The sequence below is a fragment of the Pelophylax lessonae genome (genome assembly GCF_965119305.1).
Source record: "Pelophylax lessonae genome assembly, chromosome: 11".
Lineage (NCBI taxonomy): Eukaryota > Metazoa > Chordata > Amphibia > Anura > Ranidae > Pelophylax > Pelophylax lessonae.
In genome coordinates, this window is record NC_138778.1 from 58,629,824 (window position 1) to 58,870,809 (window position 240,986).

A 240,986-nucleotide genomic window follows, 5' to 3' on the forward strand; every position below is an offset into this window, starting at 1 on the left:
AGAATGCATCTTGAACAGTCTAAGCTCAGTAAATTTGACTGGCTTTTTTAAGATTCTATGTGTTGCACCTTGGCCTGGTTCTTTGTTCATCCTTCCTGATTAAACCACAACAGCAAAGGTTGTCTTTCCCAAACTGCATTGGATTACATTACGTGGCCAGTTCTTTGGCAGATAGAGCATGGCAGATTTCTCCTTTTTCTTTAAACTGACATTACAGAAGAGCCAGCATTGCCTAATTATCGCATACACTTTTGGATACTGATGAGCAGGTCCCTGGTCATGTAACTGTGAAGCATGCATAGCTGACGTGATTTAATTTCCTGCCTTGGATGCTCGTTCAAAGATTTTATTGAATGATTTGTTAAATCTGAACAACAATGAAAATTACTTGGTGCATATGGAATAGCGCAAAGGGTACATCCTATAAAAACATTATATAAGTACACAGTTGAAATATTTTAGATCCAGTAGTTAAGTCGTGACATTTTTTTTTTTTTTTTTTACGTGCTCATTGAAGGAATTGCTCCCTTTTGTGTAGGAGGAAAACTGAAGTTTCTTGAAGATCAGTAACCAATGCAATAGACTTTCCTCAATTGCTCCTGGTTGTCAGCTAACCATTTAAGCAGCATAATCTGGCCAGTGATGCTCAAAGAAGGCGCTGAGGCGGTTTTAATTGGACCTTTTGTCACGTAGTTTGACAGTTTGCCATGGAGCAGGTAGAGTCATCTGTCCTTGCAGAACTGGGAGGATTTCCAGTGTCACTGCATCTGAATATAAATGACAGTGCAGCCCCAACCTTCCTCCTCCTTCCTGCAGTGTCCTCTCTGGATATAGGTTTCTGGAGCATCATCCTCACTCAGGGGAAAAGTGATATGCCTCCAGAATACACGATGAACTGATCTCTTCCCATGGGGTGTAGCGCAGACAGGAAATATGAGGGGGGAATGATCAAAGTGAAAAGAAAGACGAGAGGGATGAATGGGGAATGAGATATTATTTGCTTAGTGTCACACTTGTATCAAGTATTTTGATGCTCAATGTAAATCTATTTATAGCAGATGCATTGTATATACCAGAATTTTTTTTTTTCTTTTGTATGATGTTAGTAATGCATCAGCTGATTAATATCGCCTGTATAGTGCAGTATATGTATCTATACATCACATGCATCATAAATAAGCTTACTAGATAATTAGACTGCTGACACCTACAGTATATGACTGAATGTGTAGGACACATATGTCAAACACAAGGCCCGAATACGGCCCTCCAGGCCATTTCATGTGGCCCTCGCATGTCTTCTGCAGCTGCGGCACTCCCTTCGTCTCCATCACCACCTTGTTTCATCAGTTAGCAGCAGAGAGGACGACAGAACTCCTACAGATCCTGCACCTTTCTGTGCACTTGTAGAACCCCCTGGTATGATCATTCAGTAGACTCTGGCAACTGACTCCAGCCCTCCTCTGGTGCTGCTCCAGACCCTGCACTTTCTGCTTCCCAGCTTCTTCCTGGCAGCAGCACAAGGGGGGTGCACTCTGATGTAAGGGAGGATGGAGGACTCTTGACAGCTGATGGTGATTGGGGGAGGGGGGGGCTCTTGACATCTGCTTATAATCATTATGAAAATCATTTAATTCTATGTCAGAGTCCCACACCTCTGGTATCATTCATAAGAAACTTTTTTGGAGACTGCTCAGACAGTATACCGTGGCAGAACTGGTTTCTTTTGGATGATACCAGCGGTGTGCAACCCTCCTTTTCAGACTTGCATCACCTGCTACAGGAGTGGGCACCATGCTGGTCAGCACCTACAATTTACATCTTAAGTCTTCGGTTAATAAAAAAAACATTAATAATTGAATACAGCGGCAATTATTTAATATAATATAGAGTAAATACATTTATATACATTTATACAATAAATTTTTTTAGTCTTACATATACAAATGGCCCTTTGAGGGCAACCATAATGCTGAGGAGGCCTGCAATTAAATTGAGTTTGACACCCATGTAGGACGATATTTTATTATTTAAATATAGGAATATGAAATTAGTTTGCCCTTAGCCCGTATTCACACTTGAGCATTTTACAACTTGCATTCCCAATGCCTGACTACATTAAAATTGCAGAATCACAGTCTTTCTAATTGTCTTTGTCCACTCCTGTATGCTCAGTCGTCCTACCCCCTATACCCAAAATTACGTGAGCTTTTTCTTGAGTGTAAGCAATTTATCACACAGAACTGGCAGGTAGTGTGTGCGCCAGCCGCCAGCACACACTGCCAGCTATAAGGTGGACCATAAGGAATCAATAACAGCGTGGTGGGGGGGGGGGGGGGGAAACAACAAGATATGCTCAAAATAAATTGGGTAGGAATTAGTCCAAACAGTCCATAGTAGTAAGAAATATTAAGGAAAATTCCGAAGGATGGATGGATCCATAGGTGGATAGGGATAGGACACACAGTCACCGGCAGCTCCTCACAGGAAATGGGAATTCCCTCAGACATAAACAAAAACAGCAGAAAGAGGGCACCCGGGTCAGTGTGATAGTAAAAACAAGTAACACTTTATTCAGATAAACTTAAATAAAAGTATCTTGCAAGCTGCACACAGGGTAGATTTGGATCCCCAATCAAGCAACCAGCCATCACGAGGGATGAGACGAACGCTGTGGGGATAAGCTTGGACCAGTGTTAATTTTGGCAGCAAATTTCAATTTAGTTTTAGTCTTAGTCTTAGGACTAAAATGGCATTTTAGTTTTAGTCCTATTTTAGTCTTCTGCAAGTGTTTTAGTTTTAGTCGTATTTAGTCGACTAAAACTCCAGTATATTTTAGTCGACTAAAACGCCCTACATTTTAGTCGACTAAAACTCATTTTAGTCATCTATAATCAAATGGGTGTAGTTCAATTGTAATTTGTAATGCATTATTTAAGCATTTCTCTACAATTTCCAAACTCATTATATACTACTGCTGGTCCTGGAGTGAAAAATCTAATATGTTATCATTTATGCTTTGAGCATGCACCAGTGTTAATTTTTGGCAGCAAATTTCGATTTAGTTTTAGTTATAGTCTTTTGACTAAAATGCCATTTTAGTTTTAGTCGTATTTTAGTCTTAAGACTAAAATGCCATTTTAGTTTTAGTCGTATTTTAGTCATCTGAATTGTGTTAGTCGACGAAAACGTTTTAGTCGGTTTTAGTCGACGAAATTAACACTGGCTTGGACCCGTCATATTTGAGTGTATTCAGGTGTGTTTGCCCCATGGGAGTGCCTGTAAGGGCTCTTTCACACGGACGTTCCGTATGTCCGTAAATCACCCCATCCGTTTGCGGGTGATATACGGACATAATGCATGTCTATGGGATTGTGGATGTCAACGGGTGACCATCCGCTGACATCCGATTTTCGTCCTTTCAGTTCTGTTCCGTTTTTTGGAACGGAACAGAACCCTATTTTTGTTCCGTTTAAAAAACGGAACGGATGCAAAATCGGATGTCAGCGGTGTCATCCGCTGACATCCGCAATGCCCATAGACATACATTATGTCGGTATATCACCCGCAAAAGGATGGGATGATATGCGGACATACGGAGCGGATGACACAAGTGTCATCCGTGTCCGTGAAAAAAAAAAAAAGAACGTGCCAGAGCGGATCGCAATACGGTCCGCTCCGTGTGAAAGAGCCTTAAATGTGCAACACATGCATTTGCATGCTATTTTGTGTCTGGAAAATTCCTCTTTTCCTCTAGAACTGCTTTCTTCCCCTTTCCCAGCTCAGGAAATTGACAACCAATGCTTTACACATGTGCAAAAACTCTTGCGCGAAAATGCGTGTGAAAAAAAAAATTTAAAAATACTTTAAAACTACTAAAAAGACGCTCTGCTCAGGTGTGCATGCAAAAGGATGTAAACTCTGGAAACAGTGCCCAAAAAGAGGCGAAGGATTAGTCACCAGCATTGCCCATTGTCAGGTTGTTTATTTTTTTTTATTAAGTATATCATTTCTATTTCTTTGTATCTCTTGAAGCCTGGATGAAGGGGGATTATTTGACCCCAAAATGAGTTGGCTGATTTTTTTCTTCTGTTGTACTCTACAAATAAACTAAAAATATATTTGACCTCCAAGAATATCTGCTGCTTCTTCTGGTTCAAATTCAAATTGTTCTGCACTGTATCTGTAGGTTGAGACAAGCCTCTTTCTGGAGGCAGAGCTTCCACAAAGAAAACTTCCACAAAGAAAACAATGAGCAGTACAGTAGTGACATCACCTATTCTCATCCCAAATTTCCAAAGACTCTCAGTCATAGGCAACAGTGCCTTAGATCTCACACTGTGGATATGAGGTCTGTCCAGAAAAAGTACTAAATAATGAGAAAGGTTTGTGCGCCATTGATGTAACCTGGCAGCCAAGGAGAGTGGACTAGAATGTGCATGTGTGAACAATGATGACTTTACTGTACTAGTCATTAGATGCCATGGAGTGAGCATGTGTACAGTGTGGCCATCACATTCAAAATGACTGAGCAAGTGGAGCAACAGATCTGCATCAATCTTTGCGTTAAGCTTGACCATTCCTCTGAGGAAACTATTTGGATTATTCAGAAGGCTTTTGGGGACGATGCAATGAGTGCAGCACAAATAAAAAAGTGGCACAAATGCTTCAAAGATAGTCGAGAATCTAATAAAATGATCCACATTCTAGAAGGCCTGCAACAAGCAGAACACCTGAGAATGTTGAACTGTACGTGCTGTAATCAACCAAGATCTGCGACTGACAGTGTGACAACTAGAAGCTAAACTTGGGATTCCAAAAACTACTCTGTCTGACATTCTGGCACAGGATCTTGCCATGAAACGTGTTGTGGCAAAATTTGTTCCACCAGAGCAGAAGGAATATCGTACTGCAGTTGCTATAGCTTGCTTGAAACTATTGCCAACGAACCAGATTTCCACTAGAAACAGGAGATCTATCATGAGTCTATGGCTTTGATCCAGAAAGGAAGGTCCAGTCATCCCAATGGATTTCTTGTATCTTACACCTTGTTCAATAAATATTTAAAATTTTCTGGAACAGACCTCATATAAATATGAGGCTGCGAGCACAGAAGTTTCTAGGCACTCATATCAGGAAGTGCAATGCTATTTTTCAGTTGGATTTCCAGAAAAATAGGAGCATTTTTCACTTTACTGCTGTACACAATAAACATTTTGAAACTTCCCCTATAACATAGCAAATATTCACTTGTGAGTATTCTAACCTTATTAGGGTAGGCTCCAGTGGTGTATTTTGGTTTTGTGCTGCCCTAGGCAAGACTAACATTGGGTGCCCCCCCCCCCTCTTCCAAGTCCCAGCATGAACCCCTGAGAGTTCGCGAGAGGGGGGGGGGGGTGAGGGAGGGAGAGAGAGAGGGGGGGGGTTGAGAGAGAGAAGCGATGATGGAGTGGGAGATGAGAGAGAGAGGGGGGATGAGAGAGAGGGGGTATGAGAGAGAGTGAGAGAGGGGGGGAATAAGAGAGAGGGGGTGAGAGAGAGAGGGGACGGATGAGAGAGAGAGAGGGAGGGGGGGGTGAGGGAGGGAGAGAGAGAGGGGGGGTTGAGAGAGAGAAGGGATGAGGTAGTGGGGGATGAGAGAGAGAGGGGGGATGAGAGAGAGGGGGTATGAGAGCGAGCGAAAGAGGGGGGAATGAGAGAGAGGGGGGATGAGAGAGAGGGGACAGATGAGAGAGAGAGGGGGTGTGAGAGAGAGAGTGAGAGAGAGAGAGGTGGGGAGTGAGAGAGAGAGAGGGGGGTGAGAGAGGCGGCTCTAGCAACCAGTGGCCAATAGAGTCTCAGGTGGAGGGGGGTGGCTTTTTTGCTGCCCCCTTGCAATCTGCCGCCCTAGGCCCGGGCCTTGTTGGCCTAGGCCAAAATACAGCACTGGTAGGCTCATTGAGGGGTTTAACATGACCTTGGCACTTATTCAGTGAAATAATTCAGAAAGTAAGAGAAAAGGTTGAATACTCAACTTTCAGAGGGGTAGAATGTAAAAAACATCACTCTCTTGTCCGTGTTTTCCGCTGGCCACTGTGGTTCCTCTGGTTACCTACTACTTTGATACAGGTACAAAAACATAGGGGTCGGTGAGAGAAACCACCATCAGTTCAAAAAGGGGGCCTGGGCAACTGGAGGGGCGGCTGTACTGCCATATTGCTGAAACTTGTGGATCCAGTGCAGCTGAGGCTGCAGAGAAAGAGACTGATGAATCTCTGTCCTCAGACCCTATCTCCATCTCAAATGTGAGACATCAGGGGTCTCAGACTCTGATATTTCACCAAAGCCCCCCCCCCCCCCCCAACAGGGCAGTAAAAAAAGTTAAATAAATAAATAAAAAGTAAAATTTAAAAAAAAAATTGTAAAATTCTAAAAAACTAATAAAAAAAAAAATGAAGTAGAGCACCTAAACAAAAACACTAAAATCTCTAAATCAACAGGCATCAAGGATCTAAGACTAACCTATCTAACCCTGTTAAGAAGAGATCGATATACATACTTTTTTTGAAGCTGCTCCGGTCCGGTCCATGCTGAGCAGTTAGCGGCGGCTTTACTGTTGGGGGGGCCGGGGTGCAGAAGAGGCAGCCGACAACAGAAGCCCCATAGTAACATCTATAGCTGACGTCACTTCCCATTCATTTCCCAGCCGTTGTCGGCTGTCTCCTCTGCAGAGCTTTCGCCACTGGAGATCGGCTCGGAGTGGCTTCAAAAAAGGTATGCATACTTATTTCTTCTTTACAAGGCTAGATAGGTAAGTCTTAGATCTAGGATGCCTGTAGATTTAGAGATGTTAGTGTTAGGGTGACTTCTACTTTAAGGACTTGTTCAAATGTTTTATATTGCTTCCTCACCGCCTGTTTTAACCCCCACACTAGCACACCATAACTGCATGCTTTGCACGTGGGTGAGGAACACTTGCAGAGCAGCGCTGTTCAGTTGAATGGGTATTTATCGATGAGGGTATCGTTTCTGCAATGGCTGCAAAGCATAGCATAACAGCCATGGCAATTTAGCGAAAATATTATTTGAGATTTTCATAGGTGGAGGGGGGCCTTTTAACCACTTGCCGACCAGTCACGTTGACTGTACTGCGGCAAAGTGGCTTGATTCTGTCCAGCGACGTAGATACGTCGCTGGACTCCTCCCCCTGTAGGCGGCGCTCGCGCGCCGCTGGAAGCACGCTCCGGCTGTTTTCAGTCACAGCGGGAGTCGGACCAGGGGAGGAGCGGCGGCGATCGCCACCGCTCTTCCCCGATCGTCGGGGAATCGAGTTTGGAGATCCGCCTGCTTGTGTAAACAGAGCGGGCGGATCTCCTAAGTCACAAACAGTGACAGATTGCAGGGTTCAGCATAGCTGAACATGCGATCTGTCCCTGTGTCACTCAGTCACCTCCCCCCACACACGTTAGTAAGCACCAGGCATACATTAACCCCTCCCTCTCCAATAAAATTAACCCCTTCCCTGCCAGTGTCATGTTTACAGTAACAGTGCATATTTATAGCACTGATTACTGTAGAAATGTCACTGATACCCCCAAAAGTGTCAAAAATGTCAGTCAAGGGTCCGATCTGTCCGCCGCAATGTCGCAGTCCCGCAAAAAAAATCCCAGATCCCCGCCATTACTCGTTAAAAAAAACCCACCAAAAATGACAGAAATCTTTCCCTTAGTTATTAAACGCAATAACTTTTGCGCAAACCAATCAAAACACGCTTATTGTGATTTTTTTTACCAAACATAGGTAGCAGAAAACAAATTGGCCAAAAATGTAAAAAAAATTAGATTTTTACATTTTTTTGGGGGGAATTTCATATAAAAAAAATGCTAAAAATATAATTTTTTCAAAATAAACGATTTTTTTTGTTTATAGCGCAAAAAGTAAAAATCGCACAGGTGATCAAATACCAGCAAAAGAAAGCTCTGTTTGTAGGAAAAAAGGACGTAAATTTCGTTTGGGTACAGCATCGCACGACCGCGCAATTGTCAGTTAAAGTCGCACAGCGCCGAATCGCAAAAAGTGGCCAGGATGTAAGACAGCAAAATCCTCCGGTGGTAAAGTGGTTAAGATAGGCTGTATGGGGCCCCATGATTTCTAACAGCACCCTGGAAACCACAGCAGCCAGCAGGAGAATTGCCATTTGACACAAGTGGAAGTGTCAGATGACCTCTGTACTTGAAACTCTGTAAGGGTCCTTTCATATGGACTTTCCGTCAAGTGGACTCCGTTTTGCTCAGTGGGGATCGATCCGCCAATCCCCGCTGAGCAGGCGGATGACAGGTCCGTCTCTGTTTCTTTGCAGAGACAGACCTGTCAGATCCTCGCTCTCCTCTATGGGAGATCAGATGAAAACGAACCGCCTGTCCATTTTCATCCGATCCTAGTCCATCCAATCCTCCAGACAGATAGAAAAATGTGTTTCCATCCATCTGGATTTCACAGATAGGATCAGCTCGGATATCAGCGGGTGTCAGTGGACATGTTACCGTTGACATCCACTGCTCCATAGGGGTGCATAGAGCATCCGATCCGGTCCGCCTGAAAAACTGACTGACAGACCTGATCGGAAAGCCTGTGTGAAAGGGGCCTTAGAGAGCAACATTTGTAGACAAAGCCCTCCAGAATGGTGGGTATTCAGTTTCTTCTCTTGCTGGATCATTTGCAGGGTAAGGTACCGGGTCACATTAAGCGGAGTTCCGGCCTCAAATACCTTTTTTAACTTAAAATACCCCTATAATACTAATCCATCGCCCTTTACTGAACCGCTATTCTCATACACACAAGGTGTACAGTATTGGATTTTAGTCAAAATCTTACTTTTAAAAACACTGTCTGAGCGCGGCCATCTTGGATGTGGGCATCTGAAGCCGCAGTGTAATCTGCAGTGTCCTTCTTCCTGATTCCAGGGAGTGTTCTGGGAGTTCTTCCTGATTCCAGCCTCCTGGGAGTGATGACAAACAGCTCCCTGGATGCAATGCAAAGGAGGAAGTGATGTCGGTGGCCGTGGCCACAGAGGGGGGGAGAAGGAGGAACTACAATCAAAAATGCCCTGAAAATAAGGTAAGGGACCCCCGGAAAAAATTTTAAATGCCCAATTGTTGATCAGCATAGCGAGCAGTCTAGGAATCACTAAAGTTGCAAAATAGGCCGGAACTCCACTTTAAGTGGAGCAGTTAGCCTACCCATCTATTTATCAATGTTTTCAACTAAGATTCACTTCTTTTTTTTTTTTTTACAAAAGATACAATTAGAAAAGTGTGTGAATCTTGGGTGAAAGTTGTATGAATATTGGGTCAGAACATTAATAAAGTAAGGTTGCATTATTAGGACAATTTAGGAGAGTAATTTCCAAAAAGTATAAATTCAGATATTTTACTGGCTAACTTTATACAGGAAAATGTTTTCTAAGCTGAATATGTGACAGCTTTTTAAATATCTAATAAGCCTATATATGGTGCAAGTAATGTGTAAACTCACGCCTTGCCAAAAAAAGGTGAGTTTTCAGCTTCTTCTCTTAAAGGGTCATTTCTTTTTTTTGTCCCGTAACAGGTTTGCTTTAAATCTGGACTCCAAGCAGATAGAAAAGGTACACATTGATAACTCCATAATCATAGTACCTCACTAAGGCAGTCTAGGTACCTGATATGACTTGGAATCAGTGTCTTGCAGTATACTGTACAGCAGGGCTCAGAGAGAGGGAGAAGCAGTACAAGGAAGCAGGGTCGGGACAAGGGGTGAGCAGGAGGAACAGCTGCCCTGGGCACTGTGGTATTATGTGAGGTTTGGGGGCATCCAGGGCTGGGACAAAGGGTGGGCAGGAGGGGAAACTGCCCTGGACACTGTGGTATCATGTGAGGGAGAAGAAGTACAAGGAAGCAGGGCCGGGACATGGGGTGGATAGGAGGGGAAGTTGCCCTGGGCACTGTGGTATTATGTGAGGTTTAGGGGCATCCAGGGCTGGGACAAGGAGTGTGCAGGAGGGGTGGCTGCCCTAGACACTGTGATATCATGTGAGGTTTTGGGGCATCCAGGGCCGGGACAAGGAGTGTGCAGGAGGGGCGGCTGCCCTAGACACTGTGATATCATGTGAGGTTTTGGGGCATCCAGGGCCGGGACAAGGGGTGGGCAGGAGGGTCAACTGTCCTGGACACTGTGATATCATGTGAGGTTTGGCGGCATCCAGGGCTGGAACAAAGAGTGTGCAGGAAGGGTGGCTGCCCTAGACACTGTGGTATCATGTGAGGTTTTGGGGCATCCAGGGCCGGGACAAGGGGTGGGCAGGAGGGACGACTGCCCTAAGCACTGTGGTATCATGTGAGGTATGGGGGCATCCAGGGACCCGACAAGGGGTGGGCAGGAGGGACGGCTTCCCTGGGCGCAATCATTTATTGCAGTGAGGGGGGCACCCTGAACATAACCCTAAGGGAAGGGGGGCACAGTTTGGCATCTCTGCCCTGGGCACTGGATGGCCTTGTCTCGGCACTACAAGGAAGTAGTTAGTTGTGCAGCAGTGCAAGAAGCATGTTGATAGTAGAAGAGAGCAGAGAGCTGAGCTCATCAGTATGCCCCTTACCGATTCACTGTCTAGTCTCAGGCTGGGGTTGGGGAGAGGACATGTAAGAGAAAATCAGGTCTATTCAGGTCTATTCCCTTGGCAGGCAGGACGGTGCTCTGGGGCAGAGAATTAAATGGACAGGAATACAAATCCTTTGGTAGATAGAACAGCCCTCGTAAATGGATTTCATCTGACATTGAAAATGGATACATTTGCTGCGTACTGTTGTACCAGGTGTTAACATTCACAAAAATGCGCATGAATGCACTCTACAACACACGTGAATAAGTGTAAATGTGCCCTGAAAGTCCCCCGAAGGGGGATTCATCTCCTGCCTCAGCTCAGTGCTGAGAACAAACATTCCTTACTGCTTGCCGAGGGTCAACTAACAAAGAGTACAGTCTGTCAGGGTCGATTATATGAGTGATCCATGGTGGGTCCCTTATCAGAAGATGCTTGACAAATGTCGCCTTGTGATCACCTGTTTTAACCCTTCACCACCTCACCCCAACCACGTGCTTTACATGCAGGGCAGTTGCAGTGTGGCCCCAGTCACTTGAATGGGTCGCATTCAGCAGTTTATTCTTTTTGCCAAAAGCGACAGGGGGTATAACTCTTGCCATGCAGCAAAGCAAAATATCGAAGCTACAGCAAGTATACCACCCTGTCTGGCTGCCTTAAAGAGGATGTAAACCTGATTCATGAAAGTTGACCTAGGCACATATATCTGCAGTGTTTTCTTATCTCTCTCCAAAGCCCTGAGTCCTAAGTGTTTCTCCTGCTGAGTTCTTCTGTTATCAGCATGATAACTTCTGACAAGTTCTCTGACAACTGAGATTGGTGCTATAAATCGATTAGCAGAGAGCTTGTCTATTCACAGCACATTCCTTTCTTCCTTTGTCTGCGTGGAGTGGGGGTGTGTGCCTTTCCTCCAATCAGCTGTCTCGCAGTGTCTGCCAAGACTACACTCTCAGTGCTTAACAGGAAAAGAAAAATTCTAACACAATGTACACTTTCTAAAGAATATAGCAAGCTGAAGACAGCAGACATGCATGTAAAACGTATGTAGGGAGATTTGTTTCATCTCTGTGTATCAGAGGCTGTTCACTACACTTAGTAAATATGAGGGTTTACATCCACTTTAAGTTGGGTGGCAGTAAAAATATGGCTCAACCACCTCTTTTTATTTCCCCCACCCCCCATAAACAAGTGTAGACTTAAAGCAGTTGTAAACCACTAGAGATATATATATTTTTAACCTATTGGGTAAAGCCATAATGTGCTAGTATGCATTGCATACTAGCACATTATGGCAAACCTACCTGAAAACAAAGTCAGGTGCAGCGCCTCCATCTTCACCCGTCTTGCTTCCGGGTTCACGTTTCCGGCTCTGTGACTGGCCAGAGCCGCGATGACGTCACTAACGTGCATTGTAGTGTGGTTACTTGCTTTTAATGTGTGTTTTAAATGACCAATTACCTGTGTAATGGCACCTCTGAGTGCATTTGCATTGCGTTGCATTTCTTTGCAAACAGCAGGTCCTGTTTGCATTGCAAGCAAGAAGGTCAAAGCCAGGCTTTTGCTGCATTTTGTATTGAAAATTGTACATTGGAAAAATGCTGAGTTCATATGGAAAGGACAGTGTTCAGCAACAACATCCATGTACGCAAGCTCTTCAAATGCTGCTAATAGGCTTTCCTTTCAGTAAGCTTCAGCACATCTTGAAACTTGTTCCCTCTAGCTAGCAGATGCACATGTGTGTTTAAAATCTCATAATTCTCAGTAATATACTAAACTACAATTTCCCAATCTCTCATTCCTCTGTCTTTTTTGTTTTTCCAGCCCAAGGATTTTATGATGAATACCATCTTTAGGTCATTACTAAACCCAGGACCCTGCATTCACTATATCTGGTCTCCCACAGTACACAAAACATGGAAATGCAAATGTTTTAGTAAATATAAACTGCTAAATACCTTTTTCTCATTAGAAGTTAGCGCAGTCTTGTGACTTCTATCAGTGTCTAGGTAAAGCTTGTACAGTAGGAGAAGTTTGCATTCTCCCCTTTTTGTCCTATGAGGCTGCAGGGCCCCGGACCCTCTGTCTGGATGGTGCTGATTGGCCCTGTGCTGATCACATGCACTCTCCCAAGAAAGAAAAAAAAAACTCCCTAGCAATACACACCAAACTGAGCATGTGCAGCTTGCCCCCAAGGCTCTGTTTTATCAAGAGATGGTTTGGGGAGTATCAGAGAAGACAGGATCAAACAGTCTTCTTACAAAATGCAGAGGATTAACCCCTTAGGTTCCACAGTGAGTACAACAAGCATGCTTTACTGCCTATACAGACTGATTTTACTGTTGTGGGTTTAGTAACATTTTAAAACAGTTGATTGGTAAGTTTATACAATGTTACTTTTCCTTTCACTCTCTCTAAGACTAAAGCCTCGTACACACGCAACGAATTTCCGCCGACCGGTCGTCCGTCTTTTGTCCAGAGTGGTGTCTGTTGGTTGGAATGTGCTCTAGACTGCACACAAATTTTCCCGCACGACAGAATTCTACTTTAGAAGTGATGTCATGTGTTGGATTGCTTTCTTTGTGTTCTTTCATCTCTGAGCATGCCCAGTCTTGCTCATAAGATTTTTCCCCATCGAAATCTGTACTAATCAGACGGAAATCGGACGAGTTTTGACGGTCGACAAAAATTATATAGCCTGCACACCAGGATTTTTTCAGCCGAAAAGTCGGAGTCGGTTGTCGGAAGCATCATACTAACAAGCCGAAAATCGTCAGATCGGTCGTCGGACGAAATTTCCCGGCCGAATTTCCACTCGTGTGTACGGGGCTTAAGGCCCCTATCACACGGGCTTTCCGATCCAGTCTGCCTGCCAGTTTTTCAGGAGGACCAAGTCAGATGCTCCGTGCAGCCCTATGGAGCGGCGGATGTCAGCGGAGACATCTCCGCTGACACCCACTGCTATCCGATCCGATCCTGTCCGTGAAATCCGGACGGATGGAAACCCTATTTTCCATCCGTCTGGAGTAGGGATCGACCGATTATGGCAAGGCTGATGTATTGAGGGCCGATATGTGCTTTCCCCGATATATCGGAATCGGGCCCCAGAGGTTACCGATATTGCCGATATTTCGGAAAGTGCATGTATTCGAGTGAAAATCTGCAGCTAGAGGCATCACTCCGGTTCATAGCCGACGGTCAGCTGTCTTGTAATGACAGCCGATTTGGCTGAGAAGGCGCTTGACTGTCATTACAAGGAGCGAAAGTGGACGTCCCACCCTCCCGCTGCCTTCCGCGGCTCACCTGGGTCTTCCTTCCCACCTCTGGGTTACCAGTAGCAACTGCATGCAGAATCTTAACACTTTACTTTCCGGCTCAGTCAATGGGGTTGTTGTTTTTTATTTTATATGGGGATGGGAGAAGGGATGAGTGGGATGCTCCAGAACTTGAACTATTCACAATGCTGAGGACTTCTATCTGAGGATGTGGCTTCACCTTGCCACTAGAAGGATCTAAGGTAAAGTTCCTGAATAGACACTTGCTTAGTACTTATCTTCAGGGCACTCGCCTAGCACCCCTTTCGCTCCACCAGCTGGCACCCATCCTCTGACTACTCTACTCCGGAGTGGCCCCCTTCCTGGTCAGGCCCTTAGGTACGATCCCCTGTACTCACGATACTGCTTTCCAGGTTCTCCAGTGTCTCAACTCCTCCTAGTCAGCTCTTCTGGACCTCTGGGTTCAGCTTCTCACTCCTGGCTCACCAGGTCGACTGCCTGAAACCATATACCAACCACTGCAGAAGAGGAGGCAGCCGCCACCCTCCTTTCGGGACTCTGCTCACCAGCCAAAGACATATGTGCTCCTGGTTTTTATACTACACCCCACAATGCACCGAGACAACCAGTCTGTGCCAAACACTGGGGCTGTATCAAAGCCTGTGTACTCATTGGTCAGGTTTCCTCCACTGTCCAATGTGCCTCCCCCATTGGACCAGTGGGGACACTCCCCCAGACCAGATGAATCACACACTGAGCACATTGAGCAGACCTAACTCACAGGATGCTACATAAATAAAACATATTTTTACTACATATACAAAATCTAAAATAAACAAAAAGTATTAAAAAACAGGTAAGACCTAGATTTAAGCTATCTGGGGATGCTGTTTGACTTGTAGCCTTGGGGGGCAGCAGATGTTCTCTATTTTTTCTCTGTTTCCCAGCGATCTGGCAATGATTATGCTGAGGTTTTTTTTCCCTCTTTTTGTTTCTTTTAGGGAACTGGTAGTGATCCTGTCCTTGGATGGCTTTGTGGGGAGTTTCAACTAGATCTGGGTAAGAGGGGACTTAGTAAGATGACAGCGGTAGTTCAATGGATTTCAAATTGGGTGTACCTGATTGGTTTCCCTAAAACTATTAATTATAAGACCCAGATATACTGCTTTCTGGACCTATTGGCCCCCCTTCCCTCCCCTTACTTGGTCATATTGGTCCTAAGTCCTTCCCAGGAACTTTCTGGTTGAGCATACACTTCTCCTAAGGAACTACAAGGGACAGATACACAAAGTCCTTCAAAAGTCATTTATAGGGCTCTGATTCCTTCTGACTGGGATTAACAATGTAAGTATATTCATATGTGAATGCAGCTATATTTATCTATTATAAATATAGCTGTTTGCTCCCCCCCCCCCCCCAAATGGAAGCATGTTTACTTCCACAAGCATTGTGTTAGGTCCATCTCCCCAGCATGACTGATGATTTGGTTCATGATTGTTGGTTGATCTGTTGAGATAATTGTGATACACACGTGTATGTCACTGTCGCTTACTTATGTAAGAATGTTTGTTCTTCTACTTATAGTACCAGTACTATGCAGCATTCAAAGACTCCTGAGGAAGCCTTTATGGTGAAATATGTAGAGCGGAAGCTGCTACACTGATATTAAAAACCACATTATTTTCTGTGGTGGTTTTTAATACCGTATTTTCCGGTGTATAAGACGACTGGGCGTATAAGACGACCCCCCTAATTTTCAAGTTAAAACATAGGCTTTGGGCTATACTCGCCATATAAGACTACCCCCTTCCGAAGCAAGGCAACACCATTGAAAAACATCAGATTTCTCATAGATCTCCAAGGTACCCCAAGTACTGTAATACATGTAATCTCTCATAATATCTCCAAGATACCCTAAGTATTACCAGTAGATGTAATCTCAAGACGCTGGCTGTGCGGGAATCCTGTACCGGTATACCGTAGCTTCGGCTACATACAGTATACCGCGCTGAGCCAATCACAGTGAGCAATGTATTCTATTATTGAATGTAAAGCCTGCTCGGATTGGCAGAGTCAGAGAGGCGGGCTGATGTTACTCCGCCAATCCGAGCAGGCTTTGCATTCAATAATAGAATACATCGCTCTCCCTGATTGGCTCAACGCGGTACACTGTATGTAGCCGAAGCTACGGTACATACGGTATACCGGTACAGGATTTCCACACAGCCAGCATCTTGAGAGATTACATCTATCGGTAATACTTATACTTAGGTTACCTTGGAGATATTATACTTGGCGTATAAGACGGCCCCCCGTTTTTGGGGGATTTTTTTGAGTTTCAAAAGTAGTCTTATACGCCAGAAAATACAGTACTTCTTGTTTATTTAAACTTTTGTATATGTAATAAAAATTATGTTTTATTGAATTAATTCAAATTGGTGAAGTAGTCGTTTCTGGCACCTTCATAGTCTCGTTTTGATTAAACAATCCATTGCCTGACATAATGAATCTCTGGAAGATGATTGGTTCAATGCAGAGCTGCACCAGATTTTGTGTTCTCAAATTTTAGTAAATCAACCCCAACATGTGGTGGTAGGTAGAGACAACCACATTGCTCTACGCCAGCTGTTCCAACCCAAGATTACAATAATGTACAATGGCCTTGAATTATAGCTTGCCATTACAATTTGGTGAATGGATGCCTAGCTTAAAAAACAGACATAGGGCTCTTTCACACGGCCGCTCCGATTTTTTTTCCGCTGCGGCACTTTTTTTTTCTGACGGACACGGATGACACGGGGCGGTCCGTGACCGCGCGGGAGCGGGAGCGTGCCTCCGGCCGCGCGCGCTCGCTCCCAAAACCCTCACAGGCTAGCGACATACCCCTACGTTACTCTGCCTGTGAGGGGCTGACTGCCGACGTAGATAGTCGTGCGGTAGTCGGCAAGTGGTTAAACAGAAGAAAAATAGGGTTCTGTTCTGTTCCAAAAAACGGAACAGAACTGAAAGGACGAAAATCGGATGGTCATCCGCTGACATCCGCAATCCCATTGACTTACATTATGTCCGTATTTCATCCGCAAAAAAATGGGATGAAATACGGACATATGGAGCGCCCGTGTGAAAGAGCCCTTATAGAAATGTTGGTTTATTGGCCAGCCATCCGTATCTAAAGTCAGCCTTTTTTAACGCCACGCACAGATTTTCATTCACTTACAAAACCAGTCTGTAATTTTAAAAGTTTTGAGAGACAATGAAGCCTGTGGTCATGTAAATAAATGTGAAGATCCGTGTTGCAATTAATGATTTAATTTTCAGAAATTGAATTCTGTCCTCGGTATATTCACCGTGTGATGTGCTCATGTGTACCACATTAATAATACATCAGGAGACATCATTAATTAGTTCGACCACTGTGCAACTGTTCACATTTTAAATGGACAAAAGGCCACAGCTATAACTGAAGCATATTTTCATTTACCTGGATTCTATCTGTAGTGAATCTACTATAGACAATACAGGTCAGGATTTTTCAGTGTAAAAATGACCTTTACGTCCAGTGATGTCACCATCAATTATACATATCATCCTCCAATCTTGTGAGCAGTGGAAACAAATGCTTGATTGCCTGCACAAAGGCTACGTTGACATGACCCCATTGGTATCGCCTCTGGTGAGAATTGACAGGTTTTCGCAAGAAGTTCTAAACGTTGCCTGCACACTGTGTGCCACCTTCAGCAGCTGTCAGATTTGTACTAGTGATCGACTGATATTGTTTTTTCATTACCAATACCAATCCCGATATGTTGGCCAATGCATATGGGTATCGGCCGATATGGGCCAATATTTTTAGTACAAAAAATGTTTTTATTTTTTTTTTATTTGACAGGTACTCTTGTGGAGGGATCTGAGGGTCTAAAAGACCCCAAACCCCTCCTCTGCACTTAAAAGCATTCAAAATGCCAAGTTTGGCTGTTTTGAATGCTGTCATTTTTTTGAATCTGGTGCCAGACAGTACCCGGAAGTGATGTCACTCATGATATCACGTCCGGGTATTTGTATGGAGACCCGATCAGAGCCGAATGCGGCTGTGATTGGGTCTTCGGCGGCTGTGCAGGCTGGTTGCCCGGGTCTCCCAGTGGGACGGGAGACCCGGGCAAGCAGCGGAAGGCGGCGGGAGGGGGGACGTCCCCTCCCGCTCCTTGTAATGACAGCCGAGCGGCTTCTCAGCCGCATCGGTTGTCATTACAAGACAGCCGACCGTTGGCTATGGACGCCGGTACCGGGGTGATGCCTCTAGCTGCAGGTACTGCCAGTACAAGCACTTTCCCGAAATATCGGCAACATCGGTCACCTTGTTGGCTGATTCCGATATATCGGGAAAAGTGCATATCGGCCCTCAAGCAATTTCCCGAAATATCGGCAACATCAGTCACCTTGGTGGCCGATTCCGATATATCGGGAAAAGTGCATATCGGCCCTCGATATATCGGCTTTGCCGATAATCGGTCGATCTCTAATTTGTACTGGGTACAAAAATCAGTGGCCAATGCCGCTTCTATTCACATTTAAAGTGTTACTAAACCCACAACAGTAAAAGCAGTCCGTATATGCAGTAAAGCATGCTTATTATACTCACTGTGGAACGTGGAAGGGGTTAATCCTCTGTATTGTGTATACAGGCTGTTTGATCCTGTCTCTCTGATCCTCCGCTTCGCTAACTGACTCCAATCCATCTCCTGATAGAACAGAGCATTAGGAGTCAGGTTGTACATGCTCAGTTTGGTGTGTATTGCTAGAGTACATGTGATCAGCACAGGGCCAATCAGCACTGTCCAGACAGAGGATCAGTGGAGAAGGAAAACTCCTCCTACAAGCTTTACTAGGAACTGATATAAGTTACAAGCTTGCTATATACTGCTGATGAGAAAAGGTATTTAGCAGTTTATATTTACTAAAATAATTGCATTTCCATGTTCTGTGTACTGTGGGAGACCAGATATAGTGAATGCAGGGTCCTGGGTTTAGTAACACTTTAACCTCTGAGCTGAGCTGTTCCATGGGAATTGAGCCTCTGGAGTTCTAACCGCACACAATTTGGCCACAGCTAATCGGTCACTTTGTATGCAGTCACAGCACGGAGTGTTGCTGCATCCAGAGGCGGCATTTAGCCGATTCTAAACACAGCAAGCTATGCACCCTTGTAGATGTAGCTTCTAACAATGGGCTGTGAGCCAACTGTCCATCTTGGCACCTGCTGTGATCTTTTATGTTTCTCATCCAGCAGCTTTTAGCCCTAACGGAATGACATTTAGCTTGCTAAGGCAGTATGTATCAGAAACAATTGCCTTTTAACCACTTGAATACCAAGCCCTTTTCTGACACTTTTTGCTTACAAATTAAAATCAGTATTTTTTGCTAGAAAATTACTTAGATCCCCCAAACATTATATATATTTTTTTAGCCAAGACCCCAGAGAATAAAATGTAGGTCATTGCAATATTTTATGTTACACTGTATTTATGGCAGTCTTTCAAATGCTATATTTAAAAAATACACTTTAATAAAAAAAAAAAGTAAAGCTAGCCAATTTTTTTTTAATAATGTAAAAAATGATTTTATTTTGAGTAAATAGATACCTAACATATCATGCTTTAAAATTGCGCACACTCATGGAATGGCGATAAACTACAGTACTTATAAATCTCCATAGGCGACTATTTAAATATTTTCATGGTTACCTGTTTGGAGTTACAGCAGAGGTATTGTGCTAGAATTATTGCTCTCGCTCTAACGATCGTGGTGATACCTCACATGTGTGGTTTGAACATTGTTTACATTTGCGGGCACAATTCACGTATGTGTTCGCTTCTTTTTTTCTTAAAGGGTAACTCCACAATCGTGGGGGAAAAGGAAATAGCAAATAAAGAAAAAAATAATACAGTGTATACAATTTATATTGTAATTTCTTATTATTAAAAATTACCTTTCTTTTTTATTCTGCAGCCGCTGTCATTTTTGGAAAATAAAATGCAATATGGCTACCTGGAGTTGTTTTGTACACAGAATGTGTACTGACCACACCCCCGAAACATCATTTCCTGCTTGTGTGATTGGCTCACCAATTTTCCCAGAAGTCTGCCTAAGATACGAGTCAGATTTCTGGCATCCCCTGCAACAAAAATGTCATTTTTGGTGAGATACTCCCAAAAGGAACACATCTAAAGGGATGTTGGCCCAGCTGCTCTGCAGCTGCACAGCTGATTAATAATTATGAAACCACTCCCAATAGACCCACTCAGCACAGTGATTTCTTCAGAATAAAAAAAGGTAGGAATCTGCAACAAAGTTTGTTACAATTCTTGTAATGTACAGAGATCACCCAGATAGGAATGTTTTTTTCTCAACAAAAGTGGAGTTACGCTTTAAATATTTTAGCTTTTTACACTGTCCCTTTCATTTTTTTTTATCACTTTTGTTGATGTCACAAGCAATGTAAACATCCCTTGTGACAGTAATAGTCAGTGACAGGTACTCTTTATGGAGGGATCTGGGGTCTATAAGACCCCAAACCCCTCTGCACTTGAAAGTATTCAAAAACACCAAGATCTGTGTTTTTTTAATACCTTTGATTTTTGCTCCCGAGTAAACCGGAAGTGATGTCATGACGTTACTTTCGGGTTACTACATTCGAGACCCGATCAAAGCCAGTTCAGGCTTTGTTTGGATCTCTGGCCAGCACGCAGAAGTACCAGTTGGTCGCTCGGGTCTCCCAGTGGGACGTCCACTCCCGCTGCTTGTAATAACACCCAAGTGGCTGCTTTTATTGGTTGGTATTGCAAAGGAGCCAACCCTCAGCTCTAAAAAGCTGTTCCAGGGTACAACCACTTGAAACCAAAGGACCTCCAGAGTTGGCAAAAAGCAGTTAAAAGAGGGGCCTTTTGGGGGTGGGGTGTCCACTTGAAACAAGGCCTAAAAAAGTAATGTGGAATGTTATCAATAACTACCCCAGAAAAATATGTTAATATTAAATATTTTTTATTATAGACACTTTTCTCAGATATATATATAAGAAATAATAAGTCTTTATCACAAACACATTAACCACTTGACCTCCGAAAGATTTATCCCCTTCATGACCAGGCCATTTTTTGCGATATGGCACTGCATTTCTTTAACTGACAATAGCGCAGTCATGTACAAAAAAATGTATGTCCTTTTTTTTTTCCAGAAATAGAGCTTTCTTTTGGTGGTATTTGATGATCTCTGCGATTTTTTATTTTTTGCGCTATAAACAAAAAAAAAAAAAAAACAAAAACGACAATTTTGCTATAAAACATATCCAATAAAAAAAAAAAAATCGAATTTCTTCATCAATTTAGACCAAAATGTATTCTGCTACATATTTTTGGTAAAAAAAAAAATCACAATAAGCGATTATTAATTGGTTTGCACAAAACTCATAGCGTCTACAAACTATGGGATAGATTTATGGAATTTTTTTTTTTTATTAATTTTTTTTCTAGTAATGGTGGCAATCAATAACTTATAGCGGGATTGCAATATTGCAGTGGACATATTTGGACACTAACTGGCATTTGTGACACATTTTGGGGACCAGTGACACTAATACAGTGATCAATGCTAAAAAATATGCACGGTCACTGAACTAATGACACTGGCAGGGAAGAGGTTAACATCAGGGGCCTACAAAGGGTTAACTGTGTGCTTAGCCTGTGCTTGTGTACAGTGTGGGAGGTGCATTTACTAGGGGAAGGCACTGATCCATGTATCTGCTTTGCAGGAACACAGAATCAATGCCTTCCCTACTGACAGAATGGTGATTCCCCTTGTTTAAATAGGCAGATCGCCGTTCGGGCTCTCTGCCTAATGATCAGCGGGTTGCGGCCCATGTATAATCACAGCAGGAGTGGGTCGCCGGTGGCACGCATGTGTGCCCAGGACCCATAAGTGCAGGATCATGTAGTAGGTAGGTGATCCTGCCCAGGAGAGCCGCCTTGCCGCCCTATATATATGTTATATGGTCAGTAAGTGGTTACAATTCATATTTTATACAATTAAATCGCTCAAAATACATATGGTGGTGAAAAATACTTCAACTCAAGCTCTAGTCTACATGTTTCGCGGGTGTGCCGCTGCTTTAGGACTGCAGTTACGTAAGGACATTCCTTGACAAAAGATGGTCAATCCATCTACAAGAATATTGCCATATGTTTAATCCAACTTTATTAGTTTTGCAAGGTAGAACAGTGTGATACCTATAGAAAATTCCAAAAAAGGACAAGGTGAAAAAGCTCATGAAATAGAGAAAACAAACAGCGCCCTACAGGGCAAGATGAAGAGTCAGCACAGCATATCTTGGGAGGCAACAATACAGGCCATCAAGCACAGAAACTTATAGAAATGATCGCCACAACCAGTGTAACCAAACACAATCTGTAAAGATGGTATAGTAGTCTCCTAAAGGGGATTGGTAAAGATATGATCTAGCAGAGTAAGCCCAGAACCCTTCACAAGGATCAGGAAGACAATCCCGTCTGGAGGCATTGCTATATCGGCCAAAAAGAAACGTATTGGGGATATGAGTACATGAGAGAAGATAGAAATTGACGATATGAAAGAAGGACTTAGAGAGAAGAGAAAAAAAGAGGGGGGGGGGGAAGAGAGAGTATAGGAAAAGAAAACGGGAGGGAGGCTAAAAATGAGTAACATTTTTGACACTTTTGGGGGTACCAGTGACATTACTACAGTAATCAGTGCTATACATATGCACTGTTACTGTAAAAATGACACTGGCAGGGATGGGGTTAGCTTTATTAGAGATCCAGGAGTTAAGTGTGTCCCTAGGGGCCTGATTCTAAGGCTGGCCATACACTATACAATTTTCTTATTCAATTTCCTTTAGATTTACCTTAAACTATGTAGTGCAAGGGCCTGCCTGACTGCATACAAATTGAAAGTGTTTAGATTTGACCCTATATTACATGGTTTTGGTAAATCTAAAGGAAAGTTGAACAAGAAAATTGTATAGTGTATGGCCAGCCTAACTGTCAAGGGGCGTGGCCTTTGATGTAACCACAGAGACATACGATCCTACATAGCAGGATGGTATAGTCTCTGCAGTTACATCAGGGAGAATGACAGACGGCTTTGTTTACATTAGCTGCCTGCCTTTCTCCCTCTCCAGCGGGAGATCGCGAGTGATCGGCGGACATCGGACGATGGCCATGAACGAACGGGGGCGGGAGCGCGCCTCCGGCGGCGCGCGCTCACCCCCTACAGGCTCCTGGGCGAGCGACGTAGTACTACGTCGCTTTGCCCAGGAGGGGCTGACTGCCGCAGTAAATAGTCGTGCAGCAGTCGGCAAGTGGTTAAGGGACTCCTCCTATATCTGCTTACTAGTGGACATTGATAATGAAGTACAGGTGTGGGAGGGTGGGGTGCTCAACCTGTAACATGGTCTTAAAGGTGGAGTTAGCCTTTAAAGTGGTTGTAAACCTAAAAAAAAAAAAAAACACTGCAAGACAAAGGCATAATAAGCTAGTATGCATCGCATACTAGCTCATTATGAATTACTTACCTTAGAACGAAGCCCCGACACGGACCCCCGGACATCGCTGTGGGAGCTGACATGATCCCTCGGCGTCTCTTGCGGGTTCTGCGGTTCCGGCGCTGTGATTGGCCAGAGCTGCGATGACGTCGCTCCCGCGCATGCGCGCGGGAGTCATTTTCCAGGAAGCTCCCGGAAAGGAAAGCTGAAGGTCCGCCGGACCTTCAGAACGCATGCGCCACTCTCATGAGCAGCTGCAAGCAGTGCAAATATCTCCTAAACCGTGCCGGTTTAGGAGATATTAATTGTACCTACAGGTAATCCTTATTATAGGCTTACCTGTAGTTAAAAGTGGAAAAAAGCGGTATACTACCGCTTTAACGTTGCAGCAGAGAACTAGGAATACATACCAGTGCACATCTTACACCCCAGACTCTGCTGTCAAACTTAAAAATGAATAATAAGTACCATTTAAGTTAACTGGCACATCCTAATTCTGCAAAATTTGTTCTGAGTATCTAAGCTCCAATGACCTCTGGTCACCAAAGCTGCAGATTTAAAAACGATTGAAAACGTTTGAAATAACATTAACATATTAAAGCTTATATGAGATTTTAGTGATTGGGCTTGGATCTACTTTGGTTTTTGTCATGCAGAAATTTCCCATGAAGGACCTGACATGGCTCTCATAGGCACGTCTAACAAACCGCACTGCAATACCCACACATACTTGTACAAAGCTGAGTCTCTCTGCTCCTGCCGTCACAAATTCCCCTCTTTCAATCCATCTGCAGACGTTGCCCCATACTATTCCCATCCCAGCAGGAGGGAGTGCAATGTAATAGAAATTACCAGTGCTCCCCGTTGCGTTGTTGTCAGTTATCACTTTGATAATGGTATTACTGCAGCAAGCAACATAGGTGGTTGGTGTCACATCGCGTTCCCTCCTGCAATTAAGGCTCAGGAGGGTGAACTGAGAAATATTATTGTTTTGTTGTAAATGGGGTGTATAGATGTTTAAGTACAAGACTGGTTTGTATGGACTTGTTCATATAAGGAATGGAAGGTCAGATAAAAAAAAATAAAAAAAACGGAACGTACAATTTTTGTTGGCATGTGTGTTTAGTTTTCATTTTTGAATCATTTTAAAAAAGAAAACATTTTAATTTTAAGGACTAATGCTGGTCATACACAGTTATATTTTCACTCGAATGTTTGTAGGATAATCCGTCATCAGAAGATTCTTTCTTGCCAACATTGAGCCAACTAATTTTGTTCAAAAGCCTAATGCCCCATACACACGTGCAGATTATCTGAAGACTTTTGTCTGCAGACTTACCAAAACCATATAATATGAGGTCAAACCTAAACACTTTCAATTTGTATGCAATCCAGCAGGCCCTTGCACTACATAGAAAAGGTAAGTCTGCAGACAAAAGTCTGCAGATAATCTGCACGTGTGTACGGGACATTAAAAGTTTCACCAGATCTGCTATTTGAATGGAATCCTAGATGTACTAAACTTTAATACAATATGTATGATTTTTCCCCAATGAAAATCACATTCACATAAGAGCCCGTCCACACTAGCATGACTTGTCAGGCAAATTGTCAGCCTGACAAGTCGAGCTCCCTCGCGGTCCATTGACCGCTACAGGACCCGTTCTAATAGGAGCGACACAAGACGCTCCGACTTAGAAAAAGGGTCCTGTACTACTTCGGGGCGACCTCGGAGCAACTTGCATAGCCTTCCATTATGTGAAGTCCCTGCAAGTCGCTCCGAAGTCGTGGTGCATGGTAATGCACAAGTCGCCCCCGAAGTAGTAAGGAGTCGTGTCGCCTCAGTGTGAACCGGCTCTTAGAATTTTGTTTGTTTGAGAAAAAAATATGAATTCTGCTCTTTCGAAATTTTCTTTGCACATCCACATTAAAAACGAATTTCGCTATGACCCCCACTAACCATTTTTTACATTTAGTTCCACCTTTACCACCTGCCAACCACTCACAGTAAATATACTGCAGGTGGGCGGCAGGGACAGTTACATACATGTACATAACCGGCCTTCTTCCATGTTTGGAGTGCGCATGCGCTCACCCCCTGCCGACCCATGCTGTGATTGGACACAGCACAAGTTTGGCAGCAGATTTCAGCCAATGATTTCTGCTGAAACCTGCTGATCGGCTGTGTCCAATCACAAACAGATTTCTGTGTTTGCAAAAACACAGAGCTCTGTGTACAGGGAACAGCAATCTGGCTGTTTCTTCTCCCTGAAAAGCAGGGAGCAAAAAACAGCCAGATCAGAAAGTAAAAGCAACACACATTACACTTGTTAGGCAACCCCTTGATTGCCCCCAGATATTAACCCCTTCCCAGCCAGTGTCATTAGTACAGTTACAGAGTATAGTATTATCACTGATCATTGTATTAGCATTAGTAACAATGTCAGTGTCAGTTAAGCGGGGTACACACTAGTAGAAAATCTGCCGAAAATTACCGTCCAAGGTAAAATCGTATGATTTTCGGCTAGTGTGTACACAACTTTCAGCAGCTGATGCCGACATTTTCAACGAAAAAAAACGGAGGGACAAACACCAGAATTTTTATCGTCCATCCCTAGACGACCAATTTTCGTTTAATGTGTATGCAGTACGTCCGTAAAAAATCGGATACGAAAGACCGCGCATGATCCGAAGTTGCTGACAACCCGGAAGTCTAGGAACAAATGTCCCAAAAAAAAAAAAAATTGGACGAGAAATTTCGTGAACATTTATGCACTGTCAACTAAAAACGGTTATGAACGCTGAGCAAGAGAGAGAAAAATCGGAGGATATTTCGTCCGGTTTTCATCAAGTGTGTACGGGCCTTTAGTGACCCTCCCAACCAGTGCCCGTTACTGCCAGATTGCCTGCCACCTTATTACAGTCACACTATAAGTCACTGATCACCGCCATTACAATATAGCGTCTATAACTGTATAAATTCCAGTATATATACCATACTTTGTAGATGCTAGAACTTTTGCACAAACCAATTAATATACACTTTTTGGGAAGACATGTAGCAGAATACATTTTGGCCTAAATTCATGAAGAAATTTGTTTTTTTTTTACATTTTATATAACAGAAAGTAGACAATATTGTTTTTTTTTCAAGATTTTTGGTCTCATTTTGTTTATATATATATATATAGATATATATATAAATATAAATATATATAGATATATAAATATATATCTATATATATAGATATAAAAAAAAAACAGTGGTGATTAAATACCACCAAAAGAAAGCTCCAATTGTATAAAGAAAAATATATATTTCATTTGTCTACAGTGTTGCATGACCAAGCAACTACCAGTTAAAGTAGCGCAGTGCTGAATAGCAAAAAATTCCCTGGTCATGAAGGGGGTAAAACGATCCAGAGGTTAAGTGGTCACAGAAAAAGCTTACTTGAGAGAAATATGGAGACTATTATTATCAACTTCTCCATATGTTAGCTGCCTGGCTGCCATGCTGATACTTTTTTATAGTCAGCCTGGTACAACCATGTAGATAAAAACTTCTGACATTACTCAGACTTTCCTAATTCCTATTCTTGATCACTAATAAAGCCAGAAGGAAGGCAGCAATCATACTTTTCTCAGCAGGTTTTATGATGTGTATGCTTGTGCAAAAAAAAAAAAAAACATATTTAGTGCCCCTTTGCAATCCATTTAGGCACTGGAAGTACAGAAAACCACCGGCTGATCTGCCAGAAATCCAGTAAGAGCCGGTTCACACTTCTGCGTGTGCCGGGTTCGCATGTCATGTCGGAGCGCACTGCTCCGACATGACATGCGATCAGCTGTGCGGTGCGAGTTTAGCCATACAGTTTGTATGGCTAAATTCGCACCGCACCCGCAGCAAAGACGCACAGGAGGCATTTTTGCAGCCGCATCAGGATCGGATCGCACAGCGGTTCACACTTGTGCGATCCGATCCTGTGCGAACTGCACGATCGCACTGTGATATGCGATCAAACTGGGGGTGTCGTTAAGATTACATTGACACCCCCAGCGGATCGCATATGGCAGTGTGAACTGCCGGGGGTGCGTGTGCGATGCGGGAACAGGCTGCGAATTCGCAGCCTTCCCGCATCGCAATAGTGTGAACCGAGCCTAAGCGTCTAGCTTTCTATTCAAGCTACTTATTGTAGTCAAGAAAAACAGAGCTCATCCAGAGCTGACAACACTGCTCTGGGATTTCAGTGCAGCAGGGGCAGAGTTGAGATGAGATGAGATTTTTTTTTTTTTTTTTTTACTACAGAATGATCCCCTTAGATGTTATTGAAATGAGGAAAGGCAGGCTGACAACAGTGGTTGGAATTCTGGTGCAGTTGTCAGGATGTTAGGAGCTCACTGGATTTTTGGCAGATTAACAGGTATTTTTCTGTCCTTGCAGCATTTATAAAGGAATAAAATAAGGGAAATGTGCTTGTATTGTAGAGAAGAACTGAATATGTTCATTTTTATTTTGCTGTGTCATACACTTTAAATACAAACCTGTAGGGAAAATGTACTTTTAGGGTTTATTGGGCTTTACCACTCATTTTATATGCCTACAGTAATTTCCCAGTACTTTCCCGTGTTCAAGGAGCCGCACGTGACTCATACAGCCTGCCATAAATGGCTGTACATGGCCGTGATCTTGAAAACTCGCACACGCGCATCAAATGTATTTTCCAAATGTGGAAATTTCATGTTCAGAAAATACATGCGTGGGCAAATGCTGATGCAAAGAAGAAAGCATAGCCATATACAGCCATTTACTTGTATGGCAGACTGTACATGGCAAATGCAGCTCCCGAGGCATGAACCCTTAAAGTGTTAGTAAACCCAAAACCTGCATTCACTATATCTGGTATCCCACAGTACACAGAGCATGGAAATGCAATTATTTTAGTAAATATAAAAGTTTTATAAAATATATAATATAATATATATTTAATACCTTTTCTCATCAGCAGTATATAGCAGCCTTGTGATTTCTATCAGTTCCTAGTAAAGCTTGCAGGAGGAGTTTTCATTCTCCCCTAACCCTCTGTCTGGACATGTCTGGACAGTGCTGATTGGCCCTGTGCTGATCACATGCACTCTCCCAAGAAAAAAAAAAAAAAAAACGGAGGTACTTCCTGTGTAGGAGGGGTTATATAGGGGGACTGGTTGCCAGTGTCCATTCACCTGAAGGTGGCGTATAACCCATATGGTAATGAATGTGACTCTGTGTCCCGTGATGTACGATAAAGAAAAAAAATTCTAGCAATATACACCAAACTGAGCATATGCAGCCCATCCCCTGGCTCTGTAAATATCAGGTTATTTTATGGAGACAGTGAAAGAAGAGGAGGATCAGAGAAGACAGGATCAAACAGCCTTTATACACAATGCAAAGCATGCTTTACTGCATAAATAGACTGTTTTTACTGTAACATTTTAAAGTCTTATGCTGGCCAAGCTGCCTGTGGACTGAACAAAAAAATAAAATCTAGTAGGTTCCTCCATCCACGCTATACAGCACAGGTGAAGGAATCTTACACTGCGGCTATTGTATTTTGAAGGCGGCACCAGAATACCTGAACATTGATTGCATCTGGTTGAATGCAGCCTCTTTCTGGCTAACATTTTTTTGCCTGGCTCCTTTGATTTTTTAAATAAAATGTGTTGGGCGGGAAGGAGGTGACAATTTTGGACGGTTTCGCTTAGTGTATAGCCAGCTTTACTAAAATCAGGTACCTGCAAGGCACATCTATTCTCCTAGCGCTACTGATCAGGAACTAGTTGGTACTTACATCCCAGATTTAAGGTTACAGCGGTGCTATGCCCTATAGGTGGAAATACCAATGGCACAGATTTTGCACTGCAAACACTGACTCTAGAGACAAAGGGGGGCAGCAACAATAGAAGTACATAAGGTACACAAGGCACAGTGCTACTTACACATTGTTTTTTAACGAGAAGGCTTTTAAGTATACCTGTTCTTTGAATGAACTTACTAAACTATTACTGACTGGTACAGTAAAGCAATCCCGTTCCCATTTTAGTAAATTTATCCTACGCACAGCCTTATATCAAATCTCCGCAGACCTAACCTCCTTGTGTTTCCATAGTAACACAAGCAATATAAAGGCACAAGGGACTAGAGATAGCTTTTAAGTACATCTGTCAGCTTAAAGGGTAAGCTGAGCTGACTCAACTTACTAAGTGACTAAAGTGCAGGCACCTAGAGGTGCCTGCTGATATCTTTTTAAATATTCAGGAAGCCCCAAAACTGGGGTTGCACCATGAGAAGCTCATTATTTTCATTATATAACCTAGACTGAAGCTGATAACTGCTGTAGAACGTCTTTCTTTGTTGCTGCTGTATTATCCTTCTGCAGTATGGACATGGTTAAACTGAACATTTATTAAAGAGTCACTAAACGCGAAACTTTTTTTTTTTATTTTGTATAGAGTAAGGGAGGCTTATAACCCCTGTCATTTTTTTTTGGCCATCTGTGTCCCTTTGCAGAAATTTCCATTCACTTCCTGTCCAGTAGCCAAAACAGGAAGTAAGAGGAAATCCCTCCCAAGTGAGGGAATTCTGCGGTGTCACCCGAACTAATGTCTCCACTGGAAGACTTCCCCTCTATACTTGTTCTGATGTCAACCCAAAATTTGGGATTTTCTTTTGCTTTCCCTTTTAATGATAACAGTAACCATATGAACAAATAGAGAGGGTGAATCACTAGCAATAAATTCTGACAAGAGTCCTAATCCCTCTCCATTCTGTTCAAAACATTTTATTGCAATGCCCACCTATGGTGTGTCTCCAGTGTAGAGGGGGCTGCCATCTTGGCTGGGTCTGATTTAATCCTGAAGGTGTTTGGCTGATGCAACAGTGCAAGAAGATGATTCTGCAGACTATTGAGAGGAAAGGAGAGCAATGTCTTGAAGCAAGCAGGTATCAGCGGAAAAAAGACTTGGCCAGTGGCTGAACAGAACTCTGTGGCTGACCACAATTGGGAGAGACTGCTTATTGCCCAGGGTGAGGTCTGACTTGGATGCCAGAGCACTCCTGCTACTTGTAAAGAAGGAAAAATTGGACTGTCTCAGCGGGACTAAAAGAGAGAAACCACAGCAACTTCAATCCTTGTCTGACAAGCTCTTTCTGTGAAGAAACCTTACCGTATTTGGAGATGAAATCTCTTTTCCTCTAGACATAAAGAGTGCCCCCTTGTCCTCTGTGATGACCTTAAAGTGGAGTTCCGGCCTCAAAATTGACATAATCGATTTTGGGCCATCCGCTTGCTCTAGGTCATCTGAAAAACAAATGGATAGTTACGATTTTTTTTTGTTTACTTACCTTGTTTTTGAAGAAAATATACTCACCTTTCTTCCACTTCCTCCCCCTGCGGCCCGCGCCATCACTTCCTCCTTGCATGGATTCCTGGGAGCTGAACGTCATCGCTCCCAGGAATCAATGCACCTGCACCGGCCCCGCTCGTCAGTTCCGGTGCGGGCGCCTCATTCCCTGCTAAACACGGAATGAGGCGCCCGCACCGAAAGTGATGAGCGGGGCCGGTGCATTCTGGGCGAAGAGGACACGGAAGAGGATGCAGAAGAGGATGCGCTGGCTTCCGCTGCCCACACCTGAGATGGCAGCGCTGGAGAAGAAATTTTCAAAGTAAGTATTTCTTCTAAAAGGTAAGTGCAACCCGGGATAGTACAGAGGCTATCCATTGTGGAATGTACTAGCCCTGACTGTCCCGAGGGTATTTTTAGCTAAATTTCACCCCCAAGGCCGGAACTCCGCTTTAAAGTGAAAAACTCAACACGAACTTCACTATATGGACCCCTTATGTATTTATACATGCTTATTATACCCCCCCCCCTTTAATATCCTCTTCTCAAGAGAGAATAAATTCAGTTCCTTTAATTTTTCCTCATACAGTAGCTGAGCTCCTCCATGCCCTTCTCTGCACTTTCTCCAGTTCCCCAATATCCTTTTGAGAACTGTTGCCCAAAACTGAACTGCATATTCCAGATGAGGTCTTACTAATGATCCGTACAGGGGCAAAATGATCTCTCTCTCTCTCTCTCTCTGGAGTCCATGCCTCTCTTAACACAAGAAAGGACTTTGCTTGCTTTGGAAACCACAGCTTGGCATTGCATGCTATTATTGAGCTTGTGATCTACCAAAACCCACAGATCCTTCTCCACTATTGATTCCCCCAGTTCTACTCCCCCTAGTATGTATGCTGCATGCATATTCTAAGCCCCCAATTGCATAACTTTACATTTATCAACATTAAACCTCATTTGCCACATAGTTGCCCAATGAAACATTGAGGTCAGCTTGTAAATTGAAGACATCCTGTAAGGAAGTTATTCCACTGCATTGCTTGGTGTCATCTGCAAAGATTGAAATGGTACTTTAAATCCCAGACCCTATATCATTGATTAAGATATTAAAAAGTAAGGGTCCCAACAATGAACCTTGGGGTACACCACTGATAACTTTAGACCATTCAGAGTAAGAATCATTAACCACTATTCTCTGAATTCTATCTTTTAGCCAGTTTCCTATCCATTTACAAACTGATCTTTCCAAGCCTGTAGACTTTACCTTACACATTAGCCGTGTGTGGGGAACTGTGTCAAACGCTTTTGCAAATTCCAAGTATACTACGTCCACAGCCATCCCTCTGTCCAAGGTTTTACTTACCTCCTCATAAAAATAAATCAGGTTTGTTTGACAACTTCTGTCTTTCATAAATCGATGCTGTCTGTTGCTTAAAATATTTTTTTTCCAGCAAGAACTCATCTATGTGGTCTTTTATTAAACTCTCCAATATCTTCTCAACTATAGAAGGTAAACTAACAGTAACAGGTCTATAGTTACTTGGTAAAGACTTTGATCCCTTTTTAAATATAGGCACCACATTGGCCCTACGCCAATCCAGCGGTTCTATTCCAGTCCTTAACGAGTCCCTAAAAATTAGAAACCAAGGCTTTGAAATGACAGAGTTCAATTCTTTTAGGATCCATGGGTGGATGCCATCTGGTCCAGGTGCTTTATCCACCCTTTTTCTGTCTAAATCTTTCTGGACCATATAACTTTGAGCCATTGTGGATCATTTCGGGCTGTATTAAAACCATCCCCCATGCTCCATTGTATACATGGAGCTGAAGAAAGTATTTTTTCAATTTGCCTTCTCTTTGTCCCCAGTTAGCCACTCCGGATTATTTTGTAAAGGGCCTACATGCTCAGACCTGACCTTTTTACTATTAATATATTTGAAGGTCTTTTGGGGTCAAGGGGGCAGCATATTAGGGAAATAATTCAATGTATGCATGTGGTGTAGCACAGAGAGGAGAAAGGGCTGGTTGGAGGAATAGGGAGTTAATTGGTAAGACCACATCCCGAAACGAGAAGACAAAGAGGAGAACCCCCAATGGGACTTTTTAGGTCTTAAACAGTAGTCCGCTGCTATTAAAGCAATGACAAAAATAATAGTAGTTTGTATAAAAGGTTACATTTTATTTTACAAAAATATAAAAAGAATGGGGTACACAAAATGACAGTAGATTCATGAATTGGAGAGATGTACTGCATAGATTTTTTTGTTATTTTACCCTATCATATATTCTTTAGGATGTGTTCATGAAAAAAAAAAATGTCCCGCAAACCTGCATGTACCATTGTTCTCAATGCGAAAGGTGGCAAAATTAGATTTTACGAAGCTATTTTCTCATCAGGTCAGATGTTCTCTGTTCATAAGAATTAGTGTAAATCAGGGAAATACTGCATTATGGCCATGAGATGGACCTGATGATCATAAGAAATAAATACATAGTTACATAGTTAGTGAGGTTAAATTAAGACATCAGTCCATCCAGTTCAACCTATGATGTGTGTGTGTGTTTGCTGTTAACCATACATTGTATACCCCTGTATTTTGTGGTCTTTAAGGTGCCCATCTAATAGTTTTTTTAAACTATCGATGCTCTCTGCTGATACGACTGCTTGTGGAAGAGAATTCCACATCCTTACTGCTCTTACAGTGAAGAACCCCCTGCGTATTTTAACGTTAAACCGCCTTTCCTCTAGTTTTAGTGAGTGGCCACGTGTCTTATTGTATTGCCTTTCTCTGAATAGTTTGTTCCTTATGCTAGGGTCGCCAGTACAGTATTTGTACATTGATATCATATCCCCCCTCAATCGTCTTTTCTCCAGAGAGAATAAGTTCAGTGCTTGTAGTCTTTCCTCATAGCTGATGTCCTCCATTCCCCTAATTATTTTTGTTGCCCTTCTCTGGACTCTCTCCAGTTCCAGCACATCCTTCCTGAGGACCGGTGCCCAGAACTGGACAGCATACTCCAGATGTGGCCGGACCAGAGTCTTGTAGAGAAGGAGAATAATCTCTTTATTTCTGGAGTGAATCCCCTTTTTTATACATCCCAGTATTCTGTTGGCTTTGCTTGCAGCGGCTTGGCATTGCATGCCACTGCCAAGCTTGTTGTCTACCAGTACCCCCAGGTCCTTTTCCATCCTAGACTCACCCAGAGGTTCCCCCCCTAGTGAGTAGCTTGCTTTCTGGTTTCTGGCACCCAAGTGCATTACTTTACATTTTTCAACATTAAACCTCATCTGCCATGTAGTTGCCCACCCCGTTATTTTGTTCAGGTCCGCTTGTAAGGTTTCCACATCCTACCCAGAAGATATTGGCATGCTTAGTTTAGTATCATCCACAAATACTGAGATTGTACTAGATATCCCCTCCTCTAGATCATTTATGAATAAATTAAACAGGATTATCGTCCTGTTTAAGAAATACTTATCGTCAGCATCATCTAGTGGCCATAATGTCGTATTTTCCAGATCCAAGCTTATCTTATGAATAAATAACATCCAATCTAGAGAGAAAATAGCTAGTATTATTCAATTTTTTCAGCATTCACACAGAACGAATGTGCATTTGCAGTTTCGCAGGCTGATTATCTCTACCATTTTTTTAAAATAAATATATCCCTTTAAGTGAAGCATTAAAAATACCCTGAAATACAGTACAGTAAAGTCACTATCCATTAAAGCGAATGTAAACCCCATTAGTAATCCTCATGTAAGAGTAAAAATATTTACGTAATTTCAAATATTTTTACATCTGCAGCTTTTATTCAAATTATACCTGTTAATTCCATCATGATGGCCTTTTTTCAGGCACTTTCTGTTATATGGTGACAAAACTTTGACCCCGACTCCATACAAAGGGATGAGAAACTGACAGATGTGTTAATAAAAGCAGCACACTTTACACATATTAACCACTTCTGGACTAGAAAGTTCTCTCCCTAAATGACCAGGCCACCTTTTGCGATTCGGCACTGCAATACTTTAACTGACAACTACGTGGTCGTGTGCCGCTGTACCCAAATAAAATGTATGTCCTTTTTTTCCACAAATAGAGCTTTCTTTTGGTGGTATTTGATCACGCTGTAAACAAAAAAAGAGCGACAATTCTGAAAAAAAAAAAAAACAATATTTTTCACTTTCTGCTATATAACATTCCCAATAAAAAAAAATTAAAATCAAATGTTTTCATCATTTTAGGCCAATTTGTATTCTGCTACCTGTTTTTGGTAAAGAAAATCCCAATAAGAGTATATTGATTGGTTTGCGCAAAACTTTTCGCTTCTACAAACTAAGGGATTTATGTCATTTTTTTATTTTATTTATTTTTTACTAGTAGTGGCGGCGATCAGCAATTTTTATCAGAACTGCGACATTGCGGTGGACAGATCGGACACCTAACTGACATTTTGGACACTTTTGGGGGAACCAGTGACATTACTACAGTAATCAGTGCTAAATATATGCACTGTTACTGTACTAATGACACTGGCAGGGAAGGGGTTAACACCAGGGGCGATCAAAGGGTTAAATGTGTCCCTAGAGGGTGCTTTCTAACTGTGTGGGGGATGGATTTATGGAATTAACACAGGGACCTGTGTTCCTAAATAGGAGGATCACAGGAGCCTTGTGTGCATTGCTGACAGAACAGAGCCGTTCTGTCTCCATGGGGAGGGATCACGGGTGCTTGGCGGCAATCGCGGCCACTGGCCCCGCAGATCACCTTCCCCTCTAGCGAACGGGCGCACGCGAGGCGGACTGAGGTAGCCTGTCCCACCTGGCCAGGATCTCTGCTTGGAGAGACCGTGTGTGAAACTGAGCAAATGGTATCGCCTCAAAGGCTGACACCATCAACCCCAGGGACCGCATACAGGCCCTGAGTGACGAGGATTTGTTGCCCCTGAGGGACCGGATCTCATTTTGAAGGGTCCGGAGCTTGTCGTCCGGCAGAAATACCTTTGCTTGAGCAGAGTCCAGAACCATTCCCAAATAGGCAAGACGAACTGTAGGAGACAAGGTCGACTTCTGAACGTTGATTGTCCAACCGAACTCCTGGAGCGACTGCACCGTAGTGGACAGATCACGCAGCAGACTCTGACTGGCACTCGATCTTAACAGGAGATCGTCCAGATATCCCAAGACCGCAATGCCCTGTGCCCTCAACAGGCCCAGAACAGGCGCCAGCACCTTGGTAAAGACCCTTGGAGCCGAAGCGAGACCAAAAGGTAACGCCACGAATTGATAGTGGTCCTCCGCTACGGCAAATCGGCGGTACCTCTGATGACCCTCGAAAATGGGGATGTGCAGGTACGCATCCTTTAGGTCGATAGAGGCCAGGAATTCCCCTGGACTCAGGGAGGTCACCACCCAGTGGAGGGATTCCATGCGGAACTTTCGAACTCGCACGAAGCGGCTCAGAGCTTTCAAGTCCAGGATCGGACGTACCTTGCCCTCCTTTCTGGGCACAGTGAACAGATTTGATTAAAACACCCGAAACCGGTCCCGATGAGACACCGGGACAATCACCCCCTGGGCAAGGAGATCCCGCACCGCTTGATGCAGGTCCTGCAGGCGCCCTGGGGTCAAACGAAGATTTGAGGGAAAGAATCTGTCCACCGGCCGGGAAAGGAATTCGATCTTGTATCCTGATCGAATGATTTCCTGAACCCACCTGTCCTGAATGAGGAGCAGCCAAGGTTGAAGGAAACCGCTCAAACGTCCCCCCACCCCTGAAATGGGTGAGGGCGTCCCTTCAGTCAGAGGCGGATTGAGCCGCCGCACCGGCATGGCCGGACTTTTGCTTGCCCACACAGGGCTTTTTCTGGCCACCTTGGCCCTTGAAGGGCTTTCCCTTGTTTTGTGTCTTGAAGGCACGAAAGGACCCCTGATTGGGTCTAAAGGCAGGACCCCGCTTGCCGCGAAAAGGCTTGTTCTTCGGATTCTGGGGCAGTAGAGTGCTTTTGCCCCCAGTGACTCCTTTCACCAAAGTATCTAAAGCCTCGCCAAAAAGTCGAGACCCTGCATAGGGAAAATCAGCCACCATTTTCGGTGACGTCTGGTCAGCCGACCAGCTCTTCAGCCAGATCAGTCGACGGTTAAGAACCGCGACACTAGACAGGTGCACAGCCAAAGGGGCCTCATTCAAGGCCATATCGCACAAATACATGACCCCTTGATGAATTTGGTCCACCATGTCCAGCGTAGCAGGCGGGGCAGACTCAGATACCAGTGTGCGTCTAAGCACCTTAGTCCAATCCGCCACCGCCTGAGCCACCATGACAGAAGCGAAAATAGGTTTGAGCAGAGAACCCGCCACCATGTAGGAATGGCGGGCCAGAGACTCCAACCTCCTGTCCGTAGGATCCCGGAACACCGGGGTATCCTCAGATGGAACCAAGGTAGCTTAGTTCAACACGGCCACAGTGTGATCCACCTGGGGAGCCACACACCAGCGCAAATCCGTAGAAGACGCAAAGCGGTAGAGCAGTTGAAAATGTTTAGGCACCGTGAAGGGACGTTTTAAACTGCGCCATTGTTCATTCACTGTGTGATGAAACTCAGCGGGGCAGGGGAAAACCTGCGCCGACTTGCGGGTCCTATGTGTACCAAAAGAGGACACAATGCCCGGAGGATTGAGCTCATCCTCCAAATGTAGGGTTTCTTTAACAGAAGAAATCAACGCATCCATAGCTGCGTGTTCTTCAGGCGACCCCGGGGGAGAATCATCTACCCCCTCCACCTCCGCCTCCCCCTCAGACCCCAGCGTTTTCAGGGACGAGCGAGACCCTGAAAAGGGCACACCAGCCACAGCAGCCACATCACCATCTGAATCAGACGAGAAAGATATCCTAGGCCTCTTTCTAGCAGCCCGTTCAGCCATCAGCACCTCCATTGTGGACACTAAAGTCGCCACTACAGCGGCCAAATTAGGTAGAACGGGGGGTTCAGCAGAACTGGGGTCCCCCACCAAGGCTATACTTTAACTGACAACTACGTGGTCGTGTGCCGCTGTACCCAAATAAAATGTATGTCCTTTTTTTCCACAAATAGAGCTTTCTTTTGGTGGTATTTGATCACGCTGTAAACAAAAAAAGAGCAACAATTCTGAAAAAAAAAAAAAAACAATATTTTTCACTTTCTGCTATATAACATTCCCAATAAAAAAAAAATTAAAATCAAATGTTTTCATCATTTTAGGCCAATTTGTATTCTGCTACCTGTTTTTGGTAAAGAAAATCCCAATAAGAGTATATTGATTGGTTTGCGCAAAACTTTTCGCTTCTACAAACTAAGGGATTTATGTCATTTTTTTATTTTATTTATTTTTTACTAGTAGTGGCGGCGATCAGCAATTTTTATCAGAACTGCGACATTGCGGTGGACAGATCGGACACCTAACTGACATTTTGAACACTTTTGGGGGAACCAGTGACATTACTACAGTAATCAGTGCTAAATATATGCACTGTTACTGTACTAATGACACTGGCAGGGAAGGGGTTAACACCAGGGGCGATCAAAGGGTTAAATGTGTCCCTAGAGGGTGCTTTCTAACTGTGTGGGGGATGGATTTATGGAATTAACACAGGGACCTGTGTTCCTAAATAGGAGGATCACAGGAGCCTTGTGTGCATTGCTGACAGAACAGAACCGTTCTGTCTCCATGGGGAGGGATCACGGGTGCTTGGCGGCAATCGCGGCCACTGGCCCCGCAGATCACCTTCCCCTCTAGCGAACGGGCGCATGCGAGGCGGACTGAGGTAGCCTGTCCCACCTGGCCAGGATCTCTGCTTGGAGAGACCGTGTGTGAAACTGAGCAAATGGTATCGCCTCAAAGGCTGACACCATCAACCCCAGGGACCGCATACAGGCCCTGAGTGACGAGGATTTGTTGCCCCTGAGGGACCGGATCTCATTTTGAAGGGTCCGGAGCTTGTCGTCCGGCAGAAATACCTTTGCTTGAGCAGAGTCCAGAACCATTCCCAAATAGGCAAGACGAACTGTAGGAGACAAGGTCGACTTCTGAACGTTGATTGTCCAACCGAACTCCTGGAGCGACTGCACCGTAGTGGACAGATCGCGCAGCAGACTCTGACTGGCACTCGATCTTAACAGGAGATCGTCCAGATATCCCAAGACCGCAATGCCCTGTGCCCTCAACAGGCCCAGAACAGGCGCCAGCACCTTGGTAAAGACCCTTGGAGCCGAAGCGAGACCAAAAGGTAACGCCACGAATTGATAGTGGTCCTCCGCTACGGCAAATCGGCGGTACCTCTGATGACCCTCGAAAATGGGGATGTGCAGGTACGCATCCTTTAGGTCGATAGAGGCCAGGAATTCCCCTGGACTCAGGGAGGTCACCACCCAGTGGAGGGATTCCATGCGGAACTTTCGAACTCGCACGAAGCGGCTCAGAGCTTTCAAGTCCAGGATCGGACGTACCTTGCCCTCCTTTCTGGGCACAGTGAACAGATTTGATTAAAACACCCGAAACCGGTCCCGATGAGACACCGGGACAATCACCCCCTGGGCAAGGAGATCCCGCACCGCTTGATGCAGGTCCTGCAGGCGCCCTGGGGTCAAACAAAGATTTGAGGGAAAGAATCTGTCCACCGGCCGGGAAAGGAATTTGATCTTGTATCCTGATCGAATGATTTCCTGAACCCACCTGTCCTGAATGAGGAGCAGCCAAGGTTGAAGGAAACCGCTCAAACGTCCCCCCACCCCTGAAATGGGTGAGGGCGTCCCTTCAGTCAGAGGCGGATTGAGCCGCCGCACCGGCATGGCCGGACTTTTGCTTGCCCACACAGGGCTTTTTCTGGCCACCTTGGCCCTTGAAGGGCTTTCCCTTGTTTTGTGTCTTGAAGGCACGAAAGGACCCCTGATTGGGTCTAAAGGCAGGACCCCGCTTGCCGCGAAAAGGCTTGTTCTTCGGATTCTGGGGCAGTAGAGTGCTTTTGCCCCCAGTGACTCCTTTCACCAAAGTATCTAAAGCCTCGCCAAAAAGTCGAGACCCTGCATAGGGAAAATCAGCCACCATTTTCGGTGACGTCTGGTCAGCCGACCAGCTCTTCAGCCAGATCAGTCGACGGTTAAGAACCGCGACACTAGACAGGTGCACAGCCAAAGGGGCCTCATTCAAGGCCATATCGCACAAATACATGACCCCTTGATGAATTTGGTCCACCATGTCCAGCGTAGCAGGCGGGGCAGACTCAGATACCAGTGTGCTTCTAAGCACCTTAGTCCAATCCGCCACCGCCTGAGCCACCATGACAGAAGCGAAAATAGGTTTGAGCAGAGAACCCGCCACCATGTAGGAATGGCGGGCCAGAGACTCCAACCTCCTGTCCGTAGGATCCCGGAACACCGGGGTATCCTCAGATGGAACCAAGGTAGCTTAGTTCAACACGGCCACAGTGTGATCCACCTGGGGAGCCACACACCAGCGCAAATCCGTAGAAGACGCAAAGCGGTAGAGCAGTTGAAAACGTTTAGGCACCGTGAAGGGGCGTTTTAAACTGCGCCATTGTTCATTCACTGTGTGATGAAACTCAGCGGGGCAGGGGAAAACCTGCGCCGACTTGCGGGTCCTATGTGTACCAAAAGAGGACACAATGCCCGGAGGATTGAGCTCATCCTCCAAATGTAGGGTTTCTTTAACAGAAGAAATCAACGCATCCATAGCTGCGTGTTCTTCAGGCGACCCCGGGGGAGAATCATCTACCCCCTCCACCTCCGCCTCCCCCTCAGACCCCAGCGTTTTCAGGGACGAGCGAGACCCTGAAAAGGGCACACCAGCCACAGCAGCCACATCACCATCTGAATCAGACGAGAAAGATATCCTAGGCCTCTTTCTAGCAGCCCGTTCAGCCATCAGCACCTCCATTGTGGACACTAAAGTCGCCACTACAGCGGCCAAATTAGGTAGAACGGGGGGTTCAGCAGAACTGGGGTCCCCCACCAAGGCTGGGGGGGAATTTGCTGTCCTGAGAATCCATTGCAGAACAAATACAATGTGCAAAGTACTGGCCCTTTAAGAGCGCTGCGGACCGCGCAGCCCACCGCTATATATATATATATATATATATATATATATATATATATATATATATATATATATATATACACTGTGTACACAGACCCCCAAAAGGGACAAAACTGAGCCAGAAGGGATAAATAGAGTAATATTGAAAAGGGACAGTCTGCAGAGCCCACAGAGTGTTACCACACCGATCGCTGCTCCAGAGGAAAAGGAAGTGAGGTCACCAGAGGCTGAACTATATGCTGCAAGGCTAAGGGAAAATGGCTGCCCATAGGAAGTAACAGGAGGCTTCGGCAAGATGGCCACCAACATGTGCTCGGAACGATCGGTCTGCCACACACAAGATGGCACCGGATGTTGCCAAAACCACTACATAGCAAGCTATAGAAAAAGCCCACAGTGAAGCCAGATATGCTGCCCACACTCAAGATGGCAGACCGTGCGTTTTTTACCCACAGCGGCCGCCGCACACATAGTCTGCACCCCTAAAACACCGAAGTGATACAGGAGAGGGGCCCCCAAAAACCACACAGCCCCAGCAGTGCAATACAAAAGACCCCCGCAGGGATCGCATCAGGGAGCCCCACAAACGCACAGACATGAGGGGACACACAGCACACAGGACTGCCACCCCAGACAGAGGCCCCACACAGAAGTACTTACCTGTACCGGATGGCATGGGGTGCCTCTATGAAACGGAAAGCCTCTGTCCTCAGATGACAGGGAATGCCGTCAGCCAAGGCGCAGGACACTGCAGCACTGAACCGCAGATGTGTCCAGTGAAGTAGCCACCTCACAGGCTGCATCCCTGCGAACAGGGATGGGTCCTTCTTAGTGCCAGGGCGAACACATAGCTGAATGCTCAACGGCAGGCTGGGGATCCATCTGACCCTCTGCCCTGGAGAGCAAGGGCGGCCAGTTCGATTCCCAGCTCCGCAAAATCCATCTTCGTCCGAAGATCTGACTAAACTAAAGCTGACAAAATAAACAGCTAGTCAAGCAAAGAAAAAACTTGCAAAAAAAAATCATAAGAAAAGATTAGAAGGCTGAGACTGTAGCCCCAGCACAGGGAAGCCTATCTACTCCTAACGCTAGGCAGAAGACAAACTGAGTTGGGATGGCTTACTGCAGGGGGGTATTGACCAGTGGGACAGCCCCCATGGGTGTGTCTATGTTAAATGCTTTTGTTTTTAACAAGTCTTATGCCTAGCTACTCCTGCGGAGAGGAAGTCAATACCCATTGGTGAAGACTGTATGAAGGGCGGCGACTGTTGGAGGACGTAAGAGAAAAAAAGTTTTCTCTTTAGTTATATTTTAAACATAGTTAGGCACATATTTAACCCCTTGATTGCCCCTATATGTTAACCCCTTCCCAGCCAGTGCCATTAGTACAGCGACAGTGTATAGCATTATCACTGATCACTGTAGTAATGTCACTGAAGATGTCAGTGGCAGTAAGTCAGTTCCCCCAGCGTCAGTTAGTGTCAGATTCTCCGCTGCACTTTCGCAGTCCTATTATAAGTCACTGATCACCGCCATTAGTAGTATAAATAAATGATAACATTTCTAGTGTATATACCATAGTTTGTAGGCTCTATAAATATGCAAATCAATAATTATACACTATTGGGATTTTTTTTTTTTAATGAAAAACATTTAGCAGAATACAAGAAGAAAGATTTTTTTTATTTTTATTGGATATGTTTTGTAGCAGAAAGTAAAAAATATTGTTGTTTTTTTTTTTTACTTTATTGTATATATAACACAAAATTAAAAACCCAGTGGTGGTCAAATACTACCAAAAGAAAGCTCTATTTGTGTGCAAAAAATTATATCAGTTTTTTTTGGGTACAGTGTTACATGACCCCGCAATTACCAGTTAAAGTAGCGCAGAGCTGAATAGCAAAAAATGGCCTGGGCATGAAGAGGGGGGGGGGGGAATCTTCCGGATCTCAAAAGGGTTAAGATGTGACAAAACATAAAAAAAGTCAAAAACAAGGTTTTCTATTTAACCACTTCCCTGATTTACTGTGGCAGGGTGGCTCTCCTGCACGAACCGACGTAGGTCTACGTGGGTTGCGCGCGGCAAGCTAGGGGGCGAGCGTGTCCTCCCGCCCCCACTCGGCAGCGGGGAAGCCGATGCATGGGTGAGGCAGCTCCGATTGCTGCCTGACACCCGCGATCGTATCCTGCTGAGAGAGAAGGCCGGTCAGCTGTTGTAAACACAGCCGACCGTCCTTCTCCCTGCAATGATCATAGAGCCCATGTGATCCTTCTATATAGGATTACATGTCTCTATGGTCATTTCACAAGCCACACCCCCCAAAGTTAAAATCACTCCCCTAGGCTTACATTTAACTTCCCCCACAGGGTTAACCCTTTCCCTGCCAGTGTCCTTATTACAGTAACAGTGCATTTTTTTAGCACTGATTACTGTAGTAATGTCACTGGTCCCCGCAAAAGTGTCAAAAATGTCAGTTAGGGGTCCGATCTGTCCGCTGCAATGTCGCAGTCCTGCAAAAAATCACAGATTGCCGCCATTACTAGTAAAAAAAAACCAATAAAAATTACATAAATCTTTCCCATAGTTAGTAGATGTGATAATTTTGCGCAAACCAATCAAAATACGCCTATTGCGATTTTTTTTTTTTTACCAAAAATATGTAGCAGAAAACAAATTGGTCTAAAATGTTAAAAAATTTTGATTTTTAATATTTTTTTTGAGAATTTTTTTTGTATATATTGTAAATATTGTTTTGTTTTTTTTTCAAAATTGTTGCTTTTTTTGTTTATAGCGCAAAAAATAAAATCGCACAGGTGATCAAATACCGCCAAAAGAAAGCTCTATTGGTGGGAAAAAAATTACGTTAATTGTATTTGGGTACAGCATAGCAAGACCGCACAATTGTCTGTTATAGTAACGCAGTGCCGAATCGTAAAATAGGGCCTGGTCAGGAAGGGGGGCAAATCCTTCCGGTCTTAAAGTGGTTAAAAAAAATATTAGTTGTTTATTCTACCCAAGCCTCAATTCACTAAATTAGGCCACCAGGATCGTTATTTTTCAAAAAAGTGATATTTACTTTCAGCCCAACGAGATGTGTTGAAAACGCCATTATATCGCGTTAAAGCCTTTAGCAGACTAAATGTCATTCAGTTAGCACTTGCATCTATTTTGAGGTCTCAATTTGTATATTTTCCCCTGCGTGGCTTTTCTCTGGATGTTTGGGATTTTGCCCCGCAGCCCAAAAGCATACCAATAAATGAACTGACTCCCAACCCATCAGAGGTCATTGGTTGGGGGGTGTGTGATATTAGATCATAATCTTCTGGTGGGAATGGTGCAGTGCTGTATGCCATGCTAATCCTGGGGCATACGTATCCAGTATCCGCTGTTCCTACACCAAGACATAAATGTTTCATAAGGACGTTAAAGGCTTAATTTATGCGACCAAAATTGATTCTCAGGTCACGGGAAGCGTTGGGTACCCCTGACCTGTTGCAAATGCAATCAATCAATTCCGCCATCCCCCATATAGCAAAATGGAATGATTGATAAAATTTGGTTAACCCATGAATCAACTCATCCTTAAACGCAGTCTATGAAGTCGTGAAACGCGTTTGTATGAAATAAACAGAACCGTCCGTCCGGATTGGGCTCAGCGGGACGTCCGCTGTGCCTAGGGGGTGGGGGGTGACCCGGTGGACCCCGGATGGTTAATCTCCGCCATGGAAATAAAGATAGATGTGAAGTGCCTTGTGGACATGATTAACTGATATCTGCAAGGCTGTGGATTGCCACCCAGCTAATGAAGGAGTTAGCAGAATAGATGAGAGCTAAACTAATACTGTTTAATGACTTGAGTCTAATCCAGGAGACAGCAAAAATAGAAAGGGGGTATCTGGAAGTGACAGCTTTGTGTGGATGGAGGGAGCACAGGGTACCAAAGTGGGAAAAGATCAGGATCCAGGGCATCCATGGCACACGTCTCCTATGTGATGAGGGTTTAATTCTCTCTCTTTTTTTTTTTTTTCTGTCTCCTCTGCATCCCATTCAGCATAGAGAGATGCGATCATGCAGACAGGGATCCAGGGAATTCCCACACGTCGTAGGCTAGTGTCTCCCTTTTTTTTTTTCTCAATGCCTCCTTCCTTTCTCCCTCTCTCCATCCTGATCATGTTCTCTCCAGCTTTTATTTCGTTGCGCCCTCCTTCTCCCCTTTTCGCTGTCTTTATTTCTCCCCCATCTTTCTGTCTGTGTGCCCCCTCCTCCCTCGCTCTCCCTTTCTCCCTCCCTCTCTCTCTCTGTGCATGGGGCTGCGAGTGTGCGCGCTGAAAGATCTCTGCACTGCAGCCTCCACCTCCTCCTCTTCTCTCTCTCTGCCGCTCTCGCACACTGAGCATCGCTGCGGTATTAGGCATCGGTCCCTGGGAAGGAAGGAAGGGAGAGGAAAAAAAAAAACCCCATCAAAATAAAGGAGCCCGAGAGAGGTTTTGGGAGAGGGAGCAGCGCAGACACGGAGGATGCTGAATAACCTGACGGAGTGCGAGGAGGGAGAGGGGGGTACCAGCCAAGGTAAGTGGAGGAATCTGACAGCAGGGAGGTGGGGGAGAGAGAGGGGGGAGCTAATTCTCCGCAGTGCTGCTTCTGAAGTGGGGGGGCGGTAGTGACCAGACTTAGGGGGGTGCCCCCCCTTATGATAGGCTTCAGCGAACAGCCAGGGGCCAAGATGCACTGATGCATCCTTTTAAATAGCAAGCGCCATCAGCCAGGTGCTTGGGTACCTTCTATTTCCCCCCCCCAAGCATTACACACTGTTGCACTTCATCCCTAAAGCACTGCATTGTGGACCTCTGACCCCTGGATCTTCATATTATGGGGGGGCCCCCCTTATGATAGGCTTCACCGAACAGCCAGGGGCCAAGATGCACTGATGCATCATTTAAAATAGAAAGCCCCATCAGCCAGGTGCTTGGGTACCTTCTATGTTCTCCCCCCCCCCCAAGCATTACACACTGTTGCACTTCATCCCTAAAGCACTGCATTGTAGACCTCTGACCCCTAGATCTTTATACGAGAGGGGGCCCCCCCTTATGATAGGCTTCACCGAACAGCCAGGGGCCAAGATGCACTGATTCATCCTTTTAAAATAGCAAGCCCCATCAGCCAGGTGCTTGGGTACCTTCTATGTACCCCCCCCCCAAGCATTACACATTGTTGCACTTCATCCCTAAAGCACTGCATTGTAGACCTCTGACCCCTGGATCTTCATATTATGGGGGGCCCCCCCTTATGATAGGCTTCACCGAACAGCCAGGGGCCAAGATGCACTGATGCATCCTTTAAAATAGCAAGCCCCATCAGCCAGGTGCTTGGGCATTACACACTGTTGCACTTCATCCCTAAAACACTGCATTGTAGACCTCTGACCCCTGGATCTTCATATTATGGGGGGTCCCCCTTATGATTGGCTTCACCAAACAGCCAGGGGCCAAGATGCACTGATGCGTCCTTTAAAATAGCAAGCCCCATCAGCCAGGTGCTTGGGTACCTTCTACGTACCCCCCCCCACCCACAAGAATTACACACTGTTGCACTTCATCCCTAAAGCACTGCATTGTGGACCTCTGACCCCTGGATCTTCTTATGACCCCCCCCCCCCCCAATGGTCCATTATGAACCTTTGACTTTAATGCATAGAAAAGTCATGCTGTGAAAGGATCTGCAGCTGCCATCACTTGACCGCTGACCCCCAATGTGTCACGCAGGACCCCTTATGCCGTAGATATATGTATGGGGACTACATGTTTTCTGTGCGAATTCTTGCCACCTGTAAGTGACTGGCTATTATACTGCAACAGCTGCTTAGCACTGACCCATATTGCTCCATCGCCCTGCACTCATACTGCATAGATCTCATCACATCCAAATTCTATACCGTACTTAATGTCAGTTAAACTAATATGCCAGGCGCTTGCCTCTGCATTGCACTGCCTGTTGTTGAGCAGCCTTCTCCCATTACTGACACTTGTCACCCTGTCACCCCCCCAGCTCCCCATGACCTGTCCCCCAGGCTTGCTCGCTGGCTGTGACATGATGTCTGTTTACTTTTCACATCCCCCCCCCCCCCCCTTACTGTGACATCCCATCATTATAGCACCAGCTTGATTATGTTCACAGCACCAGTGGTGCATCATGTCTCATGGCTCACTGTATTCTCTCATCAGCACCGCAGTCTCATTCCTCCTTCCCAAGCCACCAGCGCGTTCTAGTCTTCCCCCCCTTGTTTGTATGCTGGGTTTATCACCGCTGCTCCTCCGACAAAATCACTGCATTCCTTGTCATTTTCACTGCATCACAAGTTCAGCCATTTTCATACTCGTATAATTAGATAATCGCTGCTGCAAGTTTTCCCAGATCCCGTTCAGCGTTCTGATCTCCTCGGCTAGATGCATCTGTACCCCCCCCCCCCTATCTGTGAATATTCTGTATGATGCTAACCGCTGTTGGAAAAAGATCTTGGCAAACGTGAGAAAGGATTCATTTAGGATTTTGTATTGCAATCTCCTGCATTATGTGCTACCGATAAAAAAAAAAAAATTAAAAATGATCAGACCCACTTTTTGATTTTTTTTTGCTTCGGCTGGGCAAGACTCAACCTGATTGGGAAACTGTTGCATTTGTTTGATACACGTTAGGGCTTTTTAATTCAACCATTATCTGTCCCAACTGCAGAAAACTGAAATTTGATTGGCTTGAGTTGTCACTGATTTATTGCACTATGCGCAGTCTTTTTAATCTATGTATATTATTTTTTCTAAAGATTTATTAATATTTTAATATGAATGGAGAAGGAATAGATCAGCATTTTTTTTTTTTTAATGTGTGGAATTGTTTGCCAAAGGAGGCGGCTTGTTTAAAGGCAATATTGTCTATTTACAAAGCTAACATACCAGGATAAGGATTTTTTTTTTCTTTATTTTTTTAAAGTGGCAGCTTTTTTTAACTCCATGAGATTTTAAAACGACAATCACATGGTTAAAAATACGGATCTGTATCCTTGTGTTAAACGCTTTGTAAATTGCCAATTTAAAAAAAAAAAAGAACAAAATTGTCAGTGCCTTGGACCCCTCCAGATATAGACACTGGAAGATCATTAGTATTAATGGCTGAATGACGATGCATGATAGTTGATAATAGCAGTATTTGCCTGTTGATAGAGATATCACCAGTCCCTCTGACCCATGTAATAAATTACTAGCAGTGTATTTTAATATAAAGTCTGTGATTTGTCATAGTGAATAATATTAATAAATGGACCGTGAAAGGGAGCTTCAACACAACATGTCCCCCCCAAAACCCCTTCTTTGTAAGCCTCTAACCAGCGAGGGTTTTCAATTCACTCCAAAGTCTGTCTTTGAAAAAAAAATGATGTACTGATTGAGCTTCATGTTTAAATTTATAATCTGCAATACTAGATTTCACCAGCAGGTGTGCTGCATGAGAAAATTATTTGACTCCCATAGATATCTGAAAGAGGGAGAACCTCTATTAGTCATTTAAAATAGGATAGTGCTAAGTGTGTCAAGTATAGGAACTGATAGAACCCAATAAGATTTCAGAATTCTCTTGTCTTATAGGGGAGAAAAAATCTAACGTTTTTTTGCTACGCATTAATGCCCTTTGCAGATAGTCATTGCCCTTGGCAGTGCGTTATTAAAGGGAAACTGTCACTGCTGAATACTATACAATTGGAATATCTGGAAAATCCATTTATGCAGGTCATTTTAGGACGCACTGGAATACATAGGCATCTCAGTATGAGGATTGTAACTCAACAACTATTGATATGTGCCCCTGCGCTGAATTATAGGATGTACTGGGGGTCATTGCTGAACATATATGCAACACACTGTAGGCTGCCTAAGATCCCAGAGGATCCTGGGGTGTGACATTGGATTTTTATTTTTAGCGGGTTATACTGATTGGCACCTAGAGGTGCTCAGTATTCAGGTATGCATATGTTCCTTGATTAAAAGAGAAAACAGTGGTGAATTTTCAATGACAACATATTTTGAGCTATTATTTGATTGATTACCTTTAAAACGGCTTTTGCAATTTTAAATATCTTCCCTTTTATATTTTTTTAATGTGCTAAATATAGAGATTTGTAGATTAGCTACCATGGGGACATGAAGGACAAGTTCAACAATTAGCTAAAAAAAAAAAGTCCTGACTCTAAAATACACTAACCTTAAAGTGTCACTAAACCCACATCATAAAGAAAGATGAATAAATGGTGTATTACATGCTGTTCATACTCACTCAGTCACTAAGAGATTTGTTTTTAATATTCTGCAAAAAACCTGGTTGATCCTGCTGCTCTCTAGCTCCACCTTCTGTCCAAGTCCCCAATTTAGCTAGGGATTTTGCAGCTGTGGTGTCAACTCTGCACATGCTCAGTTTTCAGTGAGTTTCTATGCTGAGCATTTCCTCCCTATCACATTCTGAGTAGCCCATGTAGCACATGTGGGCGTATACATATTGGTAAATGACAGCCCACTCCCTCCCTCCTCCTCCATGCCCATTAACCAGCTAAACACAATGGGGGCGGGATATTAAATCTTGATTGATGGAGGCTTCATCTCCCTCTTATTCTAAGACACAGCCTGGAGGGGTGTGACACAGCCTGTGATTGGCAGAAATCCACCCACATCATGTTATTGGCAAAAAATAAAGATTTAATTTCAAATATATATTTGTATGACAATTTAAAACAGTTTATTGATATCAATTACTTATTTTCACTCTGTATTCCAAAGGCTGTTTTTTTTTTTTTTAATTTGAACATGTGAGCAAGCAGCAGAGGACTAGAAGCTCCTCCTGCTTATTTTTCCCTGCAGACAGGCTGGGAAAGAGCTGGGTCATGTGACAGCTGTATATTATTTAGGAAAAAGGTACTTAGATGTTTTTTTTTTATTAAAATAATTCAAGTGCCATCATCCACATACAGAAAGAGAAGGGATAATGTAAATCAAACAATGTGTGTTTAGCATCACTTTAATTATCCCAGCCCCCCTGCAGGTGCTTACTTACTTCCATGGCATTGGCCTCCCACATCCTGGCTGGTCACAATCTAGTGCCAGGCTGCTTGCATGGGATGTTCCAGTACTTTAGTCGCAATGTCCTATGTATGTTTATGGGGCGTTCGTGCACAGGGGCAGGCAGTCCGGCCCTAGATTTTTACTGACAGTTGGAGCAGATTAGGAAGCACTGGGGGCAGGAAAGGGATGGGGGATGGTCGAGCTTCGTGTATTTAGGATGCTAGAGAAGTCTGTTTTTTTCTGCAGATCAATGAACTGGATATTGGCCACACATGGAGTGCATTGCTTTTAATAATCTCATATAAATGAAAGAAAGGGAGAGCGCCTTTGAGTGCAAAAAAAATTTATTACAGCGTTAAAAAATGTAGTAACTCACATGGAGGTAAGTGTTACAGCATTATCCTGAATGTCAGTGGCTCCGTAGGTTCTTTAGGCGGTGACCCGCGGGCCCAGGGTGTCCAGGGAGACAAAGCAGAGTGCCAGTTTGCTTCTGTCTTCCGGGCTGGCAAGAGGTGGAGACCGCGAGGCGGAGGCTGGTGGCGTCTTACATCAGGAGGAACAAGGACTTGATAAAGGAGTGCGAATGCCCCATAGGGTGTTCGCGCATGCTCCGAAACGCGTAGTGAAGCCCCTTCCACCCTTTTTCCTCCTCATGTCAGACGCCTCCGCCTCGTGGTCTCCACCTCCCGCCAGCCCAGAAGACAGAAGCAAACCGGCACTCTGCTTTGTGTCCCTGGACACCCTGGGCCCGCGGATCACCATCTAAAGAACCTACGGAGCCACTGACATTCAGGATAATGCTGTAACACTTACCTCCATGTGAGTTTTTTAACGCTGTAATACATTTCGTTTGCACTCTTTCTTTCATTCATATCTATGCAGAGCTGACTTCACTCTTCCAGAGAGCCTGCCCTGAGCAACAACCATCCATCCCTGGAACTGTTCTGGATCCCCCAGATGGACTTTCACACAGTCCTTATAATGCCCTTCATCCCCTGGGACATGCACATGGACTTTTAATCCCCCCTGTGCCTGCTATCTTTATGTCCCCCCCCCCCCCCCTCTTTTTTGTCCCTTATTGTAGTACAATTGCTCTTACACCCTTTAAGCGCCAACACTCCACTGTTTTTTAATAGTCTCATAGACCGCCATTGTAAAAAAAGGTGCTTTAAAATACTAAAAGCAGAGCCTGGGTATATGCTAATTAAATATGGCTTCCCCCCCTGTACACATATAATTACAAACTATATATAGAAACAAGGTTTTTAAAACATTTGCATGTATTGATGAGAATATTTACAGCAAGCTGATTTCTTTTACATGTCTTTATAAAAATGTTTTACAATACGACATGCCCTTTAAATAATCTTATACCCATAGGGCATAGAATCATTGGCTTAATCAGGAAAGGAAAACCTTGTCTTCTGAATTTACAACTGAATTATATTTCTTTTGTGCTTCTACTAGAATTTGTATCGCCACCTCTAATTATTTTAATTTTATTACAGAGCGGCTGATTCAGCCACGCTAAAACGGGGGCAGGAAAATTCTTTCCCTTGTTGTAAAGATAAATAAGCATCTGCCTTGGTGGGATTTTGTGTTTCCTTTGCCTGGTTTAGCTCATGTGAATGGAGTTTTTTATATTTAGCTGAAGATTTGTACCCTGTTTTAGGCTCACAAATTGTCTCCACCCTTCTTGACATTTGCCTCAAATGTAATAGTGAGGCTGTCATTACACTTTTGTTTATACTGTCATGGTTAATTATCACTCTATTCTGAAATAATAGCTGTCTTGAAAAGACCAAGACACGACTGCAGATTTTACCTGCAGTGTCTGTGTAGGTGTCATTTTAGTTCCACTGGAGAAACGGGTTTCTGTTTGCAGGATTTTACTATATAAAGTGGAAAGACCCTTTAAGGGTCGCTCCACCCTAGGGCTTGTTCACACTTGACCAAATTTCTTAAACCACTTTAAGACCGGAAGGATTTTCCCCCTTAATGACCAGGCCCTATTTTGCGATTCGGCACTGCGTTACTTTAACGGACAATTGCGCGGTCACGCGGCGCTGTACCAAAATAAAATTGATGTCCTTTTTTTCCCACAAATAGAGCTTTCTTTTGGTGGTATTTGATCACCTGTGTGATTTTTATTTTTTGCGCTATGAACAAAAAAAGAGCGACAATTTTGAAAAAAAAAATATTTTTCACTTTCTGCTATATGACATTCTCAAAAAAAAATTTAAAAATCAATGTTTTTTAACATTTTAGGCCAATTTGTTTTCTGCTACAAATTTTTGGTAAAAAAAATTGCAACAAGCGTATTTTGATTGGTTTGCGCAAAATTTATCACGTCTACTAACTACGGGAAAGATTTATGTAATTTTTATTGTTTTTTTTTTTTTTACTAGTAATGGTGGCGATCTGCGATTTTTTGTGGGATTGCGACATTGCGGCAGACAGATCGGACCCCAAACTGACATTTTTGACACTTTAAGGGGTACCAGTGACATTACTACAGTAATCAGGTCTAAAAATATGCACTGTTACTGTAATAATGACACTGGCAGGGAAGGGGTTAACAGTATAGGTGATCAAGGGGTTAAATGTGACTCTAGGGGAGTGATTCTAACTGTGGGGGGGCATGGCTTCTGAGATTACCATAGAGACATGTGATCCTATATAGAAGGATCACATGAGCTCTGTGATAATTTCAGGGAGAAAGATCTTCTTTCCTTCTCTCTCTCTCTCTCTCAGCGGGAAGTGATCGCGGGTGTCAGGCGTTGGTTTGTGCAGGAGAGCCACCCTGCCGCAGTAAAAAGGCGGGTGGTCGGGAAATGGTTAACAAATGCTCCTATAGAGTTAGTATGGACGTTAGACTGGTGTCAGTGAGCTTCAGTATGGGCGTTAGACTGGTGTCAGTGAGCTTCAGTATGGGCGTTAGACTGGCGTCAGTGAGCTTCAGTATGGGCGTTTGACTGGCGTCAGTGAGCTTCAGTATGGGCGTTAGACTGGCGTCAGTGAGCTTTAGTATGGGCATTAGACTGGCGTCAGTGAGCTTTAGTATTGGCACTAGACTGGCGTCAGTGAGCTTTAGTATGGGCGTTAGACTGGCGTCAGTGAGCTTTAGTATGGGCGTTAGACTGGCGTCAGTGAGCTTCAGTATGGGCGTTAGACTGGCGTCAGTGAGCTTTAGTATGGGCGTTAGACTGATGTCAGTGAGCTTTAGTATGGGCATTAGACTGGCGTCAGTGTGCTTTAGTATGGGCACTAGACTGGCGTCAGTGAGCTTTAGTATGGGCGTTTTACAAGTATTAAAGTGGTTTAAATGCAGAACTTTTTTTATCTTAATGCATTCTATGCATTAAGATAAAAAGCCTTTTGTGTGCAGCAGCCCCCTCAGCCCCTCTATTACTTACCTGAGGTCCATCTAGATCCAGCAAGATTGCCAGAGTTTGTCGGCTGCCAGGCACACCTGTCCTCATTGGCTAAGACACAGCAGCGGTGCCATTGGCTCCCTAAGCTGTCAATCAAAGTCAGTCAGCCAAAGAGGAGAGAAAGGAGATAAAGCTGGGCCAAGTCTCCGTGTCTGAGTGGGCAGAGGGAGCTGTGTGGGCACTCAACCGGAGGGAGGGGCCAGGAGAACCAAAGAGGGACCTGGGAAAAGGAGGGTCCACTACATAGAGCAGATAAATATAGCGTTTGTTATTTTTAACAAAAAAAAATAGGCTTTAGTATCACTTTATTGAACAGTTAAAAATTCTCCCCAAATACCCTGTGCACAGTTTTGAAGCATTTGATGAGCGTTAAGGCGCGTTCTATCTATCTATCTATCTATCTATCTATCTATCTATCTATCTATCTATCTATCTATCTATCTATCTATCTATCTATCTATCTATCTATCTATCTATCTATCTATCTATCTATCTATCTATCTATCTATCTATCTATCTATCTGTATTCTGCGGTCACCTGATCTACTGGTTATTTGATACATTAAACAGTACATGTTTTTGTATAGCGATGAATGTTGTGGCATTTGAAATGTTTTAAAGGTCATCTAGTTAGTACACCCTATTGCTAAAATCTCATATAAACTGTAATATGTTTGTAGCACTGCCCCCTTGAGGGTCGCTGGTAATTGTATGTTCTTCTGTGCCGCTTTAACCCCGTGAACCGTCCAGCCCTTCTGACACTCTAGGTTCAGACATGTTGTGTATACCTTTAAATGACACACTGACACAATGAAGAAGAAGATTTTAACTTCTTAGTTCAGCTTTACTCAAGAAAGAGACTTGAAAAGAGTATTATTCAACTAGGCCCTGGATAAACAGCCAGGGCTCAGTTGAAATAACACTGAAGAACAGTGAATAACCAATTATAATAACAAGTAAATACACCAAATACTAGTATAGTACATATTATATATTATTTTGTATAATATAATAAATTAGTATCTTGCAGTAAGTGAATGAATCTCTCAGAAAGCTATAAATTGTTATAAGAAACGCTTTTACTAAGGGGGAACCCCAAGCCAGCCTATAATACTGTATCCTAATGAGAGATGAGGTAATCTAGATACCAGTAATGTGTCCCCTTTAAGAGCAATAGCAATGTTCAATTTGCAAGGCCTTGCTAAGATCTTCACCGGCAGTTGGAGCACAAAGAAAAAATGATTCCCCAGTGTAGCACAGTATGAAACAGGCAATGCAGAATAGCTGGTCCTGATTATCAATATCCACTAACTGATCCAGATGTAGAGTGTCTGTGTTCAGTGTTTAAGAGAAACTGTAACAACTGGTAACTGGACTCTGAGCAGGTGCTCTCACCAATCCTGATGTCCTTCTTATGAGTCCGGGAAGAACAGGCAGAGGCAACTCTCCATACTGTGAGACACTGAGATGGCTACGGTCTGCTGTCTCAGTGAGCCCTGCCGACTCCACTCGATCCGCGATACGGTAGGGATGTCCGCGATGCAGCTATGGTCATCCGTCCCGCCTGGGCTGAGTCTGCAGACAGCTGGGTGGTGTGCAGTAGGCCGCAGTCTGCTCCCTCTGCAGCAGACCGATGCACGCACAATGGATCCCGGGAAGCAAGAGAACGTGGGCCTGTTCAGCAGATCCCTTTATAGTTTCCCACACAATTTTCTCCTGGAGCCCAGGGCTTGCTGGGAAATATACAGTTCTTAAACAGTTCAACAGTGCAGTAATATCCTTGTAGAAGACTACAGTTCCCACAATGCCTTTCTTTCAGTCTCAAGAGGATGATGCATGAAACCTTTAGACAAACACTAGGGGAGTATAGAGACAGTCTGAGAGCAGAAGTCAAAGTCTAGTTTTTTATTTATTTTTTGAATAACATATATGTTATACTTACCTGTTCTGGCAGTGGTTTTGCACAGAGCAGCCCAGATCCTCCTCTTCTCGGGTCCCTCTTCGGCTCTCCTGGCCCTTCCCTCCCATTGGGTGCCCCTACAGCAAGCAGCTTGCTATGGGGGCAGCCGAGCCCGAGTCACAGCTCCCTGTGTCCATTCAGACACAAAGTCTTGACCTGGCCCCGTCCCCCTCTCCTGATTGGTTGAATGATTTTGATTGACAGCAGTGGGAACCAATCGTGCTACTGTCTCCGCCGAGGTGGGGAGTCCCAGGCAGCTTAGACACTCCTACAACATCGCTGGATAAAGATGGGCTCAGGTAAGTATTAGAGGGGCTGTGGGGGGCTGCTGCACACAGAAGGTTTTTTAGTGATCGACCGATATCAGATTTTTGTTGCTGATACCGATATTTTGCCTATTGAATATCGGTATCGGCCGATATTTTTGTACATTTAAAAAAATATATTTTTTATTTTTACACTTGACAGGTACAGTTATGGAGGGATTTGGGGGTCTAAAAGACCCCAAACCTCTCCTCTGCACTTAAAAGCATTCAAAACAGCCAAGTTTGGCTGTTTTGAATGCTGTCATTTTTTTAATCTGGTGCCGAATACCCGGAAATGATGTCATGACATCACTTCCGGGTTTTTACATGGAGATCCAATTGGAGCCGAATGCGGCTTTGATCGGGTCTTCTCTTCGGCCACTGTGCAGGTAGGATGCCCGGGTCTCCTGGTGGGACAGGAGACCCGGCGAGCCACAGAAGGTGGCGGGAAGGGAGGGGGGGGACGTCCCCTCCTGCTCCTTGTAAAGACAGCCAAGCGGCATCTCAGCCGCATCATTTGTCATTACAAGACAGCCGACCGCCGGCTATGGACGCCGGTACCGGGGTGATGCCTCTAGCTGCAGGCATCACTCCGGTACAGCACTTTCCCGAAATATCGGCAATATCGGTCATCTCAGAGGCCAATTCCGATATATCGGGGAAAGTGCAGATTGGCCCCTCGATATATCGGCTGTGGAGATAATCGGTCGAATCCCTGTGCATTCAGATAAAAAAAAAAAACATCTGCCTATACAATCCCTTTAACACGGAGTTCCAGCCTCAAAAAATAAAAATAAAATGCAAATACTGTAGCTGCTGTCTTTTAAAATAAAGACACTAACCTGTCCAGGGATCCTGTTATGTGGGCCCCCTGAAGCGGATCCATCGGTTCGAGTCCAGGCGCCACCATTGTAACTAAGGGAAACCTTCAGGCTTCACATCTGGTTTCCTACTGTGTATGCGCGAGTCGCGTTGCACTTTCTGAATGGCCCCATCATCTTCTGGCATACATGCAGGTCCCAGAAGGCAGCAGGGGGGGGGGGGGGGGGGCTGATACAGATGTAGGAAATGACGCACCTCGCCGCGGTGGGGTTAGGAAGGAAGTACAGCTATGTACACTAGAAAACAAACAGAAAAAAAAAAAAATATCCAAAAACGAGGGGGGGGGGGGGGGTTGTTTTTTTGTTTAAGACCTAGATGTATTTTTGGGTGGAACTCTGCTTTTATGTAAATTTAAGAGTCATTGATAATATTTTAAAGTCGCAGCTTTCATGTGAGAGTGTTATCTGCCATAAAGGTCCTTATATGGGCATTTTTCGTTTATCTCGCCATTGTTCTTCTGCAATATCACCCTGGCTTACGCGCTTCCATTGGAGACATCAAGTGGCAAGGTCTTTGCGTAGGCATATTCCACTGTTGTCACTATCAGGAATTCTGTCTTAGGAGATGCCATGCGGCTATCGCTGAAGTACATGTAGCCAGGAAATGGATGCAAAGAGCTGTAGGGGATCATCTGCAACAGGGTAGACACAAAAAGGTGAAAATAAGTATTTATTAAAAATAAATGATACACAGTGCTTTAGTAAACCAAATGTGATTACATCCACCTTAATGTAAACCCGTCAAGCGTTTTTCTGCTTTTAAACTGCTACTAGGAAAAGATGGTAGACAGCTATAGATCCCTGTAGAAATGTTTCGATGACTGTTTATACATCAGTCTCTATGTTAAAGTGATTGTAAAGTCTCGTTTTAAAAAAGGAAGTCTTGTCCAACATACAAATGTCCATCATTGCCTTCTGTTCATGTGACATCTGATCTCTGGAGGTGGTTGAACAGGCAGAGATAGGGAGTAGGTTGTCACACAGAGGTGACCCCATGAATGCCCCAGGAGGTAATACTGTATTGATTAACCGAGTGGTTTCCCCATAAGAATGTCAATCAGTGTCACTGCTCACCAAGTCTTTTTATATGATCTTCATCTGAATTAGCACACAGCTTCTTGTAGTTGGTTGATAAGGAGGCAAATGTCAGTATTATAATAAAGTTATATAAATACCAGTTTTGTCAGTTCCAAAAGTCATGTAGCACTGCCCAGAGAAAACTTGTCAGTGGCAGAATAAGGTGTAACCAACAATTCTAATTGGGTGGCAGATTTTCAATTGGGTAGTTCAGTCAGCGAGGTAGGGACACTTTACCCATAAATGGAACTTTACCCATAAGAAAAACTGAACTTTACCCATAAGAACTTGATAAAAAATAATGTTCTTTAGCAAGGAACATGCATTAATAAATAATGCTACCTAAATTAGTGTGTGCCGAAAAATTGCCTCCAGCATTATTCCTGTTTCTTTTTGCTGGAGGCTGCCATTTTGCTGAAGTCCAGAGCTCCTGAATGGAAGTAAATCATAAAGCGGAACTAAACCCATCGATTTAATGGTTTCAAAACAGTTGCATTACTGGAATTCTGGGATTGTTAACTGTCACATTTGCTTGCGTCCTCAACCAAACTGTCAAACTGGAAACAGTATAGACACCTATTTGTTATGTTTTAAATAGCTGTTCTTGCAAAAGGGGCCAGCCTGAAGAGATCTAGCAGGACTTAATTGTATGCCTAAGGAGAAAGTAACTGGTCCCTTAGGGAGTTACCACAGGGATAACTAGTGTAACATGGGGACCAATAAGAGACCAACACTGAGTTAGGTTGGGTAGGCTGAAGGTTGAGTTTTTCTTCAAAAGTTGACATTTAGTGCTCTTGGGTTTTGGATGCTCAATCAAACAAATTCTTGATGAATGCTCAAGTAGCTATCTAAACATACTGTACGTACAGGGACTTCTGGTACCAGTTCATTAAGCTGAAACACAGTGATCATTTTACTTGAAATAGCAACCAGACATTTGCAAGTTGTCTGACATTAAAAAGTTTTCTTAAAATTTTGATACCTGTTTATATAAGCATGTTCCTGCCCACTTAAAGTGGTGCTGTGACTTTTGCTGATAAATTATGGGATGCATATTGGTGACTTTGTATGAGCCCCATCTCCCAATATGATAATTGTTTTCTTATCCCATACATAGGCTGATTATTATCCAACCGTGTTAAAATTGTAAGCACCAGACAACAATGGATGTGTATGGGTATTTAAACAGTAGTTTGGATTATTAAAATATCCAGCTCTTCAATCTATAATAAGGTACCCAAAGACATAAAAGTGCAATGTTATTAGCATTTCCCCATGCTCTTGTAGTAATTGAACAGAGCTGAAGAAGAGGCTAAGCCTCTAAACACGTTAGCCATCATGCAGTGAGGACATTGGTCACCGAATACAGTTTGTTCCAGATGTTCGGATTGGATGTGCTTTTTTATACCTTTGTTTGTGAGTATATATATTTTTATACAATAAGGCCTGTTATTGAGGATAATGCGCTGGGCCGGTGCACCCTTTTGTTTTGTTTTTTTGACTCACAGCATTCCATCAGTGGCACTACAGTAGTGCCTACAGTATATACCTAAATGGTATGTATTATGACTATATCTGAATAGCAGCATATAGATTCCATACACACATAACTGAACGAGAAGAGGAACAACCCCCCTTGCTTTCTTCTAGCAGAGAAAAACAGCTTTCTGGATTTTCAGTCTGCAGGTATTAGTCAACAAGTGAATGACTAGTGCTGGGCTTTCTGAATAGCAGCATATAGATTACATGCTCACACATCTAAATGAGAGCAGGATTACAACCCCTTAATCTCTTCCTTCAGAGAAAACTGCCATCTGGATTTTCAGTCTGCAGGTATCCGTCAACAAGTGAATGACTAGTGCTAGGCTTTCTGAATAGCAGCATATAAAATACATGCTCACACATCTAAATGAGAGCAGAGTCACAACCCCCTAATCTCCTCCTTCAAAGAACAGTCTGCAGGTATCCATCAACAAGTCAATGACTAGTGCTAGGCTTTCTGAATAGCAGCATATAGATTACATGATACACACATCTAGAAGTGTGTATCTAAATGATATGTTAGATACCCACATCTAAATGAGAGCAGCATATAGATCATATGATACACACATCTAAATGAGAGCAGCATATAGATCATATGATACACACATCTAGATGAGAGTAGGGTCACTCTCTTTACTCTCTTCTAGCATAGACACTGCCAACATGGTATCTCAGTTTGCAAGTATCAGTCAACAAGTGAATGACTAGTGCTGGGCTTTCTGCATAGTAGCAGATAAATGATCACTCACTGAATGAGAGCAGTGACCCCCCTCCGTTCTTTCTCCTTGCAGATAAGACAACCATTGTGATCTTTAATCATCTGGTATCCTTCAACAAGTGAATGACTAGTGCTGGGCTTTCTGAATAGTAGCAGATAAATGATCACTCACTCAGCTGAATGAGAGCACTGACCCACCTCCGTTCTTTCTCCTTGCAGAGAAGGCAACCATTGGGGTTTTTCAATCTTCTAGTATCCTTCAACAAGTGAAGGGGAAGTGATGGGTTTTCATATCAGCAAGCCCAGCATACTCATCAAAAAGATTGGCATCCCACATTAAGTGGTTAAAAGATTATTTGTAAATTAAAGATTTTATTTAAATTATATAAGCAGCATATAAATATCAGTTTATATATTTAAGAAAACATTATATTTTTCCTTTACTATGCAGTAACAATGACAACATAGAAGGGTTTCATTCTTTAGGCAGTAATACACGAGAATGTGCAGAAAACCATAGCAAATGAACAGCAGTTATCTTTCATTAGTTTGACTACTGTACAATAAAAGGTTAATTCTGATTAATTGCTCTACATTACTAGTACATTCCATGTTCTCATGAGTCTTTGTCTGAATCGGAGGGCTTTAGAAAGCATCTTCATTGAAATTATACTTGCTGTTCCTGTAATTGTCCTTGTTCAGGCACTTCCTGCACTAGGGTGACAATGCTTTGTTCATGTTTCCAAGTGGTACTACTGCATTGTCACCCTATTATAGGGGTTTCCAATGGAGAGTAGATGTGGCTACTTTACTGCATATTACTCAGGCTTGGTTCACTGTTGTCACCATCCGAAAATCCACCCTGAAAAGTGCCATGCAGCTATCACTGTAGTCAGGGCTTTATTTCTCAAAAAAATAGGTGCAGGAACTCCCCCTTTTCTGAGTTAACCTTTTTCTCCGCCTCTATCCACCCCCTATCCACCTCAGAGGACCCTTCCACCCCTGCCCACCTCCCAGTACTGCCATTTATAGAGATTAAAGAACCAAGTATAATTTTTTGGTCAAATAATTTGTATGGAAATTGTTATTGAAACAAGAAAAGCAGTAAAAATCGATCCCCTGCAGCCAGCAACAATAATAGCACTTCCATGAATAATAGACCCCCCTAACAACAATGGGCCACCCACAGCAAATTATCCCCCGGCAACAGTAGACCCCCCCAGCAGTAATGGACCCCTTGCAGCAACAAGATCTCCCCACAGCCAGCATCAATAGACCCTCCAGCAGGCAGCAATAATAGACCCCTCCCTCTTCTGTAGATCTCTCCCAGAAACAAGTAACCCCCCCCCAGCGACATAAGAATTATCCCCAGCAACAATAGATCCCCCACTAGTAACAGACTTCCCCAGCAACGATAGCCCCCCTCCAGGCAAAAATAGACCCCATCCAGCCACAATAGACCCCCCTAACAACAATGGGCCACCCACAGCAAATTATCCCCTGGCAACAATAGACCCCCCAGCAGCAATGGACCCCTTGCAGCAACAAGAGATGTCCCCACAGCCAGCATCAATAGACCCTCCAGCAGGCAGCAATAATAGACCCCTCCCTCTACTGTAGATCTCTCCCAGAAACAAGTACCCCCCCCCCCAGCGACATAAGACTCATCCCTAGCATAAATAGATCCCCCACTAGTAACAGACTTTCCCAGCAACGATAGCCCCCCTCCAGGCAAAAATAGACCCCATCCAGCCACAATAGATCACCCAGCAGCCAGCATTAGTAGACCTTTCAACACACCCCAGCACCCCTTGCATATATTCAGTGTTGGAGGTGCCGGAACTGTGTTCCCCCACGTTCCTGCTGAAAAAAAGCCCTGACTGTAGTACATGTAGACAGGACGTCGTTGCAAGGTGGATGCAAGAGATATGCAGCACTGAAATGCAATAAAATGTGTATTTTATTTAATAAAATGCCTTTGTTTATGATACATAATGCTTTAACAAACCAAATGTCATCCATTTAAGGTTTACATCTACTTTATTGTAAGAGTGTAACATATAGTCGTAATGTGCAGTGTAAAGTGATCCAATAAACCAGTCAGAAGTCATCACTGACTGATCTAAAATCTGATTGGTTGCTATGGATTATTGTGCCTGATACATCATCATTGATTTGTGCACTGCCTCAGTGAACATGTCCTCTTGGTTATAAAGGTCCTTGGCCTGGAAGTTTGCTTGCAGATCCATAATTGGTCTACGCTTTATGACCTGATTAGCATAAAAATGGGGGCAATTTCATCTTGCCCCAATGATTCATTCTTCCTCTTATCATAATGTTAAGGGACTGCATATTCTTGGACTACAAGCAAGTGATGATCACTGAGGGCTTTGTAATCGTAATGAAAACAGAAGCTTAGGCTTGCATAGAGAAGATATTGGAAGAGTAGCCCTTGGGGAAGAAGATCATGCTAATTTTTATTGAGCGGATTTTTATGAGCTGTGTTACCATACTGATAATGATTAGTTATATAATGGAATTTTGTTACACATAGCAATTGAGAATAGCATTATGTTGGTTTCATGGCTCTAATAGGAGATCTTCCAGTTGCTGTTTTTTTCCCCTATGTTGCTTTATTCTCTTGGTAATACTAATATTTGATAGCAAGCTACAGAGTACAAAGAAGATGGCTCTCTACAGAGCTATGCACATCACAAGAGACGGATCAGAGTGTTTATACAACTGGGTCACTTTGTAAAAATGGTTAGCATAATGGCTAGAAACATGCATAGCGCTCTAAAGGGTTGTCTAGAAGTGTATTATGGTCAAGATTAAAGTTTAAAGTAGAGTAGGGAGTATAAAGTCATTGAATGCATGTTTAAAAAATGACAGTTAGTTATCAATTAATAAAAAAAAACTTTGTATACAATTAATAGACCAGAAGTCAAAATCTCAATTTCCTTTATATAAAAAGAGCTGCTAGTACCTATAACCGTACCTTTATAAAAGAGAAAGGGTTGGCTCACTTAAAATGACTACTGTAGTCTTAAGAGGAGTTTGGCGAGTTGTTTCACATGTTGTCATTTTTTTATGCTCCAAAAAACAATAAGGTGTGACCACCCTTCTCCTGCGCTTGGTATCCAAACCCCTCGACCACACTCCTCACGGGACTCACAACTGGCTTCTCAGATGGCTAAGGTCTTGCTGCCCATATCGGACTGGGGTAGTCCACCGGTACTAGAAGCAAAGAAAACAAAAAAGGGCGCACCGACCTAGCGCATTATCCTCAATAACAGGCTTTATTAGTGTAACATTAAAAAGGCTAGGCCTCGAAACGCGTCAGCCGTCATCTCATCGGTTATGGACGATTACATGGACTAACCCAGACATTTGAGCAATCTAGCTTGATATGATATACTTTCATCTACGTCTGTGAGTAGCCATTTTTTAATGTTACACTAATAAAGCCTGTTATTGAGGATAATGCACTAGGTCGGTGCGCCCTTTTTTGTTTTCTTTGCTTCTGTCATTTTTTTATGTGCTGGGGAATTCAGCAGAGAGATTGCTATACCATATTTTCTGTTCTGCTCTGTTCCCTTCAACTTGAAGTTTTAGTTATTCCCATCCTACCAAAGAGTTTCCACTTGCATTTTGTAATATAAACTGTGACGGCTGGTGCTCAATCAGTCGGGGGGGGTGACAGATGGATCTCCCCCCCCCACCCCCCATATCACTCCAGTCTGCAGCACCACATCGCCCGCCCACCTGCCAGCCAGTCAGTCAGTTTACTTACCTTGTTCCTCCAGAATGACAGGCGGTGGCGGCTTTCCCCTCAGGTTCCTTCATGTCCCTTCTCGGCTGCCGTCTCTTCCCCCCTTTTTTAGCCAATAGCATGCCTTCTCCTTTCAGCCAATCAGGAAACAGGTTTTAGGACCCGCTTCCTGATTGGCCGGGAGGAGAATCAGTGTGGCAATAGCGAATATTCATTTGCTATTGTCACACAACTGGGTGGGCTCAGGGCGCAGTGCTCTGCGCCCCGGACCCACCCTTTTTTTAAGCCTATTAGAGCCTCTGGCTCTAATCAGGTGCTTAAAAAAAAACATTGGAATCCATGCGTCCGGCGCCCTGCATGTAGATTAGGGGGCTGGACGCATGGATAGGGGGGTGGCGCCCCTGCGCCCCCAATGGATGGGCTGCCACTGAATATAAAACATAAAATCTTAACTGGAAAGTAGGACCCCTTGTAATGGCTGTGTCAGGTTCAGAACTGGATCATCCACAAGGCAATCTAAGAAGGAGCCTAGGGCCTTTTAGCTCTGGCTGCAATTCTTACCATCAGTCCAGAGCTGCCCCCACAATACCTTTCTTTGGCCAGAAGACATCCTCAGTCTTCTGGGTTTAATGACACCTGGTGCATCATAAATCACAACCCCTCAGTGGATGGGGCCATGACACCCCGCATTCACTATGGATTCCTAAGTGTTCCAGGTTACATAATACCCAATGTCACTTAACTTAGAAGACTGAGGACACCATTGTGAATGCTTGGTGTCATGATCCCATCCACTGAAGGCTCATCACAATGGAACCTTTGTTCATACTGTACTGGTGCAAAGAATAACGCTAAGGTCATAATGCCAACACCACTTTCTGAGTCAGTATGGACCACCAGCCTTGAGAAGATGCCAAGAGGAAGTGTCATGGGACTGGCCTTCAGAAAACAGGAAAAAATGAAACAAAAAAACCCAAAACATATAACCACTGCTGGCCACAAGGAAGGGAGGGGATTGATTTGGTGGTGGTGGTGGTGGGGGCAGGGATGGAGGGAGCATGGAGCCCAGAATCCAGCTATAATCTGTCCATCACATAATGCAATGCAGGAGCTTCTCTGCTGGCCACTGCGGCTTCAGCATTGCATTGTGTGATTCCTAGGTTGAGGCTAGATCAAACGTTGTGGTGCTTGCATTGCTGAGGTTCTGTTTGGAATAATATAAGTTCCCTTGAGGGCCAGCTTGGCTGAAGACAGTTTATTGTATGTTCTTGTCCTGTGGAAATCAAGGTAAACAGAGGGAAAGGTACAAACCTACTGCAGATTACTCCCTTATGGACACTAAACTCAGGATCCAAACACTGCAAGACAGCTATACTTACCATCACACAACCCTAACTACCTACACAATCTAAAGCCCCGTACACACACGTAGAAAATTGGCAGGGAATTTCTATTCGACGACCGATCTGCCGATTTTCGGCTTGTTAGTATGATGCTTCCGACAACCAACTCCGACTTTTCGGCCGAAAAAAATCTGGTGTGCAGGCTATAAAATTTTTGTTGGCCGTCAGCACAACGGCCGATTTTCGTGCAGTCAGTACAGATTTCGACAGGGAAAAATCTGATGAGCAAGACTGGGCATGCTCAGAGAAGAAAGAACACAAAGAAAGCAAACCAACACACGACATCACTTCTGAAGTAGAATTTTGTTGGGCGAGAAAATTTGTGTACAGTCTAGGCACATTCCAACCAACAAAACACAACTCTGGACAAAAGACGGATGATCGGTCGGCCGACAATCGTTGTGTGTGTACGGGGCTTAACTCTTCCCTTTTCTTTAAAAATAGGGCAAAGCCCATTAATTTGTACTTCTATGTAACTTCCACAAGATTTGACTAGTGTTGACCCCGATGAGTGATAGTAATGCTATGAGGAAGTTGTGATAATTTGCTATGCATTGACTATTTATTCGATAATAGCATCAGGGCTGATATAAATAAAGGACAGAATGTGTTCATTCTTTTTTTCCGGTAAAACCACACTCATTGGTTTGACTTTTATATGACAGTGTTGATACTGATGATTGTGAAGTGCTGCAGATTATGTTGCACCTGCTGATTATGGTCATTTGTTGCTGTAATTAAAGGTATTGTTTTCTGATGATGAGGAAGAAGCTTCCTAATGATGCTGGTGGCTGTGATAATTATAGGCTCCTGTGCTGGAATGGTGAAGGGACACAATAGGCTTGATTCATTAAAAATCGAAAAGTGAAGCGTATCTGTGTGAATATTTTTTATATATTTTTTTTGCATATGGTCGATCACTTTACATTAAAGTGTATCTGAACACAAAAACAAAAATGTATTATATTGCAGCCTACCAGTTCTTGACCATAGGGGCTGCATTTGTTTTATTTTTTTCCTTTTTTTTTATCTAGTTCTTCTGCAAATAAACAATCTTTTTTTTTTTTTTCATTTATTATCATTTTTATTGAAATTTTGCATCAATATTAACACAATCTTTCACACAATCATCAATTATGAAATAAACTTTCTGCCCCTTTGTGTCTACATATTTTTCTCCAATGTATTTATGGAGGGAACCATAGTTCTCATACAGGCTGTCAGGTTGACATGTGGGGTGGGCAACTACATGGCAAATGAGATTTCATACCTGCCAACTGTCCCATTTTTGCAGGGACAGTCCCGGGAAATAGGACCTTGTCTTTATTGAGTAGACCCTACAATCTGATGAGAAGTAGGCGTAGATAAATTATGCAGAGTGGGCGGAGCTTCAGGGAAGTGGGTGTGGTAAGTAATTGATAGCTGTGCTGCAAAGTGTCCCTGGAATTTTTTTTCAAATGTTGGCAACTATGAGATTTAATGTTGGAAAATGAAAGGTAATGCATTTAGGTGCCAAAAATACGAACACAAGTTACTAGGGGGAGAACCTCTGGGGGACTCTAGGATTGAAAAGGACCTGGGGGTCCTAGTAGATGACAAGCTCAGCAATGGCATGCAATGCCAAGCTGCTGCAATCAAAGCCAACAGAATACTGGCATGTATTAAAAAGGGGATTCCCTTCAGAGATAAAACGATAATTCTCCCACTCTACAATACTTTGGTCCAGCCGCATATTGAGTATGCCGTCCAGTTCTGGGCACCGGTCCTCAGGAGGGATCTGCTGAGGCTGGAGAGAGTCCAGAGAAGGGCAACAAAGCTAATAAAGGGACTGGAGGACTTCAGCTATGAGGAAAGACTACAAGCATTGAACTTATTCTCTCTGGAGAAGAGACGCTTGAGAGGGGATATGATATCAATGTAAAAATACTGTACTGGCGATCCTAGCATAGGGAACAAACTTTTAAGCTTAAGTGAATTTTGCGGCCATTAACTAAAACTAGAACAGAAGCGGTTTAACCTTAGACTGCGTAAAGGGTTCCTTACTGTCAGAGCAGTAAGGATGTGGAATTCTCTTCCACAAGAAGTTGTATCAGCAGGGAGCATCGATAGCTTAACCACTTCCCGACCACCCGCCACCTATTTACCTATTTACTGTGGCAGGGTGGCTCTCCTGCGCAAACTGACGTAGATCTACGTCGGTCGAGCGCGGGAAGCTAGGGGGGCGAGCGCCCGCCCCCACTCGGCAGGCGGCTCCGATTGCAGCCTGACACCCGCAATCGTACCCCGCTGAGAGAGAAGGACGGTCGGCTGTTGTAAACACAGCGGACCATCCTTCTCCCTGAAATGATCACAGAGCGCATGTGATCCTTCTATATAGGATCACATGTCTCTATGTTCATCTCAGAAGCCACGCCCCCCGGTTAGAATCACTCCCCTAGAGTCACATTTAACCCCTTGATCACCTATACTGTTAACCCCTTCCCTGCCAGTGTCATTATTACAGTAACAGTGGCCTAAAATGTTAAAAAATTTTGATTTTTAAATTTTTTTTGAGAATGTCATATAACAGAATGTGAAAAATATTTAATTTTTTTTTCAAAATTGTCGCTTTTTTTTTTGTTTATAGCGCAAAAAAAAAAAAATCACACAGGTGATCAAATACCACCAAAAGAAAGCTCTATTTGTGGGGAAAAAAAGGACGTCAATTTTATTTAGGTACAGCATCACATGACTGTACAATTGTCTGTTAAAATAACGCAGTGCCGAATCACAAAATATGGCCTGGTCATTAAGGGGGCAAATCCTTCCGGTCTTAAAGTGGTTAAAAAATGTATTAGATGGGCACCTTAACGACAACAACATACAGGGGTATACGATGTACTATTGACATAAGCACATATACACACACACATCATAGGTTGAACTGGATGGACTGGTGTCCTTTTTTTTTTCAACCTCACTAACTATGTAACTATGTTTGTCTTCATTACATGATAGATTAATGGGACTGGTAATCTATATAATAAAGATAAGGTTCTTTGTGCTTTTTGTAAGAGTAGATGTAAACCCCGTCTGGGTTACATTTGGTTTATTAATGCACCATGTATTATAAGCATTGTTTGAGTGCACATCATTGGTCTGGACCAGCTTAATAAAAGTATCTACAGTGGACCATGAGCATGTGCAGTGTGTGTCAGCAGAGAGGAATGGGACAGGGTGACAATGCAGAAGCACAATTTGGAGACAGGAGGGGCTGATTTACTAAAGTGGAAGCTAGGGATGGACCGATTATCGGCGAAGCCGATATATCGAGGGCCGATATGCACTTTGCCCGATATATCGGAATCAGCCTTTTGATTTACCGATATTGCCGATATTTCGGGAAAGTGCATGTACCGGGTGATGCCTGCAGCTAGAGGCATCACCCCGGTATCGGTGTCCATAGCCGACGGTCGGCTGTCTTGTAATGACAACCGATGCAGCCGAGAAGCCGCTCGGATGTCATTCCAAGGAGCGTGAGGGGACGCCCCTCCCGCGGCTCGCCCAGGTCTCCTGTCCCACCGGGAGACCCGGGCATCCTACCTTCACCGCTGTTGTCTGATCGAGTCTCCATTTCTTTGAATTCAGCACCGCCGAGTACTCGGCAGTGATGTAATGACATGACATCACTTCTGGGTACTGGCGGCGCCGAATTCAAAAACTTACAGCATTCAAAACAGCCAAACTTGGAGTTTTGAATGCTTTAAGTGCAGAGGAGGGGCTTGGGGTATTTTAGACCCCCAGATTCCTCCACCACAGTACCTGTAGACATAAAAAAAAAAAAAAATGTTTTTTATTGTCCGAAAATATCGGCAGATATAGGCCGATACCGATATCCTATTACCAAAATATCGGTATCGGCGGTAAAAAAAAAAAACGATATCAGTCGATCACTAGTGGAAGCTCTACTCACTTCCATCAGTGAATTATGTGCGAGCAAAAATGCATTTTTTGTTATTTTCCTTGCATGTGGTTGGGAATTTTTTGCAAAGCTTCACCTCATTTACACTGTAGCAAATGCCTTTGCAGAGTGCACCAAGTGCACAATCTATTTGCCACTAATAAATGAACCCCAGTTATCCCTTCAAAACAGAAAATGTCTAAACAAAGACTATAATGGCAAGATCACCAGTTTGAAGATTTAAAATGATTGAAAACAACTTTTCAAATTACATAAAAAGTTATATGAGACTTTAGTGATCAGGTTTAGAGTGCCTCACATCTATGCGGGGTGGGAATCGCTACAATCACTGTTAGTGAAAATTCGCTGCTGTGAGAAAACACATGGGGCTGCCATTCATTCTGAATAGCACCCCCACGCATTTAAAAATGCAGCATATTTGCGGGTGCCAGAACCACAGGAAAATTACAAGGTCAAAATGATCATGCGATTTCCCAGCAGGCTGCATTTTGAAAATGGTGCATGCACCTTTTTCTGCTGGAAACTCAGGCACAACAGCCCATTGAAATGAATGGGCTGCCGTGCCCAAGCAAACACGGCCTGCAAAAGCGCATATATGTGAGCTGAGCCTAATATATGATTCTTTGCTGACATGCAGTTTTTTCTGCACTTCTGTATGTACAGTAAACAAAAAGATATTGCGGTATGTAAAGGTAACATTCATTTTACATTAAAACTTGAATGATATTGCAGTACATAGATACCATTCATTTTACCATTAAAATTTGAATCATTAAAAATGAATGAAATGATAAGCTCCCCATGGTCTACACTGTAATGGCACCATTTATTCGTTTTTATGTTTTTTTTTTCTTTTGGAGTCGCTAATTCTTAATAATTTAAATTTACTTTTCTTCCCTGCTGAGTTCTCTATTACCAGCCAGAGAATGCAAACAAGGGGCACAGTGCTCTTTTTTCTTATTCTCCATCTTCAGACTGTGGAAAAGTGATCTAAAGTTCCATTTAACCACTTAAGCCCCGGAAGATTTTACCCCCTTCCTGACCAGGGGGTATTTTGCGATTCGGCACTGCGGGAATTTAACGGACAATTGCGTGGTCGTGCGACACTGTACTTAAACAAATTTGATGTCCTTTTTTTCCCCACAAACAGAGCTTTCTTTTGGTGGTATTTGATCACCTGTGCAATTTTTTGATCATGCGCTATAAACAAAAAAAGAGCGACAATTTTGCAAAAATAACAATATTTTTCACATTTTTTTATATGAAATTCCCCCCCCCCAAAAAAAAATGTAAAAATCTAAATTTTTTAACATTTTCGCCCAATTTGTTTTATGCTACCTATGTTTGGTAAAAAAATCGCAAAAAGCGTATTTTGATTGGTTTGCGCAAAAGTTATCGCATTTACTAACAAAGGGAAAAATTTCTGTCATTTTTGTTGTTTTTTTTTTAAATGCATAATGGCGGCGATCTGCGATTTTTTTGCGGTACTGCGACATTGCAGCGGACAGATCGGACCCTTGACTGACATTTTTGACACTTTTGGGGTTACCAGTGACATTTCTACAGTAATCAGTGCTATACATATGCACTGTTACTGTAAAAATACACTGGTAGTGAAGGGGTTAACTTTATTTGAGAGGGAGGGGCTGTGTGTGTCCCTAGGGGCGTGATTCTAACTGTGATTGGCTGTGGTTTGAGGTGTAGGAACAATGATCAACGGTCCTACATAGTAGAACCGTGTGATCATCGTTTCTACACCAGGGAGAATGACAGGCGGCTTGTTTACACTAGCCGCCTGACTTTCTCCCTCTCCCCCGACGATCACCGAGTGACCGGCGGACATCGGGTCCGCCGGTCACACGCGCGGAGGGGTCCGTGACCGAGCGGGAGCGCGCCTCCGGCGGCGCGCGCTCGCTCCCCAGAGCCTCACAGGCTAGCGACGTAGACCTACGTCGCTCTGCCTGTGAGGGGCTGACTGCCGCAGTAAATATACTGTGAGCAGTTGGCAGGTGGTTAAAACACATTGAAAACTCTTGGGTGTTTACTCCCCAGGCCCACTGCATTAGGGAGGGAAACTCTGGTCTAAAATTAAGGAACTGTTAAACATTTGAGGACCGCCCCACTCAGATATAATACAGCAGGGCGGCCCTCCTGCATGAAATGACGTATCTGTACGTGATTTGGTGCACAGGGTGTGGGGCACGCACAGCCGGCGACCTGCTTCCGCTGTGATTGGACACAGCGGGAGCCAATCAGTGGGTCCGGCAGACGCGATGTCCGCCTGTACCCGCCAATAATTCACAGAAGAGGCAGAACGGTGTTCTGCCAGAGAGGAAGATGGAGATCTTGTGTTTCTGCTGAGCCTGAAAATTATGCGCTCAGGTGTGAATGGAGCCTATGGGACCACTGAGCCATAATTGACCAGGTATATGGGGAGAAAAATAAGGGGGTAAAATAGGGAAAAACATATTGAACAATAAAAATCCTTAACAGGCTTTTGATAAAAAAAAAAAAAATCTCTGGTCAAAGAAAAACAAAAGGTAAGTAATTAAAAGGGCCATTACCTAATAAGTTTACTTTATATTGCGTACAGTAAACATGCGGTACCTTTCTTTTCTTCATTTCACCACTACTCTAAATTGTTGCCAGTGACCTCTGTGTGAATTTTTAATTTCATGGGAAGAGCTATTACTGACCCCGTTAGTATTTGTATTTTTTATGACTTTTTAGCAGCAATTAAAATTATTTTGGGCTTTTTCATCTGGATTTGGTCTGGTGGCCCTTTTATGTTTCTATGGTTTGAGCTACTGTTGGGTGCCCATTAAAGGAAGCCTTGCAGTGTGGGAGCTGCAGCCTCACCAGAGCTGTTGAGTTTGTATGACATTTTCCTTCATCTGGTATACATGCAAATCTAAAAGTTCCCAGCATTTCCTTGAGTATATTGTTCTGCCCTTTAATTATAGGACAGCTCTCAGTCCTGTAAATTGGCTAATTATGCTATACTGTGGGGACCAAGGAGGAGACTCATGTATACCACCATATTGGAAGTAGTAGGTATTTCTTGGGGCTACAGAATAAATTTGTGTGCAACGGTTGCAAGGAGAAGGGGCTTACCGTGTCTGCTGTAAATTGAATTTTAACTTTGCCATTATGGACAAGTACTGGTTCACTTTAAATATTTCTCTGAAAAGCCAGTCCTTCATTCCATCACCATCTTCATTGCAGTTTGGCTTCTATATCCTGAAGACTCAGTATTCTATTGTCTAAAACCACAATTAGCACTCTAGGGAGTCTCAGCTAATACACATGTCTGAATGCCAACTGACCTTTTACAAGCTGAACACCTGCTGCACTCAACACTAGCATTTGTACCATGAAACTACCACCACTGCAGATGCTTTGTTGGCATTCCAGACAGATTTTTACATCCCAAGCAAGAAAATATATTTCTCTTGGGTGAAGAGGGATGATGCATATTCCTTCTGAAGGAAATTTCCTAGAAAACTATAAATGCTCTAGGTTTTCTGAACCCATGTGCACATTTCTCTGGATGGAGAGGTTCATGGGATGGTGAAATCTGGTACTGCAGGTCAACCAGATGTGATTCCATAGGTGACCCAATGTATGTTTGTGATCAGACAGTTCCCTCTGCGTTTTGACAGGGAATCATAGGAGTTAAAGGAATATCACTCACCAGAATGGGACTTTCCTTTTATTCATTAGCAGTCAGCAGGAACAAATTCTGATGCAATTTTGTAGAACGGTGCTGTATCGTGGTGTGGAACACTTCAGAATTTGTTCCTGCAGGCTGTGATTGAATAACAGAGAAAACTCTTGCATTTGTATATTTCTTTGATGAAAAATTATAGGATTTGCTGACAGAAGTGAGCCACCACCTGTACCAGGGGGTTCCAGAGGGGTGTGAAACATGAGCTCATCTGTATTACCATACGTAGTAAAGAACCGTGGGGTATTGGGACCTTTCAAAGTTGCCTATTCGAGGGTTCTAAAGCAAATTTAGGAATGTATTTTCTTGTAGAATTAAATTCCCAATTTATGTTTCAGTTTTAGAAAGAACACAGAGAGGTTCCAACTAGGGATCGACCGATTATCGGCAAAGCATATGCACTTTCCCCGATATATCAGAATCGGTCCCTGAGGTTACCAATATTGCCGATATTTCTGGAAAGTGCTTGTACTGGAGTAATGCCTGCAGCTAGAGGCATCACTCTGGTACCAGCGTCCATAGCCGACGGTCGGCTGTCTTGTAATGTCAACCAATATGGCTTAGAAGCCACTCGGCTGTCATTACAAAGAGCGGGAGGGGACGTCCCCCCCTCCCGCCACCTTCAGCGGCTCGCCCGGGTCTCCTGTCCCACTGGGAGACCCAGGCAACCAGCCTGCACGGCCGCCGAAGACCCGATAAAAGCCGCATTCAGCTCTGATCGGGTCTCCATGTAAAAACCCGGAAGTGATGACATGACATCACTTCCGGGTACTCGGCGCCAAATTCAAAAAAATTACAGCATTCAAAACAGCCAGATCCCTCCATAAGAGTACCTGTCAAGAAAGAAAAATAAAGAAAAAAAATTTTAATGTACGAAAATATTGGCCAATATCGGCCGATACCGATAAACGATGACCAAAATATCGGTATCAAAAACAAAAGAGGATGTGTTGGGCGCTTGTGCCAAAAGGTGGGGTCCCTGCTTGGATGGAAGAAAAGAGAGGGGACTTCCCGGTGGTACAAAGTTCCAATGCTATTACGGAGGGCAGCGCTGTAAACAGGCAGAAGCCGAAATCCCGCTGGCACACAAAAGAAGAAAGGACAGGCGCCGCTGAGCGAAGCAGTGAAAGTTTATTGCGTAATGTACATTACAAACTTACAATAAGGCAGTAGTTTATCCTCATGGCTCCTGAGTCCCTTCCATATACGTAGTGCTTCCGCCCTCCGGCCGAACCAGCAGCCGGGAGATGACAAAACCTCAGGGAAGCCAATGGGGGGAGACGGATCAAGCTAGGACCTGAGGAAGAAGCTTTGTGCGCATGCTCCAAAACGCGTTACGTCATCATCAGTGGACGTGCGGCTTACCGCTGTCCTAGCTTGATCCAGCTCCCCCCATTGGCTTCCCCGAGGTTTTGTCATCTCCCGCCTGCTGGTTCGGCTGGAGGGCGGAAGCACTACGTATATGGAAGGGACCCAGGAGCCATGAGGATAAGCTACTGCCTTAATATAAGTTTGTAATGTACGTTATGCAATAAACTTTCACAGCTTCACTCAGCGGCGCCTGTCCTTTCTTCTTTTAAAATATCGGTATCGGTATTGGTAATAAAAAAACAATATCAGTCGATTACTAGTTCCAACCTCCTCCCACATTCATTTATCCTGCTCTTTACTTTTTTTAAAAAAATGTCTCCATATTTTGTTATTTCTTTCCAAGTAAAACTTGGAAAAATGGACAACTATCATTTTGCAGGGAATGTAGTTTGCTGAGTAGAGGGAATACGAAGAGTCTCTATTTAATTGTAATGATAGTTCTGGATAATGACAGAGAAGTCTACATACGTAATGAGAGAAGCAGCAGGATGGTAGTTATCAGGGGAATGATGAGGATGATGATGACAGCATACTGGGAGTTACAGACAGATCCCGTCTGTTCATTTCTCGACTTTAGTGCTGTGAAATGTCTTAATTGATTCTCTGCTCATCAAGAAGAAGGCGCAGTGCTTGTCCAATGAAGAAGTAATGCTGTTAAATTTGTGCTCGGAGACTTTGGTTCCTGCATTTGGTACAGTTAACTTACATCTGTGTGGTTGTTATGGCTCTGGAGCTTCCCACAGTCCAACATCAGAGCATGACCTTTTGTACTAGTACTCCCTAGTAGGTACTTGTCTTTGTAAGCTTGTGTTATTTACACCACATACCTTTGCTTGTAAAGCCGTGGTTTAGTCACGGTCACGGCACTGTTTTCTGCAATATAAACTGAACAAATGTATTTCATATCACTGATAGCGGGCATTAAAGTCCAATACCACCTTCCTAAGAAATATGAAATAATAATAATGAACTCATCAAATTTGTAACTAGTTGTAGATACATGTATTTTATTTCCATGCACTTGTACAATCACTTAGAGCAGGGGTGTCAAACTCAATTTAATCGTGGGCAGAGTTGTATAAAGTACTCAAAACCCATACTTGAGTAAAAGTACAAGTGCTCGATCAAAAAGTGACTTGAGTAGAAGTACTAAAGTAGTCAACATTTTTTGTACTTAAGTATCGCAAGTAGTTTTTTTTTTAAATTTTGCTACTCAAGTACTGAAAGTAAAAGTACAAGTACTGTGTTATGTAGTTATTAAAGAAAGAAGTCAAAAGTTTGAACATCATATTGTTTTTTATTATTTCAAATGCAGCTTTTATTTATACATACAGTAGCATTTATTTTCGTATGCGCTGATAATACACATGTTTTGAGCTTCATGAAACCTGCCATCTACTGTTCTGGCAGTGGTAATTTTTATAATAGTAACGAGTAACTATGCAGCACAAAAAAAAAAATATTGGAGTAGAAGTATTGAAATCATTGGAAAAATGTAGTGAAGTAAAAGTGGAAGTAGGAGAAAAAAATTCTACTCTAGGAAAGTACAGATACCGCCTTTCGGTACTTAAGTACAGTAGTGAAGTAGTTCTACTTAGTTACTATACATCTGTGATCGTGGGCTGCATCAGCATTTTGGTTGCCCTCAAAGGGATGTTTGAATCTGTAAGACTATATAAATGTTTTTACTCTATATCATATTAAATAATTGCCTCTGTATTCATTTATTACTGGTTTTATTAAGCTGTGAAGGGTAGGTGCAGACTGGCATGGTGCCCACTCACACTTCTGTAGCAGGTGATGCAAGTCTGAAAAGGAGGGATGAACACCACTGGTATCATCCACAAGAAACCGGTTCTGCCACGGTATTCTGTCTGAGCAGCCTCCAAAAAAGTTTCTTATGGATGATACCAGTGGTGTGCGACCCTCCTTTTCAACTTGTAGCATTGTATTATTCTCATAATAATTATAAGCAGATGTCAAGAGCCCCCCCATCATTAGAAGTCAATAGTCCTCCATCCTCCCTTACATCAGAGTGCACCCCCCCATGTGCTGCTGCCAGGAAAAAGCTGGGAAGCAGAAAGTGCAGGGTCTGGAGCAGGATCAGAGGAGGGCTGAAGTCAGTTGCCAGAGTCTGCTGAATGATGAGAACAGGGGGTGCTGCAAGTGCACAGAGAGGTGCAGGATCTGTAGGAGGAGTTCTGTCATCCTCTCTGCTGCCGACTGCTGAAACAGGGTGGGGACAGAGACATGGGGGGTGCCACAGTTGCAGAAGATGTGCGAGGGCCACATTAAATGGCCTGCAGGGCCAGATTCGGCCCACAGGCCTTGCGTTTGACACATGTGACTTAGAGTATCCACACAACCCTAAGTGAGATAATTCTTCTTATTACTATTATACAGGATTAATATAGCGTCAACAGTTTGGTTAGACAGTACCGTTACAATGTAATTCAATAAAGGAGGAATCAGAGGGCCCTGCCTGTTAGAGCTTAGAATTTAAAAGGGAGGGTCAAGAGATACAAAAGCTAATAACTGCGGGGGATGAGCTGATGGAGAAAAATAAAAGTACAGCTGTTAGGTGGGGGCAGGACAGACTTGTCTGAAGAGAAGGGTTTTCAGGGATGGCCAAAATGAGGACAAAGAAGGAGACCAATTGGGGTAGGGAGCTCCATATGATGGGAGATGCTTGGGAAAAGTCCTGAAGATAAGCATGGGAGGAGGTGACAAGGGAGTTAGAGAGCAGAAGGTCTTGGCAGGAACGAAGAGAACAATTTGGTTGGTATTTGGAGACTAGGTTATTCATATTTTGCTTGCCATTGTGCTTAGAAATAATGCTTTGCATTCGGAGTTAGTAAAGTTAAAGTGTATGTAAATCCCTAAAAATGAACCTCCAATATTTGCTCCCTTGGTCTGTAAAATACACCATTGGAAGCATTATGTTATAGCTGTTTGAGAAGTGAAAAAAAAAACAAAATCAAATAATCTTCTCTATACTTCATGTATTATCTCAAAGAGAACCCCGAATTCATATCGTGGACTGTAGAATGGTTATAATGTTGTAAACATCTGAGTAGTTTAGCAAAAGACAGTGGTCAGGGCTGACACCAATCACCCCACAAAAAAGCTTTTTGTTGTCAGCCCACAGCAGGGCATAGTAGCTAAATGCATTTTCTGACAGATCAACTGGTATTATTTATATATACTTGCAGTTGCAGGGTCTTTTAAAGGTGCATGCATTCCAAAAATGTATTGAATATATACATTTTTTCTTTTCATTTTTGCTTGGCATACACAATATCTATAGACCGCTATTTACTGCTGACCCACAGAACAGTACAGTAATTTAAACAAAAAAATTTCCCCAAGGGCTCCAATTTATTGCCAGCTTTTTGAGTAGGTTCAGATGGAAGGGCTGCAACACAAAGCCAACAAAACAAATCCATCACTCTTGCCAGCTATCTAGCAAAAATAAATAAAAAATGATTACAAATTATGTTAAAAACAGAGGTTTTAGATGCACAACATTTACAAATATATGTGTAAGCCGCAATGTCTCATCAAGACCCCCTGTATAATATGGTCCTAACTCTAAAGTCTCATACACACAGGCCGAATATAAGCCATTACAGTAGAAATCGGCCAACTTTTGGTCCATGTGTACAGCTGCTCGCCCGGCAGAAGCCAATCTCACTACCAGCTTCTTTTAAACAAGCATTCTTGAAAACCAGCAGCCAATCAGCATATATTCAGCACTTGCAGCCAATGGCTACGAGCGCTGACCGGTGTGCTCGGGCGTAGGCAGGGGCGGTCCCCCTGTCACAATACAATAGCACAGCGGGGGGAGATTGCTGTACTAACATTGCATAGTTAGTACGGCGACCTCTTATTTTTGTTTCTTTCAGTCCTTTGGGTTGAACGAAAAAAACTTCACGTGTGTACTAGGCTTAAAGCCTAACTCCACTTTTGTTGAGAAAAAAACATCCCCCTCTGGGTGATCTATGTACAGTGCAGGAATTATAACAACCTTTGTTGGAGATTTCTATCTTTGTTATTCTAAAGAAATCACTGTTTGTTCCTCTGTGCTGAATGAGTCTAATGGGAGTGGTTTCATAATTATCAGTCAGCTGTGCAGCTGCAGAGCACGAAGGTGACAATTTACTCTGATCTTCCAGTCATCAGTTCTAGGTGTAGTGATGGAAGGTGGATAGGCTGTCACTTTCAGTCTCTCTGTCCTATACCTTTGTGTTGTGTGGTTATGACCAGGATCATAGTTATGTTTTATGGAGGCCCATTGCATTTCCATAAAGGGGCCTCATTGTCTCTCTAATATCCATCTCAAAGGAAATTTCCCTAGTGATTGTTTTCATAGCTTTGTATAGAGTATCCTTCCTCAAAGTATGTGTAATGGACCTGTTTGCCATGGGTCTACACCAACCTTGCACTGCTGCCCCCGCAATGTTTACATTTTGGAGTGAGTGTACAGCCACCTACATTGGGTAGAACTGCTTGCAAAAAGGAAAAAGAGGTGAGGAGAGGTGTAAGGGGTGCAGGAGGATTCAGAGGAGGGCAGGTGGAGTACTGGAAAGGGGGTGCAGAGTTGAGCAGTGGGGGTGCAGAAGTTAGCAATGGCGGAATAGGGGTGCAGTGGTGTTAAAGCGGTGCGGTGTAAAGCGTGGTGTAGGGGTGCAGAGGTGAGAAGTAGGGGTGCAGTGATATAAAGAGGAGGCAGGAGTGAGTGAGTGTGCAGAGGTTAGTAGTTGTGATGGGATCAGGGTATAGAGGTAAGTAGTTGTGATGGGATCAGGGTATAGAGGTAAGCAGTTGTGATGGGATCAGGGTACAGAGGTAAGCAGTTGTGATGGGATCAGGGTACAGAGGTAAGCAGTTGTGATGGGATCAGGGAACAGAGGTAAGCAGTTGTGATGGGATCAGGGAACAGAGGTAAGCAGTTGTAATGGGAACAGGGTACAGAGGTAAGCAGTTGTGATGGGAAAAGGGTACAGAGGTAAGCAGTTGTGATGGGATCAGGGTACAGAGGTAAGCAGTTGTAATGGGAACAGGGTACAGAGGTAAGCAGTTGTGATGGGAACAGGGTACAGAGGTTAGCAGTTGTGATGGGATCAGGGTACAGAGGTAAGCAGTTGTGATGGGAACAGGGTACAGAGGTAAGCAGTTGTGATGGGAACAGGGTACAGAGGTAAGCAGTTATGATGGGAATAAGGTACAGAGGTAAGCAGTTGTGATGGGAACAGGGTACAGAGGTAAGCAGTTATGATGGGAATAGGGTACAGAGGTAAGCAGTTGTGATTGGATCAGGGTACAGAGGTAAGCAATTGTGATGGGATCAGGGTACAGAGGTAAGCAGTTGTGATGGGAACAGGGTACAGAGGTAAGCAGTTGTGATGGGATCAGGGTACAGAGGTAAGCAGTTATGATGGGAATAGGGTACAGAGGTAAGCAGTTGTGTTGGGAACAGGGTACAGAGGTAAGCAGTTGTGATGGGATCAGGGTATAGAGGTAAGCAGTTGTGATTGGATCAGGGTACAGAGGTAAGCAATTGTGATGGGATCAGGGTACAGAGGTAAGCAGTTGTGATGGGATCAGGGTACAGAGGTAAGCAGTTGTGATGGGAACAGGGTACAGAGGTAAGCAGTTGTGATGGGATCAGGGTACAGAGGTAAGCAGTTATGATGGGATCAGGGTACAGAGGTAAGCAGTTGTGATGGGATCAGGGTACAGAGGTAAGCAGTTGTGATGGGATCAGGGTACAGAGGTAAGCAGTTGTGATGGGATCAGGGTACAGAGGTAAGCAGTTTTGTATGAGGGATACAGAAATAAATGGTGCAGGGTGCAGAAGTGAGTGATGGATGAATTGTACAAAGGTTCGGAATAGAGGAGGTGTTCTGAGTTTAGCAGTGAATGCAATATATAGTGTTAGCACTCGTTATCCAGACCATATGTAAGGCAAGAATTTTGTTTTCAAAAATGATTTTGCTGAGGTCTATGTTTGCCTGTCAGACTTTCACTTGTGGCACAGTGATTAAAGCATATTTTGTGGGTGAAAATACTTTGGAATAGGTGTGCTGAGTATACAGTATACAGTATACAGTGAGTAGGCTCATGTTTGGTTAACTATGCACCTTTAAGCCCCTCCCACTGTCAGCGCAGTGTGGCCATGCCCAATATTTGCCAAAATGTTCCCCCTTGCAAAGCCTAGGGGTACCCAGGTGATATTGGAATGATTGGAATGATGCTTAAGAATCTATTCTTTTTTAAATTTGAGTTTTAATTTTGTTAACAATATGTTAGCTGATTTTTTTTTTTTTTACTTTTTGCTTTAAAACGAGAAAAAAATAAGAACTAGACTTGTCTTTGCAAAGCTTTGCTGACATTTTTTAATTCAAGGGTCCAAATATAAAACTTGTTACTGTAATGTGACCCAAGACTGTTCTACTTTGGTCACAGTACAGTAAATTTTTTTATATTTGGACCCTTGAAATAAAAAATGTAAGAACCCCTATTATAGGTTTTCAAACTACATAAACATTCACTTTATCCACGTGTATTTGTCAAATGCTATTCCTAAGTGTAGAAACCACTGTGTAGTGTCTAAGGCTGCATTCAGCCATAGAGAAAACTATCATCTGTTGCATCGTTTGTTGCTAGGCATTTCAGCTTTTTTAGCTTTTCTATTTGCTTGTATTCATTTTTTATTATTATTATTCATTTATTGTTATTTTTTTTTTCGTTAGGCTAAGAGGTTAGAGTTAAGGTTAGGTTAGGGTTAGGATAAGGAGTTGGGGTTAGGGTTAGTATTTGGGGTTAGGGTTATATATTATTTATTATTTATTTATTTTTTGTTAGGGTGTTAATACTACTACTAATAATAATATTAATAATAATAATAGTAATAATAATAAATGAATGAATAAATGTGAAATAAATACACAAATAAATAAAAATAATCATAAATAATTAATAATAAATACATTCAATAAATAAGTAGTAAGTAAATAAATAAATAATTAACCCCTAACTTAAACCTCTAAACCTTTAAAAAATAAATTAAATAATAATAATAATAAATAGCAAAACACCCTAACACAAAATTAAGTAAATTAAAGTAAGTAAATTATTATTACTATTATTATTATTATTATTATAGTAATAGTATTTTTTTTGTGGTTGGGTGTTTATGTATTATTATTTTTTATTATTATTATTAATAATAACAATAATAATCTATTTATATTTTTTTAAGGTTAGGGGTCAATTATTATTTATGTATTATTACATATTATTCATTTATTTTATTTATTTATTATTTATGATGATTTTTGCTATTTCTGTATTTATTTTACAGTTATTTATTCATATATTATTACTATTTTTTTTTTTACATTTTTTTCATTTGAGCAGAAAATCTTGCAAACATGTGCCCGAAACGCTCAAATCTGCCTGATTCGAGCTACAAAAGAAGCTCCAGAACTTTTTTTGAGCTTTAGGCGTTTGGCTTCAGGTGACTTGGAGTGGAGATGTGAACCATTAATAAAATTGATTTTTTTTCTCCTCCAGTGTTTTGGAGCTTTGAGCTTCAACCTACAAAACGCTGCGGTTTGAATGGGGCCTAACAGCTCTATGTCCCTTGTGCTTCTGTGGCCTAATAGTAGCCATCACATAGTCTGTAATGGTCATAGTTTGACCCTTGGCTATGTCCTACTATCTGACCCGGGGGGGGGGGGGGCAAGCAGTATAAATCGGCCCTGGCAATTGTGTACATTTCAGATTTCCTCTTCTGCTTCTCAGATATTCAGCTCCCAAGATACAATGAGAGCTTTCCTCATGCTCATACATGAGCTCTGTTGTTAATCAGCAGGATGTAGAGATGGACTATATGCAAACACGTAGCTCCTGGGGATATCAAGCCAAAGAGTGCTTCTCATTTGCATTTTTGCTGCTCTCTAAATAGAATGAAAATGAATGATGATGCATCTTTCTTTTTTCAGGAGATGGAAATCCCAAGGAAAGTTCCCCATTCATCAACAGTTCGGAAATTGATACAGGCAAAAACATGGCTTTGTTTGAGGTAAGAAGCAATCAAAAGTAATCAAGTCAGAGCAATGGAAGATGATAATTTATTGGCTGTTTTATTCCTTACTAAAGACCGCGGTGCATGCAGAGATAATGGTTGTGCGTACGTCATGAAAGATAGCATGGCAGCACTAATGAATCTATAGTTATTAATTATTTTTGCATAAAATATTATTATATAGTTAACCACTTTACCACCGTAGGATTTTGCTGTCTTACGTCCGGGCCACTTTTTGCGATTCGGCACTGTGCAACTTTAACGGACAATTGCGCGGTCGTGCGACGCGGTACCCAAACAAAATTTTTTTCCCCACAAACAGAGCTTTCTTTTGGTGGTATTTGATCACCTGTGCAATTTTTACTTTTTGCGCTATAAACAAAAAAAGAACGTAAATTTTGAAAAAAAAACAATATTTTTCACATTTTTTTATATGAAATTCCTCCCCAAAAAAATGTAAAAATCAAAATTTTTTTACATTTTTGGCCAATTTGTTTTCTGCTACCTATGTTTGGTAAAAAAAATCACAATAAGCGTATTTTGATTGGTTTGCGCAAAAGTTATTGCTTTTACTAACTAAGGGAAAGATTTATGTCATTTTTGGTGTTAATGGCGGCGATCTGCGATTTTTTTTTGCGGGACTGCGACATTGCGGCGGACAGATCGGACCCTTGACTGACATTTTTGACACTTTTAGGGGTACCAGTGACATTACTACAGTAATCAGTGCTATAAATATGCACTGTTACTGTAAAAATGGCACTGGCAGGGAAGGGGTTAATTTTATTGGAGAGGGAGGGGTTAATGTATGCCTGGTGCTTACTGACGTGTGTGGGGGGAGGTGACTGAGTGACACAGGGACAGATCGGATGTTCAGCTATGCTGAATCCTGCAATCTGTCACTGTCTGTCACTTAGGAGATCCGCCCGCTCTGTTTACACAGGCGGGCGGATCTCCTCACTCGATTACCCGACGATCGGTGGAAGAGCGGCGCCGATCACCGCCGCCCCTCCCCTGGCCCGACTCCCGCTGTGAATGGTTACAGCGGGAGCGAGCCTCCGGCAGCATGCGAGCGGCGCCCACAAGGGGAGGAGTCCAGCGACGTAGGTCTACGTCGCTGGACGATAACTAACCACTTTGCCGCAGTAGAGCTCGAGTGAGCGGTCGGCAAGTAGTTAATGACCAGGCCCTATTTTGTGATTCGGCACTGCATTGCTTTAACGGACAATTGCGCAGTCGTGCGACGCTGTACCCAAATAAAATTAATGTCCTTTTTTCCCCACAAATAGAGCTTTCTTTTGGTGGTATTTGATCACCTGTGCGATTTTTATTTTTTGCCCTAAAAAACATTAAAAAAGCAACAATTTTGAAAAAAAAACAATATTTTTCACATTCTGCTATATAAAATTCTCAAAAAAAAATCAAAATTTTTTAACATTTTAGGCCAATTTGTTTTCTGCTACATATTTTTGGTAAAAAAAATCACAATAAGCGTATTTTGATTGGTTTGTGCAAAAGTTATTGCGTCTATTTTATTGTTTTTTTTTTTTTTTACTAGTAATGGCGGCGATGTGCGGGACTTTGACATTGTGGTGGACAGATCGGACCCCTAACTGACATTTTTGACACTTTTGGGGGTACCAGTGACATTACTACAGTAATCAGTACTAAAAATATGCACTATTACTGCAACAATGACACTGGCAGGGGATAACCCTAGGGGTGATCAATGGGTTAAATGTGACCCTAGGGGAGTGATTCTAACTGTGGGGGGGCGTGGCTTCTGAGATGACCATAGAGACATGTGATCCTATATAGCAGGATCACATGAGCTCTGTGATCATTTCAGGGAGAAGAACACAGCCGACCGTCCTTCTCTCTCAGCGGGGAATGATCGCGGGTGTCAGGCGGTAATTGGCTTTCCCGCTGCCGAGTGGGGGCGGGAGCGCGCCGGCAAAGGCGCGTGCTCGCCCCCTAGCTTCCTGCCACAGTAAAGAGAGCCACCCTGCCGCAGTGAAAAGGCGGCGGGTGGTCGGGAAGTGGGTAAAAAGTATATACCAGAATTATAAAGAATGGTGTGGATTGGTTTATATTCATTTACCCAAGTGTTTTTATTACTGCGATTAAAAGCATTAAACTGCATTTTGGTGCATACACTTATATATCAGAGTACCCCCAGCACCCCTCCCAGTCTTTTGGTCAACTGTCCCCAATCTCAACAGGGCCTTCTCATGTGCACCATAAGTCCACTCGCCTATGAAATCCCAAGTAGGAGTATTCAGAAGTTTATACAAATGAATAGGATTGCAGAGTGCATGGGTGGGCCCAGCCGTGTGACCAGTGATCGGTCATCAATATCTCATTGGATCAGGGCGGAGTAGTATATCACTAGGAGTGGAAGTTGGGGGCAGGGGTTGCTCCAATATAAGTGTAATTGCACCAAAGGTTTTTAAAACCCAATTTCAGTTCAAACTTTTTCTTTTGGTAGCGGGGGATACGTCCTCTTTCAAGTTTTTATTGGTATCTATCCCTGTTGGGAACATTTTGATGCTCTACTTAAATGGTTGTCCTACTACTGGTGCCTTACACCTCAGGTATAGCTGTATCCTCTTATTGACTTGTATTCTTTTCCAGCCAGTGTATGGAATGCAACTGAACCAGGGCCAGATTAACGTAGGGGCTATTGGAGCTGCAGCTCCAGGCCCCTACCTTTATATAGGCCCCGGGTTGGCCATATTCACTGTTACCGCTCTTCTGTCACTTGTAAACACAGAAGCAGAGGCGTAACTAGAACCTTCAGGGCCCTGATGCAAGAAACCATGAAGGGCCCCCCAGACCCCTGGCCGGGGCCCTTACCTTCAAGCCCAGGGCTCTTCCCACTAATCCTGGGGCTCTTTACACTCGTTGCATGGCCTTTTATTTCAGTCCCGCAGCAGGATTCTTTCACAAGTTCTGCAGTGGGCCCCCTTTCTACAATCTTGGGGCCTCCCCACAGTGGTGCAATGCCAGGGTCCGGTCGCAAGTGTGACCTTTGCGATCCTAAAAGTTCACCCACTGGTTTGTTACCGGGCCCCCTGGAGCATGGGGCCCGGTAGCGATTGCAACCCCTGCAACCCCTGTAGTTACGCCCCTGCACAGAAGTCTGGCTTCTATGCTCGCTTCCCCAGGCAGCTCCCTCAGAACCTCCCCACACAGCACGAAGGCTGGACAAGGAGGGACAGTTACCGATGCATGGATGTGTTTATGGGCTTCAGAGACAGCATCCCATGTTGAATTAGGCATGCATGGCTGCACCCTTCCTCCTCTGGGTGCATGCCAAGGCACCACCCTTAAGGCCCTTCAAAATCCTCAGCACCAAGCCCATGATGCTCTTAATCCGGCCCTGAACTGAACCGAGTTCCCCATCCACATATTCAGTTTCAAAATACAATGACACGGCGGGGAGACCCCGCCACCCTGCTGTCAGAATACACAGATCAGCACTGCAACCTATTGGCTGCAGTGCTGATTGAACTGGAATTTTCCAGCAGTTCATGAGAAGTTGATCATGAGCAGTAACGGCCATACGTGGATTCGCCCAGTTGCAGCTGAAATGGCTGAATTTTGATCCATGTATGGCCAGTTTAACCACCCACAGAGTAGACATGTGCATGACGAAAAAATATGTTTTGTTTCGTTTAGATTTGTTAATCTAGTTATTTTGTTTCGTTAAATTTGGTTGATTCACTCAATTCATTTTCGGGATTCGTATTCAAAATTAGTTTTATGTCTTTATTAAATTTTCTTCAAATTTACAGATTTTTTTTCGATTCGAAAAACGTTCAATTCGATAAATTTTTAATCGGGTGAATCGAAAACTTTAGATTTTTATTTTTTTTCGATTTGAATGTGGCAAAGTGAACAAACAAAAAAAAAAATCGTCATCAAATGATTAGAAAAACCGGAAGGTTTTACCCCCTTAATGACCAGGCCATTTTTTGCAATAAGGCACTGCGCTATTTCAACTGAAAATTGCGCATGCGTACGATTTTTAGTGGGACTGCAACATTGTGGCAGACAGATCGGACCCCTAACTGACACTTTTGAGGGGACCAGTGAGACTAATACAGTAATCAGTGCTAAAAATATGCACTGTTACTGTACTAATGACACTGGCAGGGAAGGGGTTAACACCAGGGGCGATCAAAGGGTTAAGTGTGCTCCTAGGGAGTGCTTTCTAACTGTGTGGGGGTGGACTCACAGGATGAACACAGAGGCCTGTGTTCCTAAATAGGAGGAGCACAGGATCCCTGTGTTTATCTGACAGAACAGCGGTCTGCCGTTCTGTCTCCATGGGGAGCGATCACGGGTGGCCGATGGACATTGCGTCCGTCGGACCCACTGATTGGCTCCCCCTCTGGCGGTGCGCGCACACCTCCACTATCTGTTACACAAAGCGACGTACAGGTACGTTGTTTCGCGTAATAGAGTTGACATGCCGCCGTATTTATGGCGGCTGGTTGACCAATGGTTAAATCAACTTTGGCTTAACAAAAACAGCATTATTTCGAAATGGTACTGTAAAAATACACAGTCTTTGATTTTAGAAATATGTTTACAGTTCGAATTTGACTGGAATTTGATGTAAAATTCAATTTGAATTTCTGAAATTCGGATGAATTTTATTTAGTTAATCCGAGCATTCGGTAAACTTTGTTTATACTGCAATTCGAGTATTCTGATATATCGGAATCTCCGAATAACAAAAAAGTTGCCTGAAAATAATTATTCAGAACGAAATGAACAGCACAAGTCCACCATAGAGATTGCCCTATCTGCTGCCTAAGTTTGGAGGTTATAACTAATCCTCTCCTCAAGATGTTGGAGGAAAGCAACTGTCAATGAACCTGTTCCGGACCACCCACCACAGATATACTGCGGCAGGCAGCCCCTCCTGCGCGAACCGACGTAGTCCTACGTCAGTCGTTCGCCTGCTGCTAGGAGGCGAGCGCGCGCCGCCAGCGGCACGCTCCCACCCCCACTCGGCAGCAGGGACTCCGATGCATGGGGCCGGCGGCTCCGATTGCCGCCGACCACCCGCGATCGCTCCCTGCTGAGAGAGAAGGACGGTCAGCTGTTGTAAACACAGCTGACCGTTCTTCTCCCTGGAATTATCAGAGTGCCTGTGATCCTTCGATATAGGATCACAGGTCTCTATGATCATTTCAAAAGCCCATCCCCCATACAGTTATAAAGCACTCCCCTAGTCTTACATTTAACCCCTTGATCACCCACAGTGTTAACCCCTTCCCTGCCAGTGTCACTATTACAGTAACAGTGCATATTTTTAGCACTGATCACTGTAGTAATGTCACTGGTCCCCCCAAAAGTGTCAAAAATGTCAGTTAGGGGTCCGATCTGTCCGCCGCAATGTCGCAGTCCCGCTAAAAATCACGGATTGCCGCCATTACTAGTAAAAAAAAAAAAAAACAATAAAAATTACAATCTTTCCCGTAGTTAGTAGACGCAATAACTTTTGCGCAAACCAATCAAAATACACTTATTGCGATTTTTGTTCCAAAAATATGTAGCCGAAAACAAATTGGCCTAAAATGTTAAAAAAATTTGATTTTTAAATTTGTTTTTGGGGAATGTTATATGGCAGAATGTGAAAAATATTTTTTTTTTATATTCAGAACTGTCGCTCTTTTTTTGTTTATAGCACAAAAAATAAAAATGGCAGATGTGATCAAATACAACCAAAAGAAAGCTCTATTTGTGGGGAAAAAAGGACATCAATTTTATTTAGGTACAGCGTCGCACAACCGGGCAATTGTCCATTAACGTAACGCAGTGCCGAATCGCAAAATATGGCCTGGTCATTAAGGGAGGAAAATCCTTCCGGTCCAGAAGTGGTTAATTAAGCTTTGTGCTTTCTTTAGTGTAATTCTAACAGTACAATTGTTTGATGAATGAATAACAAGTGTTTTTTTGTCAAAAATAAGGCAGGAGATGGCACAGCCTCTATGGGAGACTTCCAGTCTGACACTCTTTTTTTAGTTTGACTGTTTGCCTGGAAGGTAATACAAATACCGGTAAATAATAAATGATCAAGTAATTAATTATAGGGTGCACTTTGATAACAATTCAAGAGAGGAAATCACTGAAAATCTATTTTTTTTTTAAACTTATCCAAAAACAAAAAGTGTAATATATTGCAGCTTACCAGTCCATGATGTGGTGGCTGCATTCATTTTCTTATATATAGATGATCAATTTAACACAGCGCTTGCATACATAAATAAAAAAGGCATAAATATAATCATGTGACTCAAAAAGATATTTGCCTCCAAATATCTTTTTGAGTCACATGATTATATTTATGCATTTTTTATTTATGCATGCAAGCGCTGTGTTAAATTAATAATTTATATATTATTTACTTGGTGAACAGCAGCTGCAATATCCACACACACACTTATTAGACTTACTTTAGGTTAGCGCGGGTCTATTTTTCAATTGCATTCATTTTCTTCATTCAGGTTTTTTTTTATCCTTTTTTTTTACCTGGTAATACTTTTTTCTTTTTTTTTTAAGCCCGTGGTGTGTGAAACACACTCAAAAGACTTACACCCGGTGCATAAAAAAGTGCACACACGCAAACATGGACACACAAAAAGTGCACAAGGCGTACACATGGCCCTCCTCCGAAGAGGAAGGGCCCTGACCCTGATCCCCCGGGGCGCGAAGCTCCTGACAGGGACTGAGGTACTCACTTTGGTCCACCCAGCCGAAGCCGGGCAGACCCCATTCTTCAGGGGGACTGCCGAAACAGCCCACCCCGAGTACTAGGTGGGGCTCCCCCGAAGGGAGACGGCGAACTAAGCCAAAAGGCCATATCCACCCCCTCCCAAGACTTACAGGGCAGGCCCGAGGACCTACGCCATCAAAGTCGTGCAAAAGTGCTCAACCAAAAGGGACAAACGTGACACACAACAAAGAAAAACAGAGTGGGGAAAAGGGAAGTGGAGAAGTGCTGGGTAGTGCCTAAGTGCAAGACCTCGGCAGGCCCCCCGGCCAGGAATAAAAAATTCCTCTGGTGTTGGCCAAAAGGCCCACCCCAAGAGGCAGGTGCTTGAAAAAGTGTGATGGTGCAGTGACCAAGGTGCCACAAAAACTCAGGTGAGCTGCCCCTCACCAGTGAGATTGAGGCACCCCTGGGCTGCCACCCCAGGGGCACATACACCACGGGCTTTTTCGGTCTCAGCCCCCGGCCAGACCCCGTGTAGCCCTATCCCATCAGGAGGCATGAGAATTTTAGACAGCTTAGGGAGAACCTGCCTTCAACTGGGGACAAGCCTTTTGCAAGGCCAGATTCAACCCAGGAGGAAAGGTTCCCCCACCACCATCCGCCATTCCTTACCAATCACATCCAGGAGCAGTACTAACCGGAAAATTGGCGAAACCGGCTTTCCCGCTCCCTTCAAACTGACAGGGGCGGACCCATTCAAATCAGGAAGGCATTGGAACCATCCGGCTTTCTCTGGTTTGGCCTACTCCAGTCCCCCGGTTGTTCCGGGGCGCCCTGGTTAACTTCGGCCACCACCGATACTAACCTTCCGGCTCCATTCCAACACTGATAAGAACAGATACTACACTTGATCTTAGCCAAAAGGCCGAGAAGCGACCTTTTACCTGGTAATACTGCAAATAACACACTTTTGGTCCCTTTTATAGCCTGCACACCAGATTTTGTTCAGCCGAAAAGTCGGAGTCGGTTGTCGGAAGCATCATACTAACAAGCCGACAATCGGCCGATCGGACGTTGGCCGAAAATTCACGGCCAACAATCGGTGCGTGTGTACGAGGCTTAAGTAGAAAAAATATTACCGTTTTTTTTTTTGCCATCTGTGTCTTATTAGAAAGATTCCCTTTCAATTTTCATCCTATAAGCTCAACGAGAGGTAAATGTCTTTCACAAATGAGGGAAATCTCCTAGACAGTTGTCATGGAAACAAATGTCCCCATTGGAAGATTTTCCTTCTATTTCTCTTCTGGTGGCAGCTCAAAATTGTGGATTTATCCTTACTTTTATTCCCAGTAACATTGGTGATCAGGATATTTTAGGAGGTTGGATCTCCCCAATGGGACAGAGAGAGCAAAAAATACAAAAACAAACCCTGGGATGTAGAAGAAAGGTTTGGAACATCAAATCTCTTACAGTAGTAAATGTTTTAAGGTTTTAGGCAATGTGTAGGTGTAAAGGGAATGTTTTTTCCTCAGAAGGCTTTTCCAGGAGTGGTGCCTGAAGGCTGGCTGTTTGCTTAAAGCGGAGTTCCAGCCTGTAAAAAAAAATATTAAAGTCAGCAGCTACAAATACTGTAGCTACTGACTTTTAATATAAGGACACTTACCTGTCCAGGGATCCCGTGTTGGCACCCCAAGCCGATCCGTCCATCAGCTCCGGGTGCAGGCGCCGGTGTTCTGCCGAAAACTCCAACTCGCCAAAATCTCCAACCATGTCATTTTCAGTGACTTTTCAGCAGCAATAATTGGAGATTTTGACAAGTTGGTGTTTTCACAGAACACCCGCAGTGTATACACTACGGTACACGTAATGGGTGGATGTTCTTAGTCTGCCCGCTACTAACCAACAACATGGCCGCCTCCAAGGCGGCGACAAGTTTTTTCCTCCTTACCCGTTGTTCTGTCAAAACAGCCAACTCTTCGTGTACTGTAGTGCAGTGGTCCTCAACTCCGGGCCTCGGGCCCACTAACAGGCCAGATTTTAAGTATTACCTTGCATTACCTTGAGATGCAGACTAGAATACTGCAATCACTGAGCAGCAAATGAGATCACCTGTGATGTAATTTAGTTATCTTGCAAACCTGGCCTGTTAGTGGGCCCTGAGGACCGGAGTTGAGGACCACTGCTGCCAGTGTTCTGTGAAAACACCAAGTGGTCGAAATCTCCAATGGAGAGTCTTTGGAAGTTATGTGGTTTGCGATTTTGGCAAATTGGAGTTTGTGGCAGAACACTGGCATCTTCACTAAGGGAAACAGGTAGTGAAGCCTTACGGCTTAAAATATAGCCAAAATATACCACGCTAGAAGCCTTGTGGAATAAAAACTAAGCAGCCAACACAACAGAAGACAGTCTGTGTACAATATATGAAACAAAAAGTGCAGCAGTATTTGTATCTAAAGTGTGTCAATGTATGTGTAAAAACCAGTGGTGGCCGGTGCTCCATGGGTCCGGGGGGGGCAACAGACGGACCACACCATACCTCCCCACCCCTGGACCACACCAGCCCGCACACCATACCCCCCCCCCCCCGGTCGCCGGCTCACTCACTTACTCACCCTAAACATGTGGAGGGCAGGCAGGCAGCAGCAGCGGCGGCGGTTTCTCCTCAGTCTCCTGCGTCTCCTCCCTCCTCCTCCTTGGCCAATGGCATGGCTTCTCCTTTTGGGCAATCGGGAAACAGGTCTCAGGACCCGCTTCCTGATTGGCCAGGAGGAGGATCTGTGTGACAATAGCGAATATTAATTTGCTATTGTCACACAACTGGGTGGGCTCAGGGCGCAGTGCTCTAAGCCCCGAGCCCACCCTTTTCTGAAGCCTATTAGAGCCTCTGGCTCTAATCACGTGCTTCAAAAAAACAAACCCTAAGGAATCTATGCGTCTGCTATGCATGTAGATTAGGGGGCCCAGACGCATGGATAGGGGTGGTGCCCCTGCGCCCCCCATGGACGGGCCGCCACTGGTAAAAACTATCAATGACTGATATCTACACAAGTAAAAATATAGGTTACTATAGCCAGGTACACATAGTGCAGTGAATAGTTTCATAGTAAATAATTTTTGTTAAAGTAACAAAAAACTCAAAACAACCTCAAAAGGATTATAAAGGACAAAACAAAAGAAAAAAGTCCAAATATTTAGAAAATGCGAATAAATCAGCCACCACCAACATCAAGGAGGCTTACCAGAGCAACTGGAACCAGTTTGGCTTATGCCTAATGGGTCAACACAGGCAGTGGTGCATCTACACCTAGTTAGGAAGGGAAGAGGATGGTTGCACTCACTTTCCACTCTGCTTTCCACAGCACAAAGTACTCCACCATCAATGAAAGTGACTCAATGGGGAATCCACATATCACAGTGGGACATAAGGTATCTTCTCAAGTTATGCTCAGTCAATGGATACCCAGAGAGAACAGACAAAAGGACCTCCACATAATGTAAAACCGTAAAAAAGAGGGTATATTTAAGGATAAAGACACTCCAAACACTTACAGTTAGGTGGATGAAGGTAGGCCTTCATCAAAATATTCAGTAGACAACATGGAGTGCAATGGCACAAATGGAGATCAACCTATATTTTTTGTTGAAGGCCTACCTTTAGCCACTTAACTGTAAGTGTTCTTAATCCTTAAATAAATCCTCTTTTTTACGATTCTACAATGTGGAGGTCCTTTTGTCTTTTCTCTCTGTGTATCTATTGACTGAGCATAACTTAACTTGAGAAGATACCTTTATGTCCCACTGTGACCTGTGGGTTCCCCATTGAGTCACTTTCATTGATGGTGGAGTACTTTGTGGTGTGGAAAGCTGAGTTGAAAGTGACGCAAGTGATTGCAACCATCCTCTTCCCTTCCTAACCAGGTGTAGATGCACCACTGCCTGTGTTGACCCATTAGGCATAAGCCAAACTGGCTCCAGTTGCTCTGGTAAGCCTCCTTGATGTTGGTGGTGGCTGATTTATTCACATATTCTAATAATGGTGTTAACAACCACTTGGGTCACAAGTTGAAGATTCACATTTCCCCTCCAATATGGACTCTAGATATAGGGACTTTTTTCTTTCGTTTGTCCTTTATAATCCTTTTGATGTTATTTTGAGTTTTTTGTTCCTTTAACACAAATTATTACATTTATTATATACTATTCACTATTCATTGCACTATGTGCACAAATCTCTGTCCGTCTTCCCCCTTTCTTCTCCTTGGTACCCTCCTTCAAGGGACACCCTCTCAGCCCCAGCAGAGATCCTTGAAGGATAAGCTTTAACACCATGTGACAATACCCCTTTTTCTTAGTTACTTATATGAAGTTCTCCATATTTTCCATCCTGGCATCTCTAATAAACTTGGTGTATGATATTGCTTTTAACACACGGCTCCTTGGTCATTACAAATGACACCTGTGGAAGTGATAAGTTCCCAACCAACAGACCCCTGAAGAAGGGTGCCTACACTTGAAACACGTTGGGTACATTTGGAACATATGTTTTATCACAGCCACTTACTGTTTGTTTTTTTTTGTTTTGTTTTTTTCACAATTTTAAACTTTATTAAAAAAAAATTAGAAAAGTCATACATAGTGACTGTTTGTGTGACCTTCTGTTGTAAGCCGTAACTTTTCCATTTGAGCGATTCTATATTGTTGTGAGACGTGTAGTTTTTGTACACATTTTTACTGTATGTATAATAAAATGATAGTTTTTATCTAATTTGATCTCAATATATTGTTTTGGATGTTTGGTCGCTCACATAGTCCCACCCCCTAGGGGGAACTTTCCCTTGCCTTACTATACAGTGGGTACGGAAAGTATTCAGACCCCCTTAAATTTTTCACTCTTTGTTATATTGCAGCCATTTGCTAAAATCATTTAGGTTCATTCTTCTTCCTCATGAATGTACACATAGCACCCCATACTGACAGAAAAACACAGAATTGTTGACATTGTTGCAGATTTATTAAAAAAGAAAAACTGAAATATCACATGGTCCTAAGTATTCAGACCCTTTGCTCAGTATTTAGTAGAAGCCCCCTTTTGATCTAATACAGCCAGGAGTCTTTTTGGGAAAGATGCAACAAGTCTTTCACACCTGGATTTGGGGATCCTCTGCTATTCCTCCTTGCAGATCCTCTCCAGTTCTGTCAGGTTGGATGGTAAACGTTGGTGGACAGCCATTTTTAGGTCTCTCCAGAGATGCTCAATTGGGTTTAAGTCAGGGCTCTGGCTGGGCCATTCAAGAACAGTCACAGAGTTGTTGTGAAGCCACTCCTTCGTTATTTTAGCTGTGTGCTTAGAGTCATTGTCTTGTTGGAAGGTAAACCTTCGGCCCAGTCTGAGGTCCAGAGCACTCTGGAGAAGGTTTTTGTCCAGGATATCCCTGTACTTGGCCGCATTTATCTTCCCCTCGATTGCAACCAGTTGTCCTGTCCCTGCAGCTGAAAAACACCCCCACAGCATGATGCTGCCACCACCATGCTTCACTGTTGGGACTGTATTGGACAGGTGATGAGCAGTGCCTGGTTTTCTCCACACATACCACTTAGAATTAAGGCCAAAAAGTTCTATTTTGGTCTCATCAGACCAGAGAATCTTATTTCTCACCATCTTGGAGTCCTTCAGATGTTTTTTAGCAAACTCCATGCGGGCTTTCATGTGTCTTACACTGAGGAGAGGCTTCCGTTGGGCCAATCTGCCATAAAGCCCCGACTGGTGGAGGGCTGCAGTGATGGTTGACTTTCTACAACTTTCTCCCATCTCCTGACTGCATCTGTGGAGCTCAGCCACAGTGATCTTTGGGTTCTTCTTTACCTCTCTCACCAAGGCTCTTCTCCCCCGATAGCTCAGTTTGGCCAGACGGCCAGCTCTAGGAAGGGTTCTGGTCGTCCCAAACGTCTTCCATTTGAGGATTATGGAGGCCACTGTGCTCTTAGGAACCGTAAGTGCAGCAGAAATCTTTATGTAACCTTGGCCAGATCTGTGCCTTGCCACAATTCTGTCTCTGAGCTCTTCAGGCAGTTCCTTTGACCTCATGATTCTCATTTGCTCCGACATGCATTGTGATCTGGAAGGTCTTATATAGACAGGTGTGTGGCTTTCCTAATCAAGTCCAATCAGTATAATCAAACACAGCTGGACTCAAATGAAGGTGTAGAACCATCTCAAGGATGATCAGAATAAATGGAAAGCACCTGAGTTAAATATAGGAGTGTCACAGCAAAGGGTCTGAATACTTAGGACCATGTGATATTTCAGTTTTTCTTTTTTAATAAATCTGCAACAATGTCAACAATTCTGTGTTTTTCTGTCAGTATGGGGTGCTATGTGTACATTCATGAGGAAGAAGAATGAACTTAAATGATTTTAGCAAATGGCTGCAATATAACAAAGAGTGAAAAATTTAAGGGGGTCTGAATACTTTCCGTACCCACTGTATACTATGGGGCACAATGATGTATACGCAGCTCTGTAGAATTTCAGCATCTTTACACTTTAATGTTTTTTATAGCTTTACCTAACCTACGCTTCCTTTTTAATCTCTTGTACTACAGGAGGAAATGGACACAAGTCCTATGGTCTCCTCACTACTTAGCGGTTTGGCCAACTATACCAATCTGACACAAGGTGTACGGGAGCATGAAGAAGCAGAGAACAATGAGGGGGCAAAGAAGAAGCCAATTCAGGTAAGACTCCATTTTTTACTTTCTAAAGATGCTTACTGTTATTCTGCAATATGCTGTACACTAAATATCTATTTCCAGAAAATCCAGTCTAAATCCAATATAAACCAGATTCTGCTCTTCAGAGAGTGCATCACATTACACTCTAGGACTCTCATAGGCAAAATTTAATTTCAAGTGCAAAATTAATTATAACCATTAAAAAAAAGATCAGGTAGGAAAGAAAAAGTACATTAAAGAATAATTGCATTTTAATACAAAGTACATTTATCCTTTTTACACCCTCCTCCTGACCCCCCTTCCCCTCTCCACAGATGCAAACTTACTTTGATCTGACAACCTTGGTTTCGCAGTTTATTTACATCCAGCGATGCAAGTATTCAATGCCCCATGGACTTCTAAAGGGCTGTGTCCCAGGATTGAAGACAATCAGAGAAGGTGACATTGATTATGTGGGGCTGTAATGCTCAGGTATGACCAGGACAGTGAATACTTGCAGCGCTGGATGGACACAAATAGAGGATGGGGGTAAGCAGGCAAAAAAAAAAAGAGAAAAAAAGGTAAGTGTACTTTGTTTTAAATAGCACTTTTCCTTTAAAACACATCCCAGTGCCCCATCGGGAAGATTCACTTTAATTTTTTTGGCACAACAGGAAGTGAGAGGAAATCTCTCCAAAGTAAGTGGAAATCTCATCATAGGCAGTTGTCAATGTAACAGCTGTCCCCATGGGAAGATATCTGCTCACCTCCTAGTCTGGTGACTACATTACATTTTTGGATTTCCCATCATTTTCTGTCTCAATGGCAGTGCTCACCAGGACAAAAAGAGAGGGTAAATACCCTAATAAAAAAGAAACAGGGTACCCCCTAATGGGTTCCCCAAAACAAACAGACAGCAGCCTGTTGAGAGCTGACTGATGCGCAGGGCTCTTGCTCTCTCTGCCCACTAGCGTTTTAAAAGACTGACTGCTGACAGCATGCTAAAAAGTTTTGGGAAACGCATCAGGGGCCGCTCTCTAAGTCAGGAACTAACCTGGGCTTATTTAGCTGCTTGGACAAGCAGATGGTTTATGCTATGAACTTGCTCTACAAAACCCTCCTGCATTGAAACCATGTTTGTTTGCTGCCTTACTTAATAAAAATGCAGGACAAACCTGCTTGGACTATTTCTGGGTGAACATTGCTCTCCACTGCCACTACCAGTTAAGCAGGCCCCCCTCCCCCACCCCTTACAATTCTATGCCCAGATGCAGGCAGTTCCTTAAAGAATCAGACTATTAGAGGTCTATTTATGAAAAATGTACCTAATAATTCGCCTAGCGGATCTGCATGTAAATGCGTTCTCTGGGGATTGAGCAGAAACGAATGTTCTGTAGGCTATTTTCTCCACTGAATGGCTGTTCTTTTATGATGAGCAGTGGTAAAATACTGCATTATGGCCACTAGATGGAGCTGAGGGGCATTGGAAATATATACATCTTTGTAACAAGAGATACAATCTAAGAATTCTAGAGAATGCTTGGGAATTAGCAAATTAATGTAACCAATAAATAGTTACATTTAATTGCTTATTCTCTCTAAGAACATTGTTTTTTCCAAAATCACACAGAATGTACATGCAGATTGCTGGATGAATAGCTATTTGAATTTATTTAGAAACATACCCTCATCTGTTGTATAAAATAGAGGAGCTCGTTAAATGGCTATTATTGGCAAACAACTGGCTGAAGCCTACTCGGCAACAGCAGCAATGGAACCTGCCTCTACAGCAGCAGATACAGGCCCTGTTGTAGAGGCAGATGGTGGCACAGTGCTGGCATCTGCACCTCCACAGCTGGTATAAAGTGCTTTACAGAAAGTGTCTCATGGAGGAAGATGTTGAAGCCTACCTCAGAATTGCAGACATGAGAAGCTACCTGAGGACCAGTGGGTTGATGTGCCAGCGCCTTTTTTAATAGGAGAGACTCAAAAGGCCCACTTTGACTTACAACCTCAGGATGCCAAGAAGTATCCCAAACTCAGAAGAGAAATCCTGGTCAGGGTTACCATGACTGTCCAAGTGCAGTGTGTTTACAAAGGAATATGACCCATGGAAGCCTGCAAGGTCGTAGATGTGTGATTTGTTCCACCTCACAAACAAGTGGTTGCAAATGGAGGTGCTCAACCTTGCTTAGATTGTGGAGCAAGTAGTCTGTGACTGTTACGTTGGAGCCTTTAAAGTACAGTGGTGCAATAGACATGCAGACTCCAATAATGTAGATGGGCTGGTGTCCCTTATGGAGCAACATACTGCTACCAAGGTCTATCTCTGGGATGTGCTTTCCAAGTCATAAACCCTGGAAAAAGGAAGACCTCAACCTCGGGTAAGATGGTTCCTTTTTTTCAAGGGATTAACAGGCTCTTAATATGCCAGATATGAATGCCTCCTAGCCCAAATGTTTTTTTTTCCTTGTGAGGGGCATATTAGGTGCTGGGGGTGCCAAGGACTGGGACATGTGGCTGCTGATTGTCACATATTACATAAACCTATGGAATGTGTCGGGGGTGGGGTGTATGCAACTATTTGTCATGTCTGTTCTGGCAGCCCACCTAGAAATCGAGACTGTCCTAATACAATAGAGTGACACCTAGTGGGGGCATTGTTGGACTCTGGAAGCCTTGGTCCCTGCAAGTCTGGTGGACCCTGCCAAGCTTGGCTCAGTCTTGATGGTAGAATTGTATATTTTTGCTGTACATGGTGCTGCTAAAGACTACCCTTCTGTGGTGCTCTCAGTGGAGACACCTAGTGGATAGGTAAAGCACGTCTGGGTATGGTTAAAAATGTATTATAGTGCTGTCATTTTTCCACTGTTTTAGGAATTGAAAAAACTTGAAAATGTGTCTGAAGTAAATGAAATGACTATAATGCCTGAACTTGACAGGGGTGTTGACACCCCTATGCCAAATGTACCTGACAACTTCCCACATGGTTAGGGAGTCAGAGGAAACTGCCCCGATGGCAGAAAAAACAGATATACCAGTGGCCAGGAAATATTTTGGCATTACACAATAGTGGGATTTACATTTTCGTAAATGCATATAAAAAGATGCTAAACGGTGTACCACAAGAACCAGATATTAACCTAGTATACCCCTATTTTGCAGTATACCATGACTTACTGTATTGTTTAAAGAAGTAACAGGAGCAATATGTGGAGCTGCTGGTGATTCCCCAGTCTCACAAAAGGATGATGTAGGATATTGCCCATTCTCATGTGTTGGGTAGTTATTTAGAGATAGCAAAAACATAAGAGCGGTTTGAGCAGTGTTTTTTTTTTGGCCTGGTATTTAAAAATCAATTGTAATTCTTGAGTGTAAAGTAAATGCACCCCCAATTACATTCCCAAGTTCTCTGGGAATCTAGCCTATAATTTAAGCCCTTTTTGCCCTACTGTAGATCTGGTTCAATCACTGTTGCAGTCTGCCAGGGGACACCAGCACATATTAGTAGTCCTAGACTAGGCCACCAATTTTCCAGAAGCAATCCCTCACAGAAACATATCTCTGACTCAAAAAAGGTTAAGAACTACTGATCTAGATGATGTTAGCATTTTTAGTCTTGACTGGGATTCCCATCTACAGAAGACAGTTTTAGATTCCGTTTGTAAGGCTGGGTTAACAACCAATCCAAAAATGAGCAATAGGCCTGGAAGAAGTCTGGTATTTGGGATGGAGTGTTAGGTGAGAGTTCATAAAGCCCCCAATATACCCCAGCCAGTGTGAAGAGAACAGCTTAAAACTTTTCTAGTGAATGTAGAATACTACCAGAGGTCTGTGCCTAACTTTGTGAGTATTCCAAAGTTGAAGGCAGTAGTGCATAAAAAAAAACAGTATTAACCACCCCTAACTTCAGTCAAACATTTTTTGTACAAACAGATATTGGCCTGGGAGCAGTCTTTGTCTCAGGAAGTTATTGGGGAAGAACATCCAGTAGTATACCTTAGCTGAAAATTTACCTCATGCCGTGAGAAACTATTCAATAGTTGAAAGGAAGTGCCCAGCCATAAAGTGGGCACTAGAGTCATTGAGGTATTACCTTTTGGGCAAAGAGTTCCAATTAAATACAGATCATGCTTCATCATTTATTTATTACAGTGGATGTTGGGAATGGGACAGGAGATCATTTTTGGCTCTGCAAGACTTTACATTATTACCACTTGCACCCACTTCCCAACCAGGCCATTTTTCAGCTTTCAGTGCTGTCGCACTTTGAATGACAATTGTGCGGTCATGCAAAACTGTACCCAAATTAAATCTCTATCATTATTTTTTTTTAGGCAGGTGGAGCTTTATTTTGGTGGTATTTAATCACAGAGGTTTGTATTTTTGCTTAACAAACGAAACAAGACCGAATATTTTGGGAAAAAAAAAAGTTCTCTTTGTTTCTGTAATAAACTTTTGTAAATAAGTAATTTTTCTTCTTAACTGATGTGCGCTGATGAGGCTGCATGATGGGCACTGATGAGACTGCATTGATAGGCTGCACTGATGAGCACAGATGAGGCTGCATTGATGGGCACTGATGAGATAGCACTGATAGGTACTGATGAGGAGGCACTGATGAGGCTTCACTGATAGGCAGCACTGATGGGCACTCATAGGCAGCACTGATGGACAGTGATGGGGCTGCACTGACAATTGGAGCACTGATGATCAGTGCCCCAATTATCAATGTAAATATCCTCTGTCACAGGATAGCTGCTTATTACATGGTAAAGGGCCACTGTGATTGGCACTTTACCCCGAGGGCATGCAGGAGGGCAGGGTTCTAGGAGGAACTTGATGACCGCGCTTTAGCCTTCTTTCCTGTTCTGGGTCCTGGAATCCAGAGGCTTTGTAGAACTTTGGAAAACATACACAGTGCACCTGTAAAGTATTCGCTCAGGACTCTCATGCCCTTTTTGCCATGAAAGCAAACTGCTGTGTGAAAATCCTGACTGCTGACAGAAATCTAAAAGGGTACATGTGCTGCCTGTTTGTTTTAAGGAAGCCATTAGGGGCTCCCGATTGGCCAGAAACTGAACAGAGTTTAGTTAGTTGCTCGAACAAGCAGATGTTTTGTTAGATGGACTATTCTTGGGTATCCCTGTCTCGTGCATGGTTTACTGCTGCCACCTGCAGTTGAACCTGCTCCCTTACAATAAAAATATAGTATATGTATATCAGAATGCCAAACTGAAAATGCTTATAAACATTTGTATTTAATATATTATTGAATCATTTCTTTTTACAAATAAAGAATTGAATGCAAAAGAATCAACCAATTAACCAAATGTCTACCTTGTTGCGTTATTTGCAATATGATAGAAAGTTTTCATAACTAGTCATAATGTTGAAACCTGGGTGATTCCATAGCACATCAAACTGTCTTTACCAATATGATTTTTCTAATCCTATAAAATAGGTTTCTTTCAGAAAAATGCTAAGGGTAATCCTGCTGACGCAAACATCTGGCATGTAATTGCTTACATTCTTTCTTTCTTCCTTCCAGGCTCCAAGGATGGGAACCTTCATGGGGGTGTACCTTCCCTGCCTACAAAATATTTTTGGTGTCATCCTCTTTCTTCGTCTTACTTGGGTGGTGGGAGTTGGTGGTATTCTGGAGTCATTCATTATGGTCCTCATGTGCTGTTCCTGCGTGAGTATGGGACCAGGGAAATAGATGGGGAGGGACAATAGCTTAGGTTTTTAGGAGGAGACAATGAGTAGCCTAAGATAACAACATTCATTTAAAGACTCTTTGACAGAACACATCAGGTAGGAGACCCACACTGAGAAGACACAATGTTTTATGATGATTGTTTTTGGCATATTACCAGTGGCTATAGACTGGGCAGTTTTTCATCTACTAATTCTAAATTCTGTATAAATTCACACAGTGGATCATCCTCCCTCTCAACTATACATACAATAATCTTGTCTTAATGTTATTTATATTTCCTTGTAAGCTAGTTTATCTGTACATAACCATTGGCAATTGGTTTGCACTATTATGCTTGAATTGACAAACTGTGGCCTCTGACCCACTGACTGGTGGCTCTGACCCACTGACTGGTGGCTCTGACCCACTGACTGGTGGCTCTGACCCACTGACTGGTGGCTCTGACCCAAGACTGGTGGCTCTGACCCACTGACTGGTGGCTCTGACCCACTGACTGGTGGCTCTGACCCACTGATTGGTGGCTCTCACCCAAGACTGGTGGCACTGTAGGTAATATCCAGGGGTCACAATAGTAACAGCCAATGTTACTATGTGGCGGAGTTTTATTTTTTTAAGAACACCCCGGTTAAAAGCAAATTGATTTGAACTCTGTAGACATCAATACCTATATATGTCTCAGAAGGTAAATCCTAGATGAAATATCTGCCCGTCTATGTCCATTGTAACAGTTTTCACTGACTGACACCTATTTTAATACATCTGCTATTAAGTAGGATACTGAAGAAAATCTCTAAGCAAAAGTTGTTGTAGTCAATGATTCTCAAGCCCTTTGGCTAAGTTTTCCCATAATTGTAGAACTGAATGTATGCCAGCGCAGGTACACTACTTCAGAAAGTTGTGTTTATCACTGATGTTCTGTGTTCTTCTTTCTTGCTGACCTTTAAATCATCATGTATCCTTTCCCGATTCCATCTTCCTACCACATGTTACTGCATCTTCTCCCGCTTACATCTCCTCTGATGCATTTCATAGCCTTTCTACTTTCATCTTGCAGACAATACAGTCCAGCAAGTCAGCAACATTGAACAGTATGGAGCAGGACCGGCCCCATAACCTAGCACATACATCTATTTCTCCATTGCAGATATATTTAAAGTAACCACAAACAAATCATTTAATAAACTGCAGAGGAAAATGGAGCTGTTGCTCATAATAAGCATATTCTCTTTTTTTTCCCCTGCAAGGGTTAAAACATGAAAGTTAAAGGGTCAGTCTACACAAAAGTGATGTCTACGTTATAGGTGAAACCGGGTGAGCAGAGTCACTACCTGGTTTCTTATATGTTTTGGACAATCCAACAGTGAGATCTTCCTGCCATTATTTTCAGCTCTGTTCCTGTCCACCTAGGGGTTTCGAGTATTTCCACCCACTTTTGTGTCTTCCAGCACCTCCTTTTATATTCTAACTAATATCAAATGCAAAAAAAAAAAAAAACAGGAAGAGGTGGAATCTCTCATAGGTGTGCAAACCTAAGAGACCAAAAACACAGAGATCTTACCAATAGAGTCGCTAAGAGATATAAGAAATTGTCAGTGGTTTAAAACTACCCTTGAAGTGGGGCTCCCCATGCATTGCAGGGGTTAAATGTTCACTTTTGTCTAAGGTATTATTAAAAAGCAATTTTACTTTGAGTGCACAAAGAGGTGGAAGCTCCTGAGAGATAACTCAGTAAAACTGCTTTTTAATGGTACCATAGACTAAAATAAGGATTTAACCCTTCCTGTGCAGGAGGGAGCCCTACTGCAAGGGTCGTTTTGAATTTTTCCATTAAGTTTAGGTTTATTTTCTTAGACCTACCAAAAAAATATCTTTTTTGGGAGAACTTTAATGCCTGATATATTTTCTGTTGGCAATAGAACTACCGGTATATTTGGCTTGTTCAAAGGGGTCACCAGATCCAAAAAAAGGTATTTAAGTTTTGTGTAGGCTCAAAGGTATTTATTCAACCAGCAATTTATTCTCAGTGGCAGCAAGACCTGAGCCAGATGTGCCTAACCTTTTTACAATTACAGACCCCAATGTATTGCCTGATAGGTTCCCATACCCCCTTCACCAGACTGTCAAAAATTCTCATCTTCACCAGTCTTATTGGGCACCAGTATAACTTCAAAGATTTCATTAGCTTTCTTTAATATATATGGATAGCTTGGTAATAAAAAATCCAAAATAAAATCATTAGGATGTTATCATATTTGTGTATATATAAAAAGGCAATTCGCAAGTACACAATCTAGCTATATCTAGTACAGGGCTCGACAAACCCCGGGCGCCAGGTTGCATTGGCGACTAGAATTAGCGACCTGGCACCTGGGGTGCACTGCAGGAGGTGTCCTGTCCCTTTTGCGCCCCCCACCCACTCTCCGAGTGCACGGACTACTGCGCCATCTGATAATTGAGGCCGCGGCTTCTCGGCCTCCTTCAGTGAGAGAACAGGGAACTGGCGCCCTCTTGTGGTGGCCGGGAGTTTGACAAGAAGTCACTAATGGCTGTTTCCTCTGCCTGTCCTCAATGCCTGTCCATCTCCTTCCCAAGAGGAGATGAGAGGGAAGTTTTTGCAGGCTTCATCTCCCTGTCCACTTACCTTTGCTTAAAGGTAAGAGGACAGGGAGTGTGGTTATTATTATTATTTATTTTTTAAATTATTAAAATAAAAAAATTAATATTTTTCTTTTTTTTCTTTCAATTATTATAAAAATATATATATATATATATATTTTTTTTTTTCCTCATCGCCATGCCTCAGCCACACAGCCGAAGGCCCCTTTCATACGGGCTGTCTGATCAGGTCCGCCTGTCAGTTTTCCAGGCAGACCTGATCAAGCCCTTCAGTCTCCTCTATGGAGCGGTAATCTGCCGCCATCTGATCCTGTCCACCAAAAACAGACGGATGGTTGTTCTATTTTCTATCCATCCCGTGGATCGGATCAGATGGCATCGGATGGAAAGAGACAGACAGTTTGTTTCCATCCGATTGCGCTATAGAGGAGAGTGGGGTTCTAGTCGTCTTTATGTTTAAATTTAGTATGTTATATTTTTGGAAATAAAGCTTGGTTGTTTGTTTAAAAAAAAAAAAAATGGCTCCTAACTTTTTCAGCTGGCTCCTAGATTTCAGGCAAATTTGTCAAGCCCTGATCTAGTAAGCTTTTTGCTGGAGGTACAGTTAGTAACAATTTTTTGTGCATCTAATCTGATATATCAAGTCAGTTTTTCTACTTTTATTTCAGGTTCAAAAATGCACTGAATCTTAGTTTATTGTGTTTTAAATTATTCAGTAAACCAGTATCATACTCCCATCAATGGGTTCCTACACCGTCAAGAGGTATGGATACCCAGGTTAAAAATTCTTGGTTACTCTTTCTTTAAGAATATGGGCATTGAGAAACATGAGACTCTGTAGTGTGGCAGATATTGGGCATGGTGAGAAGATTTCTTCCCTGGAGACCCCAAGAGATATGGGAAAGTATGGATGATTGCACTCACCAGCATTCACCTATAACTGGAATCAGTTTTGAGCGAACAGACCCTTTAAACTTTTTCACCAGCTCTACTTCTTTTCGTTTTCTTAGCCAGGCTATCACGACACGTTCCATATATAGTTCTTGTGCTTCACATCACATTGACTGAATGAGCAATGTTGTATTACATAACAGTGTCTTATTTCACATTCGTTCATTTTTTTTCCCATCCCGTCTGACTTTACTGCCAGTATCTGTGTCTGATATCACTCCCACTCTCCATCAGATTGCTTCCACTGCCAGAGCCTACCCATAATTGAGCAAAGTGGAACCGTTTCCTGAATTATCGCCTAGTTTTGTATTCTATTGCAAGTGCTAATTTGAAATGAGCGCTATTTGGCTAGCACTTAAATTGCAATACCCATTTGTGTTCTAGGTTATTAAGTTAAAGAGGTGGAAGTCATTCAATTAAGGCTGCCAAAGAAGATCTTATGCCAAACTGATAATGTACAAGGAGACAGAGCTTGCAATAGGAAAGAATTGCACAAGGGGGTGGTAAATTGCAAACATCCTGTCCCATGCCTAAAGCGAATGTGTTGATATAAAATAGTGTCTAAACTAAAGTTACTTTGCAGTAGCGGGCATCATAAAGTGCTGGTATATATCCACAGCACTACGGGAGCCCCAAAACATTAAACATATATGGTATGCAAATGCTGATTGCTTTGTTGAAGCTTAGGTATGTCCCAGAATGCAATGCAGGTGCCTTGTCAACCTATTGTCGGAACTGCGTGAGTTCAGAAAAATAAATTATTACCTAAAGTTCATCTTAACCCAAAAACAATTATGTAATATATTGCAGCTTACCAGTCCTTAGATGTGGTGGCTGCATTTCTTTTCTTTTATTCTTATCTGTCTAGAATTCAGCTAATTACATAAATCTACATTTTAATAAAATGTTCTACATTAATAATAATAATGCTCTAAATTTGCGATATTAGTTGCTACTACATACGACAGTATGTGTAGCAATTGCTAGCCATTAAACCATATCTAAACCCATGACCAAAAATGTAATTTATTGCAGCTTACCAGCCCATAGACCAAAAATGTAATTTATTGCAGCTTACCAGCCCATAGATGTGTTAACCGCATTCATAATCTTTTATTCATTTATTTCTATCTGATGGTCCAGTCATTAATATACTTCCTGTCCTAGGGCAACAAAGCATACTTGTTGTACTGCACCTATGAAGAAACAGAATTGTCACCTTAGGATAAGAATTGTGTTAAGCCTACAGAACATCTCCCCCACTCCTTCGCACCATCACGTAGATCATTTTTAACTGATGGTCCAGTCAATAATATACTTCCAGTCCTAGGGCGACAAAACATACTTGTTGTACTGTACCTATGAAGAGAACTGTCACCTTAGGACGGGAATTGTGTTAGTCCTACATAACATCTCCCCCACTCCTTCGCACCATCACATACAGTAGATCAGATGTAGATCAGGGAGAACTTGGTAGGGTTCATTATATTGTTTGGGATAACACATAGTGCATAGTGCACAGGTCAGCACTGGATTGCTTGCAGGACTAACATGTTTTTTTGTACTTACTAAACAGATATAACAAAACACTTTTAATGGTATATTTACTGGCAAAAAGGGAGCAAGTAAGGTCAGCCATAGATGGAGCGATTTTCTTTCTTGCAACCACCAGTTGAAGGAAAGAAAATCGCTTGATTCCCCCATCAGCCCCAATGGAGCCATTGTGTTCTCCCAGAGTGATTTTTGTTAGCGGTTATTACAGCATGTTAAATCTGACATGCTGGTTGTAACTAAATTGATCAGTCGATCAATTTGGGTACATTCAGCCTGCCCATACATGGTTCGAATCTCAGCCGTTTCCTCATGAGTTGGTTGAGATTTGAACCGTCTATGGTCGGCTTAAGAGTAGATCATTGTTTAGATTTACATACACTTTAAAGTCTAAGTCCACCTTTTGCAAAAAAAAATAGGAAATACAGTATATATATTTTTGCAGAAATTACTTTTTTTGCAAATGAGCCTGAAAAGCATTGCAATTCCGATCAGTGGATCATGGGTGCAATGCCAGGCTCCTGCAAACTCTTTCTCCAGCTCAAGGTATGACCTTTCAGTTACTAAACTGGGGGAAGTGTCATTGGCCTATAAGTGCAGACTACGATCACCACATCTTTATTACATTGAGAATTACAAGTTCATCTCCTGAATGATGAGTGACCCCCACACAATGTTGGGGAAGGGAGACGTTTTCGGGGTGTGGGAGGGATCTGCTTGCCACCATGTTACATTATACATGCTTAATCTGGGTGCAATATGTAACATGGTCCCGAAGGGGGAGTTAGCTTTTAATATTGAGCTATTACATGCTATTTCAGTAGTACGATCACACTAGTAGGAATCCCCCATCTTAGTCTCCCTGGCTAAGGAAATAGCAAACGACTATTGCAGTACTTGTGACTTGGGTTTGCCTCTTCATGCATAGAGACCTGAACAGTTAGCCAGGACTGCTTCAACAAAAGCAGAAGACTTGATTCCCTAATCTACTAACTACGTGACCTAATAATCTTGTAGGAGAGCCTTTCCGCTTAAGACGTCTTGTGAGAGCTCAGTGCAGTAAGGTGATTATATGATCAGATTAATTAAGGACACCTGCACTGTGGCACAAATAGAGTAACTGACTAATAATGTCTCCATATACAGAGTCAAAATGTCTAATGAAGAGAACAATTTACAGAGCAGCCATGGAACAAGTCTGGTTGATTTTAGAGGTTCCTCCATTGTTGTTTGTTATGTAGGAGATATGCACCAGTACCATTGTCACCATATCTACGAATCAAGGTCAGTGTTTGACCTTGAGATGCAGGATCTCTAGCTACAACACAGGGTCTATGGCCAAGATCTTACCTCGAGGGACCTTTCACACCATGCTGCATGTAAAAACTCACTGCAACGCTTCCAAAATGTATGTGCGTTGATGAGCTTTTGACATACATTTTCATGCACGTTGCACTGTGTTACATCATGCGTTGGCATGCATTTTCACATCATCGGTTGTGAAGTAACAGGTCCCTGGAAGGGTCAAAATATTAACAACTATTTATCTTTGCTTTCAGTCGAGTTGCATTATATTTACCTGCATTAAAAGGCAGACTAGTTGCATTTTAACACAACGGCCATGTACATAACACTGTTGTGTGAACAAGGCGTAAAGAAAGTCATTGTTTTCTACGTGATCTGCGTTGATCGGATGCATAAAAATTCAGCTCACTGCTCATGGTGTGAATGAGCCCTTAATCTCTTTGTCGAACACGTTTTACATGTTTTATTTTTTATGAAAATTTAAAGCTTATGGAAACCCTAACAATGAACTTTCTATTTTTTGCTCTATTAATTGTATATTGTTAAATATACAATTGAAAGTGTTCCATAAGATCAAACAGTACTTGTTGATCCTGCCAGAAATTCAGAGCTGTCCTGTGTCTGTGTTACCTTTTGTAGTATATTTAATCCTCCTAGTTTCTAGTTCTTGGGACTAAAGAATGATTATCTTCTATAGTACTGTGCAAATTTTTGAAGCAGGTGTAAAGACATTTTGTAAAGTAAAGCCCCGTACACATGTCCCGGATGTCGGCCGAACGATCGGCCGTCTTTTGTCCAGGGCTGTCGTGTCGGCTGAAAACTGCAAAAGACTGCACATGAATTTTGTCGGCCAACAACAGCCCACTGCAGAAGTGATGTCATGTGATGGTTATCTTTCCGTGTGTTTTTTCTTTTCTGAGCATGCCCAGTCTTGCTAATCGGCTGTTTGTCGGCCGAATTCTGTACTGACTGGCGAACAATCGGCCGTTCTGGTGTTGGCCAACAAAAATTTTAATGCCTGCACAACAGATTCTGTTCGGCCGAAAAGTCGCTGTCGGTTGTCGGAAGCATCATACTAACAAGCCGACAATCGTTCGGCAGCCGAATATTTACGGCCGACAATCGCTACGTGTGTACGGGGCTATAGAATGCTTTGAAAAATATATATTTTGTTTATTTTTATCAATTTACAAAATGCAAAGTTAGTGATAGGAAGAAAAATCTAAATCAGATCAATATTTGGTGATTACCCTTTGGCTTCAAACCGGCATCAATTCTTGCACTTGCACATATTGTACACTTGCACAAAGTCAGGTAATATTGTGGACCGTAGACGCAGTGATCGGCCAAGGAAACTTAATGCAGCAGATGAAAGACACATCATGCTTACTTCCTTTTCGACATTGGAATATGTCCAGTAGTGCCATCAGCAGAGAACTGGTGGAAACCAATGGGACCCAGGTAAACCTATCTGCTGTCTGGAAAAGTCTGGCCAGAATGCGGCCAAAAATCATACCTCCGACGTGGAAACCAGGCTAGATGACTATTCATGAAAACATAGGAACTGGGATACAGAAAAATGGCAGCAGGTGCTCTGGACTGAGGAGTCAAAATATGAAATATTTGGCTGTAGAGGGCGGCAGTTTGTTTGTTGAAGGGCTGGAGAGCGGTACAATAATGAGTGCCTGCAAGCAGCAGTGAAGCATGGCGGAGGTTCCTTGTAAATTTGGGGCTGCATTTCTGCAAATGGAGTTGGAGATTTGGTCAGGATCAATGGTGTTCTCAATGCTGAGAAATACAGGCAGATATTTATCCATTATGCCATACCAACAGGGAGGCATGTGATTGTCCCCAAATGTATTCTGCAGCAGAACAACGACCCCAAACATACAGCCACTGTCTTTAGGAACAATCTTCAGCATAAGGAAGAATAAGGAGTCCTGAAAGTGATGGTTTGGCCCACAGACAGAAGGATTTGAGGCAGCCTACATCTACAGAAGATCTGTGGCTCGTTCCCCAAGATGTTTGGAACAACTTACCTGCCGAGTTCCTTCAAAAACTGTGTGCAAGTGTACCTAGAAGAATTTATGCTGTTTTGAAGACAAAGGGTGGTCACACCAAATATTGATTTGATTTGGATTTCTCTTCATTTACTTTCCATTTTGTTAATTGATAGCAATAAACTATGAACACTGTTATTTCTATAAAGCATTCTTAGTTGACAGCAGTTTCTCTTACGTCCTCCGACAGTCGCCGCCTCTTCATATTCGTCACATATGGGGTATTAGACTTTGCTCCGAAGGAGTAGCTAGGCAACAGAATATGTTAACAATAAAGCTTTAACATATCCCACCCTCAAGGGGTGGTCCCCTCAGTCAATACCCTCCTACTTCCTGCAACCATATCTCAGTTTTAATGTCTAGCTTGTCAGGAGTGGCTGGCTCTCTCTGTGCTGGGACTTTTTGTCCCAGACTCTTTCTTCTTTTTAATATTTTATTTGAGTTTTTTCTCTACCTTTACTTAGCTGTTGTTTTTGTCAGCATTAGTTAGTTCTTCGGACGAAGAGGATCATGCGGACTGGGTCTCGGGCTGATCCCCCTGATCGCAGGTCGTGGGTCAGTGGCTTCCCAGTCTGTCATCGAGCGTTCAGCCAGGTAACGCTCCTGGCACGGTGAACGACCCATCCCTGTTCGGTGCAGGGATGTTTGGTGAGGTGGCTACCTCACCGGATGCTGTGCGGTTTCTTAACCGCCATTGTGTGCGTCTTGAATTGCGACTCTCCCTGCCTCATGTGCAGCGGCTTGTTCGCCTGTGCGGGTTCCCCACGCCATATGAGGTAAGTGTGTCTATGTGGGGACCTGTCTGTCTGGGGGGGGTCTCAGTCTGGGACTGTGTAACCTGCCTTTAAATCACACTGCTTGTCTCCCTATCTCTCGGCTGCATGCTGTGGGCTGCAAGGGGGGGGGGGGAGCTGTATGACACTGTGTGTGTCAGGCTGGGCAGTGTGGGAAGCTGTGTGCTGTGGGGCATGTTTTTAATGGCATGTTGGGGCATATACAGCGATCGCTGCGGCGATCTAACATGTATCCATATAATGGGATGAAATTGTGTGTGTTTTTATGCACTGTGGAGCGGCGGTTTCGGCGCCAAACGACGCCATTTTACCGGCGCCCGCTCCGGCCGCATGGTTTACATGCACGGCGGCCATTTTCTTGTAGCCTCCATAGGCTTACATAGAGCGCCCTGGCAGCATCACTTCCTTTTTCCTGGAACACCGGTCGAGGCAGCAGCAGCAGCGGGGTCTCCTCAGGTTTTATCCTTCTATTCCTGTTGTCCATTGCCTGTATTCAGTCTGTATATTCCCTGTGGGGGTCTCATTGTGCCTGAGTGTGTGCGGTGGGCTGCGCTTACCGCGCTTGCTGAAAGGGGGCAGTTAACCCTTGGTTGTCTGGCGTACAGGGGCAATGGATTCTCAGGAGGGCAAGTTTCCCACAGTATTGGTGGAAAGCCAGGGGACCGCTGTTTCCCCCCCAGGGGGGGATTTAGCCACTATTGTGGCTGGCCTTGCTGCCCAGGTGCAAATGCTGGTGGCTGCTCAATCTACTAAACGGCCCAGAGTTACTCTGTCCTCCGATTCTGAGGGTGAAGGTGATGGGGCTGTTCTGGCAGGGACCCCCCTATCGGGGTCCCGCTCCTCTCTTGATCTAGTGGGGTCTGAGGTAGAGGCTGAGGTTGAGGGGGTTGATAATTCTCCCCCTGGCTCGCCTGAAGAGCTTGCAATCATGGATGAGTTGATTGCTTCCATTAAGCAGACGCTACGTTTGCAGGACGAAGTGTGTCCCCCCGCTGCCTTGGCGGCTTATGGGACGCAGAGAAAACGCAGGACGCCGCAGGTTTTTCCCTGCAATGCTGATTTTCAGCGCGCTGTAAAGGATCAATGGCGCGATCTGCGCAAACCTTTTGCGGTACCAAGTAAATTCAAGCTGCGTTATCCTTTCTCCCCTGCCACTGATGAACGGTGGTGTGTGCCTCCACCAGTGGATCATGCAATTGCGGTTTTGAACAAAGCCACTGCGATTCCTGCAGAGGGATCCCCTGTTTTCCGTGATGCCACGGATAGGAGACTGGAGTCTCTTGCCCGTCATACTTATTCTGTTACGGGTTCTATGCTTAAGGCTCTATTTGCTTCTCTCATGGCGGCCCAGGCGATCGCAAGTTGGACGCAGATGCTTAGGCGCGTCCTAGTGGCCGATTCGGCCTCGGCGGCGACCCTGGACATGGTGGATCAGATCCACCAGGGTGTCATGTATCTGTGTGGTGCGGACCTGGACCTGATTCCGTTGGCTGCACGTGTGCACAGCGTGGCGGTGTTGTCTCGCCGCCTGGTTTGGTTGAAATGTTGGTCGGTGGACCAATCTTCACGTAAAACCTTAGCCAATCTGCCTTATGATGGGTCTCGCCTTTTTGGGGAGTCCCTGGATGTGTTGATTAAGGGGATCACCGGGGGTAAGAGCACTCTCTTGCCCCATTTCCCCAAGGCTAAGGGGGCTTCTGGGAAGAAGCATGCGAATTTTCGGCCCCCTCAGGGGTCCTTTCGTGCCTTTCGGCCGCACTACAAGGGCAAACCGTTCAAAGGCCAGGGCTCTCAGAAGAATCCCTGGTCTGGGAAACAGAAGTCCGGCCAATCCGGACCTGCGGCCCATAACAGTTCGGCCTGAAGGGGCGCCCTCACCCAGTTTTGGGGTGGGGGGACGCTTGCTCGGTTTTCTTCAGCCCTGGTTGGCCCGTGTGCGGGACAGATGGGTTCTGGAAATCGTTCGATCTGGTTACAAGATCGAGTTTCTCTCTCGGCCAGAGAGCAGATTTTTTCCCTCAAATCTACAACTGTCTCCAGAGCGCCTGCGGGATCTGCACCTGGCGGTGCGGGACCTGAGGGCTCAGGGAGTGGTGGTTCCGGTGCCTCATCGGGACAGATTTCGGGGGTTTTATTCCAATCTGTTCACCGTGCCCAGAAAGGAGGGCAAGGTTCGTCCAATTCTGGACTTGAAAGCTCTGAACCGCTCTGTGCGGGTTCGCAAGTTCCGCATGGAATCCCTGCGCTCGGTGGTGGCTGCCCTGGTTCCGGGGGAATTCATGGCCTCCATCGATTTGAAGGATGCGTATCTTCACATCCCCATATTCGAGGGTCATCAGAGATACCTTCGATTTGCCATTGCGGAGGATCACTACCAGTTCGTGGCGTTGCCCTTTGGGCTCGCCTCGGCTCCGCGGGTCTTCACCAAGGTGCTTGCACCGGTTCTGGCATTATTGAGGGCCCAGGGCATTTCTGTCCTGGGGTATCTGGACGACATTCTGATTCGGTCTGCGACCAGTCAGGGTCTGGAGAAGGACCTGTCTGTCACGATGCAAACTCTGCAGGAGTTCGGTTGGACGATAAATGTTCCAAAGTCGACACTGAGTCCGTCGGTTCGTCTTCCCTATCTGGGAATGATACTGGACTCGGTGCAGGCGAAGGTCTTCCTGCCGGAAGACAAACTCAGGACTCTTCAGGAGGAAGTCAGGTCCCTCAGGGACGTTCCGAACTCGTCTCTGCGGACGTGTATGAGATGTCTGGGATTGATGGTCTCGGCTTTCGAGGCGATTCCTTTCGCGCAGTTTCACACGCGGGGTCTCCAGGCGGAGATCTTGTCCAAGTGGGACGGGCGACCTCAATCTCTGGATCTTCAGATCTCGTTGAGTCATCGCACCAGGGAAAACCTTCTGTGGTGGCTCCAGTCCCCGTTGGTGTCCGGGGGCAAGTCGTTTCGTCCGATCTCGTGGACGATAATCACCACGGATGCCAGCCTGTCGGGCTGGGGTGGTGTTCTGGGCGCTCTGTCCGCCCAGGGGACCTGGTCGGAGGGGGAGTCTTCCCTCCCGATCAACATTCTGGAATTGCGTGCGATAAGGCTCTGTCTTCATCGCTGGACGGACCGGCTGCAGGGCTGCCCGGTTCGGGTGCAGACGGACAATGCCACGGCGGTGGCCTACATCAACCACCAAGGGGGCACCAGGAGTGCCCGAGCGGCTCGAGAAGTGGCCGACATTCTGTCTTGGGCCGAGACTCATGTCCCGGCGATAACGGCGGTTCACATTCCGGGAGTGGAGAACTGGCAGGCGGACTATCTGAGTCGCCAGACCCTGGATCAGGGGGAATGGTCTCTCCATCCGGCTGTCTTCCAGATGTTGTGCGCGAAGTGGGGTCTCCCAGATGTGGACCTGTTCGCGTCTCGCCTCAACTACAAGGTGAAGAGGTTCGTGGCAAGGACGCGCGACCCTCGGGCAGACGCGTCGGACGCGTTAGTGGCCCCGTGGCATCAGTACAGGCTGATGTAAGCGTTTCCACCGATTCAGTTGCTGTCCCGGTTCCTTCGCAGGTTACACTCGGAACGCAGCACGGTGATTCTTGTGGCACCGGACTGGCCTCGCCGGTCCTGGTACGCAGACCTCGTGAATCTGGCGGTCGACGCCCCCTGGCGTCTGCCTCTTCGGGACGATCTACTGTCTCAAGGACCGATTTACCATCCTGCTTTACAGTCGCTGGCTTTGACGGCCTGGCTGTTGAGACCGAGGTCCTGAAGGAGAAGGGTCTCTCTCCAGAGGTTGTTCATACCTTGATCAACGCGAGGAATTCTTCCTCGGGAAAGGTTTATTACCGTACTTGGAAGGCCTATTTTGCCTGGTGTGAGTCCAGGGGGTTTTCACCCCGCACGTACTCGGTTTCCCGTGTGCTGTCTTTCCTTCAGACGGGTGTCGATCAGCGTTTGGCGCTGGCTACGATAAAGGGTCAGGTGTCTGCGCTGGCCGTTCTGTTTCAACGTCCCGTGGCTTCCAACTCCTTGGTTGGCACTTTTATTCAGGGTGTGCGGCATCTGGTTCCTCCTAGGAGGGATCCTTTGCCCCCTTGGGACTTGAATCTAGTCCTATCTGTGTTACAACGTGCTCCTTTTGAACAGATCAGGGAGATCTCGTTGTCTATGTTGTCCAAAAAGGTCGCCTTTTTGGTGGCGATCACTTCGGCTCGCAGAGTGTCGGAACTGGCGGCTTTGTCCTGCAAGTCTCCGTACCTGGTTGTTCATTTGGATAAGGTGGTCTTGCGACCTAATCCTTCTTTTCTGCCGAAACGAGTTTCGGAATTCCATCTTAACGAGGATATTGTTTTGCCTTCGTTGTGCACGAAGCCTAAACATCCAAAGGAGGTGAGATTGCATTCTCTGGATGTTGTTCGGGCGATTAGGGTTTACCTTAAATCGACTGAGTCTTTTCGAAAGACGGACTCCTTGTTTGTTCTTCCAGAGGGTCCTCGGAAGGGCATGGCGGCTTCCGCCTCTACCATTGCCAAATGGATCAGGCAGACCATTGAACAGGCCTATGCCTTGCAGGGGAAGGTTCCCCCTGTGCCTGTGAAGGCGCACTCTACTAGATCTCTGAGTACGTCTTGGGCCTGTCGTCATGGGGCTTCTGTAGCCCAGGTGTGTAAGGCGGCGACTTGGTCGACCGTACACACTTTCACAAAATTCTACAAAGTAGATGTTCAGGCATCGGCGGATGCTTCCTTTGGCCGCAAGGTTCTTAGTGCGGCTGTTCCCTAGGGTCCCTTGTTGGGGACTCCTGGCTGTTGGGATAAGTTTTGTATCCCCTGGTTTTTTTGTCTTTTCCTGGGTTGTTGCTCCTGTTGAGCACTTATTTTTGCTGTTGCCCAGCTGGTTTCCTTCCTTTGGTAAGGTTCCTTTCTTTGATGTGGAGACTGCGTTGCCTTTCGGCGCGGATGCGTTTCCCACCCCTCATGTTTGCACTGCTTTGGGACGTCCCCATATGTGACGAATATGAAGAGGCGGCGACTGTCGGAGGACGTAAGAGAAAACGGAATTTTTGTAAAATCTTACCTGTAAAATTCCTTTCTCTGAGTCCTCCGACAGTCGCCGCCCCCGCCCCTCTTTTGGGGTTTGAATGTATACTCTACTACTACTCTAACTGAGATATGGTTGCAGGAAGTAGGAGGGTATTGACTGAGGGGACCACCCCTTGAGGGTGGGATATGTTAAAGCTTTATTGTTAACATATTCTGTTGCCTAGCTACTCCTTCGGAGAAAAGTCTAATACCCCATATGTGACGAATATGAAGAGGCGGCGACTGTCGGAGGACTCAGAGAAAGGAATTTTACAGGTAAGATTTTACAAAAATTCCGTTTTTTCACACCCACCTAAAAATGTTGCATTGTACTGTACATTGTGGAGAATAGGATAGGGGTGGGGTTTATAAAAACAAAACTGGGCAGGGCTAACACCACTCAATCCACAAAAATTGTTATCAACCTGCAATATAATTTTAGTAGTGGGAGAAGTGTCCTCCTTGCTCTCCAAAAACAAATCTTTTGGTATTGAGACAATAAGCAGATCCCCTCTTACCTCTAAAAATGGAGACCTAGGTGTTTGAGAGACCATTACCAAGTCTTTCCAAGGTGGGGCGTGCCTATGCAAATACTGATCTCTGGAAAGGTTAGTATTTACACTAGAACCTGTAGAGAGTTTAGAGGTGGATAGAGGATATTAACCACTTGCCGACCAGTCACTGGGACTGTACTGCGGCAAAGTGGCTCGATTCTGTCCAGCGACGTAGACCTATGTCGCTGGACTCCTCCCCTCGTGGGCGGCGCTCGCGCGCTGCCGGAGGCTCGCTTCCGCTGTTTTCAGTCACAGCGGGAGTCGGGCCAGGGGAGGAGCGGCGGCGGTCGCCGCCGCTCTTCCCCGATCATCGGGGAATCGAGTCTGGAGATCCGCCCGCTTGTGTAAACAGAGCGGGCGGATCTCCTAAGTGACAAACAGTGACAGATTGCAGGGCTCAGCATAGCTGAACATGCGATCTGTCCCTGTGTCACTCAGTCACCTCCCCCCACACGTTAGTAAGCACCAGGCATACATTAACCCCTCCCTCTCCAATAAAATTAACCCCTTCCCTGCCAGTGTCATTTTTACAGTAACAGTGCATATTTATAGCACTGATTACTGTAGAAATGTCACTGGTACCCCCAAAAGTGTCAAAAATGTCAGTCAAGGGTCCGATCTGTCCGCCGCAATGTCGCAGTCCCGCAAAAAAAATTGCAGATCGCCGCCATTACTCGTTAAAAAAAAAACACCAAAAATGACAGAAATCTTTCCCTTAGTTAGTAAACGCAATAACTTTTGCGCAAACCAATCAAAATATGCTTATTGTGATTTTTTTTTTACCAAATATATGTAGCAGAAAACAAATTGGCCAAAAATTTAAAAAAATTTTGATTTTTAAATTTTTTTGGGGGGGAATTTTATATAAAAAAATGTGAAAATATTGTTATTTTTTCAAAATTTACACTCTTTTTTTGTTTATAGCGCAAAAATTAAAAATCGCACAGGTGATCAAATACCACCAAAAGAAAGTTCTGTTTGTGGGAAAAAAAAGGACGTAAATTTTGTTTGGATACAGCGTCGCACGACCGCGCAATTGTCAGTTAAATTCACACAGTGCCGAATCACAAAAAGTGGCCTGGACGTAAAACAGCAAAATCCTCCGGTGGTAAAGTGGTTAAACTTTAGATTTTGCTCTCTTGAAGAGCTTGAGGTGACACTCCTTTCCAACACTCTCGGGTGTCTCAGGTAGCATGTCCCCTGCCGAGCAGTCTCCTGCCAGCGGCTACATCACTACAGGGTGCAAATCATTTTTGATTAAGGGCTTGCATACACTTTAAGGATACATTTCCCTAATTAAATAGGTTTGCTTTAACTAATATTGAAGTGTAAGTGTTTCTAGCCTACGTATATTCCACCCATCTTCTGTTAGGATGATGAGTATCTTCTCCTTCTAAGTGTTGGAACGCCAGCTTTGTAAATGACAGTGTCAGCTTCCAGGATAACAAAAAAGGAGTATTTGCACCAAAATAGGTCTGTTGAATCACACATGGCAGTTAGTGAAAGACAGTCAGTAGAAATTCACAGATGAAATATGAATTTACCAAGCAACATTCCTTTGTGTTGTCGCCATTATCTTTGATCAGAGTAGCCGACAGTGTCTAATGACGGTGTCAGTTGCCATGCCAACTGTCAGTGTGTGATCTTAATTCACTGATTGCGTCTGTTTGATATGAGCTAGCTACGTGCATGAAGAGTTTTTGCTGGCTAGAGCAGCAATCTCATTCATTGCAGTTTAAAAAAACTTAAATGCAATATGAGCTGCCTTGGTCAGCATGAATGCTTTCATACACAAGGATCTATTACCTACACACCACAGGCCATTAATAGTAATAGATAATGTTCATTGTGTTTACATCTTGGCTTGATGACGGCATCATAATAGCTGATGTGAATATATAACCCTGCATTGTAAGTGGAAGAGGTAGGAGCGTGACAGAATCCTGAATTCATGCTGGTCCAAGACATTGTGTTGCCTGGGTCCAAGAATAAAATGCTGCCCCCCCCCCCCCCCAAAAAGAAAAAAAAATCCCACCCAACAAAAGGCCTCCCACATCCATTATTTTATATAAATATAAAATTTAGAAAATATTTTATATACTGCTATCTTCCAAAACTCACCACCGGAATGGTCCACCAAAGACCCACTGTCTGTCCTCAGTCCCCCTATTACTACTGTGTCTACCCATTGCCCTAGAAGATCCAGCCTGCCCTGCGTGAGATGGAGTGCGCTGATGTCTGACGTCATTGCGCACTCCATGATCACGTGAGGGACGTTCCCCGGAGGAGACACTCTACCTCCCCATAGTCATCAGTTTGCACTACGGGCGGCAGTATGAGATGAAGAAATGCCGTCTGTAACGCGCCGCAAACTGATGACACACAAAACTGCTGGAAAAAAAGTCTTGGAAGTCAATTTGCTGCCCCTCTCCAAGTGCTGCCTGGCTCTGGATCCAGTGGGACCCATGGTAGGGCCAGCCCTTCCTGAATTACTTAGGGAGGAGGCTATGTGGAACGAGTGTCTCTGCTAGAGGGATCCTGATGAAGCAAGGAATTAGGTAAGTATTACACCCTATTCCTCTACCTCTAGGCCAAACACGAGCCTTTAAAGAGGAAGTAAAGTGCCATGAATAGTTTGTAGCCTTTAATAGGGATTACCTATAGGTACTGTAAATATATCCTAAACGTGCATTGTTTAGGAGATACTTACTATATATGCAGCCGATGACGTCATTGGCGCATGCGCTCTGAAGGAACGGTCACCCGTGCCGTTCCTTCAGAATCCTGTGCTGTGAATGACGATTCCCCCACACATGCGCGGGAGTGATGTCATCGCAGCTTCGGACAGTCACACAGCCGGAGTCCATGGACCTGCAAGGAATATGGGTGAAGATGGAGGTTGCCTCCAGCGATGACACCGCATTGCTTGAGGGCTTTGTTTTCAGGTAAGTTTCACATACTGGGCTAATGTGTGATGCATACTAGCACATTATGCCTTTACCTTGCAGGTCCGGAAAAAAAAAAACACCCAGCTTTAACACTTGTAATGTGAAGGAGTGCCATTGTAAGGGTAGTTTATTTCTTGTGCATGGATTTGGGCTTTGACCTTTTTGCTGCCCCCATATGTTGACAACAGTGGGGGGTTTTACACACACTCCAAGCTGCTACAGCGACTAGGAATGAGTCTAAATCTGACAAGCCGAATGTGTGCTGTAAGACAGAAGTGATCAGGTGGCTATACAACCACCCAATCACTTGCATGCAACCTAGTTATATTCTGCCCCCTGCAAGCAAACACGCCCCATATTCCATGCTCCGCTACCCCCCTTGCAGGCCTGAAAATTCTTTGGCAGGTGTTCCCAGACAGAGGAGGGAAGACCAGAGAATTTTCATTTGCTGATTTCCCTTACCTAGTAAGAACCTGGATGTGACGTGTATTACATCACTTCTGGGTTTGTCTGGCATTTTGCCAGCTTTTCATTAGCTTCCATGAAGGGCAGATGAGACATCAGGGGTCTAAAAGACCCTTGATGACCCTTGATGAGCACCTAAAACCCTCTCCCCCTAAAATTTTAAGTCCCATGGCTACATATAAGTACATACTAAAATACACACAAATATCGGGGGTGCCTACGTACAAAAACTTTGATTGCGCTACACATGCTACCTATCGCTGCACACACCAGAGTGAGAACAATAATTTGAGGGCCAATATTTCATGGTTAACTCTAAATTGATGACTTGTAAGAACAAAGGGCATCAATGTTTGACACAGGTGCACACAATTTTTAGGCTTGTCATGTTGGGTATCTATTTATTCGGCACAACCTTAACTTTTATGTTTCACAAAAAAAACAAAATGGATACTATATTGCGTTTCTGTGTAGGTAGGTGTGTACCGCGCTCAGGAAAAATTAAATAAATATTAACTGAAATATTGGTGAACTTAAATGCAGCTGTTCAAAATGGTAATGACCAAATCTGTTAAAGTGCAGTGCAAATACAGCGCAAAGATAAGTGAAAAAACTAATAACAATATTAAAATGTTTAAAATTTCTAGAATGCAGCTGTTCATAAATTGTGGTGACCCAAAATTCACAAATGCAAGAAAAATATATATCACAGCGCAAACAATAGTGAATCATGTATAATAATTAGGTAATTACGTTCTACTCAAAAACTCATAAAGTGCACCGTGCAATTATGTGCAAAAATGGGGCTGGAGTGTAGAAACCATGTGCGTTTCTGTGCCCTGAAATTAACTTTAGTTATTTCCACTGAAATTTTGCACTTGATAAACTGTTGCACCAATCGAGTGACACAAAAGATTGTAGCGACCACCAGTTTATTCCCCAGGGTCTCTGGCAGAGAAGGGGCTAAGCAGTTAATTATTCAGTTGGCTTTTGATGTACCACAGAAATATTTTAGGAAACAAAAACCATCTACTATGAGGGCACAGATAGCTTGTATGCAGTATGTGACCCTTGTAGGCCCCATCTACATTAGCATCAAAATGGGGAGCTTAGTGTTTGTCGGTGACCTGTCTGGGAGAAGATTTGTATTGAGCTAGATGGCTCAATAAATTGAAGCACTCAGATGTAGTCCTTGTTAATGTATATTGCTCCCTTGAGAAAACCCACCACCCAGGACACTGAATATAGAAGGCACCACCAGACCTAGATAAAAGCACCAGATTTACTTCTGCTCTCAAGGCCTGAGCGCCGGTTCACATAGGAGCGACGCTACTTTCAGGGGCGACCTCCGAGATCGCGGTGCGAGCAGCGCGCCGCGACCTCGGAGCGGCCGCCACGGACTTCATAACATTGAAGTCTATGACGGTTGCCTCCTGGTCGCCCCAAAGAAGCTCCGGACCCTTTTTCTAGGTCGGAGCGACTTGTGTCGCTTCTATTAGAACGGGTCCGCAGCTTTCCTATGGGAGGCGACCTGTGAGGCGACCAGGTCGCCTCACAGGTCGCCCTAGTGTGAACCGGGGCTTAGTGTAAACAGCCCTGGGCTTATTATAGAGGGGAGCAGTGATGTGACATTTCACATAGCAACAAGATTTCTTAGAGCAGCCAACTGAGGCTGAGCAAAGAGGACCTCTGATAGATTGCTATGAATCTGTGCACTTTGACATCTACCTTATATGTGTAAGATATTGGGCTGAGGTCACTAAGCAATGGCAATCATTATTTGCATACCTTTTAACTTTCTGAGATGAAAAAAATGGGGACACAAAGTATGAAGGCATATGGCAACTCTCCTACGACTCCAAATACATGGACATGATGATTAAATACACAAACTTGATTGGCTAAACCAACCAATGCAGTTCCTCACCTCTGCTTCTCCTTTATACTTTTCAAAAATAATTTAGAGGTTGGATAATAGGTGTAATATAAATGTGTCGGGTAAGACGCTGCTCAAATCCAACCTAGTTCTTTAGATGTGGATATGCCTGTATATGGCCTCAGCCAGCGCTGCTCCAGCCACGCCCCCTGGCATGTTTCGCCCCACCTACCAGGGCTTGGTTACAGAGATCAAATGAGGTAGGCGGGGCAAAACATGTCAGGGGGGCTGGCTGGAGCAGCGCTGGCTGAGGCCATACATAGCAATATACACATCTGAAGCTTTGGGTCTGTTTTGGTCTTACCCCACATATGTCCACACTTCTGAATTAGTGCCTGGCACCTGCTTACACTTTCTGAATACCAGTAGTGATGCCTGTTATCCTCTAGCTTTTAGCGGCGCTCTAAGTCTACACATGATCACAGGTGTAGTATTAGGCCGCATTCACAAGTGCAATTAGCGCCAAACACAGAATTTACAGCACAAATCAGCAGATTCCTGCTGCTTGTCCAAATGAATGTCAGGCTGACAGTGGCTGCATTTGTATGCAGCTGTCTACAGGTAATCACACATGGGCAGATGGATGAATTACCCTGAACGCAGACAGTTTACATCCAGGCGTGATCATCTATCCCTAACCGCAGGTAATCACTCCACATGCAATTATATGCGGACATATAATTATGAAGAGCGCGCACAAGCGCTTGATTTATTCTCCCTGGAGAGGAGACGCCTGAGAGGGGACATGATAGCGATTTACAAATACCTCAACAGTGATCTCAATATAGAAAAAAAAACAATTCAGTCGCAAGGAATTCATGAGGATACAATGCGATTAGAGGAGAAGCGATTTAACCTCAGGCTATGCAGGGGGTTCTTTATAGTAAGGGCTACAAGACTGTGGAATTCTCTACCACAAATGGTAGTAACTGCGGGGAGTATGGCTACTTTTAAAAGACTCCTAGACGTACATCTCAAGGATCAAAACATTCAGGGGTATGAGAGATGATTACGGCCACACACACCTACACAGGTTGAACTGGATGGACTATTGTCTTTATTCAACCTCAACTACTATGTAACTATGTATATGCAGTTACTTCCGGCCTGTCATTCATTTGTACAAGCAGCATGGTTGAGGCTGTGTCCATACACCTGTGATTCCTTATGATTCACGGTGCAGGAATGCACTGATTTATGCAACATGTCAATGGAGCTTTATACTTTTTGTGGTTAATTAGTACATTTATTTTAGAGATCTATACATAAGAAAGTGGGACCACTAAGGAGGAAAGAGGGACAAAAAAAGGGACAGCTCCTCCAAATGAGGTTGGATCTATGTGTTTGCCATCACGACCATTTTTTGTAGCCAACGATAGCTGAAAATAGCAGTCACGTGGCTGAAAATAATGATCGTTATAGCAAATCCGTTAAAGCTTAGTGGGTTGAGCCTATTGTTCCAATTACATTCTTAGAGGCATGACGTCACGTCCAATATTGCATCCTAATGTAAAGCTGCATTCTCCTTGTCTGATCTTGCTTCCCATCCCTTGACATCACATAACGAGTGCAATATCCCATTTTATGTGCCATTGTTTCCTCTCTTTATCCCATCCTCTATTCCTCATCTCACGTCATCAGTGCCTGACACGACTTTTTGTGACTACAGTTCATTTTTGTCTGTTTTGTGCACTTCATACGATATCAGATCATTTGACTTTCCATTGTGTGTTGTGTGGTCACACGATCAGTCCTCCCTCTGTACATGCTACATCTGACTGTGTACTGAATTGGGACATCACTGTAAGTGCTTTCTGTGCTTGATATAAAATCCAATTACTCACCGCACACCCGATTCAGCTGTATCCTCTAACATCTGCTGTGACTGACACAGTATCACATATTTTGACTGTCTGAATATCCTACAGCCACCCACGCTGTCTGATTAGTTAATCACTGGCTATTTCATGCTTCCGTAAAAAAAAAAAAACCATCATCCCAGTCTGTTTAATCTGTGCACTACTGACGGTTTTAGGCTTCTTTAATAAAGCTGCGCAATATACAAAGTGCAATAGCTTAGCAGCCATATTTGACCTACAGTCAGCAGTAAGAAGCATCTATCAGGCTATGTGATTGGTTGTAGGTTATTGTACTTGGCTTTGAGCCTTTTTTAAACAAGTCCAATTATCTTTCAGCTGTGCACTCCATCTGATATTACATCTTCCACCGCATTTGAAATCATACTCTCCCCCCCGATCGTATGCTGCATTTGATCTCATATCCTGTGAAAGTGCACTTTGTCAAATAAAGACAGGGCCTGGTGTGATATCAGACTGTCAAGACTATGAACTGCAAGTATTTCACCACAGTGGGCCAATCACATTCAGACTTTCTACACAGGTCATAGTACTGACGGTATGACGCACCAGGCCCCTAATGAGGGTGCACTGCAGTTCAGATCACATGGTCTGAGGTTGCACTGCATCTGATATTGCATCAATGGGCTTATTTAACAAGTCAGTGCAAAGAGCAATGTTAATGTGATCAAGTAGGTCACAACAACCAATCAGATTTCACTCTTCATCAGTTTAGAACTAGTACACATTGTAATTGGTTGCTGTGGGTTACTGCACATTGCACATTGCTGTTTGTCTTATTAAAGAGTCAATACACCCAAAACGGATAACTCAGTTATTAAAGGACCTTGGTGTTGGGTTGAATCCCCCCACTGGCTTCTTTTGGAGACTCTGTTGTTGAGTTTTCACTGCAGTCCTATGGAGAACTCCTCCAGGTGCATTTTTTATAGTTAAAACAATTCCAGATTCTACAGCTAATTGGAGATGCCCATGGCAATTGTAGTGATAGGCGTTTAGAAACAATGATCTCTTTGCCAGAGTCTCCGAGCAATATAAGAAGCCAGTGGGTATTCAGCTACCTAGGGTCCAACCATAACAGCTATGTCACAGCTATGTCACTTTTGGGTGAGTTGACCCTTTACATAAGCTGGCTGTGTGCACAACATCTCAGGTCATGTTGTCTAAGAGGGTGTTGCATCTCGGGCAATTTTAGTTTGAGTGTGAACTGCATCTAGTATCACATCCTCTTATTGTGCACTGCATTTGATACCATTTTCTCCCACTGTGCACTGCACCAAAAAACCCCTCCACATTACACTGCGTCTGACATCTTCACCCTACCACGCACTGTACCTGAGACAAATTCTTTTCATTGGTGCACTGCTTCTTTTATCCTCCCATGATGCATTGCGTCTCATGTCTCCCCCCTTATTATGCACTGCTCCTGTCATCATCTCCCTTCCATTATGCGTTGGGTACAGGCTCATGGCGCCTACCTGTGTTTGCTCTGCAGACCATGCTGACTGCTATCTCAATGAGCGCCATCGCTACCAATGGAGTTGTGCCAGGTAGGGGGAATTTCAGAGATGGACAATAAATGGGAGATGCAGTGCGTGGGAGGGATTGGGGGTGGGGGTACACAGTACTGCTGGATGCAGAAGCAGTGTGTGTGGGGGTGTTGGAGACTTTATATTCGATGCAGACGCTTTGTATCAATCAGATTAAGGCTACGTGCACACAGGTGCTTGTCCTGTGGTTCCTCTCTGATGGAGCATAGCGTCTACGCTCTGCCAACTTTTTACATTATGATAGTTCTTTGGCCTTGCATTTATCTTAAAAGTCAGTTACTCCTTTATTCTTGTCTGCTTAAGCTGGGTTTATTTCCACCGAATGGTGATAATATTAAACATAGCTGAGTTAGAGGGGAAGCACATGGCATAGGCCTATGTCCACAAGCGCTATCCATACCTACAGGGGTATAGCTGCTGATGGAGTTATGTATTTATTAATTAAAGGAATTCACCACTTTAACCAAAAGCAGACCTCTGCTAGATACCTCCAACCTAATAACATGGAGGGGTCACTATATTCCTTGCCCAGTTTACATTCCCTTGGTGGACTAAGTTTGCCCTTTCAGATATGCAGTAATGTGGCTGTTATGTTATGTGAAAGGATGTGCTGCAGTGCTGTTTATCACCTGTAGTGTTGCTGCAGGTAACAACTTGGGTCAGGGCTCCTGGGATGTGTAGAAGGCAGAGATATATACTGTATATATTGCTTAGCTTTTTTATATACAATTGAGGAAACCCTCTATGATGTCTACAGCACAATAGTAATTGATGTAGCAATATGTCTTAAGGTACTAGCGTAGAAAGTGTTATTTCTAATATTTTGTGTTATAATGTAGAATAGTGGTAGAGTATTCAAAACAGAAGCCTCATACTTTTAAAGAACAGCAGTACCTGGGTGCAGTGCTATTAGAATGCAGTGCATTGATAATTACTGCAGTGGTATGAGGTGTGCTGCTGTGATAAATTGTAGTGTTATACCTATGTTCTTCAGTATGTGTACCTGAGACTCTTGTCTATCTGTAGCCGGAGGTTCATATTACATGATTTCTCGCTCGCTGGGCCCGGAGTTTGGAGGTGCTGTGGGTCTGTGCTTTTACCTGGGAACCACATTTGCTGGAGCCATGTACATCCTGGGAACCATTGAGATCCTCCTGGTGAGTAACAGCTAAAATAAGTCCCTGTTTTGAGTCCTATCCTCAGACATCTCCTATTGATTATGAAAGCAGTTCTTGTCTATCTCTAATTGGGCATGTTGGGGGGATTTTTGGATACAGGAAAGGGCAATCTATCACAGTGGTATGCAAATAGTGTCCAGAAATCTTGGTTAATAATTTCATTGTGACATTCATGGTCACAGTTACAGCACAGGGAGACAAGTGGCACTTTTCCACTGCAAGTACCAGCTCGGCTCTACTCGGCCCTGCTTGGCCCGGTTTGCTTTTCGACTGCTGGTACCGCATGGTATGGTGTTGGAACGGCTCGGTACGGTACGGTATGGTTTGCTTTTCCACTAAAGTAGTACTAAAATTAAGTGGGTGGGATAACAACGGGGTGGTGGGATTCTCTGACCAATCAGTGGCTAGTAGTGACTGCATGCAAAGGATTGTGGGATATGGTACCGGGTATGGTACCTCTTGGAACCACAATCGAGTAGGTACTGTTTTTGAGAACCGTACCGTTCGGTTCCATGCAGTGGAAAAGCGCCGCCGTACCGTACCGAACCGTTCCTACACCATACCATGTGCTACCAGCAGTGGAAAAGCACAAAAGCGAGCCGAACCGTTCGTTTCCATGCATTGGAAAAGCGCCATTGCACAACCATTGATGGCTCCCATTTGATAAGGATTAACAACAATGAAGTGCTGCAAAAACACTGTAGGTCTCAATTTATTTAGCTTTGATACATGGTAGTGCTTGATTTTGGGAAAGGAACTGGGTAGGCAATCCTTGCATAGAATGGCCCCAAGTTTTTGGCAAAGACAAAGTGAGTATGGGTTTTAAGGGTTATTGGTTATGGGGTGGCTTAAGGTTGGTGTCGGGGGGTTATGTTTATGTTTAGCTATAGGATTAAAGCAACCCAGCCAGTTGCCTAAAAATTCCCAATGCTAGTTCTATGCAGTAGAAGGGCTTTGATACTTACTGATGGCCAGTGTCATCTACTTTCCCCTAGTTCAAACACTGTAGCCTCCATCATACTCTTCTGCCTTCAGTACTTCCAGGAATGTTGGATGCCTGTGTCCCCTGCCACACACTACAGTTTCATCATCTGACCCCCTATGTCCCTCTTGTAGTAATGTAGAGGTCATGGAGATGTTGAATGCTAGAAGTCTGGTGGAGGCTGTAGTGCTGGAAAAAAAAAACAAAGGTAGGATACACGGGCTGCTGGAGAGGCGAGTTTATTAGTTGATCTGTTGCAGGGAAATGTCATTTGGATATTTTTAGTGCCTGACATGGTCAATTGGAGGTGGAATTGAAGTATGTATTGTGGAGGATGGGCACTAGCCACAGTGTAAATCTGATCAATCTCTTTTTTTATTTTTACCAGACGTATCTCTTTCCTGGTATGGCCATCTTTAAAGCTCAAGAAGCCAGTGAAGAAGCTGCTGCCCTCCTGAATAACATGCGTGTATATGGCACATGTGTACTTACCTGCATGGCCATCGTAGTCTTTGTGGGAGTGAAATATGTCAACAAGTTTGCTCTTGTGTTCCTGGGCTGTGTGATCCTCTCCATTCTGGCCATTTACGCTGGGGTCATTAAGTCTGCATTTGACCCACCAGATTTTCCGTAAGTTTATATTTGAATTTTCAGATGGGATTCCCAGACTCCAGCTTTTCATTGACAATGAGGTGCCTTGAATCAATGTATAAGGAAAGTAAAGGCTTTTTTTCCCAACAACTGTCAATCAAATTCCAAGTGTCCCACAGTTTGGAACATGTATTAAAACCACTAATTGGTTACTCGAGGTTACATCTTCACATTTCCATGTCAAGATTTTCATATACAAGGCCTGTTGTGTAAAAAAGAGCCATGGTACTTTAGTATCTCAGCTGTCTTTAATCTTTTTTTTATCTATCCTTGTCCTGTGCTCAGTGTGACAACCCAATCCTGCTTTCAGTGTGACAGCCCAGTTCCACTCTTTACTAGGGTACAGACTATAGGAAAATCGGAAGAAAAATTCTGTATGAGGCATGATCATTCAATTTTTGTGTAGTGTGTACAAAACTTTCAACATCAGATTCAGATTTTCCAAACGAAAATTTCCAAAGAGACAAACTCCACAATTTTTCTAATATGTAAACAGAATTAACGATTTTCATTCAATGTGTACTGTTTTTGTATGGTTTTCATACGAGAAAAATCAGATACAAAAGACTGTGCATTACCTGCGCAATCCTTTGTGGTACGGGAATTTTCGTACATTATTTCCATCCTTGGTTTCAACTTGCTGTAAAACATAGAGGAACACCGGATGATCGTTCGCCCGATTTTCTTATAGTGTGTACCCACCTTTAGTGTGACAGCCCAACCCTGATTTCATAGTTACAACCCAGTTCTGTTCTCAGTGTGACAGCCCAACCTTGCTCTTATTGTGACAGCCCAGACCCACTCGTAGTGTGATAGCCCAACCCTGATCTCATTGGTTCAGCCCAGCCCTGCTCTCAATGTGATAATCCAATCTTTCTTTCAATGTGACAGCCCAGACCTGCCCTCATTGTTACAGCCCAGTCCTGCCCTCATTGTGACAGCCCAGACCCACTCGTAGTGTGATAGCCCAACCCTGATCTCATTGACACAGCCCAGCCCTGCTCTCAATGTGATAATCCAATCTTTCTTTCAATGTGACAGCCCAGTCCTGCTCTCAGTGTGACAGCCCAGACCTGCCCTCATTGTTATAGCCCAGTCCTGCTCTCAGCATTACAGCCCAGTCCCACCTGCAGTGTGACAGCCCAGTTCTGCCCTCAGTGTGACAGCCCAGTCCTGCTCTCAGTGTGACAGCCCAGTTCTGCCCTCAGTGTGACAGCCCAGACCTGCCCTCATTGTTACAGCCCAGTCCCGCTCGTAGCGTGACAGCCCAGTCCCACCTACAGTGTGACAGCCCAGTCCTGTTCTCAGTGTGACAGCCCAGTCACACTGAGCAAGTCCTGTGCTCAGTGTGACAATCCAATCATGTGTGTAGTATGACAACTCAGTCCTACTCTCAGTGTAACAACCCAGTCCTACCCTCAGTGTGACAGCCTAGTCCCGCTCTCAGTCTGACAGCCTAGTCCCACTCTCAGTGTGACAGCCCATTCCTGATCTCAATGTGACAGCCCAGTCCTGCTCTCAGTGTGACACCCCAGTCCTGCTCTCAGTGTGACAGCCCAGTCCTGCTCTCAGTGTGACAGCCCAGGCCTGCTCTCAGTGTGACAGCCCAGTCCTGCTCTCAGTGTGACAGCCCAGTCCTGATTTCAATGTAACAACTCAGTTATGCTTGCAATGTGACATCCTAGTCATGGTCTCAGTGTGACAGCCCAGTCCAACTCTCATTGTGACAGCCCAGACCCACTCTTAGTGTGACAGCCTAACCCTGATATCATTGTGACAACCAAGTCCTGCTCTCAGTGTGACAGTCCAGTCCTGCTCTCAGTTTGACAACCCAGTCCTGCGCTCAGTGTGACATTCCAGTCCTGCTCCCAGTTTGACAACCTAGTCCTTTCAGTGGGGCAGCCCAGTCCTGCTCTCAGTGTGACAGCCCAGTCCTGCTCTCAGGGTGACAGCCCAGTCCTGCTCATAGTGTGACAGCCCAGTCCTGCTCATAGTGTGACAGCCCAGTCCTGCTTCCAGTGTGACAGCCCAGTCCCGCTCCCAGTGTGACAGCCTAGTCTCGCTCCCAGTGTGACAGCCCAGTTCCGCTCCCAGTGTGAAAACCCATTCCTGTTCTTATTGTGACGAATTATAAACTAATTTTATTTCCAGGTGAAAGAACAAATTTTGGTTGCAAAAGTGTTAATTGGCTCTTTTAAAACATGTTTATTATGAGTAAATCACACTCGTGTAACGCATCACAACATCCCCCCCCCCCCAGTTTGGTTTTCCATGCAGTCCTCCATTATGTAATTCACCTTTTTGTCTCAATAGGACAGTTATCAGTCTTTGTCATTGTTTTACCATTTTGTGATTGTGTATCCATGAGGACAATCGGTTGAGTCAAGCGGTCAAAAAACAATAAGGACAAGAGGCATTTTGACATCTGCTCTATAAAAAAAAAAGCTGCCCGGGCAGGATTCTCACTTCTAGAGATAGCTAGCCTAGAAACAAAGATGCATGCAGTTGCTTGGAGAAACTGTTTAAATTAAAAGAAAAAAAAAAAAAAAAACAACTGAGATTCTCACGCTTCCCATTCTGTAAGATATCAGTAACTATACCCAGAGGCAGAATGATTCTTGCTCTGTTCTTTAGCGTGGAGTGGCAGACTGCCACAAAGATCAAACTGTTTTTCTGTGCCCACAAGAAGCCTAATGCATTTCCCTAGGAGAGTATCAGAACTTTTGTGCACAATTATGATTAAAGTAATTGGATTTGTTTGTAGTTTCTATTTTAAGGGAAGCAGATGTCTTCCTTGGTGCAAGGTCTGACATAATTACTTAATATATGCAAAAATTGTACTGAAGACAACACTAAGTAGCAGGATATCGCCCAGGAAATTGCAGCGCTAAACAGTCTGTTGTTAACTCCTGGGTGGGAAGTCAAGATAGAAAGGTGATAAAAGACATAATAACACCACCATTATCACAAGCGGAACTGGTTGTCCTTTATATCCTAGAATAAGACATATTTGTCTGGGGTATATATGGGTAGCCTGTAATGAGATATTACATTGTCCATTCAAAACCACCATTATTGTGTTAATAATTAATTTCTTACTCTATTGAGTATATTAATCTTTGCACTCTCTAGGGAATTCATAAATTATGTATATAATGCTGGTTAATGTGGAGTCAACCTGCATGGCTAAAATTTGTCCTCTCGTTCACAGATGCTTATTTAGTGCAGCAGTGCAAAGAGAGATTTTGCATTGCAATCCATAGCAACCATCCTTGACAACCATCTTTTATTGGTTACGAGAGGGATGAAAGATGACTGCTGTGATTACCACACTTAAGCTTTGCATTAATAAATAAAGGATTTCATGCTAGTGGAAAAAAAATCCCATGCTTGTTTTTTAAGTTGCAAGAATATTCTGGATTTAAAGAGACCCTGTCACAACTTGGTACTCATTAACCACTTCCATAGCGCGCGATTTCTGACACAACGCTCCTACATGTAAAAATCATAATTTTTTTGCTAGAAAATTACCCGGAACCCCCAAACATTATATATTCTTTTTTTTTTTTTAGCAGAGACCCTAGGGCACCTTTTTACGTCACACGGTATCTGCGCAGAGATTTTTCAAACGCATTTTTTTTTGGGGGAAAAAAACAGTTTTATAAATTAAAAAAAAACACCAAAGTTTGCCCAATTTTTTTGTATAATGTTAAAGATGATGTTACGCCGAGTAAAAAGATACCTAACATGTCACGCTTTAAAATCGCACACACTCATGAAATTACGCCAAACTTCGGTACTTAAAAATCTCTATAGGAGACGCTTTAAACATTTTTTCTGGTTACCAGTTTAGAGTTACAATGGAGGTCTTGGGCTAGAATTGTTGCTCTTGCTCTAACATTTGCAGCGATACCTCACATATAAGGCTTGAACGCCGTTTACATATGTGGTCGCATCAAACGCATGCATTTGTTTCCGCGTGCAAGCACGCGGGGAAAGGGGGGAATTATTTTTTTTGTCTATTTTTATTTTTTTATACTTTCCCTTTAATTTATTTTTTTTTTTTTGGATCACTTTTATTCCTATTACAAGGAATGTAAACATCCCTTGTAGAAGTAATAATGAATGACAGGTCCTCTTTATGGGGAGATCTGGGGTCAATAAGACCTCAGATTTCTCCTACAGGCTAGAAAGCCTGAAATTAAAAAACAAAAAAAAAAAAAGGATCTCAGCTATTCAGCTGAGATCAGTGCAGTTTTAAAAACTGCCAGGATGGGTGTGACGTCATCACGTCGCGCCTGTGACATCATCACGTCACGCCCGGGCCTCCGAGAGTCCTAGAGACTTGCAAGGACCATCTGGTCCTCTCAGTCTCTGTGATGACACTTCCGCCGCTGGCTGATTCCTTCTCCGGTTCGCCGATCGTACGGGCGAGCCGTTTGAAGCACCGGAGACCTGTAAGAACGATCAAGCGGCTGAACAGCCACTATGATTGTTCTTATGGTGAAGGGAATCGCTGGCTGAAAAAATGATATCTGAATGGTGCCTGAAGCTGTACCCATCATTCAGATATCCCCACTCAAAGCCCAGGACACCATCATATGACGTCCAGTGGTAAGGAAGCAGTTAAATGAGAGGCAGGGAGTTTGTCCCAACCAGGAGTGGTATTCTGTATGTGTTGCAACTCAACCGAAAAATTACCCACAGCCCCCCTTCCTCACTGACCTCTATGCCAACCAGGAATTTCAACAGCATAAGAAAAACTCTTAAATTATCATCCCTCAAAACCCCAGCATAGAAAGCCTGCTGTCAGGAAGCATCTCATTTAGGTACACTCCTAAGTTTAAATAGGGCCGTATGTTCAAATTGAAACACATTTCAAGGGAAAAAAACAAAACAAATGCAGTATATCTCTGCAATATCTTTGTACATACCTAAAGTAAGATTTTATTCCACACATGTAATATGTGCAAAAGTCAACATGTTTTGGGGGCCACACATCGCCCCCTTCATTAGGGCTTAAAAGGGTTGTAACCCTTACATGTACACAGTAAAGTGACTAGCCTCAAGTGATAAACAGGGATGAAACAAATCTCTGCAGTTATCTACAGTCTTCTTTTCTCTACATCCATTCAAAGTCCAGAATTTATAAAGTTTGTCTGAGCTGTCAAAAAAAGGGGAAAGAGAGCTGAAATGACATACTGCACAGCTCAGTGAGGAGAGCTCTGAGAGCTGATTGGAGGGAAGGGACACACCCTCCTTCGCAAAGCACACAGGAAGAGAGCTGAGGCTGTCACTCACAGGCTGTGTACTGGAGATCCCTCCCCTCACCTTTTTTCTTTTGTTGTCAGGAATACTTGTCAGAGGTGACTCATGCAAATAGCAGAGGAAAGGGGCAGCAGACAGAAATAATACTTAGTGCTCTGGATTAAGACAAGTACACACTATAGAGCAGTGATGGCGAACCTTGGCACCCCAGATGTTTTGGAACTACATTTGCCATGATGATCATGCACTCTGCAGTGGAGTTGAGCATCATGGGAAATGTAGTTCCAAAACATATGGGCTGCCAAGGTCCGCCATCACTGCTATAGAGGGATAGGCTTTGTTCACATTTCATTTCTGAGGTTTACAACCACTTTAGGGAAATATGATAGGTAATGTAATTAATAATCTGGATATCTGAAAGAACTCAGTAACTTTCGTCAGCTGGTATGGGCTACCTAGGCTAGCACCTTAAGGCTGGATTCACACTATTGCAAATTGGATGCGAGTTTCCCCACATCCAATTCGCATGTCAGGAGACTGCGACTGCTCTCTATGAAGCCGGTTCATATATCCCTGGAGTGACTCCGGTGCGAATTGCACAGGAGTCCTGTTTGTCTTCTGGTCTGTTGCAGTCCCGAATTCAGCGAAAAATTGGGACTGAAATCTAACCTGAAAAGGTGAACAGGGACGCACCGGACCCTGCCGCCACTTCGTGTGGCAGTGTGAATGCAGCCTAAAGCAGAAGTATAGGCAAAACTTTTTTTTTTCCATTTTTGGCTAGAGTAAGGAAGGGTTATAAAACCCTGTCACATTTTTTTTTCGCCATCAGTGCCCTATTGTGGAGATTTCCCTTCACTTCCCGTTCCATAGCCAAACAGGCAGTGAGAGGAAAGCCCTTCAAATGAAGTGAATTCCATGGGGACCCCTAGATCACCAGAACTAGTGTCCATATTGGAAGGTTTTCTGGGCACAACCCAATAGTTGGGATTTTCTTTTACTTTCATGTTCAATGATAAAGGACAAATAGAGAGGGTGAATCTCCCTGATAGGGGCACAGACAGCAATAAAGACTGACAGGTGTTCTAATCCCTCTCCGCTCTACCCAAAACTAAAAAAAAATAATTTGCCTTTAATTATACTTTAACCGCTTTACGACCGCCCGCCGCAGTTATACTGTGGCAGGTAGCCGCTCCTGCGCAAACCGCCATAGGTATACATCGGTCACGCGCAGGGAGCTAGGGGGCGAGTGAGCGCCGCTGGCGGCACACTCCCGCCCCGCTCATCAGGGGGGAAACCGATGCAGTGGACAGGTAGCTTCGATTGCCGCCTGACACCCACTATCGTTCCCCGCTGAGAGAGGAGGATGGGCAGCTGTTGTAAACACAGCTGTTATGGGGGAAGGGGGTTGGGACTTTAAATGAGACTCCTGACCACCGGAGTCTCCATCCCTGTTTGCATGAAAGCAAGAAAATAAAAGCAAAGTTGGGACTTTGAATGAGGTGGGACCAGACCATAATAGATATATATGTAATGAAAGGGACACAGCTGACCGTTCTTCTCCCTGGAATGATCATAGAGCGCCTGTGAACCTTCTATATAGGATCACATGTATGATGTCTCTATGGTCATTTCACAAGCCACGCCCCCCCACAGTTAGAATCACTCCCCTAGGCTCACATTTAACCCCTTGATCACCCACAATGTTAACCCCTTCCCTGGCAGTGTCATTATTACAGTAACTACTACTACTATTACTACTGTAGTAATGTCACTGGTCTCCCCAAAAGTGTCAAAAATGTCAGTCAGGGGTCCGATCTGTCCGCCGCAGATCGCCACCATTACTAGTAAAAAAAAAAAAAAAAAAAAAAAAATCAATAAAAATGACATAAATCTTTCCCGTAGTTAGTAGACGCGATAACATTTGCGCAAACCAATCAAAATACGCTTATTGCGATTTTTGTTACCAAAAATATGTAGCAGAAAACAAATTGGCCTAAAATGTTAAAAAATTTTGATTTTTACATTTTTTTTTTTGGGGAATGTTATATAGCAGAAAGGGAAAATATTGTTTTTTTTTTTTTTTCAGAATTGTCGCTCTTTTTTTGTTTATAGCGCAAAAAATAAAAATCGCACAGGAAATCAAATACCACCAAAAGAAAGCTCTATTTGTGGGGAAAAAAAGACATCTATTTTATTTAGATACAGTGTCGCACGACTGCGCAATTGTCTGTTAAAGTAACGCAGTGGCGAATCGCAAAATATGGCCTGGTCATGAAGGAGGCAAATCCTTCCGGTCCAGAAGTAGTTAAGCAATAATTCTAGCTCTTAGCGCATAATATTAAAAGAAAAATGTCATGCTGTAGACGATAATGCTCTTCAACTTTTTCATACTTCACCCTTGTGTTATCAGTTATGCCCTACTTAATACAAGGTCTTGTGTGCATTTTCCAGAATCTGTATCCTTGGCAATCGCACTTTATCCAGGAAAGGTTTTGATATCTGTGCTAAGTTTATTGACACCGGAAACGAGACTGTCACCAGCAAGTTGTGGGCTCTTTTCTGCTCCTCGCCATTCTTGAATGCCACGTGTGACCTGTACTTCTCCCAAAACAATGTGACGGAGGTTCAAGGCATCCCAGGAGTTGCCAGTGGCCTAATTCAAGGTAAAAATTCACAGACTTTGGGAATGTCTTGACAATGATAAATTGATAGTTTTGATCATTGTTATGAAATAAGGAGACATAATGAGCAAAAAATAATTTAAGAAACACTAGTGTTCATTAATGTAGATGTAATCTTGTGAGCTGCTATGTATTTGCTAATTAGACCAATGAAAAAATAGTGCATTGCTCGAACCCACCACACTCATATATGTGCATTATCAATATCTATAACCAATAAGTGCCGCGCTACACAATATATTGTGAACATATCTAACATTGTAAAGCTCTGTGCAAACTGTTGGTGCTATATAAATCCTATATTATAATAATAGTAATAATAATATCATATTGCTAAAAAAAGAAAAAAAATCAAAAACAATACCAAAATATATAATGTAATATATGATAGTCCGTAAAAGTCCCATTAATCCATCAATATTTGCTTGTGCTGTGCTATGCTATTCAACAGTATATCAATCTCCAATCTTCAGCTTGCACTGTTTGTTCACCACTTCGTGCAAAAGACTGCATGCAATATGTGCACCCTCCATCGGATAGACTCTCACCTTAGGTTTATGACCTTACAGTTAAGTAGGGTCACAACACACTTGTGTCCCACCCCTGGGGACTTGGATAGATCTTTCCTGTTCCTAGGATTATTCAACTGTAACTGGCTAATTTCACACCATGTAGTTAGTCCTGATTATGCCTCCATTTAGCTGTATATGTGTAAAGAGAAAACCACTGCTTATAGTGCTTTTATGGCTTTAATCCATACATTTATTCACAAATGCTAGGTAATACACTCACGTTGCTCAAGTACTTGTAGCCCACCAAACTGTATTCACATGTGTAAACAATCCAACATTATAATAACCCTCTGGGAAAGTATTTACCGTGGTGCTTCGAAATGCTTGCATCGTGACATCATCCAACCCCTACCGGGGAAAAGTGGTGGTTAAAGGCTTTAAAACCGATTTATAAAGATGACAAAGGTAATCTTCCATGGCTATGATTAAGTAGTGATCGACCGATATCGGTTTTTCGTTGCCGATACCGATATTTTGGTCAATGCATTTCGGTATCGGCCGATATTGGCGGATATTTTTGTACATTTAAAAAAATCTTTTTTTTTTTTACTTTACAGGTACACTTGTGGAGGGATCTGGGGGTCTAAAAGACCCCAAACCCCTCCTCTGCAATTAAAAACATTCAATACGCCAAATATGGATTTTTTGAATGCTGTCATTTTTTTTAATCTGGCGCAAGACAGTACCCGGAAGTGATGTCACTCATGACATCACTTCCGGGTTTTTGCATGGAGACCCGATCAGAGCTGAACGCGGCTTTGATCCGGTCTTCTCTTCGGTGGCCATGCAGGCTGGTTGCCCTAGTCTCCCGTTGAAACGGGAGACACGTACGAGCCGCGGAAGGCGACGGGAGGGGGCGTCCCCTCCCGCTCCTTGTAATGACAGCCGAGCGGCTTCTCAGCCGCATCGGTTGTCATTACAAGACAGCCGACCATCAGCTATGGACGCCGGTACCAGGGTGATGCCTCTAGCTGCAGGCATCACTCCGGTGCAAGCACTTTTTCCGAAATATCGTCAATATCGGTCACCTTGGTGGCCGATTCCGAAATATCGAGGAAAGTGCATATCGGCCCCCGATATATCGGCTTTGCCGATAATTGGTCAATCTCTATGATTAAGGCCTCAAGGGTTAACAAAAATAATAATAAGTGTAGGGTATGTTTCTCTTGAAATCGAAGAGAAAACATTAAGGAGCACTCCTCATGTGCTCCTGACATAGGAATGAATGGACTATCTCGGTACCCAAGGCTAACAATGAAATATAAAAATAATAAACTTTTATTATTCCATAGGTAAAAACAAAGACACGTGTCCATAGAAATAAAGTATAGTAATTAAAAAACTTGAAAAAACATTCTTAATGTTCCAAGCTGTTGTTTGCTAATGGTATTTAGTTACTCTTAAGACTAGATGCCCAGAGCACCCCCCCTTTCATCGAATGGCAAGAGCCCCCCCCCCCCCCTACCATCAGTAGTCAAGAGTCCTCCACCTTCCCTTATATCACAGTGCACCCTCCCCCCTTTACCTTGTGCTGCTTCCAGGAAAAAGTGGGGGGCAGATCTGAGAAACAGGGAGTGCAGGGTCTGGAGGAGGACCAGAGGGGGGCTGGACTCAGCTGCCGGAGTCTGCTAAATCCTGAGACCAAGGGAGGTGGAGAGGGGATTGCTGTGGCTGCCCAGAGGGGCTCAGGGTCTGGTGAAAGAGTGCTGTCCCCCTTTGCTGCTGCTGACTGCTGAGACAAGGTGGAGGGCGGAAATGAGGGGGGTGCTGCAGCTGCAGGAGAGGTGCGAGGGCCACATGAATTGGCCTGGCGGGCCGGATTCGGCCCCCGGCATTGTGTTTGACACATGTGCTCTACATGTTTCGCGGTAAGGAGCGCTTCTAGAGGAGGAATTACACAATTCATCTATAACAATACAGTAAAAGAAACAATGTAATGATAGATTAAAAAAATGGTATATGAGGGAGGGAAAAGGGAAGAATTTGTTTGCTTACCCAAAAGAGCAGACAAACAGGAGCAGTGAGGATAAGGGTTGCCCGAGCGCGCTCCCCCACGGCGGGCACTGGGGCAGTAAAGCAGACACACGTGGTCAAATACTGAAAGTAAATATAAAGTATAAGGCCCCTTTCACACAGGCAGACCGTTCAGATCCGCCTGTCCGTATTTTTGGCGGATCTGAACTGATGCCCCATGCATCTCTATGGGGCATCGGATGTCAGCGGAGACATGTCCGCTGACATCCGATCCGATCCGTCAAATCTGGACGGATGGAAACTGGTCCTTTCTCATCCGATTCCCCCATAGAGAACAGCGGGTCCTGACAGCTCTGTCTCCGCACACAGCGCGGAGACACAGCTGCCATCTGCCTGTTCAGCGGGGGATCGGGGGATCGATCCCCAGCTGAGATAAACGGAGTCCGCCGACGGACCGTAATGTGTGAAAGGGGCCTAATAATCTCAATAATGTGTTTTCTTTGGAAGAACTCTTTAGGTAATAATTGCCAATGTACCATTAAGGAATAGATAAAAAGGCAAAGGGGGTGGGGGGGAAGAAAGAGGGGTGAAAAGAAAAAAAAGGGAGTAAGAAGAAGGGTAAGAAGGGCACAGGGCAAGGGAAGGGGGGGGGGGCAAGGGAGAGAAAAACATATGGGGGAAACAAATGGGAAAAAAGAGGGAAGGAGAGGTGGGGGAGCAAAACGGAGGGGGGGGATACGAGGAGGGGGAAAGAAGTAAAAAAAAATTAGGACAATGGTGATGGAAATGAAAGAAGAAAAATAAAAGAAGGCAAAAGAAAGAGAGGGGGAGGGGGAGGAAGGGAGGGGGGGATTAACTATGGAATTCATAAAAGTTTATTATTTTTAATATTTCATTGTTAGCCTTGGGTACCAAGATAGTCTATTCATTCCTGTGTCAGGGGCAGATGACGGGTGCTCCTTAACATTTTTTCTTTGAATATAAAACTAGATATTGTTTATATGAATGATAGAATCCCTAAAGATACGATTGTGTAAAAAACAAACACACAAGTATACATACATTCTTTTTTATATTATTTTAAGCTTCATATGGAAGGGTCCAACATATGCTATCTTTCAACTTTCTCCTTTTACTCCGTAGAAAATGTGTGGTCAAATTATTTGCCCAAAGACCTAATTGTGGAGAAAAGTGGATTGCATTCTGTTCCCTCCGGAGAACCTGTTAACCTGGACCAGCCATATGTATTTACTGACATGACGACTTACTTCACCCTTCTTGTGGGAATCTATTTTCCATCTGTCACCGGTAAGTGTTTCAGTTTTTAAGCAGAGGTCATCAAAGCGTAGATGTCGAATTCCAGCGTCAGCATGTGTCGTTAACCTAGGAACGGAGTCATATATGAAAAGCTTACGAGCAGGCACAGCTTTTGACTAGTCCTTTATTAAAAATACATTGATATAGAAATGTGTAGCGCTCATAGATAATTAACATGTGAAAATTCATAACATTGTGAAAAATACATATACAAAAAAATAAATAATAACAATAAAAAAAAGAGTGAATATGGGCAAAAAGCCCTTTTTGAATAAAGTGAAAAATCTTCAGACGTGTATTCCAGAAGTGAATAACTGAAAATTTGCTGTGACACCATCCACCACCAATATATATATATGGAGGTTACCAGAGTGAGTGGACTCAGTTTGTCGTATGCCTAGTGAGTCAACTCATGCTTTGGTGTATATACACCCAATAGGCCAGGGAGGACAACGAGTGGCCTTTCACACCAGTCGCCTTTGTATTTTCTTTGGAAAAATTGCATAAACCATCATTAATCCAAATGAATGCAGACAATGTAGACCTCAAGATGAATACTCTTCCATAACGGATGAATCATCAAAGAAAGGAAACAAAAGGCTCCACATAGTGTAAAACTATAAGCAAAGGGTATTTATTAAAAGTTTAGAACACTTACAGTGAGGTAGATAAAAACTGCTTAAATCCGGATCTGTAAATAGCATCAACAAGTGGTAGCATGGACAGAAGTCAACCCGACGCGTTTCGTCTGCTTAGACATCATCTGGGGTATTAAAAATACATTGTCAATCACGCCGCCCACCAGACCCAAAAAATAGAAAAAAAATAAAAAACGGTTTGCCTCAGAGGCTACCCGCCATTTGCCCGATCTTAAGCTCTGACAGTTCTTTTTTTAATCGAGGGGGGGCACCTGGTTATGTTTGTTACCCAGTGGCACCGCCCCCTTCTGACGTCACCTGTAGAAAGCAAGCATAAAAATATGAATGCCTTGAAAAAAGTATTTTAGTTACTGTACTTTACCCTTACTGACTCCTCTAGTCAAAAGTTAAAACTTACTCTGGTTTCCATGAAATGCTGGCTAGGAATTGACAACCTGTAGGTCTCATCCTAAAAATAAAGTTGTTTTTTTATAATTTGTGGGCTCCCTTTATTTAACAGATTGGTACATCCTAGGGCAGCATCTGTTTTCTGAGCCTACTCTGTCTTTGGTTCCACTGCTTGCCTAGCAGTTATTGGGTTAAATTTTTATCCAGTCAGGCATTTGTACTATATATTTTTTGCACATGGTAACATACTGTATATGGGCAGGATAAGTTATAAAGTTCATCTACAGTGTGATGTCATCCTATCCATCCATTGCACCTGTGCCATTAAAATCCTTTTTTTAGTTTTGGATATGGAAGGTCTGGAGCCTCTGTCTGTTTTTTTTTTTGCTTTCAGTGTCACCTTTGGGGAGATTTATTCCCACTATTGGTCCTGGTGAACATGTATCCAGTGCACAAGTGACGGGAAAACCAAAAATTTTGAGTTGTCTTAAGCTGGCCATACATTGTACAATTTTCGTTTTCAATTTCCTTTAGATTTACCTTCAACTATGTAGTGCAAGAGCCTGCCTGATTATATACAAATTGAAAGTGTTTAGGATTGACCTCATATTATATGGTTTTTCTAAATCTAAAATTGCACAGGTAAATTGTATAATGTATGGCCAGCCTTAGGGACAGAAGGTGAGGGGAAACCTTTCAATGGGGACACCAATTTTCTAAGGGTGAATTCACACCATTGCTTTTTTTCTTGAAGTTGTTCTAGAAGCTGAAGGTTTTCTTACCTTCGTGCATTCTATGCTTCCCTCCCAGTCCCCCTTTAATGCATACCTAAGCCTGATCTCGATCCAGTGCTATGCACGAGAGCAGCTGCTCTCCCTGCTCTCTCACTTCTCATTGGCTCAGACACAGCAGCGGGAGCCATTGGCTGTCAATTAAAGCCAGCAAGAAGGAAACAGACATACAGAGCCGGCTCAGGAGCAAGCACGAGTGCCCCCATAGCAAGTGGCTTGCAATAGGGGCACTTAGCAGGGGGGAGAAGCCCAGAGTGCTGACAGGGGACCTGAGAAGAGGAGGATCGGGGCTGCTCTGAGGAAATCATTGCACAGAGCAGGTAAGTATGACATGTTTGTTATTTAAAAAAAATAATAATAATTTTTCCTTTAGTATCACTTTAATGTGTTTCCCAATGAAATCAACAAGATTGTATGAAAACATTGTCAACACATGCTTTACCACCTGCTTCCCAGGCCTATTCTGACACTTCTCTCCTACAAGTAAAAGTCATCATTTTTTTTGCTAGAAAATTACTTAGAACCCCAAAATATTATATATGTTTTAAGCAGAAGTCCTAGATAACAAAATAGTGAGTGTTGCAATTTTTTATGTCACACAGTAAGTTCACAACGTTTTTTCCTGATATAAGCATGGCAGCATACACGTATGGGTACAGGCTCTCCCCCCTGCCCAATGCAGCGATCTCTCTGTTGGTGGCTGATGCCATTGTCAAATTTCCACTAACTGAATCCGGGTTCACCAATGGTGATCACGTAAGATAGGTCAGCAGTAGGCTGGGGAGCACATCATAACGGGCTCCTATCCCATGGTCGATGGAAAAAGGGATGGAGAGAAGTCTCCAATATATTTGAGCTGAAAGTAGCCTTTTAGGCCTTAAAAGCATTCCGGAATCAAATCAGGGGACAAACACTCCTAGCGGGAGTTATGAATTGGGCTCAACGGAATTTGGCGGACCTCACGGCCATGAATATTCCAGCCTCTCAGAACTACTTAGTGCAGTGATGGTGAACCTTGGCACCCCATATGTTTTGGAACTACATTTCCCAATGATGCTCATGCACTCTGCAGTGTAGTTGAGCATCATGGGATATGTAGTTTCCCTTCCTGCAGTCTCTTGCTCCGGAACCCCCAATTCTACTTCCAAATGTGCTGGACCTTCTTCAACAAGGTCAAGTAATCCATTCGGATCCAGCCAAGCTCCAGTTAGCGGCTTGGAGATTGAGGCGAAGATTAAGAAAAGCAGGTTGTACAGCCTCAGCCATCGAGACTTTGCTATAGGCAAAAGCCGCTACTACTTCTTCAAAGGTTTGGGAGAAATTTGCCACCACCAGATTCACAAGTCTTAGACTTTTTCCAGGCAGGTCTGGATATGGAAGGAGAACACAGGCGCCACTCTAAGTGCAGAATCTTGACATTTATTAAAAGAACCAAAAAACGGTACTCACAAAGGGAGCAGTATACAAAGCATCATTGTGTATGTAGATAATCGCTCCGGTGTTTTGATCAGGATGGCTTGAGCGGTCGCGGTATGCAGGCTGTAATCGGTGGTAATCCGTACTTCCTGGTCGCGGGGACACTCTGTTGCCGATTCGTCGTCACTTCGGGGAGGCGTAATGCGTGATGGCGCCGGCGACGCGTTCTAGGAGCATGCGCTCCTTCCTCAGGATCGGCATGAGGAAGGAGCGCATGCTCCGAGAATGCGTCGCCAGCGGCATCACGCCTCCCGGAAGTGACGACGGATCAGCAACAGAGTGTCCCGGCGACCAGGAAGTATGGATTACCACCGATTACAGCCTGCATACCGCGACCACTCAAGCCATCCTGATCAAAGCACCGGAGCGATTATCTACATACACAATGATGCTTTGTATACTGCTCCCTTTGTGAGTACCGTTTTTTGGTTCTTTTAATAAATGTCAAGATTCTGCACTTAGAGTGGCGCCTGTGTTCTCCTTCCATATCCAGACCTGCCGGGAAAAAGTCTAAGACTTGTGAATCTGGTGGTGGCAAATTTCTCCCAAACCTTTGAAGAAGTAGTAGCGCTCAAGCCATCCTGATCAAAACACCGGAGCGATTATCTACATACACAATGATGCTTTGCATACTGCTCCCTTTGTGAGTACCGTTTTTTTGGTTCTTATAATAAATCTCAAGATTCTGCACTTAGAGTGGTGCCTGTGTTCTCCTTTCAGTTGGCTCCAAGCATCTTCTACTTGCCACAAGAGCTGCCTACGGAGTGTGTTTCTGGGATTTCATATATCTATGGACCTTTTATATGGACTTCCAGATTATGAACTATCCTGTTGAGGATTTGTTGCTTGAATTTTCTTCCGTTTTTGGTTTGACCCCCTGCCCAATTAGTGAAACTTGTGAGGTCTCTAGTACTGCTCTTTCCCCGTCGTGCGCCAGTTTTTGTTTTAACCTAGGTCTGGATATGGGCCTGCATGTAAACACGCTCAGAGTTAAAGTCTCAATCACCCTTTTTGGTTTACCAGTCATCTTTATCATAAAATATAACATTAAAATCAATGTTTCTCATGGCCATTACATCGGGAAGAAGGATTTTAGATATCCAAGCTCTAGGCTATAAACCTCCTTATCGTTGTCACTTCCTGGACTAAATGGTGTTAAGGACTCTCCCTCTGCATCGCCCAAAAGTGAATAGGCCATTCAATTGAAAGCAGGATATCATCCTTCCGACAATGCAAAATTAATGCAAAATGAGTTAACTACTCTGGCACAATAGTTGGATGTCGGCTTTACTCTTAAACTATATCTGCTGAAGACGGTCTCTTTTAGGAAGACTGAGAATTTGTTTGTCATCCCAGGGGGTGTGAGAAAAGGGCTGGCAGCATCTAGCAGAACACTGGCTTTGTAGTTGGTCAAAACCATTAGGAGAGCTTACTTAGCAAAAGGTCTGGAACCTCCGATAGGAGTGAGACCCCACGTGACGAGAAGTCTGACAGCTTTGTGGGCAGAATTTAGGGGAGTATTCCCAGAGGTAATATGCAGAGCTGTGACATGGTCTAAGTACAGCACATTTTTGGCTCATTATAAAGTAGATTCAGCGACCTTGACTACGGTGGAGTTCGGTCGTTCTGTATTAGCCAGAGCTAATGATTAATAAAATACTTCAGCGTTACCGTCCCTTGTGGTTTGTGGTGTGCTACATCCCATACATATCTGCTGTCATGCTTGTGTCAGGAAAACTGGAAATTGTATACTTACCTGGCGGCAGAGGCGTAACTAGAACCTTCAGGGCCCTGATGCAAGAAACCATGAAGGGCCCCCCAGACCCCTGGCCGGGGCCCTTACCTTCAAGCCCAGGGCTCTTCCCACTAATCCTGGGCTCTTTACACTCGTTGCATGGCCTTTTATTATGGTCCCGCAGCAGGATTCTTTCACAGGTTCTGCAGTGGGCCCCCTTCCTGCAATCTTGTGGGCCCCCTTCCTGCAATCTTGGGGCCTCCCCACAGTGGTGCAATGCCAGCGTCCGGTCGCAAGTGCGACCTTTGCGATCCTGGAAGTTCACCCACTGGTTTGCTACCGGGCCCCCTGGAGCATGGGGCCCGGTAGCGATTGCAACCCCTGCAACCCCTGTAGTTACGCCCCTGCCTGGCGGTAATTTTCTTTTCCTGATACATAAGCATGACAGCATACAGGTCCCTCCCTTGGGGCTTCACATTGAGTATAGTTATGATAATGCCGCCTTGAGGGAAGTGATTCATTTTTATAATATAGCTGGCACTGTGATTGGGCAGGGGGCAAAGCCTGTACCCATATGTATATGCTGTCATGCTTATGAATCAGGAAAAGAAAATTAGTGTCAGGTAAGTATACAATTTTCCGTTTTTAAAGCGGAGTTCCGCCCCCCACGACAAAATTAACAGTTAGCATCTACAAATACTGTAGCTGCTGATCTTTAATATTAGAACACTTACCTGTCCAGGGATCCCATGATGTCGGCACCCCAGCAGATTTTCAGTTTGGCTGCTGCCACCATTTGTGGTGAGAGAAACCGGTAGTAAAGCCTTTCAGCTTCACAGCCGGTTCCCTACTGTGCATAGCGCGCTGTGCTTTCTAACTGGCTCGGCGGCGGAGGAAGGATGGACTTCGTTGTGGCGGAGTATCACAGAAGTGAAGATGGGTCCCTGTCAAAAGCAAGTACCTGTTCCCCCCTCAACCTTGAAAGTTGCCAAAAGTGGCACCGGGGGGGGGGGGGGGGAGGAAGCAGATAAGCAGATTGCAAATTTGTTGGGAAAAAATACGCTTTAATGAATGTTAGTGCACACGAACACAATATAATACCCATTTTTTTTTGTAAAATACAAAAGATGTTGTTATGCTGAGTAAATAGATACCCAGCATATCATGCTTTAAACTTGTGTACGCCTGTGGAACGGCGCCAAACTACGGTACCTAAAAATCTCTATGGGCGATGCTTTAAATGCCTTTGCATGCTACCAGTTTAGAGTTAAACAGGGGTCTGGGGCTAGAATTTTTTCTCTCGCTTTAATGTTTGCAATGATACCGCCCAAGTATGGTGTGATTCCCCGTTTACGTATGCGTGCCGGACTGACGCGTGTATTCGCCTTTGTGCACAAGCATTGGAGGATAGGGGCGCTTTGCAATTTTTTTTTTAAATAATTATTTATTTCATTTGTTTTTATTTTAAATTTTTACACCGTCTTTTTAAAATAGTTTTTTTTATCACTTTTATTGCTGTCACAAGGAATGTAAACATCCCTTGTGACAACAATCACAGGTCCTCTTTACTGAGACATCTGGGGTCTATCAAACCCCAGATGTCTCCTCTTCCCTTAACTGCATCAGATCAGACCCAGATCGGTCTGATCCGCTGTTTGTAAAAGCTAGTAAACAAAAGACCAGAAGTGGCAAAATACAGGTCGCGTCCAGTTCCTAATACCATAGAGGTGATCGGAGTTGATCTGGTTTCTGAAAACCTCTATGGTATGCTGGGGCAACCGCCCGCTTCAGTGCCGGGCTCCTCAAATTGCATGATACAGCCCGGAGAGGCACCGGAAGGCGGCGTGAGGGGGAAGACCGCTCCCGTGGCCTGTAAAAGCAATCCAGTGGCTAATAAGCCGCTAGGATTGCTTTTATATTAACCACTTGCCGACCTGTACATATACTGCGGTGCGGCGGCTCTTCCACACAAAATCAAGTACAGGTACATCATTTTGTGCTTCCGGGTCTGTGCCACGCACGCTTGCTGCCGACGAGCTGCTACCGCTGTGATTGGACACAGCGGGAGCCAATCAGTGGGTCCGGGTGGACCCGGAGTCCGCCGGGACCCGCCGATCATTCCCGAGAGAGGCAGATTGGTGGTCTGCCTTTGTAAACAGGTTTTTGGCAAAGGTCTATAAAAAACAAAAGGGGGTTGTAACCCTGACTACATGTCCATATACTAAAAATATTAAAATCATACATTTACATGCTAAATCTTACAAAGTTATAAGTTACAGCATGGGATCTATTTATAAAACATTTATTGCACACATATCAGAAGCATTCTTGTAAACTAAATTAAAATGTTGCCTTATTTTTTTTTTTTAATAGATTAATGCATGTATCATTAGCTCCATCTAGTGGCCAAAATGCAGGTAAGATTTTCTGCAGTGGAAGAACTATACTGCATTTTGGCCACTAGATGGAGTTGATGATAAAGGAATTCATCTCTTAGAAAATATATGGTAACGTTTAGTTCAGCTTGCATCAATGCTTCTGATGTTTGTGCAACAAATATTTTATAAAAAGACTTCTATGTAAAAGTGTTGCTATTAAAGTAGGAGGAAAGACAATATCATCTCATACATCGCCTCTCCACTGCTTTTTTTAAAGGTGTGTGCATCACTCCATGCAGTGCCAATTCCCCCTACTGTCCGGGCTTCCTGCAGTGCTGCTGGCTCCTCTCCTCTCCCCCCAGCTACTGCGGGGGATGTTTCAGGATGGAGAGCGGGAAAGGGGCTAGTAAATATGTCATTTACCAGTGCCTTCCTTTTCTAAATGAACGCAGTGAACACACTCGCTCTGTGTGTTTATTAATCACTGAAGCATAGTAAACTGTGTTTACTGTGCTTCACTTTGTGAGAGAACAGGAAGCCGCTCAGCACAGAGCACTTCCCATTCATTCACTGTCCAGTGCAGCTGAGGTTGCAGAGAAAGGCATGTGTGTTTAAACTTTGGGGTGCACACTCTATTGCAATAGGCTGCACACACCTATGGATCTTATATTTCCTGCATATAGTTATTAATAAATCTCAAGCTTTTTATTTAACTTTTTCTCTCTGTGCTTTCTGCTGCACTAAAATTGCTTAGTCTGATTTCACTGCACTCTGTGGGCTTCTCACAATGTGCATTATAAGCTGCTGCAAGTCATATACAGGCTGCCTTTTTTCCTGGCTAAAGAACATCTAGCATCACCTAGTTCTTTCCTCCCCAGTCTTATTGCCCCTGGCTCATAGGGGTTCAGCATCACATATGGGCATTACCTAGGGCAGTCTGCATGAAAATACATTCTGCTTAGGAACATCGATAAGGACAAATCAGAAACCTAACTGACACTTTTTTGGGGACCAGTGACACCAATACAGTGATCAGTGCTAAAAATATGCACTGTTACTGTACTAAGGGAAGGGATTAACATCAGGGGCGATCAAAGGGTAAAATGTGTCCCTAGGGGGCGCTTGCTAACTTTGGGCGGGTTGCTCTGACTGGGGCAAGACAGAGATCCGTGTTCCTGCTTAGCAGGAACACAAGATTTCCATCTTCTCCCCTGTCAAAATGGCGATCTACCTTGCTTACTTAGGGCAGACCATGGTTCTCCCTCTCCTGGTGAACGATCGCTGGTGGCCAGCAGACATTGGGTTTGCAAGACCCGCTGATTGGCATCCCCTGTGTCCAATCAGCATGCAATCACGCCTCTGGCGGTGCACACGCGCCCCCCCCCCCCCCCCCAGTGGCGCAATAGAGCCGACCTGCCGCAGTAAATAGGCAGTCGGCAAGTGGTTAATATCAAAAGTTAATTCTGCTTTTATATTATACATTGTCCTTACATCAATTTTAACATTCACAGCTGTGTGAAGTTTCATTGAATATAAATGTAGCTATGTAACACTTATGCAACTTTGCTATGTCACCTTTTGTTATGTGTTAGGTACTGTTATAGGTTACAATGGAGGTGCCAAAATGGCAGTTAATAGTTTTCCTACATGCCGTCATCTCTATGTTTCAAGATTCCTAGTACATTGCCCGCAACTGAATATCTCCCGTTCAGATAATCTGATACAACTATTATACAGCCATCTAGGATTGTTATTTTAAACATGACTACATCAATTTATGAAAACTGACTTATGATCCATACCCGGATACAACCATATTTGAAAAAATTATAACATTTGAGTGTTTATTGGAGTGTGTAAGATCCCAGAAAGATTCAGGGGTACTGAAGTCCACAAATACTCACCTATGCTCCATCAATGTAACTTCCGCAAGTTCCTTTACCGGCACCTACATCTTTTTTACTTTAGTGTAACAATATAGAATGTGACCCAGTGATGTGCCTCCATCCCTTCAATAATATCTCCATAAAACCAATTTATTTGTCATGGGACTATAAATGAGGCACAGGGACCAAAGAAAAACTTGTTTCCAACATTGTTGTTTGATAAATGAATAAATAATGCATACAAAAAGAGAATAAAATGGTAACAAGCTGATTTGTAATGAATCCATATTAATGCATTTCATACATAATTAAATATAGCGTTGACCACATGTAATCAAACTGGCAACACATAATTAAAACAAAAATTGCCTCCATAAACTCGACGCGTTTCGTGACTCTTTGTCCACTCTTCAGTAGTAGATTTATGTATAGTATCTGTAAGATAAAACATCAGGCATGTACAGTAGCATACGTAATGGTATCTCGTAATACATAGGGAAATTCCATCCTCAAAAGCTGCCAGAGAGGCTACAATACTTACAAATCAACTAAGAATGGATATGACAATATTTCCAAAGGGTGATTGCCAGGGGAGTCTCACCCGGGAGCTGCGGAAGTGTGACTCAGAAAGAATTTCAGGGGACAAACAGGAAGCAGATTCAATATGGGTGGGCAATCTATGATGGCACCCAAAGTAGTTGCTATAAAAAGGGGTTTAAAGCCCCGTACACACGCGTCGAAAATTGGCAGGGAATTTTCGTCCGACGACCGATCTGCCGATTTTCGGCTTGTTAGTATGATGCTTCCCGACAACCAACTCCGACTTTTGGGCCAAAAAAATCTGGTGTGCAGACTATAAAATTTTTGTTGGCCGTCAACATAACGGCCGATTTTCGTGCAGTCAGTGAAAAACAGGGACAGGGAAAAATCTGATGAGCAAGTCTGGGCATGCTCAGTGAAGAAAGAACACAAAGAAAGCAAACCAACACATGACATCACTTCTGAAGTAGAATTTTGTTGGGCAAGAAAATTCGTGTGCAGTCTAGGCACATTTCAACCAACAAAACACAACTCTGGACAAAAGACGGACGATCGGTCGGCCGATAATCGTTGCGTGTGTACGGGGCTTTAGTATGCATATAGTGATAAATGAAAAATGAAATCAAATGGGTAATAAGCAACAAAAAAAAATGTGCAATGCAGGCTGCAATATAACAGTGAATAGGGCAAACATATGGTAAGTGTGTAAAAGGTGCAAAAGAGGGGCCAAACGCCAATCCCTCCCAATTTTTGTTTTAATTATGTGTTGCCAGTTGTATTGTATATGGTCAACACTATATTAAATTATGTATGAAATGCATTAATATGGATTCATTACAAATCAGCTTGTTACCATTTTATTCTCTTTTTGTATGGATTATTTATTCATTTATCAAACAATGTTGGAAACAAGTTTTTCGTTGGTCCCAACATTTAAAGTCCCATGACAAATAAATTGGTTGTATGGAAATATCTTTTTTACTTTAATGTCTACTTGAAAATAAAGTTTGTTTTCAGCAAGCATTTATTTGAGATATTTTTGCAGTTTTGATAAAACATTAACATTTTGAAAAGCTTCTTCCTCCAATTTATTGTTTTGGATGTCGAGATTGCCAGTAGAGTGAGATCTCCTTGCTACTATGCTACTCGTCTCTCAATAACTATTCAAATAAGATATCAGCCACACAGGAAGGGCATTGTTTTCAGTGAAGACTTGCATTGTGGAAGGAAGCTGTAACACACAACCATTCTGTAGCATAGGAGTCTCAAGACTTTCCACACAAAGGTCCAGTTGACTGTTCTTCAAACTGTAGGAGGTCCAGATTGTGGCCAGTGGGAGTAAAAACTGTCTTGGCATCAGGGGAGTAAACAATGCCCCATCTTTAATGTCATTGGGAGGAATAGTGCCCTATACTTGGTGTCATTGGGAGGAAAAGTGCCCTATCTTAGGTGTCATTGGGAGGAATAGTCCCCTATACTTGGTGTCATTGGGAGGAATAGTGCCCTATACTTACTGTCATTGGGAGGAATTGTGCCCTATCCTTGGTGTCATTGGGAGGAATAATGCCCTAAACTTGGTGTTATTGGGAGGAATAGTGCCCTATCCTTGGTGTCATTGGGAGGAATAATGCCCTAAACTTGGTGTCATTGGGAGGAATAGTGCCCTATACTTGGTGTTATTGGGAGGAATAGTGCCCTATCCTTGGTGTCATTAGGAGAAATAGTGCCCTATCTTTGGTGTCATTGGGAGGAATGGTGCACTATACTTGGTGTCATTGGGAGGAATAGTGCCCTATACTTGCTGTCATTGGGAGGAATAGTGCCCTATACTTGGTGTCATTGGGAGGAATAGTGCCCTATACGTACTGTCATTGGGAGGAATTGTGCCCTATACTTGGTGTCATTGGGTGGAATAGTGCCCTATACTTGGTGTTATTGGGAGGAATAGTGCCCTATCCTTGGTGTCATTGGAAGGAATAGTGGCCTATTGTTAATGTCAGTGGGCTGAATAGTATCACATTGTTGGCATTGACAATAGAATTATACCCTGTTGTTGGTGTCAGCGGATTAAATGTCACGGCCACATTGAGTTTTATAGACAAGCGGCCATTGCAAATTTAACTCAACATGCATACAGCCCCCTCCGGCTGTATGTTATCTTAGCTTTATTTAGTTTGTGCCACAAGTCCTAGCTGAGAAGCCCCTTGAGGTCTCACATTTAATCATGAACTCATACTAATAGCATTCTGTTTTCCAGCTAAAGTGTAACAAATGCATAAAAATAAAAGAAAATGGTAATCATAAGGGATAAAAATGCAGGCTTTATGTACGTGAGATAAAAAAAATGCAGCTTGCTAAGGGTGCCTGGCATTTTTTTTTTATGTCTATGAATGCAGCTGCACGTTATTTAACATGGCCATGTGCATGCAAGCATTTTTGCGCAAATTTACGTGCAACATTCAGGGGCATCAAAGAGAGGAGCTAAGTATCATAGAAAAATCCTAGGGTATCACAGACAATTCCTATGGTACTTTACGCCCTCTAGTGGCCAAAATACAGTATTTTCCATTTAAAATCAACAAAAAACATCTAACCAGCACAGGAAATAGCCTAATAACATTCATTTTTTGCCCCATTTATACAGAATAAATGTACATTTAGCACCTGAAATTCATGGATGTATTCTTCAAATTTGCAAATGTTTCAGTGCAAACTGCCAAAAGTTCACTAAAATCTGTTGCTGTTTTATTAGCACTATCTGGATTATATCCTGAACCTAGAACATCAGGTTAGCAGTTAGTCAAAATGATGCACCAGTATTAAAGGCGGTCGTTTTCTTGTATTGTTTTAGAGTGCTTCTAAATTTATGAACAAGAATGTATTGTATTGGAGCTTACCAGTACTTGGTGTAATGGCTGCATTAGGATTTTTTCAGGCGTTTATTTTAACCTGGCTATCTTGCTCTCTGTTCTAGAGTGACAACACCATGCTGAATTTATGGAGGAGCAGTGTTGGCACCCTAGGAAGGACTACAGAATTACTCCACCTCTCCTCCATAACATGGAGGAGGTGTTTTGTAGTCCACAGAGAGAATTAGGGACAAAGCTGACATAAGAATGCTGCAGAGGTAGCATGCATAGGAAAGTAAGAGCTTGCAAGATTTCTGTCAGGATCAAAAGTTATCATTTTTGCATTTATCAAACAGATATAACAAAATGCTTTCAATGGTTTACTTAACACACCAAAAGAGAGCCCATAACAGACATTTGGCAAATAGCCTTGTTTTCTGCAGCTAAATACATGCAAACACACATTCATCTAGACCAGCCGTTCTCAAACTTTTTATTACAGAGGAACCCTTGAAATAACTTTCTGGTCTCAGGGAACCCCTGCTAAGAATTACTATATCTACAAATCATGATACATTAGTGTGATGGTCAGTGGGAAGAATACTCCTTACACTTGTTGGGAAGAATTACCCCCTACTGTGTACAGATAGCTAAAAAGATCAATGGTGTCAGTGGGAACTTATCTAAGAGGCAGAAATTGCCCATTGCTCAAGAAACACCTAGCAACCTCTGGAGGAAACCTAGGGTTCCATGGAAACCTGGTTGAAAAACCCTGATCTTGTGGAGCAGATAGGTTTATAGTCTCTCTCAAAAAAAAAAAAGAGGTGATCCTGTTGGACAAACGAATCCCTTATGAAAGACTCTGGAGGCCATGGATTGACGACTGCCTGCCTCCAGGCTTTGACGACTTCCTTGTACTTTTTAAAAAAGAGTCCTCGCGCTACCATGCCCTGCTTGCCCCCTGGGCCTCCTGTGGTGGACCGGGACTCTTTCCGGGCACCTGCTATACCCTCCCCTGCTTTGTCTCTTCCACTCCCCCTAGTTCCTTCCTTACCCCTCTCACCCCCCCCCCCTCTTCTCTCCGCTCGCCTCTTACACTCCTGTACCTGCTCTGTGTATCCAGTATGCCTGGGCCCCTTACCCAGGTTGTACTTGAGACCACATTTACACACCGCAACCTCGACCACTACTGAATTTTGTGGTTATCATTTATCCTGTAATATTGATATTACTATTAAACCACGTTATCTGATCTTATTATTACCTGCTTATAGGTTATAATGCAATTTCTATGTGTCTCTTTGAGAAATGTTCATACTCTCTCTACACCAAATGCCGATGTTCCTTTGTGCTACTTTTCCCTTTTCTTCAATAAAATTGTTTAAAAGAGAAACCCTGATGTAGACATATGAAAAAAGGATCTGGATTAGTATAAGTATAAAGTTTGTTTGCACATTTCAGATCAATTTCCCCTGCATAAATGCAGGAGGCCCTTGTGCATGAGATCAAAAACGAAGGGATTTCCAGTCCAGTCCAGTTGTGCATGAGGCCTTAGGGTTTACATACATTTTCCAGGCGAGAAGTCAGCTGCGGGTTTGAAGATGTACCATTTTGGACACCAGCTGTTCTAGTCATTTGATGAGCTTGGGTGTGTTTGGACTAGGATCCAAACTTACATGTACGAGCCTACCAGGAATCTGCCACCTGTACAGGTCAACCATCTGGGGCCTGTGCATTCCCCCCCCCCACCGACAGCCGCTCATATTCATGCCCCTTGCAATGTGCAGAAGCAAGGGAGGAGGTGAATGCATTGGCTGCAGATGATTGGCCTATACAGGTCACAGCCTCCTGGCAAAGATCTTAGTCTGAACACGCCCGAGCTCATCACTAACCCTGAGCCTTTAACATATTTACCCATGAATGTTTCAAAACTCTTTTACATAAACAATTTTATGACAATTATGTAATTTAGGTTAAAAGAGGATTACAGTGCAATGGATAAGTTGTTGTAACTGATTACCACCTCTTATGACATGGCTTCCTGGGTGTTTGACTTATCAAGGAGATACAATCTCCGTTCCCGTCTTCATTATACTCAGCAGCTTGCAGTTTACTTCGACCCCACCTGCCTTGCGTTTGATTAGGAGAGAAGTATCTGTAGGAGGATGTAATTTGAGCACGAGAATATTCCGCCTGACAATATTTTTTTAATCACTTTTCACAGTTTGAGTTAATTGAGCTTTAATGAGAACCCATGTTATCACTTCTGCCTGGTGATTTAATAAGCAAATTCTTTGAAAGCAAGCACCTCTAACTCTAGCTACAGGAATGGCATCCTTTATCAGTCGCTGCAAATGTTATTCACCCACAAAGAACGTCTCTTTCTACATGGCTGTGAGCTACTTAATCTAGCCGAAGGAAGGTATCGGGGCTTTATAACAAAGAGCAAAAACACCTTCCCACCTTCGGCTAAATTAAGGCACAACTGGGGTGCAAAATGAGTAAATGTGTGAAAAGCGGGGTGTGACTAAATCATGCCAAATGCATGTTATTTTATACACTGCCTCCTCTCTGAAAGTCACATTTTATGTCATTGTTGCATCTGCATTTCTTACTTTTTTTTTCCATTACAGGGATTATGGCTGGATCAAATAGGTCTGGAGATCTCCGTGATGCCCAAAAATCAATCCCTATAGGAACTATTATGGCAATTGCTACCACATCTTTTGTGTGTATCCTTTGATGATGGTGGTTATCAGTTGCAGATTATTATAAGGGCAGCGGCCGGGGGCCCCATATTCCAAGGGGGGCTAGGGAGTATTGCACTTCGGTGCTTTCCATTCTAAACCAGTTTGAGCTTTACAAGTCTTTAGAGATCAGCAGGACTTGTGTCCATGCCTCTAAGTAAAGATTTTCTTTAAATCTATAAGGCTCCACGTATACATAGTTACATAGTTAGTGAGGTTGAAAAAAGACATAAGTCCATCCAGTTCAACCTATGATGTGTGTGTGTGTTTGCTTTTAACCGTACATTGTATACCCCTGTATGTTGTGGTCTTTAAGGTGTCCATCCAATAGTTTTTTGAAACTATCAATGCTCCCCGCTGATACGACTGCTTGTGGAAGAGAATTCCACATCCTTACCGCTCTTACAGTGAAGAACCCCTTACGCACTTTAAGGTTAAACCGCCTTTCCTCAAGTTTTAGTGAGTGGCCACGTGTCTTATTGTATCTCCTTTCTCTGAATAGTTTGTTCCTTATGCTAGGGTCGCCAGTACAGTATTTGTACATTGATATCATATCCCCCCTCAATCGTCTCTTCTCCAGAGAGAATAGGTTCAGTGCTTGTAGTCTTTCCTCATAGCTGATGTCCTCCATTCCCCTAATTATTTTTGTTGCCCTTCTCTGGACTTTCTCCGGTTCCAGCACATCCTTCCTGAGGACCGGTGCCCAGAACTGGACAGCATACTCCAGATGTGGCCGGACCAGAGTCTTGTAGAGTGGAAGAATAATCTCTTTATTTCTGGAGTGAATCCCCTTTTTTATACATCCCAGTATTCTGTTGGCTTTGCTTGCGGCGGCTTGGCATTGCATGCCACTGCCAAGCCTGTTGTCTACCAGTACCCCCAGGTCCCTTTCCATCCTAGACTCACCCAGAGGTTCCCCCCCTAGTGAGTAGCTTGCTTTCTGGTTTCTGGCCCCCAAGTGCATTACTTTACATTTTTCTACATTAAATCTCATCTGCCATGTAGTTGCCCACCCCGTTATTTTGTTCAGGTCTGCTTGCAAGATTTCCACATCCTGCATAGAAGATATTGGCATGCCTAATTTAGTATCATCTGCAAATACTGAGATTGTACTAGATATCCCCTCCTCTAGATCATTTATGAATAAATTAAACAGGATTGGTCCCAGGACAGAACTATACTATACGTATACTACAGCTCGTAAACTTGAGTTTAGGAGCATTTGCCGTTTTTTTGCCAAAGCTCCTAAACTCAACTCTATAAAAGCCTATGTGTCAATGCACACATAGGTTTTTACAAGAGTTTAGAAGCTGCTGCGGTTAAGGGAGCTTCAATCTCCCTTAACCTACCTCTCCTGAATGCAGGAGAATCACATTCAGGATCCGAACGTTTTGACCCCCGGCCGCAAAATCGCGATAAAATTGTGGCTTGGTTTTGCGACGTTTTACATTTTCCCGCAGCTGCTGATCAACCTACTCTGTGTGTACATGGGTCCTAAGGCTCCATGTACACTACAGCTCCTAAACTTGAGTTTATGTGCTTTTAGAGTTTTGTTTGCCAAAGTTCCTAAACTCAACTCCATAAAAGCCTATGTGTCAATGTAAACATAGGTTTTACCAAAGATCAGGAGCTGCTGCGGTTAGAGGAGCTTCAACCTCCCTCAAACTGGAAAAAGCAACCTGCTGCAAAATTGTAGTGCGATTTTGCCGCAATTTTGCCACGTTTTCCTGGCGGCCAGCAATCAAAATAGGCTGTGTGTACATGAAGCCTAATAAGTAAACAAAGGAAGGAGAATTTGTGAGTCAAAGAGGACAAAAGTTTTCAAAAGGTTGAAATTTTTTTAGTCTCTATCTGTATATGTGTAGTACAAAATTATATATCTAAAATCGGGCACACAAGTTTATTTGCCAAAAAAAGTCATCAATAGGTGGTTTCTACTGAAAACCCATACCCATCAAGTAAAAAAAAGTTTGTCCAAGAAGTAAGTTGTTTGTTTACTGCCACCTGTGTGAAGAACGAGCCCTAAGTGCATCATTGTCCTTATAGAGCAGTTACGTTGAAGTGTTGCCACATACAGTATCTCACAAAAGTGAGTACACCCCTCACATTTTTTGTAAATATTTTATTATATCTTTTCATATGACAACACTGAAGAAATGACACTTTACTACAATGTAAAGTAGTGAGTGTACAGCTTGTATAACAGTGTAAATTTGCTGCCCCCTCAAAATAACTCAACACACAGCCATTAATGTCTAAACCGCTGGCAACAAAAGTGAGTACACCCCTAAGTGAAAATGTCCAAATTGGGCCCAAAGTGTCAATATTTTGTGTGGCAACAATTCTTTTCCAGCACTGCCTTAACCCGCTTGGGCATGGAGTTCACCAGAGCTTCACAGGTTGCTACTGGAGTCCTCTTCCATGCCTCCATGACGGCATCACGGAGCTGGTGGATGTTAGAGACCTTGGGCTCTTCCACCTTCCATTTAAGGATGCCCCACAGATGCTCAATAGGGTTTAGGTTTGGAGACATGCTTGGCCAGTCCATCACCTTTACCCTCAGCTTATTTAGCAAGACAGTGGTTGTCTTGGAGGTGTGTTTGGGGTTGTCATCTTGTTGGAATACTGCCCTATGGCCCAGTCTCCGAGGGACGGCGATCATATTTTGCTTCAGTATGACACAGTAAATATTGGCATTCATTGTTCCCTCAATGAACTGTAGCTCCCTAGTGCCGGCAGCACTCATGCAGCCCCAGATTATGACACTACAACCACCATACTTGACTGTGGGCAAGATACACTTGTCTTTGTACTCCCCATCTGGTTGCCGCCACACACGTTTGACACCATCTGAACCAAATAAGTTTATCTTGGTCTCATCAGACCACAGGACATGGTTCCAGTAATCCATGTCCTTGGTCTGCTTGTCTTCAGCAAACTGTTTGCAGGCTTTCTTGCGCTTCATCTTTAGTAGAGGCTACCTTCTGGGACGACAGCCATGCAGATCAATTTGATGCAGTGTGTGGCGTATGGTCTGAGCACTGACAGGCAGACCCCCCCCCCACCCCTTCAACCTCTGCAGCAATGCTGGCAGCACTCATACATCTATTTCCCAAAGATAACCTCTGGATATGACGCAGAGCATGTACACTAACCTCTTTGGTCAACCATGGTGAGGCCTGGTCTAAGTGGAACCTGTCTTGTTAAACCGCTGTATAATCTTGGCCACCATGCTGCAGCTCAGTTTCAGAGTCTTGGCAATCTTCTTATAGCCTAGACCATCTTTATGTAGAGCAACAATTCTTTTTTTCAGCTCCTTAGAGAGTTCTGCCATGAGGTGCCATGTTGAACTTCCAGTGACCAGTACGAGGGAGTGAGAGCCTTAACACCAAATTTAACACACCTGCTCCCTATTCACACCTGGGACCTTGTAACACTAACGAATCACATGACACCGGGGAGAGAAAATGGCTAATTGGGCCCAATTTGTACATTTTCACTTAGGGGTGTGCTCACTTTTGTTGCCAGTGGTTTAGACATTAATGGCTGTGTATTGAGTTATTTGAGGGGACAGCACATTTACACTATTATACAAGCTATACACTCACTACTTTACATTGTAGCAAAGTGTCATTTCTTCAGTGTTGTCACGTGAAAAGATATAATAATATATTTACAATAATGTGAGGGGTGTACTCACTTTTACGAGATACTGTACATAGGTAGTCATTGATGTCATGTAATCATGTAAAACACCATTGCCATGGCCAGAAAAAGATTTCACTTTGTCCCCTTTCACACTTGTGCGACTTGTTCTGCGATTTGGGACTGCAAAGTCGCATGACAAGTCGTACTCGACTCGTACATGACAAGTCATACTTGACTCGTACATGACAAGTCGTATGATTTCCAATGAGTACCGTTCATATCTGTACGACTTCAAGTAGTCCCTGCACTACTTTGGGACAGATTTTGGATTTTAATGCATTTTGAGGTCCAAACACATAGGTATTGCTTCAAGTCCAGTCAAAATTGCGGTAAATCGCGTGACTTTTAGGTCGCACACGTGTGAAAGGGGCCTTAGTAAGTGTCAGAATCCAGTTTGTATATAATCTGTGCATAATGTACATTCTTTTAAAGTCAGTAGCATATAGATATTTCTTCTCACACGGATGCCATAGTCTGACCACACACTCCCACCAAGTTGTTAAGTCCCTGTGGCTATATCCTGTCCATGAATTCAACGTAAAACAGCAACAGTTGATTGCAAATCAAATGTGCAAAAGTATATCTAATAGAATTTCCTTGATATCTTGATTGCAAATGCACAGAATAGGTAAGTATAACATGTTTTTTATTTTAATTAAATAAAATAACCTTTAGCAAAGCTTTAAGATTTAATTTGTAAAGATATCCCTAAGCATTTTTTTCCCTTGCCTACATTGTCACAAAATAGATTTTACAGACGGACCTCCTCAAATACAACACTGTATTCTTCTGACAAAACATATGAAAGTTGATGTGTAACATTCACAACCACATTTAAAATGATGGAAATGCACCTGAAATTGATGGGAAATACCATGAACCTTATGGAAAAAATATTTCACACATTGTATAACACCATGCACTTCAACAAAGTATGGGATCCTTGGTTCAACCATTCTGATGTACTTTTTCCACTTTTAGATAACTAGTTGTATCCATTTTAATGTTAATTTAATATCTGATCATACATGGCTCATTTAATACGTATCACTATACATATATAGTAATAACTTTTTACTATTACACTCACACTATAATTTTTATCTACTATGTTCTTTATACAACCCAGCTCAATATTTCCTTTATTCAATTGTAATTTAATTTTCTAACTTTTATTCTCATTTACAATGCATTTTCTTAATGTGTATTTACTTGTACCACCATTTTATACCAAATAAAAAAGTTGGAAAAAAAATGAAATGATGGAAATGTTTCCTTTACAACTGTGCAGATATTTCCTCTGTTATTCTGTTTGGCGCTTGTATTGAAGGGGTCGTTTTACAAGACAAGTGAGTATTCTAAAACTTTCTTTTTTTTTCATTTATAAAAAGAAAAAAAAAAACTTTTTTTTTGCATTTGTGTTCACTTCTCCTGAATTATGAGCAGATTTACCATTCTGATGTAGGCTGCTTGCACTGAAATTGGAAGATCAGATGCTGCAGGGGGTGTGGCTAACAGCATTGTCAATGCTAATTAGCTTGTCAATCAGCATCTGGCCACACTAAAGGCCCGTACACACGATAAGAAAATCTGTAGGGAAAATTCGTCCGACGACCGATCTGCCGATTTTCGGATTGTTAGTATGGTGCTTTCGACAGCCAACTCCGACTTTTCGGCTGACAAAATCCTGATGTGCAGGCTATAAAATTTTTTGTCGTCCATAATACAAAGTCCGATTTTCGTCTCATTAGTACATATTTCGAAGGAAAAAAATCTTAAGAGGAAGACTAGGCATGCTCAGAGACGAAAGAACACATACAAAGCAATCCAACACATGACATCACTTCTGAAGTAAAATTCTGTCGTACGGGAAAATTCATATGAAAATAACCTCTTCACTTTCCACATCAGACTAGCATGCCACAAAAAACAGACGACAGATCGTTCGATAATCTGATCGTGTGTACGGGGCTTTACTCCTGCTCAGTGCCTCTACTGCTAAACCCTCCCACAGTGAGCTGCAGTGCCAGGGTGGGGGGAGCGTTTAACACACATGTGAAGGTGGTATTGGCTCAGAAAGAGAAGGTAAAGGAAGTTTTTTGTTAATTGCAACCAGCAGCTGACCCACATAGTGCCCAAGGCTGTAATGCTTCACAATAAAAATCTGCGGCTTTGTGTAAAAGACAGGCTTGATCCGTTCTCTAGCTTGTTGACAATTTTTGGGCAATTTTTAAGGCATTTTATCAGGGCACCCCTGAGGAACAAAGAAGACACCCTAGGGTACCCTGGTTGAAACAGGCTGTTTTAGATATTTGCAAACACATCGTAGCTCTCTGTTTTTTTTTTTTTTTTTTACATTTTACACTCTGTTCCACTTTCTGCTTTTCTTGTTCGATGTGGTGTCTTTCTTGAACAGATATTACATTTTAAATGCTCCTTTATTTAGCACAGAAAAGTTTTCTAAAAAGATCTGCTCCTTGTCCTAGAGATAATTTGATGAGTGAAAAATCATGTACTTTAATGTGTATCTTCTCATGCCGAATTTATTTTGACTTTCTCTTGCAGGTTTGGAGAAGCTGTTAATGGAAATTTAGTGGTGGGAACACTGGCCTGGCCATCTCCTTGGGTTATTGTGATCGGGTCTTTCTTTTCTACATGTGGAGCTGGTTTACAGAGCTTAACAGGAGCACCAAGACTCTTGCAGGCCATATCTCGAGATGGCATTGTGCCTTTCCTCAGAGTAAGTCACAGGTGTCCAACATGAGTACAAAAAGTTGACTAGTATAAAAAAATACAATTTCAGATTGTTCAATGAGGTGAGATTGCAAAAGAAAAAAATATTTGAAGGCAGCAAGAAAAACATTTTTTAACCTCCCTGGCGGTATGATTCTTTTGGATTTTAGGTGCTGAAAGCGGTACCATTATTTTAGGTGCTGAAAGCATGTAATTCTTGTGAATGAGCAGCCCAAACCAACTGTATACATTTATTATACATATTATATATATATATATATGTATGTATACATATATTATTTATACATATATTATATATATATATATACGTATATATATATATATATATATATATATATATATATATATATATATATAATGTATACAGTTGGTTTGGGCTGCTCATTCACAAGAATTGCGTGTATATATATATATATATATATATATACGTGTGTATATATATATATATATATATATACATATATATATATATATATATATAATATGTGTGTGTATATATATATATATATATGTATATGTGTATATATATATACGTATATATATATATACTGTATATATATGTATATATATATATACATATATTTACATAAAAAGTACAGTAAAACTGCAGGAAAGGGCACTGGGGGGTAATGTAATGTGATTTTATTTTATTTTGAACGATATCAGTGTGTTTGGTGCATTTTACATTCGAATTTGCCGCCGGTTCCACCCCCCGGCGGACGTCACGTCGCCGGAGACGGAAGCCGGGGCTCGCAGACGATCGGGAGGAAGCTCCGCCGCCGCACACCGCTCGCAGTCTTCGCTGGATCCCGGAGAAAAGGTAAGTAAAACCTCCTCCAGCATCCAGCGATCTTCTTAGCGCTACCCCGAGTGTGACTCGGGGTTACCGCTTTTGGCACTAAAATCTTACCCCGAGTCACACTCGGGAATACCGCTAGGAAGGTTAAACAAGGTTTCGATTTTTGTTTTTCCTGTGCTGATCTTCCGATTTTGTTATTAACCCCTTTACAGCAACAGTACACATATAGATGGCCCCACTGGACTGGGCTTTTTCCATGGGATCGCATATATGCTTATCTGTCTTTATGCTGGGAATGTGCCAATGTCTCAGCAGGAGCCCGGGGTTCCTGTACTAACAATCGGTGCCTGGAACTCCCGATTCCAGGTTGCCTGATTGTTGACTTATCACTCTGGTTGGCTATCACAGTGAAGCCCTCCCCTGTGTTTCTCTATGTGAATGAAGAGGAGAGATACATTGTATCTCTCTCTCTCCTTGCAGAGAGAAAAAAAACAACTGTGTGTAAAAAAATAATAATTATAATAAATAAATAGAAAATAGCTAGGGCTTTTAGGAGCTACAAGTGGCATAGGCGTTTTTAAGCTGCAAAAAAAACCCAGGACCAGTGCGTTCTGGAGCTGCAGCGTCAAGCTGTAAAAACGTCTGACGCTGCTAAAGGCTGAATAATGTTGCTTATACAGTGTTAAGCCACTTTAAACGTTTTTTTTTTTTTTATGTGAAAATCAATGGTTTCCTATGGGAGCCTATTGATTTGAAAGGAAGGCACATCGCAAGTTGGATCAGGGTGATCCGACTTGCGCTCTGAGAATCCTAAGGGGGAACTCCACGCTAAAATGGGGAAAAAACGGCAGGCGGGTCCCCCCCCCAGGCCCTTAGGGTCTGGTATGGATTTTGAGGGGAGCCCCATGCCGAAAAAAATGGCGTGGGGTTCCCCCCAAAATCCATACTATACCCTTATCCGAGCATGCAGCCCGGCAGGCCAGGAAAGGGGATAAGTGAGCGGCTTTGCACCCCCCACCCCAAAGCACCTTGTCCCCATGTTGATGAGGACAAGAGCCTCTTCCCGACAACCCTGGGCGGTGGTTGTTTGGGTCTGCGGGCAGGGGGCTTATCGGAATCTGGAAGCCCCTTTAACAAGGGGGCCCCCCACATCCCGGACCCCTTCCCTATGTGAATGGGGTACATTGTACCCCTACCCATTCATCCCATAAAAGGCAGTGTATGTAAATAACGACAGGAGACGTTTTGAAAAGTTTATTAAAAATCTTCATCTGGTCTTCTCCGCTCTGCTCTTCTGGTCTTATCCCCTTCGCTCTTCTCCTCTCCACTATTCTTCTTTCTCCGGTCCTCCTCCGATGATTATGCCAGCTACGGGTCTGCGCACCATGTTCTATAGCCATTAGGGGCGTAGCATCCCAGTGACGTCATCAGAAGACCCCGCTCCTTTATGTCACACTCTTGATCTTGCATACAGACCCACTCGTTTCCAAAAATGCCCCTGTTCTGTGTGCATCAATTTTAGTAAATCTCTCCCCAATATATTGCAGCTTACCAGTCCTAAGATGTGGTGGCTGCATACGTTTTCCTTTGAAGGCTTTTTTATTTAATTTTACCTGGGAATCTAGTCGGTAACACACTTCCTGTCTTTGGAAAAGGTGCAGGAGAAACATAGCAAAGTCTGGACAGCAGCATTGTCAGTCTGTGGAGGGGGTGGAGCTAGATGGACTAGTAGATGGATGAGCTATCTGAGGCTGTTTGAAGGATTTGCTGCAGATTTTCAAACCAGTGTGGCTGGGAAAGCGTTTATAACCTTACCTGAGTGTGGGTCAAAGTGACAGGTGGTAGGCACTGTGGTGGAGCACAGACTGTAATATAATGTGGATCACATTGTGAATTTAATTTGCTATAACAAACCAAACCATGAAATATTGTGCCTTGAAAAATAATTCATACCCCTTGAAATTTTCCAAATTTTGTTATGTTACAACCAAAAATGTAAATGTATTATATTGGGATTTTATGTGATACATAAACATAAAGTGGCACATAATTAAATAATTGTGACAGGGAAGAAAAATGATAAATGGCTTTCAACATTTTTTACAAATAAATATCTGAAAAGTGTGGCGTGCATTTGTATTCAGCCCCCCCCCCCCCCCCCCAATTCAATACTTTGTAGAACCAACTTTCACTGCAATTACAGCTGCAAGTCTTTTTGGGAGAGAGTGACATTTTTGCCCATTCTTCTTTGCAAAAGAGCTCAAGCTCTGTCAGATTGGATGGAGAGCGGCTGTGAGCAGCAATTTTCAAGTCTTGCCACAGATTCTCAATTGGATTTGGGTCTGGACTTTCTAATTCTAACACATGAATATGTTTTGATCTAAACCATTCCATTGTAGCTCTAGCTGTATGTTAACGATAATTGTCCTGACGGTAAACCTCCGCCTCAGTCTCAAGTCTTTTGCAGACTCTAACAGGTTTTCTTCTAAGATTGCCCTGTATTTGGCTCCATCCATCTTCCCATCATCTCTGACCAGCTTTGCTGTCCCTGCTGAAGAAAAGCATCCCCACAACATGATGCTGCCACCATGCTTCACGGTGGGCATGGTGTGTTCAGAATGATGTGCAGTGTTAGTTTTCTGCCACACAAAGCGTTTTGCTTTTAGGCCACAATGTTCAATTTTGATCTCATCTAGCCAGAGCACCACATTTGCTGTGTCCCCCACATGGCTTCTCGCACACTGCAAAGGGACTTCTTGAGATATGGTTTTATGTTCTGCATAACTTATGTACTAAACTGGTTTTATACATATTTCCTGTTTTTTAATCATATTTGGTGCCAGGAAAGTCCCATGCTCCCATGATAAATTTGGTGGATAGCCTATTTCTGTAACGTTGGCACCCATGTAACCTACAATCACACCAGTTATCAACTATTTCCCTGAAGTTCATCTTTAGCAAAAAATGATTGAAAAAAAGTAAAAGTAAACTATTATGCACAAATGTTCATGAAGATTTTCAAAAGAAAAGATTTGGAATGGTTTGGATGCCTATGAGATACATCTGTAGTTGTGACTTTTTTAGGGGTCAAAATGTTTTCAGTGAAGATCCACACATTTTTACATTTGGATTCCATTAGGAAATATGTGAATATTGAGTGGAAGTTGTTAAAAAACTTCTAGAAATAGACCCCTTGTCTATTGGAATAATAATGTGCTTTATTCCATTATAAACCTTAATATAGTAAGGTGAATGTTTTTTCTCTTCTCTTTACACAGGTGTTTGGTCATGGCAAGGCTAATGGAGAACCTACGTGGGCCCTCTTACTAACCGCTTGTATCTGTGAAATTGGCATCCTCATTGCATCGCTGGATGAAGTTGCACCTATTCTTTCCATGTATGTCACCTGTATCTTTGGTCTCACTGTTAGCACGTCTTCTTTTTTTTCCATACTTACTCTTGGATTCTTCTTTAACATCTTCTTTCCCCTAATTTTCTAGCTTCTGTCTCTTTTTCTTCTTTCCTATAACTACAGGTTTTTCTTGATGTGTTACATGTTTGTTAACTTGGCCTGTGCAGTGCAGACATTGCTCAGGACTCCGAATTGGAGGCCTCGCTTCAAATATTATCATTGGTGAGTGAAGGCCAACTGTACTGAATAAGAATAGATCATTTTTTTTAATTTGATATAAGCCTTAAATTAGAGACCTCCACACCCAGCTGTCCATATCAATAGATGTTCTCTTGTTCTTTGGATCAAGTTCCTGAAATAATAATGCTTTCTATGGCTTGCTCTCTTACAGGACCCTTTCTTTCCTTGGTATGAGTCTTTGCCTCTCTCTCATGTTTATCTGCTCTTGGTATTATGCTCTTGTAGCTATGTTAGTCGCTGGTCTAATCTACAAGTACATTGAGTACCGAGGGTGAGTGAATTTAAACCAATTGCACACACAGTATACATATAATGGTAACTTTGTAGCAGTTATGCAAGGGGGGGGGGTGATCCTGGGAGCAGGACTGTGTGCTGAAGCCCAGTTGATCTCCTCTGTGTGTTCAATGTACCTGTTTCTCCACTAAAGGAATAGCTGCTTGTCATTCTCTGTCCTTCAGATACTGATTCTGAACAGGGGTGAATTTTTCATTATTGAGCAAATTGATACACTTGCAGGACTCTAATGAGGAAAGTTGCAGTGCTTGCATACCTACATATGTATACCTACACCATACATATAAGTAATTAGCCCTTTAGGAGCATCCCACCAAAAATTACTTTTTGGTTGCAGTGGATGCCTAAAACTTGACTTGTATCTTCATTAACCACTTAAGCCCCGGAAGATTTTACCCCCTTCCTGACCAGGGACTATTTTGCGATTCGGCACTGCGTGACTTTAACGGACAACTGCGCGGTCGTTCGACGCTGTACCTAAACGAATTTGACGTCCTTTTTTTCCCACAAACAGAGCTTTCTTTTGGTGGTATTTGATCACCTGTGCGATTTTTTGATTATGCGCTATAAACAAAAAAAGAGCGACAATTTTGCAAAAATAACAATATTTTTCACATTTTTTTGAAATTCACAAAAAAAAAAATTTAAAAATCAAAATTTTTTGACATTTTAGGTCAATTTGTTTTATTCTACATATGTTTGGTAAAAAAAATCCCAAAAAGCGTATTTTGATTGGTTTGCGCAAAAGTTATTGTGTTTACTAACTAAGGGAAAGATTTTTGTAATTTTTGTTGTTTTTTTTATCGAGTAATGGCGGCGATCTGCGATTTTTTTTCTGGGACTGCGACATTGTGGCGGACAGATCGGACCCTTGACTGACATTTTTGGGGTTACCAGTGACATTACTACAGTAATCAGTGCTATACATATGCACTGTTACTGTAAAAATGACACTGGCAGTGAAGGGGTTAACTTTTTTGAGAGGGAGGAGTTAAGTGTGTCCCCAGGGGCGTGATTCTAACTGTGATTGGATGTGGCTTGATGTGTAAGAACAGAGATCAGCGGTCCTATATAGCAGAACCGTTTGATCTCCATTCTTACACAGGGAAGAATGACAGGCGGCTTTGTTTACATTAGCCGCCTGCCTTTCTCCCGGTGTTAACGGACGATCGCGAGTGACCGACGTACATCGGGTCCGCCGGGCACACGCGCGCGCGGGGGGGGGGGGGTGACCGAGCTCCCTAGAGCCTCACAGGGGCTGACCGCCGCAGTAAATAGTCGTACGGCGGTCGGCAAGTGGTTAAGTCTTCTGGGAAAATCAGTCAGCCAATCCCATAAGCAGGAAGTTACATCTCTGGGGGCATTACGTACACCAACTGTGTAGAGGATGCCTCCAGGCTGCCATATTGCATTACATTTTACAGAAAATTACAGCGCTGCAGACTGAAAAGGAAAGCTAATTTTTAATAACATTCAATAACAACATTGCTGGTGTTGCATTCGAATATGCTATTTTTTTTTTTTTTTTAAATTGCTATATATTTTTTCCCATAGAAGTGGAGTTAGCCTTTAAAAAATGGTAAAATTTGAATATAGCAACATCTGACTCTTAGCACCAATATTCCAAGAATGGTGCACTTTAGAAGAATTAAGTAAAGCCTTCTAACATTTCCACCTAATTTCCATTCATCTAAAAAGTAAATACCAGCCCTCGTCCTGGGCTTGTAAATCTACTTTATTAAACTCTCGGATAAAAGTCACAGATGCAACAGGGCTAGTGCAGTAGAGCTGTTGCATCTGTGACTTTTATCTGGCAGTTTAATAAAGAATATTTACAAGCCCAGAACGAGTGCCGGTATTTACTCTTTAGATGGATACATAAGGCATACGGAGCCTTTACTGCAGCACCGCTTGCACACAGATATCGGGTCCCATCGGGTTGAGTAAAGCGAGTTCTTTTCCTGATAACTTACATTCATGTTCCCTTTAAACAGAGCCCAGAAAGTGCACCCATCTCCATGTTTAATGGTGAACTATTATGTGTGTCTTCAGTAGAGGAAGGCAACAAAAATATTTTTACATGATATTTGTGTGTGCAGGGCTGAGAAGGAGTGGGGAGATGGAATTCGTGGCCTGTCACTTAGTGCTGCTCGATATGCTCTTCTAAGGTTGGAAGAGGGTCCCCCACACACCAAAAATTGGAGGTATGTGTAGGCTGCCTACCTACTACAGTATGATGTTTTTCTGTAAATAATACTAAGAAAAAAAATCAAAAAAGTTACTTGGGATGAAATTTTAATAGTTGCCTTCTTCTTTGTAGACCTCAGTTACTTGTTCTGGTCCGTGTGGATCAGGATCAAAACGTTGTTCATCCTCAGCTTCTTTCCTTGACCTCTCAGCTGAAAGCAGGCAAAGGTTTGACTATTGTTGGCTCAGTGTTAGAAGGAACCTATTTGGAGAATCATCCACAATCTCAGCGTGCTGAAGAAGTAAGATGTATTTTATGGTATACACTATACACTTTGGTGGCTTGTTTAAAGCCCAACTCCAGCGAAACCTCAGTTCATTATGGATAGATTTGTAAAGGGTTAAAACTTCAGAAGGATATTAAATACTGTCTGTGCTGTGTCCCAGCTGGAGATCTGTCTTCTCTCTCTGTTCTGTCAGACACCTGTGCCGTGGGCAGAAAGTTTGAGGAAAGCTCTCATATGTAGACACAGCAATAAGATCCTGACAGATGTTTTAACACTTCTTAAATCTGTAAAATGTTTTTCTCCAAATATCCCAGTTAGGGAGATATTCCTTCACAACCTATTAATACGCACCAAATAGGAATTGCGAAGATTTTTTTGGTTTCATGTTTTATCTGACACAGGTCAAATAGACATTCTCCCAAACAGGGGAAGACAGCAATAAAAGTGGAAAAAACATTATAATGCTTACTCATTCCATTAGGCATTGTTCAAATTTTATATTTTACTGTTTATCAAACCAGTCTATCCGGCGCCTTATGGAAGCTGAGAAGGTAAAGGGATTTTGTCAAGTAGTCACTTCTTCAAACATTCGGGATGGTATTTCCCATCTAATTCAGTCCAGTGGACTTGGAGGACTACAGCATAACACCGTCCTTGTAGGATGGCCACGGAATTGGAGGCAAAAAGAAGATCACCAGACCTGGAGAGACTTTATTGGTATGGAATTTAATCTTTTATTCATTACAATTTATTTAAATGTGGAGTTGTTGCCAACACCTTCCTCTTTCCCTTTTCATTTATTTCAGAGCTTGTAAGGGAAACAACTGCAGCTCACCTGGCTCTGATCGTTGCCAAGAATGTTAGCATGTTTCCCGCAAATCCAGAGAGATTTTCTGAAGGCAATATCGATGTTTGGTGGGTTGTCCATGATGGTGGTATGCTAATGCTGTTGCCATTCCTCTTACGTCACCATAAGGTAATGATCTGTAGTTGTATGTAATAGTGACCATCAAAATAATAATAATTATTAGATATAGGGGACTATTTACTGTATCTGCATGATATTTCCCTATGGTTGCATGTATTGCCATTATATTCCCATTGCTGTATAAAATAAGTTACACTATTCTTTAATATTTCTCCAACAAACATTCTATAATTTCCACATTACCTAAATTCAAATACACTGAAAATAAATGTGGGGAATGCAGTAAACCCAATACATTAAAACATATATTATTGTCTGCACATTTCTTTCAAGTTTTCGTTAAAAAAAGAGGTGCAGACAATTTGAGGTGTTTTATTGTATGTATTTGGTTTACTGCATTCTCTACTTTTATTTTCATGTAATAGTTAGATTGCCATAAAGAGATCTCTTGATGAACTAAACCTCAGAATTTAGGTGTTTTTTTTATCTATTGGGTAGTGAAAACATTACATTGGAAACAATGTTTACCTGTGCCAGTTAGTGCCGGTTCACATTGATGCGGGAATCCTGCATCGAACCCGACTCGCAGGCAGTTCACACTGCCCAAAAAAATAATAAAAAAATAAACAAGTTGTTACAAACAGTGATAAATGGTGAGCGAAAAAAAATGTATAAAATAAATATATAGAAATGAATATAGAGTTCAATAAGTAATGAAAAATGGAATAAAAAAATTGGAACCAGTGATAATATAGAAAGAACCAAAAGGAAATATCAATCAAAACAATGAACTGATAAAAATGTGAAGAAAACTTAAAATAGTCCCAAAATGGTGATAAATGTGAGTCACGTATCTTCGTAAACAACAGAAATGGTGATCGATGTGAACTAAAACCTTCATATGCAAACCACACGTGATATGGTGCCATCCACCGCCATTGATAAATCCACCACCGTAAACAAGACCTGCTTACCAGATGGAAGAGACCTTAAAGGTCAAATCGCCACAGGGAGGAAGTCAATGGGACTGATCCTCTTGTGTATACTAATTCAACTTGCGACCAAGGAAGCATCACCCGCCAGTAGGTCTCCAAAAAGAATAAGACGGTCCATAGTGTAAAACGTACAAAAGTTTTATTAAACCAATAAAAACAGTGTCAAAGGAAATATCGTACAATAGGATAAATTGTAGGAGCCGGCCGCCTCACCGCTGCGCCCATCCTTCCGGGATCAACCAACAAACAGGTGACATCAGCACGTCGCGACCCAACCCAACGCATTTCATCACATAAGACGTCGTCCTGGGGTACACTGCCATATGCGAACTGCTGTGAGTGGCAATACAAAGTTAACGACACCCCCAGATTAGTTCGCATATCGCAGTGCGAACTGTCAGTTCGTACAGGAATCGGATCGCATAGGTATGAACACCTATTCAATCTGATTCTGGTGTGGACCAAAAAAAGGGTCCTGCGCCACTTTTGTCCAAATGCGATGCAAATACAGCCATGCATCGCACAGACATGGAATGTGATTTGCATAGCAGTGCGGTGCGAATCACATGCGATGTCTCACATCGCATATGTGTGAACCCGCACTAGGTCAAACCATATAACAGAGTACCATAAACTTAATACAATATATTAATAGTAATATAATCAGATGGAGCCTACAGAGCACTGCATCTGCAATCAGTGGATAGTAGGTGCAATATCAGGCCCCCACAGACACCTCCTCTAGGTTCTTTCTCTGTACCTCTGTAAGGGATTTCTGTTAGAAAGCTGGAGGAAGTGTCAATAAACTACAAGGGTGCTCATCAGCACCCTCGTCATTCATTGAGAACTACAACCTGTCTGCTGTGGTGGAAGAAGAGACTTGTTGTTTACTCATTCACAGATACCAGTGAATGAATAACGCAGCTGTGCAGGCAGGGCGCAGCAGAGCCGCAAAGATTTTAAAATGTGACAGTGGTTGCGAAGGAGAGGATCCTCTGCCATCACTATCACAAGGGAAGGGTGAGGAGGGTGAGCGGGGCAGGTACTAAAACATGTTAAATGTTACATCCTAAACATGGGTAAACATGTAACATGTTCCAAAGGTGAACTTAGCCTTTAAAACATTTATTGAACAAGAATGTCAGATATAGCCAATCTGTTTTGACAAAAAGGACTCCCCCTTCTTCAGGGCAATTGAAAAATGGTCCATATGGTCGGTAAAGGTAAAAAAAGGACAAAAAAAATCAAGGACAAAGCTTGCCTTGTGCAGCAGTTTTGTGATAAAAACAGGATGATATATGGAGCCTGAACTGAGGCCAGATTGACCCTGAGTGTTGAAAAATGTAAAGCAATGCACTTGGGCGTCAGAAACACGAAAGCAAGCTACTCACTAGGGGGGGAACCTCTGGGTGAATCTAAGATGGAAAAGGAACTGGGGGTACTGGTGGACAACAGGCTTGGCAGTGGCATGCAATGCCAAGCCACTACAAGCAAAACCAACAGAATACTGGCATGTATAAAAAAGGGGATTCACTCCAGAAAAATAAATTATTCTCCCACTCTACAAGACTCTGGTCCGGCCACATCTGGAGTATGCTGTCCAGTTCTGGGCACCGGTCCTCAGGAAGGATGTGCTGGAACTGGAGAGAGTCCAGAGAAGGGCAACAAAAATAATTAGGGGAATGGAGGACATTAGCTATGAGGAAAGACTACAAGCACTGAACTTATTCTCTCTGGAGAAGAGACGTTTGAGGGGGGATATTATATCAATGTACAAATACTGTACTGGTGATGACCCTAGCTAGCATAAGGGATAAACTTTTCAGAGAAAGGGAATACAATAAGAAATGTGGCCACTCGCTAAAACTAGAGAAAAAACGGTTTAACCTTAAAATACGTAAAGGGTTCTTTACTGTCAGAGCAGTAAGGATGTGGAATTCTCTTCCACAAACAGTCGTATCAGCAGGGAGCATCGATAGTTTCAAAACGATTAGATAGGCACCTTAAAGAGGTTGTAAACTCACCTTAAAGTCTTTAACCTATAGGTAAGCCTATATTAAGGCTTACCTATATAAATATCTCCTAAACTTGCACCGTTTAGGAGATATTTACATTGCATGCAGCCGATGACGTCATCGGCGCATGCGCTCTGAAGGAACGGCCACCCGTGCCGTTCCTTCAGAGCCCTATGCCGTGAACGGTGTGATGTAATCGCACCCCCTAGCCAATCAAATGGCCGGAGGATGCGAACGAGGAAGCAGGACGGCTCGACATGTTGGCCACCCTGTCGCTTAGCGGGCGGCACTGCGGGGGCTTCGTTTTAAGGTAAGCATTTCATAATGAGCTAGTATGCGATGCATACTAGCTCATTATGCCTTTGTCTTTACAGGTTTTTTTTTTCTAATTTTTTATGAGGGTTTACTTCCTCTTTAAAGACCACAACATACAGGGGTATACAATGTACGGTTAACGGCAAACACACACACTTCATAGGTTGAACTGGATGGACTGATGTCTTTTTTCAACCTCACAAACTATGTAACTGTCCTTTTTCCTATTCAGATTATGCTGACACTCAGCTTCAACCCAACACAAAAATGTAATGTATTGCAGCTTACCAATCCTTTGATGGCTGCATTCGTTTTCATTTTTCAGGTACATTTTTGCAAGTATAGAAAATACCATTTGATCCTGCCAAAAATCCTGTGCACTGAGCTGAAATCTCATGTAATGTTATCAGCCCTCCCAGCTATCTTACATAAACTACAAAACCCCTCTCCTATATATAATGTAGAAGAAAAGGGGAATTTGTAGTCCAAACCAGAAGAGCAGCCTAGGGTAATAATGCGTTCATCCATAGCATACAGTACGGTGAGTAAACTTTTTCAGTCTAGGACAGGAAGTGTGGAGACTGGCAGGATCAGCAGTTGAAAATAAAGAAAAAAAAGCCTGAAAAAAGAAAAATAATTATTTATACTTTTTTAGTTTTTGGGTTTAGGTATGCGTTAATAAAACAACCAACCACAGGGATGACTAATGTAAGTTTTATTTGAAGAAATAAACTCTTTTTTAAAAGGCCAGCTATCTGTTCTTTAGGATTAAATGCAAAGGTACAAAACAAAGTAGTAACAGGATATTACAAAAGAAGCAATTCACTGTCTTGGGCCTTTTAAAGAAAATGGGACAGCATTAGGTACATCTTACACAGGCTGTATGTATAGTGATCATTATCTCATTTTCTGTTATATATAAATAATTGCTGGCACTTTCTTAATGACCACTGTGGGTTAGCCTAGAAAAAATCAGGCATGATTCTATTTCATTATTCTCTTTCATTTCTCTTACAATTACTGGAGTGCAATTTAATGTAAACGTAATTCAGCCATTATACTTGTTAACACAATAACCCAGAGCTACCAATGAAAAGACTATAATCTTGCTTCAAGTGAACCATTATATGTGCCCTCTCCACAAAGGTCTGGAAGAGATGCACGATGAGGATCTTCACCGTGGCTCAAATGGATGATAATAGTATCCAGATGAAGAAAGATCTGACAACCTTCTTGTATCATCTGAGAATTACTGCGGAAGTGGAAGTGGTGGAAATGGTGATTCTTACTCTCTTCTTCTGCTCAGATATAAAATATACCTGATGCCAATGGCTGCTCATGTTGATTTAAAGTTGTATGTCATAACACAAGCTTTAGACTATTAAAGCTGGACACTAGGCAAACAGATAAATATACTGTCTATAAGTGAGTCACTTTACCCATATTTCTGTCCATCTAGACCTGAGATTTATCTACAGTCTTACCAGACAACACAGCCAGGTAGATGCCATTTTTGTTAGTTGGCAATACAGTAGTAGCATCTCCACTTCCCATAATTTCTGATTGAAAAGAGGTAGAAGAGCAGCGGAGGGGTGATGAAGTCACCAGTGGCAGCTGGTGCTCCATGGGCCAGGGGGGGGGGGGTGGCAGGCAGACCACACCATACCCCCCCCCCCCCCCCGGCTCACTCACCCTGGACTGACGTGGAGGGCAGGCAGGTGGCGGTGGCTTCCCCTGCGTCTCCTCCCTCCTCCTTGGCCAATAGCATGGCCTCTCCTTTCGGCCAATTGGGAAACGGGTCTCAGGACCAGCTTCCTGATTGGTTGGGAGGAGAATCAGTGTGATAATAGCGAATATTCATTCGCTATTGTCACACAACTGGTGGGCTCTTTTTTGAAGCCTATTAGAGCCTCTGGCTCTAATCATGTGCCATAAAGAAAAAAAAAAACCCTTTGGAATCCATGTGTCCGGTGCCCTGCATGTACATTAGGGGCCCGGACGCATGGATGGGGGGGCGCCCCTGCGCCCCCACTGAAAGGCCCCCACTGAAAGGCACCCCTCCGCTCTCTCCTCCAATCACCATGTATACAGCACACCTGATTGGCACCTACTCCTGTTCTTCTCTGTCCCTGTCTGAGTGCTGCTGTACAGGAGATTGTAAGAAGCTAATATTATTAAATGTGGGTGCCTACACTAGCTGCAATTTTAAAAACACATGTAATGATTTATTAATTATTACAGAGATGCAAAAATGTGTCTTTTATATCTTCCTAGAGTTCAACTTTAGGCAGAATACAAAGTAAGAGCCAATTCACATCCATAATGTTTCCTGCTGTAGAATGCAAGGATGCTTTCAAGGAACATTAAAAAAAATATTATCTTCAAAAGTGACAGTTTACCAGCTTGGCGTGGTAGAAAAACTAGAACCCCCCACTATTTTTGTATGATAATTCATTAATTCATAGAAAAAATAACAAGCAAAACCATATTCATTTTTATTGTATGCCACTAATGTGTCTTGTCTTTTATAAAAATTGACACAAAAAATGAATACGAAGTGCATGTAGTAATGCATTTTAAGAGTGTTACTAACTGAGCAGAAGTGTCAATATAGGCTTAAGCCTAGTACACCTGGGCGGAATGTTGGGCGACATCGGCCGGTTCAATAAAAACCAGCCCACATTTGGCGCGTGTGTATAGCAGCCAGTCCGGCAGAATCCAGCCGATTGACCAACTTCTGTCGGACGAGCATGTTGGAAAACGAGCAGCCAACTTGCTTCCGATCAGCAGGGAAGATGGCTGTACTAACATTGGATTGTTAGTACAGTCGCTCCAACGGGAGCTGTCAGTTTTTTTCATTCAACCCGCTGGTTTGAACGGAAAAAAACTAGTGGTGTGTACTAGGCTTAACAATTTTGATAATCCTCTCACCAATTTAGCATACCCATGATCCCAGTTGCACGCTATACCATAGGCCACAACTCTTGTTCCACCTTGGAGCCAAGCCCTTATCTTTAAACAGGAGACACACTTACTCCCAAGTCAGCAATGTCACCCTCTACCTCCATTTTGCTCAATGCGCAAAGCATCAACAGGATCACCTCTGTTCAGTTGGCAAGAAGGACATCCAGAAAGCAGTAAGCATAGAGTCATATTCCTGGCTGTGCGGTGTGGCAGAGGTGTGTACATCTCAAAATCAGCTGAGCAAATAAAATATTCTTAGGCAGGTGAACCACTTATGTGGGTATTAGATGTGTGTCTGAAATTCTACTTTAAATTTTAACTTGTGCTTGTGATTCAGTCAGTAAAAGGTGTAGATTGTTTAGTTCAATTATAGAAAATTGTATCTGTAGAATAAAAAAACAGACATGCATTTCTTAACATAACTCACACACAACACAATGAGTGACATAGTGTGGCAGTTTTATTAAAGAAAATAACATTGATGTAACATAAGACATGAGACGATTAAGCTTCTATATTGCTTACATACCTGACTACAGCATGCGTTTGGCCCATCTGCTGTAAACTTATAGAATCACTATTGCAGAATCATTATATAGAAGTATTTATTACCTGTAGAGAAATAACCCAACGGACTGGTATATGGTAAATATTAATTTTTAGTGGTAATTAGATAGGGCAAAGCACTGGTAAAACCCGACTCCAACAAATTTCTAACTTTTAGAGAAAAAGCACAGGGAAAGGATAAAACTTCTGTCATTTTTTATTACTGCCTGTGTGCCCATTGGGATAATTTCTTCTCGTTTCCTGTCCTCCTGTCACTGGGACAGGAAATTAATTGAATGTGCCTTAATTGAGACACAAAAAGTAATATAACAGCTTGTTAAAGGCCCTAATAGATGGCTTTAATTTTATCTGGTTCCTGGGTAATTGGTTGAAATTTGAGTTGTGAGTGGTCCTGAAGGCAGGGCAGGTCCTACCATGGGTCACACTGGGTCCATTGGATCCAGGCATCACTTTGAGAGGGGCAGAAAATTGATGCCCAAAATTTTTTTTTTGTCCAGCAGTTTTGTGTGTCATCAGTTTACAGCATTTCCCCATCTCATACTGCCGCTTGTAGGGCAAACTGATGAGTATGAGGAGGCGGAGGGTTTCCTCCGTGGAACATTCCTTATGTGATTGTGGTGTGCGCAATGACGTCAGACATTCAAACAAACTAAATAATTCTGGAGTTTGTGGTTTGGAATTGAATATAATGGTATGTCATATAATTGGGCATGTAGACAAGGTGCTGTTGCATATAAATATTACTTCCTGATAAATGTAATTTTAGTTTTAATTATCATGATATAAAATAAAATTGTGTGGGCCTTTTGGTTGGCGTGATTGTTTTTGGGGGCAGCATTTAATTTTGGACCCAGACAGCACAATGCCTTGGGCCAGCCCTGCCTGCAGGTGCCATCTGGTAGAATGCAGTCACTGCTTGGCTGATCATTTTTGGCCTGGCTCAGTCAATTTTAAATTGAAAAGTGGAAAATGATTGGCCAAACAGTGACTGCATCCTATCAGTGCCCCAGCTGCCTGAACACAATGGACAATGGAGGAATCAAGTCATTTTCCCATACTCTCCCATGGGCCATATTTTGAGACATCTATGCTTACTTTTATTAGAGTAGGGAGTAAGGGCTCTTTCACACGGGCGTTCCATATGTCCGTTTTTCATCCCATCCGTTAGCGGATGAAAAACGGACATAATGTATCTCTATGTAAATACGGATGTCATCGGATGATCATCCTCTGACATCCGTTTTTTGTCAGTTCAGTTCAGTTCAGTTTTTTTGAATGGAGGAGAACCCTATTTTTTCTTCCTTTCAAAAAACGGAACTGAAGCAAAAACGGATGTCAGTGGTGTCATCCCCAGACATCCGTATTTACATAGACATGCATTATGTCAGTTTTTCATCCGCAAACGGATGGGATGAAAAACGGACATACGGACCGGATGACACAAGTGTCATCCGTGTCCGTTACAAAAAAAAAAAAAAGGACCTGATCGGGCAAAAAAAAAGGAACGCCCGTGTGAAAGAGCCCTTAGACCCTTTCCCAAGTTTTTATTAGTAAGATCCCGTCACTTCCTGCCCTGGTCAAATGTATCTCAGGACAGGCAAAAAGGGTAAAACCTCCCAAACAGTTAAAAAAAAAAAAAAAAATAGGTATTAATTACTGTACCCTACTCTAATAAAAAAAAAAGACATTTTTGACATATAAAGTATATATTTTTTTACACAAGCATGTATTTTATGTTTTCTATGCTGTACAAATGACTGAAATCCAGAAAATATTCATCACAGTTTTAGACTCTATTTAACATGCATGTATATATGTTGTTTTTTTTTAGCATGACAGCGATATTTCTGCATACACATATGAGAAGACTCTCGTGATGGAACAACGATCACAAATCTTGAAGCAAATGCACCTTACCAAAACAGAACGGGAGAGAGAGGTAACATGTTAAATAAAGAATAAATGTATTTACTACAGGTACTTAAATAGCACCAACGATTTACACAGCGCTTTACATATATATATATATATATATATATATATATACATTCACCTCAGTCTCTGCCCTCTAGGAGCTTACAATCTAAGGTCCCTAACTCACATTCATACATACACATACTAGGGTCAATTTGAACAGGGTCCGATTAACCTACCAGCATGTCTTTTGGAGTGTGGGAGGAAACCCACACAGGCTCAGGGAGAACATGCAAACTCCAGGCATGTAGTGCCATGGTTGGGGTTTTGAACCAATGACCCTAGTGCTGCCAGGCAGAAGTAATAATCACTTGCCACTAATCAAATGTATTACAAATTTAAAATATTCAGGTGAAGAGAAAGCCAAAACAGTTCCTGGTTTAGAAAACCCATTAAAATCACTTTGTTTTTTTTCCGAAAACACGCTATATTTCGGCATTCCTGTAACTTAAAAAACTTGTCAAATGACCTGAACTGTCATAGGAACTTTAGTGGTCTTGGGGAAGAAAGATTTACTGCTGGGGAAGGCTTTATCATTACATACGTTTTTCAGTTGTACAGCATCCTGGTTGTATTTATTACATATGGCTGCCTCCATCTGAGGGTAGTTGTGTTTACCTATAATTCATAATAGTATTTATTAGTCAATATTGTGAAAGCAGGTGTTGATGTTTTCACTTTGCTGACCTCTCGACACAACGAAAGGGCCGTACACATGGGCAGAATGTCAGGCAGATTTGGCCGGTTCAATAGAAACCGGCCAACATTCAGCCCATGTGTACTGCAGGCGGTCCAACAGAAGCAGAAAGCGAAGTTCAGCCATCTTCTGTCGAAGGGCACGACCAAAAAAGGCCTGCTGATCGGCATCCAATCAGCGCTCTCTGCCAATGGTGGGTGGGGCTGCCCCCTGTCAGGACACAATAGCTCAGCGGGTGAGATTGTTGTACTATAGCATTGTTAGTACAGCAGATCCTCCTTTTTTCTTTTTTTTTTTTTGAACGCTTGAACGAAAAAAAAAAAAAAATAATAGTGTGTACCAGACTTAAGTCAACCAAGTTACATAGGGGCGTATCTGTAAATTGACTTGATAAATTAGTGCAAGGTGCGATGTGTAGAAAAGCTATATCCACAGTAAACAAGAACAAATCCTTCATGTTCCAGTCTTGCATAAATAAAATTACTTTTGATTGGTTGCTGTGGATTATTAGCTCTTTTGCTAAAAGAAATGGGATTCAAGCAGCTGCATATGTGAAGTCCCAATGCATATACAGTATCTCATAAAAGTGAGTACACCTCTCACATTTTTGTAAATATTTTATTATATAATTTCATGTGACAACACAGAAGAAATTACACTTTTCTCCAGTTTAAAGTAGTGAGTGTACATCTTGTATAACAGTGAATATTTGCTTTCCCCTCAAAATAACTCAACACACAGCCATTAATGTCTAAACTGCTGGCATCCAAAGTGAGTACACCCCTAAGTAAAAATGTAAAAATTGGGCCCGTGTCAATATTTTGTATGGCCACCATTATTTTCCAGCACCATGAAAATTAAACAGATCTACCTTGTTTTCCAAATTGCCAGTATTCAGTATTGAGTTCTTTAAATAGAAACTCACAACTGCCTTAACCCTCTTGGGCACCAGAACTTCACAGGTTGCCATTGGAGTCCTCTTCCACTCCTCCATGATGACATCACGGAGCTGGTGGATGTTAGAGACCTTGCACTCCTCCACGTTCCGTTTGAGGATGCCCCACAGATGCTCAATAGGGTTTAGGTCCAGAGACATGCTTGGCCAGTCCATCATCTTTACCCTCAGCTTCTTTAGCAAGGCAGTGGTCGTCTTGGAGGTGTGCTTAGGGTCGTTATCATGTTGGAATACTCCCCTGCAGCCCAGTCTCCAAAGGGAGGGGATCATGCTCTACTTCAGGATGTCACAGTACATGCTGGCATTCATGGTTCCCTAAATGAACTGTAGCTCCCCAGTGCTGGTAGCACTCATACCGCCCCAGACCATGACACCCCCACTACCATGCTTGACTGTAGGCAAGACACACTTGTCTTTGTACTCTTCACCTGGTTGCAGCTACACACGCTTGACTCCATCTGAACCAAATAAGTTTATCTTGGTCTCATCAGACCACAGGACATGGTTCCAGTAATTCATGTCCTTAGTCTGCTTGTCTTCAGCAAACTGTTTGCAGGCTTTCTTGTGCATCATCTTTAGAAGAGGCTTACTGCTGGAATGACAGCCATGCGGACCAATTGAATGCAGTGTGCGGCGTATGGTCGGACTACTGACAGGCTGACCCCCCACCCCTTAAACCTCTGCAGCAATGCTGGCAGCACTCATACAGCTATTTCCAAAAGACAACCTCTGGATATGACGCTGAACACATGCACCTAACTTCTTTGGTCTACCATGGCGAGGCCTGTTCTGAGTGGAACCTGTCCTGTTAAACCTCTGTATGGTCTTGGTCATCATGCTGCAGCTCAGTTTCAGAGTCTTGGCAATCTTTTTATAGCCTAGGCCATCTTTATGTAGAGCAACAATTCTTTTTTTCAGATCCTCAGAGAGGTCATTGCCATGAGGTGCCATGTTGAGCATCCAGTGACCAGTATAAGAGAGTGAGAGCGATAACACCAATTTAACACACCTGTTCCCCATTCACACCTGAGACCTTGTAACACTAACGAGTCACATGACACCGGGGAGGGAAAATGGCTAATTGGGCCCAATATGGATATTTTCACTTAGGGGTGTACTCACTTTTCTTGCCAGTGATTTAGACATTAATGGCTGTGTGTTGAGTTATTTTGAGAGGACAGCAAATTTATACTGTTTTACAAGCTGTACACTCACTACTTTACATTGTAGCAAAGTGTCATTTCTTCAGTGTTGTCACATGAAAAGTTAGAATAAAATATTTACAAAAATGTGAGGTGTGTACTCACTATTGAGAGATACTGTATCTTCGTAAAGGTTCAAAGATTGGTCTTGGAATATGGAAAATTAGCTTTGCATAAAGTCTGCCAAGTTTGAAGAAATTTTTTTGTAATTCGTCTTTTTTTTCCTTTTGAATGAATAACCTTTGGTCAATCTAAAAACCAAACAACTCTCTATGCTACCTGGATTTTTTTTCCAAATTGTACTTTTTTTTTGTAAAATGTTTATTATTAACAACACACAATTTTGCAGCTTTTACTATTTTGGAAGATGATTATTAAACATTTTTTTAAAAAACAGTATAAAAGTAGACTGTCTGGTTATTTTTTTATTGACCCCCAATAGGGGAAACATAATGTTATAATAAACCTCTGTTTAGTATAACTAGAATCAGTAACATGATGCTCCCCTTAGGAGCTCACATGAACCCAAAAATACTCTCATATTATCTGTTCTGGAAAATGCAAGAACTGCTAATTTGGGTCAGTAGAGATCCGCATATTTATACAGTACTAGAAAGGGTTATGATTAGCATTGCACTGATATCGGTGTTGGTATAGTTGCTGATACTAAGCATTTGCACGAGTACTTGTACTCGTGCAAATGCTCCGATAGTAAAACTGATACTAAAACTTCAAGTCCGCAGACTGTAACTGCCGCCTTTAAACCCGGTTTACATATATGCAAATTGCATGCATTTTGAATTGCATCTGATTCGCATGACATGTGAACCTGCATCCTTTTCAGTGGAGTCGGTTCACACATGTTTGGGCTGGCCGCAGCCTTTTTTTAAATAGAGTCCAGTACGATTTTTGAGCATGGTTCAGCTCACTTGAACAGCGGCGCACCCGAGGGGGGCTGAAATCCCACTGTCAAAACGGACCACACATATGTGAACCCGGTGTTCTGGAGAGAAACTGTCACATGACACTAAAAAATGCTATCGGTATTTGGTATCAGCCAGTACTTGAGAAAAAGTATTGGTATTTGTACTCTGTCTTAAAAAACTGGTATTGATGCATCCCCAGTTATGATGGAATGACAATGCCTAAATACACACAAGACCCTGTTGCCAGACTATTCATTTCAGAAACAGGCTTCCCATAAGAATATATGTGCATTTAATGTGTTTTATGCATGTTTACCTCTAAAAGCCTCCCTTTATAGACATCCAAAAGCCCTGAGGCTGGTGTTGACCGCCACCATCTTGAATGTGATGTCAGCAGCCCCAGAAGACTCATGGAAGTCACCCAGGTGACATTCTACAGTATTCCCCCCCCCCTCACTCCTACGCATAAAATGTTATGTAGGGAGGGGGAGGGTGGAGGAGCTGGACCAACAAAGATAATATTTAGACAATCTCATAAAAGGAGAGGGCTATGATGTGGCAGGAGGGAGGAGGAACTGTATCTGTGTTAGTAGTAAAATGATTTAGTAAGTTCAAAAGGCACACTGTAAGCGTATAGTTAATGGAAAGGAAAAACACATTTTAAATACTAACATTTCCTGTCCTTTTAACCTGCAATGTTTAAGCTAGTGACAATTTCTCATTAAAGATGTCTTCCAATCTATCCTATACAGATCCAGAGCATTACTGATGAGTCTCGTGGATCAATCCGAAGAAAGAACCCACAAAACTCCAGGTTACATTTAAGTGTCCCGGAGGAGCAAGTGGGAGATTGTGAAGAAAAGACTGAGGAAGAGGTAACACTGGCATCATTTAATTGTATCTAAGCCAAAAATGTCATTACAGCTCACTAATCCTTGGTGTGGTGACTGCATTTGTTATATTTTTCCAAGCTTCTTTTGCTTTATTTCCACCTCGTAACCCTGCAAATAACACACTTTGTGGACCTGAGTGGCTTTGTCTCTCCCCCACTTTACCTATGGAGTCATGGTTGTCACCCTAGGCTGCTTTCCTGATATGGATTGCAAACATGTTCATATCTCCTCAACCCAATTACATGGGGGCTTGGCATAGTGGTTTACAAAAGTTAGCTAGGAAGAACAAAATTCTTTGGTGCAGCTCACAGGAAGCGAGAAGGCCGCTTCCTGGCAAGATCGATATGTGTTTTCTGTATTTGCTGAAAATGTTCTTAGCTTAAAAAAAAGGAGAACTAATGCAGCTACTACATGTAAGGACTGTAAGCTGCAATATATGACATTTTTATTCTTGGGTTTAGTTATACTTTAAATGGTTCCTTCTACGGCACCTCTGTGAACAATTGCCTAGCCAAAGTCGTTTTCTAAATTTCCCGTTTTACTGTTTTTGATTCCTTCAGGTACAATTAATACATGATACAAATGCAACAGGTTCAACCCCTCAGTCTCCTCCAGAGGAACCAGACACCACTCAAGAGAAAGTACATCTAACCTGGACAAAAGAAAAATTAGCAGCAGACAAGAACAAAAGTAAAAGTCCTAGCAGCACTCCGGAAGGGATAAGAGATTTTTTCAACATGAAACCGTAAGCACAAATAATATTCAGGTTGTCTGCAGCTTGTTTCTAATCAGATATATTGAAATGTAAAGTTTTACATTAAAGGGAAAGTACATCAGATTTTCAGTAAAACATTGAGGTTTAGACAAAGTTTACATTTAATGACCTTTCTTACCTTTGCTAAACATTTCTAACAAAAACATACAGTACGATCCCCATACCAGACATAGTGATGAACTAGGTTGACAAACAAAGCTAGCCCATAAAGCGGTGGAAAAGCACAGTTAGTGAAAAAAAAAAATATGTCCTTGCAAGGCAATGTCATATTTTGCTAGGGTGCATCTCATACTAGCACATTATAAGAAACTTACCTTACAATGAAGCCCTCCAGCACTGAGAGGGCTGACATCTTCCCCCAGTCTTCCTTCTGGGTTTGCAGCCTCCAGCTACATGAGTGACCGGGGGCACAATGACGTCACTCCCACGCATGCGAACGGAGCGAGCGTTTACAGTTTGAAGGTCCGCCACTTTATGCCGGACCTTCAGAGCACATGCGCCCTTGATGTCACTGGCTAAATGCACTCTGAATATCTCCTAAACAGTGCAAGTTTAGGAGATATTCACAGTAGGACTGCAACTAACGATTAATTTGTCTGTCGACTAATCTATCGATTATTTTTACGATTAGTCGACTAATCTAACGATTATTTTTATTTATTTATTTTTTTGCTTAATTGAGTGTTTTTTTGATTAGCTAATTAATCCTGTAATTAACTGCTATAGCTGTAGTAGAGGGGCTTCGCCAAGCATGTGTAAAATGCTACATGACATTGTATGAATATGCTGTTGTATACAGCATGTCTAGTTTGTGGCTGTACCACCATTTGACACACTCAGAAGAAATATAGAAGAATGACAGTTCATACTGAAGACATTTTTAGGTTTTGTGGCAATCATTCTGCATTTTGTAAAAATATGGCTAAGCTTTAATTATGTGACAAGTTATGACAATGTTTCATTTCAGTAAGTAAAAAAAAAAAAAAAAAAAGGGCATTTTACTAACTTTTGCACCAGCAGAGCATTGCACCACATCACTGCCTCAGTGTGCAGAGCATCGCTTGCCTCCGGGATGTCATGCCGCTCGCCTCCGGGATGTCATGCCGCTCGCCATCTGGACTGGAGCGCAGCGGGGGCCGGGGCAGTGCAGCCTGCTGCGGCCCCAATCAATGCAGCGGTCGGCCGGCAATGCGAGCAGGGGGCGTGTGACGTCATGCGTGACGCGTCAACGCCTTTCACGCACGTCGACGAATTTTTGTAGTCGACGAGTCGTGGCAGCCCTAATTCACAGTACCTACAAGTAAGCTTTATTATAGGCTTACCTGTAGGTATAAGTTACATAGTTAGTCAGGTTCAAAAAAGACCAATAAAAAACAAAAAACAGTAAAGAAAACCCAACCATACAATTCCATATACACAATCCTATACCCGCAGTTTACTAACACTTTAAGCCCCTTACACACGGGACGAATGTCGGGTGGCTGCAGCCAGTCCAACAGAAGCTGGCCATTTGGCCGCCTTCTGTCGAAGGAGCATGAACAAAAAAGGTCCGCTGATCGGCTTCCAGTTAGCACTCTCAGCCAATGGACCGGAGTGTTCTGGCGGGGGGTTGTGTCCCTTTTGGAACACAATAGAACAGCAGAGGAGATCGCTGTACTAACATCGGTACTTTGTATGCTAACAAAGCCATGTGATCACTATCTTAGTGATGTCATGGTAATCACGTCTTTGTTAATAAAAAATATAAGTCACATCACGAGTTCTTGCATATGCAAAAAATAGAAACTGCCGTATACATGAAAATTTAAAAGGCTATGCATTCCCTTTAAATCCCTTCATAGACAGGTTTGATTATTTTGTTAGAGCTTTGTGACAAACTCCAGTTAAAATGCCAATTTTTGTTTAAAGTGGTTGTAAACTCTTACATCTACGCACTGAAGTAGCTGGAAATAAATCCTCCTACATAATGTGTACTTGTTTACCCGAAGCCCTCTCTCCTGAACAGCAATTCAAAGTACAGAGATCAAATGCTATTTGATCAAGAAGGAAGGGGGCAGTGATCTCATATATAGTTACATAGTAGTTGAGGTTGAATAAAGACAACAGTCCATTCAGTTCAACCTGTGCAGGTGTGTGTGTCAGTGACGTGATAATTTCCCATAATCCTGAATGTTGTGATCTGTGAGATGCACGTCCAAGAGTATTTTAAAAGTAGCCATACTCCCTGCAGCTACCACCAATTGAGAGTTCCACATTTTTACCTCCCTTACAATGAAGAACTCCTTACGCAGCTTAAGGTTAAACCACCTCTCCTCTAATCTCATTGTGCGGCCACATGTCCTCTTGCACTCCATGAGACTAAATTGTTTTTTTCCTATGCTGGCATCACCATTGATGTATTTGTAAATCGCTATCATGTCCCCTCTCCAAGGAGAATAAATTAAGCGCTTATTGCTCCTCGTAATTCAGGTCCTCCAATCCCCTAATTAGTTTAGTTGCCTTTCTTTGGACTCCCTCCAGTTCCAGCACATCCCTTCTGAGGTTTGGCGACCAGAACTGGACAGAATACTCCAGATGTGGGCCGACCAGGGTTTCATAAAGAGGCAGGATTATAGCTTTATCTCTGGAATATATCCCCATCCTTATGCATACTAATATTCTGCTGGCTTTGGCAGCTGTAGCTTGACATTGCATGCTATTGCTTATTCTATCTTCTACTAGAACCCCCCAAATCCTTCTCCATCCTGGATTCCCCCAGAGGTTCTCCCCTAGAGCATAATTTGTGTTTATGTTTTCTGCCCCCAAGTGCAATACCTTATATATCTCTACTTTAAACCTCATTTGCCATGTAGTTGTCCACTCTGTTATTTTGTTCAGGTCATTCTGTAAGATTTCTATATCTTGATGAGAAGTTATTGCCCTGCCTATTTTTTAGTCATCCACAAAAACTGAGTTTGAGCTAATGATCCCATCCTTTTTGTTATTGATGAATAAATTAAACTAAATTGGTCCCAGGACTGAGCCTTGGGAGACCCCACTTACCTCTCCAGACCAGTGTGAGTACGCGTTATTTATCACCACCCTTTGGACACGCCCATGTAACCAGTTTTCTATCCAAGAACAAACCTTGTGGTCGATGCCTGCAGACCTTAGTTTTTATATTTTATGCGTTTGTGGGGAACTGTGTCGAATGCCTTAGCAAAATCCAGATACACCACATTCACAGGTCTCCCCCTATCTAGCTCACAGCTCATCTCCTCGTAAAATGTTAACAGATTGATTTGGAAAGAATGTCCTTTTGTGAACCTGTGCTGATTACTGCTGATGATACTGTTGACCTTAGCAAGTTCTTGGATATATCATCACTTCCAATAATTTACATACAATTAATGTCAGGCTGACCGGCCTAAAGTTTCCCAGAATATCCCTCAGCCCTTTTCTGAATATTGGTATCACATTAACTTTCCTCCAATCACCCGGTACAGTTCCTGTGAATATACTGTCTGCAAAGATTACATCAAACACTGCATAACATAGAGCAGAGAGCTGAGTGTAATCTGAATCCTGATTGGATGGAATGAACACCCCCCCCCCTACAGTCTTAAAGGGAAACATGTGGAGGCTATCAGATACCTTCTTTGTGCTGAAAGGGGGGGGGGCACAGACAGAAATCACACTAGATGCTTTGTATTGATGCAAGTATACACTATAGAAGGATATGCTTTGTTCATTTTTTATTCCATTTTACAACCACTTTAACTATAGGCTGCAAAAGCATAACTAAATCATTCACTCTGCTTGCTTTACCAAAGGAATAATCAGAATTTCTTGTATATTTTTATCAAATATTTGGTAAAATTACCAAAAGTTTTAATTGGTTAGATTACCTCTGGTATTTCCGATTTCAAAATATGGCCTTTATGAAAACTGGTATGAGGTTAGGTTCACTGTGTCCTGCGATCTGTTTGTCTCTTTGAAACCTTTGACCTATACATTCTGTTGCCACGCATCCACATTGAAAAAGTTGGCTTCATGATTTTTCCTAAGGTCACGGTCAAATACTTCAAGTAGAACTGTCTCAGCCAGTCTATGGTGTCCACTATATGTAGTCAAATCTTTTTCAATTTGCCATGTAGCAATGGACAATTAGCATGGTTGTTGTGAGCAATAATAATCCTTCTATCAAGTCTTATTTTGTCTTTTTTTTTTCTCGTAATGGCCTTTCAAACATATATATGTACATTATGTGATGGTATTTTATTTTTTTCCTTCAGTATTTTCAATATTCCTGGCACCTCCCATTCTCTGAGTGCCTCTATAGCAAGCTGCTTGCTATGGAGCCACTTGTGCATGCTCACTCCTAAACCCCACTCTGTGTGTCTATAAGGCACACAGATCCCTCATCATTGGTGGTGATTGACAGCCTCAGGAGCCAATGTCTTCCGCTGCTGTCCCTCAGCCAATGAGGAGGCAGAGACCTGAAAGAGCAGCCGTTGTCGTGCACATCACTGGATCTTGATCAGGCTTGGGTACTTATAAGAGGGGGGGGGCGGGCTGGATACTGAAGGTTTTTTATCTTCATGCATAGAATGAATGATAGAAGAACATTCAGCCTTAAGAACGTTCAGCCTTTAGAACTATTTTAATTCCGTAGACCTGGTTTGCTATTATTAAAATATTTTTTATCTACACACAGTGTGTGTGAGCAGGCTCTTGAAAGTCAAGACAGCAGCAATAATAATGTATGTAGTTAGAGTGGGACAGAGCAAGGCAGGGGATAGGTGAAGTTCTGTAATCCAGCAGCCAAGGACTAAAGCAGACCATACACGGTGCAAATTTATTTCCTGCAACCACGGGTTGAAGGAAGGAAATTGGCACAATTCCCCCATCAACTCAGACAGTGTTGACAGCGAAATCAGCATTTGTCATCTCCAGGCGGGGGAAGCCATCCCTGCCAGGGGAAGATAGTGATTATCGCTAGTGGCTACAGCAGCCATTACCGAAAATTGCAAGAGAATCCGGCAGGCTGGTTGTACCCAAGTTAATTGATCAGTCAACTCAGTACATTCAGCTTGCCCATTAATGGTTGGAATCCCGGCCGGTTCCACAGGAATCGGCTGAGATTCAAACCATATATGGCCGGCCTAAGGAGCACATTGGATATCTCTCAGATCAACAGGTGTTTTCTGTACTAAAGGGATAAAATGTGAGTTAATGTGATTGTATTGCAGCGATGTAATATAATTTTTGTATTCGTTTTGCCCACACACTTTAATCTTACTTTGTTTACTGGCATGCTGATGTACTATACATTTTCTTAAGAAAAATGTAGAAGATTGAATAGGTAACGACAGTAATTGTAGTTTTCTTTTGTGGCTAACAGTTGTTCTTTTTTTTTTTTTTTTTTCTTTTTGCAAACAAAGTGAGTGGGAGAACTTGTAAGTCTTTTTCCCCTAAACTTTCAATTTAAAATCCTTATTAAAATCTATATTACAGGGCATTTTGATTTTCTTATATGACACATTTTTTTAATGTTTTACAGCATGTGATTTTTTATTTTTTTTTGCACAGGAACCAGTCAAATGTTCGAAGGATGCACACAGCGGTGAAATTGAATGAAGTCATAGTCAAAAAATCTCAGGATGCAAAACTTGTTCTTCTTAATATGCCAGGTCCACCTCGCAATAGGAAAGGAGATGAAAACTGTATCCTTTTTTAACCTATCTAAGTTCCAATGCAGGGTGAGAAAACATTAAAGAGATTTGGTGTACCGCTGCTGTTTACTATACATGTACAGAAAAAAAGCAAACAAATTAGGCATATAACCTCCAGCATCCCGAGTGCCAGTACATACGTTTCTCACAGCAACCTTCAAAAGCACCCTTGAAGCTTTTTATTTATAATGCTAGAATTGAACATCAGTGTGGTAGCACAGACATGCAGAGACAACCACTGCCCACATTACAGTGCCTTCCTTTTCTAAAGAAGCTTTGAGTATTGGATTGTAGTGGGTATACAGTATCTGTACTCCAAACAGGAAGTCTACATTTGAATTAAAAAAAAAAAAATGTGAGGCTCCTGGGGTACTTGTAAAGAACTAAAGTTATGTCATTGCATCCTATGATGCTCAGGCATGTGTTTAGTTTGTTTTAAATTCTTTACCTTATGCTGGCCATTGACTGCCCAAAATTCAAACCATCTACAGTATAGGCAGAATAAATGTACCCAGGTTGACCGATTACCTTTGGTACAAGCAACCTGCCGGATTTCACATGTGATTATTGCCAGCAGCTGTTATAATCACTGTGTTTCCCGGTGGGGGCGGCTTCTGCAGGAGGGACTCCCCTGTCAACATTGTCTGTGTTGATGGGGGAATTGAGCATTTTTCTTTCCTGCAATCATTTATCCTTCCTCAAGACATGTTAAAAACATGATTTTCACAGAATTCAATCAACATTCAGAGCAAATATTAGGGCTCATTTATACTTGCTTCGACTTTAACACACATTAAAGCACCTACCTCTTCAACATGCTTTTCTGATGTGTTTTTGATGCTTCGGTAATGCTTCTGTGATGCTTTTGTGGTGCTTCGATTATGCTTTTTTGAAGGTTTAGTGAAGCTTGGCAAATGCCCTGTGTGTGTGTGTTGATTTTAGTTTTGTTTTTAAGGGGCCCAGTAGAACCCCAGCTCAGTAGAACCCAACTCAGCAGATCCCCAGCTAATTAGTACCCCTGTTTAGCAGATCCCCAGCTTATTAGAACCCTTGTTCAGCAGATCCCCTGCTTAGTAGTACTCCCAGCTCTGCTAATCTTCTGCCAATCAGTCCTCTCTCTCTGGTCCCTGCTCACCTTCTGCTATAGCGTTCCCATGTTGCACACCACGTGCAAGTTGCTAGTTCCTCCGCTCCAGTCCGGACCATGCTCACCTTCCTGCTTCTCCACGCTGCACACCAGATGTGACGTCTGCACCAGAAACTTCCAGACTATATACACATGAACTGGATGTGGCTGCTGATGATGTTTTTCCGGTTCGCTTGTTGGTTGACCAGTAAATCCAGGGAAATCTCATGCCTGCAATACCTAGAAAACAAAGCAAAACTAAAGCTGAATAAATGCCTCTCAAAAGTTGCAAGTGCTGTAAGTGAGCTATATCATAGACTTCTTTGGAGACTTTGAAGACTTTTTGAAGCACCAAGAAAGCCACATGGGGTATAACTTTTGAAACAAAGCAAACACAACGTGTTAACAGGACTGTAAGCTTACAATTTTATTTAGTGACAGGTGCTTTGATTGGTATTCAGAGTGATTTAAAAAAGCATGTCCAATGCCACATTTTGAAGCAAGTGTGAACGAGCCCTTAGGACAAGGTGTTGAGATGTATACATATACACTGATATAGGGTAGGTATGATGTGATGGGAAAGGTACCAAAACGTATTTGTATGTAGTAATGCTCACTTTAATATTGTGTACTTCATGTCTCAAAAGAGTTTTGGCATGTATTTATTAGATATGAGAGGCAGAACAGTTTCATCTAACAGTGGCGTCCATTAAAGTTTGTGAAGTTTTGTCAGTTAGATGAGGGGTAGTATTGAGTGGGTGCTTTAGTAGTGTAGTGAGTAGTGGAAAGAAAGTGGAAACAAAAGGGGAATGGGAGGGAGGTAAAAGAGTTTGGGGTTAAGAAGGGTCTTGCCTCATCTCCTTCACCTCCCAGATCCCACTTTACCAGTGCATTTAAGTAAGAATAGCTTTCTTTATTTCAGTGTCAACCTGAATTCTCGCTAGTAGTACCATGTCCTTCAAAGACGTATTTTGTACCCATTATAGTTGTTAAAAACCTTGTAACAACAACCAAGAAGACTGTAGGTAGCTGTAGCACACAATTGAAACATTACAGGATACCTACTGGCTGGCCTGAAAACACCTTGACATCTCCTTTAACCACTTAAGGACTACCCGCCGCAGTTATACTGGGGCAGGCAGCCCTCCTGCGCAAACCGCCATATGGTTACGACGGTCGCGCGCCGCCGGCGGGGCGCTCCCGCCTCCACTCGGCAGGGGGGATGCCTATGTAGGATACCAGGTCTCTGTGATCATTTCAAAAGCCCAACCCCCCCCCCACAGTTAGTAAACACGCCCCTAGGCTTACATTTAACCCCTTGATCACCAACTAGGTTAACCCCTTCCTTGTAATTATTACAGTAACAGTGCATATTTTTAGCACTGATTACTGTAGTAATGTCAATGGTCCCCCCAAAAGTGTAAAAAATGTCAGTTAAGGGTCCGATCTGTCCACCACAATGTCGCAGTCCCTTTAAAAATCGCAGATCACCGCCATTACTAGTAAAAAAATAAATAAATAATTAAATAAAAATTACAGAAATCTTTCCCCTACCTAGTTTGTAGACGCAATAACTTTTGCACAAACCAATCAAAATATGCTTATTGCGATTTTTTTTACCAAAAATATGTAGAATACAAATTGGCCTAAAAGGATGAAAAATTTTGATATTTACATTTTTTTTTGGGAATGTTATATAGCAGAATGTGAAAAATATAGTTTTTTTTTTCAGAATTGTCGCTCTTTTTTTGTTTATAGCGCAAAAAATAAAAATGGCACAGGTGATCAAATACCACCAAAAGAAAACTCTATTTGTGGGGAAAAAGGGACATCAATTTTATTTGGGGACAGCGTCGCACAACCGCGCAATTTTCTGTTAAATTAACGCAGTGCCGAATCGCAAAAAATGGCCTGGTCATTAAGGGGGCAAATCCTTCCGGTCCAGAACTGGTTAAAATTTTGCAGTAAAAGGGAAGTCTGTGTTAGTCTACTATTGCTGCAGCCACTAGTAATTTCAGTCTGTAGGTATTTATCACTGGCTAGATTTGAAAATTAATATATATAAAACAACCTTCCAAACTCATCAAGACTTTCAGCGTATTGTTGCCTGTTCAATATTTGTTGCAAACTACAATACAAAAATGTTAGGAAATTCAGAATACATTTACCTCCAGTCTCTTAACGTATGTTACCAACAGTTTCTTTCAGCATTTTCATTTACATTGTTATGTTCCTGAGCTGCTGTTTTTGACAGATATGGAATTTTTAGAGGTCCTCACAGAACATTTGGACCGAGTTATGTTAGTTCGTGGGGGAGGACGAGAAGTTATTACCATTTATTCATGAAGACAAGAGCCCAGATGAAGTTTTTGCTGCACTTAACAGGAGCCTTCGAACCTCTCTCCAAATTCAAGAGGTGGTACAGAAACCAGGAGAGGTGGTGGGGAGGCATATGGTCAGTGCTCAGAAACTTCACTTGCTTCCATCCCCCCTAATGCCCTTGTTACATGTGAACTGCAGCACCAGATCTTCCATTCCAGCACAAGTGCAACTGTTCCTCATACCTTCATCAGAGTGCCACTGATGAAGTTTATATATGAATCTTTACATAAAGTCTATGTACCTTTCTTAAACTGAGCCGCACTGCTTAAGATGCTATTGATACTGGCCCTTTTGTGCATCCTGTGATCCACTGTTCCACCAATCTCTCCCTGACACAGACTTGGAGAACACATGGGTTGTACTGGCAGAAATCAGGAGATTCCCCTTCATCTTCACCATAAGGTGATAAAGACCAATCTCGTTGATTAAGGCATTGGTGTGGCAAGATAAGGGAGAGAGGGGGGTATTCACCAGCATGCTTTATCGTTCCAAATGTTCCTCTCTCTATGCCCTTTTCTTGAACACCACCATTCTCTCCTCGGCTTCAGCGATTTGATTTGTCGGAATTTGGGGAACAGCAGAAACAATGGTTACATGAAAAATGTATTCTCTTCATTCAGACTGCACGTACCCTAAAAGAATGGCAATTGGAATGTTGATAATTTGAAAGCAGCATTCAGAGCTGTACGGAAGACCACTCAGCTGTGCAGGAAATCGAGAAAGGGCTGTTTTAACATATTGTCTGATGCCGAGGAGCATGTTGCAATAATAATAATCTGATGCAAAAAAAAAAAAAAAAAAAACAATTGTATCTGCCTTTTACTTTCAACCCTTTGCTTTATAGGCTTGCCTTGGATGAACTGTGCCAGAGGAACGGTGCACAGTGATTATACCAACGTTCTAGACAAGCAAACTGAGCCAACAGTTTGTGTTATTCTAGATCAGTGGCGGGGAAACTACTGCACCTTTCAGAGACTGTGAGCTAATCCCACTATTTCACCCTGCATGGCCTAGGATACTGGAAAAAAAAAAGCTGTCTCATTCATCTCATGCTACCCCAGTCATCATTATTTCAGCTGTGATTTGGGCTTGCTTTTTGGCCTACCCCTCTGCACATACATGAACTTCTATCCCAATGACAGATCTGGAAAGATTGCTGACGTTATGAATTGATCTATGATTTTGTTAGATGGAAATCTATTAAAGTGATATAAGGCCGGTATTGTCCTTGCACTCTTAAAGCCTCACCTTTTCGTTGGGATTTGTCAATCTTGAAGGATTATTCTTTTTTCGAGGAGCCAGTCTTCCAGTATTTGGTCAAACTGCTCCTTTGTGTTTCAATTCCTACGGTAGTTTTAGTTTTATGTTTATGTATTCCCACATATGGTTCCTTTGGGCGAGCCCCACTTTCTATTAGTAGGCTCTATATTCTTAAATGAGCACGCCAATAAAATGCAGTTGAGGTGTGAGAAATCATTTATAGTGCCATGTCAATAGAGCTGTGACTTTCAGCTATATGTGGTGTTGTGTGTGTCGACACCAAACGCCACGTGTATATAATTTTTTTTAAATAAATATATATATATATATATATATATATACATATATATATATATGTTAAAATATAGAAAATAACTCAGACTGCAGAGGTCTGCTGTTTAAAATGAAGTGAATTTAACGATAGAGTGAGCATGTAATACAGTAAAATTTATCAAGTGTAGCACATTCAGTCTAAATATTTTTATAACTGTTTAATAGCCCAAGCTCCTCAATACCTTGTATAAATGATAAAAAATATTATTGCAAAGTCTATATATATATATACATATATATATATCATTTGTATGCTTATATAGTGTTTTATTTTTGATTCTAGTGGTTTCATGTTTAAAAATGAAAATGTGGTGTTTGCTATAAACGTATTCTGTCCCCGACCTCGTGAGATACTGTTATACACACTAACCACATGGGCCCAGCATAAAGAACAACTGCATGATGCCATCCTCTGATCCAACTCAGATTTTTTATTTGCTGTTTGAAAAGCAGATACACTTGAATTGAGGTTCCCCTCTTCATTCTGAGTTTGAGCCACCAATGTAGTGAGTCTAGTGTCAAACAATCCATGTGACTGTGTGTGAAGTAAGGAATTCACCAGCTTTGCATGATTGTGAGTTTTAGAGCTTTTTTTTTTATTACTCATGCTGTTATATGTGCAAAAACGTACCTCACTCATAACAGCATACCGATTTACTAAATTCAAGGCGGCAAGGTTTATGCAGCTGTGCTTTGCCTATTTATTATTGCCAATGACATATTGTTAATCTAGCTGGGAAGAATCCTTGGGTTTTTGCTACTTAAAGTGCCTCTAAGAGTGGAAAAACTGGTTCTCTTTTTGCTCCAAATGATGTCCACAGACAGGTAATGGCAACAAAGTATTGGCATGTAATTATAATCTAGTAGGGTCTTTGTTTAAAACTTGTAGAATAGGATGAAAATTTTAACATTTACTGATGAATTGATTTTTTAGGATCTTTTTTGGAAAATGAACCACTTCCAGATTGAGCTGAGAAGCTGATACAAGTCTGTCATCTATGTTTTATTTGTCATTCGAAAGAACTGAGTAGAAAACTTGTAGTTTTACCCTGGCGTAGACATATGTGGGACTAAAGCAGAGTGAAGTGACTGACAGGGCAAGGAAGGGAATGACCTTGGCAAGGAGTACAAAGTTAAAGCCCAACTGAATTTCGCAAAAAACAGTCCAAGTACATTGAGGGCACAATGAAAAGGTAAATGGTCAATGTCTTACTTGTCTGATTGATTTTAGTTGATCCCAAACAGCAGCAAAAAAAAAAAAAAAAAACCCAAAAACTTCAGCCCGTGATACCTGTTCTGTCTGTGTAGAAGCTTAGTTCTCAAGTGGCGGTGTGTCCGATAGCTGCAGAGAGATCACTGCTTCCACAAGGAAAAAACAGGAGGCCTTCCCGCTGTGCTGATTTTATTCCGCTGGGGATCAATTATTAACATTTACACAAGACGTTAATTATATATCTTTTCACTGTTTCCCCCAGTGTATCAGTACTGATTTTCAGCACAGGACAGTTGGGATTTAAATAATATTTACTAAGCAGATTAAAAGCTCTCCATTCAAACTCACTTCATGATAATTTGATATAATTATAACTCTGCCAGGCTACCTAACTTTGGCCTAAAAGATAAAAAGATAACACCACAGAGGCCTACATCCAGTGTTAGATCTTGCTAGGTTTTCCAGGACCTAAAGTGTACTGTGAAAAAGTTTCTTGGTGACTGGTAATGTGTCGGAGAAGAAATCTAGCAAGAGACCAGAATAATTAGACAAATTTGCTAATAGATGGTATTTCTGTGAGGCAGAATCTGGGCACACACTTTTTTGCGTCTATGCAGACATATCAGGGACCTTTGAGAAAATGTTATTTTGGTACCAGTTATTACATCTCTAGGAATAAAGACAAGATTTGGGCACTGCTCAGCCCCTCATTCTGAGTCTGAGAGCTAATGCTTTACAAAACTAAGCAGGACATCTGCTCAAAATTCTTCCAGAAATTCTATGCTGCTGAAAAAATAAATGATATATATATATATATATATATATATATATATATATATATATATTTGGGAATGGGAGGGAAAAAAAACTTGACACTACCACGGCAGCTTAGATATGGGCAGGTGGGAAATTTATTAGTATTTCAACAAGTTGCACTATGAAAGCCAGAGTAACCTGGTAGATACAGCTTAATTTCAGTAGAGGTAAAGGACTCCCAAAAAGCTTGAAGTTTTGATTTGACTCACTTTGTGCTATATATATATATATATTTACACAGACACACACATGCACGCATATTGGATATTTATATATGTGTTTTGAGAATCCACACGACCAATGTGATTGACAAGTCCCTGATGCACTCTATGTTTTATGTAAGTCCCAGTAACCTAGCAAGTGTGCTATTTCCCTAGATAGCTAGTAAAGAAAATGCTTTAACCTTTAGTTTATAACTATGACTATAGATTTAACCCGTGTACAGATATTCCTGTTCCAAACCAAATGAAACACTGCTACACATACTGGCTGCTTTTTATTTATGTATCCTAAAGAAAATAGTTTCATGTTTTGTGCAGTTTTTGCAGTGTGGTTCTCATTGTGGTTGAATGCTACCTTACTTACTCATACAGCTTTAATGTGCCGATTTCATTTGTTTTGAGACTCCTGTCAGCACAAAATGCAATAAAATAAATTTTATTAAACCCTTCCCCTGTTGTGTTGAGTTTTGGCCTTGTACCATTTTTTTTCATCTAAATAGAAAACTCCTCCTGATCCAGTAACTTTCTTTTTTTTGGACCTTCCAAAGTAGAAAGAAAGGCACATGGTTAGTGGCCTTTCTTCACAGCCAGAAATCAGTGTTAATGGTAAAAGGAAACAATGCTGTTGTAGAATATTGACAATTGAAGAACTTGTGACTTCATGGGTATTTTTTTCTCAGATAAACTAGTCAATGGGGGCGCCACTGCTTTTGGAGGAAGATTGACATAAGAATGCTGCTGCCCAATCAAATGCCAGATTTTAATGGTAAATGCATAAGTGACACAGATATTTATTATATCTTGAAGACATTGCTAAACTCCTCCTGACAGGTCAGCATCTCCTTCCAGTAATAAGTTGTTGGCTGAGGGATGATACAATTATGTAAGCCCTAGCACCTGCATCGTAGTCTATTTTCCCAAATCGCCTTCCAGAACAGCATATGAGAGCTAGGCTTCTCCATCTGACAGGAAGCTCAGTACAAAAACAACTTATAAGGGAGCCCTTCCACCGAACTGGTCCGTATCTGTGTTACCTCTCTGCAGAGGAGACGCGTTGCCTAGAATCTGGGTGTAAGCGCTTCTGTCTTTCTGGCTGTCCCTACTCACCACCCATCCCTTTTTTTTCCTACCTCTCCTTTCAAGGCACTGGTGGCAGATTTATCCCTAATACCTTGCCCTCCAGGACCCCTCCTCATTATGGACAGGGGGAGGCCTGATTCCCCTACTGTTATAGTGCCTGGGGAAGGCCATATCCAAAACAGGCTCACCCCCTCAGCCTCCTGTGTGTCCTGTGCTTTAAGTTTTCTCTGATGTGTGTGCTGTCTGTACTAGAGGTGGCGGAAGTGTTGGGGTGCACTCTGGGAAGGATTGCACTGCTTACATGTATGGTGTCTCCAGTTCTTGCTAGAACCCCCAGCAAATGAGGAAGTATCAACCCTGTCCATTCACACTTGAGCGACATCGGGCATCAACTTCAGGTGGGGCATCGTCATTTTTGGGCTTTGAAGGCTGTGGATTCAAGTCTCATTTTTAGCTCAGGAGGATGGGAAATCTGTGCAGGCTGCAGCTCAGGCAGATACAAGTGCCAGTGGAACCAGCAGGACACAGGTAAACAGGAGCTAGCTGTACCTACTTTCTTTTACCTGTGTTTATACCTCGGTTATATCTCACCAAGCCTGTAATCTTTAACCTGTGGCCCATTGGTGTTTGGCTCTTTGTGGCAGGGCACTTTGGGCTCTTCATCTCTAAGACTTCTCAGCGAGAAGTTATGGGTCTTGTTTGCTTACCTCTCAAAACTGATTTGCTTTGGGACAAAGTCCCTGATAGGGCAAGGGTGGCCATTCCTAAAAGAAGTTTGCAGTTTATGGCTCGAAATTGGGAAGCTCCTGGGCAAAGACTATGTGTAAAGCTGGATACACACTATCCAACTTTTGTGGTTAGATTTCCTTCAGATTTACCTTTTCTATGTAGTGCAAGGGCCGGCCTGATTGCATACAAATTGAAAGTGTTTAGGTTTGACCTCATATTATATGGTTTTGGTAAGTCTAAAGGAAAAGGTCTTCAGAAAATCTTATAGTGTGTATGGCCCATTAGTCTTGCATAGTAATGTTCCTTAGGAGGAATCTGCCAGTGACTGTAGCAACCTCCTCTTCTGTGAAATAGAATTTAACTCCCACCCTCCAATCTTTTAGGCAGATAAAACCCCCTGCCCAACCTGTTCTATTTCAAGACCCCCAACTTCTGTGTTGTCAGCTGTAGGGGTTTCTCAGAAGATCAATCCCCACAAGACCCCTAGACAGATCCATCTAGTAAGGAAATCAAGCAGAAGGAAACTTTCTCTACTTCAAGGTGTGGGGTAGCAGAGGAGGATGGTTCTTTCTTTAATAATAGTGATGCTATTTTTATGGCAGTAAGGGGAATGCAGGACAAGGATACTAAATCTTCAAAGGTTAAAATATAACTAAAGGCAAAATAGAATGGAGAGGGATAAGAACACCTGTCAGATTGTTGTTGCTGTCTTTGTCCCCATTAGGGAGATTCATCCTCTCTGTGTGTCATGTTTATGTTGTCATCAAAAGTGAAAGTAAACATTTTTTTTTTTTTTTTTAATTGCAAGGAATAGCAGTAATAGAGGGGAACATTTCTAATAGGGAAAACCAGGGATTTATGCCTCGTACACACGTGCAGATTGTCGGCCGAAAAGATTTGGCCGACGACCGATCGGACGATTTTCGGCTTGTTAGTATGATGCTTCCGACAGCCGACAGCGCACTTTCGGCCGAAAATAATCTGTCGTGCAAGCATTAAAATTTTTATATGCCGACACCAGAGCGGCCGATTGTTCGCTAGTCAATACAGAATTCGTCCGACAGACAGCAGATTTGCAAGACTGGGCATGCTCAGAAAAGAAAAAACACAGGGAAAGTTAACCATCACATGACATCACTTCTGCAGTCGGCTGTAGTCTGCGGACAAAATTCTTGTGCAGTCTTTTGCACTTTTCAACAGACACGACAGCCCGGGGACAAAAGACGGCCGATCGTTCGGCCGACGATCTGCACGTGTGTACGGGGCATCAGTAACTTTAGAGGGATTTTCTTTCACTTCCTATTTAGGCTATGGGATAGGAAATTAATTCTCTCCAAAGAGACACAGATGACAAACAAAAGCATGATAGAGGTAATAACCCCACCCCCCTAATCTATCCAAAATAAAGTTTATGTTGGTTTTTTTCCAGTCTGCTATATGCTTAAGAATCCATTATTCAATTATTCGTTTAATTATTTATATTAGCTGCTGCCTGGAAACTATTGCCTCACAGAACCCAGAGTTTGAAGCAATTTCACCTCCACAATGTCTCATAAAACCCCATATTCCCACTACTGGCTTGCTAAGGCTGAAAATAGAAGGCTATTATTAGGCAGAATGTTCTGGCCTTTTATATATACACACCTCAGTGATTATATGTAGAAATTCTTGCCATACACTAAATCTGTCTCTTACGGTACTGTATGTCTGCAGGCTTAGCATAGGACTGTCGCTTTCAGGTCCTATGGTATTATGTTTACTTCACATATAGTGCCTTATTAGAAATTACCATTTTGTGCTGCAAATGTGTCTTTATGTTGGGAATCACGTTCAGGGAAATTCATAAAGTGCTTTAAATTTCTGACATGCCTCCACACAGAAGTCAACAGATTCATATACTGGTTGTAGACATTTGCATAAATCTGGGTCCTGCACTGAGTGGCGGCGCACTGACACCAGGGTTTCGATACGGACACTGCATCCTCAGTTGCATCCTCAATGCAACTGTGCTTCCTCCCCACCACTGCACCTGTCAGACTGCAGAGCGGCAGGGAGTTTTGAACCTGGGGGGTGGAGCCCTATGGGAATTTACAGACCCTATTAGGTCTGCTCCCCTTGTGATTGACAGCAGGCAGTGGGTGGATACTTAGCCAACCTGCCCAATGCCGGCTGTCAATTACAAGTTGAGGGTTTGCATCAGCTGAAGCCTGAACATCCACTTGGTAAAACCTGTAGAATGCATGAACAGAGGAGCAGGTGATGGCCTTGCAAATCTGGGATACAGATGCTTGATAGCCCAAGAGACACCAACAGACCTGGTCAAATAAGTCCCAACAGGGAATGGAGGAACCCTTTTCCTATAGGCGTAGGCCATGGAAAGAAGTTGTCTGATCAACCTGGAAATGGTGAAGCAGAAGGCAAGGATGTAAACTACGAGATCTTGTAGGTAGGACAAAAAGGGTCTTTATTTGGGGAACAAAAATTGTGTCTGCCAAGTAGACCCTGACAACATCCAAGCAGTGAAGGGAAATTTCCATGGCATGTTTTGGAGCTAGATAAAGGGGAGAGCAGATAATATCTTCATGGAGATGGAAGTCTTGATTAAATATTGCAAAGCTAGATATTTCTGGCAGGGATTGCATAAGGCAGAAACGTTTCCCTTAAGGTTACTCACAGCGAGACACAAAAAGTCTTTTTTGATTTTGCTAGAGCCCATATGGCTTGTTTTGGCAGTAGAAATCATGTACTGGTAGGCAGACTAGTTCACACAGTGTCAATATAGAGAGAATATAGAGAGAATTATTGGCTTGAAGCTTAATAAAATTCAGGTGTTAGAAAATCCTCTGCAGCTCTCGCTACAGTATATGCATCCCCATCACTTTTCCTCCATTTCATCCTCCAACAAGTTTGGAGACTTCATCTGTGATTCATGAACAGAGTCAGGGAGACGACAGGAAGTGTGGCATTTCAGACCCCTGAAAACCGAAGGTTCTAGGAGTGCAGAAAGTTTTCTTAAGAATTCAGATATAGTGGCAGAGAAAGCTGCTTTTATCAGATAGACCGCATGGTGCATGCTTGAAAGGGAGCCAGAGTCTTTAGAGGGGAGTAATAGGACTAAATAGAACATAATGGGAAACTGATATCACCCTTAGCGGTATTCTGAGTTTGGTGTAGGCTGTCAGCAAAACACGTAATTTAGCCTTTTTGTCCTTGCTCCCTTCCCCCATTGTTAAACTGAGGGGATCCCCACTGGGGTACCCATGGAGCGGGATGAAAAAGGAATGGGGTTTTATATGTCCAAAAGGCAGGAGTCATGATAATACAGGCGCTGACTGTGTTCCTGTGACTGTGTCTCTGTAAAAAAAAAAAAAAAAAACGCAGCAGGAAGAACAGCTAAATGTGCATTCTTGGCAGGAAGTGTGTCAGCCAGGAGGCTTGTTGTAACATCATCAGAATGGGAGGGGATGCCAAATCTAAAATTAGGAAAATGGAGCCAAAAAAAAATTACAACAGGGAGTAACACAAGAATGGAATAACTCCCATTCCTCTGCCTATGTATCTGAAAGGGTCTTCAAGGTCTGGGAACCATAAAGATGGACCACGGCCCTGGACTTGTACAGCACCCTGCGACTTACTGCACTTCATACCAAGGAAAAATGTCTAATGTAGGATCCAGTGTCCAAATATACCATTACTGGAAGACCCTACAGTGGGGTTTGGGTATGGTCCCTAGGGTATAATTCTAAGGCTTACCGATCCAGAAACTGCTAGATTTTGATAGAAGTTTTAGAAGAAAAAATAAATGGTTAGAAAGAAATAACTTCTTTAAAGAAGACGAGGTCCATCACCTAAGGACACTAGCAAAAAATGAAGTGTGGTTATATGAGCATGCACTAGGGGCTGCCCTAGTAAGGTTATCTATTCAACTGAAGGTAGCCTGCATATACTCCTGGTCTATGAAAACAAGCCATGTCCCATACTGTACAGTTAGGCCCCTTTCACACTGTCCGTCCGTCGAACGAACTCCGTTTATCTCAGCGGGGGATCAATCCGCCGATTCCCCGCTGAGCAGGAGGATGAAAGCTGTGTCTCTGCGCTGTGTGCGGAGACACAGCTGTCAGTTCCCCATGCATCTCTATGGTCTATGGGGGAATAGGATGGGAACGGACCGTCGGTCCGTTCCCATCCAATCCGCTGGACGGATGGAAAAATAGAATTTTTGTAAGAACTTACCGTAAAATTATTTTCTCTGAGTCCTCTGACTGTCGCCGCCCACTCATACAATCTGCACGTCTGGGTATTGGTCTTCTCCACAGGAGTAAGCTAGGCAGAAGATTTTGTTAGAATATTCACAAAAACTTTGTATAGACACACCTACAGGGGGCTGCCCCTATGGTCAATACCCCCAGCTAGCTTCATTCCCAATTCAGTTTGGTAGCAAGCAGTATAGAGATCCACGAACCCCAAAAGAGGGGCGGGGGGCGACGACTGTCAGAGGACTCAGAGAAAATAATTTTACGGTAAGTTCTTACAAAAATTCTATTTTCTCTTACGTCCTCTGACAATCATACAATCTGCACGTCTGGGACGTCCCAAAGCAGTGTAGATGTGAGGGGTGGGAAAACGTAACCTTCAAGAAAGGCAACGCAGCACCCAGGTCAGAGAAAAGAACCTTTTCTGAACCAGAAAGATAAAGACTGGGCAACAAGAAAGCTCAACAAGAGCGAAAACCCAAGAAAACAAATAAAAGGGGGAAACCCCAACAGGAGGAGACAGGCCAAAACTACCCTGTCTCCCCTAAGGCACTGCCGCACTCAAAACTTTGAGGCCAAAAGAGGCATCCGCTGATGCCAAGACATCCAAGTTTGTAAAATTTTGTAAAGGTATGCACGGACGACCAGGTTGCCGCTTTGCACACCGAGTGAGTCACCGACGCCTGATGGCGGAAGGCCCAAGATGCACTAATTGCTCTGGTAGAGTGCGCTGTGACAGGGAAAGGAGGAACCTGATCCCTATTTGAATAGGCCTGCTCAATCGTCTGCCTGATCCATTTTGAAATGGTTGCCGCAGACGCAGCCGTACCCTTCCGAGGTCCCTCAGGAAGGACAAAAAGACAATCAGACTTTCTGAAGGATTCAATGGACGACGGGTAAACCCTGATCGCCCCTACCGCATCCAAGGAATGCAAGGCAAACACCTTAGGATGCTTAGGCTTCGCACACAGCGAAGATAAGACAATGTCCTCGTTGAGAAACCACTTTCGGAAGAAAGGACTGATGAGGTCGCAAGACCACTTTATCCCTATGAACAACCAGATAGGGGGAGCGGCAAGACAGGGCCGCCAACTCCGACACTCTGCGAGCAGATGTGATCGCCACCAGAAAGGCAACTTTCCGTGACAGCACCGGCAGAGGAATCTCCCGGATGTTCTCAAAGGGAGGACGTTGCAAAACGGACAGAACCAAATTCAGGTCCCAATGAGGCAAGGGTGCCCTCCTAGGGGGAGCCAGATGATGCACCCCTTGAATGAAGGTGCGGATCAAGGAATTCAACGCCAAAGGGCGCTAAAAAAGAATGGCCAGCGCAGACAACTGGCCCTTAATAGTGGTCAGCGCAAGACGCTGCTCCACACCAGTTTGCAGGAAAGCCAACACTCTCGCCACTGAAAAGGAGTGTGAATGGAACCCCTGCAACTCACACCAGGCAAAATAAGCCTTCCAGGTACGATGATAATTCTTACCTGAGGAGGCCTTCCTGGCCTTAAGCAAGGTAGGAATGACCGCCGACGAGAGACCTCTGTCTCTCAAGACCTGGCTTTCAACAGCCACGCCGTCAAAGCCACCGACCGTAAAGCAGGATGGAAGATCGGCCCTTGAGACAGAAGATAGTCTCTTAGCAGGAGCTGCCCGGGAGGCTTGACGATCAGTTGCATGATGTCCGCGTACCAAGACCGACGCGGCCAGTCTGGGGCCACCAGAATCACCAACCTCCGTTCCGAAACCAACCTGGGGAGGAATCTGGACAACAACTGAATCGGGGGAAAGGCATAAATCAGCCGATAACGATTCCAAGGCACCACCAACACGTCCAAGGCGTCCACCAGAGGGTCACGCGTTCCTGCCACAAACCTTCCCACCTTGTTGTTGAGACGAGACGCGAACAGATCCATGTCCGGGGATCCCCACCGTGCACACAGCATCTAAAACACCTCCGGGTGGGGGGACCATTCACCTTGGTCCAGGGTCTGGCGACTCAGATAGTCCGCCTGTAAACTGCCGAAATCGCCGGGACCTGCGTCTCAGCCCAGGACAGAATCTCTGCCACTTCCTTGGCCACCCAGGCACTCCTGGTGCCCCCTTGGTGATTGATGTAAGCCACAGCAGTTGCGTTGTCCGTCTGCACACACACTGGGCAGCCCCGAAGACGATCCGACCAACGGAGCAAACAGAGCCTGATTGCTGAGTTCCAAGAGATTTATCGGCAGGGAGGATTCCCCCTCCCACCAAGTGCCCTGGGCAGACAACTTGCCCAGAACTCCACCCCAGCCCGACAGGCTGGCGTCCGTGGTGACCACAGTCCATAGCAATGGACGTAAGGACTTGCCTTCCTTCAGAGCCGGAGACTGGAGCCACCACGTGAGATCCGATCTGACTTGGGGGCTCAAAGCAATCCTCCTTTCCAAGGACTGAGGATGCCTGTCCCACCAGGCCAGAATCTCCACTTGAAGAGATCTCGTGTGAAACTGTGCAAATGGGATCGCCTCGAAAGTCGACACCATCAAGCCCAGGGACCGCATGCAGGTCCGAAGCGAGGAGAACTCGTTGTCCCTGAGGGACCTGACCTCGTCCTGCAGGATCCGGAGCTTGTCCTCCGGAAGAAAGACCTTCGCCTGGGGGGAGTCCAGAATCATCCCCAGGTAGGGGAGGCGAACAGAAGGGGACAAAGTCGACTTCTGAATATTGATGGTCCACCCGAACTCCTGGAGCGTCTGAACCGTGATCGACAGATCGCGCAACAGAGTGGCACTGGAGCTCAACCTTAATACCTTAATAGGAGATCGTCCAGGTAACCGAGGATGGCAATCCCCTGCACCCGCAACAAAGCTAGAACAGGAGCCACAACTTTGGTAAAAACCCTTGGAGCCGAAGCGAGGCCGAAAGGCAACGCCACAAACTGATAGTGCTCCTCCGCTATTGCGAATCGGAGGTACCTCTGATGACCCTCGTAAATAGTGATGTGTAGATACGCATCCATGAGGTCGATGGAAGCCAGGAAATCCCCTGGACTCAGGGATGCCACCACAGACCGGAGGGACTCCATTCGGAACTTCTGAACCCTCACAAAGCGGTTTAGAAACTTCAAGCCCAGAATTGGACGCACCTTGCCCTCCTTTCGGAGGCACTGTGAACAGATTCGAAACCCCGAAATCTGTCCCGCTCTGGAACCGGGACAATCACCCCTTGGGCGAGAATATCCTGAACCGCCCGATGGAGATCTCGGAAGCAACTGGGGGTTAAATGAAGATTTGAGGGAAAGAATCTGTCTGCTGGGCGTGATCGAAACTCGATCTTGTACCCTGACCGAATGAGTTCTTGAACCCACCTGTCCTGAATTTTGGCCAGCCAAGGTTCGGGAAAATAGCGCAGACGTCCCCCCACCCCTGAAACAGGTGAGGGCGCCCCTTTCAGGTCGAAGCGGACTGAGCCGATGTGCCAGTGTGGGCGGCTTTTGACTTGCCCGCCCAAGGCTACTTCTGGCCACTAGAGTCCACCCTGGACACCTGGGGCAACAGCGTGCTCTTGCCCCCAGTGATCCCCTTGACCAGTTCATCCAGAGAGTCCCCAAAAAGACGACTCCCCGCATAAGGGATGTCAGACACTGTCTTCTTGGAAGATTGGTCAGCGGACCAGCTTTTTAACCAAACGATGCGAAAAATCGCAACTGCGACCGCTGAAAGTCGTGCGACTAAAGGGGCCTCATCTAAGGCCGCGTCACACAGGTATAAAAAAGCCTGACCTATTTGATCAATGGGCCACATCTATCTGGTAGCGGGTTCCTTGCTGAAACCCGTGTTCGCTTCGGTAATGGTCTCTCAGGCTGTTGTGGAGTGGGCCCAGGCGCTTAAGCGCACTCTGATTGCTGACTCCGCCTGCTCTGGAGATGGTGGATCAAATGGGTCAGCCATTTGACAAGGTCGACTTTTGAACGTTGATGGTCCAACCGAACTCCTGAAGCGTCTGGACCGTAGTGGACAGATCACACATCAGGCTCTGACTGGCACTTGATCTTAACAGGAGATCGTCCAGATATCCCAAGACCGCAATGCCCTGTGCCCGCAACAGGCCCAGAACAGGCGCCAACACTTTGGTCTCGCTTCGGCACCAAGGGTCTTTACCAAAGGGTAACGCCACAAACTGATAATGTTCCTCCACGATAGCAAACCGGAGGTACCTCTGATGACCCTCGAAAATGGGGATATGTAGATACGTATCCTTCAGGTCGATAGAGGCCAGGAATTCTCCCGGACTCAGGGAAACCACCACTGAGCGGAGCGATTCCATGCGGAACTTTTGAACGCGCACAAAGCGGTTCAGAGCTTTTAAGTCCAGAATTGGACGCACTTTGCCCTCCTTTCTGGGCACAGTGAACAGATTTGAGTAAAAACCCAGAAACCTGTCCCGATGAGGCACCGGGACAATTACCCCCTGAGCGAAGAGATCCTGTACGGCTTGATGCAGGTCCTGTAACCGCCCTGGGGTCAAATGAAGATTTGAGGGAAAGAATCTGTCTGCCGGCCGTGAAAGAAATTAGATCTTGTACCCTGATCGAATGATTTCCTGAACCCACCTGTCCGGAACTCGGAGCAGCCAAGGTTGGAGGAAACCGCGCAAACGTCCCCCCACCCCTGAAATGGGTGAGGGCGCCCCTTCAGGCAGAGGCGGACTGAGCAGCTGCACCCGCATGGCCTGATTTAGGTTTGCCGGCCCAGGGTTTTCTCTGGCCACCCTGGCCTTTGAAGGGTTTCCCCTTGTACTGTGCCTTGAAGGCACGAAAGGACCCCTGATTTGTGGGACCCCGCTTGCCGCGAAAAAACTTGCCCTTAGGATTCTGGGGCAGCAGAGTGCTCTTGCCCCCAGTAACTCCCTTAACCAATTCATCCAGGGATTCACCAAAAAGGCGAGACCCCGCATAGGGAATATCAGCCACCGCCTTTCTGGATTTCTGGTCAGCCGACCAGCTCTTCAACCATATCAGTCGACGGCTAAGCACCGCGACACTGGACAGGCGCGCAGCCAATGGGGCCTCATTTAAGGCCGCATTGCACAAATACATGACCCCCTGATAAATCTAGTCCACCATCTCCACGGTATTAGGGGGGGCAGAATCAGCCACGAGAGTGCGTCTGAGCACCTTGGTCCAATCCGCCACAGCCTGAGCCGCCATGACAGAGGCGAAAATAGGCTTTAGCATGGAACCCACCACCACATAGGTGTGGCGGGCAAGAGACTCCAGCTTCCTATCCGTAGGATCCCTAAATACCGGAGTATCTTCGGTGGGAGCCAGAGTAGCCTTGTTCAATCTGGCCACAGTGTGATCCACTTGAGGAGCCACACACCAGCGTGCAACCGTAATAGACGCAAAAGGGTAGAGAAGTTGAAACCTTTTAGGCACAGTGAAGGTGTGTTTCAAATTGCGCCATTGCTCATTCACAGTGTGATGAAACTCAGCGGGGCAAGGAAAAACCTGCGCCGTCTTGCAGGTCCTGTGTGTACCAAAAGATGACACAATGCCCGGAGGATTGGGCTCATCCTCTAAATGTAGTGTTTCTTTGATGGCAGAAATCAGCGCATCCATAGCTGCGCGTTCCTCAGGCGTCCCAGGGGGGGGGGTTCCTTCACCCCTGTAACCTCCGCCTCCCCCTCAGACTCTTGCGGGTCCTGAGAAGAGCGAGACCCTGAAAGGGGCACGCTACCTACAGCAACATTGTTGTACATTCAGAATCAGAAGAAAAAGAAATCCTAGGCCTTTTTCTAGCAGCACGTTCAGTCATCAGCACATCCATTTTGGACACCAAAGTCGCCAATACAGCAGCCAAATTAGTCAGGGTAGAGGATTCAGAGGAACTTGAATCCCCTACCAAGGCTGGAGGGAATTTGCTGTCCTGGGATTCCATTACCAAAAAACGGAATTTTTGTAAAATCTTACCTGTAAAATTCCTTTCTCTGAGTCCTCCGACAGTCGCCGCCTCTTCATATTCGTCACATATGGGGTATTAGACTTTGCTCCGAAGGAGTAGCTAGGCAACAGAATATGTTAACAATAAAGCTTTAACATATCCCACCCTCAAGGGGTGGTCCCCTCAGTCAATACCCTCCTACTTCCTGCAACCATATCTCAGTTTTAGTGGAATAGCAGTAGAGTATACATTCAAACCCCAAAAGAGGGGCGGGGGCGGCGACTGTCGGAGGACTCAGAGAAAGGAATTTTACAGGTAAGATTTTACAAAAATTCCGTTTTCTCTTACGTCCTCCGACAGTCGCCGCCTCTTCATATTCGTCACATATGGGGACGTCCCAAAGCAGTGCAAACATGAGGGGTGGGAAACGCATCCGCGCCGAAAGGCAACGCAGTCTCCACATCAAAGAAAGGAACCTTACCAAAGGAAGGAAACCAGCTGGGCAACAGCAAAAATAAGTGCTCAACAGGAGCAACAACCCAGGAAAAGACAAAAAACCAGGGGATACAAAAACTTATCCCAACAGCCAGGAGTCCCCAACAAGGGACCCTAGGGAACAGCCGCACTAAGAACCTTGCGGCCAAAGGAAGCATCCGCCGATGCCTGAACATCTACTTTGTAGAATTTTGTGAAAGTGTGTACGGTCGACCAAGTCGCCGCCTTACACACCTGGGCTACAGAAGCCCCATGACGACAGGCCCAAGACGTACTCAGAGATCTAGTAGAGTGCGCCTTCACAGGCACAGGGGGAACCTTCCCCTGCAAGGCATAGGCCCGTTCAATGGTCTGCCTGATCCATTTGGCAATGGTAGAGGCGGAAGCCGCCATGCCCTTCCGAGGACCCTCTGGAAGAACAAACAAGGAGTCCGTCTTTCGAAAAGACTCAGTCGATTTAAGGTAAACCCTAATCGCCCGAACAACATCCAGAGAATGTAGTCTCACCTCCTTTGGATGTTTAGGCTTCGTGCACAACGAAGGCAAAACAATATCCTCGTTAAGATGGAATTCCGAAACTCGTTTCGGCAGAAAAGAAGGATTAGGTCGCAAGACCACCTTATCCAAATGAACAACCAGGTACGGAGACTTGCAGGACAAAGCCGCCAGTTCCGACACTCTGCGAGCCGAAGTGATCGCCACCAAAAAGGCGACCTTTTTGGACAACATAGACAACGATATCTCCCTGATCTGTTCAAAAGGAGCACGTTGTAACACAGACAGGACTAGATTCAAGTCCCAAGGGGGCAAAGGATCCCTCCTAGGAGGAACCAGATGCCGCACACCCTGAATAAAAGTGCCAACCAAGGAGTTGGAAGCCACGGGACGTTGAAACAGAACGGCCAGCGCAGACACCTGACCCTTTATCGTAGCCAGCGCCAAACGCTGATCGACACCCGTCTGAAGGAAAGACAGCACACGGGAAACCGAGTACGTGCGGGGTGAAAACCCCCTGGACTCACACCAGGCAAAATAGGCCTTCCAAGTACGGTAATAAACCTTTCCCGAGGAAGACTTCCTCGCGTTGATCAAGGTATGAACAACCTCTGGAGAGAGACCCTTCTCCTTCAGGACCTCGGTCTCAACAGCCAGGCCGTCAAAGCCAGCGACTGTAAAGCAGGATGGTAAATCGGTCCTTGAGACAGTAGATCGTCCCGAAGAGGCAGACGCCAGGGGGCGTCGACCGCCAGATTCACGAGGTCTGCGTACCAGGACCGGCGAGGCCAGTCCGGTGCCACAAGAATCACCGTGCTGCGTTCCGAGTGTAACCTGCGAAGGAACCGGGACAGCAACTGAATCGGTGGAAACGCGTACATCAGCCTGTACTGATGCCACGGGGCCACTAACGCGTCCGACGCGTCTGCCCGAGGGTCGCGCGTCCTTGCCACGAACCTCTTCACCTTGTAGTTGAGGCGAGACGCGAACAGGTCCACATCTGGAAGACCCCACTTCGCGCACAACATCTGGAAGACAGCCGGGTGGAGAGACCATTCCCCCTGATCCAGGGTCTGGCGACTCAGATAGTCCGCCTGCCAGTTCTCCAGTCCCGGAATGTGAACCGCCGTTATCGCCGGGACATGAGTCTCGGCCCAAGACAGAATGTCGGCCACTTCTCGAGCCGCTCGGGCACTCCTGGTGCCCCCTTGGTGGTTGATGTAGGCCACCGCCGTGGCATTGTCCGTCTGCACCCGAACCGGGCAGCCCTGCAGCCGGTCCGTCCAGCGAAGAAGACAGAGCCTTATCGCACGCAATTCCAGAATGTTGATCGGGAGGGAAGACTCCCCCTCCGACCAGGTCCCCTGGGCGGACAGAACGCCCAGAACACCACCCCAGCCCGACAGGCTGGCATCCGTGGTGATTATCGTCCACGAGATCGGACGAAACGACTTGCCCCCGGACACCAACGGGGACTGGAGCCACCACAGAAGGTTTTCCCTGGTGCGATGACTCAACGAGATCTGAAGATCCAGAGATTGAGGTCGCCCGTCCCACTTGGACAAGATCTCCGCCTGGAGACCCCGCGTGTGAAACTGCGCGAAAGGAATCGCCTCGAAAGCCGAGACCATCAATCCCAGACATCTCATACACGTCCGCAGAGACGAGTTCGGAACGTCCCTGAGGGACCTGACTTCCTCCTGAAGAGTCCTGAGTTTGTCTTCCGGCAGGAAGACCTTCGCCTGCACCGAGTCCAGTATCATTCCCAGATAGGGAAGACGAACCGACGGACTCAGTGTCGACTTTGGAACATTTATCGTCCAACCGAACTCCTGCAGAGTTTGCATCGTGACAGACAGGTCCTTCTCCAGACCCTGACTGGTCGCAGACCGAATCAGAATGTCGTCCAGATACCCCAGGACAGAAATGCCCTGGGCTCTCAATAATGCCAGAACCGGTGCAAGCACCTTGGTGAAGACCCGCGGAGCCGAGGCGAGCCCAAAGGGCAACGCCACGAACTGGTAGTGATCCTCCGCAATGGCAAATCGAAGGTATCTCTGATGACCCTCGAATATGGGGATGTGAAGATACGCATCCTTCAAATCGATGGAGGCCATGAATTCCCCCGGAACCAGGGCAGCCACCACCGAGCGCAGGGATTCCATGCGGAACTTGCGAACCCGCACAGAGCGGTTCAGAGCTTTCAAGTCCAGAATAGGACGAACCTTGCCCTCCTTTCTGGGCACGGTGAACAGATTGGAATAAAACCCCCGAAATCTGTCCCGATGAGGCACCGGAACCACCACTCCCTGAGCCCTCAGGTCCCGCACCGCCAGGTGCAGATCCCGCAGGCGCTCTGGAGACAGTTGTAGATTTGAGGGAAAAAATCTGCTCTCTGGCCGAGAGAGAAACTCGATCTTGTAACCAGATCGAACGATTTCCAGAACCCATCTGTCCCGCACACGGGCCAACCAGGGCTGAAGAAAACCGAGCAAGCGTCCCCCCACCCCAAAACTGGGTGAGGGCGCCCCTTCAGGCCGAACTGTTATGGGCCGCAGGTCCGGATTGGCCGGACTTCTGTTTCCCAGACCAGGGTTTCTTCTGAGAGCCCTGGCCCTTGAACGGTTTGCCCTTGTAGTGCGGCCGAAAGGCACGAAAGGACCCCTGAGGGGGCCGAAAATGAGCATGCTTCTTCCCAGAAGCCCCCTTAGCCTTGGGGAAATGGGGCAAGAGAGTGCTCTTACCCCCGGTAATCCCCTTAATCAACACATCCAGGGACTCCCCAAAAAGGCGAGACCCATCATAAGGCAGATTGGCTAAGGTTTTACGTGAAGATTGGTCCACCGACCAACATTTCAACCAAACCAGGCGGCGAGACAACACCGCCACGCTGTGCACACGCGCGGCCAACGGAATCAGGTCCAGGTCCGCATCACACAGATACATGACACCCTGGTGGATCTGATCCACCATATCCAGGGTCGCCGCCGAGGCCGAATCGGCCACTAGGACGCGCCTAAGCATCTGCGTCCAACTTGCGATCGCCTGGGCCGCCATGAGAGAAGCAAACAGAGCCTTAAGCATAGAACCCGTAACAGAATAAGTATGACGGGCAAGAGACTCCAGTCTCCTATCCGTGGCATCACGGAAAACAGGGGATCCCTCTGCAGGGATCGCAGTGGCTTTGTTCAAAACCGCAATAGCATGATCCACTGGCGGAGGCACACACCACCGTTCATCAGTGGCAGGCGAGAAAGGATAACGCAGCTTAAATTTACTTGGTACCGCAAAAGGCTTGCGCAAATCGCGCCATTGGTCCTTAACAGCGCGCTGAAAATCAGCATTGCAGGGAAAAACCTGCGGCGTCCTGCGTTTTCTCTGCGTCCCATAAGCCGCCAAGGCAGCTGGGGGACACACCTCGTCCTGCAAACGTAGCGTCTGCTTAATGGAAGCAATCAACTCATCCATGATTGCAAGCTCTTCAGGCGAGCCAGGGGGAGAATTATCAACCCCCTCAACTTCAGCCTCTACCTCAGACCCCACTAGATCAAGAGAGGAGCGGGACCCCGATAGGGGGGTCCCCGCCAGAACAGCCCCATCACCTTCACCCTCAGAATCAGAGGACAGAGCAACTCTGGGCCGTTTAGTAGATTGAGCAGCCACCAGCATTTGCACCTGTGCAGCAAGGCCAGCCACAATCGTGGCCAAATCCCCCCCTGGGGGGGAAACAGCGGTCCCCTGGCTTTCCACCAATACTGTGGGAAACTTGCCCTCCTGAGAATCCATTGCCCCTGTATGCCAGACAACCAAGGGTTAACTGCCCCCTTACAGCAAGCGCGGCAAGCGCAGCCCACCGCACCACACTCAGGCACAATGAGACCCCCACAGGGAATATACAGACTGAATACAGGCAATGGAACACAGGAATAGAAGGATAAAACCTGAGGAGACTCCGCTGCTGCTGCTGCCTCGATCGGTGCTTCCAGGAGAGAGGAAGTGATGCTGCCAGGGCGCTCTATGTAAGCCTATGGAGGCTACAAGAAAATGGCCGCCGTGCATGTAAACCATGCGGCCGGAGCGGGCGCCGGTAAAATGGCGCCGTTTGGCGCCGAAATCGCCGCTCCACAGTGCATAAAATCACACACAATATTATCCCATTATATGGATACATGTTAGATCGCCGCAGCGATCGCTGTATATGCCCCAACATGCCATTAAAAACATGCCCCACAGCACACAGCTCCTCACACTGCCCAGCCTGACATACTCAGTGTCATACAGCTCCCCCCCCCCTTGCAGCCCACAGCATGCAGCCGAGATATAGGGAGACAAGCAGTGTGATTAAAGGCAGGTTACACAGTCCCAGACTGAGACCCCCCCCAGACAGACAGGTCCCCACATAGATACACTTACCTCACATGGCGTGGGGAACCCGCACAGGCGAACAAGCCGCTGCACATGAGGCAGGGAGAGTCGCAATTCAAGACGCACACAATGGCGGTTCAGAAACCGCACAGCGTCCGGTGAGGTAGCCACCTCACCAATCATCCCTGCACCGAACAGGGATGGGTCGTTCACCGTGCCAGGAGCGTTACCTGGCTGAACGCTCGATGGCAGACTGGGAAGCCACTGACCCACGACCTGCGACCAGGGGGATCAGCCCGAGACCCAGTCCGCATGATCCTCTTCGTCCGAAGAACTAACTAACGCTGACAAAATAACAGCTAAATAAAGGTAGAGAGAAAAACTCAAACAAAATATTAAAAAGAAGAAAGAGTCTGGGACAGAAAGTCCCAGCACAGAGAGAGCCAGCCACTCCTGACAAGCTAGACATTAAAACTGAGATATGGTTGCAGGAAGTAGGAGGGTATTGACTGAGGGGACCACCCCTTGAGGGTGGGATATGTTAAAGCTTTATTGTTAACATATTCTGTTGCCTAGCTACTCCTTCGGAGCAAAGTCTAATACCCCATATGTGACGAATATGAAGAGGCGGCGACTGTCGGAGGACGTAAGAGAAAAGTTTTTTTTCTTTTTTAAAGGTACTGGCCCTTTAAGCGCGCCGCGGACCCCGCAGCACACCGCTACAAAGACTGTGGAACACAGACCCCCCGCAGGGACAAACTGAAGCCAGGAAGATTGCACAAGGGAGGAAAAGAAAGGACAGCAAAACAGAGCCCCACAAGTGTGTTACCACCGCAGTCAGTCGCTCCTGAGTGAAGGAAGGAAGTGATGTCACTGCCAGAGACTGAACTGAGGCTGCAGGCTAAGGAAACATGGATGCCTATGTAAAGTAATGGGAGGCTTCGGCAAAATGGCCGCCGACATGTGCTCGGAACGATAGTTTGCCACACACAAGATGGCGCAGCAAGGCGTCAAAATACACTACACACAATGCTGTATAAGCGCCCACAGTGAAGCAAGACATGCCGCCCACACCTAAAATGGCGGACCGGCGGTTTTTAACCCCGCAGTGGTCGCCGCACGTGTCTGTACCTCCAAGCACCCAAAGTAACACAGGAGAGGGATCCCCCAAAACCCCACACAGCGCTGGCTGTGAGAGAAAAAACCCACGCAGGGGCCGGGATCAGGGAGCCCAAAAAAACGCACAGACATAGACATAGGGGACACCACAGACACAGAGGACTGCCGACCCCAGACAGAGGCCCCACACAGAGTGTACTTACCTGTACCCAATGGCGTGGGGTGCCTCATATCAAACGGAAAACCGCCCACCCTCAGATGGCAGGAGAGTGCCGCCAGCCAAAAACGCAGGACAATGCACGGACGAACCATGGCTGTGTCTGGTGAGGTAGCCACCTCACAGGCTGCATCCCTGAGGACAGGGATGGGTCGTTTGCGAGGCCAGGGCGAACACATAGCCTGCTAAACGCTCAATGGCGGGCTGAGATTCCATCTGACCCTCTGTCCTGGAGAACCCGGAAGGCCAGTCCGATTCCCAGCTCCGCAAACGCCATCTTCATCCGAAGATCCAACTAACGCTGACAAAATAAACAGCTAGTGAAGTAAAGAAAAAATGCCTATCTACTCCTGAACTAGGAAGAAGACAAACTGAATTGGGATGGCTATTGCAGGGGGGTATTGGACCAGTGGGACAGCCCCCATGGGTGTGTCTATGTAAATGCTTTTGTTTTAACAAGTCTTTTGCCTAGCTACTCCTAAGGAGAGAAAGTCAATACCCATTGGTGAAGACTGTATGTGTGGGCGGCGACTGTCGGAGGACGTAAGAGAAAATACTTTTCTAGAGAGAAAAAATAAAAAGAAGAAAGAAGGCTGAGACCGCAGGCCCAGTCAGGGAAAAGCCAGCCTACTCCTAAGCTAGGCAGCAGCAAACTGAATTGGGAATGAAGCTAGCTGGGGGTATTGACCATAGGGACAGTCCCCTGTAGGTGTGTCTATAGAAAGTTTATGTGAATATTCTAACAAAATCTTCTGCCTAGCTTACTCCTGTGGAGAAGGCCAATACCCAGACGTGCAGATTGTATGAGTGGGCGGCGACTGTCAGAAGACGTAAGAGAAATAGGGTTTCCATCCGTCCAGATTTGACGGATCGGATGTCAGCGGACATGTCTCCGCTCACATCCAATGCCCCATAGGGATGCATGGGGGGACCGTTGACCGTGATAAATCTATACCCTCCGTAGGTGCACCGGAAGTGACGAGGGTATGGTTTTCTCCCGGGTATGGTTTTTTCACGGAACACCGGGCTGGCAGAAGCCCAAAAGATGTTACTAATTGGACCATGCAACATATATAGGCTTTTTTGAGAAAAATGTTAAATATAAAAAAAGTCATACAAAAAAAGAGCATAAAATCCACTATCCACACTGAAAATAAAAAGACAATGTCTCCTCACCACAGCAGCTGCTTATACGGCCACACATACACATACATCTCACCATCTACTGGATCTAACAGACTAATATTATCTTGCAGGACCAAGTGAGGGCAGCCAGGCTGCTGGAATTCCACCTGGTATGTAAGGTACTTAAATAACAAAAAACGCTCCCGTGCCAGGCAGTCTCCACTCCAGTCCCAGCTGAGGGGTCACCTAGGACCAAACTCTATTGGGTTCAGGCAAATCGCATAAAAGGTCTCTTTTCGGCCTGGAAGCTTAGATACACAGTAAAGCATTTACGCAATACCAGCGTAATGGGGAGTGGTAAGAATAGTTCAGACTGATATACACTATATTACCAAAAGTATTGGGACTCCTGCCTTTACACGCACATGAACTTTAATGGCATCCCAGTCTTAGTCTGTAGGAATCAATATTGAGTTGGCCCACCCTTTGCAGCTATAACAGCTTCAACTCTTCTGGGAAGGCTGTCCACAAGGTTTTGGAGTGTGTCTATAGGAATATTTGAAGGCCTGGGTCGTAGTCTCTAATTCATCCCAAAGGTGTTCTATCAGGTTGATGACAGGACTCTGTGCAGGCCAGTCAAGCTCCTCCACCCCAAACTCGCTCATTTATGTCTTTATGGACCTTGATTTGTGTACTGGTCCAAACCATTTGGTGGAAGTAGGATTATGGTGTGGGGTTGCTTTTCTGGGGTTGGGCTTGGCCCCTTAGTTCCAGTGAAGGGAACTCCTAAGGCGTCAGCATACTAAAGCCAAGAGTCTTGACCTCAACCCAATAGAACACCTTTAAGATGAATTACAGCGGAGACTGCGAGCCAAGCCTTCTCATCCACATCAGTGCCTGACCACCCAAATGCGCTTGGATGATTGGTCAAACATTCCCATTGACACACTCCTAAACCTTGTGGACAGCCTTCCCAGAAGATTTGAAGCTGTTATAGCTGCAAAGGGTGGGCCAACTCAATATTGAACCCTACGGACGAAGACTGGTATGCCATTAAAGTTCATGTGCCTGTAAAGGCAGGCGTCCCAATACTTTTGGTAATATAGTGTAGCTCCTAAACAGCTGAGAAGTATAAAGTGTAATTCTCCAAGACCAGTGTATGAGGGGGAGAACACAAGAGTGAGCTATACACTGTGGGGTCCTGACCACAGCTCACCCAGGAGCATGTGTTAGCTTGGGCGACCACGCACGGCAGCTGCCCTGGCTAGCATATCTCCCTCGTGACTAAGTGGGGCATCGTAAGCTGAGAACCAGACGGGAGGTCCTGGCAGTGAGAGCCGCACCCTATACTGCCACCAGGCGAGCCGCCAGAGTACTGCGGCTTTCTTGTGTTTCCCTGTTGATGCTGTTGGAAGATGGCTGGACTCCATTGGTCTGGATGAGCCGTGGTCCAGACCCCACAATGTATAGCATGTATAGCTCAGTCTGGCGTTCTCCCCTTCTTACGTTCGTCTCAGGGAATCATTGTCCTGTTACTGCTGTACACTTTATGCTTCTCAGCTTGTTTGAGAGCTATATCGGTCTGAACTATTCTTACCACTCCCCATTACACTGGTATTGTATAAATGCTTTACTTAGCTGGACTGTGTATCTCAGCTTCCAGACTGAAAAGAGACCTTTTATGCGATTTGCCTGAACCCAACAGAGTTTGGTCCTAGGTGGCCCCTTGACTGAGACTTGCGTGGAGACTTCCTGGCACAGGAGCATTGTTTGTTATTTAAAGTGGAGATCCTCCCAAGAGGGGAAGCTCCGCTTGTCTGCCTCCCCCCCACCCCTATTGGCTCCTTTTGGGGGGGGGGGGGGGTGGCGGGTACCTAATTTTGACAATTATCCGCTCCCACTTCCAGCTGAGTTCACCGCGCCAAACTCAGTTGGAAGTTCGGCACCCCCCCCCCTCCTCCTTCCCCCACAGCCAGCTTATTCACAGAGGGCAGTGCGATTTGCTCATGCGCAGTAGGGAACCAGGTGTGAGGCCGCAAGTCCTCACTGCCAGTTTCCCTTAGTGGAGATAGCGGTGGCAGCACCTGATAGACACTTCAAAAATTTGCTCAGGATAAGACACCGCTGGATTCCTGTACAGGTAAATGTCCTAATAATAAAAGTCAGCACCTTCAGTATCTGTAGCTGCTGACTTTGAATTTTTTCTGCAGGAGCCTGGAGCTCCTCTTTAGGTACCTTACATGACTGGTGGATTTCCCCCTTTTATGTCCCAGCAGCCCTCACTTAGTCCTGCAAGTCATTATTCATCTATTGCACATGTGTCAAACACAAGGCCCACAGGCAGAATCCGAAGCCCTCTGTTTTAACAGGGACCGCTTTTTTCTCTGTGGTTCTCACAGCCTGTCCTGCAGTTTGGGATGGGGCATCAAGTAGTAAGCTGCACTGTGATCCCCATCTGTGCCCGGGTTCAAAGATATCAACCAATGATCTCCCTGCAAGTAAGAGGCTGAGCCGCCTACACTGGATGGGTAGGTGGAGATGCGAGGAAGCTGTTGGGGGATGACGGCTGTGGATGTAGATATGTGCAGAGTCTATATGGGCATCATTAATTAAAAGAGGGCAATTATTGTGGATAGCTATAGAAATCCCCCTAGCTTTTGGAACAGGTGTTGTACTTAAATACCACTGATTAAAAATGTACAAAAGCATTTTGGGGATGAAAGAAGGCGTAAAGTGTGTTTCTTGCAGCATTACAATCTGGGGGTTCAGGCGCTTCAACTCTAACCAAATTTTATTTTGTTTATGCAAGGAACACAGCCCCCATACATTATATGATATAACCTTAATAGAGGGAATCATAGGTCATGAGGCAAAGGAGAAAAAATAAACGAGAATTGGGATTAATCCATATGATATACTCCATACGGGACCGTTTCCCCACCCACATGAAAAAAAAACCCCACAGAATTCATACTACATACACTACCGTTCCAAAGTTTGTGGTCACCCAGACAATTTCATGTTTTACCTGAAAACTCACACTTTTATTCATCAAATGAGTTGCAAATAAATAGAAAATATAGTCAAGGCATTGACGAGATTAGAAATAATTATTTTTATTTGATATAATAATTTTGTACTTCAAACTTTGCTTCCATCAAAGAATTCTCCATTTGCAGCAATTACAGCCTTGCAGACGTTTGGCATTCTAGCTGTCAATTTGTTTAGGTAATCTGAAGAAATTTAACCCCACGCTTCCTGAAGCACCTCCCATAAGTTGGATTGGCTTGATGGGCACTTCTTACATACCATACGGTCAAGCTGCTACCACAACAGCTCAACGGGGTTGAGATCTGGTGACTGCGCTGGCCACTCTATTACAGACAGAATACCAGCTGACTGCTTCTTCCTTAAATAGTTCTTGCATAGTTTGGAGGTGTGCTTTGGGTCATTGTCCTGTTGTAGGAGGAAATTGGCTCCAATCAAGCGCTGTCCTCAGGGTATGGCATGGCATTGCAAAAATGGAGTGATAACCTTCCTTATTCAAAATCCGTTTCCTTGTACAAATCTCCCACTTTACCAGCACCAAAGCAGCCCCAGACCATCACATTACCTCCACCATGCTTGACAGATGGCGTCAGGCACTCCTCCAGCATCTGTTCACTTGTTCTGCGTCTCACAAATGTTCTTCTGTGTGATCCAAACACCTCAAACTTTAATTTGTCCATAACACCTTTTTTCCAATCTTTCTCTGTCTAATGTCTGTGTTCTTTTGCCCATCAATCTTTTCCTTTTATTGGCCAGTCTCAGATATGGCTTTTTCTTTGCCACTCTGCCTAGAAGTCCAGAAGGGAGTAGTACACACCATTGTACAAGGTAGGAAATCTTCAGTGTTTTGGCAATTTCTCACATGGAATAGCCTTCATTTCTCAGAACAAGAATAGACTGTCAAGTTTCAGAAGAAAATTATCTTTTTCTGGCCACTTTTAGAGTATAATCAAACCCACAAATGCTGATGCTCCAGATACTCAACTAGCTCAAAGGAAGGCCATTGGTATATATATATGCTGTTAAAAAGAAATTAACCACTTCTGGACCGGAAGGATTTGCCCCCTTAATGACCAGGCCATATTTTGCGATTTCGGCACTGCAGTACTTTAACGGACAATTGCGTGGTCGTATATTTTTCACGTTGTGCTATATAACATTCCCAAAAAAAAAAATTAAAAATCAAAATGTTTTAACATTTTAGGCCAAATTGTTTTCTGCTACATATTTTTGGTAAAAAAAATCACAATAAGCGTATTTTGATTAATTTGCGCAAAAGTTATCGCGTCTACTAACTACGGGAAAGATTTATGTCATCTTTATTGTTTTTTTTATTAGTAATGGCGGCGATCTGCGATTTTTTGCGGGACTGCAACATTGCGGCTGACAGATCGGACCCCTGACATTTTTGAGGGGACCAGTGACATTACTACAGTAATCAGTGCTAAAAATATGCAGTTACTGCAATGATGACACTGGCAGGGAAGGGGTTAACACTGTGGGTGATCAAGGGGTTAAATGTGTACCTAGGGGCGTGTTTCTAATAGTGGGGGCGTGGCTTGTGAAAATATCACAGAGACCTGCGTTCCTATATAGAAGGATCACAGAGGTTCTGTGATCATTCCAGGAAGAACGGTCAGCTGTGTTTACAACAGCTGACCGTTCTCTCTCAGCGGGGAACGATTGTGGGTGTCAGTCGGCAATCGGAGCCGCCTGCCTGCTGCATCAGCTTCCCCACTGATGAGCGGGGGCGGCCCCCTAGCCTCCTGCAAGCGACCAACGTATAGTTACAGTGGTTTGCCCAGGAGCGGCTGCCTGCCGCAGTATAACTGCGGCGGGCGGTCGTAAAGTGGTAAATAGTGATTAAAAAGAACTCGTTATACTTCATTAAGAATAATATGCTCAAACGTGTAACGCACAACAGGTGGAAGTGAGATGTGGATAGCCTGTGAAAGAGAGCTAAACCCTGATCATTGTGTATAACACACCCCTAAACCCTGCACTTTGTATGTAGCACACTCCTCAACCATGCACTCTGTACAAAGCACACCCCTGAAGTCTGCACTATATACATTGTGCGCCCCTGTAGTCTGCACTATGTACGTTGCATGCCCCTGAAGTCTGCACTATATGCGTTGCATGCCCCTGAAGTCTACACTATATACGTTGCACGCCACTAAAGTCTGTATATGACGCACTTCTGGTATTGTCCCTTTAAGATCCTCCCACTGCAATTTGTCTGCACCCACTGTTTGATGTAGTTCGGCAGGGTGGGCATGGTTGAGTTCCTGCACCTATTCTCTGAGGAAAAAAGCTCTGGATAAATTTAGTCTTACAGCTACAACTGGCCCCTTGAGAGCAACCATAATGCTGATTCAGCCTGTGATGAAACTGAGTGCGACACCCATGGTCTATTAGATCCAACAGATGGTGAGATGGAGGTGTATGTGCGGCCGGATGATCAACTGCTGTGCTGAGGAGACAGCGCTGTCTTTTCATTTTTAGTGTGGTGGTGGATAGTGGTTTTTATGCTCTTTTTTGTATGACTACTTTTATATTCAACATTTTTCTCAATAGAGCCTAGTACCATATATGCTGCATGGTCCAATTAGTAACATCCTTTTGGGCTTCTGCCAGCCCAGGTTTTATTCACGCTTTTGTTGAGTTAGGCTGGCCATACACTATACAATTTTCTTATTCAATTTCCTTTAGATTTACCTTAAACTATGTAGTGCAAGGGCCTGCCTGACTGCATACAAATTGAAAGTGTTTAGGTTTGACCCTATATTACATGGTTTTGGTAAATCTAAAGGAAAGTTGAACAAGAAAATTGTATAGTGTATGGCCAGCCTAAAGCCCCGTACACACGTACCGATGGTCGGCTTACAAATGTTCCTCTTTTCTCCCCGGGATGTCGGTGTCTGCTGAAAAGTGCAAAGACAGCACAAGGACAGCACAAGAATTTTGTCCGCCGACTGCAGAAGTGATGTCATGTAATGGTTAACTTTCCCTGTGTTTTCTATTTTCTGAGCATGCCCAGTCTTGCAAATCTGCGGTCTGTCGGCCGAATTGTGTACTGACAGGCGAACAATCGTCCGTTCTGGTGTCGGCATACAAATATTTTCATGTTTGCACGAAAGACTTTTGTCCGCGGATTGTGCGCAGACATCTGTCGGAGGCACCATACTAACACGCGTACAATCGGCAGATCCTTCGTCCACCGACGTTTGTATGCCGACGATCGGTACGTGTGTACGGGCCTTTACTTAGATCACAGCAATTTATTGCATGGTGAGATGGCGGTAGAGTGACTGATGGTAAATTAGTTGACTAATAATTTTGCCATCTTTTGAGATAATAAGTGAGGTCCTTGGCATGTTCTAGCTTTTTCCTAGTGAAGTTAGAAGCTGACTGGCTACCATGTACAACTGCACCAGATTCTGAGTGCTCCAGTTTTAATAAATCTCCCCCATAGTGTATTTTTTTTCTTTATTAATATTTGATCTGTAGAGGAACTAGGAGAACATTCAATTTTCCCTATTTGGACAGAACAAATGTACCAGCAGTTTTGCTCTATGGATAGCTATGTACGTTTTAAAATAAATGCACCCTTAAGCCTTTTTATATGGAATGCTGTGTGCCTTCACACAAGCTGTAGTGAGTTTTATCCTTTACCAGAGTATTACCTTTTAGATGATTTCCTACACATACAGGTCCTTCTCAAAAAATTAGCATATTGTGATAAAGTTTATTATTTTCTGTAATGTACTGATAAACATTAGACTTTCATATATTTTAGATTCATTACACACAACTGAAGTAGTGCAAGCCTTTTATTGTTTTAATATTGATGATTTTGGCATACAGCTCATGAAAAAATCGGATTTTTGTAAGATCTTACCGTAAAATCCTTTTCTCTTAAGCTCATTGACAGACGTAGTCTTCTTGATTCACAAGAACTGGGTTATGCTGCCCTCTACAGGAGTAGGACTAGGCAGAAAGAAAAAACGTTCTGGCTCCACCCTAGGGGCAGTCCCAGAGGGTATATCCTCTTCCTGTCTGCTACAGAGAATCAGTTCTGTCCCAAAGCAGCAACAGAGAATTTAACCCAACCCAACTCAATGATAGAGGGGCGGGTACTACCTCTGTCAATGAGCTTAAAAGAAAAGGATTTTACGGTAAGATCTTACAAAAATCCAATTTTCTCTGTCGCTCATTGACAGACGTAGTCTTCTTGATTCACAAGAACTGGGACATCCAGTAGCAGTGCCACAAAAGAGGGGTGGGATTGACCGAAATCAAAATCCAAACTAGAAGGCCCAACCGGAGCCAACCAGAAGTATCAAAGGACTCATCGAGTAAACAGATGAGACCTACCCCACAAATCCTCGAGGTAGACTAACAGTCTCCTCAAACAGTGGCCTGCAGGAACCTCGCGGCCAGAAGAGGCATCTGACGATGCCATCACATAAACCTTATACAATATTGTAAAGGTATGAACCGACGACTAAACAGTCGCCTTGAAAACCTGAACCACTGACGCCTGATGGCGGAGGGTCCAGGAAACTCTAAGCGCCCGAGTAGAATGCGCCTTAACAGGGAACGGGGGGATCCCGACCCTTAGATAAAATAAGCCTATACCACCGTCTGTCTGATCCATCTAAAGATGGTCGCAGCAGAACAGGCAACCCCTTCTTAGGGCCATCCGTGATCACAAACTGTGAATCCGTCTTACAAATTGAATCCGTAGTATTCAAATATATCCTGATCGCCCGATCTACATTAAAGGAATGCCATGCAAATTCTCGAGGATGATTGGGCTAAGGACATAGGAAGGACAATACACTGTCCTCATTCAATGAAACTTTGAAACCACCTTAGGAAGGAAGGATGGATTCGGATGAAGAACAACCTTATCCCTATGAACCACCAGATCTGGGGAACAACAGGATAATGCAGCCAGTTCTGACACCCTGCGTGCAGAAGTGATAGCCACCAAGAAGACCACCTTCTGGGATAAAGTAAGCAAGGGAATCTCCCTGATATTTCCAAAGGGAGGTGTCTGAAGAACCGACAGCACCAAATTAAGATCCCAGGATGGTAACGGCGCGTGCACTGGCGGAGCCAGGTGTCGCACCCCCTGGATGAAATTCCGCACCAAGGAATGAGTAGACAAAGGCTTCTGAAAGAAGATAGCAAATGCTGAAACCAGACCCTTGATAACACTCAAGGCCAGCTTCTGCTCAACTCCCTGTTGCAGAAAAGCCAATATTCGGGCTACCGAATAAAGATGTAGATGGAACCCAAGGGATTCACACCACACAATATAAGACTTCCATGTACGATGATAATCTTTCTGGAAGTCGCTTTCCTTGTTTTAACTAGAGTAGGAATAACTGAAGCTGACAATCCCTTGTCCTTCAGCACCTGGGTCTCAATAACCAGGCCGTTTAAAACCAGCGATCGTAAAGCAGGATGGAAGATCGGTCCCTGAGACAGTAGATCCTCCCTGAGAGGAAGTCTCCACGGGACGTCCGCCACCAGTCTGACCAAGTCGGCGTATCAAGCTCGACGAGGCCAGTCCGGAGCTGCCAGGATTACTGGAATTCCTTCCTCCTCTATCCTCCGAAGAAGTCTTGGCAGTAACCCAAGAGGAGGGAAGGCATACATTAGCTGGTATTGCCCCCACGGGGTGACCAGTGCGTCTGCGGTCTCTGCTAGAAGATCGCGGGAGCGAGCCACGAATCTCTGTACTTTTCTGTTGAATCGTGATGCCAACAGATCCACATCCGGGGTGCCCCAACGTAGGCACAACTGGTGGAAAACTTCTGGATGGAGGGACCATTCCCCCTGATCCGGAGTCTGACGGCTGAGAAAATCTGCCTGCCAATTTTCCACCCCCGGAATGAACACCGCAGAGATAGCTGGAACAAATCGTTCCGCCCACCGAAGAATGCAAGCCACTTCTTTGGCCGCTCGGACACTCTTGGTGCCCCCCTGGTGATTGACATAAGCCACGGCCGTGGCGTTGTCCAACTGGATCCGAACCGGGCTGCCCTGGAGCTGCTCGGTCCAGTGAATCAGACAAAGTCTGATCGCTCTCAGTTCCAATACATTTATCGGTAACCTGGATTCTTCCGGGGACCAAAGTCCCTGAACGGATAACTGACCGAGAATTCCTCCCCATCCGGATAGGCTGGCATCCGTGGTCACTATCGTCCAATATATTGGCAGAAATGACTTTCCCTGGCTGAGCATCGGAGACCGAAGCCACCAGACCAGAGACTCTCTGGTCTGTTTGCTCAATTGGATCCGATAGTCCAGGGACTCCGGATTCCGATTCCATCTGAGAAGAATCTCTTGCTGAAGAATTCGGGTATGGGACTGGGCAAATGGGACTGCTTCGAAGGAAGCCACCATCAACCCCAGAACCCTCCCGAAGGGAAGACCAGCTGTTGGATAGTAACAACTGGACTGCTGATTGAATCTTTCTGAGTTTCCCTACCGGAAGGAAAACTCTTGTCCTAACTGTGTCTAGAATTAGACCCAGATATTCGAGCCTCTGGGTGGGAACCAGAAATGACTTTTGCTGGTTCACCAGCCACCCGAATTCCTGTAAAGAAATTATAGTAATTTCTATGTTTTGTAGCAGGGTCTGAAGAGACTCTGCATGAAGCAGGAGATCGTCTAGGTAACCTAGAGTCGATATGCCTCTTTGGCGCAGTAGTGCCAACATTGGGGCCAACACCTTCGTGAAGACCCGAGGAGCCGTGGCGAAACCGAAAGGTAACGCCACAAACTGATAGTGGTTCTCTTCTACGGAAAAGCGTAGAAACCGCTGATATCCTGCGAAAAATGGGAATGTGAAGATAGGCGTCCTTGATGTCTATGGACGCTAGGACATCCCCTGGATGCAGGAAGGCTGCTACTGTGCGAATGGATTCCATCTTGAATTTCCTTATGTCGAGAAAGGAATTGAGTGCCCTTAAGTCCAGAATTGGACGCACTTTGCCCTCTTTCCTGGGTATTGTAAATAGGTTTGAATAAAACCCTTGAAAACGTTCTGTCAAAGGAACGTGGACTACCACTCCTTGTTGTAGTAAATCCGTGACTGCTCTCCGCAGATCTTCTAAACGATCCGGGGATAGTCGGATATTGGAAGGGAAGAATCGCGCCGGTGGGAGAGATCGAAACTCGATCTTGTACCCTGACCTTATGACTTCGCAAACCCACTTGTCCGGGATTCTGGAAAGCCATGGATCCGGGAACCGGCGAAGACGTCCCCCCACCCCAATTATGGGTGGGGGCGCACCTTCAGGCTTTGGACGATTTATCTTCAGGTCTGGAGGGGGCGGGCTTTTGCTTGCCCGACCAACGTCCCCTGAAGCCTCCTGAAGGAGCTTTGGAGGACTTAATTTTTTCACCCGCGGGACGAAAAAACTTTTTTGTGAGCAGAGAAAGAAGGCCCTCGTCTTTGACGAGTTCCTTTACCTTTAACATCTTGCGGTAAAAAGGTGCTCTTTCCACCCGTGAGATCCTCAATGATCTCATCTAAGTTGGCTCCAAATAGACGCTCTCCTAAAAAAGGGGATATTAGCTAATGCTTTTTTGGAACCTTGGTCGGCTAACCAACCTTTTAGCCACAGTGTACGCCTGAGAACCACTGCTGAAACTGATGCTCGCGCCAATAATGGAGTGGCGTCTAACGCCGCATCACACACAAACTGTAACCCCTGTATCATTTGTTCCAACAAATCTGATACCGCCTGAGGGACCTCTTCTAAGTCCCGGCGTAACCACTTGGTCTATTCAGTTACAGTCTGCGAAACCAGACCAATAGCAATTATTGGTCTGAAAGCTGATCCAATCAAGGAAAACAAGGTGCGAGACATAGCTTCTATCTTGCGATCCACTGGATCTTTAAAAGACGGAGCGTCTTCTAAAGGAATAACCGTGGCTTTATTCAATCTAGCAATTGGTGAATCCACCACAGGTGGTTCTGTCCATTTCTTAAGGAGGGTTTCCTCAACGGATAACGCCAGTTAATGCGTTTAGAAATAGCAGAGGTGCGTTTTGGCAGACTCCATTCCTCTTTGATTGGATTGCCAAAAACATTTGGGCAATGGAAAAACCTTCGCCATTTTCATGCGTTTTTTAGTCCCAAAAGGGATTTCAGTTTCAGCTATTTCCGACGGAATACCCTGTAATCTTAAGGTTTCTTGAACAGATACAATGAGTGCGTTTACCAACGCTTCCTCTCGGGCTATGGCTGATGCCGAAACATCCTCCTCACTGTCTGAAGAGACAGTACCCGAGACACCAATCCCAGATGAAGTACCTGCAACTGCAGAAATAGGCTCAGAGTCTGAATCCTAAGTTTCAGATAATAAGGGGTTAGGCGGGGGTCGCTTTCTTGCGCCCTGTCAATGACAAGCCACTTCCACCGGGGACACAAAAGTTTCCATAATAGCTGACAATGATTCAACCATCAGTGGGGTGCTGGAGGATCCTGCAGACACCTCGAGGGGATCCGGTGGAGATACATGAGTGGCAGGGTCCATGTTAATTCAGGACACCTCTGCCAGAAGGTGTCCTGAATTAACATTTTCAGGATAAAAAAATACCTCTTTTTTTTTTTTATGTGTCTCCCCCTAGCGCAATAGCGCCCCTCAGAGTACCTGCTTCTCGATCCCCACAGAGAGAGAGAGGGACCCCCAAGGCTCACCACCCGATGCAGAGAAGTTTCCAACCAACTGCAGTCAGCGTCTGTCTTTTACAGACTGGAAAGAGCTGTGTTAGTTTTCCAGGGTAGAAGGACGTGGCTCCGCCCCCCTGTGTACGCCTTCCGGCGTTCCCAGCTCTCCACGAGGTAGCTGGGCTCATCAAACATGGCCGCCCCCATACAGGAGACAATAGACTCCAAAAACATGGCGGCCGGCGTGACCTGAGGACATACATGCACCTGGTCTACGGCAAAATGGCGGCGGACCGCCGAAATCGTTTTTCCCAGCAAATCCACCTGCATCTCTGCTAAGTGGCGGTTTATCGATCTGCAGGAGGTACACTACAATTAAGGTAGGATTATACCTCCTATGTCTGCTGTAATACTACAGTCTGCTGGGTAGAGTGTTAGCTCTCAAACCAAGTCCACTTCCCACCAAACACATACTGTATTTACAAGGGGGACTTTTAGTGTCAGATATATACTGATCATGTATGGAGGGGCCCATAATTCATACTGCCTCATAACGAGGAAAAAAGGGAACGTTTACTCACCATACCGAACCGACAGGCACCCTCTCTTCACAATACCCTCTCCACCGGGGTGGGGGGTTGTGGACCACTCCGGACGCCTCGACTCTGTGGTTCCTGGCGTCCAAGCGAGACTTTTAACTCGCAAGGTCAGTCCCTCCAATGGGACTCCGTCGCGGCCGACCCAGCGCGGAGCTCTGGTCTGCACGCGCTCGTAGGCAGAAACCGGGGTGACCACTGGATCTCAACATCCAGCCCGTCGCCCGGCCCCGCATACTTACTTGAATGTGTCGCGGCCGACCAAGCGCAATGCAATGGTCTGCGCGCGCTCGTAGGCCGGCTGGGGTGACCACTAGTGTCGCCCGGTCCGGCGTTTTTCTTGAAGATCTCAAAGGAAAAAAACACTGGAGAAAACTACCTAAAAAATATTTTTTCTAAAGAAAAAATCTTGCCAGGACCAAAAAGATCCCAGCAAGGAACTTAGATCCTTACTCCTGACTAGACAGAAAAAAACTGATTCTCTGTAGCAGACAGGAAGAGGATATACCCTCTGGGACTGCCCCTAGGGTGGAGCCAGAACGTTTTTTCTTTCTGCCTAGTCCTACTCCTGTAGAGGGCAGCATAACCCAGTTCTTGTGAATCAAGAAGACTACGTCTGTCAATGAGCGACAGAGAAACTAAAATTCCTATATCATAAAATTAGCATATCATGAAAAGGTTCTCTAAACGAGCTATTAACCTAATCATCTGAATCAACTAATTAACTCTAAACACCTGCAAAAGATTCCTGAGGCTTTTAAAAACTCCCAGCCTGGTTCATTACTCAAAACCGCAATCATGGGTAAGACTGCCGACCTGACTGCTGTCCAGAAGGCCATCATTGACACCCTCAAGCAAGAGGGTAAGACACAGAAAGAAATTTCTGAACGAATAGGCTGTTCCCAGAGTGCTGTATCATGGCACCTCAGTGGGAAGTCTGTGGGAAGGAAAAAGTGTGGCAGAAAACGCTGCACAACGAGAAGAGGTGACCGGACCCTGAGGAAGATTGTGGAGAAGGACCGATTCCAGACCTTGGGGGACCTGCGGAAGCAGTGGACTGAGTCTGGAGTAGAAACATCTAGAGCCACCGTGTACAGGAAATGGGCTACAGGTGCTGCATTCCCCAGGTCAAGCCACTTTTGAACCAGAAACCGCGGCAGAAGCGCCTGACCTGGGCTACAGAGAAGCAGCACTGGACTGTTGCTCAGTGGTCCAAAGTACTTTTTTTTCGGATGAAAGCAAATTTTGCATGTCATTCGGAAATCAAGGTGCCAGAGTCTGGAGGAAGACTGGGGAGAGGGAAATGACAAAATGCCTGAAGTCCAGTGTCAAGTACCCACAGTCAGTGATGGTCTGGGGTGCCATGTCAGCTGCTGGTGTTGGTCCACTGTGTTTTATCAAGGGCAGGGTCAATGCAGCTAGCAATCAGGAGATTTTGGAGCACTTCATGCTTCCATCTGCTGAAAAGCTTTATGGAGATGAAGATTTCATTTTTCAGCACAACCTGGCACCTGCTCACAGTGCCAAAACCACTAATAAATGGTTTACTGACCATGGTATTACTGTGCTCAATTGGCCTGCCAACTCTCCTGACCTGAACCCCATAGAGAATCTGTGGGATGTTGTGAAGAGAAAGTTGAGAGACGCAAGACCCAACACTCTGGATGAGCTCAAGGCCGCTATCGAAGCATCCTGGGCCTCCATAACACCTCAGCAGTGCCACAGGCTGATTGCCTCCATGCCACGCCGCATTGAAGCAGTCATTTCTGCAAAAGGATTCCCGACCAAGTATTGAGTGCATAACTGAACATAATTTTTTGAAGGTTGACTTTTTTTTGTATTAAAAACATTTTTTTTTTTATTGGTCGGATGAAATATGCTAATTTTTTGAGATAGGAATTTTGGTTTTTCATGAGCTGTATGCCAAAATCATCAATATTAAAACAATAAAAGGCTTGCACTACTTCAGTTGTGTGTAATGAATCTAAAATATATGAAAGTCTAATGTTTATCAGTACATTACAGAAAATAATGAACTTTATCACAATATGCTAATTTTTTGAGAAGGACCTGTATATTGTGATAGTCTGTTGTTGCAGAGCTTTGTAGAGTAACTCCACTTTTGTTGAGAAAAACACGTTCCCCTCTGGGTGATCAATGTTCATTGCAATGACTTTAAACAAACTTTGTAGCAGATTCCTATCTTTTGTTATTCTGAAAAATAGCTGTTTGTCTGTGTCCATGTGCAAAGTGAATGTGAAGAAGAGTGACTTTATTATTATCAATCAGCTCCTGCACTTACAGGATTCTAATGAGGAAAGAGGCAGGGTCTGAATCTATTTAGATGTAAATTCCCTTACCAAAAATGACATTTTTGTTGCAAAGCATGCCCAAAATCTGACTTGTATCTTAGTGCAGACTTCTGGGAAAATCAGAAAGCCAATCACATAAGCAGAAAATGACATTTCTGGGGGCGTTCTGTACATCATCTGTGTACTGAATGTCTCTAGGTTACCATACTGCATTTTACAGAAAATGACAGCACTGCAGATTGAAAACAAAAGGTAATTTTTATTAACATTCAATTATAGTATGACTATGTCTAGCAAAGAGGAGAAATTAGGTTATATACCCATCAGGAAACTGGCCCTGAGAAAAGCTTTGCAAGCATTGCTGGTTTCAAGCTTGGAGATAGGCAGTGGAAAAAAAAAATTGTTTTTTTGCTTACCGTAAAATCCTTCTTTGCGGTTCACTGATGGACACAGCGCCATCTCTTATTAACTATTAGGTTATAATGCCCCCTACAAGAGGGGGACACTAGGCATCCTTGAACATTAGACAAATGGATTTTACAGTAAATCAAAAATCCTATTTTCTCTTTCGTTCATTGACAGACACAGCTCTTGATCTTCTTGACCCCATTGGGACGTCCCAAAGCAGTGTGAAACATAAGGGGTGGGAACAGCAAGAAAAAAAAAATTCCCAAGGCTAAACCATAGCCAACCAGGAGCTCAACCAAAACAACTAGAGCCAACCTAAAAAACATTACACACCCAAAGAGGGAACAAGCCCCCTAAACAGCAGCCTGCAAAACCTTGCAGCCAAAAAAGGCTTCCGTCGATGCAAAAAGATCCACTTTATAAAATCGTGTGAAAGGGTGCACTGACAACCAAGTAGACGCTTGCCCACCTGCGTTACTGACACCTGATGACGAAAGGACCAAGAAGCACTGAGCGACTGCGTGGAGTGCGCCTTCACAGGGAAAGGAGGAACCTGACCCTCAATTGAATAGGCTTGAGTCACCATCTGTCTGATCCATCTAGAAAGGGTTGCAGAAGAAACATAGTTTGATAGTTGAGGCCCATCCGTAAGCACAAATAGGGAGTCTGACTTCCTAAAAGACCCTGTAGATGCCAGATACACCCGAATAGCCCAAACCACATCCAGGGAATGCAACACAATTTCCTTAAGATGTTTGGGCCTGGAACACACAGAAGGCAACACAATGTCCTCATTCAGATGGAAACCAGAGACCACCTTTGGAAGGAACACCGGACAGGGGCGAAGAATCCCCTCATCTTTGTGGACCACCAAATAAGGGGAACGACAAGATAACGCCGCCAATTCCAACACCCTGCACGCAGAGGTGATAGCCACCTTCTGGGATAGCGCAAGCAGGGGAACCTCCTGAATATTTTCATAGGGAGGCTTCTGTAGAGCTGAAAGCATCATGTTGAGATCCCAAGGTGATAGTGGGAACCGCAGCGGTGGAGTCAATGTCAAACCCCCTGAATAAAAGTACGCACCAGGGAGTGCATGGCCAAGGGTCATTGAAAGAAGACTGCCAAGGCTGACATGGTACTCAAGGCCAATTTCTGCTCAACCACCATTTGAAGGAAGGTCAAGACCTGAGCCACCGAAAAAGAGCGAGGGTGAACACCAAGAGAGTCAAACCATGAAATGTACGCTTTCCACGTACGATGGTAGATCTTCCTAGAAATAGACTTCCTAGCCTTCAGTAATGTGGGAATAATGGACCCAGACAAGCCTCTATGCTTAAGCACCTGGCGTTCAACAGCCAAGCCATCAACGCCAGGGACTCTACAGCCAAGCCATCAACGCCAGGGACTCTAAAGCAGGATGGAAGATTGGCCCTTGGGACAGCAGATCTTCCCGAGAGGTAGTCGCCAAGGGGCGTCAGGGACCAGCCACACCAGGTCGGCTTACCAAGACCAGTGAGGCCAATCTGGGCCCACCAGAATGACCGGAATTTCTTCTGCCTCAATCATGTGCAAGAGCCTCAGCAGATGCTTGAGAAGAGTCAAACGTAAAATCAGACGATACTGGCTCCAGGGGGCCACCAGCGCGTATGTGGCATTTGCTAGCGGAACCAGTGACTGTGCCACAATCCTGTGCACCTTCCTGTTGAGCCGAGATGCCAACAGATCCACCTCGGGATGCCCCACCGGAGACACAGCTGATGAAACACCTCTAGATGAATGGACCACTGCCCTTGGTCCAACGCCTGCCACCTAAGCTAATCATCCTGACAATTTTCCACCCCTGGAATGTTTATGGTGGAGAGGCCTGGGGAAAAAAAAAAAAAAAAAGGTTGTGCCATTCTGCTACCTCCAGATCTGTCAATACATTTCTTGTTCCACCCTGGTGATTGACATAAGCCACGGCTGTGGCATTGTCTGATTGGATTCGCACCAAACAGCCCTGGAAGGGGATGTGTACAGTGATGCAGGCACAGCCTGATCGCTCGGAGTTCCAGGACACGGTGTGGGAGTTTGGACTCTTCCAGTGTCCCAAACTCCCTGAGCGGAGTCCCGATCCAGGACACCTCCCCACCCGGAGAGACTGGTATTCAAGGCGACCACTGTCCAATACAAGGGGAGAAAAGATTTGCCCTGGCAAAGAGCTGGAAAGCAAAACCACCACCAGATCAGACACCTTTTTGTTTTTCATCAGCCAGATGATTGTCCAGAGACTTCTGGCACTTGTCCCATTTGGCTAAGATCCTCTTTGCAGGGACCTCCTATCAAACTGTGCAAACAGGACTGCCTCAAAAGGTAGAAAGCATCAGTCCTAGCACCCTCATATGCAAGTTCGGAGGGAAGACAACCTGCTGGACAGCAAGAGATGATTTGCAGCATGCAACTTCTTGAGTTTGTCCAGAGGAAGGAACACTCTGGCAAAAGCAGAGTCCAGAGTCAGACCCAGATAGTCCAGTTTTGTGTAAGGAACCAGAGCAGGACTTCTGAACATTCAGAAGCCAGTCAAACTCCCTCAGAGTCGGTATATTGATGTCCACATTGTCCATCAGAGCAGTAGGAGACCCTGCTCGCAAGAGAAGGTTATCCAGGTAGCCCAGCACTGCAATTCCTTGCTGATGTAACAACGCCAGCACCGAAGCCAACACCTTTGTAAAGACCCGAGGAGCAGAGGAAAGAGCAAATGGTAACGTCACAAACTGATAATGCTCCTCGGTAACGTCACAAACTGATAATGCTCCTCTCCCACTGCATAGCGGAGGAAGTGTTGGTGACAGACAATTATTGGAATATGTAAGTAAGCTTTCTTAATGTCGATAGAGGCAAGAAAATCCCCAATGCAAGGATGCCACCACTATGCAAACAGACTCCATTCTGAACTTCTGTACCCGCACAAAGCATTTAAGGGCCTTGAGATCCAGAAATGGATGCACCTTGCCTTTCTTCGGGACCGTGAACAGGTTTGAATAAAACCCCTGAAAACGTTCCGAAGTTGGAAACAGAACAATTACCCCTTGAAGGAACAGGTCTTGCACCGTCCCAAAGAGGGCTTGTAATCAGTCCAGGGACAGACGCACATTGGAAAGAAATAACCTCGATCTTGTACCTTGACCGTATCACTTCGTGGACCCACTTGTCTTGCACCAAAGAGGTCCACGGGTCCTAAAACCAGCGAAGACGATCCCCCACCACAGGCACGGGTGAAGGCGCACCTTCATGCAGATCCAGGTCTGGAGATCCACGCTTAGGACTTGCCAGACCAAGTTCGCTTGGATTCTCCCAAAGAGGCCTTGAAAGGCTTTGAACCCTTGTCAGCCGACCCTGAGGGACGAAAATACTTCCTGTGAGCCGATAAGGAGGATGTTCCTGCGACGAGGTTCCTTACTAGCCTGCGGAAGGAAGGTGCTCTCCCCCCCCCCCTGTAAGACTCTTAATGTCATCCAGGGTAGCCCAAAAAAGGCAATCAGTTAAGGCTTTTTTAGAGGTCTGGGCCACAGACCAACATTTGAGCCACAAAAAACACACCTAAGGACCACTGCCGAAACAAACCGTCTAGAAATCAGTGGAGCCGCATCCAAAGAGGCATCACAGATAAACTGCAGCCCCTGGACCAGCTGGTCCGCCAGCTCCACAAAGACAGGGGGGAGCTGCTCACCTTTCGTCACGGCATAAAAGCTTAGCCCACTCAGTCAGAGTTTGTGACACCAGGGCAATGGGGAAGACTGGTCTAAGTGCTGAGCTGGCCACAGTGAACATACTGCGGGCCACAGCCTCTGCCTTTCTGGCAGCCGGATCCTTAAAGGCCGGCGATTCTTCTACCGGAATCACGGTTGCCTTAATCAACCTGGAAACCAGAGGATTCACCACTGGTGGAACAGTCCACTTCTTAAGGAAGGACTCTTCAAATGTGTACCTCATTGCGAATTGCTTCGGGACCTCAAAAAGGACATTTTGGACGTACCCACTCTTTTGCGACAAATCTGTCAAAATAGAAAGGACAAACCTTTGCCGCTTTAGACTGCTTGTGAGTGGCAAAGGAAACTGGTGTCTCCGCCGCAGGTGGAGAGGGGGGATAGATTACCCACAGAACCATCAGACAGGGGGGGGGACTGGGGTCTAATGGGAAGGAGGGGAACCTGGGAGTCTGACCGTCCCAGGGAGGGACCTGCCTCCATCCCAAAACCCTCCAGGGGGAATAGCTAATCCCAATACCAGGAACCAGGCGGGCATCGCTCCAGACAGAACCTCATCATCATCGAAATGGGGGGCTGTCAGCTCACCGACCAGCCCTCATCCCATGGGACTAGGTCGCAGCCGACCTAGCGCAGAGCTAAGGTCTGTGTGTGCTCGCTGGCCAGACTGGGGTGATCACTGGATCTAGATTATCCAGCCAGTCGCCCAGTCCAGCAGTTGATTGTAGATCTCACAGATTTTATTTTTTTTTCTGTTTTTTTCCCGATCTAAAAATAAAAAATTGCCAGGACCAGAAATCCCTGCAAAGGAACTAGGTCCTTACTCCTGACTAGTCAGAAAAAAAAGCAGTAACTATAGCAGAGAGGAGGGAGTATACCTCCTGGGACTTCCAATAGGCATAGTCAAGTTCTTTTTCCTACTCCTGTAGGGGGCGGTATAACCCAAAAGTCAGGAAGATCAGGAGCTGTGTCTGTCAATGAACGAAAGAGAAACTGTTGTCAAATTTTCTGTTATGGCAGTCTTTTTTCCCCTGCCGTTTAGGCCTCCTGCCGTTGTTTTCCGTCTGGTGAGAGGTTCGTATAGATAGGTCCATTCGATTTTTTAATACTCATGGTCAATCTGGTTGAAGGATACCTTTTGTTCCTCCCTAGCAAAAAAAAAAAAAAAAAGGCTGCACCAACCTAGAACACAACTGAATTGTTGAAAATGTTTATTAAAACACTCACAAAAAAAAAGAGTTAAAAATCACACATATATTGTCTAGCCCTGGGTTCATAGTGCTTTCCCGTTCCCTGGACTGAATGTACGATATGACATCTTTTGCAACACATACAGCAGATCCCAGTAGGTGCAGGATATTAACGTATTTCAAGGGGCAAGCTCTCTTCCTCAGAGCTTGGTATATTTTTGTTTTTACCACTACTTTAATGTAAACATTGTGCACATATTTAGGTTTTGTCTCTCCCTAGTCTGGTTAATTCTTGCTAAACTTCCTATATGCCACAGGTGTCAAACTGGCAGCCCTCCTGCTGTTGCAGAACTACAAGTCCCATGAGGCTTTGCAGTTACAAATATGACTCCCAGAGGCAGAAGCATGATGTGACTTGGTAGTTTGACACCCCTGCTTATATGAATGAAGATGATGAAGTCAACGCTTAACACTCGACATAACGTGTATAGGGGCGGAGCTTGTCAGGCACACGTCACATCGCCTCCCTGCTGATAACGCGGATACAGTCGATATAGCTCACACTGCTGAAGTGCTGTGTTTGTAAGTGTAACATCTTTTCAATAAATATATTTGCATCATATCAGAGAGCACTAGATGTCTTTTGTACATATGCCCGGTGTGGATTGCGAGTGATGCGTTGCAGGTCCTGGGATAATCCTTTCTGCTCAAGGTTTCCATCAGTTCATCGATCCACTATCCCTTGGAACTGCTTCATCTGACCCATTGGTGATTCTTGGGTCAGATAAGGTGAGGCTTGATTACTTGGTGGCGGTGGAAAAAGGAGCATTTTATTTAATCTGATCACCACAGAGGTGGACAAGACTGGAGTTGTGCTTTCATTTTAATTTTTTTTAGACTTTTTGCATTGATTCATCCCTAGTATTAATTTATATTTTTATTCACATTAGCAACTATGTACTCTTTATTATACTATTATTCCTTTGATGGACACACCTTGGGGTAATTTATTGATCTTATTTGCACATTTGTGTATTACTCAAGTTATTTAGTTATTGGGTCATTCGCTATTTATGTAATAATCTGGCACAGCACATTTTCTTTGTTATTGATGTTTATTTGTGTAGTGAAAACACAGTGAGTGATAGCTGGAGTTAATTGTTAGATTTCTTCAGGCTCCATTCACACCTGGGCGTTTTGAGTGTTTTTCAGCTCCAAAAACACTAAAAAAAAAAACGTTACAAAAACGCCCAACAAGTAAAACCCCATTCATTTAAATGGCCCCTGTTCACATCTGAGCGTTTTGCAAAACGCCTGTAGCTGAAAAAGTACATGAGCTTCTTTTTGGGCTGATTACCAGCGTTTTTGATAGATGTCAATGAAAAACGCCTGAAAATCACGGTAAAACGCTACGCTCAAGTGTGAATGCAGCCTTATCCATTATAAAGCACACTGACCTTCATTGCACTGATAGTCTTTATCTATATCCCTGCTTATATGCCCTCCCTAAAGAAGATTTGGAAAATGCAGTTATGCTTACAGGTAAATATTTACATGAGGCTTCCAGGACAGTAGGGTAACCACCCTTGTGTTCTTTTTCTGTCATGTGTTTTGCTTTGACAATTTGTTCAAATTTTGATGCATTTCCTTCAGTCCATCATGACTCTCTTCAGATTTCCAAGACCTGAAATTCTCTATGACCTCTTGGATCTATCTCTGCTAGCTGAATATCCCAGGGTTCACAAGTGTTTTACATCTCCCCCTCCGTACAGTAAGTATACTTCTATATTAAATTAAAGTGGTTCTAAAGTTTATTTTCATCCTAAAGCATTCTTTGTATTAAAAGGTTAACACCCACCCACCCCCATTCATGTACCTGGCTCCTGACACCACTGCCCTCACTTCCTGCTTTCACAGAGAAAACAAAGAGCAGTGAAATCATAGGCTTCTGCTCTGTCAAACTCATGTGATCAGAAAGTGTGTGTCCATAGGCTGCCCCTGCTGTCAAACTCCCGTGACAAGAAAGTGGAACATGGCTTACGACGTCTCTACAGACTCCTGCTGCTGTTAAACTCCTGTGAAGCATAAGCAGGAACATTGCTTACTGGCAGAGCATCTGTCTATAGATACACACAGCCAATCTCAGAAGAGCACACACATGAAAACCTCCTAAGTATCTGGCACTGGAAGAAGCACAGGAAGGTAACTCCCGGAGGAAGTAAGCGCCGGTTCACATATGAGCGACGCTACTTGCAGGGGCGACCTCCGAGATCGCGGTGCGCCCTAGTGTGAACCGGGGCTAAGGGACACATACAATTCATCAGCTTTTATTAATCGATGTAAAAAAGGCTTAAGGATAGGATAAAGTTGTTTTTTTTTTTAATTTAATAATTAAAAAGTCAAGGGGTGGAGGAGGCAGGATGGTTTTATCTCAGTGGGCTGTGAAGTTTAGGATATCCCATACACTTTTTAAATGCTGCCTCCCCATTGACATCCATACATCTAATCATAAATCACAATTTAAATATATATATTTTTCCCCCTTTTCTGCCTATGCAATCACATAACTACATAGCAACAACAGGGTAAAATTCCACAGAGGAGGGGGAATTTATGCTGAAATGTATAAAGGGCAATAGGTAGGCCGCTTTTGAGAGGTAGAGTACAGTGTAGCATAATTCTGGATTGTTGGAGAAAAGTTTTTTTTACCTAATTGCAGGAAATGCAATTAAAAGAAAGCCCTTTTGTCTTTATAACCATTTTAAAGTATGGCATCCCAGTGGGATTAACGGTTTTGCAAACTCGATCCAAAGTCTCAATTGTACAAGTATGCAAACCCAATTGGTGTAACAAACCTGATCAATGAAAATATTAGAGGAACTGAATTTATTCTCTCTTGGGAAGAGATTAAGGAGGGATATGATCAACATGTATAAATAAATAAGGGGGCCATATAGTGAACTTGGTGAGTTGTTCACTTTAAGGTCAACACAGAGGACAAGGGGGCACTCTTTACATCTAGAGGAAAACAGATTTCGTCTCCAAATACGGAAAGGTTTCTTCACCGTAAGAGCTGAGAAAATGTGGAAAAGACCCCCTCCAGAGGTGGTTCTGGCTAGCTCACTAGATGGCTTTAAAAAAGGTCTGGATTCTTTCCTGGGTGTACATAATATAACTGGGTACTAATATTTATAGGTAAAGTTGATCCAGGGAATATCAGATTACCTCTCGGGGAATCAGGAATTAATGTTTTACCCTGCTGTAGCAAATTGGATCATGCTTTGCTGGGGTTTTGTCCCACCTTCCTCTGGATGAACTGCGGGTTTAGGATTGTGTATATGAGATTGGGTTTTCGCTGTTTTTTTATTGTTTTAGCAAGATGAACTTGTCTTTTTTCAACCTATGTAACTTTGTACCCTCTGGTGTAACAGGTCTCACCAGTTGGACAATATACCAATCAGGTTGGTTCATAAAGAAAAAAAAAACTAGGAGACCTGGAGTACGGTACTTTGCCAAGAATAAGGAAATATTGCAGAATACAGATAATGAAAAGCTAATTTACCTTAAAAACGAGTAAAGCCAAAAAGTTGGTTCTATCAAGTGTGACTAGGGGGGATTGATGTGTTTTGACCAAAGGTAAATATGCCTTTAGGTGTCAAGGATACCATGTTATTCAGTGGTAAATCCCACCATTAAAAAGGGCCCCCTCAGACCTTTGTTGTTTATTACCATATGCACCTTAATGCATATTATGCCACATGTTACATGCATTACATAAAGGAAGACTATTCATTGTGAATGGGCACCAACTCACCCCATTAAATTAGACAGGACTCTAATGCATTAATATGGGCTGAGGTGAACTGCAATGTACCACAAAAAAATACAATTTGGTTTCTACTCAATGGGGATGATTTACTAAAGGAAAATAAGCTGTGCACTTTGCAAGTGCAGCTGCACACTCATTTTCCCCAGTGTGGTGAAGCTCTGCTGATTTCCATCATACAATCATGTGCAATCCAATCTTTGCACTCACCACATTC

The 240,986-nt window shown here is 43.8% G+C and overlaps 1 protein-coding gene across 1 annotated transcript; it reads left to right on the forward strand.

Moving 5' to 3' along the window:
- Positions 1–45,226: 45,226 nt before the first annotated feature.
- Positions 45,227–194,106, forward strand: SLC12A5 (solute carrier family 12 member 5). The gene is made up of 26 exons (XM_082272063.1): positions 45,227–45,502; positions 82,195–82,274; positions 95,611–95,742; positions 101,270–101,416; positions 125,066–125,120; positions 126,147–126,277; positions 127,669–127,910; positions 135,651–135,862; positions 139,570–139,734; positions 155,078–155,176; positions 160,191–160,248; positions 161,465–161,639; positions 165,731–165,849; positions 165,988–166,086; positions 166,256–166,375; positions 168,498–168,602; positions 168,719–168,887; positions 169,394–169,589; positions 169,679–169,848; positions 174,272–174,403; positions 178,488–178,595; positions 183,163–183,285; positions 183,864–184,048; positions 189,502–189,516; positions 189,650–189,783; positions 193,173–194,106. Exons 1-26 carry the CDS (start codon positions 45,451–45,453, stop codon positions 193,262–193,264), a joined length of 3,315 nt encoding a protein of 1,104 aa, XP_082128189.1. The 5' UTR covers positions 45,227–45,450; the 3' UTR covers positions 193,265–194,106.
- Positions 194,107–240,986: the final 46,880 nt, after the last annotated feature.

Bases quoted from the DNA above. Each gene is read 5' to 3' on its own strand.
- SLC12A5 (XM_082272063.1), top strand. From the start codon at position 45,451: ATGCTGAATAACCTGACGGAGTGCGAGGAGGGAGAGGGGGGTACCAGC. The intron at 160,249-161,464 runs GTGAGTATTCTA...TTTCTCTTGCAG, and splicing joins GGGGTCGTTTTACAAGACAA to GTTTGGAGAAGCTGTTAATG. The intron at 178,596-183,162 runs GTAACATGTTAA...TATCCTATACAG, and splicing joins AAACAGAACGGGAGAGAGAG to ATCCAGAGCATTACTGATGA.